Source organism: Callospermophilus lateralis, chromosome 7 (assembly GCF_048772815.1).
Source record: "Callospermophilus lateralis isolate mCalLat2 chromosome 7, mCalLat2.hap1, whole genome shotgun sequence".
Taxonomy (NCBI): domain Eukaryota; kingdom Metazoa; phylum Chordata; class Mammalia; order Rodentia; family Sciuridae; genus Callospermophilus; species Callospermophilus lateralis.
Window position 1 is genome coordinate 65,099,878 of NC_135311.1, and position 215,533 is coordinate 65,315,410.

At 37.1% G+C, this 215,533-nt stretch overlaps 5 protein-coding genes and 4 pseudogenes across 5 annotated transcripts; 3 read left to right on the forward strand and 6 right to left on the reverse strand.

The window, feature by feature from the left end:
- Positions 1–6,452: 6,452 nt before the first annotated feature.
- On the reverse strand, positions 6,453–41,599 carry LOC143404365 (putative ATP-dependent DNA helicase HFM1). Its single transcript, XM_076862551.2, is given in 19 exon segments — positions 6,453–6,505; positions 8,973–9,106; positions 9,792–9,886; positions 11,170–11,315; positions 11,710–11,811; positions 11,916–11,959; positions 15,524–15,612; positions 15,695–15,895; positions 18,918–19,076; positions 19,284–19,361; positions 19,921–20,072; positions 20,966–21,098; positions 21,556–21,626; positions 25,888–25,935; positions 26,185–26,292; positions 26,295–26,437; positions 34,946–35,252; positions 36,495–36,607; positions 41,529–41,599. Coding segments are annotated over 19 exon segments (2,247 nt in total).
- Positions 41,600–60,533: 18,934 nt separating this feature from the next.
- On the forward strand, positions 60,534–209,399 carry LOC143404366 (uncharacterized). The gene is made up of 18 exons (XM_076862552.2): positions 60,534–60,605; positions 68,445–68,860; positions 98,248–98,284; positions 109,158–109,269; positions 118,103–118,238; positions 119,392–119,507; positions 120,275–120,408; positions 121,531–121,628; positions 123,307–123,394; positions 123,492–123,625; positions 189,056–189,202; positions 190,170–190,282; positions 190,981–191,192; positions 192,325–192,422; positions 194,141–194,228; positions 194,326–194,459; positions 203,480–203,543; positions 207,184–209,399. The coding sequence occupies exons 1-16, from the start codon at positions 60,534–60,536 to the stop codon at positions 194,437–194,439; spliced, it is 2,115 nt and encodes a 704-aa protein (XP_076718667.1). The 3' UTR covers positions 194,440–194,459; positions 203,480–203,543; positions 207,184–209,399.
- On the reverse strand, positions 91,152–92,944 carry LOC143403417 (F-box/LRR-repeat protein 3 pseudogene; annotated as a pseudogene).
- On the reverse strand, positions 113,735–114,291 carry LOC143403421 (cell division control protein 42 homolog pseudogene; annotated as a pseudogene).
- On the forward strand, positions 124,020–148,508 carry LOC143405156 (uncharacterized). The gene is made up of 2 exons (XM_076863512.1): positions 124,020–146,811; positions 148,386–148,508. Exon 1 carries the CDS (start codon positions 135,016–135,018, stop codon positions 136,507–136,509), a length of 1,494 nt encoding a protein of 497 aa, XP_076719627.1. The 5' UTR covers positions 124,020–135,015; the 3' UTR covers positions 136,510–146,811; positions 148,386–148,508.
- Positions 148,521–149,101, reverse strand: LOC143405158 (ADP-ribosylation factor-like protein 4D; the record flags this gene model as incomplete). The annotated part of the gene is made up of 1 exon (XM_076863514.1): positions 148,521–149,101. A coding segment is annotated over one exon (498 nt), but the record flags the coding sequence as incomplete, so codon positions are not given.
- On the forward strand, positions 150,136–155,999 carry LOC143403422 (pantothenate kinase 2, mitochondrial pseudogene; annotated as a pseudogene).
- On the reverse strand, positions 162,886–164,580 carry LOC143405157 (nucleolar complex protein 4 homolog). The gene is given in 2 exon segments (XM_076863513.2): positions 162,886–164,099; positions 164,102–164,580. Coding segments are annotated over 2 exon segments (1,296 nt in total). The 5' UTR covers positions 164,412–164,580; the 3' UTR covers positions 162,886–163,113.
- On the reverse strand, positions 206,872–207,587 carry LOC143404367 (COMM domain-containing protein 2 pseudogene; annotated as a pseudogene).
- Positions 209,400–215,533: the final 6,134 nt, after the last annotated feature.

Here is a 215,533-nt window from a genome sequence, read left to right on the forward strand (position 1 = left end):
TTAGACAGTTTTTAGATTTTTTTTTTGTCTATTCTAAAAGTAAAAAAAAAAATGCATTCTTGTTTTCTATATGTGTAACCTAAAAATAATATCTATTTTGACATAGGAAGAACTTTGATTAGGAATAAGTTCTCTAATAGTGTTTGTTTTAAGGAATGAAACACAAGATTTTGAGTACTTTATCATTAAGAACGGAAATAATTTTAACTTTTGAGATATTTGCCATTGGGGAGAAAATGTCTATTTGGGTGTTTACATTAAGTGATACGAAAGTTACAACTGTAACTACATAGGCATTGGTACGAATTCTCAAGAATGCAATTGAACAGTCAAGTGCAGTGTTTCTTTTGATGTCTTTTATTTTGCAGCTGGGCCAAAGGCACATGATGTATATAATTAGTTTATGTTTACATATTAACATATAGGAAATATATCTGCACTTGACTGTACTTGAATTCTTAGTATTATTTATACTTGTAAAATAATGATGATATATAAGTGAATTTTGTGCTCTTGTGTGTATTTTGTTAAGGAAAATAAAGATGATCTGGCAGCAGTTTCTTTTTGTTAAATATCTAGACTTCAAATAGTATTTTGGTGGATGACTTGGCTATCTGAAAAATCCTGGATGGAAGAGTTCACAGTATGATGTATATAGTCTGCTTAGAACAAATTATTAAGCATTTCTTCAGACTTGTTGCCTTTCCGGTTCAGAGAAATAATGACATTTATAGTTTCTAATCAGAGGTTAGGTTTTTCTGATTCAGGAACACATTAGGCCATTTGTAGGTTTTAACTTTGAGAGACAAGAATGTTTTGCGTGAATAGCAATTAACTAATTGCTGATAATTCATTCAATTAAATATGTGCACTAAGCATCAGGGAAAAAACTTTGACCCAGAATGAAAATACTTGGGCCTTAAATACAGTGTGATTATCTGTTACAGCTTCCTTTTAACCTTTCTTCTCTAGTATACAAAAAAAATTGAAATCAAATTATTATGCCAAAGGGAGGAATATAAGAATATGTGTGTATGGCTAATGTTTTGGTTGTACATGGTACTAAAATTGAATAAAACTTTTTGTATTATTTAAAATTTAAAATAAATAAATAAATTAATTAACCTATTTTCACAGTTGTAATCCCATCTTCCATGTGACTTACACACAAATACAATATATATTATACTTATATAATATATAATATACAATAATAAAAATATTATATATATGTATGTACATATATATATATATATATATATTTCACCTTTGGTCATGTCCTCTAGTGCCTCCTACACATGGCTGCCATAGGAACATGTTTTCACAGATTCAGTGATATGCTTGTCTTGTTTGCAATCCTCAGGTGGCTTCTATTGCACATGGAATAAAGTTCAAACCTGGCCATGCATTCTCAGCTCTTTAAATCTTTAGCCAACAATATTCCTAGGCTCATTTCCAACTAATTGATTTAACAAATATTTATTAAGTATTCTGTGTGCCAGGAGTTATGCTGCCCCCGGAGGATATAGTGGCGAGCAATTGCAGAACACTTGTGGTCCTCCTTGGTCTGCTGGGCTCGTCGAGCTTGGTCTGGAACACGCTTTCTTGCCTTCTGAAGTCTGAGGCCCCAAACCACTCATCACTCCCCAGATATGCTTTATACTTTCCTCTCTCTAGTTTTAACCTCTACCTGGAGTGTTTTTCCTTTTCTTTTCTTCCCTCTCTTCCTCTTCCTCCTCCTTATTTTTCTTCTCCTTCCTTCCTTCCTTTCTTCCTCTCTCTCTCTCTTTCAGAGATCTGACTTCACTTTCATTTCTTTCACTTTAAACCAGTTATGACATTTCTGGGGGTGGGGCAGAGGGAAGGCAGTGCTCAGGTTCATCAGGGCTAAGGAGGCACAGGTGGGCAGTCGCCCCTGGAGCAGCTGGAAGAGGCTGGACTACCCTGCCTGTGGTCAGATGCTCCCAGAGTGCAAAGATGTGTATGCAGTGTTCATTGCAGCTTCCAGCTTGCATATCTCACTCCCTCAGGCCATCACCCACAGCAGCAAGTAATTTGGGGATTGGCTGGATGCCTTGGAGTTACCCTTCGCAAAGATGATAGCTGCTTTCTTCTGTTGTTCAGCTTTTCCATTCCAAATTTGGCTTCTGACTCCTGCTGAGTCACCTGTGTCTTCCACTGCTTCTGTGAATGCCTTCCTAAGGTCCAAAGTATCAAAGACACATCATCCAGATGAGCCCCAAAGTTGCTCCTGGCTCTGTAAAGTCATTGCTCACCTACATGGAGATCAGCTCTCTTGGGGTGATTAGCTGTCCAGTATCAAGGTGAGCCACTGCTGACTTGAAGATGTCTGTGGTGACGGATGACAGCATATACTCATCATAGTCCTCTTGGATGCTGGTAAACATAGGAGGAAGCTGGCTAGTAGTGACCAGGAGGGGGACACACAATATGATGCTGACAATCTGTAAATCTCTGTTACCAGTGATGACTGACATGTTGTAGTCCTGGATGGTGTATTCTGTACCCAAAGGATGACAAAGTGAGTCCCCCACCCCCATTGTCCACAATGTCCTGTATTGCATGGAGTTGATCAAAGATGAGAGTTCTGTGCCTAGTATCCACATTAATGCAAGGCAGAGTTCACCACACCTCGCAGGTTAGCTAAGGTCAGGAGGAATTTGCCCATAGAACAAACACTTTGGCAGTCAGCCATGGTCTCCTCTGCTGGAGCCGCCCATACCTGCTTCCAGTCTGACTTCCACAGGAATTCTCCATGGGAATGTATTTTTTTTTCCTCCATAGTTCCTTAGAATCCTTCAAAAGGCCAGGCCTAAATCTTGCTTCCTTCAAAAGGTTTCCCAGATTTCCTCAAGTAGGATTAATTTATTTAGACTCCAGAGGTCCTCTGTACTTCTGGTACAATTTATCCTGGTACAGAGGAAAGACCATGAACCTCAAAGTTAAAAAGCAACAAGTTCAAAGTCTATTTCTGCCACTTCCTGACTATATAAATTAGAAAAAATCTCATAGTTCTTAAAATCTGGTTTTATCTATCTCTCATGGGTAGTACATAGATTAAGGCAAATGCATTGGAAAGAATACAATGGCACACAAATCTTTTATATATTCATAGAAATGGCTGATGATTCTTTTTCTGTATATAGACTAATAAAGGGGAATTATGTATAATAGAGCACCACAGCAATTCCACTTTTATTTTTTTTTAGTTCTATATTCTTGTCATGCATTTAATCCCTACTCTGTCCCACTTTGTATATACTCACATTTAATCATCCCTAGTCCTCTGAAGTATGCATTATCCTCTGTGTTTGATATTGTTTACTGTCAATCGACATTTAGTTCTATCCTCTTCTGTGTTTTACCTTGTATTAAAGGGATCAGAAGTTTCTGTCTGCCAACAAGACACTTTCAAAATATTTAAAAGAGGGAGGGGATACTGACAACATTCTTCCAGGAGGCATAATTTTGATAGATATGAAATTTTGCAAGTCAGGCCATATTTTGTGCTCTGCAGGTAATGCTCAGTCTTAAGGATCACAGAAGCTCTGATCTATCTATAAGAGTCTCTGACATTTCCTGATATTTGAATTGTGGCAGGAGCAATGTGGTAATGTGATATGAGAGGTGGTCTTCCTGTCTTTTAGTCTTTCTGGGCAAAAAATGATTTTGGAAGCATCAAATTCCTTGTACTAAATCTCTTTCTGCTCAAAATACCTAAGGTGGTTTCTGCATGGAACTCTGGTGATATAAATGAGGAAACTAAGGCTGAGGTAAGTAAGTCACTTGCTCCAGGGCACATAATTTAGAATTGGTTGATCTATTGAATAGCTACACCCACACTGCTCCTCAACTATGTATGTTTCCTAGTCATATTTTTCAAAAATGAAGATACTTGTGGAATAAAATTATTTTACTGAAGTTAGAGACACACATGAGGTTTATTTTAAAAACATGATTTCTATGAATTATGTGTAGTCTGTTGGCATATAAAATTTCTTTAAGTTGCAAGTGAAAGAAATCCAATTTAAATTAAAAAAAGAAATTTATTGTGATATACACAGAGTTGTACGTTTGTAAGATTTAGATTTAGGGATGATTGATTTAGAGTATTCTGAGACTTTCACTTTATATTTTGCCTCCAAATTTTTCTGGTGTTAGTTTCATTCTCTCAGACCTATTTTTTCAAGTCATAGGGGACATGCCTGTGAGTAGCTGAAAACCTACACACTTATAATTCTATGATGAGAAAGGAAGGGTATTTCTTCCAGTAGCTCCAGCTATAGAAAAATTTGCAAGTACTCTGATTGGTCCATCTTGTGTCCCATGTCTATCCCTTGACCAACTACTGTGGCCAAGAAGACAAATTTACCTAAAAATATGGTATTTCCTATTTAGATCATGTGGCCATAGAAGATGAAATTCCCCCAAATAAGTGGAGTGACACCAGGTCACTGAAGAATAATCTTATTGTGGGTTTTCCTTCTTGGGGAAAAAGTAGAATCTAGAAAAAGCAGAATCTCACATGTAGGTAGTCTATTTAAGAAGCAACCAAGGGTGAAGGAATGAGGAGCAAAATAGGAAAGTGCCACAGTCTCTGGCTGGGCACAAATCACGAGTCTCCACACAGCTTGTAGATTCAAACAGCAATTCTTTATTCCCGAACTCACACCGGCCCTCTACAAACATGTTCTCGGGGAATCCACGTTCTCTGCCCAAATCCACCTCTCCACTGGGCTTCTGTCTCCCAAAATATACTGTCTGACCCTAAGAACTCAAGAGGAACTCAGGCAGCAGGATACGCCCTATTCTAAAGGGGGAACACCCTAATCTCCTATTATGCTAAACCGCCCTATTCTAAAGGGGGAACACCCTAATCTCAGATTATCTTAAACGGGGAACACCCTAAACACGGATCCGCCCTGGTCCTTGAGCAAGGTCACCTTTCAGGAGTCCTTCCACTAGACAGCATGGGAATAGCTGGCAAGGAAATTGTCATACCTACTTGGCTGATGGCTCCCAGCAGGAAAGGAAATCCAAGAAGCAATTATTGATTTGGAAGCCACTATGGGTAGCTGGTGCTCAGTCCTGCCAAGACATTCTGAGGAGCCAATTTATAAAATGCATCTTAAAAATGCTCAACTGAGACTAGAAAAAAGGGAACATGTATCCAATGACTTTGAGCCATATTAAGACACACCTTGTTCCATGACTGTTAACTACCTTTCATTTACATTTGTTCATAGGTGGCAAGTGGCTTCTTTACTATTCCACACCTCATCATTAAAGAGTCCCCGGGGCTGGAAGCAACAATTACAAAATGTGGACCTGGGTGAAGTGCTAACAGATTATTATTATTATTTGCAAAGTTGTGCAACCAGAACTGGTTGTTGCTTTAATGCCCAGATAAACTGGAGATAATATAAAGTCACATGTAGAAATGGTCTAATAAATTCCACTCCCTTCATTTCTATTGTCTTTATGGCTGTAGCTGGTCCTGAGACCACCAATGATAATCAGATGTTTATCATCTCCTTCTAGACCCTTCTAGACTTTACGCATATGCTCTTCCTGGGTATTTAGAGTTTTTCCCATTGCTTATTCATCAGATCCAGTTAGTATAATGTCATTAATGTTTTAGATCTATAGAATTATATACTATGGAAAGTCAAGATCACCAACATCCCTGCAGACTATACTGAGACAGAAAGCAAGAATGTTAATGAAACCCTGCTGTTTATTCTGATATTTTTTACCTCCTTGAATCTCTAGAGTCCTTTCTCAATACTATGCCAAGACAGTTCCAGCATTTCTACCTCATTTGCCGTAGGCCATCATCATGTATAAGCTGCGAAGAGCCATCTAAGCAACATGTTGGATAGGATACAGGAGTTCTTGCCAGGACACGGTGCTGCAAGTTAAGTCATGGCAGAGTGCTCCATGTCATCCCACCCACGTTCATATCCCTGCCTCCCACCACTATCCCTGATCCAGTGTCCTCAAGACACCCACACGTATGTGTTATCCTGATTCTCCACATGTGCATACATCTTTCTTTAGCATATAAGCTACTTCTTCCTTGAACAAGGGCAGTATTTCCTCTTTGGAGCTATGCTGAAGTTTGCCCATAGTCACAGTTGGGACACAATCAGCAAAGGCAAATCTTACCTTGAGGTAGGCAAGCATGACTTTGGGAAGAATCTAACTTAGGTGTGATTTTTAAATATGTCCAGGCATGCCAAGGTTACATAGGTCACGAGGTAGAGGACAGCTGTCACTGTGGAGAAAAGTGGTTCCCCCTCACTCAAAAAGTATTATTTTTCTAGACAAATTAATTTTAAAAAAATTATTTTAAAAATCCTTAACTGTAATAATAACTGATGTTTTTCATTAAAATATTTAGAATATATATTTTATAGAAGGAAGTACATCTAACCTTGTAATTTTGCTTCAATTCCATCTTTGTTCAATCCAGATGTAAAACCTGTATAAGTCATGAAAATATATAAAAAATAAAATGAGTTTAATTCATCTTTATAGTCTCAATTTATACTCCACTTAACTAGAAAAGAGCATCTAATTAAATCTTATATAGGAAAAAAGAAAACAGCTTGTTAAGTTCAAACAAGGCTTAAATATCTATAGAACACAACCACTGTTTTGAAATCCTTTCATATCAATTGGCTCTCTTTTGCTTATTATATTATGTAAAAGTGATCAGGAATATTATATTTTAAAAGGAATGATGAGAACAGACTTCTAATGTTTATGAATAATAAATTTCTGTCAAGTGATGAATATTTTCTAGTGGACTTTCATTATAAAATAGATATGCCTATGAAAAAATGTTTGATAATACTATCACTTTAGAAAACTGCTATATACTGAAGTTGAAACTACACATACTCTATAATAGTAATTTCACTCTTAGGCATGTATGTATATAAGGGTATCAAAGGACATATAACAAAGTTGATAGAGGCATTATTTAAAATTTTTTATATTTATTTTTTAGTTTTAGGTGGACACAATATCTTCACTTTTTATTTTAATGTTGTGTTGAGGATCGAACCCAGCACCCCGCGCATGCTAGGCAAGCGCGCTACTGCTTGAACCACATCTGCAGCCTTATAATGGCATTATTTAACTAAGAATTTTCTTTTATCAAAAAATTCCTTAAGAAAGTGAAAAGTCAAGCCTGATTGTGAGAAGACATTTAATACATATATTTGGCAAATAACTCATCCAGAGTATGTCAAGAACTCCTCTGTATTAATCATAAATATACAAACAATTGAAGTAAAAATGGATGAAAGACTTGAAAGGACATTTCACAAAAATAGCATATCTAAATGCCCAGTAAGCATATGAAAAGATCCTCATGCTAATATTTGTCTTAGAAATACAAAATAAAATCACAAAGAAACCACTACACACACACACACACACAGGAATGACTGAAATAAAACCAATCATTGACAAGAATGTAAACCAGGATGTAAAGCAACTAGAATTCGGCAACTAGATTTTTTTTTTTTTTTTTTTTGGTAGTGCTAGGGATTCAACCCAGGGCCTCCAGGGCCTTCTGCATGCTAGACAACTGCTCTACCACTGAAGTACCCATCCAGGTTCTTTTCAGGTGGATGGGATATCACTATGTTGCCCCAGCTGGCCCTGAACTTGTGCAAGGCTCAAGTGATACTCATACATTAGCCTCTCATGTAGCTGGAACTACAGATCGCTTTACCTTGCTAGACTTAGAATTCTTACACATTGTTGCTGAAAGTGTAAATTAACTCAACTGTTTTGGAAAATTACTGTATTTGAGGGTATCTACTAAAGCTAAACATGGTTAATAAGTCTACCTGATTTACTCCCAAGAATATACTTGAGAAAAATGAATGTCTTATCCATCAAAAGACTTGTAGAAGAATATTCATAGTCATTATAGTAAAAAATTGAAAATGACCCACATGTCCTTCAAAAAGAAAATGGATGCTTAAATTGTGGTATATTCATACAACTGGATATTTAATAACAACAAAGTGCAAATTACTACTAAAAATCCAATAATATGAATAAATTTCATAAACAATATGTTGAACAAAAGAAACTAGAGCTAAAAAGAGTAAATACCATACATATGTATACACACATATGCCTACATTGATATGAAGTTCAAGAATAGACAAAACTAACTAACCTATGGTGAAAGAACAGTCTTTACTTCTGGGTGTGTAGATACTAACCAAATCAGCATGAGGGAACCTCTGGGAAATTCTTTGTATCTTGATCTGGGCAGTGGTTTTGTGTGTGTGTGTGTGTGTACACATGTAAAATTTCACTGACATTGATATTAAAGATTTGTACATTTTATTGTATATTAGTAATAACAATATAAAAAGGAACTGCAATATATATGTATGTAAATTAAAAAATAACTACAAAAATAAAGTGATCATGAGAAGGAAAAAATGCAAATTAAAGCATATCATTATTCACACATAATATTTTAAAAAATATACAACTATACACCCTTAAGGTAAGGCTGAAGAAATCAAGGAATATGGCATTCTCAAACACTGCTATAGCTATGAAAATTGAAAACCAGTCACAAATTCAGAATAAGAAAATAGCTAAACACTAAGTACAGAAAAAAAACTGTAACTTATTTTAAATTACTTTAGGCATTTTTGCTATTTCTACTAGAATTGAATTTTTTCTACTATATCTGTTTTTAAAGGCATTGATTTCAAAGGTTATTAAAAGACTAGAAGTAAAACAGATAAAAGTTTTCTCACTTTTTTCTACTTTTGCTTCTAAACATATTTATGATGCTGTTACCTTTTATTACCTTTTAGTTTCTGGAGTCTATTCAATAACTTATTAATCTAAACAGAGTCACAGCAGGATTTTAAAAAGTACTACTTTTCTAGGTCAAAGTAACAAACCATAATGAGATGGGTTTTTCAAGGCTCTGATATAAAGCAAAGTTGATCGTATCCATTCCAAAGCAATATTCACATCTGTGATGGTATGCAATACTATCTCTGCATTTAAATGTTCAATAAGATGTCTGTGCAAACTAATGGGGGAAAAAAACACCTCTGCATTACTAATATTTATTTCAGTACTATAACTCTTACTTTTTAAACTTTAATAATATATAATATACTCATTGCTACATTAATAATTCATGAAAGAATTTAATTTCAAAAACTGTAAGAAAACCTTAAGTCAGTTCAACTCTTTAAAATTTTTACATTTCTCTTTACTTCATTGGTCTAGAAGGCAAACTATTACTTAAGAAAGTGTATACGTGTGGTGGTGGGGGGAGAAAATATTCTATTTTCCCCAAGAAAAAATATATCAAATACTCTACTAAAAAGTCCCAGATTATCTCTCTTATTATTATTATTAATTAAAATTTTAAAGATATAAAAATATTTCCACTTACTACAAATTAGTAATTATAAATGTATATAATTTAGTATGTAAATTATAATGATATTTAGTAAGAACTTACTATAAGGTAGGCCTTTTATAACAAGGATACATGTTACCATATGCTAATAAACATCACTGAGTAAAATTATTCTATTATCTTTTTTAAAAAAACTATTAAATTTCTTAAAATAACACAAACATTCTAATTAAATTATTAAAAATTTTCTGAAAAATAGCCTTAAAACTAAAAATTTCCTTTTAATATATTAAAAGAAAATACTTGTATTAGTATTATTATCTTTTTTGGAATTTTTCTGTATTACCTGCTTTCTACAGTGTCACTACAAGCTAACATTTGAATGTACTTCTCTCTTGTATTTAACTGAGTCATAATAACTGCTGTAGCTGTAGAGTCAAACTAGAAATAAACAAACATCACATAGGTAAATTCAGTAAAGAAGGACATATTGTGGCAACAGTCCTTTTATTTTCTCTCTCTCTCTCTCTCTCTCTTTCTCTTTTGTAGTTGTAGATGGACAAGAATGCTTTTATTTCTTTATGCAGTGCTGAGGATCGAACCCAGTGCTGCACCCATGTTAGGCAAGCACTCTACCACTGAGCCAAAGCCTCAGACCTGCACCAGTCCTTTTAATACTTCAAGACTTTAAATTTTATATTAAAGAGTTTCTTACCCCTTTGTCTTAAATAACAAGTTAAAAGGCCTAAAAAATGCTTCTGAATTTAAATGTTAAATTTAATTTTAAAACCTTCCAAGAGTATGAATGTAAATGCTACTTTAGTTTCAATGTAACAAAATTTTAAATCAATGTTAAAATCAAAGCAAACTTCAGTAACTAGGTAAAAGTTTGTTTTTTTTTGTTTTTTGTGGCGGGGTATCAAGGATTAAACTCAGGGGCACTCAACCACTGAGCCATATTCCCAGTCCTATTTTGTACTTTATTTAGAGACAGAGTCTCACTGAGTTGCTTAGCACCTTGCTTTTGCTGAGGCTGGATCCTCCTGCCTCAGCCTCCCGAGCTGCTGGGTTTACAGGTGTGCGCCACCATGCCCAGCTAGGTAAAAGTTTTAAGATTTGATGTAGTTTACACATAATCTAATTTATCCTACATAATTATAAATATGTATAACTTAATATTTTGACATTCTTTGAAAAGATATTCTTCCTGAATGTTGCCTTAGTAACCTATATGAATGATTTCTTCAATCAAGTATTTGTCAGAATAGGCTAAGTTCTGAAATGTATATAAGCTGACTTTTAAATGTTACAATGCCTGGGGACACTACTGGAATTTAGTGTTAGAACCCAGGAATGTTCTATAATGCACATGACAACCCTATACAATGAAAAACTTACTCATCCCAAATGCTAAAAACATCCCTAGATTAAGAATAAAATAAAACAGAACCCCAAAACTCAAAACCAAAAATCCTTCAACAGTATATTCATTCCATCCCTTCATTAACCAATGGAAATTCAGAGACCGTGGGAGTTTGAGGAGAGGTCTGATATATTCCAGTTAGTGAGGGTTGTTTTAATTCTATTCCTTCATTAAAGTAGATTTTCTGAGTTACATAACTTTCAACTTTAATTATGAAAAGCTACTAAAAAATATACAAAACAGTTTTTATTTTGCCATGTCTCTAATACAAGTTATGAAAAGTAAAATTACTGTTACTTACTTGAGGACGACCAGCTCTACCGATCATTTGTAGAATATCTGTTTCACTGTATTCTTCAAACATCCCTCCAGCATAATGCATTGTAGATTTCATAACTACTAGGTGAGTCGGCAAGTTTACTCCCATAGCTAAAGTACTGGTAGTAACTGCATCAGATTAAGGATTATTAATCTCAAGCCTTACAATTTTTTTCACTCCAGGAAGACATTTTCTTATAAAAGACATCGCTATAAATGCAATAAGACTCATTCACAAAAAAATTTCAAAGAGGAATAAAATAATAAAATTTTAATCTAAACTAATAATACATGCTAAAACCAAAAAATTATTAAACTTTTACTTCTCAAATTGTACTTCATTCAATAACATGATAAAAAACTAAAAACGTTGCTAAGAATTTACCACAGCATGCACAAACATAGGTAGTTACATAATTTTAGCTTCTTAAAAGCAGAAGCAAATTTAAGATTTTACCTTTTTCTCTTAAAAATAATTTTTCAAAATAATTTATAATATGGGTAAGAAACACATTCTACTTACAAAGAACTGGTAGATCTCCAGTAGTAAAAGCTCTTTCAACTCCTTTTCTATCTGACAGCTCCATGCCAGCATGATGATAAGCAACACCATGTATTAGGATATCTATAATAAAAATATGACACCTGTCAGTTACTGTTAATATTTCATCAATTGACTCATTTTGTCTATATTTGAAAATGTTATTCAAAAATTATCTCTAAACCTACCTCTCAGTTTTGAATCTCTTATGGAATATGCATACTTCTGTAACCTATTTTAAAATATAAAATTATTGAGTTATTCCTATTAACATCAGAAAATTCTAAAAGTTTCTTAATTATTTTGAAACTTACAAATATAAAAGAGTTTTCATAATATTATCTGAAAACTATCTTTAAACAGAATAGACTACATAACATTCATATTTAGAAGTCCCTAATTTATTAGCTAAAACACTACAGTTCCCTTTCAAACCCACAGGGGGGGAAAACATTATAAATATTTATTATGTTCATGGATCAGAATATGAAAGTCTATATTCATAATTTGCCTAAAATATATTTGTAAGAAATAACAAGTTTTAAAATTCTGCTATATTACCAATAAGTAAACCAAAAAGACTGAAATAAAAAAAAATGTTTTTTATTGTGCTCTGAGATATGTCATGTAAAGAAAACCAGGAAAACATTAAAACAGAAGTTAATAAAGTTTCTTAATAATTTAAAAAGCAATTCTTGTACTTTCAAAGATTCTGGAGTTTGGTAGGCTTGATTCTTGAACATGTCTAAAGTCCCCCAAACTGGTGTTTTTCCATTTCCTTGTTGCAGACATGAAAGTAAGAAACATTATTTTATAATACTTGTGATTTTTTCAAAAGAATTCACAATGGAATGAAGAGAAGTCAAGTGGAAAGGGCAATATACTATTAAACCTAAACTATTTTTTCTATAATACACAGGTATTACAGAAATGTTGCTTAATTTAATTATCAGAGTAAAATGATAAGAAAATTGATTCCCATATGTTGAAACTTAATTAAGAAATTGAAGCTGATAGGCTGAGGATTTAGATTGGTGGTAGTGCATTTGCCTAGCATAAAATGAGGCCCTGGGTTTGATTCACAGCACCAATAGGAAAAAAAAAAAAAAAAACAAGAAGAAGAAAGAAAAAGAAGGAAGGAAGGAATAAATTGAATCTAGGAAGTAATATGCCTAATTTCTTTTTTTTATAGATCTTATTGACTTTTATTTGTAATTCATACATCAAGGCAGGCTTCAGTCTACAAAATAAAACAGAAGCTCCAACTGGGCAAGAGCAGAGCAGTGCGTTTGTGAAATGGGAACAAGGAAATGGAATAATATGGGGGAAAGAGCACTGATGGGTTAACATCAAGTTGCTTCAGGTTACTTTTTTTTTTTTTTTTTTAATAGGGGTTAAATCAGAGAGGACTTCCTTATTACTAACTCAGGTAGACTGTTTTCAGTGGTCTGTTTGTGGATCTATTTGCTTCCTTAAAGTTTTAATTTGAGTCTGTGGCATTTATTTTTTCATTTTTTAAATTTTTTTCTTCTTTTTCTTTTCTTTTTATTTTTATTTTTTTATTGGTTGTTCAAAACATTACAAAGCTCTTGACATATCATATTTCATACATTAGATTCAAGTGGGTTATGAACTCCCATTTTTACCCCAATACAGACTGCAGAATCTCATCAGTTACACATGCACATTTTTACATAATGCCATATTAGTAACTGTTGTATTCTGCTACCTTTCTTATCCTGAGGGGGGATAGTAGAGAATATGCCTAATTTCTAACAACTAGAAAAAGTGGTACTGTTATTCAAATCTGCGTTTCTACCTTCATGCTAGTTCTAATACCAGTATTTTATTGACAAAAAAACCCACAAGAATTTAAAAAGAGATAAAGAAAGAAAAAAAAAATGAGGGACAAAGAATGAAGAAAAACAAGAGTTGAAAGAGAAATTTTCCTTGAGTAGCTAGGCAAAAGTGGGGAATGATAAAGGAATTTAGATACTGCATATGCGCCTGTTTAAGAAAACGATTACCTGAAACAAAATTAATAATCTGTGCAGGGATTAGGGAAAAATAGAAAGGATGCAATGTAGTGGCAAAGGGACAGACTGGTAATTTGGAAGCTGATCTGACCCAAAAGCCAAAATTAATAATAAGAAGCTTGGGGCTGGGGATGTGGCTCAAGCGGTAGCATGCTCGCCTGGCATGCGTGCGGCCCGGGTTCGATCCTCAGCACCACATACAAACAAAGATGTTGTATCCGCCAAAAACTAAAAAATAAATATTAAAAACTTCTCTTTCTTTCTCTAAAAAAAAAAAAATAAGAAGAAGCTAATATTCATTAAGTAGTAATCAAGTGCTAGTACTCACCAAGACCTGCCAAGATTCAGGGGTAAATAAATAAGATGAACATAAAGTCCCCCTTTCCCCAAGAAGGTTATAATCTAAGTTAAACAAATGTTTTAATAACAATTGAATAAAAGGATATTTATTACAATTATAATAAGTGCTATTAAAAAAGTACAGGGTACTTATAAAAGTGAATAAAGGGAAATTGAAGATTATAGAAAACTGATATTAATGATATGACCTAAAGAATAAATAGGAGTTAGGTAAAACAATACCAAGAAAAGAAAACATGATGCCTGACAGCCCTGGCTATAGCAGTTAAATATATTCACAGAATAGAGAGTCTTATATGGCTTGATATGAGTATAGAAAAAAACATGGTCAAGATGAGTCTGAAAAATAGTTAGGCATCACATTATATAGAGTACTGAAAACCATATTAAGGATTTAGGATTTTATATTAATAACAAGACAGAGCTATTATAAAGATTTTTGATGGGAAACTGACATGATATGGAGTTTTAAGCTCCATATCATGCATCTTTTGAGAATCATATATGGTAGTTATAACTGCAGAAACAAATTAGCTTTGCTGGTTTGCAGACAGATTTGGCATAGTACTCATCACTTTGGGTAGAAAGAGATGTTCTTTCCAAACAGATGAATGTATGTAACACTGTAAAATGTTGATTTCTACAATTGTTTAACCAGTTTTATTTTTGTACAGTATTAATGACCTAAGTTATTTTGCTATCCCATTTTTGTAAACCAAATGAAATTATCAAAGAGGATTCTATCAGTAGATATTTTGTACTTATGTATATATGCTGTCGAAATAAAAATAATAAATGATAAAGATTGGGGGGAAAAGAATGAGCCTCAGGCAGACCCCTCTACAATGTCAAAATTTAAGAATTGGGTAGTATTATGGTTTAGATATAAGATGTCCCCCCAAAGATCCTATGTTAACGCAGGAATGTTAAGAGGTAAAGTGATTGAATTGACTGAGAATTGAATTGATTGAGAATCAGTGGCCTGTAAAGCAGGAAGAAAACTGGTAGAAGATGATCATGGAAGAGCAGAATCCAGTGTGTTAAAATAAGGTAGACGTGATCAAATATGTTAGAGATTCATGAGAAATTACTTGGCAAGGTTTTTAATGAAAGATAACAAAAGATACTGGATTCAAAGTGGATGAAAAAATAAAGATAGCAATATGGATAACTTTATCTTTCAAGAAATTCAGTTATGAAAGAAAGATACAATCACATCTACACTAAAGAGTTGTTATCTCAATCCTCAAAATTACTATTATTCTTATGATACAGATGAGAAACCTGAGGCTTTGTCAAGTAACTTGATCAAGGTAAGGGATAAACCCACTTTTCTCATTTCATCTAAGTGATCCTAAAAGTCCTTCTACTTCCAAGGAAAAAAAAACAAAAAAATTTACCTTTGTTTCTGTTCCACAGTCATAATAAATTTAGCATCTTTCACAAGAACAGAAGCAGCCTGTTGCACACCTTTCCTAGTTGCACAAAACTGAAAATACATTAATAATTTCTATATTAATCATGTTAAAAGTGAACATCACACTAAAAGATAATCGACCAACAATCCATACCACAAGTGTGGGCTTCTGATCAGAGTATGTTTGTATAACACTGGCAATTTTGTAGTTGAGGGTTAAATCAAACTTAAATTCAGTTTGGTTACTACTACAGGGAAATCCCAGGACCACTTTCCGAAGTTTCACAGGTCTATGGCTTTCATCCATTTTCAGACATACAGCAGGTCTTTCACCATCTGAAATCCATTCTGCAATCTTGAAAAAAACAAAAAAAATGTACATTAAGCATTTTTTCTAGTCAAGTTTTATGGCCTAAAACCCCCAATTTTAGATTACTTTAAAGTCAAGGTATAAAAGTACTGAATTAGATAGTTTTCAGTCTTACATATTCCATTGATATTACTCTGTTGATAAACTGGTAAATGCTATTGGTAAATATTGCTAATAGCAGTATTTCTTTCTTTCTTTTTTTTTTTGGGGGGGGGTGGGAGGTAACCAGGGATTGAACTCAGAGTCACTCAACTACTGAGTCATGTCCCAAGCCCTATTTTGTATTTTATTTAGAGACAGGGTCTTACAGAGTTGCTTAACTCCTTGATTTTGCTGAGGCTGGCATTGAACTCTGGATACTCCTGCCTCAGCCTCCGGAGCCACTGGGATTATAGGCATGCGCCACTGTGCTGGCAGGTAATTTTCTAATTAGTTATTTTATTTTCCTTCATGAGCGTCTAAAGTAAAATTAAAATTGCTTTGGCAAGAGTTGACAATTTTTAATCAAAACATAAACACTTGAGAGAAAGCAGAGCCAAAAGCATATTTCAGGCTCAATGCAAGAATCAGTAGTTAGTTTACAGAGCTGTGTTAAGCTATCCTTATCTTTGCTTAATCTGGTTAGTAATCAGGCTCCATGCCCTGCTATGAAATTGATCACTGCTTTGACAGGAGAAAGTTTCTTGTTGCACAGGAAGGAATACTGAAATATTCTCAAGGCTATCATGAGTAGGAATAAGATCACACAAGAATTTACATTCTGAGAGGAGCAGAGGATCAAGGATAAAGACTTTAACATATGGGGAAATTGAGGAAGAGGACCAGAAGAAACGGACAGAGAAATAGCAATCAGAATTGGTAACTACCACAAAATAGAAGAAAGTTTCAAGAATTGGAGGGTATTTATATTTATATAATTATTGCTTACAAATCAATAAGTAAAAGTTTCCCGGTGTGAAAAAAGAATAAAGGGCATGACCTGGCAAGTAACAAAAAACAAAAGTTTAAAAGTTGTTGATAAATATATTTTAAATATTTACTACAGTAAAAATCAAAGAAGAAAAAAACTTAAAATAAGATATATTAAATAATAAATTTGAGAAATATTTAATATTCAAAATTAAATAAAAATAACAATTTTATTATTATATTACACACTGTTAGGATATAGGAAAATGACAGCTGGCAGGATTCAGAGAAATGGCAGCTAAAATAAATGAATGTAACACGGAAGGCAGTGTATCCTTAAAAGTTCTGCATCCTTTGACTCAATTATTTAACTCAAGAATTCATCCTAAAAATAATTATGGATGTTTTCAAATTGCAGGATTGTTTATAATAGAAAAATGGAAATAATTTAATCTTCCATTATTATGATGTCAGATAAATAAATTATACCCCCAATACAAAACAGTAGTAAAGACTAATAACATGGAAATATTTGTAGGTAAAATGAAAATGTAGATCAAAAAACTATAATATTATAATTTCATGTTACTATAGTCTGAATATGGTTAGAGAGTGTGTCTCAAAATTTCCTTTGTTGGAATGCCTGTTCCCCAGTGTAGTAATAGTACTGAGGTGATGGAATCTTTTAAGAGGTGGGACCTAGTAAAAGGTGGTTAGGTTACTGCGGACAATGTTCTTGGAAGGAATTAATGCTGATCTCCCAAAGTAAGCAAGTTCTCATGAGAGTGGGTCATTAAAAAAAAGTGAGTCTGACTCTAGAATCTCTCTGGATTACATGGGATCTTTCCCTGTCAGGCATACTCCTGCCATGATACTGTCCACCATGTTATGAGGTAGCCAGTAGGGCCCTCACCAGGATGAACAGATGAGGTCACCCAATCTTGGACTTTCAGACTCCAAAACTAAATAAACTAAATAAACTGTAAACTAAATAAACCTCCTTAAAAAAACATATTACCAAGCCTCAGGTATTTTGTTATAACAATGGAAAACAGACTGATGCACATGTAAACATTTGAAAGGACAAAAGTCTGGGTATTAGTTTTATTGTTTTTATAAACTTTAAATTTTTATATATTATTCTTGAATATGAACAAAACAAGTTTTCTTTTCATGAATAAGAAAATTATTAACTGTGTCAATTTAAGGATAAAGACAAAATTTTCCATTGGAAGAGCAAATACAGGAGGTATTTTTTCTAAGAAGTGTTGGAGAAAAAAAGCTACATTATAGTAGGCTGACAAGTAAATAGGAGTAAGAAAGTAGAGTGAAACTGTATCATTTCTCAAGAAGTTTGCCTAAAAATTAAAGAAAAAGGCCCGACACAGTGGTACACACCTGTAATCCCAGCCATTCAGGGGGCTGAAGTAATAGAACTACAAATTCAAGGACAGCCTCAGCAACCTATGGAGATCCTGTCTCAAATAATAAATTTTAAAAGGATACACAAATTTCAGCATGTTAAAATGTAGTTCAGTGGTAGAGCCCCGGGAGTTCAAGCTCTAGTACCCTCCACACACAAATTAGGTTGTATATTCATTATAGGAAGTATAATATTCCATGTAACTATTTCTTCCCATGTCCTTCTACCATTAACCATGAGATCCTCCTCAAGGACAAGTTCCATATGTTCTCACTTTTGCATCAATCATTTTGGCTTACTGCAATGCTAGGCATATAGAATTGGGGGGAGAGTGATAATCATCTCAGCAATTATTTTTATGTCTACTATACTTTTCTGTACAATTAGAGACAGCTGGCTATAATGACCATGTTATTAGTCAAGTTATGAGAGATGGATGAAATCCATAAAATTAAGACTTTTAGATACTAGCTAAAAACAGCCTTCTATTAAAAATATTAAACTTGAAGACCAAATTTTTATATCTGAAAAATCTAACCATAAATTTCTACAACATACTTTATCAAGTGACTGGTAAAAAAAAACAACCCTCACTATTCTCTAAGATCAAAATAACTAAAAATTTCACCAGTCATAAAACAAAAACCCAGATGGTATATTGAAATTCTAACTTACATCCTCAGCATTTGGAATTGTTGCAGATACAGCTACAAATCTTATTGGGATAAAAGTGCTAGTATTTTCTAAAGGCTGAGATAAAGACTGTACAGTTTTCATTCTGCTGACTACAACTTCATGAGTTGGACCACGATATTCATGTTTTACAACATGTACCTATACAAGAAATCAAGAAAGAATCATTAGCTGTAAGACTACAATCTACTTAAAAAACTAAAATGTACAATGAAATTAACATTTTTCCTTGAGAAAATGGGAACTTTCCAGCAATTTCCCCTAGAAGCAATTAAACAAACATTGAAGTTGTCTTCTTTCTAAACATCTTTTTATGCTATCTCTGAAAGTGAATAATGTGTTCACTACCTCATCAATGAGAAATAGTCGCACCAGTTGAACCAAAGAGTTGTCTCTCCATTTCCTAGTCAAGCTATCCCATTTCTCCTACAGAAAAAGTGCAAGTAGTTTAATGTGATAAGGAATTATAATAAGTACTGTTTAGGACATTAACAAAAATTTTACCATGACATAATACAAATGACAGGTAAAGGTTTGATTGATACATTAAAAGTATTCTGAAAAAGATTTAAGGATTAAAAATTTGAATTTTGATAGTTTGGTCAGTGTTTTAAAACTAGGCCTTCAATTCTTTTATTAAATTTAACCACACAACATTTAAATTCACTGTCTGATTACATACTTTTAAACTCTACCAAGGTACTCCCTCTTTAATACATAATACTTGGGCAAAAAAATAAGAGGAATAAATATGATTATAAATTATCAACAATAACAAATTGGATATTCTTTGTCCATTTTTCCTATTGGCCATTTGTCTTTTACTTATGTTTTTGTAGGTAATTTTTTTTGTACCTTGAATACTATTACTTTTTTACTTTGCAAATATATGCTTCTACTTTGTATTTTCTTTGAACTTCTTATGAAAAGAAACAGATTTTTTTCTAATAAACCAAGGAAATAATAAAGGATAAATAATACCTACTGGAGTTGTCATAATAATATGGGCATGTTGAATCTCAAATAGGTCATCTATAACTGTATCTCCAGTGAGTTCTTTACAATTCAATCCAATTGGTCCAAATTTTTCTTTCCAGTCATCAAAACGCTGACTACATAGGGCTTTTATTGGTGCCACTATAATGATACATTTTTTAATATAAATGCAATTTTAAAATTATTTTCGCAAATTTTAGTTAAGAAAATTAGGACAAAAGTATATATCTAGGTACTAATATTGACAAATTAAAAGTTAGTAATTTAGGTATATAATTTAGAGATAAAAAGGTAATCACCAAAAAGAACTAAAGATAAATAGAAATAATTACTCAGGAACTTATAGCCAAGAGCGGAGAGAGAGAGGTGGCGGCAGAGGGCGGGCGGGGGCCTGAGTGCAGAACATTAGTGCTTTTCATTATAAGGCTTTTTGTAATATTTGGGTTTTTAAACCATGTATATATACTACTTTGAGGAAATTTAAAAAAATACACACCCAGAACAGGAGAGCAGAAGTGTCTATGTAAATTTCTAGAATTATAAATGTTTATTTTGTTCATTTTAACTGAACTTTAAAAAACAAGCATGTGAAGTTAAAATCCTCAATTCAAATATTACTTTTTATTTTTAACTCTGAAAAAAATGTGTTTTGAATTTAATGGAACAGACAAAATCAATTGTAATATATCTATTAAAAACATATGAGGGCTGGATGTATAGGTCAATGGTAGTGTTTGTTTAGCAGTACAAGACTTCGGGTTCAAAACCCAGCACCACCAAAAAAAAAAAAAAAAAAAAACCCAGAAGGAGAATTTATTAGAGCTGGGTGCATAGCTCAGTGATAGAATGCTTGCCTGGCATATACACAGCCCTGAGTTTGACCGCCAGCAACACAAATAAATAAATAAAATCAGTTTCTTTAAAAATGTATGGGAAACCAAATAATAATGCCTATGACTGAGCTGAATTTACTTCATTTTTGCTTTACTGAGCTTTTATTATAATTAATCACTATTCTTACAATATATACTTACTGTAAACAATTTTAATGTTTAACCATGGCAATGGTACTTCCATTAATAATCTTGTTATAGCTAGTTCGAACATTACAGTTTTTCCAGAACCAGTTGGAGCACAAATTACAAAATTTCTATCTGTATAAAGAAGCTAAAAAATAAAATTTAATCAATTATGTAACATCAAATTTTTCACACACATTCTCAACTTGTTAGAAAATATGTCTTAGGAAGACTCTAAGGAATAATAATACAAAATAATAATACAAACATTCAATTATTAAAACTGTAACCTTGCTCCAGAACCTCCACCATCAAAAAATAATACTATTAATATTTAATCTCTTTTATTTGTCAAAGTGATGTGCTAGACATAGAAGAAAATCATTCCTTTATCTTCTAGAGAAATTCTCATAAATCTAACAAATACAAATTAATCTACCTGTGAGAATTGTATATATGTATCTAACAAACATTTTCTGAGCTTCTATAATGTACTAGTCACTGAATGTGGCACTGGGAACCAAAATGTGATCTAGTCTCTCTCCTTAGAGAGCATATAACCTGGTGAGAAGAGGAAGATAGGTAAATAATCATAAGATATTTACATCATCAAAGGCTTTGGACTGTATATAGTTGAAATACGGGAATTCTTTGAAAATACTTCTAAATTTTGCTGCTTTGAACAACATTAAGGAGTCAAATATTTCAGAAATTTAAAAACAGGTTACATCTGATTTGATTTTAAACTTTAGTTAAACTGATATTGACTCCGACAGCATTTAATAATGAGGCTTTCACATTTCTATTTTCTTAAGAAAGAAATTAACAGTTTTTATTAGAGTCTCCACTCCCACTCTGTTTTACAAAGAACTTATGAAGTCCCCATAAGGAAATAAGAGATTACATAAGGCTTATAACTTGAAAGTTAAATATGATGGAAGAGATGCAAATATACAGAGATTAAGTCTATCAGAACTTTGCTTCTAGTTTATCTTTTCCACAGTACACTTTGATGAGGCTACTTTATTTTTACTTCTTTAATATTTCAAATTTCACTAATTATTGATTGTTGATTGTGCTTCATTAGATAATGTCTTATTTCTGGTCACCTAACCCTGAAATGAAACCTTTTGTTTCTGATAATTATAACTGAATTATCAGCATACTGGCTCCTCAGGAAGAATTTAAATAATTCTTTAAATCATCCCCTGAAAAAGTTTTTTTCTTTTTGGTACTAGGGATTGAACTCAGGGTCACTTGACCACTGAACCACATCCCCATCCCTATTTTTGTATTTTATTTAGAGACAAGGTCTCACTGAGTTACTTAGCTCCTCACTTTTGCTGAGGCTGGCTTTGAACTCATGATCCTCCTGCCTCAGCCTCCTAAATTGCTGGGATTACAGGCATGTGCCACTGCGCCCAGCCCATGAAAACATTTTTAAAATTAATAGATTAAAGAATAAACATCTCTCCAAGGTGAGAATCCATTGCAAGCTTGAAAGAGATTTTACAGCACTCTTCTTATTCTGAATCACTATTAGTTAACTACATTTATTAAACACTATAAGCATGATGCATTATTCAATTTAGAAAACTGCAAATAAAGAAGAAAATGAGTTCCTACCATAGAGACTTTATACTCTAATAAATGATATGACAGATAATATATCTGAAAACTCAAACATAAAATTATGTAAGCAATATGTTTTTAAGAAGATATATAAGAATTCATGGATTGTTCTAGTGATCCTTTTAAAGCTCAGATTATATGACTCTGCTAAAAACCCCTCTTTCTCTTGATGTAGACAGCTATGTAGTCTTGTCACCCTACTACTGCTTCTTCCTGCACCTGATTTAGCCTTTATTTCTCAGATTCCATGTTCTACTACTGGCCCCCACTCCCATTCCTCTCCTCCACCTATACTGCCATTCTTTGAAAACATCAGTCATATACCTTCCATGAAGCCTTCCCCCTGCCTAGATTATTCTTCCTTCCAAATTTCTTTGGCTATTTCACATCCTTTAATTGCTTAAATTGTACCTTCTCATGAAGCCCTATCCTAACTATTCTATTTAATTCTACATCCTGAATCCTCAAATCCAGCAGTCCCAATTAAACCCTCCTTTACCCTGCTCTACATTTTTCTTTTTCCATAGTACTCATTGCCTTTTAAAATACTATATAACTTATTTATATACTATTATAATTGTTCAGATCTATCTTCTTCCCCACCCTTATCCCAAGGTTAACTCTCCAAAGACAAGGATTTACTGTCTATTTTCTTAACTGATATATCCCAAATACCTAGAACAATGCCTGACACACAGTAACTCAGTTAATATATGATTGCATTAAGTCAAGCCATTAATTTAGAAATTTTCATTTTATTTTCTGTTATGCATGTCAGAATATTTATTCCAAAATAAAAATGAAATTTTGAGTTTGTCAATCCATCAGATTTTGAAGGAATCTCATTTTTCCTTCAAGATATGTCTTTTCTTCTAAAATATTTATTCATAACAAGCCCAGAAGTAGGTATCATGCTGTTTTTCTCTCATTAGATAGTTACACATCAATTTATATTAACAAAAATTAATCTTTGATTCAGAGTAGTGCAGAATCAGTTTCCCAGCTCATGAAAAAACTCAATCACTAACATCATTTATCATCATTATCAACACTCAAAAAATTTTTTAACAAACTAAGTAGTGGCATTATGATTATATGTTATAAAGGGGAAAACTGTCTCTAGAACTGAAAATGACAAGAGTACTGTGACAGGATCAATCTGACAAAATTTACTGTCCTGAGTATTCAAATATTGGAAAATATTGGAAAAGAATCAACATATATATTGTGTCCAAGTAATCCACAAACTCAAATTACCAGGAATAGCCTTCAGTCTTCTACTGTATACATTCAGAAACAATAACCCATAGTACTTCAGTTTTATAGCAAATGAAATTTTTTGACAATAAATCAATGAACAGAAGTATACATAGTAGTCTTAACCAACAAAGATACCTAAACTACAGAACCACTTAAGCTAATATATAGCATCAAAATCTCTATAAGTCTTAAGAAGGTAGTGCCATACTATGGAAAGCCCAGTTATACAAATAGTTGATTGTTTAACTATCTTTAAACATGCTTTTTACTAATCTATTTCCTATGTTCCATTTTATTTAGATCACAAGAGAGAAGTGCAGCAGGATTGAGACATGGTGCTGAAGAGCAGTGCTAAAGACTGAAGTTTAATATAATGTCGGCCTTCCCCCATTTTAACCCAATTTAGTTATCTGCATTGGATACAACTTTTCATAAGTGTTCAGGAAAATATTTTCTAACCATACTTCAGAATTGCCTCAAATGATCCTCTGAGTACTTGGGACTAGAGTCACTATTGCCTAGATTTCCCAATATCTGGAATTCACTTTTTGTTTTGCTAACCAAACCATAACTTTTGTGAATTCTACAACACTCCTCAGCTGTGAGTCACTAATTCCATAAAGCATAGTTTAGATGAGTTCGCTTGACTGCTCAAAAATCTTACATGGTTTCTCCTCATTGTTTAATAAATTTATTAAAAATAAAAACAAGGGCATGGGGCTAGGATTGTGGCTCAGCAGTAGAGCGCTCACCTAGCACGTGTGAGGCCCTGGGTTCAATCCTCAGCACCACATAAAAATAAATAAATAAAGTAAAGGTATTGTGTTCAACTTCAACTAAAAAATAAATATTAAAAAACAAAACAAGATCATGATGGCATGTAGCTATAGTCCCAGATACTTGAAAGGCTGAGGCAGGAGGACTGCTTCAGCCTAGAGGTTCAAGACCAGCATGGGTAACATAGCAAGACTTTATCTCAAAAAAAATTTTTTTAATTAAAAAAATAAAAACAAAATGCTAAGAGAACAGATCCTAAGTATTCTCACCACATATACCAAAAGGCAAATACATAAGGTGACAGAAATATTGATTATGGTAATCATTTTCAGACTGTAAAATAATAATAAAACATCATTGCATACTTCAAATATATACAGTTTTTACCTGTTAATTATATGACAATAGAGTTAAGGAGGAGTTTAAAAACAAAAACATAAAATATTCTTTATGTTGGTATTTATGGCATTAAATGATCTAATCCTAAAATACCTATCCAGGATTATTTCCTATTTCTTTTATATCTTTAATCAAACTGGAATGCTTATTATTTCCAAACAATTTTTTACCCTCCCCCTTGCTCATGGCTACTTTTCTGCCTACAAGTTTTCTTACTTATGTGCTTTACTTTATCTGCCTTTAAATGTATCTGGAGATGGGAAAGTAGATAAAGCACAAGCCTTGCTTTCAAGGAGTTCTTAGGTCTTGAGGAAATAGTCACATAAACAGCTGGTAAGTTGTAATAAAATTGACATGCACAGGGTATTAAGAGGCAAAGAAGATATTATCATCAGAATACACCCAAAATATTTGCACTAGAAATGGCCAAACATGTAAGTTGGATTATATGTGTAAACTAGGTTCTTTCAAAAATGTTAGATTTGTTAAAATGTACCCAATTAACAAAAAGTCCATTTCTTTCCATTTCCCCTACTCTGTTTAATCCACTATGGTTGATCTTATCCAAAACATAAGATATTATCTGTATCTATGTGTAAGCAAAGCTGACCAGAGTTCTGCCAACAATACAAATCTGATTTCTGTATTTATCTTGTCTTCTATTGGTACATACAATTCAAGCTGGCACCAGAACACAGACCACACTTGGAATAGCACTATCATACACATGTATCTCTTACATGACTCAAAAGATACACTTTTCATTTTTTCTTTGTAACCAAAACAAATGCACAGGAACACAATGAAACAATATTTTAATAATGTGATTTCACAATATCAAATATGTTGTAAAATAATTTAAAGGATACGAATTTCTGTGACAGCCTTCAAGGAACCTATACCACTTCTGGTTACCCCTAAAAAAATCATAGATGAATATTTTTAAACTTTTTCTACAAAAAAATTGCTTCAATAAAACTTACACAACTTTTTTCTTGAGAACATAGGCAAAAATATTAGAACACAGCTAAAAAATAATGCAACATAATAAAGAAAGGTAGAAATTGCACATAGATAACCCACTTATAATTTTGTATTTTCTCTATGCTACAAAATGCAGATTAATTTGTATTTTTATAAAACCAAATGAAAAAGCAAGAAATCACCTTGAATATTATGAGGTTGGGATGCAAGTGAAAATGATGGTACTTTAAGTATGTCATCTCCAATTTCAGAAGATGAAAAAGCTTCATTTGCTATAAACATGTTTGAGGTTTTTGCTTATTATTGCTACAGTTCCATGATTTCTCCTTGTTCATTTCTGTTTGAATAATTTTCACTGAGTTAACTACGGAGTCCAAGTTTGCACTGTTATTAGAATAAGTACCTCCATGCATATTGTCACATATTTTAAATAATCTGAAAAAGAACCACATGTTTTTTACCTGTAACAGTTGCTTAGAATATTAAAGATAGCATTAAATTGTCTCTTTAAACATGCCCATAAAAATAAAAAATTCAATCAATCTCCTAAAATGTGACTTTTTAAATTTACTATGGATATACATCTTTTCATTTTCCTAAAACTCAGATAAATCCATTTGTGGTAGCCAGTGTCTAAGATGGCCTCAATGATCCTTGCCTCCTTTTTTTCACACTCTTGCAGTCTGCAACAAATTGAATCATTTAATCAGAACTGGCCTTTGTAACTAGTAGAGTACTGCACGTCCAAGTGTGTGACTTCCAAAGCTAGGTCAAAAAGACAAAGACATCAGACATTGTCCCTTTCACATAGTCTCTTAGATGACTCAACTCTGTGAAGGAACTCTTGTCAATAACACCATATCCTAAGAACTCTCAAACAACCTTATGAAGAAGGCCCATGTGGATAGGTACTGAAGCTTCCTGTCAAGAGCCAGCACCAACGTGTCAGCCAAGGTGAATGATCCACCATGAAAGCAGATCCCCTGTCAAGTGTCAGATGACCACAGACTGTGCCAAAATTCTGATTATAGCCCTGTCAAAGGTTCCCAATCTCTTTTGCATTCTCATGAGAGACCCCAGGCCAAAACATCCAATTAAATTGTTCCTAAGTTCCTAACTTACAGAAACAATGAGAAAAGCATTTATTGTTGTTTTTAAGCCACTAAATTTGGGGATAAGCTGTACACAACAAGATAATTAATGACTACTGAATAAGTCAGAAAAGTGCTAAAGGGAGGGAAAAAGGCCACACAATATAGTAACAAAAAAATAATTCACCTAATAGTAGTTATATTTTACTAAAGTGATTCAATATAACAATATATTAACACATGTATTAAATTTATAGGAATAAATCAACATTCTTGTCATGAATTAAAAGTTGTTATCAATAACATTTAGTTTCACAGAAAGTATCAGTTCATTCAGTTTTACTTGCCAGTCAATTCAAGGTTGTATACCCTAGCCTACATCATCCCCCAAAATAGGAAAAGAAGTAAACTAAGTGTATTAGCAGATCAAATCATCCCAAACACTATCTAATAATAACCCTAGTGTAAAAAATACTTCTTGGCAAAGTTCTGAAAAACAAGGAGACATCATCTTTATGACTGTATTATATTTGATCAAAAGAAAATCTACCACAATAATTTGTTCAAAATAGCCTCAAGAGATGTAGTAATCATTAAGGTTTCCAAAATAACACTTGCATCTTATAGAATAAGTAATGGGGGATGATATAAGGTATCAGACTTACAGAATTCTATAAGAAATGATACTTAAACACTATGCAAACATGAAATAATTTGTAAATTACTCTGTCACAATGATATGCTTTTGTATCAGAACAAGTTTTTGAAAAAACTTGAAAAATGTATTTTAGCATCCTCTAATGTTTTATCTTTGAAGATGGAAAATTCAAAAGCAGATAATCTTAGATAAAACATATTGTACTGGGAACAAGGATATTCAAGCTATAGTATGATTCCCTGCAATATGCTGTGATATTGGTTAGAATCAGACAGACCTAGGTTTAAGTTTAAAGCTCCTCTGCTTTGTAGCTGTGTGACTTTAAAGTTAGTAAGAGTTTGAAATAAGTTTTACAAACTGTAAAGACATTATCTACATTCTAGTTACCAAAATTCTCTGAACCTCAAAATCTTCCTAAATCCTCTGGAACTCCCACTTAATAAACTCCCTTAGGTCCCTGACTTCCTCATTGATTATTTATTATCCCTGGCCTTAAAAACAAACAAACAAACAATGTGGCTCTGCCCTAGAAAACTGTTGCTTCTTAAGAAAACCCTTAAGTGGAAACTCCTAATTCTCTCACATTCAATGTACTTGAAGATTGAGAGTGTTTTCCTCTCTATTCCAAATCTAGATCATTTTTCCACTCTCACAATAGTAATCTACGCTATTCATCTATGCCACTTCCTAATAGCATATATCACTTATCAACCTTCTGGTCACTTTAGAATACTTTCCTCTTGCTTTCAGAATTTTGCCAATATTCTGTGCTACTGCAACATTCATGGAGACAACCCATTCAAAATCCTTATCTCTCAATTCCTCAGAAAATTCATTTCCAAAGGCATTCTCCTTCACATGACCTCAGTCATCTACTGTCTCACCAGAGTCTGTCATTATCCCAAACTGCCCTTCCTCTCAATAATCTGATGAATAATGATTCCGATATATTATTTTCTAACTTCAAACTTTTATTCTGTTAGTTTATTTGCTCAAGGAACCAGTGAGTTCAAAGAACAAGTTAACTGTAATTAACCTATTTTTTCCTAAGCTATCTTCCCTTTTTCTTTTCTTGTCTACATTTTGTGGACTTAAATTCCATGGCCACTTTCTTACCAATATTCTAAACTCTGCTTCTCCTGTTAATATAAAAATAACAACAGAAGCTGGGCACAGTGGCACATGTCTGTAATCCCAGCCACTTGGGAGCTTGAGGAAGGAGGATCACAAGTTCAAAGCCAGCCTTAGCAACTTAGCAAGGCCCTAAGCAACTTAGCAATATTCTGTACCTATATAAAAAAAATAAAAAGGGCCGGGAATGTGGCTCAGTGGTTAAGCACCCCTGGGTTCAATCCCTGATACAAAAACAAACAAACAAAAATAAACCCAAAAATACTAATTTAAAAAAACAGAGCAAGAATCACAGCTTTTGGGACAGGAGTCCCCTGTGTTTCTCCTTTGCTAGCAAAATGATAAACCTTTTTCCTTTTTCTCAAAACCATGTCCTCGTTATTGTACTGGCACCAGGGATAAGGACTGAGCTTTCTGCAATATGGAGCTTAAACACTGGAGAAATACTGAAGAGAAAGGCCCAGGGTTAGATGTCTTTGGAGGTGAAGCAAAGAATACACATTCAAGGGAGAATGCCAGACATCTGCAGAGGGAAAGACTGCAACCCCTTGGTCTGGGATGTTAATATTCGCAGAGGAACACATGCATACTAAAATTGGAATGGTACAGAGAAGAATAGGTGACACACAAATTCATGAAGCATTTCACATTTATTCAATGGAGCAATGGATAAAGAAGACAGACTGCATTTCCAGAGGATGAGAAAATGGACTCATTCATCTATAAAAATAATGATATGTTGTCAATTTCAACATGGATGAACCTGGAAGACAATGTGTTAAAAGAAATAAGCCAGGAACAGAAAGACAAATGCAGCATGAGCTCATGTGAAATAAAAACATTCACCTCATAGAAATTGAGAATAGAATATTGGTTATTAAAGGCTGGGGAGGGTATAGGAGTAGGATGGGAAGAGATTGGTCAATGGACACAATGTTACATACAGGTAGGAGGAACAAGTTCTGATGTGTTATTGCATAATAGGGTGATTATAGTTAATGATAATATATCATCTATTTCAAAATAGCTAGAAGAGAGGATTTTAATTTTTAATTTCTCTCATCACAAAGAAATGATTAAATGTTTAAAGTGATGGATATGCTAATTACCCTAATTTGATCATTACACAGTTGTATATATGTATCAAAATATCACATGATATCCCATAAATATCTACAACAATTGTGTCAGTCAAAAATAAAATAAAACTTTAAAATAGTAAAAAAAAAAAAAAAAAAAAAAAAACAGAGCAAGAGGCTCTACAAAGAAATGAATTTACTTGGAGTAATGGCAAACCATATGCACACCAGAGAGGCAAAGAATGGCAAGGCTTTTGAAAGGTAAAAGAAGGTTAATAAGTTGCGCTGAAACAACTTTCCTCGGCAAGGATTAATAAGAAGAGCAGTGTCAGTTCAAGGCTGACAAATTGTTGGGCAAATGTCACTGCAAAAGTATTCTTTGTGTAAGGATGTGGTACCTTAATGCCTTTATGCAAGGTTGTGGTTTTCAGAGTACTCATAACAGTTTTTATCATAGGCCATTGTGTGAGAGATCCCCTTCTTTATGACCTCTCTATTCCCTTTTTGTTAGGGTTTGACAAAAGTGACTCCATTTTGATTCTGACAACTTTTATCCACTTTATTATTTTTATCATACTTACATCACAAAACCTCACTCCTGAATGATTTTTTAAAATAATTACAGCAAGGCAGTGGAATATGAATGGGTAAAAAGTACAGCTTTGGAGCAGATGATTAGTATTAAAATTCAGAGTCATCAGTAACAAGCTTGTAGGATATAATGTCAATATACAAAAAACAATTATATTTTCATAAACTAGCAATGGAAAATCTGAAGAAAAAAATTAAGGAAAAAAAAGAGTCCATGTAAAATAACAGCAAAAAAATAAAATACTTAAGAATTTAACAACATAAGTATAAAACTATCCACTGAAAAACTAAAACATAATTGAGAGAATTAAAGAAAACTTTTAAAAATGGAAGGACAACTCATGTTCCTAGATTGGAAGATTTTAAATTGTTAGATGGTAAGATTCTTCAAGTTGATCTACAGATTCAACACAATCTCTATCAAAATAACAGCTGGCTTCTTATACTAAAATTCATATGAAAATGCAAAGAACACAGAATAGCCAAAACAATCTTGAAAAAAAAAGATCAAAATTGGAAGACTCACACTTCTTAATTTAAAATACAAAGCTCCATTATAGGATTAGCATAAAAATAGCATATATTAGTCCATGGAGTAAAATAAAGAATTCAGAAATGCTGTAGTTTGGGTCAAAAGCCCAAGTGTTAAAGGTCAAATCCCCAGCTACTGGGACATAATGGAGACTTTTAGCTCAGTGGGATGTGTTCTAGTCATTGGAGGTGTGCCCCAGAAGGACTCTGATCTCCTTTCTCTCTCTCCCTTTTTTCTCTTCTCTCTCTCCCATCCAACCATGTGCTTAGCTGGTTGAAACTTTTGGTCTCCCTACTCTTTCCCCTTTGACCTTCAGGATGGGCTGGAGATTAAGTTCATTGCCACTGACAAATCATTTCATCAATCAAGCTCATATAATGGGACCTCTGTTAAAACGAACAATGGTGCTCAGAGAGCTTTTGAGTTGGTGAACACATCAAGGTGCTGACAGGGTGGCACACTCACAGAGGCTTACTCCACCTCATCCCCAATAGTCAGCCCCATAAATTTCTATATTTGGAGTTGTATCCTTTATAATAAACCAGTAAATGCAAGAAATGTGTTTTCCTGAGATTTAAGTCATTCTGGCAAATAAACCTATAGAGACTGGGTTGTAGAAACACCTGAGTTTTTCAGGCACTTAGAGAGGTAAGGAGTCTGGGCACCCTGCTTTCCTGGTTGGCATTCTTTAACAGGAATAATTTTGTAGGACTTTATTAATATTAAGTTTCTTTGGGTGGGGGGTAATGAATATGTCTTAAAATTAAATAATAGTGATGGCTGTACAACTATATAAGTATTCTAAACACCAATGAATTTGTGCATTCAAAAGGGTGAATTTCATGTTATCTGAATTACAACTTATTAAATCTAATATAAGAAATCATAGTTACCTCAACTGTTCTTTTTATAATATCCAGCATCACTTATAGTGCTCAGCATTAGTCTAATTAGATTGCTTTCCTAATCTCCAAAATTTTTCCTATTCTTCCCAATCTTTCATAATGCCCTACTTATTCTCTCAAAATGACAGATAACCTCATCTATGTCATAGAGAGAACAAAAACTATAAACTAGATCTCTTCTGAATCTTGAACCTATATATTCAATTGTCTGTCTGCATAATTTATAAGTACCTAAAATCAACATGTCCAAATCTATTCATCACATTCCCCTAAATCTAATCTTTCTTTAAGTTTTTTTTTATATTACTTAAGGGCCCACCATTCTTCATTATTCTGGTTCAAATTAGAAATGTAGGTTTAAGTTCTCACATATAGTAATCATTTAAGTTCCATGGGATTCTACCTCCTAAATAACTTTGGACTCTCTTCATTTCTGCTATCAAAGTCCTAGGTCAAGACTTCTCTCCCACCTACACCAATATAATAACCTTTTAATTGACTCTTCACAACATATTCTAACTCCCTTCTTGTTTGTCCACCATACTGGGGCCAAAATCAATTTTAAAGGAAAAGAAAATCTAATTTCACTCCTTTGCATGGACTTTTAGGAAAATGATTCTCTTTAGTATACAATATGATCATCTGGAAAATTTGTTTAAATTAGTTTCTAGATCCCATTCTCATCTTTACTAAAACTATGATTTAATAGGTCTAAGGTAGGACCCAGAAATCTAAAATTTTAAAAACCATTCTAGGTGCCTCAATACAGTGTGTCTAGGGGCCATAATTTAAGAAACATGGCCTTAAAGTACAAGATGTTGATCATGGTCTATAAAATTCTGAATGGCTTAGTTCCTTCATACCTTACCTCTCAGCATTCTCTTACTTCAAACTAAAGGAACTTTTTGCAAAGAATTGCTTAACTCTGTGCTACCTCAGGACTTCTGTACATTCTATTATTTCTACCTATTAACACTCTCCCTCTTTATTTTCACCTAGTTTACTTCTATTTTTCTTTAAGATTAAGTGTAAACACCACTTACTCAAGAAAGCTTTCCCTGATTGGGGTAGATCATGTCCTCATGTTAAATGTTCCAGGACACCTGTTTTCAAAGAACAGTCTGGGACTCTTTCAGGGAGTCCATTAAATCAAAATTATTTTCACAATATTACTAAGCCAAGTCACAAGACATCACAACAGACTTAAAAGACATAAATGAGAATCCAGCTATACTGCAAAAATATAAAACAATGCCACTTTTCTCACTAAACTATTTTTTTGTTTTAGAAAATAGAACTTAATTTTTTAATATAATAGATAACTGGTAATTATATATAATTATGGGGTACAAAGTGATATTTTGATACAAATATACAGTTTGTAGTAACCAAATCAAGATAATTATTAAATCTGTCACCTCAAACATTTATCATTTCTTTGGAATGAGACCATTCTCTTCTAGCTATTTTGGATTATACAATACATTACTATTAACTGCAGCTACTACACAACAGAACACCAGAACTTCTATATAAATGCAACTTTGTTCATCAATACCTCTGCATTCCTCCTTCACATCTCCCCCAGACTCTGATAACTGCAATTCTACTCCCCATTTCAGAGTTCAACCAACCTCTTTTCTTTTTTGCAGTACTGGGGATCAAACCCAGAACTTCACATATGCAAGGCAAGTGCTCTCCTCCTGACCTACATACCCAGCCCTATGTTTGACTTCTTTAGATTCCACATACAAGGGAGATCGTGTTATTTGATTCTCTGTGCCTGGCTTAGTTTACTTAACATAATGTCTTCTACATTCATTCCTGTTGCCACAAATGACAAAATTTCCTAGGTTTTTAAAATATATATTATTTATTTTAGTTATAAATGTATCTTTATTTTATTTATATGTGGTGCTGAGAATTGAACTCAGGGCCTCACACATACGAGGCAAACACTCTACCACTAAGCCACAATCCCAGCCCCTCCTAGATTTTTTTAATGGCTCAAAAGTATTCTATTGTATACATAGATGCTCCTGGACTTAAAGTGGGATTATGTACCAATAAACTTATCATAAGCTGAAAATCATAAATCAAAAATGCACTTACTATATCTAACTTACTGAACATTGCAGCTTAGTAACACAGTACACTGTAGATTATCTGTTGTTTACCCTGGTTACTGAGTGGCTGACAGAGAGCTATGGCTCTCTGCTGTTGCCTGCATAGTTTCAGTGAGAAAGTATGGTACTATATATTGCTAACATGGAAAAAGATCAGAATCCAAAATTTGAAGTACAGTTTCAACTGAATGCACATTGCTTTCAAACCACCATAAGGTCTAAAATTCCTATGTCAAACCATCACTATGTCAGGGACCATTAGTATACAATACATTATTTTTAATATGTTCCTCTAATGTATTTTTAACACATTATTTCCTACATTTCATGTAGGAAAAGTCTTTTTAACTGAAAATTCATTAATTAGATTAATCGGTAGTAGGTTTAGTATGAGTTTAAGATGAATTAGTAAATAAGTACTTTTTAATTTTTTGATTTTAATTTCTAATATGATTAAATACTGATATATATAACCTACCTTAATAAAAACTCTTTGGGAATCTTCAATACTTTTTAAATGCAATGGGGTACTTATGATAAAAAGTTTAACAATCACTGCTCTGAACAATATACTTACTTCATGAAAATAACTGTCATACCATGAAGTATTTAGTCAATTATTTTTAGTTATGTATCTATGCTTCCCACTAAATTGTAAGGTCCTTAAAGGTAAAAATCTAGAATCCCAAATATAACAGAATGTTTAATGTATAATACTTTGTTATTACTGTTTTTCTCATTCAGAATCTATCATGTTTAATATTTTTGGATGAACACATTAATATTCCACTTTATTCACTGAATGTTATTTATTACATTTAATTAATTACCTTTTTCAAAATGCTGGTGTGCTCTCTCCCTTTTCCTCTATAACGTTACCTAATTTTGCATCATCAGGAACAGTATCCTCAGGTGCTATCTTGGTGCCCATGTGGTTTGTTTATTTCTGAGAAGAACCATATGTCAGCTTGCCAGCAACAAGTGATGAGTCATTAATACCTGCTACTCTTAAATTTAGATAATCATATTCATATTTATAAGAGGGAAACTGGAATTTTTGTGTTGGTGAAATATAATTTAGGTCTTCATTAGTAATCTTTAAATTTGACATTAACATTTTTGGATTATTTTCCTGACCTACAAAAGAGGAACATATTGGTTATTATATATTATTCATTAAAACACATTTTCAATATAATAATGAAAAATTTAATTAATTTTTAAAAGTTTACTAGTTAAATTTTTTTTGTTAAATATGAAAGTCAAGAAAAGTATTAGTATAATAACAAGATACTCTCTAATACCAAATATGGCTTTGAAATACCAGCTTGTTTCTGAAAGCAACTTTGAAATTACTTCAGAATTATTAAGATTAAATTCAAAATTTATACAGCATCTATGTTATAAAATAGGTTTAAATCCTGATGACAAAAGTAGTAATAATTTTAATATTTAACTATTTTGGCTACTACAAATGGCATACTTATACAAGTAATTATGAGGATGTAAAATTTTATATAAATAATTTACACACAGAAATACAATGGTCAATCATATAAAATCGTAATGAATATGATCCAGTATTAAAATATAGGACACAGTGCTTTTTTTAACTTTGTAATCCTACTTCTAAAATCAAGATAAAGAAATATCTTCATCAGAGTGATAGAATTTTAAACATTTCTTTAGAGTTTTTTTTTTTTCCTAGAATCTATGGGATGTTTAGAGGAAGTTCAGAAGTCTTATTAGAGCTTAAATTTGCTTTACCATCTATTTATAAATATTATACCAGATGTATACCATACATGAAGTATAGTATTTGATACATTCAAGAGTATACATATATCTATTTATATAAAAATCATGTAACTTATAAGCTTAATATTAAAATATTTATGCATGAAATTACCAATTTAAGATTAAAATTTTACCAGTAACATCATATTAGATAACATATATTGTTTAAGCATTCCTCAAGATTTAAAAAAATGGTCTCAACATGTATAATCTTCTGTTATCTTGTTCTTTCACATAAAGATCTGTCTCCCAGAAGATCTTACCAATTAGAAAAGAGCAAAACTGAAGAGCAGTGACAGGAATTTTAATGGTTAAAGAGAAACAAATATTCACCGAACAATAGTCAGAACAAGTATGTGATAGGATATTATGTACTATGCACACATATGTGTATGTATATATGGAGAAGGTAAATGTGTTAGATCATAAGGTTTGGTGAGCATTATTTTGAATAAGAGAAGTCTTTGACTCTCATTTTTTTCCATTAAAATAAAGGAATTAATATTTTCATGTGTTACTAGGTTTTTTACATTGACATTAACTGCATGCATTTGGTTTCACAACAAATATATGATAACTTACCTTGCAATTTATGACTTTCTATTTCCTCCTCTAATTCCTGAGTTTCTGGAATTTCTGAAATCAATGGAGGAGGAGGGAGAAACCAATCCAATGATTTTTCATTGTCTGGATAGCTATATAAAATATAAAAAATATGAATATATGCTTAAAAAGATCTACAATCAGAAACATGTATTTATTAAACTTTACTCAATTTTTGTTACCACTATGATTTATCCCTATGCAGCAATGTTCTCAACCTTTTTTCCCTTGTGTGTCACAGAATTAATAATACGGGGGACTGGAGTTGGGATTGGAACTCAGTTGGTAGAGCACTTGCCTAGCACGTGTGAGGCACTGGATTCAATCCTCAGCACCATATAAAAATAAAATAAAGGTATTGTGTCCATACACTGTAAAAATATTTTAAAAACTTAGTAATACTGCATGTAAGATATGCTACCTAAATAGGAATGGCAATAGTTCCACTTCATTTTCTCTAATTGAAATGCCAGTGATAGGAATTTTAAATCTATTCCAACTTTTTAAGAAGTACTAAATCATTCTCAAACTCTGCACTTTAACTATTACATGTAACAAATTACTTATGATATATCTTTCCTATAATCATGGGTCTTTACTGGGTAAATCACTCCATTATTAGTATTCTTGAGTATTCCTACAACTTGAGTGAAAATTAATGTCCTAACCCAAATACTTGGTTCAGAACCATATGCAACCACAAAATCTCTAAGAAATTGGTTGAAACTGGAAATTTCTTTATAAGCCAATGGTAATTGATGAGATTTTTGCCACCCTGTTGGCATCTTTACCTGTCCATACATTTCAGCTGTGACCTTATTAACTGATACTGCTTTAACATACCTTTACCAATCAAAGTTGACTTGCTTTCATTAAGACAAAAAGTAAGTGCTAGGTGACAGGAAAAACTTGAGGAAAAAAAACATATATACTGCCTACACTGAATCCCAAGCATTTTAAGATTAATTTATTTTTCATTTATTGTACTGAGTTCTCCCAAGTAAGAGATTTAATCTTTGAATTTTCTGTCCCTCTTAGTACCTAGCACATAGCTACTATGACTATATTTTTCAAATAAAAAATCCACAACATTATTTGACAATGTCTGAGAGACTGAGCAAATGCCAGAGCATTTGAAATTTAGGACTATGACAGAGGGTTCCTAAGATCACACCCAGTTCAACGATTTCCTAGCTGAGTCCTACTCCTAGCAATTGGGCAAAGTCCTAGGGAAATCAGGCACAAGTTTCCAAGAGTTCTCTCCACACAAGGGTCACATTAAATAACCAATTGTGACAACATGCATGAAATGTTACCGATGAGGAAAGTTCATTTGGAACTCAATGGTCAGGGTTTATTGGGGACTAATCACCCCCAAGCATTCCCTGTCTGACATATAAATTCAGAATCCCAGAAGAAAAGCAGGTGTTCGCATAAACCACATTATTTGTATAAGCAGTTTATGCAGTGAACCACTGTTACCAGTTAATGGTGGGAACCTTCCTGAAATCTGTTCTCAGATTCCAACCAAAGGTCAACCTTGCAAACAGGTTTTGCAAGGATAGCCATTTAGGCCTGTTATGTTAACTTTTTTTCTATATAGAGACCATTCCAGAAAATCCAAGAAAGAGAATAATGGGATATAAGAAGTATACATCTAGCTCTACTATTCAGTCTCCTCATAAAATTAAATCTTCTTTATGATTTCTCTCTTTTTTTCTAGAGGTGCCATCATTCTCCCAGTCACCAATCCAAACCATAGCATAATCTTTTTTTTTATTCACAGTATATAAATACATACTCCTTTTAATGCTTCTGAAATTCATCATTTTCTTTGTATTTTCATTGTCACTATTATAATTAAGATCCTAATCAACTTACATCTGATTGAGAACAATAGTGTCTTAACTGAATTCACTGCCTCCAGGCTTTCTCTCTAATACACCTTACACATTCTTACATTAATTTAGAATCATTTTCATCATAGTACTCTATTCAAAATTCTTCAGTGGCTTTCAGATAATGACAAACTTCCCAAGGGACTTAGAGTACCTTACAGTTTTAATTCTCCTACACATATCTTTAGGTTTAGGGTAAACTGAACTACTTGTTATATACCTGTTAAGGTTTGGATAAGTGTCCTCCAAAGGCCCATATGTTAAAAGGCTAGCTTACCAGCTTGTGACACTATTGGTAGGTAGTGAAACACTTAAGAGATGGAGCCCAGGGGGGAGGAATTTATCTCACCAGAGGGATGCCCTTGAGAGAGAGTGTGACTCTGACCCTTTCACCTCTCTTTGATTCCCAGCTGCCATGAGGTGAGGGCTTTTTCCACCAGGTGCTCCCACCATGATGTATTGCCTCACAACAGGCCCAAAAGCAACAAACCAAATGACCATGGACCAAATTCCTCAAAACTACGAGATAAAATAAATTTTTGCTTTGTTTAAGTATTTTGTCACAGTGATGGAAAGCTAGTACAATACCAAACAGATAACACATTCTGTGCCTCCTCATCTTTATTCAAAGATACATCCTTTATTGCTGGGCCTGGGTACACACCTGTAATCCCAGTGACTCAGGAGACTGAGGCAGGAAGATTCCAAGTTTGAGGCCAGCCATAGCAACTTAGCAAGACTCTGTCTTACAAAATAAAATTAAAAAGGACTAGGGATGTAACTAAATAGTTCAATCACCAGTGCCACCTTCCCCCCTAAAAAAAAATAATTTAAAAAGATAAACTCTATACTCTTCCTGACCTTGTACTCAGCCTCATACCCATATCCACCTATAGAAATTCTACTATTATTCATTCATTAATCCATTCAACAACTATTTAGCACATGCCAGGTGCTTTTCTAGGCACTAGAGTTTAAGTTCATTTAAAACCCACTTCAAATTCTACCTTTTCCAAGAAATTTCCATAGGTTCTCAAAGATTTTCTCCCCCTCTTTTCATCCACTGAATCCACAATATTTCTCATACTTATTGTATTGTGTGTGTGTATATGTGTGTATACAGATAATAGATAGAAATAGCTAATTAGTCTGATACTGTCTCTAGATTGTAAATATCTAAGGGCTTTGCTTTTATTTCCATTTATATAAGCAGTACTTAGCACAGTGCTTTATATAATTAGGTGTGCTGTTCAGGAAATGTTTGTTGATTTAATTTCACAGCTTTTAACACATAGAGAATTATACAGCATTTAACACCCACAACAATCTATGCTCAACTTTAGAACTCTATGCACCATTTGTCTCCTTTATGAACCATCTACTCTAAAAAACTTCTATATACTATCCGCTCAAGTACTGTGACTTGTCCCATCTTCATTCCTTTTTTTTCCCCTTTAACAGTGGGCCTTCAATGCCTACTTCCTCTATGTCCAAAGAATTATCAGATATTTCAAAGACTCCTGAAGCCTATCCCCACTACCATAAAGCCTGACCTGATCATCTGGCTAAAGGTTACTTTCTTCCAAATCTGAAATTTTATTGCATGAATATTAATCATTTTTCATACATTTTTAATGTTTTATTGTTAGAACAATCATATGTTTCAAAATTTGCCTAACCATAATCCTAATACACTGACTTACAGTCCTGATTTACTCCTGCTGCTCCAGCAGGATGTACTTTTTTACTCTCAAAAGTTTTCCAGTCTGTACATATATACACAATGGAATATTACTCAGCAATAAAAGAGAATAAAATAATGGCATTTGCAGGTAAATGGATGGAGTTAGAGAAGACAATGCTAAGTGAAGTTAGCCAATCCCAAAAAACCAAATGCCGAATGTTTTCTCTGATATAAGGAGGCTGGTAGTGGGGTAGGGAGAGGGAGCATGGGAAGAATAGACAACTCTAGATAGGGCAGAGGGGTGGGAAGGGAAGGGACAGGGCATGGGGTTAGAAATGATAGTGGAATGTGATAGACATTATTATCCAAAGTACATGTATAAAGACACAAATTGGTGTGAATACACTTTGTATACAACCAGAGATATGAAAAATTGTGCTGTATATGTATAATAAGAATTATAATGCATTCTGCTGTCATATATAAATAAAAAATTAATTAAAAATAATTCCCAAGTGACATATTTCTACTTTCTCATACTCTTAAAAGGAGCTAACCACAATTCTCAAACAAGAACAAACTATTGCCCTTCATCATCATTGCCACCACCACCATCATAAGTTTTTAATATTTAAAAGTATTTCCTTTATAACTAACCATAGAATATTTCAAATACTGATTCTGTGTCCAAAAAAAAAACCCGAATATGAGTCATGGATATGTTATATCATACTATGTAATGAGTTTAAATACAGAATATTGAAATATGTGGTTAAAAAAAAGTATTCCAGTCTGGATCGTGATTTACATAGTCAGATTATTTATTAATGACTTCCCATATGTGTGTCTAAACTCAATTAGATTTTAACTTTTAGAAGTGAATTTCTTTCTTTTTATATCCTTTCAGCATTCAATCAATATTTGAATTACTATTAGAATGAAGGAGTGAAAGCAATAAGGGGGTTCATTAAAATAGGTTATTATAACAAATACATATAAAATTCAGAATTGAGAGCAATCTACATGGTCTCACATCTTTATTTCCATCCCTACACATTGTCTGTGCTAAATATGACAGTTAGTCTTTGGTACATGCTCATTCTGTTTTCAAAACGTGTCATCACTTTTTGTTCTCAGCTACTCTTTGACCATTATTTCCAGTCTTTACCTTAGTCAAGAACAACTTGACAAATTAGAAATGTAAAGCAAATGAACATAAAACTGGCAGGAATTAATTGAATTTTTAAAACTATAACATTTAAGATGCTGAACCTTACTTACCAGTGAATCTGAATTCCATGTTTCTAAATATACAATCATTCTGTTGATCTGCCATTTTTATTTGTGTATTTATCAGAAAAAAATAAACTCCCTAATTTTTTTAAACTCTAAAATAATATACTATATTATTAACCCTTGAGATAGACTTACTTTTCAATTTCATCTGGATTTTCAAAAAACAAACTATCCACAGAAAACAAGCAGTCATTTAGTTTTGACATCTTTGAAAACTGGACTTTGTCATAAATCTACAAGATATAGAAAAGGTAGTTTATATTTTATTTACAAAAATGGAGAAAATATTTATGGATAAGTAAACTATAATCATTAGTTTCTCAGAATGTCCTTTAAAATATAACCACAGATGAGTCTTATAGTTGCAGCTTCTGTGACTTTCAAAGCATTTCAATATCAACATACTGTGTTCTCTACTCATTCATATATTTTCACATTTTGTACCCCTTTCTTCATACTGCACCAATATTTAGAATATTTTCTTCCTGGCAAATTCTTGTCCATTCTTCAAAGTATAGGTTAAATGTCATTTCTTCTTCAAAGACTTCTCTAAATTTGTCCTCTTCAATAACACAAAATTAACTGCTCCTTTTGGGTTAATACTTTGTTTATAGTATTATTTTTGAGTTAAGATATTACAATTTATTGTGAATGTGTGTACCTCTAATACAACTATGTACCTATGCAGGAATTTGCTTCAAAATAAAGGGGGAATGGTAGAAATGTACTGAGTGACAAGTTGGTAACTGTTGGTAACTGCTAAAACTATGACAAGTTGGTAACTGCTAAAACTATGTAACGTGTATGTGTGGGTTCATAATAATGGTTGATTTTTCATGTGTTTGAACTTTTACAAAACAGACAAATTTAACACATACATATTTTTACACTCATGGTGTAAAATCCTTTTTTTTTTTTGCTTTAAGATATTCAGAGATGTAAAGGTTAAAAATGTTCACCTCTGGCCACCAGGAATATAATAAAAATATAGGGCTGAAAAAAGACTCAAATGTGAAAGGAAACCAAAGCACCATTTCTACAGGTTCACATTGCTTCTTTCTTATTCCAATTACTTCCCTGTGCACACTAAATCTACCTTCCAATTTTTTCTCTAAATTCTGAAACAAGACAGAACATTCTATAGGTCAAAACATGAAATAAGATGCACAAATCATAAACGTGAATTATTTTTCACTTACTCTGTGATAGTTAATACATTACAAATTCATCCTCAGGATAGAAATTAAAATCAAAGAAATTATATGAGTACCATCTTGAGGAGAAATCCTCATTACCAATTTTGAGAATTCCCTGATATGGAAAAAAGATACAAGTAGGACTGATGTGGGGAAGAAAGGAATATTTCCAAGTCCATCTCTGGAGAAATACCACTGATAAGAGGGCTAAACCTGCAAATGGCCTTAAGACTGTTCTTACTGATCTAGAACGTTGTGGAGTTTTTCACTGTTTTAGTTGCTGGGTTTTCTGTCCTCTAATATGTTTAACTGGCCTCTTTATTTTTCTCAATTTACTAATCACTCAGTCATCAACAAAAAGATATAGTAAAAAAAATAAATTAATATGGTTTTATATATCTCGGACAATCTGTTAACATCGTTATTAGATAACCAATGTTAAAACTTGAAAACAATTATATGAAAAAGAATAAATAAAAATGCTTGTCATTTTTATACTGTCCAAAAAAATAACAAATGTTTATTGGCTTTAAAATAATACCTCAGAATTTAAGAAAATCTGAAGGCTAACATCATTTATATGCTTGTGTTTCTTTTCTTCTTTTTCTTCTTCTTTTTTTTTTTTTTTTTTGGTATCAGGGATTGAACTCAGGGGTGCTTGATCACTGAGTCACAACCCCAGCTCCCTTATTATTTTATTTATTTTTTTAGTTGTGAGTGGGCATAATACCTTTATTTTATTTATTTTTATGTGGTGCTGAGAATGGAACCCATTGCCTCACACATGCAAGGCAAGCGCTCTACCACTGAGCCACAACCCCAGCCTCTGCAGCCCTTTTTTATACTTTATATTTAGAGACAGGGTCTCACCGAAGAGTCGCTTAAGGCCTCACTAAGTTGCTGAAGCTGGCTTTGAACTAGATTCTCCTAAGCCTCCCTAGCTGCTGGGATTGCTCGTGTGCGCCACCACGCCCAGCTTGAGTAAAATAAGCTGCAAAAAAGACAATAAAACTACAAATAAGACAATAAAACTACAAATTTAAACTATTATAGCCGGGCACTCTGGCACCTGTAATCCCAGCGGCTTTGGAGGCCGAGGCTGCCTTCTCTAATTACAATGATAATATTATAGCACTTTTTATCTTTTATAATCCTTATTGATAAAATTTTCGTACCTATGACTTTATCATTTTTAATGTTAAAAATACAATTTCAAAAGTGCAGAAACTCATATACAAATAAATTAATGATTTGCTAGAAATCGTTAGTGAAGAAACCGAGACCAAATTCAGCAACTGCAGGGAATTTGACACAGTAAGGGGACACATTCCCGCAGTCTCCAGGTCTCAGGCAGCGAAAAGCACCCCAGTCGCAGCCCCAGGCTCCCCTCCCACGTGGTGGCCCGCGGGGTGCTAGATCCCAGATCGCCCACTAGAACTCCTGCCTGAGGCAGGAGCCTCAGGGCGCCCCCGAGGCCCACGCTCAGAGCTCTGGGGCCATGCACTCCACCGCGGTCTCCTTCCCTTCTCCTTTTACACTATAAACAAAACTAAATGAAAAAAGGAGGGAACAGAATTGGCAGGGCTTAGGACACTCTCCCCCAAAATATGACATCATGACATATTAAGTATTTTAAACTAAAGGAATTTGAGAAGCATTATATGCAAGGAGGATTTTCTAATCTTCCCACAAAGCATGAACCTCTCATTTGAGATTTTCCCTCCCTATATTTGGAGGAAAACAGGACCCCATCTCTGAAGACAAAGGACAGAGAAAGGAATCTGAATGCACACGCCTTGTTAAGTTTCCCCCAGTTTATTATACTTAGTTCATATTCCTTTGTCCTATTATATTTCTCTATGACTTTCCATTCTTCATCAAACTTAGCATAAAAACATTCAGCTTTAACCTCTTCTTTGGGTTCTTTGGGTCTTTGTTTTCTTATGATGGCTTCTATGTCATGTGAAACTTACATTAGATAAATCTGTATGTTTCTCTTTTGTTAATCTCTTTCATTACATGGGCCCTAGCCAATGAACTTATGATGAGTAGAAGGAAAAGATACTTTTCTGCCCTTCAAGAGCCTAACGATCCAGATAATTAATGCTTGCATAAAGAAGAAATGGCAAAATATCTACAATAGTTATATAAGGTATGAAGCAACCAAAGATTCAAAAATTTCAAATCTTCTGCGAAAAGTCACCAGAATCAGTGAAGATAAATTCTCTCTATCAAAAAGATGCCCTAGACTTTTATAAAGAGTACTCATGTAAATTTATTATGCCCTTCAGCTAATAATAATGATACTCTATTGGGAATGGCTATCACAATTCAATTTACCATCATCTAAATTTTAGTACAAAAATTTTTAAATTTAGTCTTAAGTAAGCAATTATTAAATACACTAACAACTTTCAAAGGAAAATTACCTGTTGGTTTGAAATTAACATCTTCATCCATCTTTATCAAGTCAAGAGATGACAAATCATTCAGATTCTTCAAACATAATTCTGTTCAATTATAGAAAATACATTTTAATTTTAGTAAAATAAGGAAGAAAGACAAAATAGAAGTTATTATTAAAAATGCTAAAGTCATGTTTTAGTGTAATTGTTCTGGGAACAACTGTATTCCCTATTTAAGGAGTGAGAAAAAACAATTAAAATTAAGAAGCCAAATAACATGTTAAAAAGATTTTCTAATAGTAACAGTAATACTAATAATAAAAATAACATTCAATAAGTGGTAAAATAACATTTGCCATTTGGAGCATTTACAACGATATACATGTGCTACCTTATTTAATTCTCATGATAACACAGTAAGGTATTCATCAATATTATTTCCATATACAGGTTAGGAGACTTAAGAATAGAATCTAAGTAACTTGCTCCAGATGTTAAGTAACTGCTTTGTTAGCTGTCTTCCATTATAGCAGTAGTTTTCTATTTCTTTTGTCTCTTCTTTAATCAAAGATATATATATGCATAAATTAAAGATAGTTAAATACTTCTAAAAGTTTGTTACTTTCCCCACATCCCCATTTGCCACTTTCTTGAGGCAACCTCTTAAATCTGCCTCACCTGATGCTTTTAGTATTTACTTCCATTTCTCTGTATATTCCATCATTGCTACCTGGAAGGAACCTTTGAACAGGAAGCAATACTATTTCATATTAATTGATAGAGATTACTAGACCAATACTAATTGCAGTCTGGTGCTTACATTTCTTACTCTACCCCGTGCTACAGCCCAGAAGTGAGGTAGTTCAGAACAGAGTGAATATGACAACCTGTTCAATCATAAGAAAGTCAATACATTATTCAGCAAACCCTCACAGAGCTACAACAAGAAACCATCTTGAGAGGGTCCTACTGATAGAGACCAAACCGCTCTGGGGAGCAGAAAACTCAAAAAGTAATCACAATTAGGGGTCTCAGTGGACATGCACCAAATTGGCTATGTGGGAGATGGCCATTCAAGACAGCTGTAGATGGTGAGAAATATAGAATGAGTCTGACAAGTAGTTTAAGCCACAGAGATCATGGGTTGGGACAGAGAATGGAAGACACAGAGGTTAATGGTCTCTCCCTCTGTGAGGAAAGAGAAAAGATGTGGGTACCATGGCAAGAATCTAGGTCTGAGAGTGCTGGGACTGTGGGTGGCAAAATGCTTGGTTCTCATGACTCGCCCTCTGGTGAGGAACTTGCTGGCTTGACTCACATGAGGTATCCTGATTGATTGGTTCAGCTTTGACATTTGCTAGGCCACAGTGACCATCTCACCAGGCATTCAGACTAAGGGTCTCTGGCATGAGTGTGCACATACTCAGAAAGAAGTGTCTCCAATCCAAACATCTCAGCTAGGAGGAATCTTAATTTAATTCTCTCTTTTTTTTTCTTTTAAAAAAAAAGCAAGTGCATAATAATTACACATAATAGTGGGATTCATTGTGACATATTCATACATGCACTTAACATAATTTGGTCAGTTTCATTCCCCAGTACCTTCCCTTGCCTTTCCCTCCTCCTTCCCCTGAAACTCCTTTCTCTACCATACCAGTTTCCCTTCTGTTTTCATGAGTTCTCTTTTTTTCCTTTCCTTTTTGCTCTCTAACTTCTGCATATGAATAAAAATATATGACCTTTTGACTTTCTAAATTCAGCTTTAACATGAAGCTTTAGGGGAATTTTAACTGGTATATATTTTTTCTTTTTTTCACTATTCTACCTTCTATTATTTTTATTTTATTACTTTTTATTTCTTTACTTTTATTATTTTAAATTTTAATTATAACTTAATAGGATTTCCCTCTTTACTCTTCCATTGTCTCATTTTCCCTTTTTAGTTTATTGTGCAATTGTTTGCCAGATTTTTTGTGTAGTTATTGGTGTTATTGTTGATGCCTACTGTTTTTATACATCTGTTTTGTTTTATGTTATGTGTATTACTGTTACTAGTTTTCTTCCTTCTGAGTGGAGCAGGATATCAAGCCTACTGCTTCAAGCAGGTTGGGTGAGTGCTCTATATAACCTTAGCACAGTTGAGAAGAAAAGCACTTTATTCTAGTCACAACCTAGTCCCACCTAAACTTTGGCAGATACTTCAACTTTGAGAACAGGGGAGATAAATACCCCCAGCTGATGACCCAGTCCCAAGTAGACATATAGTGCTATGGGGGCTCTAAGTTCTTTCCTGGATACTAGATCCCCTGGCCCCAAAGTAGGGGCAGAGAGAAATAACATAACTGTCGTAGACACTGTAACTATGAGGGATCGCACCCTAGGCACTCCTATCCTTGCACACAACACATTATGAGTGCATACATTAAAAAAAGAAAAAAAAACTGAAAGATCACAGACAAATAACCTAATGATGCATCTTAAGATCCTAGAAAATCTTAAATCAGTGGAAGAAAAGAGAAAATAAAAATCAGAGCAGAAATTAATGAAATAGACACAGAAAGAACAATACAACAGATCATTGAAAGAAAAAAATTGGTTCTTTGATAAACAAGATTGACAACTCTTAGCCAAACTAACCAAAAGAAAGAAAGAAGACCCAAATAAATAAAATTAGAAACAAAAGAGGGATATTACATCAGATACTACTGAAATCCATACTCTCGTTAAAGACTATTTAAAAAAATCACATTCTGATAAAATGGAAACTATAGAATGGACAAATGTCTAGAAAAATTGAATGTTAAAAACCTAAACAGATCAATTACAAACAATGAGATTGAACTTCCCAACAAAGAAAAGCCCAGGAATGGATAGATTCACTGCTAAAATTCACCAAACTTTTAATGAAGAACTGACACCAGTGTTCCTGAAACTATTCCATGAGTCAGAAAGGGAAAGAACTCTTCCAAACTCCTACTATAAAGTAATATTACCCTGCTACCAAAAACTAAAAAGGGCACAACAACAAAAAAGAAAATTGTAGACCAATATTCTTGATGATCATAGATGCAAAGATTCTGAATAAAATACTTGCAAATCAAAGTCAAGAACACATTAAAAAGATCATATACCACGATCAAGTTGATTTGATTCCCAGGATGCAAGGACAGTTTAACATATACAATTAATGAATATAACACCAGACAAAATCATGAACAAAATCAAATGATCATCTTAATAGAGGCTGAAAAAGCCCTTGATAAAATTCAACATACCTTCATGAGAAAAAAGACATATAAAGAAACTAGTTATAGAAGGATCACATCTCAACATTTTAAAGACTATATATAACAAATGTATGGCAAATATCATACTGAATGGGGAAAAACTGAAAGCATTTCCTCTAAAACAGGAATAAGACAAGAATCCACCTACTGTCATCACTCCTATTGAAATTTTAGCCAGAGCAATAAGGCAAGAGAAAAAAAAATGAGAAGCATACAGGTAGGAAAGGAAGAAGTCCTTTGCAGATGATATGAGTCTATCCTTAGAAGACCTAAAGAGTCAATCAACCAAAAGACTGTTAGAACTGATAAATGAATTCAGCAAAGGAACAGCATACAAAATTAACATTAAAATATTTTTAGCTTTTCCATACACCAATAACAAACTCACTAAGAAAGAAATCAAGAAAAAAATTAAAAAAAAACAAAATTAGGAATAAACCTAACCAAGAAAGTGAAAGACCTCTACAATAAAAAATTATGTAAAACTAATGAAAGAAATCAAAGAAGACATTAAAAGATGGGGAAAAACCTCTTATGTTCATGGATTGAGAATTCTCAGTGTTAAAATGACTCTACCACCAAAAGCAACTTACTGATTTATTGATATCCCCATCAAAATACCATGATATTTTTCAGAGAACTAAAAAAAAAAAGTCCTAAAAATTCATAAGAGAACACAAAAAAAACCAAATAACCAAAGCAGAACTGCGCAAAAAGAGCAATGCTGGAGGCACTGGTTCTTTGAAAGGATAAATAAGATTGACAACTCTTAGCCAAACTAACTAAAAGAAAGAAAAAAAAAAGACCCAAATAAATAAAATTAGAGACAAAAGGGGTACCACAAAACCTGATTTCAAAATATACTTCAGAGTCACAGTAACAAAAACAGCATAATACAGATATAAAAACAGACACATAGACCAATGGAATAGAATAGAGAACCCAGAAATAAATTCATGTGTATATAGTCTTCTGACTCTTGACAAAGGTGCCAAAAACATGTTGGGGAAAAGATAGCCTCTCAAACAAATGGTGTTGGGAAAACAGGTTATCCATCTGTAGAGGACTGAAATAGATTCTTATCTCTCACCTTACATATATAAAAAAAATCAACTCAAAGTGGATCAAAGACCTTAATAAAAGACCTGAAACCTTTGACTTTTTAATCTATTAGGAGAAATACTTCAAGATATTGACACAGGCAATAACTTCCTGAATAGAACTCACGTAATTCAGGAAATAAAAGCAAGAACTGACAAATGAGATTACATCAAATTAAAAGGCTTCTGGCACAGCAAAAGAAACAATATAGTAAAGAGACAATCTACCTAATGAGAGAAAAATTTTGCCAGCTACTAATGGCAGAGAACAGTTAGAATATATAAAGGACTTAAAAGACAAAAGAACAAGTAATCCAATTAAAATGAGCAAACTATCTAAATAGACATTTCTCAAAAGTAGTACAAAAAGGAATACAATAAATACATGAAAAATGTTCAACAACTTTAATCATCAGGGAAATGCAAATAAAAATTCCCTTCAATAACATCTTACCTCAGTCAGAATGACTGTCATCAATACAAAAACAAACAAAATATAACAAATGCTGGCAAGGTTCTGCAGAAAAACCAGAATAGTATTCAGCCATAAAATATGAAATTATATCACTATGTTAAGTGAAATAAAGCAGACACAGAAACATAAGTATCACATGTTTTCTCTTACACGTGAAAACCTTAAAAAAAAAAATCCCGAAAGGAGAAGAAGAACTATTAGGGGAAAGAGGAGGAGACGGGGGAGGGTAAAAGAGGGCAGTAGGAAGGATGGGTATGATTAAAACACGATCTATGCATATGTGGAAATGTCACAGTAAAATCCATTAATCTGTACAATTAATGAGTTAATTTTTGTAATAAATATGAAGGAAAAAGTATCTTTGCCAAGCTTTATTTGTGTGAAAAAAGTATTATTTTTCTAGACAAATTTATTTTTAAAAAATTATTTTAAAAATCCTTAACTGTAATAATAACTGATGTTTTTCATTAAAATATTTAGAATATATATTTTATAGAAGGAAGTACATCTAACCTTGTAATTTTGCTTCAATTCCATCTTTGTTCAATCCAGATGTAAAACCTGTATAAGTCATGAAAATATATAAAAAATAAAATGAGTTTAATTCATCTTTATAGTCTCAATTTGTACTCCACTTAACTAGAAAAGAGCATCTAATTAAATCTTATATAGGAAAAAAGAAAACAGTTTGTTAAGTTCAAACAAGGCTTAAATATCTATAGAACACAACCACTATTTTGAAATCCTTTCATATCAATTGGCTCTCTTTTGCTTATTATATTATGTAAAAGTGATCAGGAATATTATATTTTAAAAGGAATGATGAGAACAGACTTCTAATGTTTATGAATAATAAATTTCTGTCAAGTGATGAATATTTTCTAGTGGACTTTCATTATAAAATAGATGTGCCTATGAAAAAATGTTTGATAATACTATCACTTTAGAAAACTGCTATATACTGAAGTTGAAACTACACATACTCTATAATAGTAATTTCACTCTTAGGCATGAAACAGTGAGAAGCTGGTTCTGCTCCAATGGACCAACACTGGCACAGGTTTCCTACATTCCTTCCCTCAAGGTTTGTGCTATGGAAAGTTAATAAAGAATATAAAAGTAAAAAAAAAACAAAGTAAATATCTATAAACAAGTGTGCTAAATTCTCCACAAAAAAGAAGGAGCCAAGCTGACAGGATTAAAATATACTTTGGAACAGTGTTGATGATGGTCACTCATTTTATTCAGAACTACTGTAGCCTGGAATCATGCACCACACAGTAATCAAGGAGAAAAAGCCCTGAGAAACAAGAACTTGAATGTATTTTTAAAAATTTTGGTTAAAGAAATGAAAATGGACCTTCAACACTTTCCCTTGCCATTATAATCAAAGTTGACATCACCACAACACTCCCAGAAGTGATTCTTCTGAATGAACCCTCTAACCCATGATAATTCCCAACCCTGCAGAGGCAGCAATGGGATTGGGAATGTCTATGCATGTAAACAGGTGAGCAGCAGTGAATAAAATTGAGCAAATTTAGAATTCTGTGTCCTTGGTGATTTGTTTGATTGAAGTCTTCTTATTCAAAATCCAGCTTAAGGAAGAAAAACATTATCTGTGTGTCATAATTAAAAACAGTCAAGACTGGGGAATTTGCTGAATTTTCCTCCAAACATATTTTCCAATAATTTAGCTGTGCTGTAAGCAATTTAAAAAAAAAAAAAAAACCTATTTGGGCTTCTTGTGTTAAGGATGATTATGCTCTCTATGGAAAAGAATCCAGTATTGTGATGTCTCTTGAGCATTTTCCTGAGAGGGAATCAAGTCCTTCGAGTGTGACGTTGGGGTTGGTGTACTAAAATAGACTGGAATGAAGTAGCTTTAAGTTGTAGAATTTGAAGACAAGTAGGGAGCCAAGGCAGTAACTGGGACAAAGATGGGTTTAGGAATCAAAGGACAGAACAAAATATTAACAAGTACTAAGGGTGTAATCTTGTCTATGAGAAAGAACAGAGTGTGTCAAGGAACCAGTCTGATTGGAAAGAAATGCTTGTTTCTCCTTTGGTTTAAAGGAGACCTGTGAAGGGACCTAATCAATCCCTGACAGCTGCAAAGGCTGAAGAATTGAGGGACAATAATCAGCATTTGCCTTGAAATCTTGCCTGCTTTTATAACATACTTTATGTGTGTTTCTCATTATTCATAAATACACAACTTGATTCCCAATTAATCTACAAGTCTCCCAAAAGGAAGGACCAGGTTACTAATTTTTCATTAAACAACACAGTGCCTACTGCTGTGTAATCTTCTTACAAAATGTTCCTTTTGAGTAGACGTCTTCCATAAGAACATTATCAGAATGTTCAGTTTTGCTTTGTAGATGAAAGTTAACCCTGTTTCTAAGAATTTTAAGAGAGATTCTGCATTGAAATTAATTTGCGTATTCTCTAACATATAGGGTATGTAAATTCAATCCTTACATGAGCATTAAAATGAACAAGGAGAACAATACTATCTACCTGGAGGATTTTTATCACTATTGAATAAGGTGAATTCTGATTGGCAAACACTTATTAAACACCTATTATGTGATAGGATCATCTTGCTGGGCACATTAGAAAAATAGAGCATTCTGTATGATATTTCACATTCCATTGCATAGGGATTTAGGGCCCTTGTACTTCACGTGACCTAAAGAATTTTAGAGCTCAGAGGGAATATAGAGATCATCTTATCTGGGCACAGTGGCATGTTCTTATAATACCAGCACGCAAAAAGATCACTTGAGTTCAGGAGTTTGAGACCAGCCTAGGCAAAACAACCAGACCCAATCTCAAAAAAAATAAATAAATAAATAAAAAATAAAAAAAGAAAGAAAGAAAGAAAAAAAAAAGAAAAATAGATCATCTGGTGAACATTTTTATTTCTCTGATGAGTAAATGAGACCAAGGGTGGTTAAATAAATTGAAAAAAATCATGTAATAGTTTAGTTTAGAGTCACAATTATAGTCCAGGTCTCCTTGCTCCTTATCCTTTGGTTTTCTGCCATACTCTGGCACAGCCTGTCCCCTCCTTGATCGTAGTACACAGAAATTGAAAGTAACATTACTTCCATACTTCCTGTTCTAGTCTCAAATGGGATAGCTCTTTATTACTGCCTACCACTTATTTTACATTAAAAATTTAAAAATTGTGTAGTTCTAAAATTCGTTAATATACAGCCAGTCGAACGCTTACCTATTTCTTTCACTCTGATCATAGATGTATTTATCAACATAGATGAAATTTTATGTATTCATCTTTTCATTTAATAAGCCATAAACATATTTACATGTTACTTTTGTCTCATAAATATACTTTAAGCAATTATAGTTTCTGATTTTTTAATTTTAAAGATATTACTTGCTCATGCTAGAAAATCTATAATCCCGTTAAAGCCAAAAATTAGAAGAAAATAAAGCATTTATAGTTCCATCACATAAATACAATCACTATCTATATTTTGGAATCACTATTATATTATTTGATAATTGGTCAAATTTTTATCTCCAAAGAAATATATTTTTTCATTATAATATATTTAGGTAGTTATATAAGGATTTCTGGAGGGAAGTAGGGTTGAATGGGTTGGTAAAATTGGTTTGTGATGGTGATTGGTGCTGTTCAACAGCTTATCTGTATCTTCTTGGAAGCACATGGTAGACTTGTACTTCCCCAACTCCCTTAGGTCAACCATGGCTTTGACTAGAGAGAAGCAAATGCAATGACCTATGTTAGTTCCAGATAGACACCTTTAAAAGCCTGTGTACAATATGTCATTTCCTCCCTCCTGCCATGGTTCCAGTAAAGTTCCAGATGAAGTTCTATCAGCCTGAGTCCTTGTACAAGGATGATGTAGAGTGACGCCCACAGCAAGTCAACAAAAAGTATATGATATGAGCAAGAAATCATGTTTGTTGTTTCAGGCCAGTGAGATTTGGGAGTTACTATGTATAACCCTAGTCTATCCTGTCTGACATATTGCTTTAATTTTTGAAACATTCTATTTCACATGGAAATTATTACAGATTATGGGAGTGATCTGATTGACATCTCCCATTCTATGGGCCACCAAAAGTCATGTGACTACACCTTCCTTTCGTTCTTGCTCCATATATATATTGCATCCTTCCCAAAGATGGGTGTTCAGGGGAAGAAGAAATTCTCTCAGAGAATTTAGTCAATGTGATAAAAAAAAAAAAATAACCATGCTATCTCGTAAAATCTGAAAACAAAGCAAATTTGGGTCTTTATAAAGATATTTGTAACACTTTTTGAGAAAAAGTCCATCTGGAAAAAGTCTTGTTGTAGATGGTTCTTTGATTGAGGACTCAAAGAATAGAATGCTTAGCACAATCACTGGCACATAATAGATGTTCAATATACACTTATTTGAAAAATAAAAAGGAAGAGTAAAGTAGAAGAGGAGAAGGAGGAAAAGATAAGAAAGGGAGAAGGAAGAAGATAACTTTTCTATAAATCTGAATTTACCTTAAGCTCTTTCCTGTTTTTTTTAAAAAATGATTATTTACGCTGTGAAGACAATGGCATGGAAAAAAAGTAGTGTGTTTGCACATTTGGTCATTCATTTGGTTGGGGTTAGAATTTACACATTATAAAAGGCTCAGGCCTTAAATGTTCAGTTTGATGACTTAACATTTGTAAATACCCATGAAACTACCACCCCAAAGTATAGAACATTTTATCAACCCAGAACCTTCCAGTAGATTTAACCCCACTCTCAAATGGAACCACTTTCTGACATCTATCATGTTTTTCTTGCCTGTTCTTGTACTTTAGAGTCACTGAGTCAAGTAGTGTGGTTGCACAAACATGTGTGTGTCTGACCTCTTTTACTCAAAAAATTTTAAATATTTATTTTTTATTTGTAATTGGACATAATACCTTTATTTCACTTATTTATTTTATGTGGTGCTGAGGATTGAACCCAGGGTCTCGTACGAGCGAGGCAAGCGTTCTACTGCTGAGCCACAACCCCAGACCTACTTAATGTTTTAGAGATTAGTCCATGTTGCTATACTATCAGCTCTTTCTTTTCATTGCGGAGTAGTGTTTAATTATATGGATATACCACAACCTCTTCACCATTCTCTTGTTGAGGGACACTGGGGTTATTTCTTGTTTGGGACTGTTTTGAATAAGGTTGCTATGGACATTGTTGAGTAGGTCTTTAAATTTCCTCTTTAAAGAAAACATTTCATTTTGTAATAATTTTTTGCCCAAAGTTGCAAAAATTAAAATGGTACAAATAACCATTCACTTTCCCTGTATCCAGATTTGTCTATTGTAAATATTTAACCTTTGCTTTATCACTTGTGTGTGCATTCTCTCTTTTTACTTATTTATCCTCTGAGCCATTTAAAGACCCTTTGCCTTAAATTATAACTCTTTACTCCAAAAAAAGTTCAGTGTATATATCCGTAGACCATGAATATTCTCTAATACAATCTTAGTATAGTTATATATTTCAGCAAGTTTAACCCTGACATAATACTCTAATTTACCAATAGTATTCCAGTGTTTTGGATATTGATCCAAGATTATCCTTAGTAATGTCCTCTCCAACCTTGACCTAATTTAAAATCCAGTTTAGGATCAACTATTGCTTTTAATTTTCTCTTTAGCCTCCTTTAATCTGGAACATTTCCATATCCTTTCTCTGTCATTTACATATTGGCATTTTTGTGAACACAATACCCTTTCCATCTTCAACAAAGTGTTCCTCAATTTAGGTGGATCTGATGTTTCCTTATGAATATAAAATATATATATATATTACATAGGAGATACTACATACGAATACTACATAGGAGATGTTGTATCCTCAACACAACACTTTAGAGACATTAGCTATACATCTGTCCTATGTAGGTGATATTAATTTGGATTGACAACTCAAGATTTTTCCCAATTTATTGTAAAGTTACTATTTTTCTCCATTGTATCTAATAAGAAGTCTATGGGGGATATAATTTAGAATTACAGAAATATCCTGTTTCTCATCAAAATTTCCTCCAGATTTAACATCCAACGATAAGCCTCGTCTGATTCAGTCTTCACTGGTTCATTTCACTGATTTACTTGCACATTATTCCACATTTGCTTCTAGGCCTTCAGCATGCAACGGTAATCCAGAGCCTTCTCTTTGCCATTTTTGTGTATTTGTTTATTATAGGTACAAACTCATTTATTTGTATTTTTTTTTGTAGTTGCAGATAGACAGCATGCCTTCATTTTGTTTGCTTATATTTTGTATGCAGTGCTAAGGATCAAGCACAGTGCCTCACACATGCTAGGCATGTGCTCTGTCACTGAGCCATACCACCAGCCCCTAATTTCTATTTCTTCAATGGTTTATAATTCATTACTGTCCTTACTCTGGTGCACAAATTTTTCCAGATTTGGTCAGTAGGAGCCTCTTCAAGGTAACTCCTGTGTTCAAAGTAGCAGGCCTCCATCATTTTTTTTAGCACTTCCTTATTTTCTGACATAATTAGATGCATCTTATATCTAATCTGCTTCATCCCTGCAAAAATTAGCAATTTTTTTGAGAAGCCCTAGTTCATTTTAGCTGAATTGTATTAAAGACCAAGATCTAGGTACTAGGTGTAATCATTGCTACCATAGTATCTTTGCTTCTTGGCCCTTTCAGTGGCCAGAACAAAGAAATAGATAAATGTCTACACATACACATACAAATATGAAACTATAAATTAAAAAACACATCATATTATATATGTGTGTGTGTGTGTGTGTGTGTATGAACATACTATATACATTTTTTTAAAGAGAGAGAGAATTTTTTTTAACATTTGTTCTTCAGTTTTCAGTGGACACAACATCTTTATTTTATTTTTATGTGGTGCTGAGGATCGAACCAGCACCCCGCACATGCCAGGCGTGCGTGTTACACGGCTTGAGCCACATCCCCAGCCCCCATGTACATATTTGACAAATCATCCCATCACATCTGAGATTTGCATGTCCAATTCATCCCCCTTAGGATTCTTTATTGTCTTCTATTTATTTTTTTACCCCTTCTTCCTCAGTAGAATTTCTAGCTCTCAATAAATCATGTCATTTTCTGAATCCTATAATATATTCTAAAATAGTTGCATAATTACTTTTCTTATAACACTATGATAAACAAATCTATAATGAACTCAAGACTTATCTGTAATTCATCTCTACCTTTGCCTTGCATAAGACGCAGGGTGCAGAGTCAAATATTTTGTTCATAAGTTACTCAGATTCCTTCCTTCCTTTCTTTTTTTCTACCCTTGGCTCTTATTTCCTTTTCCCCTCCAGTGTGGCTAGAGTATTACTTTGAAATATAATTAACTTCACTTGTTGTGGTTTGTTTTCAGTTTTCATATTGTTCTTATTGATTGGATTTAATTTTTGAATATGTAGAACATAACCATGCTTTCAAGAATTAAGATTTGAGCCAGGCATGGTGGTGCAAGCCTGAAATTCCAGTGACTGGGGAGGCTGAGATAAGAGGATTGAATGTTCAAGGCTAGCCTTGGAAATGTAGCAAGACCTTGTCTCAAAAAAAAAAAAAAATGTTTAAAAGACGGTAAATATAACTCAGTGGTAAAATGCCCCTGGTTTAATGCCCAGTATTGCAAATAAAATAAAAATAAATAAATAAATAAATATCAAGACTTGGCAAAAAGATATTCTTAGGGAAGTGTTACATCTTTGTATCTCTTTTATTTCATTTCCTCCCAGTCCCCTATAGGTCACCAATTCCCTTGTTAGCTACTTTATCTTCTGGTGTTTCATTCATTCATTCTTTCTTTCTTTCTTTTTTTTTAATTGTTCTTTTTAGATATACATGAACAGTAGAGTGCATTTTGGCATATTATACATACGTGAAGTATAAGTTATTCTGATTAGGATCTTATTCTTGAGGTTGTATGTGATACAGAGTTACTCTGGTTGCATACTCAAATACAAGAATAGGTAAGTTATGTCCAATTAATTGTACTATCCTTCCTATTCCCCTTCTCCCTCCCTTCCCTTCATTTCCCTTTGTCTAATCCAACGGACTTCTATTCTTCCAATTCCCACTCTCCCTTGTTGTGGGTTAGCATCTACATATCAGAGAGAACATTTGGCCTTTGGTTTTTGGGGACTGGATTATTTTACTTACCATGATATCTTCAGTTCTATCCATTTACCAGCAAATGCCAGATTTCATTCTTCTTTATGACTAAGTAATATTTTTATATACCACATTTTCTTTATCCACTCATTTGTTAAAGAACACCTAGGTTGTCTGTTGTGAATTGAGCTGCTCTAAACATTGATGTGGCTATGTCACAGTATAGTATGCTGATTTTAAGTTCTTTGGGTATAGATCAAGAAGTGGGATAACTAGATCAAATGGTGTTTCCATTCCAAGTTTTCTAAGGAATCTCCATACTGCTTTCCTTAGTATATTTGCACCAATTTACAGTCCTACCAGCAATGTATGAGAGTGCCTATGTATATATCTTTATTCCCTATTCTTTCTTATATTACAGTTAGCATCCTAAATAAATTCTCTCTTTTTTTAACTTAAAGATACCTCTTGAAAATTATTCCATTTCATAGCTGCATAGAACTTATTGTGTGAATATACCAAGGATTATTCCATCAATGTCCTATACTTGAACATTTGGTTAGTTTTTAATATTCTCCTATTTCAAATTAATTCTGTGCATATGCACTTTTGTATTTTTAAAAGTGCATTTACTTTTTAGTGTACTTATGTTAGTAGAAGCATGATCCCTGAATCAAAGGATAAATATACATATAGTTTTGTATTTGAATCTGTATTGCCAAATTCCCTTCAATTATTTCCCTTATGCCTATCAGCAATACATAATAGTCACTTTTCTCCATGGCCTTGCGGTAGAGTAATATTATTATTATTTTTTGAATTTTTGCCAGTGTTGTGGGTTCAAAATGGACTTTAGAATAATTTATTTTGCATATCTCTATTATGAGTAAAGTTTAACATCTTTCAATGTGTTCAAAGGCCATTTTAATATTTCTTTTTTAAAAATATCTGTTCTTGTTATTTGTCCATTTTGTTAGTTTCTCAATTTTTTTCTTTTATTTTATCTGGATATTTGGTCATAGTTATAAAGCCTTTTCTGATATCTAGGTTCTGAAGGAATTTACCCATTTTTTTGTTGTATGACTTTATTTTTTACATTCAGATCTCTGATTCATATGGAATTTATTTTTGTATGTAGTGTGAGAAATGGATTTTAATTTACCTTTTTAAAAATTATTATCAGCTGAGCATGGAGGCACATGCCTATAATCCTAGTGGTTTAGTGAGGCCCTAAGCAACTTAGCAAGACCTTGTCTCAAAATAAAAAAAATAAAACTGACTGGGGATGTTGCTTAGTGGTTATGTGCCCTGAGTTCAATCCCTGATACCAAAATAAATAAAAATAAATAAATATGATTATTCAGTTGCCCTAATACCATTTATTAAACAAACAAGTCAGCAATTATCTTTTCCCAAGTTATAAGAGATACTACTTTTAACATACACTAAATTTTCATATGCAGTTGACTCCATTTCTGTTCTTTGGCTTTATCCCATGGGATCATCTATTCATATACTGATACCATAGTGCTTTAATAAAAGAGGCTCTATATTATGTTTTAATATCTGGTAGGGCCAGATCCTGTCTTTTCAGCTATTTTTGGATATTTATTTTCCCACACGAACTTAAGATTAACTTGTCTACACTTCCATAAAAAAGCTCATTAGAATTTTTCTGGAAATTGAATTATGTTATAAATTAGCTTAGGGAGAACTGATTTTTTTGTTTGTTTTTGTAAATGTTTTAGATATTGATGGACCTTTATTTTATTCATTTATTTATATGTGGTCTTGAGAATTGAACCCATGCCTCACACTCGCTAGGCAAGTGTTCTACCACCCAGCCACAACCCCAGCCCCATGAACTGGTGTTTTGATGATATGGAAACATTCTCACTGAAGACAGGTGTATCTTTCTATTTGTATAAATATACTTTTGTGTCTTTCAGGAATGTTTTATAATTTCCTTTAGATAGATGTTGAACATTTCTTGTTAGTTTATTCCTAATTATTTTTTTTGCTATTGAAAATAGAGCTTTATCATGTTATATCTTATAACTGGTTGTTATTTGTGTGTATGAATGTTACTGATTTTTGATGCTAATTTTGTATCTGCTACTTTTCATAAACTTTTATTGTTTGAGATAATTTTATCATTGATTTTTGGGTGCAGAAGTTGGCAAACATTTTGCATAAAGAACCTATATTAGCATTCCCCAGAGAAACAAAAACTATATATATATATATATATATATATATATATATATATATAGAGAGAGAGAGAGAGAGAGAGAGAGAGAGAATATGTACATGTATGTATATAAATATATGTAAACTTTACTTCATTTCACCAAACTTACAGAGCACTTACCATGTTCTAGGCCCTGTAATGAGCAGTTTACTAAATATTAACTTATTTAATCCTCATAACAGACCTGAAGATATGAGCAGATCTAGTGCATTTAAAGAGTAGGAGGCTGAGGCATACTGAGAAGAAGAGACAATGAGAAGTGAACAGTATCAGACCAGGAAAGACCACATAGCCTTGGCAAGGAGTTTGGACTTTAGTCTAATGGTAATGGGAAGCCACTAATGGTTTTAAGCAGAAAAACATATGATGTGATTTATGCTTTGATAAAATCATTTTTATTAATTGGTAAGATTTAAATAGCAGAGAAAATAGAGAGGGACATTTCAGGCATGGATAATAGCATAAGTAAAGATATAAATGAATATGCCCCTAAAGCAATGGTTAGCAAACTACTGCTGGTGAACCAAATCTGGCTTACCTCCATTCTTCCTGTGGTCTGTAGGCCAAAAGTCAATTTTACATTTTTCATAAAATTTTACATTTTACATAAAATGGTTTATTTAAAAAACAACCACCATCACTACAACAAATGTGAAAACAGAACTCCACAACACGTGAAAGCTCTATAGAATTCAAAATCCAGTGTACATAATAAAGTTTTATTGGAACACAGACATCTCATTCGTTTACATTATTGTCCATGGTTGCTTTCATGCTACAATGGTGAGTTGAGAAGTTATGACAGAGGCTTTCTGGCCTAGAAAGCTTAACTATTTTCCATTTAGCCCTTTGAGGAAAACATTTGAGACCTTCTCTGGAGTAATTCACTATGTTAGGGAGGCAGAAGTCAGGCAAATACACTAGTAAAATATAGAGCTATGATTGCTATTATAAAGGAGCTGAGAGGATTTTTATCTTATTTGATGATAGGAAAAAGATCAAAAAAAAAAACATTGAACCAAATTTTGAAAGACAGACAATATCTGAAAGAGGTAGAAGATTAAGGTTAGAAAGTATTAGAATTGGAATGTAAAGTTTGGGCAGAGCCTTTCCTACTGAAACTGTAAGTAACTCCGTATGGATGGATGAGAAGGAGAGGCAGATAAGGTCCAGGTAAAGAAAATAATTTTTCATGTTAAGAAGTTTATATTTCATTCTTATGATAGAGATGTAGCTGAAGGATTGAAGATGAGAAGCCACATGATCATATTTGAGCATCATAAAAAGAGCTGAAGGGACAATACAAGGTATGGATGCAAGGAACTTAATCCTGAGTGCAGACCTTCCTCCTATATTAAAATGCAAAAAGATTCTGATAAAGGCTGCTACCATATTTATCTTCAGTTAACTACTCCTATCCTCTTTTGAATATTTTATATTTGACTTTTCTCCCTAATGAGATTAATCCTCTGGTAGATCTTTGATACATTTTCTGACCTAGGCAATTGAGATATTACAGTATGAATTAATTTAGATCCACATTGTATTATAAGCCAATTTACATTTTTCTTATCTCAAAATTTATTATTATAATATATAGTCATATTAGTGAAACTGTACTTACTAAATTTTTTTTTAAATTCTACAAATGGAAATAATAAAAGCTTCATTGATCCTTTTACAGCTTTTTATTTAAAAACTTTCCAACCTCATTATGGTTTTTCTGACACATCAAATTTTAGCAATTTTCTGCTCTGATGGATAGAGTGGTAGGGAATCTAAAAATCAGACAGTGGCCAGATATCCTACAAGGACTGTGAGGAGCAGGACCTTGGGCTGGGCAGGGTATTGTGCAAACTTCTTTTCCAGTAAAGCAAGCCAAATGAAGTTCAGCAAATTTTCAATCCCAGTTGGGTTAAGGGGCAGCACTTAATCCTCAAAGTGGGGATGGTGGCATTGGACTAGACAAGTAGTCAAACTGAGCTTTATCAAGGTTTCTGAGCTGTGTCTGGTTGGATCCCATATACAGATGTATGACTAGGCTTTGAGCTGTTGGGGCAAAACTGAAGCTGCAATTGCCTTGTATCTGTAGGACTTTAAAAATGAATGATAATGAACATAGGAGTATGGTGCACATTGGACCAGAGAACTGAAATTAATGTAAATGTAAGTGTATGGAGTAAGAAACTTGCCTCCTTGCAACTCCTTAGCCCAAATTAGTTTTTCTCTTAGAAATTCCTATATGCCTTTTTTTTCTTTTTTTTTTTTTTGGTACTGGAGACTGAATCCAGGGGTGCTTTACCACTGAGCCACATCTCCAGGCCTTTTTATATATTAGAGACAGGGTCTTGCTGAGTTGCTTAGGGCCTTGCTAAGTTGCCGAGGCTGCCTTTAAACTTGCAATCCTCCTGCCTCAGCCTCCTGAGCTGCTGGGATGAGTACCACTGTGCCCTGCGAGATACCTATATAGTTTTGACTCTATATCAGCATAGTTTTTATTACTACAGTGTCCCTTTTGGTTGTTAATCTCAGGTTTATGTTGTTAATTGCAAGAGAGTAGGACTATTTTATTTACTTTCGAATTCCTTGTAGGTAGGTTCTTAATACATGAGTCATAAGACGATTGCTTGAGTTGTTTGTAATACATTTTCTTCTTTTCTGTTTCCTGTTCAAAGACAAAGCTCTGTGCTTCGGCACTTTCATTGGCAGAAGTCTTCATAACTTTTGATTGTCAATGTTCAAGCAGAGACTGAGGTTTAAGAAGACTAAAAAGATCCTACCACAGATTGAAAGAGAGAAAGGGCATCTGACCTGGTGCAGTAGATCAGAATGCTAAGAGAGAAGTCCCCAGGCTCATTCAGGGTCCCCATGTCTCTTTAAAGACATAGAAATAACCATGCAGGCTAAGAATGAGACTTCAATCTGTATAGCATTCATAGAATATTAATAAATGGAGGGGTCTCCGTAATGCCTTATAGATGTATGAGACCACAGAACTTTGACACAACTTTCAATAAGGAAAGGCTGGGAAGACTGGAGTTATCTCTTTCATATTTAAATTTCATTTTAAAATGTAGTGGGTTAACAAATGGGGCTAGGCTTTTCTCAAAGCCATGTTCTTTGCTTCTCTGCCATAATGTCCTGGATGCACAGGTTGTAAAGTGTTTGAAAGCACAACTCTGAAGGTTTTCCTATGCCTGGATGTAGTTCTCATAAACACACAGGTAGTTTCTGGATGAATCGAGATGGGCTGAAGGCTTACCTGTGTACTCTTCAGGAACTAGTGCTTCCTTTGGCTAGTAGGCTAGGAAGTTTCTGTGGCATCCCAGACTTCACATCCCTCCTTAAGAGTTCCTCTTTGGGAATGTTAGCCAGTGAGACAGAACTATTCCAGTCTCTCTGAAGGATTTTTTTTTAAACAATGTTGAAACTCAAAAGGGAAAAGATGGAGGTCTCAATATCTTTCTTCTCAGGAGAGATCCCCTGTGCAAACTTTTCCAGTACCATGTTGAGCTGACTAGGGCTATTTGGAGGAACAGTTTTATCAAGATATTTTGTTATATACTTCCTCTAATGCAATGTCTAACTCCTCTCTTCTTCCATTTGTATCGGCAAGAGGGGCTTCTCATGGGACTCTTTTCTAAGCAAAAATTATTTGTTTCCAGTGATATGATGTGTTTACCTTGTCAGAGAAATGACTTGTAGTTTCTCTTTAAAAAATGTTTAAAGATCTGCATCTCCAGATACCCTACTATATATTAATAGGATTATATAAGAAATAGAAGTAGTAAAAAGGAGGGAGTGATTAACTTGGCAGGAGCTATGGAGAAGACTGCTTGGAGTGGGAGATCATCAAGGTTTCATTTCAAAGGATGAACTGAATTGAAATTGAGAAAATAAAGGTAGGATAGGATCAGTATTCCAGGCAGACAGAATAGCATATTAAAGGGAAGACCACAGGAGTTACTAGTAGTGGGCATTTATCTCCTGGGATAGGAGTAGAATATATCTTTTGGAGGAGAGGAGTGCCAAGATGGGAGAAGTTGGTAGAACTTGTATCATAACTGGCTTTTTGTGAGATGCTAAGGATCTTAAAGTTTATCCTGGTGATGAGAAAGCAGTAAGGAATATATTCATTTGCATCTTATTATTTTACCAGCCAAGAACTATCAGGCTGATTTAAAACTTTTCTTCTTATTAATAATCTCATATATCTCCATCAATTTGGATCCACAAAGTCCTTTTCTCTCTATTTACCTTGTGTTGCTCTCAGTTGTTTGCTATTTTTTTTTAATGGTGCTGGAGATTGAACTTAGGGCCTTGTACACGCAAGGCAAACACTCTATCAACTGAGATAGATATCTAGCCCTGCTTACTATCATTCATCTAGTATGTTACTCAGCTTTTGGTTGCTGTGGCCAAAATATCTAACACAAGCAATTTAGAGAAGGAAAAGTTTATTTTGGCTCATGGTTTCAGATGTTTAGTTTTGGAGGCTCAGTCTATGGTTAGCCCACTCCAGTGCTCTAGGCCCAAAGTGAGGTAGAACATTGTGGTGGAAGGGCATGGTGTAAACTTCACGGCAGTCAAGAAGCAGAGAGAGACAGAGAATGCGAGTGAGCTGCAGGAAAGATGAACACTTCCAGGGCAGATCCCTCAGTCTACCTCCTTCAACCATGCCTCACCTGCCAGTTTCCACCCAGTCAGTCCGATCAAACTAAGATGGGCTGATTAGGTTATAGCTTTTATATATATATATAAAATAAGATCATTGCACCTCTGAATATTCCTGAATTAACACAGGAGCTTTTGCACCTCTGAATATTCCTGAATTAACACAGGAGCTTTTGGTGGGGGGCAGGGGAAACTTATATCCAGACCACTACATCTAGACCATTTCAAGAGTATACAAACCAGTCTCTCTGCTTAATGTTTCCTCCTTTAGTCTACCCTTCATGCTGTCAACAGCATGATTATCCTTAAATAAAAGCTGTGATTACTACCTTTCTCCCAAACTTGCATATACTGCACAGAATACTTCCCCTTATGTGCAGAATAATATCCCATCTGATCAACATGTTGTTTTGGATTCTTCATGAGTTGATCTCAATTAAAAATTTCAACCTTTTTTTTCGTCATTTCACACTCCTTCCTGAACCTCTGTCAATACCAAACTTAGTCCTTTTTCCCAATCTGTTATGTGCGTCATTGTCTCCGTATCTTTGTTCCCTTTGTATCTTCTCTGAAATCTCCTTTCTTCCATGTTTAAGGCTTGCCCAAATTACACTAGCTGCCTAAAAAATTACTCCCAAACTTAGTGAATTAACACAATAAAAATTTATTATCTCCTACAGTCTGGAATTTAGTAGTAATTGTGTGGCTTGGGATCACTCATGAGATTGTAGTTATCTGAAGGTTTGACTGGGGATAGAGATATGCTCCTCAAGTGGCTTACTCATGTGGCTGGCAAGCTGGTGCTCCTTCTGGGTAGGAGGCCCCAATCCCTCTCCAAGTTTACTTTGAGTGTTCTCTGTGGCAGCAGCTCCCCCAAGAGTAAGCAATCCAAGAGACTAAGTTGGAAACCACATGCCTTTTATGATTTGGTCTCAGAAGTCACATATTATCAATAGGGTGTGGTGGCTGATACTTGTAATCCTAGCTACTTGGACTGCTGAGACAGGAGGATGGCAATCACCAGACCAGCCAGGGCAATTTAGGGAGACCCTGTCTTTAAAAAAAAGAAATAATAATAATAATAATAATAATAATAATAATAAAAGCCAGATATCACCATCTTGCTCTTTGAACCAGTTCTGATAGGGAGATTATACAAGGGCATGGGTATAAGGAGGTAAGGATCACTGGTAATGGTCTTGGAGGCTGGCCAATACATTCCCACAAGAGGCTTTCTGGAATCCCTAAATCCATATACCCTGCTCTTCCCTATTCTCAATAGCTCAATGTTTTAAAAATCAGAAGATTTTTAAATCTGGAGATTCCTTAAGAAAATCATATTTTCTCTTTTTCTTAATTATTTTATTTTATAAAGTGTGAACCTGAAAAAACTGTTCTGATTTTAATTATCAAAGGACACAGTGTTGAAGGACGTTATTCTTTAAGACCCTAGACTGTTAGAAACTTGTTCTGAGATTTTATCAGTGAGAACAGAACATCCCTTTCTCCCTTGGAGGATCTCAATTATCTGAATCACTTTGATTTTGAGAAGTGGCCTCAATTTATAGGACAGCAGTTCAGATAAAAAGTTGGAGACACAATATTCTACATTAATTTTAAATTTATGTTTCCACGGGAATAGAAATTTGAGTCTGCCTCTCAACTCAGGTTTAATATTACATATAGATCTGATTTGCTTTGAGCTTACCAAGCACTGCTCAATTTAAATTGTGCCTACATTCTTCTCTTCCCCTAAATATAATGACTCCTCATTCCATCTTGTTTTTTGGAGACATGCCTCATTCTCTTGGTGTGCGGTGTCCTTGTTGAAACAAATTAATAAAATTAACTTTGTTGGATTATAAGTTTGGCCCTACACACCCAGTGGTCTTTATCATGAACTAAAATTATTGAATCTTATATAACTGTTTTAATTTTTAGAATTTGCCAGGCTTCTTGAACAAGGGTATTTTAAGAATTTTTCATCAGTGGGTAATTCCTATCTTTCCTCTGAATGTTTTGGAATCTATTTCTTTAATAGATTATGTTTTTGACTTACACATATTTTCTTCTTTGTTATAAACTCCAAGATGATATCATCACTTTTCCCCCAAAGTTCCCAACTCTTTTATATCACCCTGTAATTCATTAGTGAGTTTTGTAATTTTCCCTCTATCCTACTGATTCCTTTGCTGCTTTAGGATTCTACTACCAATCATCTTGTTTGTCAAACCTTAATTGAAAGCTCTGGGCAAAACTAAGCATTTTCTTGCTTGAGTTCTCATGGTGCCTTGTTTAAAACTCCAATGTGGCACTTACCATATGTATAATTTCTTTTTCATGTGTTTTCTCTCTACCAGCCTCTAGAGAATAGGGATTATCTGTTCATCTTTGTATTTCCTGTGCCAGGCATACTAATTACGCCAGGCTTACACGAGATAATGAAAATGTCCACATGGCAGCTGGAGAATTTAGTAGGAGCTTCACTTTTACATAACTTAGAATTGACTGTTGAACACCCTACACAAACCAATCATTACTGTATCAGGTCTTTATGATTCTTGGAACATTTATTAGGCAATTGCCAATTTATATTGAGAAAACACCTAAGGCACCACTGTTTTGTAGACTACTTTTAACATTTAGAATCCTTTAATACGTGTATATATTATGTGAGAATTTATGACCTTACTTTTCTGACACTTGCTTTTCTCCAGTCTCAACTGAAAACTGTGACTCCTTAAATTATTGTGTATGTGTTAGGCTAAATGCTAAGGACAACAATTCTGCATCATAGAAGTCGGACAGCACAAGAATGCTGTAATCTGTAAACCCTTCCTGATCTGGGAGTAAGGCCAGCATTAATACAACGCACGATTGTTATTTATGAATGTCGCTTTGCAAAGAACGGAGATTATCAAACTTTTTGTTTGACAAGACCCACACAAAGAAACACATTTTATGTCTCCACCAGCGATATATATCTACAAAAAACTGGAATAAAAACTTCTCAAAGCAACTCCTTTACTAAGTGATGCATTCTGAGATTTTTGTTGTGTCGTTCTCAAAAAATAAAACAAAATAAAAACCCAAACCGCACTCCCCCCCCACCCCACCCCCCAAAGAAAAACCCAACAACCAAACAAAAAACCAAAGTGACGGTCTTGTTTTGCAAACTGATTTCACCGTCCCCTAGAGGTTACGGTTTGGAAAACCCTCGCTGGAAAAAGGAGTTCTTCCCACAGTCCCAGCCTGCTTTGTGCAAGTCCCAGAGCTCATAAAGCCACCAGTTTTGTGTAAAAGGGGCCGCTCCCTTCTTCCGGAGCTCCTTTAAGAGGGTGGTAACGACCCATTACGGTGGGGGGTGGCGGAAGGCAGGGCCCACTGAGTCCTCCGCGCAGGACGGTTCTTGTGAAAGCCGGGTGTAAGCGCACCGAGAGGGTAGGGCTAAAGCGGGGGTAGCAACGGGACCTTGTTGGGTGAGGAGAGGCTGAGGGAAGATCGCCTACGTCCCAGCGCCGCGTTTCCGGCAACCCTGTGGGGGTCCGCGCCTGCGCAAGGCGCGTCCCGGGACCGTTCCGGACTCCCAGCTCCCGCGCGCGCTTCCGCCGAGCCGAAGTTCGCGGTGGGCTCGGCGCTTGGGCGGCGCAGGCAGCGCGCTCCAGGGGGCCGTCCTGCGTGGCCGGCACCGCCCTCCCTCCTCGCGGTCCTCTCCTCCCAGTCTTCCCCGCGCTTCTTGCCCTAAGGAAGTTGCCGCCGAGTCCCCTTCGCGGGCTTGCTCCCCCTGGTAGTACCATGGCGGCCTTCAGCAAGTACTTGACGGCGCGGAACTCCTCGCTGGCGGGGGCCGCATTCCTGCTGCTCTGCCTGCTCCACAAGCGGCGCCGCGCCCTCGGCCTGCACGGGTAAGGCTCGTGGCCGCGCCGCCTTCCCGGGCCCGAGCTGGCGCTCCCCGCGTGCACTCCCCGCCCAGCGCCTGGCAGACGAGTCCCGGTGCCGGCAGGATCAGGCGGAGAGAGCGCGGCCGCGGCTGCAGCCAGGCTCCAATGTCAGGGTGTTCCCGCAGCGCCGGCTCCCCGGCTTTCCGCGTACCCCGCCGGCCTGTCGGGCCACCTCGCTGTACCCGCAAGAGTGAGAATTTTCTCTTGCGCCCACAAGCAAATCTGCGACCCAGCCCGGAGGACAGTCGCTCCTCCTCAGGGGTGGGAGGAGGGGAAGCAGTGTGCCCATCCCTTATCCAAACCACCTCATTTCTGTATCATCTTTCTGGCGGTGTTTTAGTTTTGTCATCTCATTTCCAGACAGACCGTGAAGGATTTGTTTTATGGACGTGGATGTGTGATTTGAGGATGGGGATTGGACTCGTCGGGATAGTTGCTGTTGTCTAAGTCATTTGGATGAGGTTTGGCTGATTCTAGAGTAATTGCTATCATAGTCGCCAGGGTGATTCCTGTGAGCTATCCTGGGGCCACTTGGCATGGTTTCCTTCTAAAGTGCCCCACACCACCCCTTTGGAATTGCTCAGTGAACGCCCTGACATTTCATCTGGAAAAACTGAATTGGTTTCGTGGTATTTGTAGGACAAAGTTCCCTCTCTTGGCTTTGTAGGTGAAAGGTAAAAGTGTGTTTTAGGTGAGGATCCAGATCCTTTTTAATTACACTGCACTGCTTTCACCGCGAGAGGATTTTCATGATGAGATTTAACTTTGGGGAGGTCATAAGATTAGAGGAAGGAAGAGAATTGAGTTATAGTTGTGGAATTGCAGGCATCATTTTTATTTCCTGGGCTACGGCAAGTGAATGAGAAAAGGTTAGTTCCCAAGCATTCTTGCCAGTCATTACATATGTCATATTAAATCCTAGCATCCTGCTTTCATGAATTCTATTTCATTCATGTCTCTGGGCAGGTACTTTTTTCTCCTGTTTTTGATTTGCTTGGTGTAGATATAAACACTAAACACTGACAGGTGGCTCCTAGTCCTCTTCCCATGAAGTACTTTCTAGCCGCCCCCTAACTAAAGTCTGAAGTGATGGTCCTTTCTTTCCTAAATCAGTTTAACAAAGTTGAAAATAATTCACATCATAGGCTGGACATTTACAGTACCTATTCACTTTTCCTATTCTGTGTGTTTTTTTAAAAAAATGTTACTTATGGAAAATAGAAAACATTTTTCTATTGGATTGTATGCTTTTTGAACTCCAGTTGCAAATGAAAGTTATCAGTTATCTGGGCATATTCTGGTAGGAAATATTAAGTGCTTTAACTTGAATTGCATTTTTTGCAGAGAAGTGTTAGCATAGAAAATTGTTTTGACATGGGGAGGAGACTTGAGGACAGCTAACAGTTCTGGCATGCTTTGATGTTTTTTAAAAAAAACTTCATTGGAGTGCTACATGCATATAGAAAAGCATACATTATAAATCTAGAGCTTGAAGAATTTTTACAGGTAGAACACACCAGTGTAACCAGCATCCAGATCAAGATTATCAGCATCCCAGAAACCCTCCTCAGGCCCCCTTCCAGTTACAGTCCAAGGAAACTACTGCATTGACTTTTTAAGATTGTCAGTTATTGAATAAGAGAAATTGAACATCATCTAATGGCCAGTAGAAATAGCAGTGAAATAGTATAATAGAATTTGTTTTGTTAAATAATTGTAGCTCTTCTTTCATCATTGTACATTTCTTTAAGCATCTCTTTTTGAGGAAGTTTTTGAGGTGGCTGAATTATGCAACAGTTAATTTACTGGACAAAAGGTTATTGTTAATCTTTTGTATCAGGAGTAGGAAAATCTTTATTTTACACATCAAGTATTTTGTGGGAGGAGAAGCAGATTGTGAGCAGATAAATGTGGAGTTGAAATTACTGAATAAAATGATTGAACTGTTTTGAAATCATTAGGAATTGTATTGATGGGCTGGGGTTGTAGCTCAGTGGTAAAGTGCTTGCCTCTCATGTGGAAGGCACCAGGTTCGATCCTCAGCACCACATACAAATAAAATAAAGGTATTGTGTCCATTTACAACTAAAAAAAAAAAAAGAGAGAGAGAGAGAGAGAGAGAGAGAGAGAGAGAATGGTATTGAGTCTGTCTTTGTAGATGTTATGTACTTCCAGAATCTTGAGAGAGAGAATGGTATTGAGTCTGTCTTTGTAGATGTTGTGTACTTCCAGAATCTTATGCCTTGCTTTTACTCACTACTTTGTTATCACAGTTCAAAGACTATAAAATTCCAGCCTTATATTTTTTTGACCTTTGGGATATCTTTTGTAACAGGACTAATTTTAATGTCTATCCAGTGCTTAATTAAGGAACATGTGATTACTAAGCCTTCTTTTGTCCATGTTGTTAATAGTAGGTTTGTCCTAGAATATGTATTCTCTTGGAATTGTATAGGTAATAGAGCTAGTAAAACCACATTAAAGGTTACAAGGTAATGTTATTCCAAACATTTGAAGAATGAGTAATTTAATGTTCTGGGTTATTTTAAATTTTTGTAAGTTTATTATTTTTACTAGTTAAATTTCATACATATGCATAGCTTTTTATTGTGGAAAATTTCACACACATGCAAAGTAAATAAAATAATATAATAATCCCCCTGTTCATTTTACCAGGAAGTACCAAGAATATTCTGATATTCTTGTTTCACTATATCTACCAGCTCCTTACCCCTTGTTTTTACAGGTTTTTAGGTGAAATTTGTATACATTGAAATCTTAGTTATACATTTTTTAAGTGAATGGAGGTACTTGTGTAATATATGCCTATCACAAATTAGAACTTTTCAGAGAAAAGTTTCTTTGTATTCATTTATAATCATTTCTATTACTATGCTAACTTTTTTCACTTTAGTTTTACTTAATCATACATTCTATTTTTATTATTATTTATGGGGAAAAATGGGATCTTTTTACTCATGGATAAGAGCCATTTATTTAGTTCAAAGGAGTGTCTGTTTCTGAATGTTGTATTACTATGCTAGGCACTATAAGGGATATATACACACACACACACACACACACACAACATACATTTAAAAAATATGAGACACCTTTTCTTAAGAAGCTGTTCTTATTAAGGAGAGCAAACTTAAATACAAGTATTAAAATATAAGATGATGACAGTGAAGTGTATAGGCAGACTTGCCCTCAAAGTTCTGAGAAAGACCAGATTATTGTGTTTGAAGGGGTTAGGGTAGGCTTTATGAAGAATGTGCATTAAATTTAGGAAGGTGGTAGGAATGGATAATGAAATAAATTGAATGTTATAGCAGTCTTTTATCATATTTTTGTGGCATTTATGATACGAAGAAACTTTGCCCTTTTCATCTATCTTCCACAGCTACTAGAGCTCTTTTTTAAGAAATGCAAATTTGCTCATAGTATTCCTTCATTAAAATCTTTCAACTACTTTAAAATAAAACTTCTGTACATTATTTGGTCTTTGACTACTTTTTGTATTTACCAGCCATGTGGAATTAATTTGTAATCTCTGAGGTGACAGGCTGTGCCTAGCCTTTGCAGACTGGTTGTAATCAGTGTCATACCCACCACTTCTTCTACCCTGTGATAGTTCTTTTTCTTAAAGATTCAGTCTACGCTTAATCTCTTAGGTGTTTTCTTTCTTTTCCCTGTCTCCACACTGATAGATGTCCTCTGCTTTCCTGACACTCTTAAGCATCTCTGTACTATAGCAGTTACCATTTTGTATTGTGCTGGTTTCTTCTCTTGGTTTCTGCCTGCATCAGAGTTTCTTGAGGGCATGGACTGAGTAACCTTTAAATCCCTAGTTTGGATCTACCATAGGATAGATAAGTGTTACGAGTAGATAAATGATTTGAGGTTATTGAAAAATCTTTAAGGGTAATTGAAATGCCTTGGAGATGTGGGACTAGTACAAACAAGTAGAGGCATTATCTTCACAGAAATGACAGTGTACCTAATAGTATAGAACATAACCTGGGTAGTGGGAAACTGGTGTTCCGGTTTTAGAAGGCAGGGAAAGGGATCAGTCTACATTGCCACAGTATTTTATTATCTTAAATGAAGCATAACAAAGCAGTTTCTTTCCCTTCCCATCAGTGATTGTGAAGTTCAGATTTCTTATCCTGGATTTCAGAGCCTTCCTCAATCTGGTGTCATTTTACCTGGCTAATCTTATGTGCTGTTGCCTGCCAGGGGATGCTCTGTTCCAGATAGGCCAGTTTCTGTGCTGTTTGAACAGGCTACCCTCATTCTTTGCTTCTGAGCTTTATCCATGCTATTGGCCATACCTGAAATTTCTCTGTGTGCTTTGTTCTCCAAATCTTACTATCCTTGAAGAGCTAATAAAGCAGGATTACCTCTTCCATGAAGTATTTAGCTATTCTAGATGATCTAAATGATGATTACTCCCTGTTTAACCTTCTGAAAAACACGTTTAAATGCCTTTCTTGATTTACCTCATCATGTTGATAGCATATAATCTAGCAATATGTTTTGATAAAGGGTATACCTTTACCCTTTACCCTTTTTAACACTCTAATCTATAAATGGTGGGGCACAATTTCCTACCCCAAATATATCTGAGGAGTTTAAGAAGCTTGTGTTTTTCTTAGTCACACTTTACTTCACTTTTTGGCTTCTCTATTTTTAGATCCTGCCTACATCTTATCTTTTAACCTTGTCTCTTTGGTATCTGCCTTGATTTCTCTGAATCAAGATCCATAAAGCAAGGGTTTCTAGAAGACTTCTGTTGAAAATTTGGGAGTAGTGGTAGGGATTGTATCCCAGCAGAGTGAACATCTCAGAATTCTTTTACTTAAGAAATTCCTTGAGACTCACTGTCTTCTCTGCACTTAAAGAGTTCTTCTGTGATGGCCCCTCACCTCTGAAAATGTATGCCTCCTCAATCAGGAACCTTGGTCAGGAGTACCTCTCCGTTACTGAACTGCAGTGGTGCTGAACTGACCGACTAACAGATAACAGATAAGTGCATCCCCTCCCTGTCTCTAGCTGCAGCTTCCAAACCAGCACCACTCCGAGGGATATTGACAACAGCAAACAAGTTCCTTGAGGCTGGGGCTGGGATTTAGGTTGTGTTTGGGAGCCTTATTATTGATTATGTCAGGAACATTCCTCTGAAGTGACAGGTCTCCTGTGCCATTCTGGGTTTTGCCCTTCTGGAGGTGCTCTTTTGTTTGATGGTAGCCTTTCTTATCCTCTTCGCCATATGAAGGAACAGTCTCTTTTTTACTCCCGTGCCTCATAGGCCTTCTGTGTTCCTTTTCCTGTATCTCCTAGGCAGTCTGGGGAAAAGTGGTTGGTTCAGGGTTTGTCAGAGGAAAGACAAATGCTGTATTAATAAGAAAAAGAACGGGGGGGCGGGCAGGGGAATTGCTTGAACATTCCCACTATTGGCAATTTCTTGGCTATTTTCTTTTCCCCTAAGGTTCACTGGCTTGGTCCTGGGCCATTTTTTTTTTCTTTCTTTTTTTTTTTTTTAACCATTCAAATGTCCTCACATCTTTAGCTTCTACTTGCATTCCCTTTTTACCAATCCTTCTATAACTTTCCTGAAAACATCAAATTTATCTTTTTTTGTGAGTTATGCTCCTTTAAAATCCAACTTGAAAAGGAATGGTTTCACTCTTTTCAGTTTCACAGGTCCATAGAGTGGTTTGCAGACTATAAGCATGAGTCATTAGAGGGACTGGAGCTGCTTGAGATCCTTAGGATGAACCTTGGATATATGGGTTGGCCTCATTTGGATCCCTAGAATAAAAGATGGTGCTTAAGTAACCATAGGTGAAAGAAGCATTAAAGGATTTACAGCAAAAGCAACTGTGTACTGAATTCAACTGTGGCAGATCAGGCCCAGAGCAGTGTTCTGAGAACTATGTAGCTGTCTATGGTCTGCTGAGAGATCTGGGTGAAAGTTGTTTAATTAATTACACTTACTAGTTTTTTTGTTCACTAACATCCTTGGGCATATATTCTGTTTGAGGGCTTTTGCATTTGCTATTCTCCTCCTGCCTGGACTGTTCTGTCGCTGGTACCACATTGCTTATTCCTTCCCCCTTCAGTTTTATCAGACATGTTAGTGAGCACGTTGCCACTCAGTTTAAAATAGCATCCTCAGTACACACGCTGTCTACCTTCATGGCTTTATTTTTTTTCTTAGCACTTACCATTATCAAAAGCACTTTTTATTTTACATGTTTATCTTATTTATTACATGTCTGTGCTGTCAGGATGTAAACACAATGAGGGTAGGAAATTTTGTTTTGTTCATTGTTAACAGCACTAGTGGCTAGAACTATGGCTGGAATACAGTAGGCATTCAGAAAATGTTTGTCGATTAACTATCTCTGAGATGCCCATTTCTTAGGGCTGTGGTTACTGCTGTTTTAAATAACACCTTTTTCTTGCTACAGATATAAATTTTGTCGCAAGTATATTATGAGTTTTTTAGGAGCTGGACCCCATTTGCCTCTTATTTCCATAGGTAAAGCAAATCTCAGAAACTTATAAAAATGATATTAGTACCATGTATAACCTACTTGTGACAGTTAACAAGAGAGTGAAAATATTAAAGATAATTACAAAATCAAAGCTATTCATAATGCCATAACAATAATAAACTGTTGTATTTTTGTTATATGCGTTTTTTACATAGTTATTATTTTGTTGTTGTTGTTGTTGTTGTTTTGAAGATGGAATCTTGCTTTGTTCCCAGGCTGGACTCTGATCTCCTGGTTTCAAATGATCCTCCCATCTCAGCCTCCCAAGTAACAGGGACTATAAGCATGTACCATCACACCTGATGATTCTATAATTACGTGTTTTGCTATTTTCATTTGAGATGTACATCTTTCTTATAGTTCTTTTAAAGAATGCATAAATATTTCTGTGGTTTAATCATGATATTTTTTTACCCTTAAATATTGGGCCTTTAGATTGTTTCTGGAATTTTTATAAGTAGTACTGTGTATTTTTGTGAGTGAACATTTCCATCTCTGTTGAATATTTCCTTGGAATAAATTGCCAGAAATAGGATTAATAAATGGAAGCTTATGAACTTCTTTAGTGTTTGTGGAAAAAGTGTGAATGTTCTAGAGGTGCATAGGTTGATGACATACTACTTTTAAAGAGTTATCACTTTGCAATACTGTGACTAAGTTCTAATATAATTACTCATTGTTAGGGAATATTTATTTTTTTCTGCTTTAGAGGTGCAAAATAATGTTGAAAGATTCTTTTAATTTGCATATATTTATATATTTGAAAGAACAATTTTTTTTTTTTTTAATGTAGCAGCTTAATTTTGATTATGAAGGTAGCTAGATGTAGTAGAAAACATGGTCTTTGGAGTCAGGTATGGGTTCAGAGTTTTAGGAAACCATTTGCTATATCTGTGGCCTTGGTCAATTAACTCAACATCTTTGAGCCTTAGTAAAACGGGGATAATAGTATTCACATAATTCAACAGTTGAGTGAGGATTAAACAAGAATATGTTTTAACCCCATGCTCAATAAATAAAAATAACTCTCATAGGCTGTTGCAGTGCTTGCTAAAGGAAAACGAAATATCCCATTTAGCTATTCAAAAATTATTGGGGTTGGAGTTGTGGCTCAGTGGAAGAGTGCTTGTCTCGTATGGGTGAGGCACTGGGTTCAATTCTCAGCACCACATATAAATAAATAAAATAAAGGTCCAACACTAAAAATATTTAAAAAAATTATTGAACTTTCCTAAAAGTGTCTTCACATGTGTCTATGGAAATTTCCCTAAAGAAGCTGTTTTCAATTGATAGAATCATTTACTTTTGGAGTTGGAAAGTGTTTAAGTTAGTTTTATGTGACACAGTTTCAGGTATTCAGTAATTTTTCAGTTGCTGCTTCTGTAATATGATACTCTATTTCTCCACCTTTAAAGAGGTGTTCCTAAATTTCATATTCACTGGCACAAAATAGAACAAAGTTATGACCTGCTTTGTAGATCTTAAGCTTTTGTTAAAAAAGCATGAGATGACATTCATTTTTATACCAGCCAAATATTTTCCACATTTAGTTTATATAATGGTTCTACTTCCTTTTCCTTCCTCAACTTGTGCTTATTTATTTATTTTATTTTAAACCTGAGTGCAGGTCCTTACATTTAAACCTTTTTTGAGCATTTCACTTCTTCCCTTTAGAACTTTTTTGATCCTGGATATTTTTTTATTTTTTTGGTACTGGGGATTGAACCCAGGTGCACTTAACCACTGAGCCACATCCCCAGCCTTTTTTAATATTTTATTTAGAGACAGGATCTTGATGAGTTACTTAGAGCCTGTGTAGGTTGCTGAGGCTGGCTTTGATCTCGAAATCCTCAAGCCTCAGCCATCTGAGCCACTGGGATTACAGGTGTGCACCACCACACCTGACTGATCCTGTGTATTAGCCATTCTTTCTGTATATTTTCCCAGTACATTAAAGAGAAATCGGACCAGACTAAGGGTAAAGCCGTCTAATTATACCATTCTAACCTTCCTATTAATTGATACCTTCTAGGTATTTTATTGGCTCGCATATTTATCTTGCCAGCACTTCTGTTAACAGACTTGGCATTCTGACAATATTCATAACCTGATCTGTATTAGGCCAAAGTCCTCTTTTGGGGTGTTTCTGAAGCTACTAATTGGGAAGGGTCTTTTCTGATCATGGTGTCGCGAAGATGAGGTCCTAGAATTCTTTGCGCCATTGGTCTCTTATGTGGAAAAGGCAGAGAACACCTGATTTGGTTTACATCATGTTGTAGCATAGTAAACAAAGTTTACAGAGTTTCCATATTCCTTCAGAGAAGAGAATGGGCTTAGTTTGATATGACATTTTGGTGAACTCTTTTCTTGCTCCTAGAATTTACCTCTTTCTTTTAAGTACTCATGCCACTCTGTCAGTTTAGATAAACTGTATTTTCCCCAAAGGATCAAAATCATGGTCATGCATGACCTGATGAATACCATTAACATCTAGTCTGTTGCAAGAGAATATAAACTGGAATTAGGAGGAAGAAAGGGTCTTTTACATTTACTTTGAAGTGATGTATACCAGATTAAATGCAATTTAATGGTATTTCTCCATTCTTTTAGTGAGATTTTTATGGAACATTAGAGTTGTTTACATTGGCATGTGTAGTATTTCTATTAAAAAATTAGGCATTGTGGGCTGGGGCTGTAGGTCAGTGGAAGAGTGCTTGCCTAGCATGTGTGAGGTACTGGGTTTGATTCTCAGCACCACATAAAATAAATGAAATAAAGGTCCATCAACAACTAAAAATTATTTTTAAAAAAATTAGGTAGCTTTACTTACGAACAATTGTGAGGGGCTGGGGTTGTGGCTGAGTGGTAGAGTGCTTGCCTAGCATGTGTGAGGCATTGGGTTCCGAACCACATATAAACGAATGGTTCATCAATAACTAATAATAATAATAAAAGAACAATTGTGATGAGTACAGTGGCACATACTTAAAATCCTAGCAACTTGGGAGGCTGAGGCAGGAAAATTAAAAGTTTGAGGTTAGCCTCAGCAATTTACAGAGACCCTGTCTCAAAATAAAAAAGAATGTGGATATCGTTCAATGGTAAATCATCCTTGGGTTCAATTGATAGAAACAAAGGAAGAAAAGACCTGTAGCATTCTTGTACAGTAAAATCATTTTTGTTGTAGGCATCTCTGTTAAGAATAGAGTCTTTATTAAGCATGTAGACAGAATGTTTTGACTAACTGATGGTTGTGTTCTTTCAAGTGGGAACTGTAGTATGCATTAAATGGTTTAAAACCTTCTTAGGAACAACTTGTGAATGTGCTTAAAAGATGTTTTTTTAAAAAATGTGCATCTCTTAACCTTTCCCTAGAATAGCAGTCCCTGAGTGTATGCAATTTAATAAAGTATAAAATTGAAAATAAAGCTGATCAAAGCACAGTTAAAGGTATTTTGATATCTGTTAATAGATTAACAGTCTTACCACTATACTAGGACCATAATAATAAACATAAAAGTGAATTGAATGGTTTACTTGATGCTTAAATTATTTTGACTTCTGTGTTTGAACACTTTAATACTATTTTTCTCATTAAATTCTCAGCAACCCCCGCCCCCATCTCTTGATGATGTGTTAAGGTATTGTTCTCTATTTGTTTATCAATAGTTATATGGCATTAGAAAATTAGATTTAAGGTATTTTTGAACTGTAGGAATTATTTCACTTTTTTCTACCTCATTAATACCCAAGATGTTTTAGTAAGGAGATGGGGGAGGGGAAGCAAAGTGTGAGACTTAATATTAAGTTCATAAGGATTCCACTTTTTATTTTAATATCAAATATTTCCAGTTTAACTATTGATAAATAGATACATTTCTGCTTGTATTTTATTCCTTCAACAAAATAGCTATTTCTCCCACCCTCAGAGGAGATATTAATGTGGAAAGAAATAGAACATTTATTCAGTACATTCTATTTAATGCTGTATGTCAGTAGGCTGGGCATTGAGATGCCAAACTGAGTGATCTTAGTAATAGAAAATGTGTACAACCAAAGTATGACTAGTTGTGGGAACTCTGTTTTATGGGAGGGAGTATGGAGGTGGGAATGTTTAATTCAAATGCACATTTCACATTTGAGCCCTGATCTTTTGGGGATATGGAATGTCTTGCTAAGGGGGCATTCCAGATAGGAAAAACAGCTTGAGCCAAGACATGGAATTATTGACTTGAAAAGAAAGGTCTATGGATTATGCCACAGATATAGAAAACTGCATAAAATTTACACAGACATATATAACTGAATGGATTCTTTTTATCAATAAAGCACCTTTGTAACCACCATTTGGTCAAGAAATGGATCTCTGCGGCCATTCTAGAAGTGATCCTTTTCCAATCACAGCTTCTTTCCTTTCACCTAAAAGTAACTGCTATTCTGACTTCTATACTAATTTCATTTCCTTAAATTTTATAACCTAAATGTGCATTGCTGAGCAATATAATTTAGTTTATCTGTGGTTTTTGATATATACTCTGAAAATATATATCACTGTGCTATCCATCTTTCCCCTTTTTTCTTACAGTTTGTTTGTTGAAACAGCAGATATTTTGACCTATACAGATTCTGAATTATGCTGATTGCATAATGTTTTATCCTTTGTATTTTGTGCAAATTGATAGTTGGGTCTAAAACTTTGATCAGATTGAAGTTTTGTTTGTCTTGGTTGTTATGAACAGGAACACTTCATAGGTGCAGGTGTGGTTACTTGGTCAAGAAGTGTATAGTGTATGATTGTTTCTCTTTTGTGATTTTAACAGCCATTGATGGTTTATGTGTAAATAATTGACTTATTAGTAAGGCTTATAAGATGATATATTTGAGTTCTGTTATTTATTTATAAGGCGGAATACTTCCATAATAAGAAACTTTTACTTTTCTATTCTCTGGTTACCTATTGGTACAAATCAGTTAAGAAAAGCAGGATAGGCAGTTGCTTTTTTTAAATATATTTTTTTAGTTGTCAGTGAACCTTTATTTTATTTATTTATATGTGGTGCTGAGAACTGAACCCAGTGCTTCACATATGCTAGGCAAGTGTTCTACCACTGAGTTACAACCCAGGCCAGATAGTTACTTTTTTATTAACCAATTTTCAGAATAATATGTTAGATTCCTGTTATTGTCTGAAGGTGATCAGTGAGTTCAAGAACCACTGATTTAATTATTTGTGCATCTGTTCATTATGGTTATTATCTTTATTCATGCTCAGTTGTCCATCTTGGTCCAGTGAGAGTCTCTTTAAAGTTGGTTCCTTAGTCCTGTTGTCATGGCCTCAGTGGTCTTTGATAGTAACTTCCTTCCTGCCTGTAATAGTATGGTTTAAGCTCCTGTTAGATATATTCTGATCAGACCTAAAATCATCTCTTTTCCAAGAAGAATTTGGTTCTTTTTAATGGGAAATGGTATTTCAAGACCACAACTGAAACTTGGGTATGTTTGTTGAGATTGTTGGCCACTGTGTCTAGGCCTTTCTTAAAAACAAATAGAGTATTGTATAACTTCCAGTCTGTATATAGGATTTGAAGATTTTAAATTACTGTTTTCTGCGTCTGTGTCACAGTAGAGTGGGGAGTTGAAGCTACAAATCTTGGTTCTTTTGTTTCAGCAAAAGAATATTAAAAGTCAAATACAAAAAGCCAAGCAAGAGAACTTTATATTATGAGTGAAAATAAAGTTAGACTCCAGCAAAAAAACCCCTCTGGAAATAGAGAGCTGGTATCTTCAAATAAAGTTAAGACTCCAGCTAAGAACTCTTTGGAGAGCAGGTCATCAACAGGAAACAGTGTTGTTTCCAAATTTATTACTGTTTTTGTTTTTTGTGGAAGGGCTGGGGTGGGGTACTGGGTATTGAACTCAGTGGTACTTGGCCACTGAGCCACATTTCCAGACCTATTTTTTTAAAAATATTTTTTAGTTGTTGATGGACCTTTATTTTTTTGTATATGTGCTGAGACTCGAAACCAGTGCCTCATGCATGCTAGACAAGCGCTCTACCACTGAGCCACAACCCCAGCCCCTTCCAGACCTATTTTGTATTTTATTTAGAGACAGGGTCTCACTGAGTTGCTTAGCACTTTGCTTTTGCTGAGGCTGGCTTTGAACTTGAGATCCTACTACTGCCTTAACCTCCTGAGCAGCTGGGATTATAGGCATGTGCCACCACACCAGGCTTTGTTGCTGTTTTATGGTTGCCTTGAGACCTGGGAACCACCTTCTGTACTTGACCCCAGTCGGTTATTCAACTCCTCCTTCATATTGGGCAGTAGAACTTTTGACCCTAGTTGGTTCTTTCCAGAACTGTAATGATGGCCATTCTATTCAAAGGGTTTTACCTACAAGTTGATGTGGGTACTGGGATCAATGAGTGGGCAAAATTCATCTTAGTGTGCCTGTATTGTTAATGATATTTCCTTCTGAAATACATTGAGAAACTTAGGTCCATAAATTCTAACTTTAGAATGACCTCAGTAGACCCTGCAAGAAGTTACCTCCATTGATCTTTCTTTCTTGACCTATTTCTTAATTGACTCCCTCTGTTTCCATGTGTTTATTCTCAGGGTTAGTGCACCTGTTGTTGTTCTACAAGTTACTTGATTGTTCACTAAAGGCAGTTTCAAAGAAACCCTGTGACCCAGCTGTAGTGTTGGTTCATATTTCACTGCTCATCACCAACTGCTGCCAAACATTTGTATCTCCTTTTTTCTATACCATTAATCCTGATTATTAAGAATATAGGGGATGGTCAAATTAGGATATCACAGGGATACTCAGTTGCTTTATCACATTTTCTACACATAACACTCTCCAGGTAGTATTGCAGATATATCAATATGATTTTTGAAAAGTATTTTTTTAAACAAAATACATGCTCTTCAAATTCTTCATGTTTTTATGGTTGTATTATATTTACATCATCAGAGCATATTCTCTGCCTTTTAACTCTTATTTAGTCTTGGTTCTACAAGTAAATAAATATTTAATGCTCGTTACCTCTCCTTATCACAGTGGCTCTGTAGTCATTTCTTTTGTCCAAGATCATTCTTTTTTTTTTTTTTATGGACAACATTTATGAATGCTTTCATATTTAAAACAGTTTATGGTTCTTATATTTGACTATTTGATAATTCAGCTAGACTTAAAATTCTTTGGTTCATGTTTTTTTCTTCTTGACTATTCGAATGTGTTACTCCATTGTTTTCTGACATTAAGTTCTGTTGACAAAGTTTGGTGGTGACCTATTTGCGTTCCCCTTTGTGTGACTTATTCTTTTGGGGACGCAAACATTGTTTTCACATATTAAAACTTATAAATATTATTTTAGTTATTAGCTTATATTCATTTATTTTAGTAAAAAATCCTGGGTTCTTCTGGGTTGATTTTTCTGAAGTATGTAGTTTCCTTCTCCCCTCTTCTATTGAACCACGTGAAGTAACCATTATTTTGATCGTGGGGTAGGGGATACAGGGGATTGAACTCAGGGCGCTCAACCATTGAGCCACATCTCCAGCCCTGTTTTGTATTTTATTTAGAGACAGGGTCTCACTAAATTGCTTAGGGCCTCACTGTTGCTGAGGCTGTCTTATAGGCATGCACCACTATGCCCAACTTGAAGTAACCATTTTTATAGATCAAAAAATGATCAAATTTTGGCATTTTCATGTGGTTTAATATTATGGTTTCAAATCCTTTTTATTGCAGGTGAGTTTTTTCAAATTGTAGTTTTATTTTTTGTTTCCTTTTTAAAAATAATTATGAGGGAACTTTAACAAATCAGATGACCTTTGTTTGTCATTTATGTTTATCACTTTTCTCAAATGGTTTGTTTTCTGTTTAAATATATAAAATTGTATATAATTTGTGTATTATTTTCAAGTTTTATCTGTTAATTTGTTCTGTATTTCTTATAGTTTAATATTCAATTTTTAAATTATCTTTTCAAATTTCTGATTATCACATTTGTAAGTTTTACAAATTGTTTTCTTTACTAGTTTATATTCTGCATTGTTAACTTAATTTTTTTTAGTTTTGAGATCATAATTTATAGTTTTTATCTCCTATAGGAAAGTCTTTCTGACATCTTTTCATTTTATGAAGGAATACACTCATGTTTTTTAATCTTTGAAATAACTATGTAAAAGATTTAACTTTGATCCTATTTTGTTGCTTATTTTCTGAATCTGAAGTTAATTCTTCACCTCTTAAAATGAGAAGTATAATTTTTCTAATTGTGCTCTAGAGCTCCCTCTTTTGTTGCTTTCCTGTAATGGTTGAAAATATGGTAGTTTACTGTCAGATCTCCAGGCTGTTTCTTTCCTTCATTTAGTTCTCAGTCAGCTTGCGCTGGATTCTGTTTCCCTCAGTTTCTCTTCAAGGTGAGGCTTTATTCTGAAAGGAAGCTGTAGGGAAGTTCAAACTTTCCTTTCAGTATTTGAGTATGATGGAACAAACTGACAATAGACTGTTTTTTTTCATAACTGTTAATGTGCTAAAGCACCAAACAAAATATGAGAACTCAAAGAAAGGCTAGATGGTTGAGACTTAAATACACTCTTTATAGGAGAGAGGAAAGTAGGGGGCTGTGGGCAATTTTAAGGGGAATAAATGATTTTTAGGGGAGGAATAAATAGACAATGGCTTGGGACAAAGTTCTTGGCTTGAGGTATAGTGTCTGATTTTCAGTTTCTTCCTGTGATAATAATCTTCCTTGGTTAATGAAATTTCAGTAAGAAAATTTGAAGACAGTTGTGTTATTCTTTGGCAGATTCAGTCTTTAGGTAGAAAAGGTATCTTTTCTTTCTCAGCATTAGATGCTTTCTAGTGCTTTCAATTTGAAATCCAAAGTGACATGTTTGGGTTATTGTTTTCTGAACCCCAAAGGAGTTATAGTTGTTTAATTTTGAGTATTAAGAGTTCCAGGCTGTTTTACCCATTCCAACCTAACCTTGAGCTCATTGAACCCCCATGCTATTTATTGGAATGTGCAGAACTCCTTCCACTTTCACTGTTCTTCTTAAATTGACCATTTGAGTTTTCCAGTGAGTTATTTTAGTGATTTTGGATACCCTGTTAATTCTCTCTACTGTTTTGTTTACACAGACACTGCTATCATTCAGGTCTCGTAGCTGTTGGCATTTTGGTATCTCATATTTATATTTTGGGTCTTGTAGGAACACTTAATCATTTAAAAATTTTGTTGTATATGTTGTCCATGGATTTTTGGGTTTGCTATTCTATTTGTTCAGTCTGGGTTTTTTGGGGAGGTGGGAAATGGATTCAGGGAGATTTAAAATCATCCAATTCATCTCAAATCATTGGAAAAATGATACACTTTTTAATAAACACTGATGAGACAACTCAAAATGAGAAATGCAAATTAAATCTATACTAAGAGACTGCTTCACATTTACATTGGGAGAAATTTAAAAATGTCATAATATACTTTATTTGTGAGGCAATGGAGAAACACATTTTTTACACTTTTATACTGCTGGTGCTAAAACAAAAGCACATTCTTTTTGGAGGGGAATTTGGCTATAGGTAACAAAACTACTGTGCAATTCCCTATTGACTCAGCAGTCCCATGGAAGATACAACTGTGACGGTATGCATAAGATTATTATCAGAGCATTGCTTGTAATTGTAAACCGTTTGAGAAAGTCTAAAAGCCCATAAAATCTGGTTGACAAACTGTGGTTCTTACACATAGTGGAGTTTTGAGTAGCTAAAAAAGTGAAGATGCTTTCTGTGGACTGATAAGAATGCTTGTCAGGAAGTAAAGCAAATTACTAAAGACTGTGATATGTTACTTTTTATGTAAGAAAGAATAAAAATCAAATGTATACATATTTGCTCATTTTGTGCAAAAAGAAACAGGATAGATAAATCAGAAAGTGATAAAATTTGTTATTTACAGGGCATGAATGGGAGCACAGTGGAATCAACCCTGTTGATTGAATAGGGTGGGAGATACTATTGGGATCATTGGAGAAATTTGAATAAAATCTATAGATTATAGTGTTGCATCAATGTTAATTTCACAGTTTTGATAATTGTACTGTGGTTATGTGAGAGAAAGTCTTTGTTATTAGAAAATAGACACTGATGTATTTAAATGGTTATTTAATTTTAAATCTTTCAGAAAAAATTTGTATATGTGTATGGAGAGAGAATGAATAATAAAGCAAATGTGGTAAAATGTTAATTGGGAAATGTAGTTGAAAATTATATGAGAAATCTTTGTAATAGTCTAGCAGTTTTTTAGTAAGTTTATAATCACAATTAAAAGCTTTAAAGAAATTGCCTTTGTTACAAATATAAGTCTGGGAAGCTCCTTTTCCCCTCACATGCATAAATATGTACAGCAGAGCAAACTGATTTTTAAAAGAACATTATTAAAAAGGTAAAAGATAATATCCATATACATTTGTCCATTTCTTAAGAGTCAGTGCAACCTTTGGATCACTGGAGTTCCAGGGCTTATAGGGTTATCTTCACCACCAGAATCTATAGCTTAATTCTTCCACTTCACACCAAGCAATAAAAATTAGTCTACCAAGGGAAAAACTTGCCCATCTGATGCTCCTAGAAGGGTCCCCAAATTTTCCACTTGAAATAATGTTGTGTTTTTATTTCCCACTGGCCCAGGGACTGTTTTCCCAGATGGAATACTATTATTCCATACCTCTTTATGTGCAAAGATGAATGAAAAATGTTTTTGAACAAAACATGATATTGGGGTGTAACCTTTGATATTTAAAATCACTGGTTCATATGTGAGTGAACTTTCAGTGAGAATGCCCCATGGGTGTTCATATTTCCTGATGCCACCAGAGGTAAGAGTGTAAATGAATTTGAAGAAGCCAGGTAGCACTCTGCTTACAGAACAAACAAGTTCCTAGATAAAGCTCATAAGGCCGGGGTGGCATTTCATTCACCAAAGACATTCATCTAATTCTGACCAGAAGCCAGAATTCAGAAATTTACAGACAAATCAGCAAGGCCATGAATCCCACACAGCAGGAGGAGCCCTCCTGGCATGCCAGAGACCTTCATTGCTTCAGATTGCAAACCAAGGTATCACAGAAAACAGAAGCTTTTTTAAAAAAATATGGGATCTCACTGTGTGCCCAGCCTGCTGGCCTCAAACTCCTGGGCTCAAGTGATTGATTCTCCTGCCTTGGCCTTTTGAACAGCTGGGACTACAGGTACATGCCATTGTGTCTGGTTAAAAGATTAAAAAAAAAAAAAAAAAAAAAAACCAAGAAAACCTCTACAATTATTGTTAAGAATAATTGTAGGGGCTGGGGCTAGGGCTGGGGCTCAGTGGTAGAGCACCTGCCTCGAACATGTGAGGCACTGGGTTTGATCCTCAGCACCACATAAAAATAAATAAAGATATTGTGTCCATCTACAACCAAAAGTATTAAATAAAAAAGAATAATTGTAATCCTCTTTAAAGTGACTTTGCTGCCTTTATGGGAATTGGATATTTTGATAAAGAAACAGGTGATCTAGAAGAACCCTATTTCATGAATATAGTGAATCTTATATACAAACTGTGAAGTTTGCCAGTTATCAACTCTTTTTAAAATTTTTATTTTTATTGGTGCATTATAATTTCACATAATAGAATTCATTGTTACATATTTGTACACTCACACAATATTACAATATATTTTGGTCTATTTTATTCCCTAATACCTCTTCATTCTCTCCAGTTATCAACTCTTGAATTGTTCTTAATTTGTGTATAATTTTAGAATCAGCGTTGTAGGAATTTGGTGGTGATTTTGTCTAATCTATTAATCAATTTCAAATATTTTTATTTCCCCCTTTTTGGATCTTGCTGCAAGTTTATAAAGTACTACTTTTTAAAAAAATAAATGCAGCTTTTATTTTACCTGCCTAGTGTCTGTTTTTAAATCATATTATATTTTGCATCTATTTATATTCTTTTATTTTTCTATCTCAGTTAATTTTGTTGTTTTTATACTATTCAACTGCTTTTTCTAACATATGTATTTAAAGTAATGATCTCTCTGAATTACTGCTTCATTTAGATTCCACAGATTTCTTGATATGTAAATTTTTTCATTTTGTAAACATACTATTTGATATATCATTTATTTCAGGATATTTTCAGATTTCTTTGATGCATGAGTTCTCAGAATTATATCTGTTAGCTATCTATTGCTACATAATAAACCAGCCCAAAACTCAGATATTTAAAATAGTTTTTACCTTCAGTCTGTGACTGAACAGTTCCTCTTTGGTTTTGTCTGGGTTTACTTGTAAGGCAATTGATTTCTTATTTTTATTATTTCATCCCCCCATCCCCCTTCCAGTTAGGAAGTTATTCTCAGAGCTCTTTTTGTCTTTTACTGTTTACCCAACCCATGTTAACATGTATTACATACCTTTGAACAGTGTTAACAAATGTTAAACAAGTCTAAACATTAGTGATACTCCGTCATCCTCCCAGGAAATGATTTTAGAACACTACTTTCATTCTGCTTCCCCCCTTATTTATATTTATTTAATACACACTATATTTTATAGGATTTGTCTGGAAATTCCAGTGTCTGGAATCTTTTTGGGTCTGTTTGCCTTCTGTAATTTTTGTTGGTCCTTGGTTTCAGATTGTGGTTTCAACCTTGGTGCTTGATTATTTTTTATTGTGGTCTGGACATTTTATTTAACAGTTCTTGTCAGGATAAATTTAGAGGCTTATAGTAGCCATACTTTCCTTTTAAGAGCAAAGTTTTCTTGTTTAGGTACATTGTCAGTAAGGGAACAACTTTAAGACCCTTAAGATGCTTTGTAGCATAGCATCTTAATAAACAAAAGCAAAACTCAGATTTCACGTTTCATAGTTTTGTTTCTCAAAGGAGTTATATCATTGTTTTCCCACATCACTATCATATTAATGCTTTATCATTAACTTAGCTTGGAATATCATACCTTTTATCACTTTTCCCATAAATTCTGTTCATTTTTAAATCTCAGTTTAGATTTCACATCATTTCTGGAATACAGTTTTTACTTTTTTTTTCCCCTCTGGGGTTTACATTAGTTGCTCTTCACTTTGTCTTTAATAGCACCTTGCTTAGCTCTAAATATTAATCTGATAGGCTAGTTGTCTGTAAGTACTTTTCTCTCGCTAGATTGTAAACCCCTTGAAGGCAAGTATTATCCTATTCATCTTTGAATCCCTTATTATATATCTGAGTCTGTGATCTATAGTGTTGTGATAAGGCTTGTAGTTTTTTTTTTTTTTTGCTTTCAAATTTTTATTTTATAATATTCATTTCCTTAGAAATTCTAAGGAATTTGTGTTTTAAATTTTCTTTAGTAACTATTGATAAAAGCATTTAACATTTTTACAATATAAACCGATTAAGTGCTGTGCATTTTGCTTATAAAGTAACAAAGTATTTCAAGCATTTTATAATTCAATTTGTACAAAAATTAAATTTTCAAGCTTTGGTTAGTAGAACTAATACATGTATTGTCATATCCATTTTCCAGAGTTGTTAAAAAAAATAAAATCTACTAGGTACAAGTATTTCTTGTATAATCAGAACTATGTGGTAAGAGGGGGGAAATGTTATAATAATTGCTTTTAATTTTCTGGTTTAGATGAGCCTTTTAAATTCTCATTTATGTTACTGAAGCATAAAATATCTCTTTTGAAAAGCACAAGTTATGTAAAAAATAATTATTTTTTTGTTCTTGGGAAGTTCATGTATTTTAAAATTAACTTCTATTAATTGCCAAAATACTTTCTAAAAGTCATACTACTGAAGGGAACCATTTCAAGCATTATGATTATTTCTGGGGATAAATCACTTTTAGTTCTCTTAGGAGGATAGTATCTACTACACTATAGTACCTAGAATCAAAGTTTATATTTTATCTAAAACATTTAAATACTAAATATAACCCCAAACATAGTATTTATGTAGACTCTTGAATGCATGGAATTACTTTTATTCATATTAAAGTAATATAAAATCTATCTAATATAAAGTATTAGTTTAACGAAATTAACAATCACAAAACAGCAGATATTTTTCTATTAAAATTTTTCAGTTCACTTAGTATTGTTTACTCAAATATATAATATAATGAACTTAAATATATCATCTTCTATATTTTCTGTTTATGCTCAACTGTACCCTGGTGCTCCTTTTTTTGTGTTGTTGTTGTTGTAGGTGGATAGCATGCTTTTATTTTATTTGCTTATTTTTGTATGTGGTGCTAGGGATCAAACCCAGTGCCGTACACATAGTAGGCAAGTGCTCTGCCACTGAGCTCTAGCCCCAGCCCTCCCTTTTTAACTCTACTTATATTAACATCATAATTCCAAAATGGAAAGATGAGCCATCTCTAAAATTCACTGGAGACTAATATTCTTTCTTGGAAATAATTTATAAAACATTTAAAAGTTTTCTTTAGTTATTTTTATTTGGCTTTTTAAAAGTAGATAAGATTTTCATTTTAATTGTAGTAAAATACTTTCAAACTAGTTTAAACAAAGATAGAAAAAAAACAAGGAGACTGATAAAACAGTCCCTACTTTTGCTTACAATGCCTCAAGTGCCACATGCTTAGTAATATATTACAGAAAAGAACTTTGTCTTTTAGCAGATTACAAAGGAAATCTAGAAGTTTATACAAAGCTAAATATTGTTTCACTTCTATTCCATTTATTTCCTTGTAGTTTGAACTTGGCTCTGTGTGTTACCCTTCTATAATAACCACTGTGAGACATTTATCAGTTTTCTAAGTGTTCCAATTTCTCACTCCCCCCCCACACACACACTTTTTTTTTTTTTAATTTTAAAACAGCTTTGTAACATGAGACCATTCAACAAATCTTTGTCATTAGATGTGGATATATCCTATACTTTTATCACAAAATGCTCACTTTCCTGAGCTATATTAAACACCTCACTCATAACAGGTGTATGTATAATTGAAGACCTTAAAATGTCATTTAAAAAAATGAATGGAGGGGCTGCGGATGTGGCTCAAGCGGTAACGCGCTCGCCTGGCATGTGCGGGGTGCTGGGTTTCATCCTCAGCACCACATAAAGATAAAATAAAGATGTTGTGTCCACTGAAAACTGAAAAATAAATATTAAAAAAATTATCTCTCTCTTCTCTCTCTTTCAGAAAACCTCTTAGTACTTGCTTCTTAGATATTATAATGTATAGCTTTTGTTTCCTTCAGACTATGAATTGTTTAATCTTCAGAAATGGTTATTACTTTCTAATCTGAAATCTTTTTTTCCTTAAGTTTTAGAGATTTGATTGTTGTCAGGCTAAAGGAGCAAATGGAGTTTTCTGCCCCAAACTGATTTACAGGATTATTATAGATGGTTTGAATGTATAGTTTTCAAATAAGATGTAGCTGGCTGATTGAGTTCAAATTCAAAACATCTCCATAAGTCAGGCATGTGAAATTAAATAACCTATTAAATAATCCTTATGTATACACTGGGTACCCCAAAGTTATGTTCCACAAAATAGTAGAATTATATCAGAATGACAGCAAATAAATTTTTATTATAATATATTTGCTTGAAGTTAAGGTGCTATTCATCATGCCCTTCATCATGCAGTCCTTACCAAGTAGGCATTGTATCTGGAAATCACATCCTACCAGAATGCTTGGACACTTCCCAGTGGATCTGCTCCAAACTATATTTTTTGCCAGGAATTAATACTTTTTCATAATGGATAACTGAGACAGGTGGCCACCATACATCTTCACAAACTCAAGAAAAGCACTACATGAGATTTCACATTCCTCTAGTTCAGTGCTGACAGATTTTTACAACATTCTGGAATGTGAATTAACTCTTCATCAAGCAACTATAATCCATTAGCATACATTACTAGTTCAACTAGTCTAGCGCATGTCATTCCCACACAGTCAAGTGTGCCTTTGCTTACCGATTTCTCAAAAGTGAATCTGAATGGCAGGAATTTCATAATGAAAAAATGGGTCAAATTCCTCTTTATATTAAAAAAATACATCACTAAGTTCACTGTGGTTGAATATTTGATGAACGCATCCCTGCTTTTCTGAGTAATATGGAAATGTGTCTGTCCAGGATTTTCACTGACTGCATTAATGTGCAAGTGTTTTAGATGAACATGCTTTTGAGAAAGTAGAGTAAATAGCAGATCATCACTTAGTGGTAATTCAGGGCCATGGTAAGCCATGACATTGATCAGCCACACAAAGGATACCGGCTGAAGAGACATAAGGAAAGCTGCTCATTTTTAGTGGCTTCAGTGTATCACTATTGTTGGCCACTAGTACTTTGAGGGATGGATCATTACTGGGGTACCTATGTCTTAAGTGTACTCTGCATCAGAGTTGAGTTGTTGGCTTCTTTCTTTTTTTCCCTCTTTTTACCATGACAATTCTTCTATGGTAGAGTCTGTAATTTCAGTGGACCAAAAGCATCAATGTTTGAAATAATCACCTACCTTTTATGACATAACTTGAACTGCTTTTGGGCATTTTAAAAATGAATTCAAATCCTTAGAAGATGAAAGTTGTTATTGCCAAGGGCATTTAACTGGGAGATTTGATTTGTGAAAGAATTGCATAAGGAAAAACAAGTTTTGGGTTGGACTTCTTATTTGTCATAAATGGCTCCTTAAATGAATTCTAATTGACTTAAATTTAGGTATATAATATTTGCTTTATGGAAACACATTGTTACTAAATTTGGATTTTATTATTAGGATTTGGCTTTTAAGATATGTATACTCTTGGCCTCTGTTGTCTATCTCCAGATCGTTGTGCTTTTGATGATGTAAAGAAAAATCAAATTATACTCATTGAGAAAAATCTCAATTTTTTTTAAGTTTATCTTGAATGCAGGTGGTTGTTTTTTTAATTTTTAATTTTTTAGAAATACTTCAATGGTCAATGATAAATAATTTGTGTCCAGGTATGGGTTTTTCTAAATGGGATTCAATTATATTAAAAATTAGATAAAACACTCAAGTTATTTGGAAAAATTCTAGATATCAAGAGATACTTAAAAAAAAGTATATACAAATGTAGCTGAACTTTTGAGCACTTATCTTATCCTGAGTGTTTCATGAAAAAATTAGTATCCTTGTATTCCTCATGTTGCTTGTCTTAGAAAACTGCTCTCTCATTTACTCATTTCAGTTGGCTTACTGCCTCAGCTCTAGCAGGTTTTCCAAAGCTGGTCACTTAGATATCTGGTTGTTTAGATCTTTCTGTTTTATTGGTAAATTCCAAAAGTGTTGACCTAACTCAATTAACAGTTTCCTTCCTTTTTTAATTTTGAAAGTAACTTTACTAACATATTAAGTAAACAAAATTTAAAAGGCAAACAAACAGGGCAGAAGTTTCTAAAGCACCTTCCATGTACCAGTCATAGTCTTAGGCATCAGTGATAAAGAGGTGAGCAAGACTTGGCTCCTGCTCTCAAGTAGCTGATGAAGGACAGATATGATGTACAGATTGTAAAGGGAGCACAGAGGATTCTTAATACACACTGTTTGTTCATGGAAAATGAACAGAGAAGCCTTCTAAGACAGGTTCACCTGTAATTTATTTTTCTAATGGGCACAGTTTTGAGACTGAAAGACAGTACCATTAATCATTATACAAGGTCAGTAGGTGTAAGCAAGGTTGTTCCAGGCAAACTGATAAGAGATGATCACTCCATTCTAAGAAGTCATGTGCTGAGTTCTCAAGACAGGTAGGAATTAAGCAGGTTAATTGAGGAAGAAGCTTTTTAAGGGGAAGTATAGAAAGACATACTGGAAGATTAACATAGCATTAGATGGAAGCATGTGAAATTGCCACTTCATAAGTGAGAAATGGTCAAATATTTGCAGTTTTGTATAGTTCAATGTGCTGTGTTAAGGTAACTTAAGCACAGAATATTTGTGTTTATTGACAGGAGATAAGCCTGAAAAACAAGGCTAGATCCAGGTCATGAAGTTCTTGAGTACCACATTGTGGAGTTTGGACATTGTTCTGAAAGTGATTATATGTTTATTTTAAAATATTTAATTATAAAGTATTTAATTTTTAAATATCCAGTGCATTCTCACTATTGGCAGAAGTGAGAATAGATGTGTTTTTTTGCTCAAAAATTTATTTTTAGAGGCACAAAAACAAAATTAGGAAAATGAGTTCAAGGGAGAACGTGGGTTATCTTGAGAGTGAGAAACCTTTTTTTATTTTTACTTTTCAGCTTTTTGGTGTTGGTATTTTACTGGAAGCAAAAATAATGTGAATACTTTCTTTTATTAATGCCCTAGAATAGCCAAAACATTGAAATTATCTCTTCTCTGGAGATTTTGTAGAATTCCACTATAAATCTTTTAGACTTGGTGCTTTTTCTTAAGGGGTAAGGTGAATAGGAGGTAGGCACCTGAAACTTTGCAAATTTCTCAAATTTTCAAGCTGTTTAGTTTATTTCCTTTTTCTAAAAAATTACTCATTTCATTCAAGGTTTCAAATCTCTGTAGAAAATTGAGATAAGAAGTCTCATTTAAAAATGAGTGAATTTCATCTATTTTGTGCTTATTTATTTTTATCTTGCATTTTTGTACTCCTTTTAGAATTAGATTATCTGATGCTTTAGTTTTCAAAGAACCAACCCTTGGGGTTTTTATCCATTAGTGTTTATTATGCCTTTTCTACTTTCTGCTTTCCCTTGTTCCTTTATAGTTTTTTTTATTGGATGTTTTAATTATTAACCTTTTCCCCTGTTTATTGAAATTTAAAATTAGGTTCTAAGCATTGTTTTAGTTGAATTGACAGGTTACATGTTTTATATACATATATGTGGTCAATGTGTATGGGTGTATATTTATATATGTATGAGTGTGCATATATATGTACTTGTATATTTGTGTGTAATGCATGCCATATTTGGTTTGATTGCTGTAATGAATAGAAGAGAGAATAGAGAGTGTGCATATATATGTACTTGTATATTTGTGTGTAATGCATGTCATATTTGGTATGATTGCTGTAATGAATAGGAGAAGAGAGATGAATAATGAGGAAACTACTTAGAAAGCAGATAAGAATATTATACTAGATTATGTGAGAAATTTTGGTGACCTGAGTTGAAGTGGCAATAGAGTTGGAAAGAGTGTAGAGAACAACTGGAAATGAAGGGTGTGAGAAAGGAAAGATATCTCAGAATAATTCCTAAGTTTGTTGTTTGGGTAGCTAGTGTATATGAAATATCTTCACTGAATTAGGACCCATGTTCAGTATAGGAAAATGGAAGAGTAGGTTTAGGGTGGAAAGGCACATTCAGATGTGGACATCAGGTTTATAATATTTACAATATTTTCATTAAACCCTGTTTAAACAACAGATATTTAAGTCAACAACTCATGAAAAAGGAGGGAGCTGGAGATTTGGAGAGTCATTAGAGATTTTGACTGAGGTGGGCTAGAGTGGTATCTCTAGGACCTGAGGATAGTAGGTCTAAGATCTGTCCCTTAGGTCCTAAAGTTCTATGAGAATTTTCTAATTTTGTGTTTGCATTTTGGCACATTTGGAACATTCTTGATTATCTTAGTGTCTGCCATACTCACAGATCTCAGTGCTGGTATTTGTGTCTGAATGGTTAAGTGATTGTCTACAGACCACATATATGGTAATAAACAAATTTGCAGTAGTAGAATTTGTATTAGGTTGATGTATACTAATGTAAAGCTGAGAAAATCTTTCTTCAACTTTTGACTTCATATTGAATAATTTTGCCATTAAAACTTTCTTTTATGGGGATGATTATAAATGAGAGATTTTTTTAGAGAATTTCTGAAAAACTGAGATCATAAAATGGAATTTTGGTTTATAATCATGAAAATAACATAGAGCAACAGAATAATGTTTTGTTTTAATCATCACAGGCTGATCTAAGAACATAGGATTACATTAATTATGTGCTTAGGCCAAGGGAATGCCTAATAAGATGTGCCCTCTGAACAAGGTATTTCATGGAAACTTGAAGCAGAAAAAGCACCAGGAGATCATGTGACCCATTGGTGTGTGTGTGTGTGGGGGGGGGGAGAGATATGTGTGTATGTATATACATATGTAAATGTGCCTAATTATTACATGGATTCTTATTTAGCTGTATAAATACCAATTAGTAATGTTTATTAGCAATGCTATGACATTTTTATTGACTTTTATTTTTTAGAATTTTGTTTTGATGTATACATTTTATGAAGTAATTACAGGTATCAAAGTACAGTCACCTTTTCTTACAGTTGATTTACAGAACTTATTTATTGTTCTTGACTGAAACTTTCTATCCTTTGACCAACAATTTCCCCCTATCTCCGCCCCCTTCCAGCCTGGAGTAGAGCTTCTGGCAATCACATTTTACTTTTTGCTTGTATGATCTCAACTTTTTTTAGATTACACGTTATAAATGGGATAATGAAATATTTGCTTTGTGTGTATGTGTGCCTGGTTTCTTTCATTTGGCATAATGTCCTCCAGATTCAACCATGCTGTTGTAATTGACAGGATTTCCTTCTTTTTTAAAGACTGAATAATATCCCATTATATATTACATTACATGTTCTTTTTCTACTCATCTTTTGATGGACTTTGATGAGCACTTAGGATGATTTCATATTTTGTCTATTATGAATAATAATGCAATGAACATGAGAGTAGAGATTTCTCTTCAAGATACTGATTTCATTTTCTTTGGATGTATACCCAGAAATAGAATTGCTGTATCATGGAGTTCTATTTTAAAATCCTTGAGAAATTGCTGTTGTTTTCTATAATGGCCATGATAATTTATATTCCCACCAACAGTGTACAAGAATTTCCCCTTTTCCACATCCTTATCAACACTTGTTTTCTTCTGCCTTTTTTGTAATAGTCATCTTAACAGTTGTGAGGTGATACTGCAGTTTTAATTTGCATTTCTCTGCCGATTAGAGATGTTGAACATTTTTTCATGTTTGTTGATCATTTATATGTCTTTTGAGAAATGATAATTCAGGTCCTTTGCTTATTTTTTAATTGGGTTATTTGTTTTCATTCCATTGTCATTTGAGTTACTGTGTATTTTGGATTATCAGATGTATGCAAATATTTTCATCTATAGCCTGTCTCTTCATTCTGTTGATTATTATATTTGTTGTGCTAAAAGGCATTTTCTGAAATAGTTTTATAATTTGTAACAGTTTTAAACAGATAAACAATCCTGTAATACAATTGATATTAGAAACAGTAAACCTAAGCACTTTTAAAAATAACATCTGTTGAATTGTAATTAAGTTTGGCTTTCTAGCTTTATTGGGTGAACTGGTATTTTATTACTGAAAATGCTCATTACGCAGATTTTTGTAGCTCAACAAAGTGTTGAACATAGAGGGTTGACTCCTATAGTTGACATGGAGATGTATTGCTCAGATTCCTCTTTAAAGTAGGGATTACTACCTAGCAGAGAAATGCAGAATCCAGGCAGCCTCCTCTCCCATGCTTTAAGGTCCACCTCAGCTGCAGAGTCATGACCTCTTTGTGGCAGCACACATTTATATATTAAGCAGGCAGAGAAATCACAGAGTGCTCTGATGGACATTACTTGCTTTAGAACTTTCATTTAGTTAGTTAAAATTTTGTTGGTCCTGTATCACAGTTCTTTCTGAACTTGCTTTCTCTGTCTTAAAATTTACCGATGTTAATCTCAAACATTTTGTATCCCAAATACCCTATTATCTCAGCTTCAGAGAAACCAATCTTCAGTAGCTCCTGATCTCATGGAACTAGTTTTCTAGAAAGAAATATACATAAAACAAGAAATTAAAAATATAATCACTATTATATAGAAGCACAGGTACTCTGGGAGTATGTAATAAAAGGACCTAAGTTGGTTAACTATATTGTTTAGGGAGGTAGCATGGTTTAGTAGCCAAATCATAAACTTTGGGCTTTTACTCTTTCCAGGCCAGTTTTCTCATTTCTAATATGTGAATGACACATGTTCTTTCATTTTTAAGAGAGATACTGGCACAGGATTTCCTATGTGATTGGGGGAAGTTTCCCAGCAGCTTAGAGAAACATTTCAGTGTTTCACTGTATAAATAGTGTTTCAGTGTACAAACATTTCAAGCTCTTTTTAGTGTAAATTTATTGAAGTCCCAGTTGCGAAAACAGTTTATATGGCCAAACTTCGATTCACAAATGAAAAAAATATATTTCCATCTTTACATAGAAGGATTTGTAAAATAAGTGTATATATTTATATAATATATATGTAAAAATTGCCAAACAAAATATTTGTCACATAGTTGTAGTTAACACTTACTATCACTTCCTGGAAATAATCCTTAGTACAGTTTGAGCATCTCTAATCTAAAAATCTGAAATCTGAAACTTTTTGAGCACTCCATGTTTTTAGATTAGGGATATTCAGCTGATAATAAATATGCATATATTCCAAAATCAGAAAAACTCTGAAATCCAAAACAAGTTCCAAGCATTTCAGATAAGGGTTACTGAAACTGTAAAGAAACAAACTATTACTTTTAAACATGTTCTCTCAGGAGGATATGAAAAGAAACCTATTTGGAGAATGTGGTATATTCTTTTTGACATCTTAGGATCATTTTAATGATGATCATATTTTGCAAATAAAGTAAAGCTCTCTCTCTCTTTTCCTCCTGCAGTAAGAAAAGTGGAAAACCACCATTACAGAACAATGAGGTAAATTTTTATATCCTCTACATTTTGGTATTTTATATACTTAGTTTATTTTTTGTTACACAATTCTGAATTAGGATAAAATCATAGAATTTTAGAATTAGAAGGAAACTTAAAATATCACTTTGTTGTTGTTGTTCTGAGGATTAAATCCAGGGTGCTTTGCCATTGAACCATACCCCCAGTCCTCTCTGTTTTTTATTTTGAGACATGGTCTCTAGCTAAGTTATTGTGAGCCTCTAAATTAACATTCTCTTGCCTCAGCCTCCTGAGTCCCTGGGATTACAGGTTATGTGCCATGCTTGGTAAAAATATCATTTCTAATCTGGTATGTATTATAGAATTTTTTTCTGAAATAGAATCTTGACTAGTGTCTCATAGTGTTTATTTGAATTTGTGCATTCTGTGGAGGGCATTATTCCAATGAGGCAGTTACAACTGTTATAGGCAGTTCTAGTCCATGCTGAGGTTAATTTACTCCTGCTTGCTTCATAACCCTGTTATGTCATTTGTAGCTGTACAGGACAAATCTACTCTCTTTTCTGTCATAGACACATATGTTTAAAGATAGTTGTGAATGCCAAGTCTATTTTCCCTTATGCTAAGCAATCTTCATTTCTTCAAATATTTCTCATGTGACATGGCTTTTTGATCCTTTTTCAATTCTGTACACATTCCTTTGGACTTAAGCTAGTTTTCTTGAACATTGCACTAAGAATATAATATAGTTGAAATAACTTGACTGGCACAGAATATGTTAATACTATTATATTTCTTGATATGGATACCATAGTGCTAAAATTCAGCCTTATATTGTGATTACTTATTTAGTCATAACTGTTGTTTACATTAAGTGAAGTTTATGGTAAATTATAACCTTTAGTTATCTTTCTGATGAATAGTTCTGTTGACAGATACCTTATATTCTGTATTCATCAGTTGATTTCTTTCTTTTTTTAATAACAACTTTACTGATACAATTCATATATACTATAATATTCGTTCATTTAAGTATGTAAATCAGTAGCTATTAGTATATTCAGAGTTGAAAAGCCATCTCTGCTATCTAATTTTATAAAATTTTATTAACTCCCCAATAAAATTCTATACCAAGTATTAGTTACTGTCTCAGCATTCTCTTCCCCCAGCCCTGGCAGCCACTAATCTAATCTGTTTTCTGTCTCTATTGATCTGCTTTTTCTGGACATTTCATAGAACTAGAATCATGTAATATATGTGGTCCTTTATGTCTGTCTTCTTTCACTTTGCATATTTTCAAGGTTTATTCATGCTATTTTTGAATCAGTATTCTATTTCTTTCTTTCTTTTTTTTTGCTAAATAGTATTCCATTGTATAGGTATAACACATTTTATTATCCATTCATCAGTTGAGGGACATTTAGGTGGTTCCATTTCTTGGCTTTTAAGAATGGTGATGCTATGAACATTTGTGTACCGGTTTTTAGGTGGATGTTTGTTTTCATTTCTCTTGGGGATATACCTTGGAGTGGAGTTGCTGGATTATAGGGTACTTCAGTTGGTTTCTTTTAAATAAATATTAATTTATAACTGTAAATGTCAGCTTAATGAATTTCACCGTCAGTACTGTTAGTGTACAATTCTTATATCTAGTGTATTAAGTACAAGTTATTATCTATACATTAAATTTACCTTCTTTTTCTTCCTCATAATTGCTAATAGTATTGACTAGGAAAGGACTAAGGAGATTACTCTGTGACATTTCTTAATCTTTATGGGTTTTTATTTTTGGTTATAATTTATTTAGCTGTTACTATATCTAATTATAGCAAAATTTAGTTCTTATTTGTCCATTTAGGCCACCAGAATTTTAGAGAAATATCAAAATCCTTGGTTAATTTATTACATCATTTATTAAGCCAATCTTTCAACAAATATTGATTGAGTCTCTCACATATCCCTGGCATTGTTCTTGGCTCCAGATATATGGCAGTTTTAAAAAATTAGTCCATACTGTCATACATTCTACATGTCAGCTAATATACTAATACAGTATATTAACAAAGGAGAAAATTAGAATAGCTTAACATGACTTCTTTTTAGTAAACTTGCTCTATATGTAATTATTAGCATTTCTTAAGTGTTCCTAAACCCTATGTATTATTGTAGTCTCTGAATATCCTGAAGATTCATGACAAAAATTTTGTTATTTAGTTTCTTTAATTCATCTTTCTCCTTATTTGAAAAATGGAATACAGTATGCATAAGTCCAGTTTTCTGGTATATCTCTATGATTATTGTCTCTTGTACGTTATATCTGAGTAATCAAAACTTAGTTATCTTAGTGATACCTGTTACCTGCGTGTCATATCAACAATTTGTAGGATAGCAAGACTCATTTGACTTATTTTAATATTTCTCCCCATTTTTCAGTTTTGTACAATTTTGTTTTAACATATACTTACTTATAGGTAGTATAGTGTGAGCAAGATAAATTTAGATTAATCTAACTGATTAGTAATAAAAAAATATACAAGATGTATACTGATTCCACCTTTGTAAAATTGATAGGATGTGTATGTACACACAGACATAGTAAAATGAAATCTGCAAGACTATATACCAATATTAACAGTTGATATCTCCAGAAGGGAGGTATAGGTTTCTTATTTTTGCTTATCAGAATTTAATTTTTCTTCAGTGGATGTATTCTTATGAGAGAAATCAATTAAAAGGAGTTTTTTTTTAATTGAAATATTTTATAATCATAATCTTTGAGATGGGGTAGAGTGAAAGAATTTTTACAAGGCATGAGATTTAAGGATGGGTAAAGGATTTAAAGTTAGCAAATAGTACAGAAAGATAGTTTGATTTTAAAGTGTACATTTAATTTTGATGTGTGTGTTATAAAGTTCAAAATAATGTTAGGTGCAGTGAAGCACACCTCTAATTCTGGCTACTTGGGATGCTGAGGTAGGAGGATCACAAATGAGACCTAACTAATCTGTAGTATTCTGTTGAGTGAATGTGAACTGTTTCCTTCCCTATTATAGTATATAGTTTTCATTTAATAAATTTACCATAATTTATGTAATATTGATGTTTATTTAGATTGTATTTATTTAATAGTATTATAAACAATGCAGTCTTTTTTCATTTGTGTGACTAAGTGTTTATGCAGGAATATCTGTAGGATAAGTTACTATAAATAAATTTGCTAAGTTATTTTACATTTTATAGTTAGTGTGCATTTTACATTTTGATTAGATGAAGCATAATAGTTGTACCAATTTACACTTTCTCCAGCAAAATACAGTAGTACTTATACTCTAGCCAGTACCATATGGCCTTTTATTTCATTTGCTATTTTAAACATCTGTCTTTTTCAGTTAATTTTAGTTCATCTCACTTTTACAAGTTGATTGACATTTCAGTAGGAACTTCTCATTGCCATTTGATTTTTCTCCAGAATGTTACTTTTCTTTTCTTGAGTGTATTATTACTTTAACTTCTTATTATTTGTATCTAATGGTTTGTTTGCCTTTTCTATATAAATACATATATTTTAAGTACTGGGAAGTGGGGTAGGGGTATATCATAGTTGAAGAGATAACCAGTGAACTCCATGGTGCAAATGATGGGGCTCTGGGAACACTTGGTCCTAGTTCATGGTCTATTAGTGAGCTGCTTTGTGAAATGCACAGGGAACCTTACTGTTCTGCCTGAGGGGCCAGCACCACCCAAATACATGGAAGGCAACATGAACCAAATAAGCCAGTCGAGGGTCCCTCTTGGTGGCTGATGATGGTTCATCCAAGCGCTTTCCTCAAGGGCATCCCAGCTTGGAAACTGGGGCCTGCCCGCCTGCAGAGGATTTGCTCCCAAGGCCCCATCCCTGGGCAACTGCTCATCAGGGAGCAGGAGAATATCTTGGGGCTTTCCCCTGTGCAGTCACCTTTAGGCTGATGCAGGAAGGGGGCATTAATTAGAACCACAGATTTACAGCACAACCATATACTAAAGACATAGCTATACTATAATACTGTACACTATTGTATAGAATTGTCATAAACAAAAGACAGTATAATTACTATTGTATTTTCAGAGTCTCTTCATTTCTATAGCTGCGTATTTAACCAGTTGACCTAATAAAGTAAACAAAACAAAAAAAAAACCAAAAAAACCTACTTTGTTTTACTTTAAGCTTCTCTAATAGACTACATGGCCCAATGGGCAGTGTGAGAGAGGTTGTGGGGGTGCAAATATGTTTTAAAAGGACTGTGACCCCAGATTTTGTAGAAATCTTTTTTCAAGATAAAAAACAGAATTAAATTCAGAAAGAGAAAAGAAATAAGAAATCTAATAAATTTCTCTCTGGAAGACTTGAATTAAATGATGGATGTGAAGGCAAGGGTCTCTGAGTCCAGAAAAAAACACGTTACCATAGTAACAGTCAACATTAACTGTATCGTTCTTAAGATTTACAAAGTACATGCCAGAGAAAATGAGACAACTATGTAGTATGAATAATGCTATTTCACATTTTACTTATGGAAATTGATGGTTTGTTCCCTGAGGTCTATCAAACCACAGATGGCAGTGTTAATAATAGTCATTATGCATTGGTTACACTGGATTCTGTGAGGCCACATTTTCTTTCTACTTTTTCTGCATTCACCTTTCATTATACAAATCAAAACAAACAAATAACAATAGCAACACCCTCCCCAGTGGTTATATCATTCTTCCCGACTGAATTTAGCCCTGGAATCTTACAATAACATTTATCTTTTCAGCAAGAGCTGGATCCTCTCCTCTTCTTCATCAGGCTGTCTAGAGTTAGTGCTGTCTTCTGTACCTCCACCTCAGGGATGACTTGGTTCCCCAGGGACATTGTCATTGTTTTTGGACATTTTTGAAGATTCTGACTGTGTGTGTGTGCATGCACATATGTGTGCAAAGGGCCAGGAATATTGCTAAACATGTCATATTGCACAGGACAACAAAGAATTACCTGAATCCAAATGTCAATAGTATTTACATTGAGGTACCTGACTTAGTTCAACTGCAAATTCCTAGTGTTCCTTGCTCCTCCATTCCAATAGATGAACATACCAATTACTTCACTGACTACATGGAGGTGGCCTGAACAAACTTCTTCAGACTTTCGGTACTCTCATAGTTTACTCAGTTGTAAAATGGGGACAATAATGGTGCTTACCTCTTAGGATTATTTTGATGGTTAATGAGCAAACATATGGAAAATGCTTAAAATTGCTTGCTGAGATTTAAGCAGATAATTAGCCTATATATTAAATATGTCAAGTTTTAGTTTATCTTTATTTATGCCTATGCTTACTTTCTTTCCTTTAGTCTCAGGGAGTGAAGTGTTTCTTCTCCTTTTCAAGTTTGGTACTTCTTGGCCTCATGTCCTCTTATCTCCTTTAAAAGAGGAAAAGTAAAACTTTCTTTTGTTTTTCAATGCTTTTGGTGTGTTTTTGTTTTTTAAACAGTGCTGAGTATTATACCCAGAGTCTCTCTACCTCTGAAATACATTCCCAGTTCTTTTCATTTCTTTCTTTTTTTCTTTTTTTGCGAGAGGGTCTTGCTAGGTTGCCCAGGCTGGCCTCAAACTTCTGATTTTCATGCGTCAGTCTCCTGAGATTATAGGAATGTTCCATGGTCCCTAGCCAACTTTCTTTTCTTTATCCTATATTTTCAAATTCTTCCTGTCTCATAACAATGATCCTCCCTTGACCCTGGCTCTCCCATCTTTCCCTTTTCCTACTCTCTTCTCCACTTTCAGTCAAGGTCTTTGACAGAGCAAGGTCTACACTTACTGTCTTATTTCCCTTACTCCATTTGTCTGTTTCCTTGGTCCCAGGCTTGATCACCACCAGGTTCTGACTCAATCTGTGTACACTTTGCATTTCATCACAATAGAAGCACATCAGAGAAGGTACCCCGAGCGCACTGATTACACTGGACATCTTCGTTCTCTGTCCCTTTATTGTGCACACCCCAGCCCACAGGACACACTGTATGGGGGGGGGGGGGGCGCACAGGTACCATTAAACTAGAATGTGCCAGGTGGGCAAGTGCATTCTCAGTTAGTCAAGGCAGCACAAGGTAATTTCTCAACTATTAGCCTTGGGCATGGCTGACTACAGTCATAGCATCTCTCTATGCCATTTTTATGCCTGGTAAAGGTCCCTGGAAGACAACTGCTGCAAACTCGCAGGCTTGTGTTGGTACAATGCTCAGAGACATAGGTTCCTACTGGACACTTGTCACAGGTTAGTACCTGGCCAGTGGTACGGTCAACATGGCGGTATGTGCCAGTGAGACTTGGGGCCTTTGGTTCTGGCTGAGCCATGATGGTGGTGCTAAGGAATCTAAGTAGGAGAAAGTAGCCAGTGATCATAGTGGCTCCAATTCCACAGGTGATGTGGCTGCAATAGGCGAGGGTGGTGCTGCTGGGGGCTGGGGGGGGTGCTCGCAGGGATGGGGGGGGATGAGGGGGTGGGGGGGGCGTTGTAGCTGGAATCCGCGGCTCCAACACCCCTTGTGCACTGCGGCAGCCAGGCAGCGAGGCAGAGGAGAAAGGTGGCAAGGGAGGTACTCAGCACCTGCCAAGTGGCGCGGCTGCCCGGGCTGGGAGAAACAGCCTCAGCTGTAGCCTGGGCCTCCAGGTGCACTCCTCAGACAGCGGCTGAGGAGAACCAGTGAGGAGGGCTGGCCCAGAGAGAGCAAAGGGACAACTTCCCATAGCAAAGCCTCCAGCCACTACCAAAAACCGTCCTCCGCTGCCCAGACCCGCAGGCGAGGGACTGTCCATTCTTCTTCTTTTTTTATATTTTATTTTATTTTTTTTCATCTTTCATACATTTGATTCAAGTGAGTTATGCATTTCCATTTTTACCCCAAATACAAATTGCAGAATCACATCAGTTACACATTCACAATGTTTACATAATGCCATATTAGTGACTGTTGTATTCTGCTGCCTTTCCTATCCCCTACTATCCCCCCTCCCCTCCCCTCCCATCTTCCCTCTCTACCTCATCTGTTGTTGTTCAGTTCTCTCCCTTCCCCCCCCTTTCCCCTCACAACCTCATATATGTGATTTCGTATAACGATGAGGGTTTCCTTCCGTTTCCATGCAATTTCCCTTCTCTCTCCCTTTCCCTCCCATCACTCATCTCAGTTTAATGTTAATCTTTTCCTCATGCTCTTTCCCCCTGTTCAGTTCTTAGTTTGCTCTCCTTAAATCAAAGAAGACATTTGGCATTTGTTTTTTTAAGGATTGGCTAGCTTCACTTAGCATAATCTGCTCTAATGCCATCCATTTCCCTGCAAATTCCATGATTTTGTCATTTTTGAGTGCTGCATAATACTCCATTGTGTATAGATGCCACATTTTTTATATCCATTCATCTATTGAGGGGCATCTAGGTTGGTTCCACAGTCTAGCTATTGTGAATTGTGCTGCTATGAAACCGAGGCCCAGAGGAGTTGTTCAGTTAGGATTAGGGAGATCAGGATATGATTCCATCTGATTCCTGGGCCCAGGTTCTTTCCCCTCAAAAATTCCAAGTTATGATACATGTATAACAGAACTTATTTTCTGCTTTAGGTATTACATGGAAATGATCAGACTTTCACCACTTCCATTATAGATCAAGATGTAAAACAAAACTCTTTTAAATATGTTTTATATATTTTATATTTTTTTTGTTAAAGTATAGTCTGACTGAAGATAACATAGCCATCCACTAGATCTTGAACTCTAATGAGACTCTGACATTATTGCCAATTAAAAAGCTACTAGCTCGCTAGTAGTTTGTTTGATTTGAGTTTTGCCATAGCCAAAAAATTTATTGAAATTTGAAAGATTATTCTTTTTGTGTTCAATCTTAGATAAATAATTTTCAATTGAAAATATGATAGATTTAAAAATTGGTAATGTATAGATTGTCATAACCATGATAATCTAGTTATTTTTAATTTATAATTGACAATATTGTGAGATATTTAAAATTGTATTGTTTGGTAGAGCACAATATTTGAGGAAAGTCTGATGCTGATTTACTATGGAGCTGAGATATGTACAACATTCCTTAGATCTTATGAGGAGTTAGAACTTTCATTTGAGATCATCTAGTTGCTATTTAATTTGTTTTAAAAGGGAATTGATTTAGAAAAAAGATGGACTTTTCAGGATATCATTGACGAAGAAAGAAGACCTGGCCAGTTGTGGAAATACCTGCTGGGCTGGGGCATAGCTGGTACCTGTGCTTGAACATGCGCAGCACCATTGGAACATCTAAAAATCCTAATGCAAGTGTGTTGCATGGCTCATGTGTATGTTTTTGAGTAACATGAATAATATGTGATACTTTTAAAAGAGAAGATTTTAGACAGGTGAATACTATTTTTTATACTCTCATGTGCAAACTACTAATTGAGAATTTGCCTAATATCTAACTTTGATAATTTGCTTAATTTGAAGTGCCTCCTCAGAGTCCCTCTAAAGCCAGCTGTATTCTTCTTATCACCATAGGTATTCTTACTTTCTCTGAGACCAGTTTTGTGATTTTCTTAAATCTTGCCTGAATAATTACAAATCTACCACTTTTTTACATGGAAAGTTACAGGATTATCAATTTTTTTCTCCTTTATGCCTTAATGCAAAGATAAAAATGCCAATTGACTTTGAATATTATAACAAGGAGAAGTAATGTTTGAGAGGCGAGTCATTAAGATGATGATATTTAGTTAAGCTGTCTATAATTGCTGTGACTGGATGATGCTGGATTGAAACAGGTTGTGTATTCAATTGTATATTAGACCTTTACTGTCCACCTTGGGCGCCCTCTACTTTGGAGTTCCCTTTGAGTTCTAGCTGGGTTCCAAGAGTGAGTGCCTGTGCAGCCAGGTGGTGTTCCGGGAGAGTTCCCAGGGGAGTTCCCGTTGGTGTGTGGTGTGTTCCTTGAGGAGCCTTGTGGGTGGCATTCAGGAGAGTTCCTGGGGAGCATGTGTGAAATGTGCTGGTGGAGTTCGGAAATAAAGTTTGTTCCTGTTGAATGGCTCGTGAATTTGTGTCCAGCCAGACTGCAGCATACAAAAATAAATAAGGACAGGTGAGAAAATACTTCCATTACACAGTCACCAAAAGTGACCATGTTTGTCTTCAGTTTTTAAGAGTATGTTTTCATTTTAAATGATCCATTCAATTCTGTTGTTTAGGAATATTATTTTAGCTTTTGTTGGTACCCTGAGGCATGGTCTCATTCCTAATCTCCTCAGTGAAGGAACTTATGACAGATACAATTGCTGGGATGCTGTGTGGTGGTGGCTGCAGTGTATTCAAGATTACTGTAAAATGGTTCCAAATGGTGTAGACATTCTCAAGTGCCCAGTTTCCAGAATATATCCAACAGATGATTTTGCTCCTTTGCCTGCAGGCACACAGGTAAAGAGAATTTATTAAAACTTATTTCCTAATACACAGTCAACATAAAACTGCTCCTTGTTTAAAGAGCTTGTAATATGGTAGAAGAGATGGTGTGTCCACATAAACATGGTCATTGCAAAGATGTACAAGTAGTACTATGCAGTCTCATACAAGGGAGAGAGGAGTAGTAGGTGGGACTCAGGGAGAAAGACTTATAAAGTAACTAAAATTTCACCTAAATGCACTCTGAAAATGTGAGGAGGATATTAGGAGAGTTTGTGGGGGAATATGGGAAGACTTGAAAGATGAAAGGTACAGTGAAGCATATTGAGTTGAAGCACAGTTTAGGACATACTGCTCAGCCTAGTTTTAATTTCTGTGTAGAACACCTGAGGGTAGTGAGAGAATATCGGCAAGCAATCCAGGTAGTTCAGAGTCTATCTTATGAACAATGTTGAACTGATAAACATTTTTGAGTGTTTTTCCTCAATAGGGAATGTAAAATAATATTATGTTTTTGTCACTTCTGATCTGCTTTTGTTTTCATGTGTTTGGTATAAGACTTCAGGGGTGGTGAATACTGCTTCAGGGCTTGCATGTTTGTGTCCCCATGATTGTTTATATTAATCACGAAAAACTCAAAAAACATATGTCAAAAAATAATTCTTTATGTATGTTCCATTGTCCTACATGGGTTTATGTTATCAAGTAGGTATTTACTTTAGACCTATTTATTTTCTCACAATTTGGTAAAAGTTGCACAGTATTTTTATGTGCTTCATACATTTTATAACTATATCAAGAATTTTTATATGATAGATTCAGATTTATTCACAGGTTTTTTAAAAAATAAAGTATAATCAAATATATAAGGACTCTAAATTTCATTTTTAGTTTACATGCTTCACCTTCTTTTTAAAAAATACAATTATTTATCTCCCTATATATCATCCTAAGTATTACTTTATTATTAATATGGACAAAGAAAATTATCTGTGAACTCTTTACATTCACTGGGGATATTTCCTGAAGTCATCATAGATTCCCATGTTTGAGAGTACCACTTTTGCACAAAATTTAATCACTATTACTTATGTGTGCAGAGGAGTAAGAATATATAGGTGCTAAATGACAAGCTAAACTCATTTATTGTTTATTGTTCTGCTAGAAACTATTCAAGCTAATCATTTCACCTACCTGCAAAATTACAAATTATTTTGTCACAGGCCTGAATAGTTAAAACTACTAATGTTAAATATTCATATGACAGATTGTATTATTTTGTGCAGTAGGAGCTGCTGCTTTTCCCTGGGCCTACTCCAATCCTTATTTCTCCCTCCAAAGAAAAGTATGTGTTTTCACATTACTTAAACTGTGGGATTTAGGAGAAGATCAGTATGTAGTTTCTAATAGAGGTCACATCCATTCTGTCTCAAATAGGATCAATCATTGTGTGAAGTAATACAGGAAGCCATGCAAAGACACATGCAGGGCATACAGTTCCAAGAAAGGAATGCTGGACCACAGATAGATCGAAATATGAAGGATGAAGGTATGGAACTTTAACTCCATAGTGAATATTCACTAATGCAGAGAAATTAAACCTTTAATCATTCTTTCACTTTGCAGTAATGGATGCAAAACCTTAAGATATATTAATGAGAAAGATAACACTGTTTCTGATCTCATCAAGTTTTTAGTTTCTAGAGGAAATATGAAATTTCATATCATTCTAGTCAGCCAATATTAACGATAATATTGATGGGTACAATTTATAATGATAACATTAATATTAATTGCAATGAATTGAGTCATTACCTGGTAGGCATTGTGCTAACTACTTGACCTATGTTGTTCCAATTTAATACTCCAAAGAACATTTGGAACAAGTTATTTTGTTTTCATTTTTACTAAATGAGAAAATTCTTAAGAGTAGCCTTCTCAGAGCTAAAGAGCTACTAAGTGGCAAACTAGGATTTTTTCCCTGGTCTCTCTCTTTGGCTTAGACTTCTGTAGAACAGTTTTTACAAAAAGGATATATGTATATCAAGTTAAAATTGATAAACTTTTAACTTCTTCTTACTTATTTTATGGCACACAATCATTACCAGCCAATGCAAGGCTAATTGTTTCATTTTTCCCCTATTTCTTTTAGAGAATCATTCTAATACATTTATTGTATATTTATTTTTCATTAAACATGTATTATTTTATTTATATGTCATTTTAATGTTTTATTAGTGCATTATAGTTATATATAATTTGGGGTTCATTTTGAGATAATCACACCAGCATTTGCCCCACTTCTGTCCCTAGTACTTCTTCTTTTCTTCCCCTCTTTCCCCCACCCATGTTCACCTCACCATATTCCCTTTCCTCTACTCTATTGGTCTTTTATTTACTTATACATTTTTAATTTTATACACCATTTTTAATTGGTGTTTAATAGATGCACATAAAGGTGAAAATCACCGTGGTATATTCATCTGTATACATAGCATAATTTGGTCAATTGCATTCAATCGTTCCTCTCTTTTCCCATCCTGTCTCCTTCCCCCTCTGCTCCACTGATTTTCATGGGATCTGTACCCCTTTCTTTTTCCCTTGTTTCTGGCTTCTGGATATGAAAGAAAACAGTATACCCTTGACTTTCTGGATCTGTCTTATTTCACTTAGATGCTGTTCTCCAGTTCTATTCATCTAATAGCAAATGCCATGCATATCAATTTTTTAACTTTATAGTTTAGAAAGAATTTGAGATTCATAAAAGTTTGCAAAGAAGTTTTACATGGAGAACCATAAAACGTTCACCCCATTTCCCTCAGCTTCTCCCAATGGGGGTGTCTTATATAACTGAAGTATGGTATCATTAGGAAATTGACATTAGTGTGATACTGTTAACTAGCCTATAGACCTGATTTGGGTTCTAGTTTTTACATTATCTCATCTGTGTGTCTGTGTGTTTGTGCATACATGCTCACATTTGCATGTATGTGTGCATGTAGCTCTGTGAAATGTGACTCCATGTATAACTTCATGTAACCATTACCACAATCAAGGTACTGAACTAATCCATCACCACAAAGGTCTTTGTGTCTGCCTTTATAGTTAACACCTACCCACTCTACTGCCACACTTGAACTCTAAAAACTGCTAATCAGTTCTCTCTATATATGATTTTATTATGTTGAAAATGTTATGTAAATTGAATCATACTGCATATAACCTTTTGAGTGGTTTTATTCACTAATCATAATGCCCTCGAGATCCATCCAAGCAGATGCATGCATTGGTAGTTTATTCCTATTTTTGCTGAATAGTATTCCCTCTTAGTGATGTCAGAATTTATTTAAACTTTCATCCACTGAAGGACATTTAGGTAGTTCCATTTTTTTTTTTTTACTAATACAACTAATATGAATATTTCACATGTAGATTTTTACATGACACATATGTTTCATTTCTCAGGGAATGCCCAAGGATATGAGTCAGTCATATAATGAGTGCCTGTTTTATTTTATAAGAACTTGCCAAACAATGTTCCAAAATGGTTGTACCATTTTACATTCCTCTCCAGCAATCTGGAGAAGACCAGTTTCGATTTTCATCTACTTATTGTTATGGAGTTTTGTTTTGTTTTCAAAGAAGTGCTAATGGTTGTGTAGACTGCTACACAATATTTGCATTTTTGTAATGTTAAACATCTTTTCATATACTTATTTGCCATTCATCTTCCCTAATTGTGTTGTTTGCTTATTTTCTAATTGGATTGCTGATTTTTGACTATTAAGCATTTTAAAAATATTGTTTTAAAAATTTTATTATAAAATGTCCCAGTTTAGCCATTTGAAAGTGTGCAGTTCAGTGGCTTTAACTACATTCACATTGTTGTGTAGCCATCATCACTATCCATCTCCAGAACTTTTTTGTCATCCCAAACAGAAACTACCCAGTACATAATAAGTACTCATTAGCCTTTTCCCCATCTCCTAAAAATTGCTATTCTACTTTCTGTGTCTATGAATTTAACTGTTTGAATGTTTTTGTCCAGTGTTTGTTGCTATAACAAAATACCTGAGGCAGGCAACTTTATGAAGAAAAAGATTTGTTTAGCTCAAAGTTTTGGAGGCTGAAAGTATAAGCTGAAGCATCTTTGTTGAGTTTGGCCTCTGGTGAGGACCCTCTTGGTTATATCACATCATGCCAGATAACCTCATAGTGGGAAAGTTTATGTTTGGGGGAGATATCATGACAAGAAAGAAAGCCAGAGATTTAGAGGTCAGGACATTCTTATTCTTTGGAACCTAGCCCCCTCTGAAAGGCATCATTGATCTTTTCCAATGGTAATGTCTCCAGTGACGCAACCACCTTCATCAAGCCACACCTCTTAAAGCTTCCAGCACATCTAAATCATAGCATCTGTGTACCTCATATAATTGAAATAATAATATATTTGCCCTTTGTTTCTGGCTTATTTCATTGAGCATAATTTTTTTTTTATGTTTCAACCATGTTCTATGTGTATCAGAATTCCATTCCTCTTTTTTGGTTAGTTTTTTTAGGGTTTCTTTTTTGATAAAAATTTCTAAAATTAAATTCTCCATCCAACATTTTTAAAAACTAGAAATTACAACCAAAATACGCTGGAAGAAAAGAAAAACCTTCTTAACACTTACAGAGATTCTCTTCCAGACTGTTTCCATGATTTTCATTAGAGAATCATTAGAGAATCTCAATGGGATAGAGGGTCTTTATGTGCCAAACAGAAATAAAGGACTTCCCCTGGCTATTCCCCTTGTTGGTAAGTATTCTCTCCACATCTCTGGCTTCTTAATGAAGCAGGCCAACATTCTCAAACCTGAAAGGATGCCAGTCATTTTGTAGGCATCTGTATTCTGCCACCACACCGCTATGTGCCAAGTCTACAGCTGAGTTCCAAGAAGGCCATACAATTTTGAGTTGTAAATCTGTGCTAAGTATATAAGACACTGACTGACAGGAAACTTTTTTTTTAATTACAGACTCAATACATGTGGTTTATTTTTTCAGTGGAAGAAGTTAGAAATTAACTACCCCCCCAAAAAAACCCCAGCAAATAGCAAACAAATTTCCTTGGAAATCAGTCACATGTAGAGTGCACCCTAGAAAAGAGAAGAGGCAAAACAGTTGCCACTCACTTTCATGAGTTTCATCAAATACTGGATCTATTCAAGGTGAAGAGAAAAGGCAACTTTGAATAAGGAGCATTATATTAAATGGGTCATTTACTGTAATCCTTCCTAAGAACACCAGGTTGGAAAAACATTTTCTAAATTAGATTGAGGAAATTGAATGTGGAATCAATCTATCCTTCTCACCTAAAGCTACCCACTGATTAATGAATTAAAAAAACTATAAAAAATTCCATACACATTCCCCTCACTCCAACAAAAGAAGAGGAAGAAACAAACAAAAAATTAAGATGTCCCAGATTTCTCTCCTGGTTGGAACCAGGGAATGGCTTCAACAAACTGGTCTGTTACAAAGTCATCACAAGCATGTTTGCTTTTTTGTGTGTGGTGGGGGGTGCTTACCCAGGACTGAACTCAGGGAACTTGATTACTAACTCATATCTCCAGCCCTATTTTGTATTTTTTTTAGAGAAAGGGTCTAACTGAATTCCTTAGTACCTTGTTTTTCCTGAGGCTGGCATTGAATTGGCAATCTTCCTGCCTCAGCCTCCTGAGCCGCTGGGATTACAGGCATGCAACACTGCGCCTGGCATGTTTTGCTTTTGAACAACAACAAAAATAGAGTTTTTTTAAAAAACAATAAAACAAAAACCAGTACTGATCACTTTTCTGACAATACACAATTACTCAAAATTAACTAGTATTGGGGAAGGCAGGCATACCTGTGGGCCTTGTCTCACACAAGTGCATGTGGGTAGGTGTATGACATTTGTATTAAAGTAGAAACAAATTTTAACTTTTAATTTTTACTTTGATTTAAACATTGCTTTTAGTATGATGGTGACATCAGCTGTGCAGAAAGGGCTCTCTGTCATAGCAGTACATGTGGCTGTGGCTCTTCTTCAGTTCTGGAGGCTCCAGGGCAGTCAGTATTCATACTCTGTAGGCCTTCCTGTGTGAGTGCAGAACACTCCACATACTTGACAGCCTTCAGATCACTGGCCAGTTTTCAGCAGTCTCTGGAGAGAGAGGCTTATTTGTTCTTGGCAAGTTTCTCAAAAATAGAAGGGTCATCTTTTGTAAGCAAAAAGTGGATGTTTGGACAATGGTGAGTATCTCAGGCAACCACTTTAATTTTACATTTTCAGTAGTGGAGAGACCACTGAAAAACAGACAAGAAATATATCTGTTCATGGATAATTCAGCAGTTGTAATCTGTCATAATTCTCTTGCCCTGCACTGTCAAATGTCAAAGAATATGTATTTCTCTGCCAATTCTAACTGACTGCATAGTTGTGAAAAATAGTTGGTACATATTCAGGTGGAAATTTGTTTGTTGTGTGGGATATCAGGAGACATGTTTTACCAATGGCACCATAGCCCACAACATCACACTTAATCATCTGTGCTGCAGAAATAGTTTTGTGTTTACTTTAAATATTTCAAATTTGATGTTGCCCTCAGCTCCTCCACTGGGCCATTGACAGCACTGTAAAGGGTCTTCTAGCCTGCCAGATAGGGACATACACCTGGCTGTTTCTATGATTTTTGACACTTTATATATTTTATATAAATGAAATCAAATAGTATTTGTCCTTTTATGACTTATTTCACTTAGGAAGTCAAGGTAAGTTTATTTATATTATAAGTTATGACAGGATTTCTTTTCAAAGGCCACATATTTTGTTGTGTATTTGTGTACACTGTGTATGTGAACATACTTTACATTTTCTTTATTCATTCTTATTTTAGTAGGCCTTTGTATGAAACAAAGGCTTTTGTGAATAATGATGCAATATACATGGGTATGCATATAACTCTTCAAGATCTTTTTTTTTTTTTATTCTTTGGATATATACTTCAAAGTGGAGTTGGTAGATCATACACTAATTCTATTTCTAATTTTTAAAGGAGCTTAATATTTTCCACAATGACCATACTATTTACATTCCCACCAACAGTGCACAGTGTTCTAATTTCTCTGCATCCTCAGCAACACTAATGTTCTTTTTTTTTTTTTTAATAGTGGTCTTCTGAATGGATGATTTCCATCTCCCAAAGGATTAGTGATGTTAAGAATTGTTTCATGTGCTTCTTAGTCATAGTATATCTTCTTTGGAGAAGTATCTAGTCACATCCTTTGTCCATGTTTGAATTTGGTTATTTGGGGTTATTTTGTTTGGTTGTAGGGGTCATTGTATATTCTGGATATTATACTCTTATCAGATATGGTTGTAAATAGTTTCTCTCATATTGTAAGTTGTCTTTTCAACTTGAAAGCTCCTGGGTTCATTTTCCAGTAAAACATACACACACACACACACACACACACACACACACACACACACAGGTTATAATGTGCTAAATCCATTTTTTATCTTTTTTAACATTGTTTCTTGTATCTGTTCATTCCATTGTTTATAGCAAGTCTTTTAATCTGACTCATAGAATTCTGCATAATGTGCATCTATACATTTTATATATTCATGGATGGATACCTAGATTGCCTCCAGCTCTCAGCTACCACAAACAAGATTTTGATGAACCTAGAGGTATCTTTATAGATATATATGATCATTTTCCTGGCAGAGATTGCATATCTGCTACATATGCCATATTCTTATGTTCTTTAACTAAATATTAACAAATTTATTTCCATAATTACTGGAAGGAATTCCAATCTATGTTCCTACTGACCATCAAAGTGGCTTATGATGTGCCTCAGGCCTACCAACACATTATCCACTAATATCATGGGTGAAAAGCAGTATCTAATTCTAATTGTAGTTCTATTACTGATGAATTTGAATACTTATTGATGTTTATTTGTCCTTTTTGGAAAGTTTCCTTTTCTATAAAGTAGTCATTTGCCTTTATTTCTTTTTCTATTGACAGTTCTTCATTTCCCTTGTTGATTTATAAGGTTCTTTGTATATTCTAGATATTGTCTATTGTCAGTTTTAGATATTTCACATCTTTCCTCAGCTTGACACCCACCTGACTTTATCTATATTGTTCATCACTATATTTTGTTTCAAGATCTTACCCCACTGCATGTCACGAAAAAAAGCTCTTACATTATCTTTTACTAACTTTATGAATAACAGGTGCTATAAGTCTTCTAGTAGCAAAAACAAAAAAGTGGATATTAGTTTGCTGGGTTGGCCGTACACAGTACCACAAACTGGGTGGTGTAAGTGACAAAAACGTATTGTCTCACAATTTGGAAACAAGTAGTTCAAAATCAGGGTGTTAGCAAGGTTGGCTTCTCCTAAGGGCTGTGAGGGAAAACCTGATCCAAGCCTCTCTCTTTATTTAGAATGGGATCTTCATGTTCACATGGCATTCTTCCTGTAGTTCACATCATCTTCTCTTTGGGTATGTGTGTGCCCAAATTTCCTCTTATAAAAATACCATTCAGATTAGATTAGGGTCCAACCTAATGACCATTTTAACTTAATGACCTTTGTGAAGTTCAATTTCCAAATAAAGTCACATTCAGATACACTGGAGGCCAGGATTACAATTTTTAAATTTGTGGGGAGGGATCCATTCAAACAAAATGAAAATGTTTAGTTTTGAGAAGTATTTATATACTACAGATGGCATTCCTTTTTTATTTTTATTTTTTTATTTATATGTGACAGTGGAATGCATTACAATTCTTATTACACATACAGAGCACAATTTTTCATATCTCTGGTTGTATACAAAGTATATTCACACCAGTTTGTGATGGCATTCTTTTTTAAAACAATTTACAGTCTGGCATGGTGATGCATGCCTGTAATCCCATGGCTGGAGAGGCTGAGGCAAGAGGATTGCCAGTTGAAAGCCAGCCTCAGCAAATTAGTGAGGCTCTAAGCAAATTGGTGAGACCTTTCTCAAAAAAAAAGAAAGAAAGAAAGAAAGAAAATTTACACATGTATTTATTGAGATATAAAATATTCCTCCCATACTCCCATTCCCTATCCCACTCTAGATAGGGCCCAGGGGTTGGAAGGGAAGGGAGAGGGCATGGGTTATTAAAGATGGTGGAATGTGATGATCAATTTAATACAAAGTACATGTATGCAGACACGAATAGGTGTGAATATACTGTGTATACAACCAGAGATATGAAAAATTGTGCTGTATATATGTATACAATGAACCTTTGATTATTCTAGGTAATGCACTAAACTCATTGGCAAAATGTTCAAAATTACATTTTATATATTAATTTAAAATCATTAATTTATTATTTCTAGCAGTAACACCAAATACTAACCCTGCTAACCCAAGTAGTCTGCTAACAATCACTTATAGTTCTTTAATCCTTCTTTTAATCCTTCAGTAAATCAATAGAAATAGATTTTATATTTAAAGAACATATTTTGTGATATCTTTGAATTAATTTAGTTTTTCATAAATATGAAACATTTCAACTTACAGATAGGGGTATAAATTTTACCTCAAATTTCGTACTCAAATTAAGCAGATATTAACATTTGACTATATTTTCTTCAGATCTTTCTGTTTTTGTTTGAAAAGAAATAAACCATATCAGGTATATCCAAAGATTCATCTCTCTTTTTCTTTCTTTCCTCTCTAGAATTAATGACTATCCTATAATCAGGGTTCTCTATTTCCATGTATACTTTTAATGCTTTAGACTTTTATGTGTATTCAAGTATATGCAAAGTATATGTGATCTAATGTGTTGTATATATTTAGTGTACTATAACATATACACTGTATAAATATTTGATGTATTTTAAAATTATACACAAATATATTAGACATAGCCATATAGACCATATAGACACGCATAGCTGTATACATTAGTATTATCTATGTTTTAAGCTTTTACAGAAAAGGTTTTTATTATACATGTCCTTTTATGACTTCTTTACTCAATCATTTTGTCTTGGGTATTTATTTTTGTTCACATAAATCTACTTCTTTAATTTTATATGATGTAGGGTGTTTCCCCATGTATAAATAAAATTTAAGGATTTTCCTAGAGTATATTTAGAAAGAAATGTAATTACTGTGCAATTTCACATCTCTAATTTTTAAGGTATTACCAAGTTGATCTTCAGAATAGTTGTTCTGGTTTACTATCTTCCTATAAATTGTATAAATATTTTAAGTAAAATATTAATTTTCATTTGCTATGTATAATATGTACCAGTTATAGAACATTTATTTTATAAGTTTTGGGTTTTTTAGGTTTTACTACAACTGCAGGGATTGATGACAAAACAGGATTTAAAAACGGAGGAAATCACTTAAATTGTGGCACATGGATGGATAAAATGGGAAAAAGTGAGAGAGCTAGAAACAGAGGAATCCCAGCCACTCCAAGGTAGTGTTTATTTTAAAGTGCTTTTGTAATTATGCCATTTTCTAAAAATTTATTTTTTAAATATATGTCTTTTAGTTGTATGTGGACACAATACCTTTATTTATTTAGTTTTTTTATGTGGTGCTGAGGATCGAACCCAGTGCCTCAGGCATGCTAGGTGAGCGTTCTACAACTTGAGCCACAACCCCAGCCCCTAATTATGCCCTTTTTTTTAAAGAGAGAGAGAGAGAATTTTTTAAATATTTATTTTCTAGTTTTCGGTGGATACAACATCCCTGTTGGCATGTGGTCCTGAGGATCGAACCCAGGCTGCAAGCATGCCAGGAGAGCGCACTACTGCTTGAGCCTCATCCCCAGCCCAAATTATGCCCTGTTAATTTACCATTTTCGTTTTTAAAAACAAATACTTGTGGAATATTTAACTCTATTATTGATGTATTCTTCATATTAAATCAATAAAAATCTGCCTCTCTTCCTCTCTTCTAATTTCTGACTCATCCTTTCTTTCTCCTCGTTATGCAGATATGTTCCTTTTGATATATGTTATATAGCAAAGCTGTCTGTTCTTTTTTTTTTTTTTTTTTTTTTAGAAATTATCAAGGTTTTAGCCTCTGCAAGTACTTCAAAATCATATCTTATGATCTTTTATCCCAATGGTTAATAGTTCATTGGGCATATTTTTTTTAAATATGAGCAACCATCAGTTATTCTGTCTTTTATTTTCACTTCATAAAAAGGGAATCTTTTTTCTTCCTAATTCTTTAAACTTTTGCCCCAGAATTTGTCTTTTCAGAGTTTTTCTTTTTTTATTTCAGAAGCTATCAACAAATAGCTTCTTGTACTGTATTAAGCTAAGAAGCTCTTTTCTTCAAATTCTATCTTCAGTCAGAATTATCCAAAAAGTAATTTTTAAATAGTTGCTACTGGACTGAGGGGTGTAGGTCCCTGGTAGAATACTTTCCTAACTTGGGTGAGGCCTGGTTTCAATCCCCAGCAAAAATATATATTCCTTATAAAGTCAGGATTTCTTAGTAGATAGTTGCTTTTATAATGAAATGGTTCTACTATTCATCAGAATTGTTTATTGAATACCTTCTTAAAATAGTGCCTAAATGAATCTTACTTAGAGAATAAAATTTATTTTTAATTTTAGAGATGAGTCTGCTGTGGAAATTGTGGGCTTGTGTAAATCTGCCATTCGTTGGTTGCTGGAATTATCCAAAAAAAAAAATATTTTTTCTTATCATGAAGTTAGAGTAAAAAGACATGGTAAGCTGTTCCTTTTATTTACAAAGAAACTTCTAATACTGTCGGTATTTTTAACTATGTACTCATCATTTGATGCAGTTAACTAATATTAGAAAACCATAAATTTCAAGAAGAAAGAAAAATTATTAATCTACTCTATGGAAATTGTAGCAAATCTAGTTACTAACCATATTTTTGATAGCAGTTTAAACTGAGGTAAGAAAAACAACGTTGTTACTGTCTTATTGTGCTTTTATCTTAGCGTGACTGTGAACAGGTTCTATTTTCATGAACAATTTTGAAATCTGTACATCTTTTTTGAGAAAATTCTTTCCAATTGAAATATTATTTGAGCCACATAAATAATTTAAAATTTTTTAATTCATTTGATAAAAGTAAAAAGAAACAGATGAAATTAATTATGTTTCATTTAAGATAATGTTTGTGAAATATTATTCAATATGTAGTCAATATAAAATTAAATTCCTGAGCTATTTTAAATTTTGGGAAGTTCTAAGTGTTTGAAATCCAGTAAATGTTTTATATCACATCTCAATTTAGGCTAGCTACATTTTCAAAAACTGGACAATTTATTTCTCCCTAGTAAATAAAAAGTAATAAGTATACTAAATACGACTTTTTGACTCTTATTACAGGTTTGAATTGCTTTAAATGTCTGAAACTGCCATGTCTTTTCATCATTTTCCAGGGAAAGTTGTAACAGTCTCAAATGAAGAGATGGAACAGAAAAATACAAAATAACTTTGAAAAACTGTTTCATGTTTCAGAAGATCCTTCTGATTCTAATGAGAAGCATCCAAATCTAGTTCACAAATGTGGCATATACAAAGACAGTTATGGAGCTTCAAGTCCTTGGTGTGACTACCAGCTCAGGCCTAATTTTACCAGAGTAATGGTCATGGTAAGTGAAGTGTTTGTTACTGTCCAAATTGTAATAGAATTTACTTAATTATTTTTTATTTCTTACTGTTTTCATTGAACTGGAGAAAAGGATATTGCTTACTAGCTAGTTATATATAGTCTTTTATAACTAAAAAGGTCTGCTTATCACCTTTAACATTTACCAATCAGTATCAAAAAATAGAAAACAATGGAAGATGATCAATGAAGTGTTTTCCTGATGTATTTTTCACATCCTAAATACACTTAGAAAATGATATTTGTGCAAGACACTGTGCTTGGATTTTGCTGTTTATGCCAAATCCAGCTGCTTCCATGAGCCCCTGACCCACCCAATTGTCCTGAAAGCTAAAGATGTCTGTATTTCCAATCATCTGTGCCACAACCAGTGCCTCAGCATGCTAGATGGGAAGTTCTGGAGTAGTGAATTACCAGGAATAGCTTAAATTCACACGCTCTTTTATTGATAATTAATAAATTATGTATAGCCAAGGATTCTAGAGTCTCTCCTTTTTAAATTCTGCCTTAACTATGAGGGCAATAAAATAGAGGTTTTTGTTTGTCCGTGCCTGCCTAGCTGTTTCCATTTTGTCAAAAACATAACTAAACATGGTATTATAAATTACAGTAGAATGAAAAACACACAGGCACACAGGACAGCTTTGGTTCAATGTGCATTTGATTTTATTAATCATTAACTGAAGGCCAACCACCAAAATTAATGCAGATCCTCTTCTCCTTCTCTGTATTACAAGTAACTTTACACTGTTCTACATTTTATTATGATCCTAGAAGCAGAAAGTGGGTTCAGATATACCTTAAAGGAAACTCTTGTAAATATTATAAAGAATAAATTACATGAGTTGAAGTGAGTTCTATATTCCTAATAACTATGACAACTTCCTGTTTTTGAAGAATATCCACACATTTTCCTAACTTCTAAGGCCTAGAACAGTCTTCCAAGTTAGCCTCATGGAATTAAATCTGGTAAGGCATCTACTCTGCCCACACTGTATTTTTAAATATATTCATTCTTTTTCAAGATGATGATTTGTATATGTAGGTGGAAAGTAATTCTTCTGTGATGTGAAAAAGTTGTATATTTGTTTTTGACATTCATTAGGCCCCTGAGCTGTTTACTACAGAAAAAGCATGGAGAGGATTGGAGATCGCAGAAAAAAAATTACTTGGTCCCCTTGGCATGAAAACTTTAGATCCAGAGTAAGTTGGAATCTAAGTATTAAGAATGTTGTTAGGATTATATTTAATCCAAATATATTAACACCAGCTATTAATTTTTCTTATCGATAACATTTCCAAAATTTCATTCAGATTGAGTTTTTAAAAGTGTCATCTGTACTTTCATTAAGCATCAGTACTCAGAATGCCTCTGTCTTATTCTGTATTCAATAATCAATTAGAGTTTTAGTTTATAAAACTAATGTCATGAATATTTTCGGATGTGCATTTTTCTGATCATAAAGGTGGTAAATGATTATTATAAACATTAGAAGTTACAGATATATATAAAGAAAAACATAAAATTAATTTAAACCCCTTTATCTAGAAGGAAGCATCATTATCATCTGATCTATCTGTGCCTTTTTGTAGAATTTGGACAATATGGGCATATACCTAAGAGAATTTATGGAAAACATTACACGGGGTCAATCCCCAGCACCACAAAAAGAAAAAAAAATTCATTCCCTTGCTTCCTTTCTTCACCTCAATTCTACTCCTCAAAGGTGGTCATTATTTTCTATATTGTTTCTACTAATAGCTGCTTCTACATTTCTAAAAGAAAGTATATGCTGCTGTTTTATGATATTTTAAGTATTAGGTATTATTCACATATAGTGATGACAGGTGAGGATTTAATTCTGTTCTCAATATTAGTCTTATCCATCCTTTCTTTGTAATTATACTACTCTTTTTACTTATATCCATAAATGATTTAATTTTTATTTTACACTTGTGGGTTTATGCCATCATGTATTTCCTGTCCTTTCCAACTTTGTTTTTTTTCTTGAGTTTCAAATAACCCTTCTGTTTTTCCTTTATGATTTTTCTTTAAAACTTGATACTTGTTATCAACTTGCTTTCTGTATGAATTGATGACAGAATCTCACCTTTGTAGAATTTTCCTACTTTACTATGTATTCATTTCCATCACGAGATGCAAAATTTTGTATGTTTTAACTACATTCTGAGATACTCATATTTTCAGAGTCGTTAAGAAGCACTGATCAAAACTGAAACACAAAGTTTACTTTTGTGGCCACATCTATCTTACTTAAAAAAAAAACTTTGTATTTAAATTAAATCAAGTGTACATTGCCCTTGTATTGTCTGTTACAATAATTTTTGTAATATTGTTTGCTGCATAAATATGTTATAAATTCTACATACTATCAGAATGTATGTTGAATTGCTATTTGTAGTCTAATGATAAGCCACATATAATTTTAAAATAACTTCATGGAGAAGTTTCAAAAACAACCTTTATAATCTATAACCTGTAAAACCTTATCTATAATATTTAGTAATTCAATTTATTATATGACCATTTCAATTATTATTCATATATTAGAGACCTTTTGAAATACTTGACTTTAAACCAATGGTTAGTGTCAAGTTAACTCCTGGAAGGCAAGATACCTGAATATTTAATAATTTTTATATTAGTCAGTATTTGTTAATTATTTCTGAACACATTGCTAAAGTCCTCTGAACTCATTATATTCTTATTTAAGGTTAAATTATGTTTTAATGCTGAGCTTATTCTATGAATTGGAAGATAACATGATTATTTCTCTTAACATTGCTATTGAAATGTTTTTAGTGTTTTCTATGATATCTGAGCTTCTTTTATTTAACTTAAGTTCCAATCATTTTGCAGTGATATGGTTTACTGTGGAATATATGACAATTCCTTAGACAATGACAACTACAATCTTGCTAGAGGTTTCAATTATCACCAAGGACCTGTAAGAATTTCATTTATCTCTGAGTTTTCAGTTATTTTTCAAATAGTTTTAGATATTCACAGTTTTTTTTCTTTACTTTAAATTATCTTTTTTTCAGGAATGGCTATGGCCTGTTGGATATTTTCTTCGTGCAAAGTTATATTTTTCCAAATTGATGGGTCCGGAGTGTAGTGCAAAGACAATGTTTTTGGTTAAAAACATTCTTTCTCGACATTATGTTCATCTTGAGAGGTAAGTTGTCATGGGCATGTAGTGTCTATAACTGGTGTGTCCTCAGTTCATTAGATATTAGGTAAGTTGGGTTTCCTTAGGATTCATTTCTCTGTGCTCTTGGTATCCCGATGAAGCTTGAAACCTTTTTTCTTTAACATGGAAATTTTACCTTCCGTTCATTGATTTAGGTAGTAAGTTACTTAAAGCTAAGGATTTGATATTGTATGATTTGAACATATGGAATAGTCTTTGATTTTCAGAATTTAGCTCGTATTTTTAGAATGCAGTTAGCAAAGAATAAATACAAAAACCAAAAATATTTGGATCAGGCCTTTTGAACTAGTTGATATATATATATATAACAATTTTCAAAAATGTTCCATTATAGTTAAAATATTTGAATTGGCCTTTTGACTGTTATTTCAAAAACAGTTTCTCACCTCCTCTCTCCTAATTATTAGCAGATTATCAGGGTCAGAATTACATATTTTTCTAAAATGGTACAAATTTCATCAAGTCTATCTTAATTTCTCAAATTCTAGATTATGCCTTCATCTTACTGCTCAGACTAATTATGCATAATTGGCATAAATTGTATCACCTCTCTTTCAAAAGAACATAAGGGACTTCAAACTATCATGGCAAATATTGCATGAAAATTGGTTTTTATTAGCTTAAATATACTCACAGAACACCCAACTCTGTCGTTGCCCTGTACTGTTTCGGGGGGTTTTGCATTTATTTTCTCTTTGTTCCCTTTTATCTGTTAAAAGTAAGACTATCTGGCATACCTGGGGTCATTCTACTTTTACCTGTCATCTCATCACTTCAGACCTGTTATGAGACCTTGTTCCAGTAATTAATTATCTTCTCTTGGTATTCCACTTTATCTTTCCTACTTAAGCTACAGAGATATCTGTCAGCCCATTCTAAAACAAAATCCCTTCATATAGTTATTAACTCAAACCTGGTCCTGTCTCTCTTACCAGCCCATGTCCCCTTCAGGAGTAACCTCTTTTTTCTCTCTCCATTTTGACCCACTTTGTCATTACCACCTTCATCTGGCTTTCGCCCTCACCACTCTGGCAAAGCCACTCAACAAGATCTCTCCTAGTTTCCAGACCCCATGACTTCCCTTAAGTTTTCTACTTTGAGCTGGCTATTGCTTTCCTTTTTTCATGAAAAACCTTCTGGTACCATTAGTATTAGGTTTCCCTTGTTTACATGGTAGAACTAATGGTAATAACAACAAATGATATTTATTGATCAATTAAGCCTGTTCTAGGCATTATTCTAAATGTATGTATGTAAAATGACTCATTTAATCCAAACAACTGTATTAAATTGCTCCTATTACCATCATCATCATCTCCACCACCACCACATATTATTGTTGTTATGCACTTGTCCACTTACTCACTTTGTGACCATGAGGAAGTTATTTAACTTCTCTAAAGCTTGGTTTTCTCATCTGCATAGAGTGAGTTGGGATCTTTGAAGGTTGGATTGTTTCAAGGAGTGTTATGTTTTTTTCCCTTTTTTTTTTTTGGTTGTTCAAAACATTACATAGCTCTTGACATATCATATTTCATCCTTTAGATTCAAGTGGATTATGAACTCCCATTTTTACCCCGTATACAGATTTCCCTCCCACCTCATGTCTCTGTTCAATGTTAATCTTTTCCTCCTGCTCTTCCTCCCTGCTCTGTTCTTAGTTGCTCTCATTATATCAAAGAAGACATTTGGCATTTGTTCTTTAGGGATTGGCTAGCTTCACTTAGCATAATCTGCTCTAATGCCATCCATTTCTCTGCAAATTCCCTGATTTTGTCATTTTTGAGTGCTAGGTAATCTCCATTGTGTATAAATGCCACATTTTTTTATTCATTCATCTATTGAAGGGCATCTGGGTTGGTTCCACAGTCTAGCTATTGTGAATTGTGCTGCTATGAACATCCATGTGGCAGTATCCCTGTAGTACGCTCTTTTAAGGTCTTCAGGGAATAGTCCGAGAAGGGCAATAGCTGGGTCAAATGGTGGTTCCATTCCCAGCTTTTCCAGGAATCTCCATACTGCTTTCCAAATTGGTCTCACCAATTTGCAGTCCCACCAGCAATGTACAAGAGTACCCCTTTCCCCAAATCCTCCTCAGTACTTGTTGTTGTTTGACTTCTTAATGGCTGCTAATCTTACTGGAGTGAGTTGGTATCTTAGGGTGGCTTTGATTTGCATTTCTCTGACTGCTAGAGATGGTGAGCATTTTTTCATGTACTTGTTGATTGATTGTATGTCCTCCTCTGAGAAGTGTCTGTTCAGGTCTTTGGCCCATTTGTTGATTGGGTTATTTGTTATCTTATTGTTTAGTTTTTTGAGTTCTTTGTATACTCTGGATATTAGGGCTCTGTCTGAAGTGTGAGGAGTAAAAATTTGTTCCTAGGATGTAGGCTCCCTATTTACCTGTCTTATTGTTTCTCTTGCTGAGAAAAAACTTTTTAGTTTGAGTAAGTCCCATTTGTTGATTCTAGTTATTAACTCTTGTGCTATGGGTGAAGGACTGATATATTAACATATGTTACATAGACAAGATAATAAGACAGATATGAGCTATCATTAATTATCTTTATTTTATAAACAAAGTTAAGAAGGTGAAGTAACTTAAACAAAGTCAAACAGCAAGTAATCTACTTTAGCTTTTACTAAGATCTAGGCAGTCATTTCCTCCAAGCTGTGCTCTTAACTGCACTATTAACTCTGTTTACTCTTTCTCTGGCTTTTATTTCCAGCTCCTAAATATGCTCATTCTCTAAAAATCCAAGGGATTTTGTTTGTTTGCTTATTTCTTATTAATGTTTTTGCTTTGCAATACTGATTTCTGAACTCAGGGTCACACACGTGTCTGGCAAACACTCTACCGTTGAACTACATCCCCTGCCCAGGCAGGCTTTGAAATTGTGATTTTCCTACCATAGCATCCTAAGTAGTTTGGGATACAGATGTGTACCCTGGTTGCCTCTTGACCTTTCTAATACCGGTGTTTAGTTCTATTCATTTCCCCTTACGTATCAGTTTATCATATTCCACAAATTCTGATAAGTTGTATACTTATTTAGTTGAAGTACTTCCTTTTCTTAAATTTTTTTACTGGTGTTTTTAGTTTTACTTAGCAGTAGAATGTATTTTGACATATTATACATACATGGATTATAACTTCCCATTCTTGTAGTTGTGTATGATGTGGAGTTACACTGGTTGTGTATTCATATATGAACATAGAAAAGGAATGTCTTCTGTTTTTCCTATTTCCACCCTCCTTGCCTTGCCTTGATTCCCCTTTGTCTAATCCAATGACTTTCTATTCCCCCACCCCTTATTGTGTGTTAGCTTATCAGAGAGAACATTTGGCCTTTGATTTTGGGGGATTCATTTATTTCACTTAGCATGATAAGTCTCTAGCTCAATTTATTTACCTGGCAAATGCCATAATTTCATTCTTCTTTATGGTGAGTAATATTCCATGTGTATATATACCACATTTTCTTTATCTGTTCATCTGTTGAAGGGCATCTGGGTTAGTTCCATAGCTTCACTATTGTGAATTGAGCTGCTATAAACATTGGGGTGGCTATATAACTGTAGTATGCTGTTTTTCAGATCCTTTGGGTATATACAGAGGAGTGGGATAACTGGGTCCAGTGGTGGTTCTATTCCAAGTTTGGTTGAAGTACTTTGTTTTCTCCTTTGATTTTATCTTTCACTCATAGGTTATTCAGAAATTCATTATTTAGTTTTCAAATGTTCATGAATTTTCCAGAGCTATTTCTATTATTGTTTTTAAAATTGTGACCATTGTAGTTAAGGAATATACTCTGTGTGACTCAAATCCTTATAAACTTATTAGTAGTTATGATTCAGAATTTTCTGTCTAGGTAATTCATCAGTTTTCCGTTGCAAAGAATATATATTCTGGGACTGGGGATGTGGCTCAAGCCACATATTTCCTATTTGAAATATTTCATATGTACAGAAGAATATGTGTAACACAGCTGAGTTCCTATGAAAAATAATGGCCACCCAATATGGCCACTGAATGTCTTAGGAGAGGAAGTGATTCATTCTTTTTAGTTGCTGGGAAGTGATTTTTCTCTCCTCTGCACCGCCACCCATTTGTTGGATTTGTCCATTCAGGAAATAATTAATCAAGGTTCATGTGTGTTTTGTGGAGCCTTTCCATGGAGAGAGAGACCCCTACACCCAAACTCAATAAGGAGGTGAAGTGAACCCAAAGAGGAAAAGAACAAAACTGATATAGAACAAAAAGCTGCCTGCTATTTAGAAATGGCCTTGGAATATTCACAAAACACCTGACACTCCTCCCTTCTGGCAAAAGATCCAAAGAACTCAGTGGATGTCAAAGATCCAAAGGACTCAGTGTGGAACCCTTTCCTTGGTCTCTAAGATAGGGACAGTAGTGAAAAAGTGAAATAAACCAGCACCTGTCTGACTCAAAGAAAAGGACAGTCCTGGTCCACTGGTTTCCTCAGAAGGGGGGCCACCTCTGGAACACCAGATTTTTATCACCTACAGGGTCTTGGGGAATCCTGGACACATACTCACAGGGACATACTCTCCTTGTAGCAGTTGGGATCTCCCAGCTTATCAATTCCAATTTAGACCCTAACTTTCTGTGCTAAGGTCATGGTTGAACAAAGGTGAATGGAAACAGAAGGGACAGTAATAAGGGAAGGACAGAAAAGAGATAGGATAGAGATTCAGTCAGAAAGAAAGGCAAAGAGGGTGTCCCTGCACCTTTAGGCCCCCTTCCCTGCTCAAAGTAGTCATCAACAAAGGCCTAGATGAGGTGAAGTGTGTAAAGAAAAAGTAAAAAGGGAACAGCACTTGTTAGTTTCTTTACCTAGGTACTCATCAGAATGAAATTTCAGGAAATGTACCCACACTAACAAAAAATTCCCAGTAGGAAAGACAATTGTGAAGACCCGAAAATCAAGAAGGAAAAGTCAAGTTAACCCATGAGTATGGCGAGTATGGCTGTGGTCCTCAGCTTCCTCAGCGTCGTCGTCCTGCTCCAACTGCTCACTGATCACCAAGGACCACACTGTTCCAGTTCCCATAGTGCCCACTCCTGACATCTACCTCTCCTGGGCGCCCATCTGGAAGTTGCATCCTCGGGGAAGACCCCGCCCCGCCCGCAGCTACCTTCCCTCCTGGACCACCAAGTGCCGCAGTGGCCACTCTGACCCTGGATGGCAATTGATCAGAGCCATTTCTGCAGTCCCCAGCCCAGTGCAGCGCCAGAGCGACCACCTCCATCCCACACTCATACCGGTGCTTCCTCCAGTGTCCAGGACTCAGACTCCCGCCAAATGCATGGCAAGAGAGGGCCAGAGCTCACTGCCTCCATCCCCCACGCATTGCCCTCAGGGGCCAGCAATTCTCTCACCTTCCCTCAGGGGCGAGCAATTTCACTTACCCCCAAACTTCAGGCATTCCACATAGGAGCCACCAGATGCCACAGTCTCTGGCTGGGCACAAATCAGAGCCTCCACACAGCTGTAGATTCAAAGAGCAATTCTTTATTCCCGAACTCACACTGGCCATTTACAAACATGTTCTGGGGGAATCCACGTTCTCTGCCCAAATTCACACTCTGCCCAAATCCACTACTCTGCCCAAATCCACACCACATGTGCTTCTGTCTCCCAAAATATACTGTCTGCCCCATAGAACTCAAGAGGAACTCAGCAGCAGGATAAGGCCTATTCTAAAGGGGGAACACCCTAATCTCCTATTATGCTAAACTGCCCTATTCTAAAGGGGGAACACCCTAATCTCCTATTATGCTAAACCGCCCTGGTCCTTGAGCAAGGTCACCTTTCAGAAGTCCTTCCACTAGACAGCATGGGAGTAAGCTGGCAAGGAGATTGTCATACCTACCTGGCTGATGGCTCCCAGCAGTTTTGGATCACAGGCTCTCAGCTGTGAAGCACTCTGATTCAGACAGCACCCCGCCCGTAGCTGCCACCCCTCCAGGAACACCAGGTGACGCCATGGCCGCTCTGACCCTGGATGGCGATTGGTCAGCAGCCTTCTCTGCAGTCCCAGCCCAATGCAGCGCCAGAGCGACCACCTCCATCCCATACTCATCCCCGCGCTTCCTCCAGTGTCCAGGACTCAGACTCCTGCCAAATGCATGGCAAGAGAGGGCCAGATCTCACTGCTTCCATCCGCCACGCATTGCCCTTGGATGCCCTATCAAGCCACCTCCAAGACCACCCTGGCCACTGAAGCCCCTCCCCGCCATGCACTCCCAAGGCCCCAAGAGACAAGCCACTGCGCAGTGCTCATGGGGCTGGAACCAGGGCCAGCAGCAGATGAGGGTGGTTGTGGATCACAGGCTGTCAGATGTGAAGCACTCTGATTCAGACACCGCCCCGCCCGCAGCTGCCACTCCTCCTGGACCACAGCGTGACACCTCGGCCGCTCTGACCCTGGATGGCAATTGGTCAGCAGCCATCTCTGCAGTCCCCAGCCCAGTGCAGCGCCAGAGCGACCACCTCCATCCCACACTCATCCCCGCGCTTCCTCCAGTGTCTAGGACTCAGACTCCCGCCAAATGCATGGCATGAGAGGGCCAGAGCTCACTGCCTCCATCCCCCACGCATTGCCCTTGGTTGCCCTATCAAGAAACTCCAGGAACACCCTGGCCACAGAAGCCCCGCCCCGCCATGCACTGCCAAGTCCCCCAGAGACCAGTCAATGCACAGTGCTCATGGGGGTGGAACCAAGGCCAGCGGAAGATGAGGGAGGTTGTGGATCACAGGCTGTCAGCTGTGAAGCACTCTGATTCAGACCGCACCCCCCCGCCCCGCAGCTGCCACCCCTCCCTGACCACCGCGTTTCACTGTGGCCACTCTGACCCTGGATGACAATTGGTCAGCAGCCATCCCTGCAGTCCCCAGCCCAGTGCAGCGCCAGAGCGACCACCTCCATCCCAACTCATCCATGTGCTTCCTCCAGTGTCCAGGACTCAGACTCCTGCCAAATGCATGGCAAGAGAGGGCCTGAGCTCGCTGCCTTCATCCCCCACGCATTGCCCTTGGATGCCCTATCAAGCCACCTCCAAGACCACCCTGGCCACTGAAGCCCCTCCCCGCCATGCATTCCCAAGTCCCCCAGAGACCAGCCACTGCGCAGTACTCATGGGGGTGGAACCAGGGCCAGCGGCAGATGAGGGTGGTTGTGGATCACAGGCTGTCAGATGTGAAGCACTCTGATTCAGACACCGCCCCGAAAAAAGTTGTCACCCCTCCCGGACCACCGCGTGACGCCGCGGCCGCTCTGACCATCGATGGCAATTGGTCAGCAGCCATCTCTGCAGTCCCCAGCCCAGTGCAGCGCCAGAGCGACCACCTCCATCCCACACTCATCCATGTGGTTCCTTTAGTGTCCAGGACTCAGACTCCCGCCAAATGCATGGCAAGAGAGGGCCAGAGCTCGCTGCCTCCATCCTTAACGCACTGCCCTTGGATGCCCTATCAAGCCACCTCCAAGACCACCCTGGCCACAGAAGCCCCTCCCCGCCATGCTCTCCCAAGTTTCCCAGAGACCAGCCACTCTGCAGTGCTCATGGGGGTGGAACCAGAGACAGCAGCAGATGAGGGTGGTTGTGGATCACAGGCTGTCAGCTGTGAAGCACTCTGATTCAGACCCCGCCCCGCCCGCAGCTGCCACCCCTCCAGGACCACCGCACTACGCTGTGGCTGCTCTGACCCTGGATGGCAATTGGTCAGCAGCCATTTCTGCAGTCCCCAGCCCATGCAGCGCCAGAGCGACCACCTCCATCCCACACTCATCCCCGCGCTTCCTCCAGTGTCCAGGACTCAGACTCCCGCCAAATGCATGGCAAGAGAGGACCAGAGCTTGCTGCCTACATCCCCCACGCATTGCCCTTGGTAGCCCTATCAAGCCAACTCCAGGACGACCCTGGCCACAGAAGCCCCTCCCCGCCATGCACTGCCGAGTCCCCCAGATACCAGACAATGTACAGTGCTCATGGGGGTGGAACCAGGGCCAGTGGCAGATGAGGGTGGTTGTGGATCCCAGGCTGTCAGCTGTGAAGCACTCTGATTCAGACCACGCCCCGCCCGCTGCTGCCAGCCCTCCAGGACCACCAGGTGACGCCATGGCCACTCTGACCCTGGATGGCAATTGGTCAGCAGCCATCTCTGCAGTCCCCAGCCCAGTGCAGCGCCAGAGCAACCACCTCCATCCCACACAGCGGTTGTGGATCACAGGCTGTCAGCTGTGAAGCACTCTGATTCAGGCCCCGCCCCACCCGCAGCTGCCGCACCTCCCGGACCACTGCAGGACACTGTGGCTGCTCTGACCCTGGATGGCAATTGGTCAGCAGCCATCTCTGCAGTCCCCAGCCCAGTGCAGCGCCAGAGCGACCACCTCCATCCCACACAGCAGTTGTGGATCACAGGCTGTCAGCTGTGAAGCACTCTGATTCAGGCCCCGCCCCGCCCACAGCTGCCACACCTCCCGGACCACCACAGGACGCCAGAGCGGCCACCTCCATCCCACACTCATCCCCATGCTTCCTCCAGTGTCCAGGACTCAGACTCCCGCCATATGCTTGGCAAGAGAGGGCCAGAGCTCGCTGCCTCCATCCCCCACGCATTGCCCTTGGTTGCCCTATCAAGCCACCTCCAAGAACACCCTGGCCACAGAAGCCCCTCCCCGCCATGCACTGCCAAGTCCCCCAGAGACCAGGCACTGTGCAGCGCTCATGGGAGTGGAACCAGGGCCAGCAGCAGATGAGGGCGGTTGTGCATCACAGGCTGTCAGCTGTGAAGCACTCTGATTCAGGCCCCGCCCCGCCCGCAGCTGTCACACCTCCCGGACCACTGCGCGATGCTGTGGCTGCTCTGACCCTGGATGGCAATTGGTCAGCAGCCATCTCTGCAGTCCCCTGCCCAGTGCATCGCCAGAGCGACCACCTCCATCCCACATGGCGGTTGTGGATCACAGGCTGTCAGCTGTGAAGCACTCTGATTCAGGCCCCGCCCCGCCCACAGCTGCCGCACCTCCCGGACCACCACGCGAAGGCAGAGAGACCACCTCCATCCCACACTCATCCCCGTGCTTCCTCCAGTGTCAGGACTCAGACTCCCGCCAAATGCTTGGCAAGAGAGGGCCAGAGCTCGCTGCCTCCATCCCCCACGCATTGCCCTTGGTCGCCCTATCAAGCCACCTCCAAGACCACCCTGGCCACAGAAGCCCCTCCCCGCCATGCACTGCCAAGTCCCCCAGAGACCAGGCACTGTGCAGCGCTCATGGGAGTGGAACCAGGGCCAGCAGCAGATGAGGGCGGTTGTGGATCACAGGCTGTCAGCTGTGAAGCACTCTGATTCAGGCCCCGCCCCGCCCGCAGCTGCCACACCTCCCGGACCACCGCAAGATGCTGTGGCTGCTCTGACCCTGGATGACAATTGGTCAGCAGCCATCTCTGCATTCCCCAGCCCAGTGCAGCGCCAGAGCGACCACCTCCATACCACACTTATCCCCGTGCTTCCTCCAGTGTCCAGGACTCAGACTCCCGCCAAATGCTTGGCAAGAGAGGGCCAGAGCTCGCTGCCTCCATCCCCCACGCATTGCACTTGGTTGCCCTATCAAGCCACCTCCAGGAAAACCCTGGCCACAGAAGCCCCTCCCCGCCATGCACTGCCAAGTCCCCCAGAGACCAGGCACTGTGCAGCGCTCATGGGAGTGGAACCAGGGCCAGCAGCAGATGAGGGCGGTTGTGGATCACAGGCTGTCAGCTGTGAAGCACTCTGATTCAGGCCCCGCCCCGCCCGCAGCTGTCACACCTCCCGGACCACCCCGCGATGCTGTGGCTGCTCTGACCCTGGATGGCAATTGGTCAGCAGCCATCTCTGCAGTCCCCAGCCCAGTGCAGCGCCAGAGCGACCACCTCAATCCCACACAGCGGTTGTGGATCACAGGCTGTCAGCTGTGAAGCACTCTGATTCAGGCCCCGCCCCACTCGCAGCTGCCGCACCTCCTGGACCACTGCAGTACGCTGTGGCTGCTCTGACCCTGGATGGCAATTGGTCAGCAGCCATCTCTGCAGTCCCCAGCCCAGTGCAGCGCCAGAGCGACCACCTCCATCCAACACAGCGGTTGTGGATCACAGGCTGTCAGCTGTGAAGCACTCTGATTCAGGCCCCGCCCCGCCCACAGCTGCCACACCTCCCGGACCACCACAGGATGCCAGAGCGGCCACCTCCATCCCACACTCATCCCCATGCTTCCTCCAGTGTCCAGGACTCAGACTCCCGCCAAATGCTTGGCAAGAGAGGGCCAGAGCTCGGTGCCTCCATCCCCCACGCATTGCCCTTGGTTGCCCTATCAAGCCACCTCCTAGAAAACACTGGCCACAGAAGCCCCTCCCCGCCATGCACTGCCAAGTCCCCCAGAGACCAGGCACTGTGCAGCGCACATGGTGGTGGAACTAGGGCCAGCAGCAGATGAGGGCGGTTGTGGATCACAGGCTGTCAGCTGTGAAGAACTCTGATTCAGGCCCCGCCCCGCCCGCAACTGCCACACCTCCCGGACCAGGGCGCTAAGCTGTGGCTGCTCTGACCCTGGATGGCAATTGGTCAGCAGCCATCTCTGCAGTCCCCAGCCCAGTGCAGCGCCAGAGCGACCACCTCAATCCCACACAGCGGTTGTGGATCACAGGCTGTCAGCTGTGAAGCACTCTGATTCAGGCCCCGCCCCGCCCGCAGGTGCCACACCTCCCGGACCACCCCAAGATGCTGTGGCTGCTCTGACCCTGGATGGCAATTGGTCAGCAGCCATCTCTGCAGTCCCCTGCCCAGTGCATCGCCAGAGCGACCACCTCCATCCCACATGGCGGTTGTGGATCACAGGCTGTCAGCTGTGAAGCACTCTGATTCAGGCCCCGCCCCGCCCTCAGCTGCCGCACCTCCCGGACCACCACGCGAAGGCAGAGAGACCACCTCCATCCCACACTCATCCCCGTGCTTCCTCCAGTGTCAGGACTCAACTCCCGCCATATGCTTGGCAAGAGAGGGCCAGAGCTCGCTGCCTCCATCCCCCACGCATTGCCCTTGGTCGTCCTATCAAGCCACCTCCAAGACCACCCTGGCCACAGAAGCCCCTCCCCGCCATGCACTGCCAAGTCCTCCAGAGACCAGGCACTGTGCAGCGCTCATGGGAGTGGAACCAGGGCCAGCAGCAGATGAGGGGGGTTGTGGATCACAGGCTGTCAGCTGTGAAGCACTCTGATTCAGGCCCCGCCCCGCCCGCAGCTGTCACACCTCCCGGACCACCGCGCGATGCTGTGGCTGCTCTGACCCTGGATGGCAATTGGTCAGCAGCCATCTCTGCAGTCCCCAGCCCAGTGCAGCGCCAGAGCGACCACCTCCATCCCACACTCATCCCCATGCTTTCTCCAGTGTCCAGGACTCAGACTCCCGCCAAATGCATGGCAAGAGAGGGCCAGAGCTCGCTGCCTCCATCCCCCACGCATTGCCCTTGGTTGCCCTATGAAGCCACCTCCAAGAAAACCCTGGCCACAGAAGCCCCTCCCCGCCATGCACTGCCAAGTCCCCCAGAGACCAGGCACTGTGCAGCGCACATGGTGGTGGAACCAGGGCCAGCAGCAGATGAGGGCGATTGTGGTTCACAGGCTGTCAGCTGTGAAGCACTCTGATTCAGGCCCCGCCCCGCCCACAGCTGCCACACCTCCCAGACCACCGCGCGACACCAGAGCGACCACCTCCATCCCACACTCATCCCCATGCTTCCTCCAGTGTCCAGGACTCAGACTCCCGCCAAATGCTTGGCAAGAGAGGGCCAGAGCTCGCTGCCTCCATCCCCCACACATTGCGCTTGGTTGCCCTATCAAGCCACCTCCAAGACCACCCTGGCCACAGAAGCCCCTCCCCGCCATGCACTGCCAAGTCCCCCAGAGACCAGGCACTGTGCAGCGCTCATGGGAGTGGAACCAGGGCCAGCAGCAGATGAGGGCGGTTGTGCATCACAGGCTGTCAGCTGTGAAGCACTCTCATTCAGGCCCCGCCCCACCCGCAGCTGTCACACCTCCCGGACCACAGCGCGACACCAGAGCGACCACCTCCATCCCACACTCATCCCCATGCTTCCTCCAGTGTCCAGGACTCAGACTCCCGCCAAATGCTTGGCAAGAGAGGGCCAGAGCTCGCTGCCTCCATCCCCAACGCATTGCCCTTGGTTGCCCTATCAAGCCACCTCCAAGACCACCCTGGCCACAGAAGCCCCTCCCCGCCATGCACTGCCAAGTCCCGCAGAGACCAGGCACTGTGCAGCGCTCATGGGAGTGGAACCAGGGCCAGCAGCAGATGAGGGCGGTTGTGGATCACAGGCTGTCAGCTGTGAAGCACTCTGATTCAGGCCCCGCCCCGCCCGCAGGTGCCACACCTCCTGGACCACCTCAAGATGCTGTGGCTGCTCTGACCCTGGATGGCAATTGTTCAGCAGCCATCTCTGCAGTCCCCAGCCCAGTGCAGCGCCAGAGCGACCACCTCCATCCCACACTCATCCCCATGCTTTCTCCAGTGTCCAGGACTCAGACTCCCGCCAAATGCATGGCAAGAGAGGGCCAGAGCTCGCTGCCTCCATCCCCCACGCATTGCCCTTGGTTGCCCTATCAAGCCACCTCCACGAAAACCCTGGCCACAGAAGCCCCTCCCCGCCATGCACTGCCAAGTCCCCCGGAGACCAGGCACTGTGCAGCGCACATGGTGGTGGAACCAGGGCCAGCAGCAGATGAGGGCGATTGTGGTTCACAGTCTGTCAGCTGTGAAGCACTCTGATTCAGGCCCCGCCCCGCCCACAGCTGCCACACCTCCCAGACCACCGCGCGACACCAGAGCGACCACCTCCATCCCACACTCATCCCCATGCTTCCTCCAGTGTCCAGGACTCAGACTCCCGCCAAATGCTTGGCAAGAGAGGGCCAGAGCCCGCTGCCTCCATCCCCCACGCATTGCGCTTGGTTGCCCTATCAAGCCACCTCCAAGACCACCCTGGCCACAGAAGCCCCTCCCCGCCATGCACTGCCAAGTCCCCCAGAGACCAGGCACTGTGCAGCGCTCATGGGAGTGGAACCAGGGCCAGCAGCAGATGAGGGCGGTTGTGCATCACAGGCTGTCAGCTGTGAAGCACTCTGATTCAGGCCCCGTCCCGCCCGCAGCTGTCACACCTCCCGGACCACCGCACAACGCTGTGGCTGTTCTGACCCTGGATGGCAATTGGTCAGCAGCCATCTCTGCAGTCCCCAGCCCAGTGCAGCGCCAGAGCGACCACCTCCATCCCACATGGCGGTTGTGGATCACAGGCTGTCAGCTGTGAAGCACTCTGATTGAGGCCCCGCCCCGCCCGCAGCTGTCACACCTCCCGGACCACCGCGCGACACCAGAGCGACCACCTTCATCCCACACTCATCCCCATGCTTCCTCCAGTGTCCAGGACTCAGACTCCCGCCAAATGCTTGGCAAGAGAGGGCCAGAGCTCGCTGCCTCCATCCCCAACGCATTGCCCTTGGTTGCCCTATCAAGCCACCTCCAAGACGACCCTGGCCACAGAAGCCCCTCCCCGCCATGCACTGCCAAGTCCCCCAGAGACCAGGCACTGTGCAGCGCTCATGGGAATAGAACCAGGGCCAGCAGCAGATGAGGGCGGTTGTGGATCACAGGCTGTCAGCTGTGAAGCACTCTGATTCAGGCCCCGCCCCGCCCGCAGGTGCCACACCTCCCGGACCACCGCAAGATGCTGTGGCTGTTCTGACCCTGGATGGCAATTGGTCAGCAGCCATCTCTGCAGTCCCCAGCCCAGTGCAGCGCCAGAGCGACCACCTCCATACCACACTTATCCCCGTGCTTTCTCCAGTGTCCAGGACTCAGACTCCCGCCAAATGCATGGAAAGAGAGGGCCAGAGCTCGCTGCCTCCATCCCCCACGCATTGCCCTTGGTTGCCCTATCAAGCCACCTCCAAGAAAACCCTGGCCACAGAAGCCCCTCCCCGCCATGCACTGCCAAGTCCCCCAGAGACCAGGCACTGTGCAGCGCACATGGTGGTGGAACCAGGGCCAGCAGCAGATGATTGCGATTGTGGATCACAGGCTGTCAGCTGTGAAGCACTCTGATTCAGGCCCCGCCCCGCCCACAGCTGCCACACCTCCCGGACCACCACGCGACACCAGAGCGACCACCTCCATCCCACACTCATCCCCATGCTTCCTCCAGTGTCCAGGACTCAGACTCCCGCCAAATGCTTGGCAAGAGAGGGCCAGAGCTCGCTGCCTCCATCCCCCACGCATTGCCCTTGGTTGCCCTATCAAGCCACCTCCACGACCACCCTGGCCACAGAAGCCCCTCTCCTCCATGCACTGCCAAGTCCCCCTATGACCAGGCACTGCGCAGAGCTCATGGGGGTGGAACCAGGGCCAGCAGCATATGAGGGCGGTTGTGGATCACAGGCTGTCAGCTGTGAAGCACTCTGACTCAGGCCCCGCCCCGCCCGCAGCTGCCACACCTCCTGGACCACCGCGCGACGCCAGAGTGACCACCTCCATCCCACACTCATCCCCATGCTTCCTCCAGTGTCCAGGACTCAGACTCCCGCCAAATGCTTGGCAAGAGAGGGCCAGAGCTCGCTGCCTCCATCCCCCACGCATTGCCCTTGGTTGCCCTATCAAGCCACCTCCAAGAAAACCCTGGCCACAGAAGCCCCTCCGCGCCATGCACTGCCAAGTCCCCCAGAGACCAGGCACTGCGCAGTGCCTATGGGGGTGGAACCATGGCCAGCAGCAGATGAGGGCGGTTTTGCATCACAGGCTGTCAGCTGTGAAGCACTCTGATTCAGGCAGTCTTTCTGATTTTCTGGAAACCTAGCAGTCACATTTTATGATATGATCATACAATACAATTACAATGACCTTACACACTCAAGATTGATTCTTTTCATAGACGTCAACGTAAGGGTGGATGCTGTATTCTTGGGTTGCATGATGCATGAACATAAGAGTTTTGTGGCATTTTTTCTGGAGGCTGATCTTATGGCTGAGTCAATGGCAAATGGTCACATTTCTAATTATTTTTCCCCTATTTTAGGAAAATTAAAGTTATATGGGCTATCATGCTGCTTTAATTTTTACTCTATCTCAACCATTTCAGAGTGTACCCTTTCTCACTGGTTTGCAACCCAAACTTCTCCATTGGCCTCCTGCACCCCCACCCCACCAGCCATTTGACTATGTCTGGAGTTTTTGATGGTCCCAACTGGAGGAATGCTGCTGATATCTACTGGGTAGAGACCAGAAATGCTACTAAACATCCTGAGATTTACAGGAAAAACTTCAAAGTAGCAAGGAATTATCAAGCCCAATATGTCAATAGTGCCAAAGTTGAGAAATCCTGCAAAGTTTAATCCTTAATTAGCAGCACAGGATGGCAATTATTTGGCTGGCTTGCTTCAAGATCTTGTGGAAGAGATGGGGTTATCCTTGGAAACAATAGTTCCTCCCAATTCTGAAATGTGGGAGGGAGCCAGAAGATTCCTTTAGAAATCTTAAGCAGCTGAAGAGCTTGTTCCTTGCATTGTACCAAAATAGTCACAAGACGGTGCCAAGAGATTCCTTTTGGAAACCTAAGCATGCTGTTCTTGGTTTGGTCATTTAAATTATGCTAAAATAATACTTCAGTTAATATATTTAATTGGAACACTACAATTCATGAGTTCAAGTGCAAATGTTTCAATTTAAACATAGATCAATATTTTTTCACAGTTCTAATTCTCACAGAAGGATCTTGGAGAGAAAATTTCTATCTCTATTAATCTAAAAATTAAATGAGAATTTTTTTTTTTTAATCAGTTGGCTGGTGGTAAGTTGGTAGTCCTATTCTATAGAAAGGATGAGGTTCTTGGGATGTGCTGCAAAGAGTCCCTGTGTTGAGGGATTACTGTGAAGAGAGCTGCCTCATTACAAGTTTATACCTGAGCAGATGAGAGACAGTGCTAGAAGTAGGGTTTCTCTGGAGTCCTGGGCTTTGTTCAAAGAAGAACTCAAAAACGTGATTTTAGATGACAAAATTTAGTAACAATTAAGTAATTTGGCAGGGCGTGGCTTGGGAGGCTGAAGTAGAAGGAACCTGAGTTCAAAGCCAGCTTCAGCAACTTAGAGGCCCTAAGCAACTCAGTGAGGCCTTATATTTAAATAAAATATAAAAAAAAGGTTGGGAATGTAGTTCATTGGTTAAGTGCCCCTGGGTTCAATCCTGGATACCAAAAAAAAAAAAAAAAAATCAAGTAACTTATAGGGCCATTCATTCCCCAAACCTCTCTTTTTCCAGTTTGTCTCTCATCCTGGGCCTAATTCTTGGGGACTGAGGGCAGAGCCTAAGGAGGCTGCACCTCACTGCACCTTTCCACCAGCCAACCTGCCTCCAACAGGTGCAAAAGAGCCAGGCTGAGAAATACATGTTATAGTGTATAACTATAACTGTTAACAGCCACAGAGAAAAGAAACCTGGGGTCTTTCAGACATCCTAATAGGCCCATTTGAATAGTGATAATTCCCTTGTAATTATTGTTTCTATTTATTGCACTTTCTTATGCTTGTCTTTACATACAAAATAGGTTTAAGAACAAAATTAAGTAAGAAACAGCCCTAAAGCTTGGACCAAAGAATCCCAAGTTTGTCACATCCGAATTTCTGAGAAACTTGACAGAGAAGAGGGAGGGAGGAGAAAAGAAGGCAGGCAGGTGGGAGTGGGAGGAACCAGGAGGGAGCCTGGGCCAGGCAGGTCTAGTGCCTCCCATCTGAACTCACCTGTTCTCAAAATAACCAGCTTGGTGTTTTTACCTTCATTTGATGGGTTAACTGAGAACTTGAGAAGTAACTTTTTCAAGGTCACACAATTAGTAAGGGGAGGAACCAGGAGTCCACCAGATAGCTAAGAAATGCCAAATATGTGGAATTTTAATAAACGCTAACCATCCATAACTTTTAGCACTTGCTCTGTGTGGTTGCTGTCAGAGGAATATTTGGAAAACAGGTTATTTGCTCTCCTGGCTTTGACTAAAGGGCAATGACCACAGATGACATAGATGGGATGCAGGCTCTTCCCAGGGCGAGGGACTCCCACCCTCCCTCACGAGGCCCTGTGGTTGCCAGACAGCCAGACCAGGCTGGAAGATGTAGCTACAAGGCTCTGGCCTGTCTAGTAAAACCTGCCTGGCTTCCTCCAGTACAGTAGTTTCCCTCTCCTGTTTATTGAGATGCCATAAAAAGAAAAGTGCTTGTAAACAACTTGAGCAGCATGAACAATCTAATTAAAATAATTAAAATAATAGCTTGTGAAAAAAAAGTAAGTAAAACTAATTATTATAGAGTAGCTGTGTGGGAGGATGAAAATTGCTGACATTCTTTAAGTCTAAGCAGTTCTATTTGGCAGGGAAAGCATAGGCGTTTGAACAGATCCCTTCTGAGGATACCCCCACCCTGGCCCAACCTGGATTTAACCTCTCCTACTTCTCATCTTGCTTTTTAATTTCCTTCTTGGCCACAACAACATGCTGGTGACCCTGCAGTGGTTCTCAGATGGTCCCTTTTAGACAAGCTTTCAACTTTTTTTTTTTTCTTTGAACTCAGAGAATTATGAATGTTTAGAATCTGAGACCATTAGAACTGAAAGAACCCATAGACCCCTTAGGGAAAGGATCTCTAGGATGCATGATACCTTTGCAAAACTGGATGCTTAGCCAGCCCCCACCACCACCCCTACTGCCCCCCCTCGCCATACCTTTTATTTTTGTTTTTAGCTACAGTCTCTCCCTTTAATGTCCCACTATTTCTCCTGCTATGCCTGGGGGCCTAGAGAATAATAAAAATGCTTCTTCCAAGTATTTGAAGACAATGATGGCAGCTCTTGTCCAGTTCCAAGGCCAAACCTGCTAGGTGTCCCACCCACAGGAGTACCCGGTGGAAAGGTATCACAGTTTACCTAAGCCCCAGGGTGTTTACCTGAGATGGGCAAGTACAACCCTGCAGAGGGGAGGGCCTGAATCTTCATTGAGAGGAGTCACAATCACAGATGAGAGGAAATGGGGTAAACATCAGCCTAAGTACAGAACAGGACCAGAAGGACATCAAACAGTACATATTAGTTCACAGTAGAGAAACAGGTGGAGAATCAGAAAGGCAGTTCAGAGCTAAGACCATGGACAGTAAGTTTGTTTTGTTCTCTTTCTCTCAGTGCAAGGTATCAAACCCAGGGCCTTACACATGCCAGACAAGCACTCTACCACTGAGCTATGCCCCCAGTCCATAAATTTTTATAGGACCAGATACTCTCAACTAAGCAGATACCTGGCAGTTTTTCAATATCTATCATATGACAGGCTTTTGCAGCTGCCTTTATAATCCACTCTAGAATCTTTTTTAATCATCTCACTGAATAAGTGGCTAGTTGATAGAATGCATCTAAACTTTTGGGTAACAGAGCATCTGAGGTGCTCGGAAATGTATACCTGAAAATGAAGCTGACTTGTTTTTTGCTTAGGAAAAAAACACATAAGTGAAACTTCTTTTTTATGAAAATATAATTTAATATAGAATGGAGTTACATCAAACTATAGCACAGCACAACAAAAAACTTAAAACAAAATATTAGAGATTCCTATACTTAAAGCTCACTGGGTCATACTTAGTCACTTACTGGCTGTCTTTGTGAGTATCCTTGACAACATTTACACCTTACTTCACTGCCCTGAGCAACCCTTTCTCTTTTCCTTACTTCCCTTCTGACCATTAGCCTTCAATTCTTTTTACTTTTCTCCTACAAGTTACTTTATCATCTTTTGCATCCAAGGTCTTTTACTAAACAAAGGATAGCCCTCTCTCTGAACAATTCTACTTCCATCTTTAAAATTAATATTACACTTTTTCTGTACCATTCTTATAAAATTTTAGATTTTAGTTCTAATATTAAAATTAATGCAGAAGAGGTATTGATAATTGAGTCCAAAGAAGGAATTGATGTGTTTTATAGGGTCCTTACCATCACTGTCAATCTTTTCATATATGATTTCTGCTTATAGTCATTCAACAATATTTATGGAGTTCCACTCAGTCCTAAGAAATAAATTGTTTGGGGAGATTTTAAAGAAAAAGAAAATTAACTTCTACTCCTAGCTTTTAACTTCTTGAGAGAAAAAGTAGAGAAAGATCACCCAATGTCTATAGCCACACTGACTCTGGCTGATTAGGTATCTAGGTGAGGAAGCTTTGAGGACCTCCACCTCATTCAGGTGGGGTGAGAAACATATTTATCCAGAGAAATGTCAGGGGAAAATGCAAAAGGGAGTGGGAATGGAAGAAGATAATTTGGTGGTTTCAGACACATTTCAGTGACTTTCAACAAATACTTGCTTATGTGATATGAATGAAAAGGCAAGGATGTGAGATTTTTCAAAAGACAATTGGAAATTCCAACCTCAGAAAGGAGTCAAGGAATGACCTGCAAAGAAATGATAAACCATGGGCTCTAATGAGGCTACCCAGAGAAAAAGTACAGTGTGAGCAACTGAGCAGGCTAAGTCTAGAATTCTTGAAGATACTTACAAAAACTGTTTAAGAGTGCATGTGAGTTTACACACACACACATACACACACACAACACACACACACACATACACATACACACACAAAAAGCTAAAGAGCAATCAAAAAGGAGAGTGCCTCTCACCAAAGACAAAATCAGAATCACAAGAAACTAGAAAAGAATAAGATGAGGAACTTTCTTTTTGGGTGATCATCAAACCAGTCATAAAATTAGAGTTTAGTTTTTGTGGGGAAGACCAAAAAAAATCAGCGGTTCTGACTTTGAAGGAAGACACAAAGCTGGGAAGGACTGAAGTACCTCCAGAGACTGAGGGGAAGCAGCGGTGGAGGAGGAGTCACTGCAGCCTGGAAAGAGGTATGCACTCGCCCAGGAAACAGTGTCCTGCTGGAGCCTCAGGGATCCCGTCAATCCATAGTGCCAGAGATAAATGTTAGCCTTAGAAAGGAGTAGAGGAACGCCGCTCTCAGAAACAGGAGAGGAGGCTAGGCTAAGAAGAAAGCAAGGCTGTTTCCAGTGGAGAAAAAGGAAATGGAGAATGAAATTGAACTTTCTACCATCTCTCAGAGTGAAAGAACCAGAAGGAACTGTGGTCTTTGGAAAATGTAAAGGGGCTTGATAAAGCTAAGAAAGTCAGACAGGCATAACTCAGGAATTTAGAAAAGGTGTGCACTCTTGTCCTCATGATTCATTCACTGAGAGAATATTGGAGTTTTTATTTTTCTAAGTGCTTATACGCATATTAATTAACACTAGCTCACTTAACTCAGAACGATCCTTAAGGAAGCTTTATTAAAATCCCAATTTTGAGATCAGGAAACCAAAATACAGAGATGAAAAAAAAAAGATGCAATTTGTCTTTGCATTGCCTTTCCTATGGAGTTAGACAAACCAAGGTTGTTTCACTCCAAAACTGTCTCCCATTCTAGAATACCTTATCTTTCCCATTGCTTCTTACCAAATTCATGCTCTCTCTGTTCATGATTCCTTACTCTGATTTGCTATTTCTGGTCTGGGCTGTCTCAGAGGACCTTCCAATATTAGAAATACCCTTTCTGGGGCTGGGGATTTAGCTCAGTGGTAGAGTGTTTGCCTGGCATACATGAGGCCCTGGGTTCAATCCCCAATTTGCAAAAAAAAAAAAGAGAAAGAAATGCACTATCTTAAAAGCAAAATTTTCACGAAGGATTACATTAATCATTAAGGATTACTTCACGTGTATCTTTTCTGAGATGGCCTCTTTTCAGATAGGCCTGAGATAGATATTCTCTTGCTCATACCCTGCACAATGCAAATGTGGAGGACACTACTTAAGTTTTTCTGTCATTGGCTTCCCAAGCACGTGGGTACCTTTGTGTCTACACTGATGTCAGCTCCTTAAGAATGTTAGAACTTCAGGGAGGGAAAAGGCAGTTTAATCTTCCTTATCAGCCTTATTTTCATGATGTTAGTTAACAAATACCCTTTGCAGTTTTCAAAACCCTGTTCTTGAGAAAATCCAATTCTCTGTATTCACACCTGTAGCTGACTTCGGCTGTAGATACTCCTCCTTCAAAGCAAAAAAAGAAAAAAAAAATAGGTGCAAACTCTATTGAGAGTTTGGAGATATGACAGTAGAAAAAAGATGACCTTGCAGAGAAAGGGCCCATTCAGTAGCTTCCATTTCTTAAATGAAAAATGAAGAACTATGGCAAAAATGAGGATGTAAGAATGTAAAGCAGAAAGTGTCAGAAGGACAGGATGTGAGGATCAAAAATTTGAGGAAATAAGAGATTGAAGGTCATTACTGTGAAGAATGAGAAGGCTATGTTACAAAAGAAACAAGATATTTGGGCCCTATGAATACTAATTTAGGGCTATGAATTCATAGGATATCAATTTCTGAAATTTACTGGGCATCATAATAGCTCAGAATTGAGCACACAAGCCCTGACACATGCCTATAATCCCAGCAGCTTGGGAGGATGAAGCAGAAGAATCACAAGTTCAAAGCTAGCCTGAGCATAGTGAGGTCCTAAAGCAAATTATGAAGACTCTGTCTATAAATAAAAAATAAAAAAGCATTGAGCACACCAATCTTATAGAGTTGTAATGGAGCATTACATCACACCTTCTGTCAGAATACCCATATGCCAACCTCCACTCTGATGTGGCATACAGACATCCTAATGCACTCTCACAGAGGCTCTGTGTCTCTTTGTAACACTTAGTACACATGGCTGATACATGACAGAGCTATAAGACAGAAGGAGTCAGGATCCTGTGGACAATGGAAACTTCATGTCAGACCTGATATACATAGATTTTGTGTAACAGAAACAAACTCAGATCTTAAGTCACAAGTATTTTCACGTTTTCTGCCTCCCACAGTTGATCCTAACTAACCAGCAAAAAATCTCCAATTAACTAAAAAGAATAACATAGCCACAAAAGTACTCATGTTAAACCACAGTCAAAATGACTACAAATAAAGGGTTTAAATGGTGAGTAATATCGATGTTAAAATAACTTTAATTCTTTATGGAATTAATATATTAGAAATTTTTTTACTAATTTTATAAATATAGGGTAATGATATTTATAATAAGGAATTTCATAAAAATGATAAATGAAGACATGAATAATTGCACAGATTGCCTCAGCATTTTCTTTATCCAACATTTATTGAGTACTATACCATGCTAAACAGTATGTTGGCTGCCAGGGATATGAAGATAAAACAAGGAGTCCCTACCATTGAGGAGTTCACAGAGACATAAACAGATGATTTTATGTATTCTAATTTCCAGTATTATTTATTTATTTCTGAACATAAGTAGTTGATTAAGCAAATGGACAATTTTTTTTTCTTTTTTTTTTTTTTTAACCTGTAGAAAAGAAATCAACTTTGGTAGAGAAAAGGGCTAACTGTAATTTGTCTCTCTGAGCAGTAGAGGGCAACAGAACATCAAAGTGACAGCTTGAGTAAGCCTCTGTGGACAATGATGTAGGCCTTTTTCTATAAAAGCAATTTATTCAACTAAGTGTTTTTTTCCCCAGACTCAATAACATATATTTAACTATGAATATACAAATTGCACAAATTCATTCTGAATAAAATACATTCATGACTTGACAAAAATAACAATTTTGTGGGGCTGGGGTTGTAGCTCAGTGGTAGAGCACTTGCCTAGCATGTGTGAGGCATCTGGTTCAACTCTCATCACCACATATAAATAAATAAAATAAAAGTTCACTGGCAACTAAAAAATATTTTTTAAAAATAATTTTAATTTATTCCTGTGGCATTTATCATTTTTTAATTTTTTCTCCATGTTATAAAATCATGAAAATTCATCATTCAAGAAAATACATTTAATCTGTTTTTTTTTCTCATAAATATTGTAGATCACTTCTTTCTTATTGGTGTCTTCCCAAGATTAATTAATAAAACACAATGTGGTCACCAGCTGTGGGTTTTGACAGAAGAATTAAAAAATTTCTTCAAATTACTTGTGAGTAGCATCTCTTTGCATCATAAAATTTGACAACCTTCATTTATGTCATCTCCTTTGACTATAATTCATATAAAAATATTCATGTGATCAAAGCTTTTTAAATTGCACTAAAGCATTTTATATTAATCCACGGTGTGTTTTCTATGAAAAAGAAGGGGAAAATGGCTTTTCTTCATCATGTTTTGTTTAAGATTACTGTGGAAATGCTCCTCTAGGTGTCAGTGAATAAGTTAACTCTCATTTGGAAAGTTATCAGCTGGCAGTTATTTGTGGAGCTCCAGTAAATGCTCAACTTATAAGTATTCACAGAAGGAAATATTTTAAATTTGAGCTAGGGCAGTTTCCTAGGATTTCTGTAACAAATTACCAGAAACCCCATGACTTAAGACAATAGAAAATTACTCTGTCCTAGTTCAGGAGGCAGAAAATCAAAATAAAGGTGTTGGCAGAGTGTGTTCCTTCTAAAGGCTCAGAGGAGATTCTGTTCCTAGCCCCTTTTCTAACTTGTGGTGGCTGCCAGCAATCCTTGTTTTTGACTTTTAACTGCATCACTTTAATCCCTGCCTTTGTCATAAGAGGTATTCACCCTATATGTGTCTCTGGGTCTTCCCGTGACCTTCTTATAAGGTCATCAATCATTGGATTTGGGGGCACATTCTAATCCTGTATGGCCTCATCTTAACTAATTACATTTGCAAAGACCTTATTTCTAAACAAGATCATATTCTGAGGTTCCAATGGACATGAATTTTGCAGATTCCTTTTTCAATCCACTACAAATAGTAAGGCTATTTTGTATGTCTTCAAAAAAAAATATTTAAAAGGAAGAAAAGTATTTTCTCTATGGAAATGAGTACCACATATATTCTATCAAAATAGATACATACCAAAATGTACTCAACTAAATTTTTTAATTTACTTTATTTTCATATTCATGTTATTTATGTTATCTTGTACAGGAGTTTTGAAGTGTATAATAAAATAACCCATTCATTATACACTAAGTATAACATAATATGTATGCTGATCATTGTCAACAAATAGTGTGTACATTTTATTAACCCTGTAGAATTAATAAATAAAGGAAGATATAGTAAAATCTTACTATAAGTAGAGTCCAAAAAGTTCTATTATGTAAGAATTATGGCCACATTATTGCAAGGTTAAAAAAAAAAACAAATTTCTCAAGTAGATTTCCAGTTAATGTGCATTTTTTTAGAGGCATCAATCTTTAATAACTTACAGGCAAATGCTAAAAAATAGTTAATAATACAGAGAACACACATGGCTTATAAAAAGGATTGTGGATATACAAATGTGAGGGAGAGATCTTGGTATTTTCACACAGACACAAAAAATAAAGACTATTATGACTGGCATTTCTATAAAAGCAGCTGGGGAACCCTCCAGCTGGAAGAAGGGAGAATGGGAAGATAGTTCTCATTCATCCTAAATGCATTCTCAGAACCTTCTACCCCCCATAAAATACATCCAAACAATAAGCTAGAGAAGGAAAACAAGAAACAAGCCCGAGGTAGAGTCACCATTTACATTTGTCTCCAATCTTGCAGCCCCTACTTCTCCAGAGGAGAGAATAAAGGAGATATGTGCAAAAACAGCTCCTCTCCCATCCCGTCCCCCAGTGTGGCACCAAAACAGGACCCCCTTGATCCTCGGTCCTTCATTAAGGTGCACAGATCCTGCACTCTGGGCTGACCAAGAGGTCACAGGCCCTGCCTGGCTATCCAAGTGTACAGACCCCTAGTACATGGGGAGGAACAGCCTCAGGTCACCGTCTCTTCTTGCTTGCCCGGGCCACCTTCTTCCTCTTGAGGATCATCTCATACAAGCGCTCAAGGCCTGGCTGCAAGCCCAGCCCATCCACAGCACTGCAGCCCTGCACGTGGGTGAGCGTGGCAGCTGCCAGCTCACGGACTGCCAGCCTCTTCTCCACCTCTGCTGTGCTGAGTGCCCCAGGCTGGTCCTGCTTGTTGGCCAGCACCAGGACGGGAACGCCCTGGTTGTCTGAAGCCCGACTGATTCGATGCAACTCCACCTTGGCCTCTTCTAGTCGCTCAGTCTCTGCAGCATCTACTACAAACACCAGTCCATCTGTCCGGCGGGTGTAGGAGCGCCAAAGTGGTCGCAGCTTCTCCTGACCCCCAACATCCCATACTTGGAAGGTGATTCCGCGGGAGCCCCCCAAGGGCACCCGGATCTTCTCAGTGTTGAAACCTTTTGTGGGGACCGTCTGAACAAACTCCTTGAACTTGAGGCGGTAAAGGAGGGAGGTTGTGCATTTTAATTTATGTTTACATTTATAAAATGTATAAGAAACAAATTATGTTAAAATTGTACCATATATTAAATTTAAAAAGCCTTAAATAATCACAGAGCACTCTTCACCCTGCATACCTTTAGCCTGTCCCCATTTGAGAATTGCAGCCGGGTAAAGTATGAAATCAATTACCAACCCAATTTATGTTATCTTTCTTTTTTTTTTATCTTCAATTTATATTATCTTCTTCTTTTTTTTAGTTGTAGACACAACACCTTTATTTATTTATTTATTTATTTTTATGTGGTGCTGAGGATCAAACCCAGTGACTCACATGTGCCTGTCAAGTTCTCAACCACTGAGCTACAACCACAGCCCTGAATTCACATGATCTTAGAGACACTTTTAGAGTTTTCAGAGAATAAAATCAAGACTAAAGAACTTTAAAAAGATGATAAAGGGAAATTCCATTATGTTGCTTAACGACAGGGAGGTATTTTAAAAAACAAATCCTTAGACAATGTTATTGAGTGAACACCAGAATGCACATACACAAACCTAGGTGGCATAGCCCCACTACACACTAAGCTGTATCTTCTAGCTACCATGTATAAGGTTTGTCTTGTTAATCAAAGCATCTGCATGCAGCACATGACTCTACAATGAATTGTACAATTCTCATTATCAGAAAGGAGGGAATGCATCTGGGTTTTGAAAAAAGTCAAGTTTTTGTAGCAAAGAGTTGTTTGAAAAAATCTTTCTGAAAGATAAAGATAGTGGATAATGTCTCTTAAAAATTCCTAAAATAATCACAATAACAGGCTTAATAAGGGTACTATGTTGTTTTTTTTTTTTAAATGAAGGTCATAAAGCTAAACCACAACTCATTCAAGGCAGTTATGGCTAAGACTAGGCCAATGATTGTTCCAACTTATTTGAAGAATAGAGGTTAAAGAATTGAAACAAATGTCCTCTAAACACACTTCAAATATCACCCTCCTGCTGGCCTTTTGGTAGGCAGAGGATGACAGACTCTACAAGCCATGCTCCCTGATGAAAACCCAAAGTTAGTAGTGTGAGCTGCTAGTTATGAACATGCTTTAAAACAATTGAGCAGACAGAGAAGTGACCTTTTAAAGATAATATAGCCAAATCAAACTCTGGTTGAATACATGAAACATTCCTACAAGGGAATTCTGGGGTTTCAAGACCCAGCACAAGACTTCTTCTTCCCTACCTTTCTAAGGCCTAATGATAAATGGGAATTAATTCAGAACACCAAGAAAAGCAGGAGGAGAGTTGCCAGTGCAGGAAGTGATGTTAGTGTAGGAGAGTTCAGTCTCCATGGCAGAAACCCAAGGAAGCTTCAGGCTCACTTTGCAGGTGCCTCTAAGGGCAGAGAGCTAAGAGGCTAAAATGGAAGGATGGTTTGAAAGTGGGCCTAGCACATGATGGCACCAGATATCTGCCTACACTTCCTGCCTTCCTCTGCCATTTTTAAATACATGAAATACCAACTAGCATTTCACCTCTGGGAAAAATAAAATAAGTTTTCTTCTTCTGAAAAACAGAATAAACTGAGGAGAACTAGGTATGCTGAGGATGGACATCAGTGTCCTCAGTAAAGCCCTCTGCCTTCTTCTTTGGAGTTCCAAACCTCTCCCTGCAAAACTAAAAGGCATCAACATTCTAACCCCAAGATTAAGGCAACTCGTAGGGAAGTCTGTTTATTGACACTGTGGTTAGTTGGGGCTAGGGTTGTGGCTCAGTGGTAGCGCACTTGTCAGGCATGTGTGAGGCACTGGGTTTGATCCTCAGTACCACATAAAAATCAATAAATTAATTAATTAAATAAAGGTATTTGTCCAACCACAACTTAAATATATATATTAAAAAGCTGTGGTTAGCTATGTACCAAGAACTTGACTTCCTCATTCCTTAACCTCATGCTTTTCTGGGAAGGGACTACCAGACTGGGCATTTCATTTTCTGGCCTCCCTTATATCCAAATGTAGCTTTTAACTACACGGAATATGAGTAGAAGTGGTGTGTGTCACTTTCAGGCCAGGGCTTTTAAGAAAGTAACTGTGGAGCTGGGATGTAGCACAATGGTTCAGCACATGCTAAACATTTGTGAGGTCCTGGGTTCTGTACCCAGTGGATGGTGGGGTGGTAGGGAGAAAGTGGGAAATAAAGGAAGGAATAAAGAAAGAAAAAGTGCCTTTTCACATTCTCACTCACCCTGTGCCAGCTGGAAGCAGAAGCCACAAAGGTCAAAGATGCCTGTAGCGTCAGTTGAAGGAGCCTGGGTCTCTGTGTCACTACATGAGGAAAAGCCACCCATGAATCAGGAACATCTGAACTATGCTGCAGTTGAGAAACAAGCAAATTTCATAGAAAACAATGAAGTTTTGAGGCTTATTTTGGTAACGAGCATTACCATAATTAATTAACCTTCCCATGTACATAGAGCACCCAGCACAGGCACTTAACCTGTGGAAGGAAAGACCTATATATTCAATAGTAAGAAACTCCGAAAAGCTATCTAGAACAGTTCCATTCTTAAATATGATGGACAACTAAAGATCCAGTTTAGTGGTAAAGTGCCCCTAGGTTCAATCCCCAGTAACTCCCCGAATAAAATTGAAGTGTTGAAAGACAAAGAAAATAAGCAGAATAAACAAACAAATCAAAGATTTACTAATCCAGAAAGAAGAACAGAGATTGTAGGCTTATAAAATAGGAAAAAAAAAAAACTAAAACATTTGAATTTGTGTTCTTAGAGAAATTTGAAAATATATTAATTACTTCCACAAAATTAGCACTAGATAATCCTACTCCTTGCCCTGTCCCCCTACACATCAAAATAAAAATACAAAAGGAAATTCTTGTAAACTAAGCATATGATTGCTAAAATTTTAAAAATCAATTGAAAGTTCATGGGGCAGTGTGCCAGGTTTTGTGGCACATACCTGTAATCCCAGGGAGTCAGGAGGCTCAGACAGGAGGATCACAAGTTTCAGACCAGCTCTAGCAACTTAGTAAGACCATGTCTTAAAATAAAAACATAAAAAGGACTGGGTATGTAATTTAGTGGTAAAGTGCCCCTAGGTTCAATCCCCAGTAACCCCCCAAATAAAATTGAAGTGTTGAAAGACAAAGACTAGGACCCCTTCTAGAATATAAATCAAAAGATTAGAAAAAGAGAGCTTCAGAGAAGGTGAAACAAAGAAAATAAATCCTTAAGTTCCAACATTCAGCAAATAGAATACAGAAGAAAAATAGCTGGGGATATAGCTCAGTTGGTAGAGTGCTTGCCTCACATGCACAAGGCCCTGGCTTCAATCCCCAGCATCTCTCTCACACACACACACACACACACACACAAAAAAAAAAAAAAAAAAGTTGGGCCTGGGGTTGTGGCTCAGTGGTAGATCACTCACCTAGCATGCCTGCGGTGCAAGTGTGAGGCCCTGGATTTGATCCTCAGCACCACATAAGAATGAAATAAAGATAATGTGTCTAACTACAACTAAAAAATAATAAATACTTAAAATATTTTTTAAAAAGAATAGAGAAAAAATAAAAATAAGGAAGAATGAAATGATAAAAATTATAGAGAGACCTCCTCCAAAGTTAAAGACATAACTATTCTTAATAAAGGGGATAAATGAGTACCAAGGGGAAAAAAAGACCATGTCACGTTACCATGAAACTTTAGAACACCAAATGATTAGAGAAAGGATTTTATTTTTATTTTTATATTTTACTGTAGTAAGAACATATAAGATGAGGTCTACCTTTTTTACTACATTTTAAGTATGGGACAGTGTATTCACTGCAAGCACAGTGTTGTACAGAAGATATCTAGAACTTACTTATCCTGGTTAACTGAAACTTTCTAGACATGGAACAGCAACTGCCCATTCCCCCTCCCCCAGTACCTGGCAGCCACCATTATATTTCTGCTTTTACAAACTTGACTATTTTAGGAATCTCTTGGAAGTGGAATATTGCAGAATATGTCCTTCTGTCATGAACTCATTTCAGTGAGCATAATGCCCTATAAGCTTATCTCTGTTGTTGCAAATGGCAGGATTTTCTTCTTTTTATGGCTGACTAGAATTCCCATTGTGTACATATCACATTTTCTTGATCCATTCACCTCCTGATGGACATTTAGGTTGATTCCATATCTAGGCTATTGTGCACAGTGCTGCGATAAACATAGGAAAAGTAGATTTTTTTAAAAGTCTCTAGAGAAAAAGAGGTCACTTACCAAGAAACAATAATAAACTGGCATCAAACTTCTTATTAGGAACACTTTGTGCTAGAAGAAAATGAAACAATGTCTTCACCATTCTGAGGAGGGAAAAAAATTGAATATACAATTTTGTGTTGCCCTAACTGTTCTTGGTTCCACTAGGGTGCCTCCTTCCCTTAGCAATTTACTTAACACCCCTTCCAGATTTTTGTAACAATGACAATACAACAAACCAAGACAAAACAAGACACAAATATACTGTATCAATCCTCTCCATTTTCTCGAAATGGCCATCCTTCCTCTCATCCTATCTACTTCTAGGGATGAGCAGATTTGCTCCTGTCCTATCTATCTCTAGGGACGGGCAGCTTTTCCTTGTCACTTAGGTGGATCTTTACAAGCAACTTGTGAAGGTTGATACAGCAGGAGCCGCTTTATTATGGGACAGAGAAGTATATATACCCAACTAATTACACACAGCTTAACTTAATTAACATAAACTAGATACAACAGTCAACTAATAAGGATCCTCATCATCTTAATGATTATACACAGCTTAACTTAATTAACATCATTAGATACAACAGTCAGTCATTAAGGAATCTCTATCATCTCAATGGCTTGCTGGCATTACTACTCAAACCACTCCCCCTGGCAAAGTGCCAGGTGCCATCTTGACTTGGTTGTGGCTCTCAACATTGTGCTCTGCCAAACTATAAATCAACATGAAGGCATATGAAAGACATTTTCAAATTTGCAAGTGCTCAGAAATTTTATCTCCCTTCTATGTGTTTGTTTGTTTCTGTTCAATATGCCTTTGGATATATTCCAGAGAAGTGAGGTACAAACCAACAATGATGTAGAATATGAGGGAGTGGGACTAGGAGTGAAGTTTAATAAAAAAACAATTCCAGGTTGAGAGTTGTGCATGGAGTTTGCTAAACAATCTAAATGAGAATAGGAAGCCAGTTGACCCCCAAATACAATGTCTTCAACAACAAAAATGAAATGTGGTCTACATTAAAGATATAAAATAATTATGGAAATGTGTGATATCCATGATGTAGTAAAGAAATGTTCTCTCAGTAAAAATAAAAGAAAGACAAATAGAAATATCAGGAAACACAAACAACAAAAATTGTGAAAAATAAGTTATGATACAAATACAAAGCCCATTAGAATACAGCATCATCTTATTTCTGAAATGATAAAAGAGAATTTATTTCATTTGGGCACTAGAACATTCTTCTCCAAGGATTCTAGAGATCATGACCTTAAAACTATAAAAAGAAATGTAATTGTTGCACATTATTTGACTATGCAGTAAATGATAGTTAAAAAGACACAATAATATAAATTAGGGAAAGCACTAATTTTCAATTTTGAGGATCAACCTATAAGCAACATGTGAAAGATAGGTCTCAGGTAATGGGGGTCACTGGGGCGTCTGGCTAGCAGCCTGTCAGCGCCTGCTGTTGGGCCTCGACAGATGGTGTGAGGCCCCATGGGCTCAACTCCTACAGCGGCCCTGTTTGGGTCTCTGGCTCGCAGGTCGACAGCCTCCGGAAAAAGCAGCCGCTTTTTCCATGGTTTGGCTTGGATATGGTGGAACCCTTGTCAGGCTGGTTTATTTTGAACCCAAAGACATCACTGCTGAAGAAGAAGAGGAAGAAGTGGAGAGTCTTCAAAGCATTGGAAAGTACTTGACCTCCAATGTGGCTTATGGGTCCAGGGGCATTAGGGACGTGCACCTGGAGCTGAAGGCCCTGACTCTGTGGATGCAAAGATAGGTGATCTTCAGCTTTGCCAACTGCATGAGCTAGACTGCTTAATCCAAGGAATTTTATGTATTGACTCAGTTGGTTTCAATGGACCATCACAGTGCTATTACTTTGAAAATCCTGCTGATTCTGAAAAATGTCAGAAGTTACCATTTGAGTTGAAAAACCCACATCCTCTGCTTCTGGTGAACATTGGCTCAGGGGTTAGCATTTTAGCAGTGTACTCCAAAGATAATTACAAGAGGGTCACAGGCACAAGTCTTAGAGGAGGAAATTTTTTTTGGTCTCTGCTGTCTTCTTACTGGCTGTACCACTTTTGAAGAAGCTTTTGAAATGGTATCTTGTGGAGGTAGCACCAAAGTGGATAAAGTAGTGCGAGATATTTATGGAGGAGATTATGAGAGGTTTGGATTGCCGGGCTGGGATGTAGCTTCGAGAACATTAACCAGGTAGTATTTGTTGGAAATTTCTTGAGAATTAATACCATCGCCATGCAGCTTTTGGCATATGCTTTGGATTATTGGTCCAAGGGACAGTTGAAAGCACTTTTTTCAGAACATGAAGGTTATTTGGGAGCTGTTGGAGCACTCCTAGAACTGTTGAAGATTCCCTGATTGTTACCTGGGAGGGTATCCTGAAATTTCTACAATGGGATCTGTGGAGTTTTGTTTTTTAAAAGACTTACTCAGTTTTATGATCGTGTACTACCGAATCAAGTTGAGAAATGACATGTATTTTTCTAAGTCATCAAGATAAATCCTTAAAAAATTTCAGTCTAAACTAGCAACCAGTAAGGAAAGAAGCATTAAAAAACAAGTGGACCATGTTCAGGCAGCATGAGGATTGCTGTGTTTAAGTTGCCCTTCAGAGTAGTGCTGTTACACATGTGGTATGTTTGGAAATCTCAGCAAAACTCACTGAAGAAGCCTTGGATGAGCTGTCCCACACTGAGTTGGCTCTGGTTGTGCATTCTATTTTGACTTGCTGTGTGCAGGACAGGCTGCTGTGTGTGATAATCTAATCACTGTTTTCTCAGTAGGACCTTAGAGATCACCTGTGCATTACTCTGGTTTGCATTTAGCCTTTGTGTGTACATATTGAAAAATGGTTTATTTTAAGCATCTGCAAACTTAATTTTGTGGGTTAATTCTGTTCCTGAAACTGAAAAAGCAACTTTTAGAAGTGCAGCTCTTGTGTTACTTCTCTAAATCATGGGAAGATCCATATGGAAGGAGAAAACTGCTGACAGAATTCTTTAGTGTAAGGGGCATAATGACCTGACCAAAGTGGGTGAGCTAGTGGAAAAAGCAGAGGCTGGCAGTGTGACACCAAAGAGCCTCTGGAAATGACAGCTCTTCAAGGAGCCATGTAGAGAGTATCCTTTCAGGCTGAGTAGCAAAGGAGGAACTGAAGTGTCTGCTGATGAAATCTGGGAGCCTCTGGTGCTCATGTGTTTCAGGCTACTCGAGTGTCTTGCTAAGGGCTGGACCTTTTCTTTCTGCTGTGCAGAATAAGTTAAGAAGCCTTCCCCTTGGAGACAGTGCAGCTTTTATATCTAATGTACCAAGTGATGTGGGAATCACAGTTGAAGGCAAGGAAATGCCTGGTATAAAGCAGCCTTGTAACCAGAAGGAAGATCTCAAGACCTTCCCTGTTCTGTGATCTCTACACGTAGCTCAGTTTTTTTTTCTGGGGTGGAAGAGAGGGGTGAGTAAATTGGGTGTGGGCTGTGTGATGGCAGCAGAGAGTCAGCTGCATGCAGGGCATCCCATAGCCTTTTCCCCGAGTAACACGTGCCTTTATGCATGTGCCTTGACACATCTAGAGTGTGGGTCCAGTTGGGCTGGAGCCTCCTGCAGCATAGTAAGAGGGATGCTGCTGGGATGGCAGTCCACCCTTATTGCAGCCACTCATCTCTAGGCCTTCCACTCTCAGTTGTCTGCTTGTTGGCTGCACTTTCTCCTTGCTACCAAAAACACCACCATCATCTACCCACTTGTACTGGGACTGGAGGTAGGGATTTCTCAGCTCCTGTGCCCTTGGCTTTCCTGGTCTGCTGGGCAGATTATTCCCGTGAACTTCCATCTCATGGAGAACATGAGGTTATGACAGTGCTCCACATGGGCAGTCTCCTCAGCCCTGGCTATTCCTACAGTCTAGCCTAGAAGGAAATTGAAGCCTTGAAGAGCAAATATACCCAAGGTCACACAGCTGCAAATGGATAAAACTGGAATCAAGCCCAGATCTGTCTGGACCCAGAGCATGAGCTGTGAATGTCTCGCTGGCCTTCCTCCAATCCACTGCTCCTCTCTTGAGAAGCTGTTTTTCCTCACTTTCTACCTTGTGTTCAGCCCAACCTGTCATTCCATGAGAGTGTTCTTGATAAGCCACCAGTGAACCTCAAGTTACAAATCTAATGGGTATTTCAGGATCTTACCTGTGCCAGCTCTTAGCAGGCTCCTCTTGCTTCTCTACCTTGTGGGATATTTCCATCTTTGCCAGCTTATTCTTTGATGACAGATGGTGTCAGTTCTCAGACACAATCCTGGATCTCCTTAAGCCATCTTGATCTCCTCAAGGCAGCACCCCACCCAGACATGGACCTTGAACTCAAGCCCTAGATACTGTTTCCTCTCCACCTGTGGACTTCCAAGCTATCCCTGCAGATGTGCACATCCTCCTCCAAGCTTCCTGCTATATCACGACCTCCAGCCCAAAAGGTGCACTTAGGTTGGTCACCAAAGCACCTGTCTGCTCTCAGTGGTTGTCCTAGTCTGCTTTCCACCTGGTGGCCTGAGTGTATCACCTTATCCTATCCCCAGTAGAAGCAGTATGTGGGCTGTGGCTATGGTGCAGAGAAAAATATATGGCCTGAACTGATAGGAGGAGGGTGGCTGGTAAGGGGTAGGAGGTGGCTGGGTGTAGGGAGATGAGGGCAGTAAGGGCACCTATGCTTGATTTTGGACTGTCAAATAGGCAGCTGAGTTTTTAAGTCAGAGATACAGAGCTGGATAATGTGCATGCAGATGGGAAAAGCAAGGGGATTTTGTGAATTCCAACAGCATGAGAAAAATAATAGTAATGAAATGGGCAGTGAAGGAATAAGAGACAAAACAAGCTATTCATAGGGGCCTGTGTCTCAGACTGAGTGTAGGTCTTCAGGCACCTGGTGGAGAATGGATGAGGCCATCCAGATTCAACTACAAGGTCATAGATGGCCTCACAACAAGTTTTCCTGAAGCCATGAGACTAAAGCTAAGCTACAGATGTCCTAGTGAGGAGTGAGGAGTAGCACTGGCTTAGAGGACTTTGGACCAAGACTTTTTCTCTTCAAGACAAATACTTTCAGCTCTGGGATATATAGCAAGAGGGTTGGTTTGGGGGTGAGTCTTTGTGGTCATGTGGGCTGAACAGGGAAAAAGCCCAGTCCTGCTACTTCAGGCCACCCTGAGTTCACAGTTGGGAGACTGTCAACATGTGCCTGTATAATTGAAGCCAGGGTGGTTGGTAAGGCCTGGACTTCCACTGTAATCTCCATTTGAAGCCTAACATTCTCACACTATGGCCTGTTACAGAAGTGGCTAGAGGCATCAGCACCTACCTCCTCTGCTTGAGCAGAACCTTTCCCTTTGTGTTTCCAAGTGTTGCTACCCAGGCAACTACTCTGAGTTGAAATACACACACTCGAACATTAAGTATTTTTAAAACCTGGTTTTTATTTACATGTGTTTCAGTCAATTACATGCACGTTTTGTTTTTAAACAAGTGATTAGCAAAAAAATACATTAATATTTTAAAATAGCAATTAAATATACAAAAATATACCTTACCAAAAAAAAAAGTATATCCAGAATGGGCTACTTCACTAACTCCAAGAGCACTGCCTACTCAGAAGGAACCTCATCTTTCTGGGTTATTTAAGAGCTGGATGGTCAGTCCCCTGCCTCCACCAATGTCTTCCTGCACCTCTCAACATGGAAGACACACACAGCCTTCTAAACACAGGTCAGACCATGTCACTTCTCTGCTCAAAACCTTGCAGTGGTTTCCCATTGAATCTAGAGTTAAAAAAATCTCTAAATTGATCCATGTGGCCCTCCACCATCTCACACTCCTGCTTTGAGGCTTTTGCTGTTGACCCTGTCTGGAACTTTCTTCCAAATATATTCACATGGAATACAGAAAGTGAATAGATAGTATCTTTCGTGGTTTTGTTTTGTGTTCCTAGGGATAGAACCCAGGGCCTCCTGCATGCTAGGCAAGTACTTTACCACTCAGCTATACCCCTAGCCCTTATTTATTTTTATTTTGAGACACGGTCTCCCTACATTGCCCAGTCTGGTCCTAAACATGCAATCCTCCTGCCTTAACCTCCTGAATAGATGGGATTACAGGTATGAACCACTTTACTCAGAAGACAGTAACTTTTAAATTGAGAAATAAAGAAATATCAGCAAAAGCATATAATTGAATGTCTGGAGGTCATTACCAGAATACTAAAAAAAAAAAATAATAATTATTTTTTGCAGTACTGGCAATTAAAAAGTGGTCGCTATTTCTACATATGTACAGTCATGTGCTGAATAACACAGCAGTCCACAAACACAATGGTTGTCCTATAAGATGACATTGTAATTGTTCCAGTTTGTATAAGTACATACTGTGGTGTTCATGCAAGGATAAATTGCTTAAAGGTACATTTTTCAGGATACAGCACAACCATAGGCAATGCATGACCGTGTGTATGTTTGTGATGAGCTGAGAAATGAATTCTTGAAGGATATGCACCAGATTACTTTCAGATGTAACTTTTCAGGGATCAGTTGAAAGGAATACAGGGATAAAAATCAGTATTAAAGGTTTTAGTCTTTTTAACCTGCCAAAATGGGAGAATATTTGCCTGTGGCAAGTGGGACTAGGAAAAAGGCAAAACACTTGTTTTTCTATAAAAACTCTCCAATAGTATTTTATTTTTACTTTGATGGAAATTAAAGAAAATCAATTTTAAAAAGGAAAAGAATAAACAGTTCTTGTTTCAGTCTAGCACACACAAAAATGTACACTAGAACCCCAAAGTACCATCACAACTGAGATGATGGTAGATTTGGAAATTTTCAAAGTATTACCAGCTGCTCACTAATAAAATAAGATAACATGAAACATTTGGTTTTAAGCATTTTAACTTCTTGATATCAACCCACAAGAGTTTCAAAATGTTCCTCTATTAACAACATAGTCACTATATGAACATCAGGACCTCTTCTCTTATCCACCTGTCATCTGCTGGGGAACTGGTCCAGTATTTTAGCATTTGATCTTATTTTTCTCCCTCTGGATCATGTGGTTTGCTTGGCCTCTTTATGAGATTGCCAAATGCAAGTGTAACATGCCAAGCCAAACATCTGTCACTAGGCAGCAGAACATTTATTGATCTTACCTAAAAGAGTGTTTTCTACACTAGGAAGCCCAGATGAGGACCCAGCCCTGGTGAATGGTGTGGCTGGACTTCAAGGTCTCCGGGAGCAGCCAGTTTCTCCCCATGCTCACAGAGCCCTGGAGGGCCCAGCCTCTCCTTGTGAAGTGATGTCCAGAAAGAGAACAGGGAGGAAATTCTGATGAGGAAGTGATAGGCAGGTCTACAAAGAGTTCTTTGAGTCACTTCTATAGATTCTATAAAACTCAAGGGCTAAGACTAAAAGTGGCCTCTGCTGCTTATTCATGGGTCAGCCTTGGCATCTGATGCAAATGCTCTTCCAAACCCTAGCCGGCTGGGGGGATAATAAACACAGTTTTGTCCAGACTGTAAGCAAAAGAGAAATTCTGGTTCTCTCCCCCTGATTTTATCCCAGGCAGGAAGGGGAAAAAAATAACAAAAGGTTCCTATATCTCCTCAGCAGATCTTTAGCATGGGAATGAGTATGTTGCCCTGGTTATGAAGATCAATTGACTACAACATAATTAAGTGCCAAACCAAACTGGCCTGTGATGCCACATGCCTGTAATCCCAGTGACTAGAGAGGCTGAAGCAGGATGATAGCAAGTTGGAGACCAACCTCAGCAACTTAGTGGTACCCTGTCTCAAAGAGAAAATGAAAAGTGCCAAGGAGGATACAGCTCAATGGTAGAGACTTACCTAGCACGTATGAGGCTCTGTGTTCAATTCCCAGCACCAGGAAAAGGGAGATAGGGGGTGGAGTGGGTAGGTGAAAAGCCATTTGAGGTGTTTAAGATAACAGGACCCAAAAACTTTATCTGTGCATTTATGTGTGAACTTTTGAGAACAAAGGCCTGAAGACAATATTACAGACCACACAGGTGAATTTATTATGTAGTTTATTAAGTTTATAAGACATCTAACAATTACATTTTGGAAGGGTGTGTTTGGAGAGTAACATGTTGTTAGAGTGCATGATTAGCATGTACAAGGCCCTAGGATTAGTCCCCAGCATCAAAAGATACAATATAAGTAAAATAAAAATTGGGAGAAGTTAGTAAATATGACATTCATTTTAGAATTATTAATATCATTCCATTTTTTTTCTGACAATGATACTACTCAAGGATTGATTGTCCCTTAAGGTCATTCTTGCTTCTTGAAAGAAAACCCCTATTATCACATAATTACCTACCGCTCCCCCAATTCTCCAAAATAGTGGGGCAATGTGTTAGAAAGGGAACTTCATTTTAGAGTACTTTTTTAAATGTCCCCCCCTCCAAGTACTGGAGATTAAAACCAGGGGCACTCTACCACTGAGCTACATAATCAGTTCTTTTTATTTTTTTTTTTATTTTGAGACAGGATCTCACTAAGATACTGAGGCTGGCCTTGAACTTTCGATCCTCCTGCCTCAGCTTCCCCCACTGCTAGGATTATAGGCCTTAACCACCTCATTCAGCTCTCCCACTACTTCTTTTATTTATTTATTTATTTATTTATTTTTAAAGAGAGAGGTGAGAGAGAGAGAGAGAGAGAGAGAGAGAGAGAGAGAGAGAGAGAACTTTTGATATTTATTTTTCAGTTTTTGGCGGATACAACGTCTTTGTATGTGGTGCTGAGGATCGAACCCGGGCCGCACGCATACCAGGCGAGTGCTCTACCGCTTGAGCCACATCCCCAGCCCCCCTTTTCATTTTTTGAGACAGGGTCTTGTTAAATTGCTTAGGGCCTTGGTAAGTTGCTGAGGCTTGTCTTGAACTTGGATCCTCCTGCCCCAGCCTCCCGAGCTACAGAGGATCATAGGCATGTGCCACGGCACCTGTCACGAAAATTGGATCTTCAAGAGAAAACCTGAGGCTGCTGTCCTCAATGGACAACTAGACTCCTCTGGTGTAAGTGGGTCTTGGTACATGAGAATGCTGACTTCCAGCCACCTGGAGGAACAGGCTAGCCTCAGATGAGGAGTGGGGTGCAGACACATGCCCCTGGGACTCTGCTGTGTCCCTGCAATGCCGGTGGCTCCCAGGAAAAAAGCATCCTCTGACCTGCGTACAGTGGCCATGCCTATGATCCCAGCAACCCGGGAGGCTGAGAAAGGGGGATGGCAAGTTCAAGGCCAGCTGGTCAACTTAATGGGACCCTGTCTTAAAATATAAATTAAAAAGGGCTGGGAATGTGGCTCAGTGAGAGTGAACCCCTGGATTCAATCCTCAGGACCAAGAAACAAAAACAAAGACAACAGAACACCCCAGCATCCTCTGAGCGCAGAGGAACACTGACTGCAGATATGTACACGTGATCCTCCCGTCATGACTCACCAGGCCACAAAGAAACTGCTGGCCCTGCCTGGTCTTATGCAGTGGGAGGCACAGGCACTTGCCCCCTGTGGGGTGTACACAGCACACCCATACTACTGGCTGCCTGGAGGCCCCTCGGCACCCCCACCAGGCTGCCCCCTCCCACCTGTCAGGGCCCACTCTGCCTAGATACTCTCTCCTACAAAATTATTTATTGGCATGGGAGCAGATGGCAGCCAGGGTCAGCTAAGTGTGAAGAACTGGGCACAGAGGTCATCCTGCCGGCCCAGCAGGCCTTGAGCTGGGATGAATTCCAGGGGCACTGGCTCGGGCCCCTTCCTCTTGAGGTCCTGCTCAAAGACCTCGAAGGCAGAGAGCTCCAGGAGGGGCGCAATGCTGACCTCTGCGACAGACAGCACCTGATTGATGACGCTGGCGGCTCTGGACACCTCAGGGTGGTAGTGCTGCTGGAGAGTCTGCAGCTCCCAGAGGCAGCTCTCCAGGGCTCGGCTCTTGGCCGGGTCCTCCTCCTCAGGGTCATAGGGATCACTGTCCATCTCAGGGCTTTGCGGGCGGTGCACCAGCACACGGCTGGCAGGGTGCCTGCGCAGCAGGTTGCAGATGAAGGGCAGGACCATGAGCAGGGCCTCTGGGGGTGCCGTCAGGGCCAGGCGGGCTAGGCGCATGGCGAAGGCAGCCACCAGGTGCGCAGGGAGATGGGAGGACGACAGGAAGAGGTCAGCCAAGTGGAAGAAGCGGGCTCGGTACTTGACATGGAAGACAGACGGGTCCAGGAGGCCGTAGAGCTTCCGGTAGAAGTCAGGGTATTCCAAATTGTGCTTGTGAATCAGGATAAAAAGTCCATTCAAGGCCAAAAGGCTGATGGCACCCCCCACATCACAGGCACTGGTGAGGAAGTCGATCATGAGGGTGGGCTGGGCCAGGTGGGGGAGGATGGAGTCATGTGTCACCAGGAGCACCTTCTTGTAGAGGCTGAGGGGCAGCTTGTGCTTAAGGAAGCTGAGCCACATGGCCTGGAATGCTCTCCTGTGCTCCCTCAAATGAGTGACCTTCCACTTGTCTGACAGCTCTGCATGCTTCACGTAGAAGCTGGAGAGATAGTGCTCCTGGCGAGGCAAGCTCACGGCGCTCAGCAGAGTAAAAGCATTGTTCCAGAAGATGACGGACGTCTCAGGCTGCTGGTTGATGACCTGAGCCACGGCATCTAGGCAGCCTGCATTGTATGGTAGCGAATGTCGTCAAACTCCAGGTACTCCCGGAACTGGGAGAGGAGCAGGCTGTGGTCCTCTGCAGGTGAGACCAGGCCTCTCACCACTGCCCTGAAAAGTGTGCGGGGGAACAGGTAATGGCCTTCCCACTTGGGCTGCTCCAGCGGGTGTGTTCCTTCCAGCTGTACAAACTTCATAAGTGTCCCAAGGGCCAGCTCCTTGACCTGAAAGGCAGGGTGGGCCAAGAGCTCCCCCAGGCGATTGCACCTGCTGCAATAGCGGTGTCTCATCCACACCTTGTACTTGCGCATGGCTCCCTGGGACCCTGCCCTGACCGTGTCCTCAGAGGGCAGCTGGCCCACGTACAGCTCAACCCGCTCCAGCAAAGTTCCAAAAAGTCGGCTGCACGCGCGGACTGCTTCCTGGACCTCCTCCTGGTCCTCGGACTGCAGTGCGGCCAGGACGTCGTTGGCCTCGCCGCGGCTGGACAGCACCGCCTGCACCAGGCAGCCTAGCGCGCGGCGGGGATCGCAGGGCCGCCCGCGCTCGGCCTCCCCTTCCATCTCCATGCTTTGCCGGCCGCGCGGGGATCCCACTGCTTCTTGATTTCTCAGTTTTTACACCTCTTAAGCATGATCCCAGGTATGCATTAAGACCAAGGGTTTTTATGTTTACCTCATAATAAAGGACATTCCTGAAATCGCTCCCTTCCCCCACCCTGTTATTCTCATCTGAACATATTATTTTAATTTATAGCTTCTATCACAGGTTATAATCCTAAATTGTAACTATTTGCCAAAGCATTTCCACTTTCCTCATACAACTAAACTTCATTTCCTGATCTCACTTGCAGTTAGCTGCAGCCAGATGACTGTTCTAGCCAAGGGAATTCAGGCAGCAAAAAGTAGCTTCCAGGTCTAGCCTGCAGGGTTCTGCCACATGTAATCCTCCATTCTCTTTTTCCATTCACCAATTTCATAGATAAGATTTAAAGACCCAGAGGAGTATAGAACTTCAAAGGAGAAATGGGTTAGTGCTAATGGAGAGAGTCCAGGATCCTCAAGACATCAGCAACAGCCTGGTTGGATCATTCCCTAACCAAAAGCAAGTTTTTACTGGATTAGTCTTTTGAGTTCTCTCTCTCTCAACTGGACTCTGAACTCAGGGGCACTTTACTGCTAAGCCACATCCCAAACCCTTTTTATTCTGAGACAGGATCTCACTAAGTTGCTGAAGGTCTTGCTAGATTGCTGACACTGGCCTTGAACTTTCATGCCTCCTGCCTCAGCCTCCCATGTCCCTGGAATTAAAGGTAAGCCCCACGGCATCCACAGGAGTTTTCTCCTTATAGAAGATTCCAGTTAATAAATTGAAGAAAGAATGATAGAATTAGATTACCACCATTTTAAACACCAATGAATTAATGAATCTAGACAATGATCATCAATGACTGTTATTTGTGATGGAAAGAGGGATCTTTGAGATTATTCACAGAATACTAAGAACCCTTCATTGAGTCTAGGTCTCTCTTTTCTATTTATATTCACTTCCAGACCATAATCAATCCCAGGATTTTAATACATCTATACATTGATAACTTCCAAAATTATATCTCCTTCTCTAACAATCCAACAAAGTTCTAGATTTCTATTTTGATCACCTTCTCAAAGTCTCTACTTGGCTGCTTACAAGGAATCTAAAGCATAACATGTCTTCCCCATCTGAGTAGATGAGTCTAGGCCACTATTGTCTATCACCCAGTGACAATCTTCTAAGAGGCCCCCTCTAGGAAGTTCTTCAAACAACCTCCCAGAGTCAGTTACCTTTGTAAAAACACAAATCAGCGCTGTGGCAGGGCTTGCTGAGATCCTCGTGGAGAATCTCTCAGAGCTGCTGCCAGCAGTACTAGGAGGCCATGGGGCCAGACTGGGAGGTGGCCAATGCTGCCGCTGAAGAGCAGGGCTCAGCTGGTGCCCTGGCTCAGTGCCCTGGCAGCTTGTCCCAGGGGGTCCGGCTCAATGGACTCAATGTCAGTGTCACTTACTTCCTCACCCCCCAGCAGACACTGTTCCAGGACCGAAGTTCTTCCTGTACCGCTTGTGGCAGGCCGACGCCTACCTCGACTCAGACAAGGTGAGGGCCGCACAGGCCCGGGACCTGGACCACAGGACAGCACTGCACCCTGGTGCCCACTGCTGCCTCAGGGACTCCCCCCCCCCACCCCGTCGCTGTGCCAGGGGCGCCCTTTGCCCTGGCCTCCTGCCTCCAGTGGTGGAGGAGGAGTTCCGCCAGACCCCTGACTTGGCTGCAGACCTACTTTTTCTCCCTGGACTCTGGCCCTGGGGTGAAAGGGGTGCCTATTTAATTGACAGGAACCCAGGGACCTTGGAGCTGTGTTGAACTCCTCGAGACATGGGAAGCTGGTCCTTAACAAAGACCTCACTGAGGAAGGAGTGTGGGAAGAAGCAGAATTTTACAACATCACCTCACCCATAAAACTTGTAAAGGACAAAATTAGAGAACGAGACAGCAAAACATCACAGGTGCCCGTGAAGCATGTATACCCTGTGTTCAGTGTCAGGAGGAGGGGCTCACACAGATGGTGTCCACCATGCCTGATGGCTGAAAATTTGAGCAGCTGGTCAGCATGGGCTCCTCTTACAACTATGGGAATGAAGACCAGGCCGAGCTCCTCCGTGTGGTTTCCAAGGAGCTGCCCAACACCCCATATGGCACAACCAGTGAGCCCAGCGAGGAGGCCAAGATTTTGCAGGAACAGGGCTCAAGGATGTGAGATGCAGCACTGACAGCTGAAGAAATGATATACTTTTGCCCAAGATTCAGTGAACCACCATGTCCAGGAAGTACGTCTGTGAGAAGAAAACTGCTTTTGATCATTTTTCTAGAGATCTGGGTGTGCATCCTCTTTTGCCTCAGAGGTGGCTGGTGAGAGACAGCCCAGCTGTCTAAGGCCAGGCATCCCCATAGACAGGAGGCACAGGGGCCAGGGGGGCTCTCTGGCAGCCTGCTCTGTACTTTCCCAGTGCTGCATGGGACTGAGGCAGGGTGCTCCCAACAAGCCTGCGCAGTCCTGATCCTGAAGACCATCTGAAGGGCAGGGCCCTTGGTGCTACATTCACAGTCTGTGATAGCAGCTCAGGCCTCACCAGGAGGAAGGGGCAGCAGCCATGTGGATTGTCCAGCACACCATGGCTCAAGTCCAGATGCCTGGTGATCACTGCTTGAGCACCTGAACATCATCCTCGGGTCAGGGAGGATGCTCTGCCTTCAGTGTGATCAGTTAACAGTTTCTCAACCTCGGTGAAGACCCCTGACAACGGGGGACTCAGCATCATCACTACTTTCTGGGCACCTACCCTGAGGACCGGCCTCCTTCAGAGCCAGGCTCTTATTCCAGCCTGCACAGCCAGGACAGTCAAGGCTTCTTGATTTGTATTTTCCAGGCAAGAGAACTTTGTATCCCTTTTTTAAAGTGTGGATAGATTACCCAATGTTTATACTCTTTAGAAATGCCTAAAAGTGTTGCTATGTTTTAGATGGATCTGTCAAATAGTTAAAAGGAAGTAGAAGTTTTGCCTCATGGTTTCCACCTGAGGGTTCATCAGGGAGCTGGTGCCCACCAGTGCCTTTGTCCCACATGGGATGGAGGCTAGGTGGAGGCCTGTCCCCTAGCTTCTGGAGCTGACACTCCTAGTCACATTGAAAAGTCAGGATGTTTACAGTGCATCATGTGTCTCTTTCTCTCTGGCTCTGTTTTCTCTGTAAAACTATGCACTTTTTCTTTCTAATACTCCTGGAGTATTTGAGACTTGACACAACCTACATGACCCAGCCAGTGTGCCATCCATGCTGCTGGGTTGCTGTAGAGGCTGCCCCCTGCAGGATCTGATACTCTTGAGTTGGGGCTGGGGGCCTGGCCCCAGTGAGCAAGTTCTGCCTCTTGAACTCTGCTTCCCAGGGGAGCTGTGCAGACTGACCACTGGAGTTGCCTGTGGGAGGTCAGAGGCTCTGACACTGTCCAATGTCAATGCTTCCAGAAACTTCTTGCCTAGGTCCTCTTTTTTTTTCTTCTTTGCCAATAGCCTGATTAACCAAGTTTTCCAGTATTTAGGATTTACCTCCTCCTTTTGTAAGGCCTCTTTTACGTTGTTAAAGGTTCAGCTTAAACAATTTATAAAAACCTTTCTATAGGGCAGATTTAGTCTCTGGCTGACCCAGGCCTCCCCAGCAGAGCTCCAAGGGAAGGTGTCCCTATTGGCTCTAGGGAGCTGCTGGGTGTTAGCATTTTTTGATTTTGACATTGACATAATAGGTAGGCTTGTGTATTGTTTTGTTTCTGTTTTTTAACTTAAAGATATTAAGACTTAATTCACTAAAATTTATTCTAAGGGGAGAGTTATGCTTTTGTACTTTTTTCGGTATCCATATTTTATCAGCTTACCATTTAATGCCTAAGTTTCTCCTGAAAATAACAAATAAAATTGTGTATTTATGAATGAAAAAAACACACAAATCAGATAATGCCACACACTTGTGCAGAATCCTCATACATTCTCCTTTCACACTCAGTAAAATTCAAACTTTTTTTCATTGATAGATTGTCCAGAAAGGCTTCTCTAGGATGTCTAAATGATGTGAGTGACAAAGCCATTGGTTAAGCAATTATTATTATTATTATTATTATTATTATTATTATTATTATTATTTTTAAATCTTAACCAATTTGGAAATCTGAATACTCATTTCATTTTCATTTTCAGAGGTATCCTCCTTCCTGGATACCTCTCTGACTTAACTTTCTACCACTATCCTGATTCTTTACTCTTCTCTACTTTTGTGATTTTTCCTTGAAGGCAATAGCTCCTTCCTGCCTCTGGGCCTTTGCATCTGCTCTTATTCTGCATGGTATACTCTTCCACCATGTGTGCTCATGGCTTTGTCACTCACATCATTCAGACATCCTAGAGAAGCCTTTCTGGACAATCTATCAAAAAAATAGCACCTTAGCCAGGCACAGTGGTGCACATTTGTAATCCTAGCAGTTTGCGAGGTTGAGGCATGAGAATCTAAAGTTCAAAGTCAGCCTCTGCAACTTAGCAAGACTTGTCTCATAATAAAAAATAAAAGACAAGGGGCTGGGGATGTAGCTAAGTGGTTAAGCAACCCTGGATTCAATCCCTGATAATCCCCCCAAAATAGCATCTTTCCTCTTCCCATGGCCACCACCCACTTTGACCATCTTTTCCCCCTGTTTACTCTTTTCCATTGCCCTATTAGTACTTAATATTACATATTCGCTTGCTTGTTATGTGTCCATTTAAAGCCTATGGAAGTTCATGAGCACAGGAATTTTGTGTGCCTTGTCCACTGCTGTCTCTTCAGTGCATAGAAGAAGTGGTCTCAATGGGTATGAATGCAATATATATGTATTTTTGAACAAACAAATCAATTAATGGATTCTAAACAAATGTTCCTGTTTCACTCAATTAGAGTTGTGAGTTTAATTTAGCAAACCCTATATATTTCTTACTGATTGGGTAATCTTAGGAGAGTTGTTTAATCTCCCTGTGCCTCAATATCTTCATCTGTGAAATCTAAGAAAATGTCACCTATTTCATTAAATATGAGGTTTGAATATGAATACATGAAGTGCTTATTGTGGAATAATACCTAATAATAATAAGTATTCTATTAGAGCTTGCTGATATTGTTGGGTTTTGTTTATTTATTTATTTATTTATTTATTATTTTGATGGTGCTTGGATTGAACCCAGGGCCTTGTGCATGTGAGGCACACACCCTACCAACTGAGGTATATCCAGCCTCCTGATATTGTTATTGTTACAGAAATCTAGACTTTCAAAGTTTAAATTAAGGGGGTAGAAGAAAGGGCCATTTTTCACATTATAAAGGACATTTGAAAATCATAACAAATGAATGTGTATTAGGATTTACAAAGCAGAGTTTAAAAATAGTAGAGAAACTTGAAATGAAAGTCTTAGAAACTTCTGCCAATTAAAAATCAATCAGCAGCTGGGTGTGGTGGCACATGCCTGTAATCATAGCAGTTTAGGAGGCTGAGGCAGAAGCACTTCAAGTTCAAAGCCAACCTCAGGAAAAGCAACGTGCTGAGCAACTCAGTGAGACCCTGTCCCTAAGTAAAATCCAAAATAGAGCTGGGGATGTGGCTCAGTGGTCAATTGTCCCTGAGATCAATCCCCAGTACTAAAAATAAATAAAGTAAAAATCAGCAATAAAGACAAAGGAAGTCTGAAACTATGATGGACCCATTCAAATTTGATTAACAACCAAAAAAATTAGTTTATATACAACTTTGCAGGATAACAATTGCAGTATATATCAAAGCACATATGTATCTTTAAAACTGAATGCCACAATATAAGCAAAGAAGATGGAATCATTTCCCACTGTCTTTGTGCCTTCTACACCACATAACCACAATGTCCCTCTTTACTAACAAGTTTGATCTGGAGGAAGCAACATAATTTTTACTCCAGCCCAGACTTATCACATTAGTGCAAAGCCAATAAACTTGACCCACAAAAAGGGTTCTACAAATGAAGTTGATTGATTAGCTAAGTGTTAACTATCAATTCTGCACTAAAAATAAGCCAACAATTGAAGCAAAAATATGGACTTTTTTTTTATAAAATTTGATTTTAAGCCAGTTGCTTATGCATTTATCTCAGTTTCCTGTTCTACATGTCATTAGGGAAAAAATGTTTTCTCTATCTTTTTTGTTGTTGTTATCTGCATTGTTCTGGTGTTTTTACTTTGTATTAAAACCATCAGGATTCTGCTGTACTCTCCTTTCGCCAAACTGACTTGCCAAGCATGTAGCATTCTTCTGTTTCCACAAAGCAACCTCCCACCTTTCCTTAGAATTTCAAAGCATGCCAATGAAAGGGAATTGTGCTTGGTGTCTCAACATACCTCAGGACTCACCCTCCTGTCCTTCCAACAGCCAGACAAAAGAAGAGCTTCTCATAAAGACAGCTCTTAAGATTCAAGGGAGAATTAAAAATCAGTGAAGTTAACTATAGCACTATAAATACCATTCTAGTTGAGTCTACCGCATGTTTCTACTGTGATTTCAGATTGGAAATGCAAAGCCATAGACATGGAATAAAGTATTGCTTAGGACATTTTGTGTTATAAAATGACTCAAAAAATAAAAAAAATAAAATAAAAAAAATGACTCGCTTGTAATAACAGATCTTCTCTCCTATTTCGTACCTTGTGAAGCAATTGGTTAAGCACTTATTATTATTATTATTATTATTATTATTATTTTTAAATCTTAACCAATTTGGAAATCTGAATACTCATTCTCAGAGAGATTGCCAGCTGAGAAATTATATTTCATTCCATGACAGAAATTGTCTATGGGCTATTTATTTTAAATTTGTTAAGCATATCAGATTTAATCTAGAAAGTCCTTCATTTTAAGTATTCAAAGAGCATGTGAGCTAAAAGCTTAAATTAAGTCTTTCCAAGGATGGACACTTTTTGTTGTTGGTACAATAAAGATCTTTTGTGCTATTTTAAGAATTCCCTTGGCTAAAGATTTTGAATGCAGTAAGAAATCTATAGACCTCAGACACTGTCTAACCATGAAGGTCAGCTTAAAGTTACAAGAAGCATTTTTTCAACCCTCAGTCTGAGAGAATAAATACACTTAAGTAATAAAGGAAATAGTATTAAATACAAGTAACCTGGGCACTCATTACCTCAGTGCAAAAATTCAAGGTGTCCCCAGTGCCTTTCTCATTTTCATCATTGGCATCAGTTAAAGTCAAATATATATATATATATATATATATATATATATATATATATATATATATAGAGAGAGAGAGAGAGAGAGAGAGAGAGAGAGATGAATAGATGGATATAGATGCCTAAAAATTATGTATTTTTTTTCCAAAATGTAGTTTGAATATGTTTCTTCCTTACAAGAGCATATTTTCTAATGTCAACCTAAATCTGATTTTCCTCCTGCATTTCTTAAATTTTCTTGAAGTACCACCATCCTATCTATCAGGGAGACTTTTAATACCAAAGTCATTTTTTAAAATTCTTCCCTTATTTCATCACCATATGCACTCAGTTGCCAGGTTCTATTGGGTCTAGCTTTGCAATAACCTCTCGAGTGCCCTCCTCTTCAATCCCCCTAACTCGAGAGATTACCTGCCCTGCTGTGATAACTACTCCTACAATTGTCCCTGCATTTAGCCTCTCCCTATCTCAAAGCAAATAGTTCTGTCGAATCAATCTTTTAATGAACAACTATGATTTTTGATTCCCTTCTCAAATGTCTTACAAACTACAAAACAAAATCTAGATGCCCCTCTCTAGCATTTAAAACCAGAATATGACCATGATCTACCCTCGACCACTGAGCCACATCCCCAGCCCTATTTTGTATATTTTTTATTTAAAGACAGAAGTTTCATGGAGTTGATTAACATCTCTCTGTTGCTGAGGCTCGCTTTGATCCTCCTGTCCCTGCCTCACAAGCTGCTGGGATTACAGATGTGTACCACCAGGCACAGCTGGGTTTTTTTGTTTTGTTTTTAGTTGTAGATGGACATAGTACCTTTATTTATTTATTTTTATGTGGAGCTGAGGATGGAACCCAAGGCCTCCCAAGTGTGAGGCGAGCACTCTACCACTGAATTACAAACCCAGCATTGCGCCCGGCTTTTGTGCATAGTTTTTTAAAAACATTTTTAGTTGTAGCTGTACAGAATACTTTTCTCTATTTATTTACATTTTTGTGGTGCTGAGGATTGAACCCAGTGCCTCACATGCGCTAGGCTAGCACTCTACCACTGAGCACAACCCCAGCCCTTGTGCATAATTTTTAATGGACATTTCACAGGAAAGCAGGGAGCTAAAACTGCAAACCTCTGTTCTTGCATTCTGATGAATGAAAATTTAAAGTCAGACAACGAAAGCCATGCAAGAGAACTTGATTATAAGTAAATGTAAAGAGAAAGTGAGGTGAAAGTAAAATCCTATTGAGGCTTAAGCAGAGAGCACTGTCAAGAGAGGATGGGCTGTCTCCCAGCAGAGAATGACAAAGGAGACAATGCTGTCTCCAGGTTCATTACTGTGTGCTGTTTACCAGGACAACTGGGGACTGCCTTCTGCACTCTTTGCCAATCAGGTGTTCAACTCCTCCTTCACCTCAGGCAGTGGAGTTTTGACCTTAACTGGTCTTCTCTGGAGCTGTCATGGTGGCCATCCTTTTGGGGATGGGGGTAGGTCATCGACAAGTCAATCCCATGTTAATGTGGGTACTGGACTCAATAGCCAATTAGAAGTTACCTTAGTGCACCTGAGCTACTAAAGGAGCCTTCTTTCCCACACCAATGGAAACCCCTCTAGCCATAATTCCTAGCCTCACACCAGTCTTAATGGGCCCTGTCAAGAGTTAGTCCCATTAATCCTTTTCTCTTGTTGTGTGTTCTCATTAGCGTCTTTGCTTCTATTTATTTTCTACAAATGAACTACCATACTTTGCTTTCTCATCTACTTTGGAAGTAGTTTAAAGAACACTTGTGACCTTGCCATGCATTTCACTACTCATCACTAGCTACTGCCTAACAGACAGATTTGTAGAACTATTCTACTTTCTTTATTATTAGGATGAAGCAACACTCTTGATTTGGCCCTAGCTTGTTCAAATAACATTTGAAACACCATCAATTCTAAATATGTCCCAAGTGAACACAGCACCTGGTAGTAACCATTTCCTAAAAAATAAAGTCTTTGTTTCACTATGAACTTTTTAGATCACCCTTAAGACATCATCAGATTTATTCTTATTTTGTTTTGTTTGTTTTTTCCTGTGTGTGCCTAGCAAAGTCTCGGTATTAAAACAAAACAAAACAATGCCTCATTAAATATTGAATGAATGAATGAATGAATGAATTAATTAATCATCCACATAATCAATCAATGAAATGAGTGTGCACATAGTACTTGTTTCCTACTACCTCCATATTAAGAAACAGAGCCAATAAAGAGCTTGGTTCCTACTATCTCTGTATTAAGAAAGAAAGACAATAAAGAGCACCACATATATCAGTAAATACTTGCTAAGTTTAATTTATGCAATTTTAGAGCCAAAGAGGACCTTAGAGATGATTCCAGTTGTTTCCCTCCCCTCTATGAGTACATAGTGGTTTTGAATCTGTATTAGCAAAAAACATTTAGTTTTTCTCCCTCCTTGAGGGCAAAGACATTATAATGACCAGTGTCCTTGCCTTCACCTCACCTGTTCACCTGTTGCTTGGGGGATTGTAGGCACTCAAAAGCTTTCTGAGTGATGGTGTGAGAATGCATGTAGCCCTCTTTTGTCCAATAAGCAGCCATTAGCTACATGAGGCTATTTAATTAATTAGAATTAAATAAAATGTAAAATTTATCCTTTGTCACACCAGCCTCATTTCAAGTGTTCTGTCATCATATGTGGCTAGTGACTACCACATAAGCAGAGAACAATCCCTTCACTGTAGAAAGTTCTGTTGGCCAATGCTGGTCTAGACTATTTCACTCAATTTGAAGAACTGAATGAGCTCAGGGAAGTTGTCACTTGCACAAAAACAAGCTATTAGGAGCAGAACTGGGAGTAAAACTAGAAACTCCTAAATCAAATCCATTGTTGTTAAGTTATAGATGATTCATTGCAGAATTCCAATTATGTGTAATCTTAACTTAGAGTTCCAGTGATATTATATGAAACATGGTCTTTGTCTTATGATTGCTGTAGAAGTTATTTGTATTTTAATTATCAATTTGTATGTTTTATAAAAAATATACAGCAGGTACAAAATGTATCTAGGAGTTCTGTACTTCTGGTGTATGAGAAAAAAAATGATGCTAACTTTCAAAATGCTTTCAATGTGTTTAGTAAAACAAAATATTAAAATATTATGGGTTTGTACCAATTTAATTAGAAAAATTGATTCATAGAATAGGCTCTGGTTTTAAAGGGTGCTTTTGTTTTGGTTTCTTTTAATGCAGTCCTAGATTTACTGATTTGTAAAAATTGACTGGATCTTAAACAACAAATAAATACAGTTTGTTATGACTTAAAATTCAAAGTTGGTTTTAATTTGAAAAGATTTTTTTTCCTGCTTTTATAGGGAGCATCAGTGTTTTTTTTCAATGCTTTTAGAGAAAAGGTCTCATTTTCTACAACTTCCATAATGTGTTTTTTTATGAAATTAGTGTTTAGTGTTCTCTGGAAAAAGAGAAATCCAGTTCAGCCTGATAGGACCGGAATAATTACAAAGAGGTGACGAAGCCACTGTTCCTGATCATTCCTCTGGCTTCCCTAACAGTAGACTATCAAGAAAGCTAGGAAAGGAAGGACCAAGTAAGAATTTGGAGATCCCCTTTAGGCTATCCCCTAGGGAGGACTTGGAGCTCTCACAGTTGCTCAGCTGAAGATCACTCTTGATCCACTCGAGTAATGTCCTAACTAGAAAAAAGTTCTTGAAAAAGCACTCTCGTTTCTTTTTCTCTCTTCATTTTTTTCATTTGAGCTTTCTATTTATACACAGTCGTTGAGTTCATCCCAACAAATTCATGGTATTTTGTTTTGCTTTTTATTCTAGAAATTGAACCCAGAGGCACTTGATCATGGAGTTACATCCCCAACCCTTTTTTATTTTTTATTTTCATCTCCTAAGTTGCTTAGGGCTTTACTAAGTTTTCCAGGCTGGCCTCTAACTTGTGATCTTCCTGCCTCAGCCTTCTAAGTTGCTGGGATTACAGGTGTGCACCACCACATTTGGCTAAACATTATAGTTTCTGATAGAAAATTCTACAATCTAATATTTGTTTTTAAAAACTACAAAGGCAATTTTTCAGCTTTCCATAGAAATTTGAACATGGGTCAAACAAAAAGAACTAGTGATGAATGAGATCAAGTTTTAGCATTAAAAGATAATTCAGAAAGGTTCTATATTTGAAAGCCTTTATTCTTCAATCAGGTAAACTAGTATTAAAGATGATTATGTATCAGTTCTTAGGGATCAATAATATCTATTCAACCACAATACCAAAGAAAAATGTGTGTTTACCACCGCATTTCTTTGGAAGTGAACTTTTTAAAAACTTTTTTTAGATGTTGATGGACCTTTATTTTATTCATTTATTTATATACAGTGCTAAGAATTGAACCCAGTGCCTCACACATGCTAGGCAAGCACTCTATCACTGAGCCACAACTCCAACCCAGGAAGTGAATTAAAAAAAAAAAACCAACTTTTTCTTGGCTAGGAATGTAATTATTTTGAGGTCCTATGTTTTTTAAATCAATCTCTCTCTCTCTCTCTCTCTCTCTCTCTCTCTCTCTCTCTCACCCACCTCACACACAAATTTTATAGACTTCCAGTAGGGAACCAGGCTGATAGAGCCTTTTCCATCTACAACACCTGGCTTCAAAGGTCATTCTTGACACTAATATGCAGCCATCAGATGGGAAGAAGAATGACAGGATCACACCCAGGAGTTCTTCATGAACCAGACTTAGAAGTTGCACATATTTTGTTGACTGAAATTTTCTTGCAGCCACATCTAATTACTAGGAATAGTTTAAGTAAGAAATCTCAGCTTTGGGAGTTGAGTTCTTTGCTTGTTGAGTTCTTTGCTCTAAGAAGTTTATAACTTCATTTTTTGTTTACAAGACCAAGGTAATAATTATACTATTAGGGCTCTTCATTTGAGGAGTTTGTTTTCAATTAAGCTGGCAGCTGGTAGGATAAGGAGGATGATGGTGAAGTATAAGACTGATGCTAGTTGACCAATAATAATGAATGGGTTAGTGTAAATAGGTCAGCTACCAGGATTCAGAATATACACTGACTCAATGGTAGGAACATCATGCTACTTTGTTTAAAGATATGGAGTATAGGAAAGAGTATAATAATTAGGATAGAGAAAACTAAGGCCAATATGCCTCCTAGTTTATTAGGAATAGATCAGAGGATGGCATAGGCAAATAGAAAGTATCATTCTGGTTTAAAGTGAGGGGTTGTTTAAAGGGCTAGCAGATGTGTAATAATCGGGGTCTCCTAGGAAGTCTGGTGAGAATAAGACAAGAACTATTAGGACTAGGATAAGGAGAAGGACCCCAAGAATGTCTTTGATAGTACAGTATGGGTGAAAAGGGATTTTATCTGGGTCAGAGATAAGGCCAGAAGGATTGTTTGACCCTGTCTCCTGGAGGAAAAGAAGGTGATTATTACTAGTGCTGCGATAATAAATGGTAGTACAAAGTGAAATACAAAGAATCATTTTAAAGTAGCTATGTCAACTGAGAACCCTCCTCAAATTCATTCAACAAGCGTGGTTCCAATGTAGGGGATAGCAGATAGAAGATTTGTAATTAAGGTTGCCTCTCAGAATGATATTTGGCCTCAGGGAAGAACATAGCCTATAAATGTTGTGGCTATTACAGCGAAGAGAAGAATAACTCATGTTTCATGTTTCCAAGTAGGTGTAGGACCCATAATACAACCCTCGGCCTATGTGAAGGAAGAGACAGATAAGGAGCATTGAGGAGCCATTAGCATGTATATAACGAATGAGTCAACCGTAATTAATGTCTCCACAAATGTGAGTGACAGATGAGAAGGCTCTTTGGTGTCTGATGTGTAGTGTATTGCTAGAAATAACCCTGTAAGAATTTGGATAGCAGACACCTAAAAGGGAACCAAAGTTTCATCATGTGGAAATATTAGAGGGTGCAGGTAAATTGATAAAGGGATGGTTGATGATTTTAATTAAGGGATGAGTTTTTTGGATGTTTATCATTGATGTTTTTATTGTTGAATAACAATAATGATTTTTATGTCATTGTTCATGGTTAAATTCCATGTAAAAATAATGACATACATTACATATTTATTAAGCATACTTTTTGTTTTAGGTTTTGTAAGATTTTCCTCAAAGCTGTCTCCAATTTATGGTAGATTAGGGATAATTGTTAGTGGAGGAATTGGGTGTGAGGTTGTATTATATTTTGGAGGGTCTTTTTTAGGTTTGATAGTACTTTTAATTTATTTAGGAGATATGTTAGTGGTATTTGGTTATACTACAGCTATAGCAACAGAAGAATATCCTGAGACATGGGGGTCAAGTGTAGTAATTTGGGGTGTACTGTTACGATTTTTAATGGAGTTTTTGATTGTTATGTTTATGGTATTGTATGATGAAGTAGAGATTGTGATTGAATTTAAGAATTCTGAGGATTGAATAATATTTGAGGGGGGATGAGTTAGGGTTGATTCCTGAGGATTTAATGGGGGTGGCAGCTATGTATAGTTATGGGAGTTGATTGATGTTTGTAGGAGGTCGATCACTATTTGTTAGTGTTTTTATTGTAATTGAATTTACGCATGGAAATAGAATACAGTGATAATTGCTAGTAGTGTTGAGATTAGGAAGGATAGGAAATACAATTTGATGAGACCCTTTTGGTTTGAGGTTTTAACAGAGGCCATTGAGTGAAGGTTGGCAGTGAGTTTGAGGATGGCTTTTTCTAATCAGACTAGGTCTAGCAGGGTTGATGAGAGTTTTTGACTCATAACGAGGTTAAGGTAGGGAACTGAGCGGTGAATAATAGTAGGGAAATAGTCTAATAGTTTGGAAAACTTTGATGTGCTTGAGTACATTTTAGTTTTAAGATAGAGGGTTATTAAATTTAGCTCCATAGCAATTATAAATCCTAGAATGGTGATTAGTAGTGCTGAGATTTTTAGATACATAGGCATGGTTTTTTTTTTGAACATTTATAGGTGGGATATTGTAGGAAAGGATAAATCCTACAAAGATACTGCTGATTAAAAAGCATTTAATTGAATTAAGTAGCTGGGGGTTGTTATAATTGATAGAGATTAGTGTTGAAAATCGAGGCTGTCCTTTAAGAGCATAGAAGATAATTTGTGTACTATAGACAGCAGTTAGGGAAGTGGCAAAAAGTGTGATAGTAAGGGCTCAGGCATTGGTGGTATATGATGGGTTTGCAGACTCAATAATTAGGTCTTTGAAATAAAATCCAGTTAGATAAGGGGTCCCTGTTAGTGCTAGGCTTCCAATAATGAGTGAGGATGGGGTGAATGGAAGGGCTTTGAATAGGCCTTCTATTTTTTGAAAATCTTGTTCATCATTTAGGTTATGAATTGATTGACCCAGAACATATAAATAGTATGGCATTGAAAAATGCATGGGTGCAGATGTGGAGAAATGCTAAGTGGGGTTGGTTAATTCCAATAGTGACTGTTATTAATTCTAGTTGGCTTGAGGTAGAAAATGCGATAATTTTCTTAATATCATTTTGGGTGAGGGCACAGATGGCAGTGAATAAGGTGGTAATGGCTCCCAGGCAGAGAGTAAGTGTTTGGATAGTCTTACTATGTTCTATTAGGGGATAAAAACAAATAAGGAGAAATACTCCTGCTTCTACTCTAGTGCTGGAGTGGATTAGAGCTGATTAGGGAGTAGGGCCTTCCATGGCAGAGGGCAATCAGGGGTGTAGGCCAAATTGGGTGGATTTTCCTGTTGCTGCTAAGAGTAAGCCTAGGAGGGGAAGTAGAGATACATCTATTATGAAGAGTTGTTTAGTTCTCATGAGTTCGAGTTGAGTAGAAATCATGCTATGGCTGAAACAAATCCAATGTCACCAATTCAGTTGTATAGAATAGATTGGAGAGCTGCTGTATTAGCATCTGTACAATCATACCATCAACCAATATGTAAAAATGATATAATGCCTACTCCCTCTCATCCAATGAAGAGTTGGAATAGGTTGTTGGATGTGACTAAGATTATCATGGTAATGAGGAATATTAGTAGATATTTCAATAAGCAGTTGATAAAGAAGTCTGAGTGTATATATCATATTGAGAATTCTATGATTGGTCATTTAGCAAATAGTGCTATGGGCATGAATAGCATAGAGAAGTAATCTAATTTGAAGCTTATGGAGAGAGTAAAAGTTTGAATTGTCATTCAGTGTCAGTTTGAAATAACAAGATCATAATTTGAATTGATAAATATTAGTGTTGGGATTATACAAAATGAATATGCACAGATAATAGATGTTTTTACATAGTGTGGGTAGTTGCTGTTTTTATAGGAGTTGGTTATGGTAAAGAGAATGGGGAAAGTTAGTGTAACAAGTGACATAAGGATGAGTGAAGAAAATATATTAATTATTTTTATTTGGAGCAAATTTTTGCTCCTAAGACCAACGGATTACTTTTATCTTATAAAAGTTAAGAAAGTCATGGGTGTAATCACGGAGAGCATGAATTAGCAGTTCTTGCATACTTTCTTAGTAAATAAGGGATTATGATTCTCTATTGTTAGATTCACAAGCTAAAGTTTTATTTAAACTATATTTACAGTATAAGTGTCCCAGGATGATAGTAGGATTTGATGATAGAATAATAAGTGGGAAGAGGTGAAGTAACATGAGTGTGTTTTCTCATGTGAAAGAAGGATTAATGTTAGATGTGTGGTATGTAAATTTTCCCCATTGTGTTATGTTTAATTAATATATATATATATATATATATATATATATATATATATATATATATATATATATATAGTGAGTAAAGGGAAGTGATTAATATATTAAGGCCAGTTAAAGTAATCATAATATTTGATCAGGTGAATGATGATGTGATAATGAATAGTTCTCCAATCAAGTTAATTGTGGGGGGAAGAGCTAGATTAGTTAGACTAGCCAGAACTCATCATGTTGCCATAAGGGGAAGAATGGATTGTAAGCCTTGGGCTAGCATTATAGTTCAGCTATGAATTTGGTCATAATTACTGTTTGCGAGACAAAATAGTATGGAGGATGTTAATCCATGGTCAATTATTAGTGCTGTGGTTCCTGTAAAACTTCAGGGTGTTTGAATTACAATTGCTACAATAACTAATGCTATATGACTTACTGATGAGTAGGCAATGAGGATTTTAGGTCTTTTTGTTGTAAGCAGATTGAGCTTGTTATAATTATATCCCATAGAGATAACATAATAAAGGGATATGCCATATTACTTGCAATAGGGTGGAGTAGACCTGAAATTTGGATTATTCCGTATCTGCCAAGTTTGAGTAGAATAGCTGCCAGGATCATGGAGCCAGCAACAGAGGCTTCAATATGGGCTTTGGGGAGTCAAAGGTGGAGACCATATAAAGGTATTTTTACAATAAAGGCTATAACACATGCTAGTCACAAGATATCACTAGTTCAGGAAGAAGAGAGTACAGATGACTGGTTTATACAGATAATAAAGTTTACGGACCCGGTGGATTTTTGAACAGACTAATGCTACTAGAAGGGGAAGGGAGTCTACCAGAGCATAAAATAGGAAGTACAGTACTGCATTTGGACGCTCACTTTGCTTTCCTCATCGAGTAATAATAATTAGTGTGGGGATTAGGGTGGCTTTGAATAGAATATACAATATGATTAGTTTGGTGGCTGAAAAAGTTATAATTAAAAATGATTGGGCTGGAGATGTGGCTCAAGCGGTAGCTTGCTCGCCTGGCATGCGCGTGCAGTGCTGGGTTCATCCTCACACCACGTACAAATAAAGATGTTGTGTCTGCCAAAAACTAAAAAAATAAATATTTAAAATCTCTCTCTCTCTCTCTCTCTCTCTCTCTCTCTCTCTCTCTCTCATCTCTCTCTCTCTTTAAAAAAATGATTGAAAGGAAATTAGTATAAGAATATAAAGTTTTTTTAGGATCAGTGGTCTCGGTGAAGTGGTTTTGGCTTGCTATAATTATAAGGGGAAGGAGTCATGGTGTTAAATCAGTAAAGGGGAAGATAGGGGATCTGAGAAGAAAGTTAGTGAGAAAATTAGATCTGTGTTTGCTGTTTGATTTAATGTAAGGAGCACAATTAAGCTGATTAACAGACTATGGATCGAGGGATTGATTCAAATTATTAAGGGTTTTGAGAATCATATAAGGGGGGAGAGTAGAATTGTAGGTATAATAATTTTTACCATTGAAGGATATTTAGGTTCTGAACATAGTCTAGTCCATATGTGTTAGATACTATTACAAGGAGAGCTAGCCCTAAGGATGCTTCACAGGCTGCAAATACTAGTAAGACAAGAGGGATTATAAATGATAAGGAAAAGTGAAAGTTTAGAATTAGGAGGGAGCATAAGACAAATATAGATAATATTATGCCTTCTAGGAATGATGATATTAAATGAGACAAGTAAAGATGTAGTATAATTTAGGAGGATGTTAAGTATGATAATAGGCATTTTGATAATTATGGTAACACATAGTCTAGTGAGTCAAAATCACTTGTTTTATCTAAAACTAATTATCATATTCAATTCATTCTAAGCCTTTTTGAACTCATTCATAGGCTAACCAAAGGATGAGAATTAGAACTAGAAAAAAGTTATAGTTAGTATAAGATTGAGATTGTTTGAGAGGCTCAGGGAAGGGGGAAAAGTAGAGAAATTTCTAAGTCAAATAAAAGGAATGTAATTGCAACAAGGAAAAATTTTATCGAGAATAGTAGGTGGGTAGATCCTATGGGATCAAAACACATTCATAGGGACTTGCTTTTTTGGTGTATACATTTAGCTGGGGTAATCAAAATGCCACTGAGATTAGTAATAGTGCAATAGAAGAATTGATAAGTAGGGAGATTATAAGGTTTATTACTCTCTCCTGGGTTTTACCAAGACTTATTAATTGGAAGTCAACTCTACTGAATAATACTAATGGAGTATGAGCCTCATCAATAAATAGATACATAAAGGAATAGTCATACAACATCTACAAAATGTCAGTATCATGAGGCTGCTTCAAATCCCAAATGGTGATTAGATGTAAAGTGGAAATTTAATTGACGGATAAGGCATACTAAGAGCAAGGTTGACCCAATAATAAGGTGGAGACCATGAAAGCCTGTAGCCATAAAAAATGTTGAACCATATACACTGTCTGAGATTGTGAAAGATGTTTCTAAGTATTCTGAGGCTTGAAGTAAGGTTAAATATAATCCTAGTGCAATCATGATGGATAATGCTTGAACTATGTGCTTTCAGTCTCCTTCAGTTAGACTGTGATGGGCCCAGGTAATTGAGACCCCTAAAGCTAAAAACACAGAGGTGTTGAGTAGTGGAACTTCGAGGGGATTAAGTAGGTTAATTCCCATTGGAGGTCATCAGCTGCCTAATTCTGGAGTGGGAGCTAGGCTGGAGGATAAAATGCTCAGAAAAATCCAGCGAAGAAGAATACTTCTGAAATGATGAATAGGACTATCCCATATCATAAATCTTTTTGAACAATTGTTGTATAGTGCCCTTGGAATGTACCTTCATGTACAATATCTCATTATCATTAGTATATTGTAAGGATGATGGCTATTAGGCCTAACATGAGGAGAAAAGAGGAATTAAAGTGGAATCATCTTACTAGGCTGGATGTTAAGAGTAGGCGAGAAAGGGCTCCTGTTAAAGGTCAGGGGCTAGGATTAACTATATGATAGGCATAGGTTTGGTGGGTCATTAAGTATTATCATGTAAATATAAACTTACTAGGAGGGTATAGACATAGGCTTGAATTACTGCTACAGAAAATTCAAGTATTGTTAATATACTAGAATAATAAAAGTTAGGATAGCTGTGGGAGGGCTAATCGATGTTAATACTAGGGTGGATCCTCTGATTAAGTGTATAATAAAGTGGCCAGCTGTAATATTAGCTGTTAGTCATTTGGATAGCGCTATGGATTGAATAAAAAGGCTAATTGTTTCAATAATAATTAATATTGGGATAAGAGGGAGAGGGGTTCCTTGTGAAAGAAGATGGGTGAGGGATGCTTTAGTCTTGTGGTGGAAACCAGTAATTACTGCACCTGCTCATAGGGGAATAGCCATTCCTAAGTTCATTGACAGCTAGGTTGTTGGTATAAAAGAGTGAGAGAGTAGACCTAGTAGATTTGCAGAGCCCATGAATATAATCAGTGAAATTAGTATTAGGGATCAGGTTGATCATTTTGGGTTATGTATGGCCATTATTTGTTTTAGTACAAGTTGAATTAATCACTGTTGGAATGATACTAGGTGGTTGTTGATAAGTTGTTTGGGTGAGGGAAAGAGGATGTTGGGGAACATTAATAATAAAGATAACAATAGGTAGTCCTATTATTGTAGGGATAATGAAAAAGGCAAGTAAATTTTCATTCATCTTTCTTCTCATACGGTTTTGTGTTCAGTTAATCTAATGTCTTTTGGGGAATGGTTAGACGGGTACAGATGGTTTAAAATTTTAAGTTGAAATATGAAAAATAGGGCTAGAATCATTGATAAAATTGTAACAAATCATGTTGATGTGTCTAATTGGGGCATCTCATTATGAGGAGATTTTGGCTCCTAATCTTCAACTTAAAAGGTTGATGCTGCTGTAGCTTCATAATGAATTTATAACATTGGTGAGGATCAATTTTCAAAATGTTTTAATGGGACCAGATCAAGGATGATTAGCATAAAGCTACAGATTTCAGAACACTGCCCATAGTAAAGCCCCAGCCATGTTGATGTTAAGGTAGCCTGATTAAGTCAACCTGGAATTGCATCCATTTTTAAGCCAAGGGATGGGACCACTCAGTAGTGGAGCATGTCTTCAAATGAAATTAGTATTTGCACAGGTAACTCTATTGGAAGTACTACTCAGTTATCTACTTCCAGAAATCGAGGATTTCCTGGGGCCAGATCTGAGGTTGGAATCATATAGGAGTCAAAACTAAGATCTTCATAGTCTGTATATTCATAACTTCAATATCACTGATGGCCTATAGTTTTTACCATTAGAGATGGGTCATTAATTTTGTCTATTATGTATAGAATACAGAGTGAGGGAAGGGCAATTAAGATGAGAATAATAGCAGGAAGAATAGTTCAGATAGTTTCTACTTCTTGGGCGTCTATGGTACTTGTATGAGGTTAGTTTTGTAGTTAATATCAATGAGATTACGTAGAGGACAAGAGAGCTAATTAAGAACACAATAATAAGAGTGTGGTCATGGAAGTGTAGGAGCTCCTTTATAATAGGTGATGTGGCATCTTGAAATCCTAATTCAAGGGAGTATGCCATAGAGATATAAAGGAGTTTAACCTATAAGTTAACTTTTACAAAGTTATGTAATTATTTTACTAATATCTCATGAAGAAAGTCATAATGGTTATGGGGCTGGCTTGAAACTAGTTTTAGGAAGTTCAATTCTTCCATTTCTTGGTCCAGGATTTAATAAAAGTCAGTTCTTCAAATGTGTGATAAGGTGGAGGGCACCCGGGTAGTCATTCTAAGTTATTGGGTGTTAACTCTATGGTAAGAACTTCTCATTTTGATGCAAATGCCTCTCAGATTATAAAAATTATAATTTGATAGCTGTGAGGGAAATAAATGAGCCCATCAAAGATACAGTGTTTCATGCCGTGTATGCATCTGGGTAGTGGGAGTATCAACATGGTATTCCTGATAATCCCAAGAAGTGTGAGGGAAGAAAGTTAAATTTACCCCTACAAACATTACAGTAAAGTAGATTTTAGCTCACATATTATTTAGCATATACCAGAAAAAAGGGGAAATCAGTGAACGAACCCTCCTATGATGGCAAATATGGCTCGTATAGATATGACATAGTGAAAGTGGGCTACAACATAATATGTATCATGTAAGACAATATCTAATGAAGAGTTAGGCAGAATGATTCCTGTTAGCAGGAATCTGCTAACCTCCAATGGTGAATAAGAAAATGAAGATGAGGGCTCATTGTATTGCTGGTGACCATTTAATATTACCTCCGTGTAAGGTTGCTTAGTTAATTGAAAACTTTGCCCCTCTTGGAATAGCAATAATTATAGTTGCAGATTTGAAGTAAGCTCGGGTATCATCGACATCTATCCCAACAGTGAACATGTTAAATGCACTCATACAATGAATCCGAGAAAACCAATAGATATTATAGCTCATACTATTCCTATATAACCAAATGGTTCCTTTTACCTGAGCATATGTTACAATATGGGAGATAATACCAAACCCTGGTAGAATAAGAATATAGATCTCAGGGTGCCCAAAGAATCAGAATAATTGTTGATAGAGAATAGGATCTCCACCTCCCACGGGGTCAAAGAATATAGTATTTAGATTTCTATCTGTTAGAAGTATTGTAATCCCTGCTGCAAAGACTGGAAGAGATAAAATAAGTAATACTGCTGTGATAAGTATGGATCAAATGAACAGAGGGGTTTGGTATTGGAATATAGCAGTGGGTTTTATGTTAATAATTGTAGTAATAAAATTAATCACTCCTAGAATTGATGATACTCCTGCTAAGTGAAGTGAGAAGATGGTTAATTCTACTGAGGCTCCTGCATGGGCAAGATTTCCAGCTAGTGGGGGATATACTGTTCAACCTGTTCCCGCACCTGCTTCAACTATAGAAGAAGCAAGCAAGAGGAGGAAGGAGGTGGGAAGGAGCCAGAAACTCATGTTATTTATATGGGGAAATGGTATATCAGGGGCTTCAATTATAAGGGGTACTAATCAGTTCCCAAATCCATCAATCATAATTGCCATAACTATAAAGAAAAGTATAACAAATGCGTGTGTAGTTACGATAACATTATAGATCTGATCATCGCCTAATAGGGCTCCAGGTTGACCTAATTCAGCCCAAATTAATAGACTAAGTGCTGTTCCTTCTATTGCAGCTCAAGTGCCAAATAGGAGGTCAAGTGTTCTGATATCTTTGTGATTAGTTGAGAAGAATCAACGGTTGATGAACATAGGTAGATGGTAAAATGGCCCAGTAAGTATTAGGCTATAAATCTAAAGACAGAGGTTGAGCCCTCTTTTTACCAAGACCAGAGGTGAATAATCACATTGAATTGCAAATTCAAAGGAGCAGCTTCAACTCTGCCAGGGCTTCTCTGGCCTTTTTACTTACCACAGGAGAAGTAGATTGACGCCAGTTGAAGTAGGCATTTAGCTGTTAACTGAAGTTTTATGGGTTTAAATCCCATTAGTCTAGATGGAAAGGTCTTAGCTTAATTAATTGATTTGCATTCAGTTGATGTAGGGTAGAGTCTTGCAGTCCTTAACTCAGGAATTAAGTGTTGGACACTTACTTAGGGCTTCGAAGGCCCTTGGTCTGGGTTAACCTAAATTCCTAGCTCAGAGATGATAGGAGAGGTGTGTGTATACAACCAGAGATATGAAAAATTGTGCTGTATATATGTAATAAGAATTGTAATGCATTCCACTGTCATATATAAATAAAAAAGAGATATAAAATATTTATGTTTTTATTAATTTAATCTGCTCCTAGGTATCTAGCCTATGAAATAATCCAAAACACACAAAAAAGTCATATGATGATATTGATCATACCATCATTTATAATTATATAAAAGGAAGAAACAGCCTTTACAATTAACAGAAAATATTTACATTGACCAGAATGAAAAAATTACAAAATTATACTTATGACACACAAATGTGAAATCTAGTAAATAAAAAATATTTGGATATAAGTCATTTATAAAAATATTACTGTATAAAATATTAGAATGAAATATATGTCTTTTGATTTTACAATATGATTATGGTTTTATAATTTATGATTTTAAAATATAATATTGCATTTAAAATATATTAATATATTAATATTAATATAATGGCACCATTTTTAACATAACGTAATGAACCTTTGAGTTTCTAGGTAACTCACTACACTCATTGGCAAATATTGTATGTTCAAAGTTACATTTTATATATTAATTTAAAATCATTAATTTATTATTTCTAGCAGTGACATCCAAATACTAACTCTGCTAACCCAAATTAGCGGCTAACAATCACTTATAGTTCTTTTATCCTTCAGTAAATCAATAGAAATAGATTTTATATTTAAAGAACATATTTTGTGATATCTTTGAATTAATTTTGTTTTTCATTTCAACTTACAGATAGTGGTATAAATTCTACCTCAAACTTAGTACTCAAATTAAGCAGATATTAACATTTGGTTATATTTTCTTCAGATCTTTCTGTTTTTGTTTGAAAAGAAATAAACCATATCAGGTATATCCAAAGCTTCACCTCTCCTTTTCTTCCTTTCCTCTCTAGAATTAATGACTATCTTATAATCAGGGTTCACTATTTCCATGTATATTTTTAATGCTTTAGACTTTTGTGTGTATTAGAGTATATACAAATTACATGTGATCTATGTTGTGTTGTATATATTCAGTGTACTATAACATATACACTGTATAAATATTTGATGTATTTTAAAATTATACACAAACACATGTATAATTTCATGAGTTTCATATAGACCAGATAGACATGCATAGCTGTATACATTATTATTATCTATGTTTTAAGCTTTTACAGAAAAAGTTTTTATTATACATCTCCTTTTATAACTTGTTTACTCAATCATTTTGTCTTGGGTATCTTTGTTCACATAAATCTACTTTTTTAATTTTATATGATATAGGTGTTTCCCCATATATGAACAGCATTTAATTATTCCTCTACTGAGTGGTTTATTTTTTTACTGATAAAAGCAAAGTAATGATGAATATTCTTATAAGCATCTCCATGTACACAGAAGTAAGAATTTCCCTAGAGTATATTTAGAAAGAAATGTAAGTACTGTTCAATTTTATGTCTCTAATTTTTAAGATATTACCAAGTTGATCTTCAGAATAGTTGTCCTGGTTTATTATATTCCTATAAATTGTATAAATATTTTAAATAAAATATTAATTTTCATTTGCTATATATAATATGTACCGGTTATAGAACATTTGTTTTATACATGTTTTGAGTTTTTTAGGTTTTAATATAACTGCAGGGGTTGATGACAAAACAGGATTTATTTATGGAGGAAATCGCTTAAATTGTGGCACATGGATGGATAAAATGGGAGAAAGTGACAGAGCTAGAAGAAACAGAGGAATACCAGCCACTCCAAGGTAGTGTTTATTTTGAAGTGCTTTTGTAATTATGCCCTTTTTTTAAAAAAAATTTTTAATATATATATATATTAGTTGTAGGTGGACACAATACCTTTTTTTAATTTTTATGTCATGCAGAGGATTGAACCCAGTGCCTCAGGCATGCTAGGTGAGCACTCTACCACTTGAGTCACAACCCCAGCCCCTAATTATGCCCTTTTAATTTACCATTTTAGTTTTTAAAAACACATACTTGTAGAATCTTTTACTCTATTAATGATGTATTCTACATAGTAAATCAATAAAAATCTGCCTCTCTTCCTCTCTTCTATTTTCTGACTCATCCTTTCTTTCTCCTTGTCATGCAGATATGTTCCTTTTGATATATGTTATATAGCAAAGCTGTCTGTTCTTTTTTTTTAGAAATTATCATGGTTTCAACCTCTGCAAGTACTTCAAAATCAAGTCTTATGATCTATTATCCCAATGGTTAATGTTTCATTGTGCATATCTTTTGTAAATATGAGCAACCATCAGTTGTTCTGTCTTTTATGAAGCCTTTTCACTTCATAAAAGGAAATCTTTTTTCTTCATAATTCTTTAAACTTTTGTCCCAGAATTTTTCATTTTTCTTTTTCTTATTTCAGAAGCTATCAACAAATAGCTTCTTGTACTATATTAAACTGAGAAGCTCTTTTCTTCAAATTTTATCTTCAGTCAGAATTATCTAAAAAATAATTTTTAAATAGTTGCTACTAGACTGAGGGGTGTAGCTCCCTGGTAGAACACTTCTCTAACTTGGGTGAGGCCTGGTTTCAGTTCCCAGCAAAATTATACATTCCTAATTAAGTTAGGATTTCTTAGTAGATAGTTGCTTTTATAATAAAATGGTTATACTATTTATCAGAATTGTTTATTGAATACCTTCTTAAAATAGAGCCTAAATGAATCCTTCTTAGAGAATGAAATTTATTTTTAATTTTAGAGATGGGTCTGCTGTGGAAATTGTGGGCTTGTGTAAATCTGCCATTCGTTGGTTGCTGGAATTATCCAAAAAAAATATTTTTCCTTATCATGAAGTTAGAGTAAAAAGACATGGTAAGCTGTTCCTTTTATTTACAAAGAAACTTCTAATACTGTCTGTATTTTCAACTATGTACTCATCATTTGATGCAGTTAGCTAATATTAGAAAACCATAAATTTCAAGAAGAAAGAAAAATCATTAATCTACTCTATGGAAATTGTAGCAAATCTAGTTACTAACCATATTTTTGATAGCAGTTTAAACTGAGGTTAAAAAAAAAAAACAACAACATATTACTGCCTTATTGTGCTTTTCTTTGATCTTAGTGTGACTGTGAACAGGTTCTATTTTCATGAACAATTTTGAAATCTTTACATCTTTTTTGAGAAAATTCTGTCCAATTGAAATATTATTTGAGCCACATAAATAATTTAAAATTTTCTAATTCATTTGTTAAAAGTAAAAAGAAACGGATGAAGTTAATTATGTTTCATTTAATATAATGTGTGTGAAATATGATTCAATATGTAGTCAATATAAAATTATTCCTGAACTATTTTATATTTTGGGAAGTACTGAGTTTTTGAAATACAGTAAATGTTTTATATCACATTTCAATTTTGGCTAGCTACATTTTCAAAAAGTGGCCAATTTATTTTACCCTAGTAGATAAAAAGTAATAAGTGTACTAAATATGACTTTTTGGCTCTTATTAGAGGTTTGAATTGCTTTAAATGTCTGAAACTGCCATGTCTTTTCATCATTTTCCAGGGAAAGTTGTAACAGTCTCATATGAAGAATGGAACAGAAAAATACAAGACAACTTTGAAAAACTGTTTCATGTTTCAGAAGATCCTTCTGATTCTAATGAGAAGCATCCAAATCTAGTTCACAAATGTGGCATATACAAAGACAGTTATGGAGCTTCAAGTCCTTGGTGTGACTACCAGCTCAGGCCTAATTTTACCATAGCAATGGTGGTGGTAAGTGAAGTGTTTGTAACTGTCCAAATTGTAACAGAATTTACTTAATTTTTTTATTTTTTACTGTTTTCATTGAACTGCAGAAAAGGATATTGCTTACTAGCTAGTTTTATATAGTCTTTTATAATTAAAAAGGTCTGCTTATCACCTTTAACATTTACCAGTCAGTATCAAAAAATAGAAAACAATGGAAGATGATCAATGAAGTGTTTTCCTGATGTATCTTTCACATCCTGAATACACTTAGAAAATGATATTTGTGCAAGACACTGTGCTTGAATTTTGCTGTTTATGCCAAATCCAGCTGCTTTCATGAGCCCCTGACCCACCCAATTGTCCTGAAAGCTAAAGATGTCTGTATTTCCAATCATCTGTGCCACAACCAGTGCCTCAGCATGCTAGATGGGAAGTTCTGGAGTAGTGAATTACCAGGAATAGCTTAAATTCACACGCTCTTTTATTGATAATTAATAAATTATGTATAGCCAAGGATTCTAGAGTCTCTCCTTTTTAAATTCTGCCATAACTATGAGGGCAATAAAATAGAGGTTTGTGTTTGTCCATGCCTGCCTAGCTGTTTCCATTTTGTCAAAAACATAACTAAACATGGTATTATAAATTACAGTAGAATGAAAAACACACAGGCACACAGGACAGCTTTGGTTCAATGTGCATTTGATTTTATTAATCATTAACTGTAGGCCAACCACCAAAATTAATGCAGATCCTCTTCTCCTTCTTCTCTGTATTACAAGTAACTTTACACTGTTCTACATTTTATTATGATCCTAGAAGCAGAAAGTGGGTTCAGATATACCTTAAAGGAAACTCTTGTAAATATTATAAAGAATAAATTACATGAGTTGAAGTGAGTTCTATATTCCTAATAACTATGATAACTTCCTGTTTTTGAAGAATATCCACACATTTTCCTAACTTCTAAGGCCTAGAACAGTGCTTCCAAGTTAGCCTCATGGAATTAAATCTGGTTAGGCATCTACTCTTAAATTCTGCCCACACTGTATTTTTAAATATATTCATTCTTTTTCAAGATGATGATTTGTATATGTAGGTGGAAAGTAATTCTTCTGTGATGTGAAAAAGTTGTATATTTGTTTTTGACATTCATTAGGCCCCTGAGCTGTTTACTACAGAAAAAGCATGGAGAGCATTGGAGATTGCAGAAAAAAAATTACTTGGTCCCCTTGGCATGAAAACTTTAGATCCAGAGTAAGTTGGAATCTAAGTATTAAGAATGTTGTTAGGATTATATTTAATCCAAATATATTAACACCAGCTATTAATTTTTCTTATCGATAACATTTCCAAAATTTCATTCAGATTGAGTTTTTAAAAGTGTCATCTGTACTTTCATTAAGCATCAGTACTCAGAATGCCTCTGTCTTATTCTGTATTCAATAATCAATTAGAGTTTTAGTTTATAAAACTAATGTCATGAATATTTTCGGATGTGCATTTTTCTGATCATAAAGGTGGTAAATGATTATTATAAACATTAGAAGTTACAGATATATATATATATATATATATATATATATATATATATATATATATATATAAAGAAAAACACAAAATTAATTTAAACCCCTTTATCTAGAAGGAAGCATCATTATCATCTGATCTATCTGTGCCTTTTTTTGTAGAATTTGGACCATATGGGCATATACCTAAGAGAATTTATGGAAAACATTACATGGGGTCAATCCCCAGCACCACAAAAAGAAAAAAAATTCATTCCCTTGCTTCCTTTCTTCACCTCAATTCTACTCCTCAAAGGTGGTCATTATTTTCTATATTGTTTCTACTAATAGCTGTTTCTACATTTCTAAAAGAAAGTATATGCTGCTGTTTTATGATATTTTAAGTATTAGGTATTATTCACATATAGTGATGACAGGTGAGGATTTAATTCTGTTCTCAATATTTGTCTTATCCATCCTTTCTTTGTAATTATACTACTCTTTTTACTTATATCCATAAATGATTTAATTTTTATTTTACACTTGTGGGTTTATGCCATCATGTATTTCCTGTCCTTTCCAACTTTGTTTTTTTTCTTGAGTTTCAAATAACCCTTCTGTTTTTCCTTTATGATTTGCTTTAAAACTTGATACTTGTTATCAACTTGCTTTCTGTATGAATTGATGACAGAATCTTACCTTTGTAGAATTTTCCTACTTTACTATGTATTCATTTCCATCATGAGATGCAAAATTTTGTATGTTTTAACTACATTCTGAGATACTCACATTTTCAGAGTCGTTAAGAAGCACTGATCAAAACTGAAACACAAAGTTTATTTTTGTGGCCACATCTATCTTACTTAAAAAAAACTTTGTATTTAAATTAAATCAAGTATACATTGCCCTTGTATTATCTGTTACAATAATTTTTGTAATATTGTTTGCTGCATAAATATGTTATAAATTTTACATACTATCAGAATGTATGTTGAATTGCTATTTGTAGTCTGATGATATGCCACATATAATTTTAAAATAACTTCATGGAGAAGTTTCAAAAACAACCTTTATAATCTATAACCTGTAAAACCTTATCTATAATATTTAATAATTCAATTTATTATATGACCATTTCAATTATTATTCATATATTAGAGACCTTTTGAAATACTTGACTTTAAACCAATGGTTAGTGTCAAGTTAACTCCTGGAAGGCAAGATACCTGAATATTTAATAATTTTTATATTAGTCAGTATTTGTTAATTATTCCTGAACACATTGCTAAAGTCCTCTGGACTCATTATATTCTTATTTAAGGTTAAATTATGTTTTAATGCTGAGCTTATTCTATGAATTGGAAGATAACATGATTATTTCTCTTAACATTGCTATTGAAATGTTTTTAATGCTTTCTATGATATCTGAGCTTCTTTTATTTAACTTAAGTTCCAATCATTTTGCAGTGATATGGTTTACTGTGGAATATATGACAATTCGTTAGACAATGACAACTACAATCTTGCTAGAGGTTTCAATGATCACCAAGGACCTGTGAGAATTTCATTTTTCTCTGAGTTTTCAGTTATTTTTCAAATATTTTTAGATATTCACAGTTCTTTTTCTTTACTTTAAATTATCTTTTTTTCAGGAATGGCTATGGCCTGTTGGATATTTTCTTCATGCAAAGTTATATTTTTTCAAATTGATGGGTCCGGAGTGTAGTGCAAAGACAATGTTTTTGGTTAAAAACGTTCTTTCTTGACATTATGTTCATCTTGAGAGGTAAGTTGTCATGGGCATGTAGTGTCTATAACTGGTGTGTCCTCAGTTCATTAGATATTAGGTAAGTTGGGTTTCCTTAGGATTCATTTCTCTGTGCTCTTGGTAGCCCAATGAAGCTTGAAACCTTTCTTCTTTAACATGGAAATTTTACCTTCCGTTCATTGATTTAGGTAGTAAGTTACTTAAAGCTAAGGATTTGATATTGTATGATTTGAACATATGGAATAGTCTTTGATTTTCAGAATTTAGCTCGTATTTTTAGAATGTGGTTAGCAAAGAATAAATACAAAAACCAAAAATATTTGGATCAGGCCTTTTGAACTAGTTGAGATATATATATATATATAACAATTTTCAAAAATGTTCCATTATAGTTAAAATATTTGAATTGGCCTTTTGACTGTTATTTCAAAAACAGTTTCTCACCTCCTCTCTCCTAATTATTAGCAGATTATCAGGGTCAGAATTACATATTTTTCTAAAATGGTACAAATTTCATCAAGTCTATCTTAATTTCTCAAATTCTAGATTATGCCTTCATCTTACTGCTCAGACTAATTATGCATAATTGGCATAAATTGTATCACCTCTCTTTCAAGAACATAAGGGACTTCAAACTATCATGGCAAATATTGCATGAAAATTGGTTTTCATTAGGTTAAATATACTCACAGAACACCCAACTCTGTCGTTGCCCTGTACTGTTTCGGGGGGTTTTGCATTTATTTTCTCTTTGTTCCCTTTTATCTGTTAAAAGTAAGACTATCTGGCATGCCTGGGTTCATTCTACTTTTAACTGTCATCTCATCACTTCAGACCTGTTATGAGACCTTGTTCCAGTAATTAATTATCTTCTCTTGGTATTCCACTTTATCTTTCCTACTTAAGCTACAGAGATATCTGTCAGCCCATTCTAAAACAAAATCCCTTCATATAGTTATTAACTCAAACCTGGTCCTGTCTCTCTTACCAGCCCATGTCCCCTTTAGGAGTAACCTCTTTTTTCTCTCTCCATTTTGACCCACTTAGTCATTACCACCTTCATCTGATTTTCGCCCTCACCACTCTGGCAAAGCCACTCAACAAGATCTCTCCTAGTTTCCAGACCCCATGACTTCACTTAAGTTCTCTACTTTGAGCTGGCTATTGCTTTCCTTTTTTCATGAAAAACCTTCTGGTACCATTAGTATTAGGTTTCCCTTGTTTACATGGTAGAACTAATGGTAATAACAACAAATGATATTCATTGATCAATTAAGCCTGTTTTAGGCATTATTCTAAATGTATGTATGTAAAATGACTCATTTAATCCAAACAACTATATAAAATTGCTCATATTACCATCATCATCATCTCCACCACCACCACATATTATTGTTGTTATCCACTTGTCCACTTACTCACTTTGTGACCATGAGGAAGTTGTTTAACTTCTCTAAAGCTTGGTTTTCTCATCTGCATAGAGTGAGTTGGGATCTTTGAAGGTTGGGTTGTTTCAAGGAGTGTTATTTTTTTTTCCCTTTTTTTTATTGGTTGTTCAAAACATTACATAGCTCATGACATATCATATTTCATCCTTTAGATTCAAGTGGGTTATGAACTCCCATTTTTACCCCGTATACAGATTGCAGAATCACATCGGTTACACATCCACTTTTTTACATAATGCCATATTAGTAACTGTTGTATTCTGCTACCTTTCCTATCCTCTACTATCCCCCTCCCCTCCCCTCCCATCTTCTCTCTCTATTCCATCTGCTGTAATTTAATTCTCTCCCTTGTTTTTTTTCCCCTTTTCCCTCACAACCTCTTATATGTAATTTTGTATAACAGTGAGGGTCTATTTCCATTTCCATGCAATTTCCCTTTTCTCTCCCTTTCCCTCCCACCTCATGTCTCTGTTCAATGTTAATCTTTTCCTCCTGCTCTTCCTCCCTGCTCTGTTCTTAGTTGCTCTCATTATATCAAAGAAGACATTTGGCATTTGTTCTTTAGGGATTGGCTAGCTTCACTTAGCATAATCTGCTCTAATGCCATCCATTTCCCTGCAAATTCCATGATTTTGTCATTTTTGAGTGCTAGGTAATCTCCATTGTGTATAAATGCCACATTTTTTATCCATTCATCTATTGAAGGGCATCTGGGTTGGTTCCACAGTCTAGCTATTGTGAATTGTGCTGCTATAAACATGGATGTGGCAGTATCCCTGTAGTACGCTCTTTTAAGGTCTTCAGGGAATAGTCCAAGAAGGGCAATAGCTGGGTCAAATGTGGTTCCATTCCCAGCTTTTCCAGGAATCTCCATACTGCTTTCCAAATTGGCCTCACCAATTTGCAGTCCCACCAGCAATGTACAAGAGTACCCTTTTCCCCACATCCTCGCCAGCACTTGTTGTTGTTTGACTTCTTAATGGCTGCTAATCTTACTGGAGTGAGATGGTATCTTAGGGTGACTTTGATTTGCATTTCTCTGACTGCTAGAGATGGTGAGCATTTTTTCATGTACTTGTTGATTGATTGTATGTCCTCCTCTGAGAAGTGTCTGTTCAGGTCTTTGGTCCATTTGTTGATTGGGTTATTTGTTATCTTATTGTTTAGTTTTTTGAGTTCTTTGTATACTCTGGATATTAGAGCTCTATCTGAAGTGTGAGGAGTAAAAATTTGTTCCTAGGATGTAGGCTCCCTATTTACCTCTCTTATTGTTTCTCTTGCTGAGAAAAAACTTTTTAGTTTGAGTAAGTCCCATTTGTTCATTCTAGTTATTAACTCTTGTGCTATGGGCAAAGGACTGATATATTAACATATGTTACATAGACAAGATAATAAGACAGATATGAGCTATCATTAATTATCTTTATTTTATAAACAAAGTTAAGAAGGTGAAGTAACTTAGATAAAGTCAAACAGCAAGTAATCTACTTTAGCTTTTACTAAGATCCAGGCAGTCAGGTCCTCCAGGCTGTGCTCTTAACTGCACTATTAACTCTGTTTACTTTCTCTGGCTTTTATTTCCAGCACCTAAATATGCTCATTCTCTAAAAATCCAAGGGATTTTGTTTGTTTGCTTATTTCTTATTAATGTTTTTGCTTTGCAATACTGATTTCTGAACTCAGGGCCACACACATGTCTGGCAAACACTCTACCAGTGAACTACATCCCCTGCCCAGGCAGGCTTTGAACTTGTGATTTTCCTACCATAGCATCCTAAGTAGCTTGGGAAACAGATGTGTACCCTGGTTGCCTCTTGACCTTTCTAATACAGGTGTTTAGTGCTATACATTTCCCCTTACGTATCAGTTTATCATATTCCACAAATTCTGATAAGTTGTATACTTATTTAGTTGAAGTACTTCCTTTTCTTAAATTTTTTTACTGGTGTTTTTAGTTTTACTTAGCAGTAGAATATATTTTGACATATTATACGTACATGGATTATAACTTCCCATTCTTGTAGTTGTGGATGATATGGAGTTACACTGGTTGTGTATTCATATATGAACATAGAAAAGGAATGTCTTCTGTCTTTCCTATTTCCACCCTCCTTGCCTTGCCTTGATTCCCCTTTGTCTAATCCAATGACTTTCTATTCCCCCACCCCTTATTGTGTGTTAGCTTATCAGAGAGAACATTTGGCCTTTGATTTTGGGGGATTCATTTATTTCACTTAGCATGATAAGTCTCTAGCTCAATTTATTTACCTGGCAAATGCCATAATTTTATTCTTCTTTATGGTGAGTAATATTCCATGTGTATATATACCACATTTTCTTTATATGTTCATCTGTTGAAGAGCATCTTGGTTAGTTCCATAGCTTCACTATTGTGAATTGAGCTGCTATAAACATTGGGGTGGCTATATAACTGTAGTATGCTGTTTTTCAGATCCTTTGGGTATATACAGAGGAGTGGAATAACTGGGTCCAATGGTGGTTCTATTCCAAGTTTGGTTGAAGTACTTTGTTTTCTCCTTTGATTTTATCTTTCACTCATAGGTTATTCAGAAATTCATTAGTTTTCAAATGTTCATGAATTTTCCAGAGCTATTTCTATTATTGTTTTTAAAATTGTGACCATTGTAGTCAAGGAATATACTCTGTGTGACTCAAATCCTTATAAACTTATTAGTAGTTATGATTCAGAATTTTCTGTCTAGGTAATTCATCTGTTTTCAGTTGCAAAGAATATATATTCTGGGGCTGGGGATGTGGCTCAAGCGGTAGCATGCTTGTCTGGCATTCGTGCGGCCCAGGTTCGATCCTCAGCACCACATACAAACAAAGATGTTATGTCCGCTGAAAACTAAAAAATAAATATTAAAAAAATTTCCTCTCTTTCTCTCTCTTAAAAAAAAGAATATATATTATGTGATCCTTAGGTGGCATGTTCTATAAATGTCAGTTGGTTCAAGTTGGTTGATGTTCAAATTCCTTAAGGGATTTCCATCTCCTTGTTACTGATTTACTGACAAAGGAATATTGCAATCTCCTGCTGTTCTTGTTTCTGTGTGCTTTTGTATATGTTTTTGCTCCAGGTGTTTTGAAACACTATTTTTAAGTATATAAACATTTATGAAATCCCTTCCTTCTCACTGATACTTCTCTGCTCCAAGGTCTACTTTCTTTAATATTAATATAGCACTCCAGCTTTCTTTTATTTGTTACCAACATATATTTTTCCATATTTATATTTTCAAACCATCTGTGCCTTCTCTGGCTCTGACATCCCCTGAACAGATGTTCTGAGACATAAATGCCCTTCCCATATAGTCTTGCACTCCATACTAGGCAACCTCTACATGCAAGTGCCTTCCTTACATCACTTGAATTCAGATTACTCTCAACCACCCCCACACCTGTTGTGACCTCCACCTCCTTCCTTATACCTCTTGAGTGCTGACATCTTGCTTTGAAGTACTTGTAATCTGTCTTAGTCAGCTTTCTCACTGCTGACCAAAAAGACCTGACAAGAACAGCAGAGAGGAGGAAAAGTTTATTTGCGGGCTCACCGTTTCAGAGGTCTTAGTCCATAGACAGCTGGCTCTATTCCTTGGGGCTCAGCTCCATTCCTTAGGGCTTGAGGTGAGGCTGAATATCAGGGCAATAGGGTGTGGTGGAGAAAAACAGTTCAAGACATCACAGCAGGAAGCAGAGAAAGAGATCTTCTCCTCAAGGACAAAATATATATCCCTAAGTCATATTCCCAGTGAACCACCTCCCCCAGGTGCTCCCTCCCTGCCTACAGTGAACAGTTAGCCCTGTCAGGAGATTAATTCACTGATTGGGTTAAGACTGTCATAACCCAGCCATTTCACCTGTAAATCTTACATTTTCTCACATGAGCTTTTGGAGAACACCTAATCTAAACCATAACACTATCCTTTCCTTCTTTTCTCCTCCTCTCTCTTATTGTACATACCCCCTTTGTTCTGCCTGCCTAATGAATTTAGGGATGAATTTTTCAGGAAAGGAGACTTCTTTATACTAGTGTGTGTATGTTCCATGTACTAGTGTCCACATTTAATTGTGAGCAGCATAGATTTATAATCTTATAATTTTAGTAATTTTATAACCTCATTTTGTTCCATAATATCAGTAGGACTTTGATATGGCCAGGGCTGCCATAACAAAGCACCACAAACTGAGTGACTTCACAGAAGCTGTTAAACAACAGGATATTGTCTCAATTTCTCCAGTCAATAATCTGAAATCAAGGCATGGGCAGGGCCATTCTCTCTCTGAAGGTATTAGGGCTGTGACAGCAAACCTTCAGTCATCACTGAACATTCCTTTTGTGTGCATGTTGGTGTCCAAATTTCTCCTGTATAAGGATGCCAGTAATATTGGATTAGGGTCCATCTTACCCGAGTATAACCTCATCTTAATTAATCATATCTGCTAATAACTAATCATGAACGTGGGTAATATAGTTCAACAACAGATTACCCAAGTATCCAATTTCAGAGATTTGGCATTTTGCTCTGAAATAACTTTAATATTTGGAGACATTTAAATAATTTTTCTATATTTTACATTTCTATTTCATAGATTTTTTTAAGGAATATAATACCAGGCTAGGGTCATAGCTCAGTGGTAGAGTGCTTGTCTAGCACTTGTGAGGCACTGGGTTCATTCCTAACCACTACATAAAAATAAAAATAAATAAAGGCATATGTTCATGTAATATACCTTTATTAAAAAATAAATATAATACCTAGCTTCTTTGATAATACCTATCAAAAATATCTCATATTCATCTAATGAAATTATTTTCCTATTTGGAATATTTCATATGTACAGAAGAATATGTGTAACACAGCTGAGTTCCAATGACAAATAATGGCCACCAAATATGGCCAGTGAATGTCTTAGGAGAGGCAGTGATTCATTCTTTTTAGTTGCTGGGAAGTGATTTTTCTCTCCTCTGCACCACCACCCATTTGTTGGCTTTGTCCATTCAGGAAGTAATTAATCAACGTTCATGTGTGTTTTGTGGAGCTTGCATTTGGACTGCACTTTTTAGTTTCCAGGATGATCTTTTTTTTTTTTTCAGGGAAATTATTATAATTATTTATTTTATTTTATTTTATTTTATTTTATTATTATTAATCTCCTTTTTAGCTTCTCATTTTTTAAAATTTATTTTTATTGACTTTTTAAAAAATAAATGACAGTGGAATGCATTACAATTCTTATTATACATATACAGCATAATTTTTCATATCTCTGGTTGTATATAAAGCATGTTGACACCAATTCATGTCTTCATACATGTACTTTGGGTAATGATGTCCATCACATTCCCCATCCTTGTTAATCCCTTGCCCCTTCCCTTTCCCTCCCACCCCTCTGCCCTATCTAGAATTCATCTCTTTCCAGTAAAAACTGATCTTACTGCATTTTTCCAACAGATCCTAAGCTAGGTAGGGCAGGAATTGTGAGTTTTTCTGTCATTTCCATTCTAGGAGGTGTCAGAACCAGCTTGGTATTCCTTAACCCTATCAGGAGCTGCAGGTATCTAAGGAGAGGCCTGGGCACTCTGCTTCCCTAGGAAGGCCTCACACTTCTCCGCTTCTCATTGTGGTCCACCCCTCTGTACTATAAACCCTCACCAAAGACCCTCAGATCACCTCTTGTTTTGCATTCTCCATGCCAGCCCCAGGACAACCAGAACTTTGGAAGGTCCCATTCCAGCTCATGGGCAGATCTCTTCCTGAGAAGTTGTCTCCATCAACCTCTCTCACTCTGATATGTGTCCTCTCTGCCTCAAAGAAACAGAATATAACAGCAAATGATGCACACACTCACCACTGACAGGCAGAGTTGGGGCTAGAGGCTGGGTCGATTGAGAGTCCTTGGGGGCGTTTCCAGGAAGGTCTCCTGGAGCAAGGTCCCTGAGCTGTGCCAATGGCAGATGTTACTTTACCATGCAAGACATGGCTTGCAGCCTTCTTGCTTAGGTAGCTGGATTATTCTTCCATTTTTATTTTTAGAGCCAGAGTAGAGATGATCAATGTAATTTCAATGCTCTGATCATAAACCTCCATGTTAATATTTCCCCTTTAAATTGAGTATTTATGAGTCCTTTAAGAACCACCTGGATATTCTACCTTGAGGTCCCAAAGTCATTTAGCTATAAATTATTGAACATTCTCTTAGACCTTTTTCCTTGGTCTGGACTTGATTATTTCTAATGATCATAAATGCCGCTCTAACATTCCAGACATGCACTGTTAAAGTCACGCCATCAGCCAGAATTGAAGCAGGGTACCCAGTCACCCATGTGTCCCCAGCCCAGTGCTGAGAGGTGTAATGACCTTCACACCTTTTATTATACAGGAGAGAGGGTGAGGAGGATGCTGTGTGAGGGGTCGGACCTCATTGGGTATCTCTGTCTTACCTTCTGGAAACATGTGCTGGCCTCTCACCGAACTCCGTGAGCAGTGCCTGGTGATAACTCTGAAGCCAGTTCCTTATAAACATATTTAAAAGTGGTATGTAGCATGGTCCCAAAAGCAATGTGGGCTCCTCCTTACCTTCAGAGGTCAGGACAGAGGAGTTTTGCCAGGCTGCCATGCAGCCGTCTCTACACCCTGGTGCGGCTCAGACTCACTCCTGTGCTGGAGCCAGGCCCAGGCTCTCATCCCTACTACTCCTGACACCTCCCGACAGGCCTGTCTTCACACAGCTCTTCTGGCAGACTGAGCAGCTGCAGATACTGGCGCTGAGTCCATCAGAAGGTGCAGGCTGCCAAAGCACAGTTACAGGGAGGCGAGAGGCAGGGCAACCTCTGACTGGGCTCTGACATTTTCTGTTCTGAGCTCTATTCCAGAGCCAGTGACCTGACAGAGCAGCGGCCCAGGCAACCATCTTCTCCTCATGTGATCTCACAAACCAGAGATGCTTTTACTCCCTTAAAAACTCCTGATGTATTTCTGAGCTTAATTTGCAAACATTTGTGTCTGGGGCTACGGGGGGCCCCCTGACCCAGCACTTGCAGCTCTTCACCTGGGTACCTGTCCAGTGCTGTCTAGTCAAGCTGCAGCTCTTGAAGGTTGTTTCCCACCCCCTGGATTATGCCTCCTCCATCCTAAGAAACTCAAATAAATCATCAGCCAGGAGGAGATGGGAAGTCCATAACAAGAAAGCAGAAAAGAGTGAAAGGAAGTCTTTAACCTCACCCTGCCTCCAGAAAAGGAGGAGGAATTGGAAGATTTGAACTGCAAGTTAGATTTAGAAACTTTTGCCCTTCTGTTTCTTTCCAAATAAAGTGTGATAATCTCCAAAAGAACTTTTATTGAAGTCATAATAACTAGGCTTTCTATAACTATGTCATGAATTAATGAAAGATTAAATTTTCAATTTGCTTTTAAATCATCATTAGGTTTATTAATATTAACATTACTCTGCTCATGAATACCTTTTAGATGGTTTGCTGTGACACTGTGAACTAAGGGGAAAAATGTTATTTGCTAATTACTTTAGGTGAAATTCAATAGATCCTCACTTTTTGTTTAAAAACAGATAAAATAAAACCAAGAAGATGTTCATGGGACTATACCAGCATTTTGGAAACTTGAAGACAGAGGTGAGTGCAACTGGCCCCATGGAACAACTCATGAGAAGTCTGTGGGTTCCATAGTAACCATCAATCCTGCTCTCTAGAAAAGCTGTGCCACCAACAGACATGGCACAAGGAACCAGAGAATGAGAAGCAAAGTTTCCTGAACAGTCCTCTGGGAGGAAAGGCACAGATCACCCATTGCTTTTATTGTAAAAAAAAAAAAAAATTGGAGTAAGGGTACCAGGGATTGAAATCAGGGTCACTCAACCACTGAGCCACATTCCTGTCCTTTTTTGTATTTTATTTAGAGACAGGGTCTCACTGAGTTGCTTAGCATCTCACTTTTGCTGAGGTTGGCTTTGAACTCAGGATCCTTCTGCCTCAACCTCCTGAGCTGATGGGATTACAGGAATATGTCACCATGCCCATAATCACTCATTGATTTTAACCTTCTCTCAAGCCATCCAATGATTAACAAAGATTTTTCTGCAGCAAAGGGTTCCCAGGCTCTGCAAAGCTGGCACATCAAAGGACCAGGGGTTCCAGTCTGCTCACCATCACTACTTATCACAACCTACCTAATCACCAGCTTGAAATCCTGGGTCCCACCAGACACCACTGAGCAGCTTCCCCTCTTGGTCTCCACACATCACAGTCAGCACATTTGCTTCCAAATGCCTCACCTTTCTCCAAAGCCACCAAGAAGGGCATCAAACTGCCTTGCGACTGCCAGTCTGTCCTCTTGCTCATCTGTCCTCTACCCTCTGCCCTGTACTCTTTGTACAAAGCAGATCTGGTTGTGCTCTTCACCTGCTTGAAACTAACTTTAAATCAGAGCTCAGACACCTGCAGCCTGAGAGCATCCTGTCCCGCAGGGAGTCCCAGACCTGCACTGAGAACCCCTTGATGAGCCTTCAGATATGTCCTTTCCTAAACTCATTCTAAGGCCAATAAATGTGGATGTCTGGGGGTGAGATCCAGGCACTAAGAACTTCCCAGGTGACTCCAGGGACAGCCAAGATTCCACAGTTCTGTTTGCTGGTCAGATGACTGAAAAATGAGCACAGGTGTGGGAATGTGCCTCTCCTCAGCATGTGGCCTTTGTTTTCCTCTTCCACCCCCATCCACTGCCACCAGAAATCCATGCACATCATTGAAACATTGATTACTAATTTTCTCATGTTTCAAAAGATCTCAGATGGCAAAGATTCAATTGCCCATAACTCACATTGATAACACACTTACATTGTCCATACTGGCCTGCTTTTATTAAGTTTTTAGTTATTTCCCATAAACCTACCTTGAAAATTCAAGTGTAACAACTTTCATGAAAGTATACACTTTCCCCTGCCTCCTTCCACCTTTAGGAGTCCTTATTCTCTCACATTCTTTGAAGTTTTATGGAAGCTGCTAGTATTCCTAACATTATATGTGTATGTGTATGTGTTTGTTTGTGTGTACAAATGCATATAAATGTATAGCATATAAGTGATCCTTTAATTTAACAAAAATATTCTGTTGAATGTATCTACATTCTGTGTAGTCTGGGAAGAGATAAGGAGAGAGAGAATGGGAGAGAGATTAGTTTTGATGTGTTGTTTCATATTATGGGAACAGACAATCAGAAATCCATGGCACTTGTCAGCAGGCCGGAAATTTAGGAAAAAGTAGATGTTGCAATCTCGAGTCAATTCCATAAGTTAGCAGGTTGACAACTCAGATGAGTCTTCTATTTTGCTACCTTGAGAAGAATCCTTTCTGCTTCAGGAACCTCAGTTCTTGCACTTAAGGCCGTCAACTGATTAGATGAGGCCCACCTACACTATAAAGGGTGGCCTATGTTACTCAAAGTCAATGTCAATCACAGCTAAGAAGTATTTTTCCACATCTAGACTGATGCTTAACCAAACAACTGGGGACCATAACCTTGCCAGCTGGACACATAAAAATAGGCATCAAAGAGTGGTGGTCCTTAAACTCACCCACTGTGCTCACTGGTTTTGACTGGAGTCAGCCTGTGGATGTACCTGGTTGCATTGATCACTCTCCTGCTTATGCACTTTTGAGAGATCTCCAGGTTTTTCTGCTCTGAACCTCATTGCTACGAGCTTTAGGCACAGGCCTCCCTTGTGTGGGACTGTACCTGGTATATGTGCAGGGAATGTGGCTGCTGGTCACAGGGCATATGAGAGGTGAGCCCAGGGATCACACCCAGCTCTCTTCCTAGAAGCAGCATCAGTTGCCACAAGTGTCGGTCACATGTGAGATGCCCTTGGTCTAGTCTCCTTGGAGGTGTCCAGGCACTTTCTCATGGTCTCTTAGCTGTTGGCAATAAAACCTTCAGAAGCTATTTCATTATGAGGTCTATATTTATTGTCATTGATAATGTTATATTCCTTTTCTGTGTTTGATAGTCATTTGTATTCCTTTGTAAAATTTCTGGTCATATATTTTGGTCATTTTTAACTAGATTAATTATATTTTTCTTACCAATTTGTAGGTTATCTTTACATATTTTCAATTTTCAAGTGTGTTAGTTATATTGAAACCTCTATCAGTTATATTGAAAATATATTCTTAAATTTCAAAACATTTTTAGTTTAAGACATCTTTCTACCCCAGATAATCAAGCATTGATTACATTATTCTTGTATCCATTATTTATAAATGTAAATGACAGTGTGTCTCTTAGTTGCTTTTGGTACATAGGAAAAATTAATCCTTGTGAAAATATTATTAACAATCACACAAAATTGAGTACTACTTAAGTCAATGAATCATAAGTCAAACTTCAGCAATATGGTAAAAAACTACTGACCTTTACATTCACAGAAAAATTCATGAACTTCCTATAACAATATGGGCATATAATTAAAAAAAAACTCATACTCACTTTACATTATTCTGTAGCTAGTAACATCATGAGATGCTTTTAAAAGTCAGAAATATTGTACTATTTAGAAATACTCTGAATAGGAAAGAAATTAGCTGTAAATTTTATTCTCAAAATTGATCAATAAAGAGGAAAATACTAGTTAAGCAGACAAAAATGTACCAAAAACAGGGTATTGCTCATATATACAGAAGATATGAACAGTATAGATTTATTTCTAGTTGATTCAATCCTATTTACACATTTAAAATACAAAATTACATTTCAATCTGTCAAGAAGCTGACCACATTTAGCATCAGAAAAGGAACTTGACTTTAGCTTCTGATCATGACCTCAATATCCTGGAATAGGAAAAGGAATTTCATGGAATCTAGATGCATTTATCAACACCAATTAATAAAAGTTAATTCTGAAAAGTAATTCCTGAATGTCATCCATTCACAAATGAGTCAAAGGCATTAGGACCTTAACACTTGGTACCACTTGAAGTTGTGAACTACTCTCCTACAGTGGTTGGTTTTCATCTCGTCCAAGGATTGTTACAGTTGCTGAACTAGATGAAGTAGGGTGGCTGAGGCTGTCTGCAGAACTTTGTTGTTGTGGTCTCCATTCTGATTGAGGTGTAGTTTTATAGTCACTGCTGGCTTTATCTGTTGCCTGAGACTTCTGCTTGCAGGCTGTACATCTAGTCGCCACTCAAGGCTGTGATAACTGGGAAGGCTGGGTGCCAATTCACCCAGAATAGTCCTGATCTCTTTTCTGTTGTCCAGGTAAAGCTGAAGCAATAATTTGTTCAGTTCTTCAGAGAATCCCAGAACAAAAACAGAGTCTTGGAAACCCACTTCAGAAATCATGAGCTTGGAGCTCTCAGTGAGCAGGTAGGTCAACCCTTCCACACCATGCTGGACAGTGTTACTGCTCATGTTGAGCTTCCTGGCGGCACCCTCATAGACCCTGGGGATGGCCCTTGCCTCAGGAACTCCACCCTGATCCACCCAAACTCCACCACCACTTTGGCAGGAAGGCCAGGTGCTCCTTATGCTATTCCGACAAGTCCAGCAGCATCTTCGCTGGGCACCATTTTCCACCCAGCAGCACCCTGGTCTTCCTGTTTAAGACATCTTTGGACATACAGATGTCTTTAATTTTTTAAAAAAATATTTTTAGTTATAGTTGGACACGATACTTTTATTTTATTTATTTATTTTTATATGGTACTGAGAATCAAACCCAGCACCTTGCACATGGTAGGCAAGCACTCCACCGCTGAGCTCCAGCCCCAGCCCCAGATGTTTTTATTTTTATGTGCTCAAATTATTAATCTTTTCTCATGTGATCATATGTTTTTATGTGTGCAATCTTAGGAAATATTTTATAAGATCAAGTTTTAAAAGCTACCCACAATATTTTCCACTAATCATTTTAAAATTTCCTTTTAAAATATTAACATGGTTAATATATCTAGAGTTGACAATACATATGGAATGATGTAGGAATGCAAGTGTGTATTTTATTTGTGGAATGTCAGTTCTCCAGTCCCTTTTGTTAAGTAATTCTCTTTTTTCCTACTTCTCTATGATGCCATCTCCATCATGAATCCAAGTTGTCCATGTGGACAGTTCTGTTTCTGGGATTCTTAAGAATGTGTTGATAAACTTGTGTTTTTATTGTATTGATACATGATTCTTGCTACATCGGTTGAGAATGTTTCCTTCCACTACAGAGTAAAAAGAAAAAATATAATCATAAGACATCCACTTGTATAGAAGGGTAATAATAGTAATCTGTGTGATATAGCTTTCCTTGGGAAGAATATATTTTGGACATAATTTTTTTTAATGTAGGAGTATCAGAACACTGCTTATAGAACCCACTCAACACTAAGTAGCCACGAAGCAGAGACCTGTCCCCTACCAATGGACAGCTCTCTTTCTTTCATGACATCTATTCTTACCATATGAAAAGTCTTCCATGTAAAATAATTGCCACTTACTCAGTATTGTAGAGAGAGTTGTGAGAGACTCTGTGTCTAATAGAAGAAAAAATAGGCCTTAATCTTATTATGTGGGATTAGGCCCCAATTTCCTTAATAAGACTCTTACTGTACAGGAATTAAAACCAAGAATCAGTAAAAGGGATGGAATCAAACTAAAAAGTTTCTTTTCAGTAAAAGAAACAATCTGTGAGGTGAACAGAGAGCCTACATCCTGGGAGCAAATCTTTACACCTCACATATCAGATAGTGCACAAATCTCTAGGGTACATAAAGAACTCAAAAAGCTAAACACCAAAAAAACAAATAACCCAATCAACAAATGGGCTAAGGACCTGAACAGACACTTCTCAGAAGAGGATTTACAATCATTCAATAAATATAAGAAAAATGCTCATCATCTCTAGCAATCAGAGAAATGCAAATCAAAACCACTCTAAGTTATCATCTCACTCCAGTCAGAATGGCAGCTATTATGAAGACAAACAACAATAAGTGTTTGTGAGGATGTGGGGGGAAAGGTACACTCATACCTTGCTGGTGGGACTGGAAATTGGTGCAGCCAATATAGAAAACAGTATGGAGGTATGGAACCACCATTTGACCCAGCTATTCCTGTTCTCAGACTATATCCAAAGGACTTAAAAACAGCATACTACAGGGACACAACTACATCAATGTTTATAGCAGCACAATTCACAATAGCTAAAGGAGGGAAATGCAGGGATGTGGGTTTAAGAAATATAGTAGAATGAAATAGATGTGAGCCAACCTAGATGTCCTTCAGTGGATGAATGGATAAAAAAACGTGGCATATATACACAATGGAATTTTACTCAGTATTAAAAAAGAACAAACCATGGCATTTGCATGTAAATGGATGGCACTGGAGAAGATAATACTAAGTGAAGTTAGTCAATCCCCCAGAAACAAATACTGAATGTTTCCTCTGATAAAATAAGGTTGACTCATGGTGGGGTTGGGAGGGAGAGCATGGGGGAAACAGGGTAAAGGGGTGGGAGAGAAAGAGAGGGGGCAGGGGATTAGCAAGGATGGTGAAATGTGATGTATGAAGACTTGAATTGGGTGTCAACATACTTTATATACAAAAAGAAATACAAATTGTGGTATATATGTGTATTAAGAATTGTAATTCTACAAAAAAAAATATAGCATTACCTTAGGTAGAGGGAAGTGAAAGGAGGGGAAGGCAGGGGATATGGGGATAAGAAAGATAGTAGAATGAAACAGACATTATTACTTTATATATATGTGACTGTTTGACCAATGTGAATCTACAATATGTACACTCAGAAAAAGAGAAATTGTATCCCATCTACGTATGATATATCAAAGTATAAAAGTGCATTCTACTGTCATGTATAACTAATTAAAACAAATTAAAAATTAAAAAAGAGAGAATTGTGGCTTTGACCAATAGCGTTGCCCCTGCATCTCCCAAAAGAGCAAGAGTGCATGGCTCTCAGAAAACTCCCTCTGCTGAGAAGCCTTGCTTCCCTTCAGTCTGGTCCTCACAACTAACCTCTTACACTGTTACCAAGAAAGCCTAATGTGTGCATGGGAGTGGGTATGTCATGAGGAATAGAACATTCCAACATTTAGATTGTATATTGCTTCCACTCTGCATTCTTCTTGCTCACTACCCTAGTGTGTAATTTTGCAATGAATTTCCTTTCATTTTACTGAACATTTTTAAATTCTTCAAAGACTCTGTGATTCTAGAATGCTGTGTTGTTTTGTGAGCCTCTGTGTTTTCATGCAAAATGGAATGTCTAATTGATAGGAGGTTGCTGTTACATCAAAGTAAAGTTTTGCACTTAATGTAATTTCTACATCTGCACCAGCATTTTACTATTTTAATCAGAACAACTTTATAATGACAATAGCTTAATTTATAATATAATAGCTTAATAGTTAATTGATAGGCCAGAACCACTCCAGGTTCCTCTTTAGATTTCATGGTGTTTTAGCCTTCAAAATACTTTTTTTTTTTGGCAGGGAGGATGTACTGGGGATTGAATTTAGGGGCACTCTACCATGGAGCCACACATCCCCAGCCCTATTTTGTATTTTATTTCAGAGACACTGAATTGCTTAGTGCCTGTTTTTGCTGAGGCTAGCTTTGAACTCATGATCCTCCTGTCTCTGCCTCCTGAGCTGCTGTCATTACATGTGTGTGCCACTGCACCTGGATACCTTAAAAATACTTTTAAAAATGACCTAGACAAAGTCTTATGTTGACAAATGTAGTATATGCCTTTATGTATTTATGTTCCTTTGCACATCCCCTAATAAAATTTTATAATTTGTCTACAGAAGTCTTAAGTCTATTATTTGATTATTTAGGCAATTCCATTCTCTGATACTATTGTAAATAGTATATCCTGTTCAATCACGATTTCTAATCATTTGCCACTGGAATATAAAACTTTAATTTTGCTTTTATATCTCAAGCTTTTATTCAGGAACCTTGACAATTTCTATTTAAAAAATAAACAATATATTAAAATAATCGTCATCATTTTAAAATAATGCAAGTTTAAGCTTTCTATATTTTAGTATTCCATTCTTCTACTTTCTTTTATTCTCATTATATTTTACTCATGAGGATCTCCAATACAAATTTGATTAAACATGGTGATTCTGGGTATGATTTTTCTGATTTTAAATAAACATTTCTAGGGAGGAGAGATGCTAGCAAGAAGTCTGACTAGAAGTCCTACCATCCTTCCTCCCATAAAGACAACTCCCAAAATAAGCAATGCATTTTGGTGAGGGTAAGTGAAGAGAGCCCCAGAGCACATCTAAGGATCACCAGAAGCCAGATAGAGCATGCGATCCTGGGAGGTTCACACAGAGTATAGGACACACTTAGTTTCTGACACGCCATCAACAGCCAGGAGCAGCTCAGAACAAGGGAGCTTCCTCCCTGTGTGGACTAATCAAGCAAGAGGACCCCAGCAGCTCCCACCCAAACCTTGGACACCTTCCATACTCACTACTAGGACTCTTGTATTCTCATGCCACTCAGCTCTCCTGAGGGGACTGCCTGGAGTCCACACATCTGAGCTCCCAGAAGAGAAGGTGGTGACGGTGTACCCCACTCCTGTGGCCAGCACAGCTATTAGACCATGACACCTGGGGACTGGAAATACTGCTGGATTGTGTCTTGCTCAGGTGACAAACAGCCATGGCACCCCACCTTCCCTGAGACTTAGCACTGCTAAACCACCCACACTTGGTGGCCTGCCACTCCTGAGCTCAGCCCCTGTCATAGCCTACCCCATGGGGCCAGGCTGCAGTGAAGCCACACATCAGTGCTCCCAGACTCTGGTGCATCCTGCCCCTCAGGGCCTGGACTGGGACTGTAGGCTGCCTCCTGGAAGAGGCATCTGAGTGCCCACAGCAGTCATAACCTACATCTGACTGAAGTTTCACATCACTTCTTGGGACCTAGCAGAGCAGCCAGACTTGCAAGGACTGAGATGAATGTAGTGTCGTGGGTTCAGAAAACAGCATTGGCTGAGCTGCATCCTCACCTACAGGTCAGAAAACCCTACAACCCTGGGTAAGACCGAGGACCCTGCAATGCTGGAACTGTGTGATCTTCCTAGACCTTCCACTCCTAGAACTGGATAGGCCTCTGTGGGGGCTGTTGCATTTTCCTTCCCTGATTGGTTGCAGCTCTGTCAGTCACTTGCAGTGATCTGGCCACATTCAAAGTGGCCCTACATGGCTGCCCTGATCCTGGAAGTAGCAGAATGTGTCTTCATGCTTAGGCATGCCTTCCTATAACCCCAGGGGTCAAATTACCTTACTTGTCCTTGTAACCCTGCCCCTCTTGACCTTATTTGGATGGAATTTTCTAAAGAATGAGGGTCTCCCTGGTAAAAGTCCACTCTTGGACATGCTCACTCTCACCAGCCCCTCGTGAGATTCCTTGCTCTCCCATTTGGAGAGCTTGAGGCAGAGGAGCTGTCCTGGGTGTTTTATTTGGTATCCTAGGAAATTCACTGGAGTAACCTTTAGTTTGGATGCCTGTGCTGCTGGGGGCGGCAGGCCTGCCAAGATTCTGCAGTCCTGGAACTGGATAGGAATCCTAGACCCTACAATGGAGTGATCTCCCAGAACCCTGCAGTTCTGGAACTGGGTGAGTTTTCTGGACCCACCCCCATTCCTGGAACTGGGTGACCCCCAAGCTGCTGAGCTGCTGAGCCACTCTGCTCCCTAGAGAGGAGTCATTATATATTTTTGTTTCCCTTCCCTTCAAAGTGCAGCACTGTGGGAGTCCATCCTTGAACTGAGTTTACTCCCTGGCTAGGTGTGAGGTGCTCAGACACTTTTAGTGTGGCAGAGCTCTCTCCACCCTTCTTGGGTTTGAGAGCTTTTCCGTGTGGTGTGGAGGCATGTCTCACCACTGCATCAAAGACCCAATCATCGCACCTGACATTGCCACATTGCCCCACCCCCCGCTTGACCTTCAATGGATGAAATTTTCCCCAGAATTTTTCGTTCCCCAATAAAAGCCCTATCCCTAGTGTTCTCTCTCTCTCTCTCTCTCTCTCACTCACTCTCTCTCTCTCTCTCTCTCTCTCTCTCTCCTCTTCAATTAAACCTCACTGCCTCCCTGGGGGGCTTGAGGCTGAGGGTTCAAGGAGCCATCCCAGAGCTGGTTTAAAGGTAAAATGGTGTCTGTGTCTTTAATTTAAACTCCCTGAGGATTTTCCCACGTGACCAAACTGTTCACACCATCTGCACTGGCCCTGGACTAAATAGCACCACAAACTCTTCTTGCAATCATAGAATGAGTAAGGGCCGACTCTTAGGTAGGTCAACTAGGAGTTCCTTTGAGTTTGTTGAGATGAAAAGTGCTTAGAACAGTAACTCACCTAATAAATTCTCAGTACACTTCACCATCACCTGGTTAAGATCAACATTTCTTATTGTGTACTATATATCCTTAGATAGTGGAACTGTGTGCCTTGCCAGTGGTCTGATGGCTTTCCAATGGCCCTGTTCATAGCCCATGGTCCTCATCCCTGCCACCTGCTCCTTCTCCCACATCCTTGGGCAGTGGTTTGCAGACAGGTGCACACCAGGATCATTTGTAGGTCATCATCTCATCTGACCTCCTTCTTCACCTGAGGCTGCTGGCCTCTCTTTTCTGGTTCCCAGGCACTGCTCATGTGATTTGCTGTCCTGGGCCCTTCTCCACATTGATAGAAGGGAGCTGAGCCATTGTGGTTGGATGGTAAACACCAGAACATATTTACAGTCCTGCAGAACTTCTAGCACCATGAAGAGTGCAGGCTCTGCAGCCAGCTGCCTGGGTGCTGGCTCAGCTCCTGCTCCAGTTCTTCCCTGGACAAGTCCATTGCACTAGCCCTACCTGCCTTCCTCTGTGAAGACTGACTCCTATGTGGAGATATGTTGGCATGTGGTCTTAATCATCTACTAAGGAAGAGGCTTAGAATTACTTGGTATGTAATAAGCAGTCAAAATTAAAAATTTTAACTTATCTTTTCTTAATATTCCTCATTAGGAGCTCTAGATCTTGGGATAGTAAAATTAATGGAAGCTAGCTGGGTTCAAATTCTGACTGAAGGACTCATTGGGAGCACAATTTGGAGCACATTATTAAACTAAGATCAGCCTGTTAGGCTATAGGATTAATACTACCTAGTTCCTAACACACAGTTATTACAGAAGTAAATAAAATAAATGGAATTAAGCACTTTGTATAATGCCTAGCATGTAATAAATAGGAATTACTAAACTTCAGTGCAGGGGTTTTTAGACTTTATGATTACTGATACCAGATTTAAGATCAAAGATATCATATAGGACCCTATTTTCATATGTCAATTGGAATTTAGCTCTACTAGTATCTAGAATTGCAGTAGCAAGAAGTAGTTTTTTAAATCAGTGTGTATGAACTCTTACAACAAAAATATACTAGAAAAAAATTGAGTGAAATATAGTTTTAAAAAAGTATATTCACATATGTATGTTCACTAAAGGCAGACCACAGTCAAAAAAGAGTTAGAAAATTCCTTATGAATTTCAAAAGTCTAGTTTGACCCCTGTTGAGCAGTTAGTCAAGAAAGAACTTTCACTATGTTAACACAGTGGCTTTGTTTCATGGAAGAATTTCCAGTCTGTTATTTTAGTGCTGTGCTATTATGCATTAGATGAACTAGTTTTCCTGGTTGGTTTTCTATTTGTAACATTCAATTGATAATCAACCCAGATTTGTATACAAGATTTGGGACTTTTAAACTCATTACGATGCTTTTTTGTGTATACACAACAAAGAGGCTATTTTCCAAATGATGTTATTTTGCCAACATCATGAATGAGATGCTGCCAATTTGACTGGTTTGTTAAGAAGGTCCTTTTTTTTTTTTTTAGTTTCAGGATTTCCTCTTGTAGGTCACAATTTGCTAAGTGTTTTTTTTTTTTTTTTAAATGTATGGTGTCTAATTTTATTGAATATTCTTTAACACATCCACAATACCAGTATCTTGATGTGATGCTTCCTCTTTATCAGTGTTGTCCAATAGACCTTTCTGCCATGACAGAAGTGTACAGTATCTGCACTGCACTGTCAGGTATAATACCACCAGCCCATGAGCCCATGTGGTTACTGAGTTCTTGAAATAAGTGGTGGGACTGAGATAGTGAAATTTGATTTTGTAGAATTTTAATTAATTCAAATAGTCATACAAGGGCTTTGGTTCCTGTATTGAATGACTAATATGTAGGTTAGCAGAAGACCTTTTAATTGGTGTTCATTATAATTTTCTTTTCCTGATCTTTTTCCTTGCCTGCCTTCCTTTCTTTGTTCCTTCCTTCCTTCCATTCCTTTTTCCTCCCTCTCTCCCTCACTTTTCCCTTTTTCTCCTTTCTCTCCTTCCCCCATTTCTTCCTTCCTTTTTTCCTTCCTTCCTTCCTTCCTTCCTTCCTTCCTTCCTTCTTTCCTTCCTTCTCTCTAGCACTGGAGCTCAATCCCAGGGCCTCAGCATGCAAGGAAAGTGCTTTACCACTTAAACACATCCCAGCCTTCAGGAGAATTTTCAATTGAAGTCTCCTGAAAGAAAGCTGGG

Bases quoted from the DNA above. Each gene is read 5' to 3' on its own strand.
- LOC143404366 (XM_076862552.2), top strand. From the start codon at position 60,534: ATGAGAAGTGAACAGTATCAGACCAGGAAAGACCACATAGCCTTGGCA. The intron at 60,606-68,444 runs GTAATGGGAAGC...GGGTGAGGAGAG, and splicing joins GTTTGGACTTTAGTCTAATG to GCTGAGGGAAGATCGCCTAC. The intron at 121,629-123,306 runs GTAAGTTGGAAT...ATCATTTTGCAG, and splicing joins ATGAAAACTTTAGATCCAGA to TGATATGGTTTACTGTGGAA.
- LOC143405156 (XM_076863512.1), top strand. From the start codon at position 135,016: ATGGCAATTGGTCAGCAGCCATCTCTGCAGTCCCCAGCCCAGTGCAGC.